At 35.2% G+C, this 288,358-nt stretch overlaps 1 pseudogene across 1 annotated transcript; it reads left to right on the top strand.

Moving 5' to 3' along the window:
- The first annotated feature begins 56,014 nt into the window (after positions 1 to 56,014).
- LOC148164989 (uncharacterized) lies at positions 56,015 to 271,541 on the top strand (annotated as a pseudogene). The gene is made up of 6 exons (XR_015768093.1): positions 56,015 to 56,299; positions 66,921 to 66,945; positions 67,207 to 67,214; positions 125,104 to 125,131; positions 257,650 to 257,846; positions 271,495 to 271,541. The product of XR_015768093.1 is annotated as an uncharacterized LOC148164989 (transcript).
- Positions 271,542 to 288,358: the final 16,817 nt, after the last annotated feature.

Here is a 288,358-nt window from a genome sequence, read left to right as displayed (position 1 = left end):
TGCTTGATAATTTCCCAACATCCCTTGGAGTTTATGCCAATGAGCTGTGAACAGAAAGGACGTGCTTTTCCTAAGAGTGGCTGAGTTCTTTCAGCTCTTTCTCCCCTTGCTCTGGCAAATGCCGAAGCCCTGAGTAAGATCAGTCTACTCAGGTCAGACTTACACTGTGTGCAAGGAGAGAACTTTGTGCTAAGCCATTGAGATCTGGAGTTAATCTTTTTTTTTTTTTTTTAAATCAATTTTACAAAGGTTTTCTAGTTGGAAAACTTACCTGGGGTTGTTTCCCCTACACATTGGCGTAGATCACTTAAATAAGAAAGTAAAAGCTGTCCAGAACAAAAAACTATCTAATATAGGTTCAAGCTGAGAGAAAGCTAAAAGCTCCTGTGCAGCAAATTCTGCCCTCCTCCAGTTGGATTTCATGCCCCTGACAATTGTTCCTAAATCATGGGAGGTATTTGATTCTAAATGCATCCAATTTTTAACACTTTAGCCACCCCAGAAGACTAATTAATACCGTATGTCTTTTCTTTTTAGTACAAGGTATTGGTTTCCACCTATAATTATGGACAGGTAGAAAGCTACCTAGCACATGACTTAATTAGGCTGGTCTCGTTTTCTAAGTTAATTTATTTTTACCTAAGGACACCAGAGTAATTTGTTAAATATTTTATAAGAATCTGAACGAGCAGCCGTGTTTACATTAGGGGAAATAAAGCATTTGCTTATTAAAAAGGTTCAAAGGACATAAATCTGCTGTTTTTGCCAACAGAAATTGTGTGCAGGTTTAATGTGTGATGAGGAGTCAAGAATCTGTTACGTGTGACTGCACCAGAACATTTATTTTTCTGCTTGATTCTTGGTGCAAAGTGTTAACAAAGAATGGACCTTCCTACAAAAGGAAACAAGAAGACTAAGCTTAGATGGTGTGCATGAAGGGGAACTTGGGAAACCGAAGCAGTTTTAAAGAACAATGAGAAACAAATTCAACGGGTAAAACTCAACTTGAACGGGCTTCTTAGGAAATACACAGACATATCACTTTCATTTACATAAATTCTCATTTCTCAATGTTATATATAACAACGTAGAGATGGTCAAATTTCCATATTAGGGAGTTAAAATGTGCACATGAAATTGCCTGAATAAGAATTTCCCCAAGGTTTTTAAGTTTCATTTGCTATTATGGAGTCTTCTTTTCTTGCTTAAACTCGGCTCTTACTTTAGAGTCCATCCTTCATCTCTCTCAAGCAGACTCAGATCTAGTCAACCTGCCCACAAATATAAGACAGATGGAAATAAATAACCCACTAGAAAATCCACTTGACGTGAGTAGTGCAGTTTACGTCTTGGAGGACTGGAAATGGGTCTGACTTTGAAGTCAATGAAGGAATGTCTGACACTTAGAGAAAATACGTCCTTTTTTTTCCCCCTCCCTATTGAGCCAAAGATTGCTGGCCTTCAAGCTCCATGTAATAGTGAGGTCTCTGATGCTGCATTTGCAAGGTTGAGGTTTCTAAGAAAACAATGTTTACTACAATTGGGTAATATGGTTCTCTTCTGGTCAGAAAGGCTCTCTAAAGTGTACTTCACATGGGAAAAAGAAGTGAGTATTATTCATTTTTAGGAGTAGGTTCGTATTGTTGTTTTGCAATCTGAATTTATAAATGGCTTTCAAAACCCAATATCCATGCTAATAGTGATTATAGTAACAGATCAAATACAGTATTTTTTTATTCCACAAATTACATTAATTGCAGGTCAATTGTGTGTATTTCCTAGTGAGGTAGAATGGGATCCCACAAATTCCCAATGTAATAATATTACATTAAGGATAACTCTTTGTTGAGATGACTTAGATGAATTTCTTTGCTATTGTAATAAATAAGGCTTAGTGATCCCTGGTCTTTAAATTATGGAAAACAAAAGTAAAATTATATTGGAATTTGGGACAGATATTCCACCAAAATTTTTTACTCTAAATCTTAAAATTAAAACAATATTTCAAGAATGATAAGGATAATTAGTGAGCCTACTAAAGAAACACTCCACTGAGCTAACTTTAGGTGACAAATAGTTAAAGGTTTAAGTAGTCAGATACCTAGAGTAGTAAATTTTTAAGATACTGGTATTAGCCTTTCTTAGATTCATCACTACAGCATTTTTAGGCAGATGATTTCCCTGCATTTGTACATGTTTAATGAGGAACATAACTCTATTTTTAGAAAGCTTGAGATAGTTGCACTTTGAGGGCCATTTTATCCATGCTCCAAAACCAAATAGAGCCTCTTAACTGATCAATTTGAATATTGCAAGCATGAATACAAATTAAAACTTTTCTCTCAACCAAATCTTTCTGTTTAACAAAAAATAAGCAAAAGTAGCATGCTTATTTAGAAACACTATTTATTTAGAAACATTATCAAAATTAAAACAAGAGAACCAAATGCCAGCTATGCTTTGCCCTGCAAGCAATTTCTAGAACAATTCATGGAAAAAAGGATCTGGTTTAATAGATTACTTGAGAGGTTCAGAGTATATGCCTTATGAATTTCTATGTATTTACATGAATGAAGAATGCTAAAATTGAAATACTTTTTTAAAAGATGTTTTTTTACCTTAAAACTCTACACCTGTTGGGCACCTGCGTGGCTCAGTCAGTTAAGCATCTGTCTTCCATGCAGGTCATGATCCCGGGGCCCTGGGATCAAGCCAGGAGTTGGGCTTCCTGCTCAGTGGGGAGTCTGCTTCTCCCTCTCCCTCTGCCCCTCCCCCGGCTTGTGCACTCACCCTCTCTCTCAAATAAATAAATAAAATCTAAAAAAAAAAAGAAAGAAAAGAAAAAGAAACCTCTACACCTGTAATTTACTTAACTCTCCTGCAGTCTGTCCTTCCTGCCCTTAGATAGTGATGTGAGCTCATTGTTCATGCTGTTGGAACATTTTTAAAAACATATTTTAGATTGCTTTAGGAACTCATTTAGAAGGATTTCTTCATATGCTCAAAACCAAGTGCAGGACTCTGGTATATCTTTAAGAGACAGTGGGATTTTCATAAAAATAACTTAAGAATCAGTAAGCAATAAATGGGAAGAAAACATTAGAGACATTTCCATGCATGTCACTGAAGGCCATTAAAGATATTTAGGTTGAACGTTGAAGAAATATTTTTGATTGTGAAATAGATCATGAGCAGAGTAGTCTTTCTCTCTCTTTTGTAATAGGGATATTAGTAGAGATAGTGGAAGTATTTGGGGTAATAACATCTATTGAGCACTTACTGTATACTAAGCACTATGCTAAATGCTTTACAATAATTCACATTTAATTCAGTCCTTGCTACAAATCTGGAAGTTTGTTTTATCTTCAAGTTACACATGAGGAACCAAGGTTTAGAATTTACTTTGCCAAGAATTATGGAATTGAGACCAGAGCAGGCAAGCCAGTAAAAATTATTAAATTCTCTGGGTCTTAGATTTTTCCTATGTAGAATGACGATAATAAGGCCCATCTCTTACGAGGTTTGTAGTAGAAAATGAGGTAACATGGGTGTGTCTGGGTGGTTCAGTGGGTTAAGCATCTGCCTTTGGCTCAAGTCATGATCCCAGGGTCCTGAGATCGAGCCCCACATGGGGCTCCCCGCTCAGCGGGGAGTCTGCTTCTTCCTCTCCCTCTGCTGCTCCCCCTGCTTGTGCTCTATTTCATTCTCTTTCTCAAATAAAATCTTTAAAAAATTGTTAAAAAAGAAAATGAGGTAACATATATTAAAGCATATTCAGTGAATGTTTAAGGAACATTATTTATCCTCCTCAATCAACTGTGCATATGTGGCTAAGACTTTGTCATGGATCACACTGTATTTAAATTACATGTATATCCTATTATTAAACTATGAGGTCTGGGAGGAGTTGCTGGAAATGTCCTTCCATGTCTCCTTATCTTGTACCAAGTACACACTCCAGGACATAGGAAGCATGCAATGTATGTTGCCTCAACAAAAAATGAGTAGGAGACAGGACAAGGGAGCACAACCATCTACTGTTGGTTGGGAACCAGTTGGACAATATGGTTCAGATTTGAAAATGTGCTTATTCTTCGGCTCAGCAATTTCACTTCTAAAAATGTATCCTAAGGAAGTAATGAGATTTGTGTATCAAAATGTATTTTCAAATATCATCAACACAACCTTGTCTTCAATAAGAAAAAATTAGAAACATCCTAATTGCCAATTTAAAAATTGTGCAACAGGTATACAATAGAATAGTGCATAGTTATCAAAAGTGATCCATAAAAACACTTATTAGAGGCAAAAGAGTCTCATGACATATTTGTTGACAAGTGTAAAATGCTGCTTCTGCAACTGTATGATTTTCTATAACACACACACATGCACATGCACACACACACGCATGCATACTATAAAGCTGTATAAATAAAAGAATGAATAATGGTTATATCTGGGTAAAGGATCACAGGCTATCTTTATTTCCCCATGCTTTGTTTATTCCTGTGAATTATTTTGTAGAAAGCATATTTTTTATATTTGAGAAACAATAACCCTATTTTAAGAAATGAATGACATCATCAATGCTGGGATTTTTGACATAGGACCTCAGCAGCAGGTTTTTAAAACCACATCTTAAAAGAGTTGTTTGGTATTTTGAAATTATTACAAACAAATGCTTTTTCGGTGAGTGGCCACTTTTTTTATGCTTTTGTAAATAAGTAAACATAGGAACCTTTTAGTAGTTTCTCAGCTTGCTTTTTTTCTACTCTTTACGCTTACATGAGGTCAGAGATACGGAACTTTGAATCATGGAGATAGGGGATTTATTAGGGTGGTTTAATGAGGGGGAAAGCCACAGGATATGTTTGGAAATTTCTCTGTTGGATAAAATGATAGAACCCCAAGGCGCTTTATTCTGACTTCAAGATATGAGTACACATTAATATTAAATGGACAGATTCTGACTATTTTGGAGGAATATTGATAATGGAACACTTGGTTCTAATCAGGTTGGCTGTCAGCCCACTGTAGGAGGAGTTGTTTTATAAAAAGTCAAAAACAAACAAACAAGAAAACACTTCCATGTCCCATCTGTAGAGAGAGTGAAGGCTTGACAACTGTTGTTTGTCACAGTGGACAGAGTGAGATGCAGAAAGACCAAGAAGAGAAGCAGTAAATAGGGAAAAGTGTGCATATGATATATATGAGTAAATGTGATTCCAGAGATCAAAAGTGAGATCAAAATATGGGATTTCAGGAAAAATAGCCTCTTGGGGTAGCTGTGTTAAAATTTTTAAACATTCATTTTTAATTTGTAGAAGTTTTAAGTGATCACAAATATGTCTCCAGTGGCAGAGATTGGGGTAAAACTGAACACAATTGCCCTGTCCCTTGTCCTTAAAGGGAATTTCTTTCCTGGCTTATTATTGCCTATTATGATCTTTGCAGTTGAGCCTTGCAAGATGAAGTGAAGCAACCTGAACACAGAGTAACTGTGAATATGGCTTGGAAGAATTTTGCAACTATGGTGGTTATCATCTGCATAATTCCATTTTTGTTGTAAAAGATTATAACTGCAGTTTTTGTAAAACTTATTTTTCTCATGAAGACACTTTCTATATGAAGAATAAAAAAACTTAGTTTTGGTTATTAGACCTGTGGGATCCCGCACTGGAGACCACCAGGTCTCTTTTCTTATGCGAAATAAGTGGGATTTAGCCTATGGTAGGGTCTGGGATTATTCAGCTCCTCCAAAAGTAACTCCTGACTTTGATTTTGCAAAACACATTAATATTAATTTTGTTGCTTGAACATTTGCTTTTCATATAACAGAATCCACATGCTTGGTTAAGGCCAACATATGCTGTTTATTATGCAGGTTTTATCTGTTCCTGATGATATAGCACATAAATCAAATCTAAATTAAACCAACACCACTTGTCCCCTGTGCCATGATATTTGGGGATGAGATTGTTTGCTAAGGAATCATGTGGAAGAATAACATACTTTTGCTTATTGGATGTGACACAGTATATTAAACTCCTTTGTGAGATATTCTGATTGTGCTCAATAGCAACCCCATTAACAATGAGGAACTTCAAATATTTCCATCATAAGTCCTCTTGTTTACAGGGTTATTTAGCTTAGCTTTTGAAATCTTTCTAGTAGTTGCATATAAGTTTAGAAGCAACATGGAATTTAAAAAACATTAAATTGGCTTAGTGAGACTAAGGTTTTTGGTTTTGTTTTTTTTTTTTTAACTTGTTCGGTTGGTTTTAAAATCTGGAATGGAGGATAGAGCATTAATAAAATACATGTTTAAAAAGGCTTGGGGGCTATTTTTACTCTTTTTGTCTTTAATGGAATAAAACGTTGGTTACAAAAACATTCAGAGAGATGTTGGGGTGTTTCTTATGTGAAAATGGTCTATAATTCCGGGACTGATGGAATATGGGGAGACATCTTTGTTAGCAGTTTCTTAAATTGTCTTTATAACCAAACCACTTATTTTTATATTTAGTTGTACTGAGGTAAAATTTTTTGTGACAGTTTCTCATGTTTCCATATCCTTTTTGCAATGTGGAAATATTTATCGAGTTCATAAATGCAATATACTCCTCCCTGGAGATCACAGACCCAATCTCAAGACTCTCAAATGCCCATCTGAAAGACATAATGGCAAACCAGCTTGCCAGACAAACCAGCATATTTAAGGCTTAGTTCCAATATCACCTTCTGCAAGCAGCTTTGCTCTATTCTTTTTGCCTATTTGTGCGTTTGTTTGCTTTTTCTTTCCAGAGCTGAAAATTCTCTTCCCTGTCAACTTTCCTAATAGGTTTTGTCTTTATAGATTGGTTGCAAGGAATAGATTCATTCACGTTACCTAAAAGTACAGGGAGATTCTTATGAGTCCCTCTGGCCTGCAAATTGAATATTTTCGGGAACAGAATAGGCATGCTGTTTCCTGCTCCGGCTTGCTCTGGGCTCCAGGGTTTCTCAGCTTGGCATTTCTGTTCTTCTCTCCCCTGACTAGCATGGCCTTGGTGAACTATAGCTCAGCTCCTCTACATCCTCTGGTATTGTCCCTACTGCTGGGTTTCTTGCTTCTAATTCCCAATATAAGACTGATCAATCACTTTCCTTCCTTCAAGAGGTGTACAAGCCCATGGAGTGCCTCTCTACAGTGTCATCTCTGGCCCTTGGGTCAGCGTTTCTGATTAAGGAAACGAGACCATAATGCATATGTCTGTGAATATTACTCTGAAGACCTAATGAGTGGAAGGTGGATATTTTGTTTATATACAAACAGATAGGTTTACTTTATTTGTATTTTGTGTAGACATACTAAAAAGAGTGTCCGAGATCGGTTTCTCCTAAAGATTGTCTCGGTAAACTGGAGAAAAGAGCGTAATGGTTAATCAAAATGGACTTCACATTGAGGCTAAAATGTTGTCTTCTCTTCTTTGAAACAGGAATAAAAATATTTCTACCCGAATAATTGGCAAGAGACTTAATTTATCAGGAGGCTTTATGTTATTAAAACATGGAGAATGGAATCAATGAATTTTGCTAAGTCCTTATCACATCTGACCTCTTTGTATTTGATGGTGTTGACCACTCTTCTCTTCTTGACCCTTTTTTCTTCCTTTTACCTCTATTTCTTCTCAGATTTCCCTGTTGGATTTTTTTCCCCCATTCTTCAAGTATTTGTATCATCCAGGCTGTTGTTCTTGGACATGTTCTTCATAATACAACCACCCTAACCAACATCATTCTTTCTCATGGGATCATCAGTCATCTATAATCATGAAATCTGTGTTTCTATCCTCAACCTGTTTACCAAGTTCCAATTTACAGGACATTCCCAGCTGGCTACCTACAGGCATATGCAGTCCTGCCTTCCCAAATCGAACTCTGTCTCCACCCCTTGCCCCTGACACTACTTCTGATTTTTTTGTATCTCTTTATGTCAGCTAACATTTCCAACTAGCCACCCAAGGAGAAAGAGGGGATAATTTTCTCCTTTTCTCTTTTAGCTCCAAGCCTGAATCAGTCATCATCTTGTCAAGTCTTTTTACTATTATCATAGTGTAGAACTTCATCATATCTCACATAACTCTTTCCCCTGATTTGAAGATCATTCTCTTGCTTCTACCAGCCCATTGCTTCCAGAATGAGTTTACTAGACTATAAATATGGCAAACTACTCCTCTACTGAAATGTTTCAGTGGCTTCACAATGCCTATGGAATCAAACTCACACGCATTTTCTATGGGGCATTGAAGATTTTCCAGGGTCAGACCCCTCCTCTCAACTTCGTTCTTATCCTTCTTCACATGTTCTTTCCAGCATCTGTGCCTGATATAAACACATCAAGTATGATCCAGATTGTGTAGACGATTAAGTGAAATACCATTTTTTCACCATTCTAATGGCGATTGCAAAATAAATGCCTACTTTACCAGTTTTATTTTAATCACCTCTAAACTATGTTGAACTTTTTACTTCTGCTAAAGCACACAGGAATATTTTATGAAAGACTGCTGTAATATCTGGCTTATCAAATAGAAGGGACAAAATATACTTTTCATTTTGAATTGATTAAATGACAAAGAAAAATTTACTTGTGCCATGATCTATGAAATAGAAAGGAGGTGTGAACTGGGTGACTTGAATCATGTAATATTTTAACAATTTACATGTAGTCCTATTATCTATGAATTGACATTTTAAAGGTTTTCTATTAAAAGAAAGAAAGCACCATATGTTTAAAAAACTAAATGTAATCCAGCATGTCAGTTTGCTTCTGCTGAGTTCAGAGGCTATTTGAAAACCTAATTTACTGACTTATGATATGGTCTGTAAGAAGAATCTGTAGAAAAAATGGGGTTGGATTAGAAAAATAGTTGTGGTCTTAAGTGTGTAGGGATTTGAATTATGTATTTTGTGGGAAAGGTCAGAAATTGAACTTAAACTATTTGCAAATGCCTTTGTTCTATTTCTATTGTATCATCAAAATATGATTTTTCTTTTCTGTCCTATAAGTCTTCCGTAGCTAGCTGGATGAAGTGATTATTAAAATTTATGAAATTAATTTTCAGGTGTTTTTCCTATTCATTATCTTGTTCTTTACATAATTGATAAACTTGAGATGATTAGTGTTCTTCTAAAGTAAACATTTCATAGCAAAAAAAAAAAATTCGTCCTTGAAGCATAAGACAATCACTAAAATTGTTACTGTGAAAAAAGGTCAATATTTCAGTCTTGTTTATTTCAGCGGGCATAAAAATGAATTGGCCAGATTTTCATTTAGAAATAGTATAATTTATCAAGTTAACTATGTAAAAACCTTTAAAAATGTTAAACAACTAAAGATGCTCCATCTATCTGATGAAATATGTCTGTCTATAAAGGTCTATCTGATAAAACATGAATCACTGTAAGACTGGATATAATCAAAACATCAAGTAGAAATGGAAACAGTGTTCTTTCTCTTGTTGGCTTGTTTTTTTATTTTATATATCTCCTTTGTCCATCATGATGTATATTTTAAGTCTGGTTGCTCTTAGCTATTTTTATTTCCTGTGAAGATTTTTGGTTCGTTGTGTGTTATCTCTGAATTCTGAAGAGTTTTATTATTTTCCTGTCACTCTCCCTTAAGTCGTTTTTCCCACAAATAAAATATATTCTGGGTAATAAAATGCAAACAACTCTTTCTAATACAGTGCCTCAGGGGGATCTATTACTCTATGCAATGTAAAAATTTGGTCAAGTCCATTCCAAAGGCCTAAACAGCAAACTAGGTAGAAATATAGAAGAAATATATGTACTTCAGTAATTCCCAACTATATTATGGTTTTGTGCTATGTGCATTCATCTCCATTGCTGCCGAAACAAATTACCACAAACCCCAGTCTGATTCTAATGTTCTTAATGACATGTCACACCATTGGAGAGGCCATGGGTTAGCATAGATTAGTTTGTCCAAATAACTATAGTTGTCTGGACTTGCAGGGCATCAAGATCAATGCCATATATAAAAAAAGGACTGTCCAGTTGAGAAATAAGAGCTGTCAGTTTCTGGTCTGGGGACTAACAGCGAAACCAATGATGGATGACTGACTATAAAGATAACATAATGATTATTTCATCCCAGTCTAGAGCTTAATGTTTGTAGTTAACTATTTCTAGGACTACCTAAGAGCACGAGACAACTTTCTTCCAAATGAGATAAAGTTTCCTAGGAAGAGGTACTTACCTCTTCATATCCTAAACTTTAATTTAATCAAGCCAAGGAGTGAATGAGCTGTCCCAATAAGACCCAGTGTTTAGGAAATGAACATTAAATCCTCAATCTCCAAATCATAGAAGTTAAATGCTAGAAAGGACGTTGGAAGATCATTTTCTCCATCATCCTAAACATCTGCAGAACATGTAGACTAGTGAAGAAAAAAACAACAACACTTGCTCAGGGTCTACCTGTGCACTGTAATGGGCACAGAACAGCAAAGCTACAGCTCTATTCCTCACCTTTTACAACCTCAGAAGTTCCTAATTTGTTGACTGTGTCAATATGCTATTTATATATAATGGTATTTAAGAAGCTATTAGGCATATATAATATTTATATCATTCTCACTACATAGCTTTATAATTCTTAATGGGAGTAGCTAAAGTCTTAATTTTCCATCCCTCTGATTTTTTCTCTACTACTAATTTGTGTAATTTGATTGGCACTGAATAGTGTTTTGGCCTCAAGACCCTAGTTACTGATGACAAAATTCTCTTAATCTTTGCTTACGCACTTCCTCAATGTAGAGCTTAAGGTATTGAGTCTCTACCAGCTAACAGCTCTGAGGTGTTGCTTACGTGTTAAATGAGAACTGTGGGCTTCTTTACTGAACTTCTCTGCCTTTTCCCCATCGTGCCCTATGTTCTCTCTGGTTGCTCCGGGATCGTGATAGGTTTGGAGTTCCAGGTGGTCTGGGTCACTTCCTGCTTGGAAAAGAAATAAAAGACCTCTCTCGCCACTCTGAAGTGTCATGTTACTTTCCATGTATCATCTTTAAAATAGCTTCTAGAAGAATAAGATGAGGGGATTTTATCCTTTAGTCACTTTATGTCCAATATCCTGGAGGCTGTCCATGCTCAATGCAGAGAAATATGAAATTTGGGAAAATAAACCAATTGAAAAAACCCACAGTCTTGTTCCCCAAACACTTTTACTGTGCGCATTTTGACATATTTCCTTTCAAGGTACAATCCTATTACTTTCATGCATCTCTAGTTTGTTTTTCAACTTGACAAATATTTATTTTTGATATTTTTAATATTATCTGCATCATATTCCAGAAAGTAAACTTTTCATAACATATGTTGTGCATTTTTTGCAAAGAGTTGGAAATAGTGTTTCCCCTAACTTTACTTCTATAATTATCTTTATGCATGGAGTACTGCCAGCTTTCATACTTAGGATAATTCCTTAGAAGATATTGTCAGAATATAAATGGTAGTTTGCAGAATTGTCCACGGTTCTCCACACCTTGCGTAAGCAGGCCCTTTTGCTGTGTCATTTTGCAGCTTCTCCCATCAAGAAGGAAAATCTCTTCCCCTACCACTTGAGTCAGAACTTGTGACTTCCTTTGACCAATAAAATACAGCAGAAGTGACAACCGTGTCTGTTCCATGCCCAGGTCTCAAGAGGCCTTGAAGTTTCTGTCCTGATTCTTCAAATCCTAGCTGCTGCTATTCAACCAGCAGCTGATCAACGAATGGCACATAACTCATCAGCCCTCATTGCTCTAGCCGATTGTCTAGAAGCAGCACAGCCTCCCTGCATGGTAGCTGAGGCTGACGCCCAAGTGAGTCCAGCATGACCAGAACTACCCAGTTAAAAGAATAATCAGTGGCTGTCGCTTTCCATAAGTTAGTTTAGAGGTGGTATCTCATAGCAAAGTGAACGCAAACAAATGTATACAATCTATTGCTCAGAAAGAATGAAGATCTTTCAGCCTTGTAATTCATTTTGATAAGTTGTTTCCAAAACCTTTGTAACAATTTGCTACCCTTTCCGGCCAGGGTTATCACTACTGTAAGTATTTTCTGACTTGAGGAAAGATATTTGGTGTTTTGTTTTCATTTTTAAGCGCAGCATTTTCAAAGTTATTTTTATCCTCATTCTGATGATATCATTACCACTTTAGATGTCATTTTGTTGAAACAAATCATATTTCAGAGTAAGGTTTTCCCAAATTATTTTCCTAGAATTTCAATATTTGTCAGGTTTATTTCCTCTCAAGAGGTCTAAAAATGCAGCACGGATGTGGATTTCCATTTGCCACATAATAGTTTTTGAAAGTTTCTTTCCAGTATTTTTAATTCAGTAATTATCAAATTTATAAAATTTAAGTTGGTTATATTGAAGCTTCTACCGGCTGCATATGACCTCGTTGGATGTTGATCTCAGTGATTATGACTATTCTAAGTTGTTAAAAGTCATGTGATCCTTCTTGACTCACAATAGGAAGCAAGAAGGTGAGATACCCATATTCAAATTAGAATATTTGCTTCTGGATCAAGTAGATGTGCAGAAAATGTAGGCAAAGTATTGACCATTTTACTTGTGAGACTTTGAAGTGTTGCCATCATTCAATGCTTTGTTGTTGCTCCCAGAATTAAAGCACAAATTGCATCACTTATGTTGCTTTTGGCTGTAGGTTAGAGAAAACCCACTCAAGCAGCACTAAATTCTGAGGCTCATTAGTTGGGCCGATGTCTAGCCAATTCTTGCTCGGATAGCTATAGTAGTTTCTTAAGACTTGAAATACTTTTTCATTGATTGCTAAAGAGCATAATAGTAATGGCAATAAGTAGTAAAATTAACAAAAAGAAATTAGTATATGAAACTTGTAGGTCCTCTTTATGGCCGTATGTTCTCTCAGTGGCGTACAACAATATAAATTTTTTTGGCTTATGATTTTTGCATGATTTAGAGGATCTCATTTGAGCTCAGCTGATCTCTGCTGGGTTTGTTCCCATGGCTGATGTCAGCTACATGTCAGCTAGCTTCTTTCTGATCTTGCCTGGCCTTGCTCATATCTTCTGTGATGGCCCTAGCCTGGATAAATAGAATGACTCAGCTCTGTTCCCCACAGGTGTCATCCTATAGAAGCTCAGCCCAGGTATGTGCTCATGGTAAAGACAGAAAAGCAAGATAGCCACACACATGCTTTCAAGTCTCTATTTGCATCACACTTACTAATATCACATTCGCCCAAGCAAGTCACTTGGTGAAGCCCAGAGACAGTAGGCTGGTCCTGCAAAGTTACATGGCACAAATACACGGGTATGGGGAGTGGTAAAGCAGTGAGGCCATTGATGAAATCAAACCACAATAAACTCATTAACTTAGTTGCTATAGGATATGTCACAATATCTACTGATGTCACAATAATCTATTAAGAAATCGTCCTCTTCTTGAGGTGAGATCCAAAACATTTGCAGTTCTACCTCCTAAGTAGATCTGTGTCATAGTATGTGCATTATCTACAAAGTTTTCTGTGGTTTAGGAGAATCAGCATTTTGTCATTGCCCTTTGATTAACTAATCACTGTTGCTTTGAAATACATGTATCTCTTACTATAAGAATCTATTGGGATAGTGAGAGTTTGGATAGCACCAGATGCCTGTATTACAAATATGAATCTTTTTTGGGGCACCTAGGTGGCTGAGTTGGTTAAGCGACTGCCTTCAGCTCAGGTCATAGTCCCAGGGTCCTGGGATTGAGCCCCGCATCGGGCTCCCTGCTCTGCGGGAGGCCTGCTTCTTCCTCTCCCACTCCCCCTGCTTGTGTTCCCTCTCTCGCTGTCTCTCTCTGTCAAATAAATAAATGAAATCTTTAAAAAAAAGAAAAAATATGCATATATATATTTTAAATCCACCTATTTATTTTAGAGAGAGAGAACGTGCGTGCTTGGAGGGAGGGGCAGAGGGAGAAGGAGAAAGAGTCTCAAGCAGACTCTGCACTGAACTTGGAGCCCAATGCAGGGCTGGATCCCATGACCCTGAGATCATGACCTGAGCTGAAACCAAGAATCGTGTGCGCAACTGCCTGCATCACCCAGGTGCCCTAATTATGAATCTTTAAAATCTGTAGGAACACAGCAAAGATTTTATGAAATAAAATAATAAACTGATTCCTGAAATATCTTCTGATGATGGACAAAAATCAGAAACGTCTTGAATGTATTTTGATAGTATGCAAGAATTAATATAAAAAGAAATCATTTGTATTTCTTGAATGAAAGACAACTTATTTTGACAAAGTTTATAAGTAGCTTATCATTGCTTTTAGTATAGAAAAAATGCTAAATTTTCTGTCAGTAAAGTGGAAAGAGCTAAGCATATGTATATCACCAGAATGTTAATCATGTTCCATTAAAGCTCATGGTTCAAATAAAGAAAATTTGCAACCATTATAGAGGGGAAATCATTAGTCAGTCACCAGCTCAGTTTCATATAATATCACATCAATCAGTATTATATAATAAACCATTTGAAATAATATGAACTTCCAAAAAGAATTTTTCAAAGAATGTCAATAAAGTAAGAAAACATTTAGAAACTATCATCAGAACTTCAATTTATATTAGAAATATTCAAGCATTTCTAGATATAAAATATTAATAACATTTCACAAAAATAATACTAATATGTACATATTATTGTAATCTAGACTTATGGCTCTACTTGTAGGGAAACATACAATTATTTTTGGAAACAGTTTTGGAACTTAGCTGCTTTTTTGGAAAATTCTACATAAAATACTAGAATTTCAATTTTCTTTGCTAAATCTTCAATTGTTTTACAAAAAAGTGATTGATAATTAAATGTGAAATTCAGGACTGAAGGTAATTTTATGGTTTTCATTGATCATGGAACTGGAAGGAATATTATTTGAAATAATCTATTTTTTATTGGTGGTAGTCAAAAATTAAATGAGAAATATGATATAATTTATCATAGTTGTATAATATAATATGAAAGAGTATGGAGTTTAAGATGGATTTCTATAAAAGTTTCTGGATGTTTTAATTCAACACTACATTATCACATTTAATTATTTCTGGATAAGGCATTAGAAGATGTAAATAGCACAAATCATTAAATTTCTTTCTTGATGAGTTTTATACTCATGATATGTTAGATAAACATTAGAATTGAGTGACTCACTAACTTACCGGAAATTGACATAATGAAAATTGAAAAAGTATTTGTACCAGGACATCTGCGTGGCTGAGTTGTTTAAATGACTGCCTTTGGCTCAGGTCATGACCCTGGAGTCCCAGGATCAAGTCTGGCATTGGGCTCCCTGCTCAGTGGGGAGTCTGCTTCTCCCTCTGACCCTCTCCCCTCTCATGCTCTCTCTCTCTCTCTCTCTCAAATAAATAAAATCTTAAAAAAACAAGAAAAAATATTTGTACCTCTATGGGCAGCTGATGCCTCTAGAACAGGAAATGTGGTTTGGAAGTTTTGAGTGTTGTATGTTCACTATCCAAGAAACTTGAAAGAGAAATAATTAAAAACTTGGAAAGTGGACTTATTTTTTTTTTTTTTAAGATTCAGGTTTGAATAATAATAGTCTTATAGCTTTCACTACTTTGTTTAGCTTTATATTAAAAGTTGTTTTATTAAAGCCGGCAGAGTAATTGAATGCATGTTAAAAATGATTAAATCTATAAAACTAAATAAAGTTGGGAAAGAGAACAAGATATAGAAATAAAGGCACATGTTTTAAACATTTGAAGCAAAGTAATTCCAATGAAAAAGCTATTGCATTCACTGATAAATACATAAAATTGACATCACAGGTGAAATATTTAATAAACTTCTAAGTGCTTTCAGTTTATTGAGTCTTAGCTTTTTCAGATAATATTAAGTTTATGGATTAATGATTAATAAACATCAGTAGCATTAGGTTAAATAATTAAATATTATATTTTAAAAAGTTTTTCATTAATTAGTAATACACATATTTATTTTATTTAGAAAGGGAGAGTGGGGGGGGAGGAGGAAAAGGAGAAAGGATTTTTTTTTTTAATTTATTTATCTTAGAGAGAGCAAGCTCATGAGTAGGGAGAGGGACAGAAGGAGATAATCCCCAAGCAGACTCACTGCTGAGAACAGAGCCAGAAGCCACTGGAGATGGACACGAACCAACTCAGCCACCCAGGTGCCCCAAAAGAAAGAATCTTAAGCAGGCTCCATGTCTAGGGCAGAGCCTGACATGGGGCTCGATCTCATGACCTTGAGATCATGACCTGAGTTAAGATCAAGGGTTGGATGCTTAACCAACTGAGCCTCCCAGGCATCCTAGCAATAGACATATTTAATACATAAAAACCACAGAGTATTATATGCTAGAAATATTTTGCATATAACTTGCTAATTTAGCAGAGACATAGAGAAGATTCAATATAATGAATTACATTTCTCTGCTTGGACTATGTCATGTAGTAATGAACAGTTTATGGGGAAGTTTCAGAAGATGATACAGTTCTTAAGTCAAATTATGACTAAAATACAGGCATCGTTTAGCTAGAGGCAGCCATATCAGGGCTCTAATTTCTAAAAAATCAATTTGGAAGTTATTCATATGATTTTATGAGTTGCATATTTTGTGAGTTATATTTATGTGACAACATATATCACTTAATCAGCAGCTTCAATATGTGTAAGTACATATGTATGAGTAATTTATTGTATGTTGGTTTATATGTACCCATATATCACAACATACAGGTTGTTTTGTATTTTGAGTACTACTGTGCTTTATTGGTCCTGTACACAGAAGTCCAGAGACAGGCTGGAAGAGATTTGTGGCAACTTTCAGCCAGTGTCTCCACCTATTTCTCTCTAACTCCTTTGGCTTTGCTCTCATCTATATGGATTTGTCCTTTAGCAATGGAGTTCCCAGCTGGTGGCAAACTGGTTGAAGAGATCCTGTTTGGGCATCTTCACAACCTGACAGCCAAAGAGAGAGAATCTTCCAGTAGTTTTCCCTTGAGGGCAAGAAAACTTCATTCCCTTCACAAGAAACCCTACGAGCTGCCATCTTGATCCAGACTGGGTCACTTGCATATTCTAAACCTCGTCTCTGTGGTGCAGGGAATGTCAGACACTGACTGGCATAGTCTGAGTTCCTGAGCAGTTCAGGCTCAGCCAACGGTATGCCTCCAGACTTTCCAGGCCCGGCACTGCACTCTGGGGATTCAAATGAAGGGAGATTGGCCACCTGTCATACATAATGCAAGCAATGTAGGTTCCTAGGTGGCACCTTTAGCCTTCTGTGGCCAGCTACTGGCCTAAATTTTTAGCTGTATGCCCTGCTGTATTAGTTTGTGCACATGAAACCCCAAATCACTCTGAACTAAATACAGTTTCCTGAACCAACAAAGCAGAATAAAGCCTCTAAGCCCTTTTCCCTCAGTCAACTCATTCTGGAGCAATGTTTTCTATTTCCAAACTATCAAAGCCCAAATGCTGTCTCTTGTCATAAAGTTGATCTTATTTGTGATCTAAGACTTAAAATGACAACAAGATGGACTTTTTAATTATGCAAAGTTAGGTAATTTATTACTTCTTGCCCTTAGAGAAATTAAAGGTCACTTAAATCTCAAGCAGTATATAAAATGCTTGGTTAAGTAATGTAAATTGAGTTCAGTTTTAATATCGGTCATTTGCTTGAGAAAGTAAAAAAAAAAAAAATGATTTTCCTGAGAGAGAAACTGAGATTGTACCAAATGTACCTAATATGGATTGCTAAAGGCAGAACACCTAGAAATTTGAGGCGTATACTAGGAACTACTGAGGTTTTTTTGAAATTTCATTTGGCTGTGCTTTGGAAGGTAGGGCTAGGTGTCAAGGAAAGGACTGTGTCCGCTCTGGGAATAAATTAGTATACTAGAAGTTGGGAGACTGTTTCTGGGCAGAGAGCAGTCAGTACTATTGTTTGGTCCTCAGGTTATTCACAGTAAATTTCTGAATGAACACACTGTAAATAGATGTTAAATGTTTATCCCTTCCCTCCTTCCATATATATACAACATTGAATATTGGGTTCCACTCTCTCTTTTTCCACATTGTTGGACAAGACCAGGTTGCCTTTGATTTTTTAATCTTGGGTAAAGTTCAGGCTTCCAACCCAAGTCCAGTTTTTGAAGGCATTGAGAGACAAGTGTCGTTTCAATGAATAAGTAGGGGTTTGGCCAAACCTTTGGAGGCTTTCCATCTATTAGCCATGTTCTCTGCCACCCAGTTCTCCAGCAGTTAACTGGCTAATAGGTTGAGATTTAACTTCTACTGGAAATAGAACAGGGAGAATCTGGGATTCTAAAATTTGTATTAGCAAACGGTCTAAAACTCCTTTGTGTTATCTTAATTACTAAAGAATCCAACAGCATTAAATAGCTCTAGGGAATGTTTGCCCCGGGGAAGTCTACATTTTTGGCAAGCTAAAAAATGTTGAATATCAATAAAAATCACCCCTGAGGATATACATTTCTACTATGTTATTTCCTTCTAGATTTTTTCCCCAAAATTTATACTTTTAAAACATATTTAACAGAATACTAAAATTATGTATCTTAAGTTTTCTTTACATAGGTCTTACAATTTTCCTCTTGGTTGCTATGATCTTCATAATTATTATTAAATGTAACCAATTTTCCAAGGAACACTCTCTAGTTTCTGACTGCCTCAATAACCTCAATATACAAATTAATTTATTATGATCTTTCCTCCTTTTGAATGTATTTCCCTAGACTAAATTTCGAGACACAGAATTACTGAATAAAAGGTTTTGAAATGCTTATGGTTCATTATATGAAATACCAAACTTTTTTCAAAAAAGGGTTTTAAACGGTTATATAAACTGTTATATAACTCATATCAACTGTTATATAAACTCATAATATGGTATATATCAGTTTTGTTATTCTCCAACATTATGTATTACATTTAGTTAAAATTTATTTATTTATTTTTTACTGTACCCCCTTTAGACTCACAGCAGATCATAAGCTTCTAGAGAAAAAGTAGGGCTGTGTATTTATTGCTCAACTTTTAATTTTCTGTAACACTAGAACAATGCCTAACACATACCAAATGAATGGTAAATATTTGATGCATTGATCTGAATTAATAATGGATTTTTTTCCACAGTTCTAGTAAATGCCAAATTACTTTGTGTTTTAGTGAATTATTTTGTTATGATCTTAGCATTTTTTTTTAAGTTAATTGAGACTTGTGTTCTCTATTCTTGGTGTATATTTTAAAAAATGAAATGCTTCATGGGTTTCTGTGTTGCCCTTATAAGGGGACATGTTTACCTTCTCCAGGTTGTGTCAATTTTAAGGTATTTTCTGCCAAAGCATGGAATAATTAATTTAATTTCACTAATAGAATAAGCAATTATATCCCTGAGTTTACAGTTTGCATTTGAGATACAAGCAAGGCTAAACATTTTAATGCTTATTTACTAAAATTGTACTTATTTTGTAAATTATTTGCTCATGACTGTTCATTTGTATGCTCAATTTAATTTTAAAACAATAATTATAATTAAGTTTTAATCTTTTCCTGTTACATTTGCTCTAGATTTTCTCTTTAGCCTTTTTGGATTTTTATTTAATGGCTATAATTCAGAAATTTCAGAATTTTATATAGTTTTATTTGTTTTATGAGGGGAATTACCTTTTTTCTTAGATAGTTCAAAAGTTATTGACCACAATTCATATTGCCCCACATTAAACAAATGTCCAGTTTTATTTTATTTGAGGAATTCTGGATGTTGTTAATGTTTTGTATAATGATCCATAGTGCACTTAGAGTATATTTAGGGATGGGTTATTATTTTTTGTGATGGATTATTATTTTCTGAATAGACTTTTTTTCCTCAAACTTGCAGAATTATTTAAGCATATTTTTTTAAAGATTTTATTTATTTGACAGAGAAATAGAGCCAGAGAGCACAAGCAGAGGGAATGGCAGAGGGAGAGGGAGAAGCAGGCTCTGCACTGAGCAGGGAGCCCAATGCGGGACTCCATCCCAGGACCCTGGGATCATGACCTGAGCCGAAGACAGACGCTTAACCATCTGAGCCATCCAGGCGCCCCTATCTAAGCATATTTTAATTAAAAAGATTTTTTTTCTGTCTTGATGTATGGGTTGGTTTTTAGTTTTCTCAACTTTTCGAAATCATGTGCTGATTTTTATACCACACTATTTCATTTGTTGATCGGTTAGCATATATTTTAATATTGTAAATCTAGTCTCCCCATTATTTTTCTTTTGAGACTATTCTGAAATATTCTTTACAAATTAATAGTCAAAATAAAATTTATCATCTGAATGCCATGATCCAAGAGGGAGCTTATGATTTTGATTATGTTTTTATTAAATATTTATATTATTTTAGAAATGACTAATATTATACATAACTATCTCTTTCCATCCAGGAACATGTTATATCTTTACATTTAGTCAAATATAATTTTCTTCCAATAGAACTTTTTAGTGTCGTAGTATGTCACATGTGTTTCTCATTCAGATTTTTAAATTATGATTATAATTTTAGTTAATATTGTGATGAGATACAGTTTCATTTTTTCACTATCCTACTTGGTTATTTAGGAATACTGTTGAGTATTATATCTTGTCTCATTTTTATACTTAATTATATGTTATAGTTTGATTTCTTGATAATGAGGTGTCTCTTCCTTCTAGGTATGTACATTTCCTTTCAGTATAGTAACAGTCGCTTTAGTATAGATTTTTTTTTTAAAGATTTTATTTATTTATTTGACGGAGAGAGACACAGCAAGAGAGGGAACACAAGCAGCGGGAGTGAGAGAAGGAGACGCAGGCTCCCCGTGGAGCAGGGAACCTAACGTGGGGCTCAATCCCAGGATCCTGGGATCATGACCTGAGCCGAAGGCAGATGCTTAATGACTGAGCCACCCAGATGCCCCAGTATAGACATTTCTTTTCATGACAAGTAATCAGAATTTTATTTCCATTTTCACTGGTTTTTATTTATAAATAAATGCTGAATTTGAGCAATGTATTTTTAAAGTTATTCTTTGAAATTATTATTTTTTGCACATATTTCTGAAATTGTGATTGTGATATCCTTCTATTGAAAAATTATGGAATTTCTGAGCTAAATTTTTTAGATCATGATAAATTGTTCTACCACACTAAATCCCATATACTGGTTTGTTTTTAAATCTGAAAAGAAGCAGAAGGAAAAGTAGCTACAATAATAAGAGTCTTTCCTCAAATATTTATGGCTTAGGTAATCTATTTATATCTAAGAGTTTGCCAAAATGCTTATGGGAAGCTCAGTCTACTCTGGCGAGGCTTGCAGACCTCTTATATTTACTGAAGGTTGATTAGCAAGGGATGCCCAACATTCCCTATGGGCTGGTCAGTTTTCCCAACACTCTTCTGCTTAAAGCAGCTGTCAGGATATCGATAGGATTTGGAGGGGTATTCTCGTAATTCAGCACGAATACTTTCACCTTTTCCTTATTTGACAGTATAACATCTTATCCTTATTATCAGCTGTTTCTTTGCTCTGTGGGGCAGCTTTTTTAGAAATCAACATGTCAGCTATGGTGAGGGATGGTTAATCATGTTGTTGGCACAGCCTGAAAAGGGGCATCTGTAGTTCTAATATTTTTGTTTCAGACTCTCTGTCTTCCTGTTTTAGGTCACCCACACATCCCTACTCCCCTTTCTCTGGGGATAATGGGTATCTTCATTCCTGAGCCTTTCTAGAATTTTATGACGTGATTTGGCTCATTTATGCTGGCATCTCTCCAAGAAGTCACTTAGCTTTTTGTTACTATTACTCTACCCATATGCCTCCCAATTTTTATTGGCTTCACTAGAGTGCTTTTATTTCTTTTACCATTTGCATGGTCTTGTGTGTTAATGCTTTTATTTATTTATTTTTTAACTATGTAAGTTCCATTTTAGTCAGGTTTGGGGAGGAAGCAGAGAGAAATGTGTCTGCCATGTTTTTCAGGACATCTCTGTCATGATATATGTTTATACAGTCTGTGGTAGACAGAGCCAATTAACTCTCCCCTGGCATCAGGGAATTTACCCACTGTTAACAAGACTTCAGATTTACCAGATTTGTGGTTTTGAAGGAGTGGGCTCTTATTGACCCAAGCTAATCATCATCGATGGGGGAGGGTAAAGAATCTTCTGGTTCTTGGCTTTATTTTTCCATATGGAGAGATTTCAGATGGAATAACACTCCCCATTCCTCATTAGTCTTCCTATGGAAAAAGAATGATAGATGATTGTGGATAGAAAGAAACTTAGTGTTCTCAACTCAACTCTTTTCTCTCTTGTTAGATTTTCTCCCCCTCAGCAAAGCAGCATGGATAAACTTAGTAGTACAGGCTTTGCCTATATAAAGGTTGCCAGAGATCTATGACTGAGATGTGAGCAAACCCATTGGGTCCCAAACCAAGCCATATTCTCTATTCAGTCTATACAAAAAAGGGCTGACACGTTGCTCTCCGTGTGTCTATCCCCGTGGCTTATTTTCTGTTTCTGAACTTGGGAAGGAACGAGAGAGCTTCTGTATCTTATATCTATTCTCATCCCCACCCTTGAAACAAACAAACAAGCAAACAAATAAAACAAAACGCAACAAGTTTAATCCTCTCTCCCATGCTGCAATGTTTGCTTTAGTGATGAACATGGAGGCTGGGTCTAAGCCATTAATACATAGCACTCCCTTGACTATGGTAACTGTTAAATGTTGGGCAGCACCTAAGCTTCTATAGAATGAAGCCATGAATTTCATTTGATATTTTTAGTTGAGAGATGTTGACTCTTTTTCTGGCTGGTTTTATAAGAAGGTGTCATACTGTTATTGTTATTCAAACTTGTCTGTATACCTGATGCGCAGTTAGCCAATGTCTGAGATACTAGTTTTGAATCAAAGAAAGCTGTATTCTCAGAAGGGCAGCCCAACAAGAAGGCATGGGATCATTCCCAAAGCTGCCTTGCCCCTGTTGAGCCTAGGGACAGCTTATATACATGAGACCAGGGTAAGGGGTTTCTTGAAACCTTGAGGTGGGGGGAGGTCTTGAAAAATCTGGAGGTAAGCATTCTTCCAGACAATGAGGTGCTATTTGAGACCTGGTACAATCAGATACGTCAAGACCAATGTTACCTTCCCATCCCCATTAGGCTTCTTCTTTCTTTTTTTTAAATTTGACAGAGAGAGAGAGACAGCGAGAGAAGGAACACAAGCAGGGAGAGTGGGAGAGGGAGAAACAGGCTTCCCACTCAGCAGGGAGCCTGATGTGGGGCTGATCCCAGGACCCTGAGATCATGACCTGAGCAGAAGGCAGATGCTTAATGACTGAGACATCCAGGCACCCCTGTCCCCATTAGGCTTCTACAATCAGTGGGTAAGCAGGGAATAGAGGTAAAAAGACAAAGTTAATGACTGACTGTGCATGAGGTTAAGTGGTGCATAAAATTAAGTAGGGAACAAAAGAGAACGTGAAGCTAAACTAATTATGCAATGAATACAACTATAGTTTGTTTATACTTTCAAAACAGGTCCAGGAACCAAGGGTCCAGCCTCAATGCTGGGAACAACTGTACCTATTTCATACTCATGACAAAGCCAGCAAGCACGTAGAGGAGGAATTCAGATTACAGAACTGAGACAGAACCCACCTAGAATTCCACCTGAAGTTTACTCCTAGACTTTTAATTTCTGTGGGTCAATACCTAAGCCCATTTGAGATGGTTTCTTGTCATTAAAAGCATTATTGCACAGTTGAATATGCTTTTCTAGGATTTCTGTAGAATTTTCACATTTATGACCATGTGAGCTCTCAGTGATTCACAGAACCTCAGTGTAATGCCCACTTCACTTGAACAGGAGCATTGCTCTTGGGTTCTGACTGATTCTTAAATTCACAAGTCAAAATAAGTTTCAACTGGGACTAAGTTTACTTAGTCTAAGACAGGATATGTGGCAGGCCACACTGCATGAATGGTAACAAAAAATCAGAGGTCTTGAGTTCTCTAAGTATGTCTTCTGATATCTTTATTGTTGAGATGAATGTGGTCACAAGAGACCAGATAAGGCAGGTTTAAAACATCTCAATTCAGAGAAACCATAAACTCTCTGGGTCCTTTCAGCTTTTATACCTGGAAGGGGTATATGGTTGGCTCCCATTCTCCCGTGCAGCAGAATCTCAATAATGTTAGTTGTTACTCAGTAGACAAACTCAACAAGGAAGTGCAAGTGTATGGTCTGGAAAATACTCACCATCTCAGATGACTATTTGAACAGAAGATGTACAAACATCAAGTAAGTACATAAAAATATGCTCCATAACATTAATCATTATTGAATTTACAAATTAAAATCTCAATGAGATAGCACTACACAACCATTAGAATAATTAATACTAAAAAGTATACACCTATGTTATAGTCTATACATTCCGTTTGTAGATATTTTAAGAGAAATAAGACATATGTCCAATAAAGACTTGTATGTTCATGTTAATAATAAATTTATTCATAGTAGCTTAAAACTGAAAAGAACTCAAATAAACATTCATAGATGTTTGGATAAACAAAGGAGGTATATTCACTCTCTTCATGTTTGCATGGTGTGAAGATTTTATTGTTTTCTTTTTACATAGGTTAGTAATGATTCTGGGATAAATAACATGTCAATAATTGCCAAATATTATATTTCATTGCTTTTTTTTCATAGTTTATGTGATGAATTCCTTTTTATAGTCTCTGAGAATTTTTGCAGCAAAATGTTTATCTGAATTTTTCTTCTGTCTTTTAGAAATATAAGCTATATAGCTTAGTAAAATTTTACTTCTTTATTAATTTGAATTCCTAAGTCTAAAACTGTTTGGAAGATTCCAAAGGAGTATGGTAGAATAAATTTAAATGCTGCCAGGCCTCAGTCTAAAACCTAATGATTGTGCTAAGCCAATTTAAAAATCTTTGGAATTCCAATTCCTCATTTCTGAAAATAGAGGTAATTATACATATATCAGAATAGTATTATGAGGAGGTCTGAGATAACATATGTAATACATCTAGAAAAAATATTAGGTTCCTTTTTCCCTTCAGATTTAAATAACCTTAGGGCAAGGCAAGCAATCTACATATTTTTATTAGTATAATCCTTTTAGGGATGGTAAAATTATAGAAAGAAATCCACCTTCTTTCCATTCTTCCTCAGGGACTAATTTTTCAGTGGTTGATACACTGTCAGAACAATGTACATGAGTCAGTGTGCATGTGAGTGTGTGTGTGTGTGTGTGTGTGTGTGTGAGAGAGAGAGAGAGAGAGAGAGAGGGAGACTTTTATTTTAAAATAATTTCCTAACAGAAAAAGCTTTTGCAAATACCATCCTAAATTTTTATTAATGCAACCTGCTTATTTACAAAAGTTTTAAGTGCTTGGTATTCATGGATTCACAGGTATTTAATTATGGGAAGTATAATTGACTAAAGGCCCTAGTCCTGCAAAATTTATTGCATGTTTGTGATGAGAAACACTTGGCTATGAGCTGCTTCCAGAACCAAGATACTTAATCTACTTTCTGGGAGATAGGAGGCTCCTCTAATGGCCATTGGCTCAAGGACTCCATTCTTTATTTTCCTGGTGCTTTTTTTCTTTTTCAGGTTACTGGGGAAATTTCAAAAGAGAACTTATTTTTTGAAAGTTGAGGCATGGGATGCCTGGGTGGCTCAGTTGGTTAAGTATCTGCCTTCAGCTCAGGTCATGACTCAGGTCATGATCCCAGGGTCCTAGAGTCCAGTCCCACATCTGGCTCCTTGCTCAGCAGGAAGCCTGCTTCTCCCTCTCCCTCTGCCTGCCACTCTGCCTACTTGTGCTCTCTCTCTCTCTCTCTCTCTCTGACAAATAAATAAATAAATAAAATCTTAAAAAAAAACAAAGTTGATGAATACTTGGGCAGAGCTTAGGGAAAACTTTCTTTGAAATTAATTGTTCTGGAATTCAGTGTTTTTTGTTGCTTTTATTTTATTTTATTATTATTATTTGCTTATAAACTGTATATTTATGTTTTGGTGGGGGTAAGGTGGTCACAAGAAGACAGAAAATAGTTCATGTAATTCCCTGTCCTGGGCTGTTGACACAAACAAGTATTTTATATACCGTCCCTTTTATGATAGATATATTGATTTGTGAGCAATGTGAGTTCTCACTTTGGTTAAAGTGACTCTATATTCTCACCAGCTATATCAGATTCATGAATATTTCTCAGACTTAAATATTGCTCCCACAGAGTCTTATAGGTATTTTCCTATACAGTGGGTTTGGGAAGGTAGAAATAACCTGCCTAATCTAGTTAGCCCAGGTACAACTGGAATACAATATTTTATAGCAGATCTGTGTTGATCTGTGTCATCTATTAAAGAAAGGCACACAGCCTTTAGATGTTATTGTTGTTGTTCTATAAATGGCTCTTTTTAAAGATTTAAGTCACATGCTTACACTTGTACTCAGCAACTTATTAACTTCAGGACTAAATGGTATTAATTCCCTCTATGGAATTTTAGATAGCTAACACACTTATATTTCCTCTTATCTGCTCCTCCTTCCTTCACATCTCACATTTTGATATGCTCTGAGATTTGGACCCAGTTTGTTTAACTAAAATGATCATTTTCACATTGAATATTATCATACAGGGTATATCATTTTAATGTTGGCATTTACCGTATAACCATTTTTACATGTTTATTACTTTTAAAAAATGAATTTGATGCTTGGTTGCCACTATAAATACTTTCACTGTCATACAGTGAGGCAGAAGTAAGACACAAGATAGAGGAGAGAAGTCGTATCTTTAGTAAGGTCTGTGTGATAAGCAGATGGGAAAAGGCACAAAGCTGGGGGCAGGCACTGGCACAATGGTCACTTTCGCTCTGCTATAAATCATGGAATTCTCTGACCAGGTCATCTCAAAAACCCTCTGAGTCTGGAGAATTATACCATCCTTTCCATCCAACAGAGGTTATCCTCAAAACGAAACCCTACAGACCTCCCAGGAAACCATCTCGGGCTGCAAACAAAGCACCTTGGGACAACCACCAAAGTCTTTAGATTTTGAAGATCAGTTCCCTGGAATTGATCAGCTGAAGCCGCATCCTATAAACATAATTACAGCAAATTTAATGTTTTTTCTTACCCCTCCCCCCAACCCCCGGATCTCACCACCACCACTTGATAACTACTGAACAACATACAGAACTTCCTTGATTTACAATGGATTTATGTCTGGATAAGCCCATCATAAGTTGAAAATATTGTTAAGGCAAAAATGCATTTAGTACACCTAACCCACCAACCATAGCTTAGCCTAGCCCACCTTAAACGTGCTCCAAACACTTACATTCGCCTATGGTGGGACAGAATCATCTAACACAGAGCCTATTTTAGAGTAAAATGTTGACTATCTCATGATTAATTGAATACTGTACTATAAGTGAAAAACAAGGTGTTTGTATGAGTAGAGAATTGTTGTAAGTGGATCAGTTGTTTACCCTTGTGATCACATGGCCCAGCATCGGGCTAGCGTATCACAGATTGGTAGCCCCGGAAAAGCTCCAAATTCAAAACTTGATGTATGGTTTCTAATGAATGGGTATAGCTTTCACACCATGGTTAAGTTGAAAAATCATTAAACTGTTGTAAGTTGGTGACCATCTATAACTCAGACTAAAGATCTGATTTAATTCACCTAGACTCTTCTCTTAACATTCAACATAACAATTCCATATGGTAAATTATTATGGGTAGTTTTTTTCTGTCAACGTCTGACATTGTTTGTTCGATGTTTAGATTTATTCTTAGATTTCCTCAGATAGTTTTTATTTTCTCATGGAAAAGAAACAATGAAGATATATAGTTCCTAATTTCCTGTATTTTTCAATCTTTTTGTTGCTCTTCTAAAGGAATATCAACTGGAATAACAAGAGTTCTCAAATCTACTCCCTCTGTCAATTATCTTCAGTTATTCCGTCTCTTGGCTTCTAAGAGTGATGAGGAAGTCTGACACTTGTATGACTTTTTTTCTCAGAGAGTAGCTTTTTGCTCTGCCAGCTTTCTAGGGAAGAGCTTGGGTGAAGGTAGACTTCTGATGAGTCATGTTAATGAACAGAAGCTTGTAGAATCCCTCATTTTCCTTAAAACTTAATACTTTACCAGAATCTCTAGGTTCTTTGTTTTTTGCCATTTTGCCCTACCACACCGTGAATGCTTTTGAACCAAAAATGATTCACATTTTTACTTTGGTCAGGATTTTATCTAATATGTATTTGACTGTTTTTTTGTAGTTCCTTTTGTTATTTTTTAAAAAATTAACAATTGTAGATTGCATCATAATTATATGCCTTTCATAGTCTTATCTTCTAATAGACCATATTGCTTTTTTCATTTTCATTTCCATTTACATCACGGAGGATGATTCGATGGATTTGATTTTCAGTAATAGTGATTCTGCACTTTTTTCCTTCTATGGCCATTTTTAGTGCAGTGTTTTTAATTCATTAAATCTTTTTCTTAATTTTCTAATTAAGGATGCTATAATTATAGTAAAGTTTACGAATCTTGTATGCAGGCTAGATGAATTTTTGTAAATGGATAAACCTGTAGAACCACCACCCAGTGACAGTCACTTGACCTCTATCACCACAGACTAGTTTTGTCTGTTTTGAACTTCACTTAAAGGAATCCTATAATATGTACTCTTTTGTGTCTGACTGCTTTTGCTCAATACTACATTTGTGAGATTGTTGAAGGTAGCAATAGTGTGTTTATTTTCAATGATACCTAGTATTTTTGTACAAATTTATTTATCCATTCTATTGTTGATGGACATTTGGGTTGTTTCAAGTTTGAGACCAGTAAGAATAAAGCTATGCATGTTTGAGATTTCTTTTTTAAGATTTTATTTATTTATTTGACAGAGAGCGACACAGTGAGAGAGGAAACACAAGCAGGGGGAGTGGGAGAGGGAGAAGCAGGCTTCCCATGGAGCAGGGAGCCAGATGCGGGGCTCAATCCCAGGACCCTGGGATCATGACCTGAGCCGAAGGTGGACGCTTCACTGACTGAGCCACCCAGGCGTCCCTATGTATGTTTTTATATGTTTCTGCAATGACTGCAGGGAAGGGTGACTTTGGGTACCTGTGCGTCGTGCCGATGTCCAGAGCTCAGTTACCTCCCCTGTCTCACAGAGTAGCCGAGGCAGCCCCAGCATTTGTCCGGAACAGTGGCAGCTGGGAAGATCCTAGTAGCTGGGTTTTTGTTTTTTTGTTTTTTTTTAATTGAAGTATAGTTGACACACCATGTTACATTAGTTTCAGATGTACACCATAGTAATTCCAACAAGTCTATACCTTACTGCTATGCTCACCACTAGGGTAGCTACCCTCTGTCACCATACAGCCCTATTACAGTACCACTGATTATATGCCCTCTGCTGAGCCTTTTAACTCCATGTCGTATTCATTCCATATCTAGTAGCTGGCCTTACATTCAAGATCAGAATGTAGCGGTAGAGACTGGATCCTGCCTCTGCAGGATCGGTAGAAACAATTTCTCTCACAGAAATTCTTCATTCACTTTGCCTGGAAAGCCCCCTCTTGCAGTGATCAGGTCTAGGGTGCTGTGTTGGAGTTGATGTAAGATTCTTTCTTTCGTGTACTTAGTACCACAGCCCTCCTTTCCTGTACCCCCCGAATCCACCTCACTGTTGCATAACTTTTCCTTTGAAACCTCAAAACATACATGGGCTTACTGTATCTCTAGACAGACAACTATTTGTCCTAAAAGTATCCCTTAGATGAGTGGTTCTCATCAGTCACTCTCATGAGTCGCTCTCCTCAGACACACGTATTTCATTTTGGCCACCATGGGGGGGACTCAGAGTGCCATCTCCTGAAGGGTGGCTGCCGTCGGTGAATACACAGCGTTTTCCAGGCACCTGGATTGATGAAGCGCAGAGGGGGAGAAAATGCCATTTAATTTTCTGAAGCCACATGGCAGGCCTTGCTGTTTACTTCTTTACCACTTCTTTTGCAGAATTTTTGTGTAAGTTCTACTGTGTGTGTGTGTGTGTGTGTGTGTGTGTGTGTGTGTGTGTGTACACATATCACATTGGGACCTGATTCATCCAGGATTATTTAGTTCTACCTCTCCCCAAAACAATGTTAGTCAACTTTCTTGATGACTGTCCCTGTTTATTTATTCTTCCAAGATCCCTGGAGGATCCTCTTTAATCATTTCGCAGCCTGTGAGACACGGGGAAAGAGTATGGCCATGAATAGTCCCAGCTGAAGAAACTGGTCTTTGAAAACTACTGCTCTATGTTCATAGAAATTATTACACTTAAATGTCTCTTGGTTTAGGGAGAGGTAGCTAGTTCATCAGTGGGTGACTTTCAGGATTCTAATTCTTTGACTAAACACACTGGAGAGACAAACACAGAAGGCTATGGACTACCTTTTTTTTTTTTTTTTTTTTAAGACTCCACGTACCTTTGTCCCAATGTCTTCTGCCGCTCTTTGTCGGCAAGTATAAAATTACTCCAAGTTAGTTCTTATTTCTGATGACTTCAGACTTCCGCTTGCCCCCAGATCTTGCTTCTGCAGGTAGGCATTGATCCTCTGCAGTCATGGGACAAATCCATCCTCTCCACCTGGGATTTGGGTTGGAAGATGGGCACACTGTCGTCACTTGCTAAGGCCATGGAAGGCTGTTGGTCAGTGGGAGGGAAAGGAGGGCCTGTCTCTCCCATGCCCTGGGTAACAACCCCTTCTTTTGTTTTTCCAAGTTGGGGGTTTTAGCTTCATTGGAACTTTCTCCACTTATGTACTATAAAATATTTTCTTGAGTAAAAGGGTTATGGTTCAGCTTATGCTATTTTTTTCAGTTTTATCCAAATTGTGTATATCTGATAAAAGTCCCTTTAAGTTTATGGCATATGGTTTTAATACTTCTCTAAGTGAGTATTAGAAGGGATTTTCTTTCTCTTCTAGTTTTTACTTCATCTCTTTAGTTAATTTTTGGTATAGGATAATTTGTAAGCTAGTTCTTAAATTTCCATTTTTATCAGAATTCCCTTTTGAGTGGCCGACAACTTTCTAAAACTCTATAGCTTGGTATCTAGATGATACCCATCTCTAATATTTCGTTGTTGGTGGTGGTGTTTGTGTGCATGTGTGTGTCCTTTCTGAACTTGTTTTGCTTTAATTCATTCTCATACTCTATGGGCAATATGATATTTTGGGGTTATCTCTTCCCCAGCATGAGATTCTGCCTAATTGTCTCTCTTTGATCTGAGATTCTTTCTTGCACACATAATCCCTCCTATTATCTCATTATTGCTGCAAACTACTTAGGAATATGTGTTTTATAGTCTGAAGTATTAGAGAAATGTCAACCAAACTGCTCCTGGCAAAGAAAATGAAGCACATTTGATTCTGAATATATTTTAATTTCTTTATCCTTTCTGGCTTACAAAATCTATTTTGTTGAAATAAGTATATGGTAAAGGCATAATTTATGACCTTTTTCTGTGTTGAAAACATTGTCCCTTCTGAGTACAATGTCATATAATCTCTAGATTTAAGAAAGATGGAGTATAGCAGCATAGCATTTGTATCTTTATATAATTATTTTCTATCATTATTTTTTTTTTTTTAAGTAGGCTCCACAATCAGCATGAAACCCAATGCAGGGCTTGAACTCATGAAGTTGAGATCAAGACCTGAGCTGAGATCAAGAGTCGGATGCTGAACCAATTTGAGCCACCTGTGTGCCCCTATATAATTATTTTCTAATCCTTTATGAACCCTAAGGAATTGGGGTTGGGGAAATTCCATTAACATGAGTTAAACCTTACCCCTATTGTTGTTCTGTTTCATTGTTTTTACCTTTGTTTTGCTTCAGTGACTTTTCAAAAAGTATCAACCCATCTCCTTTTAACAAAACAAGGTACTTTGTATCTCTCTTAAGTTATGTTTTTAATCATTTGATTTTTATTTCAAAAGACAAGCTTATGGTGAGCACTGTGAATTGTGTAAGACTGTTGAATCAGAGATCTGTACCTCTGAAACAAATAATGCAATATATGTTAAGAAAAAAACAAGAAGAAGATAGCAGGAGGGGAAGAATGAAGGGGGGTAAATCGGAGGGGGAGATGAACCATGAGAGATGATGGACTCTGAAAAACAAACTGAGGGTTCTAGAGGGGAGGGGGGTGGGGGGATGGGTTAGCCTGGTGATGGGTATTAAAGAGGGCACGTTCTGCCTGGAGCACTGGGTGTTATGCACAAACAATGAATCATGGAACACTACATCAAAAACTGATGATGTAATAATACATGGTGATTAACATAACAAAAAAAAGACAAGCTTATGTTAACATAGTGTAATATAATTTTACCAGAGAGCTCTCTTCTATAGCAGTTTCAGAAAGCTTTATGTTAGGGTTGTATTCATTTGCATAACACACTTATTGAGGAGGTAGTGGACACAGCTCTTAGCAGGCTCCTTTCTGAGAGACTGCATCTCAGCCACAGCGTGAAAGGGCTTAGCTCCAATAGTCTTGCCTCCTTGTTCCACAGAAGATTACATGAGGGAGAGCACTTGATGAGAATATGACTCATAACATTCCCTCTCCAAGGAATTTGGAATGAGGTCCTAGAGACTAAATCCATTAATTGTAGGAGATTGGGCTGGGATTAGGCAGATTTCCTTTCACTTCAAGGTAGCCATGATATGGTTCATATAAAATCATAAAAGTGAGGAGAGACACTGGCTTGTAGAAAGAAATGGAAACGGGTACAGGAAGGGTGTGGAGATGAGAAATGATGTGGCCCAGAGCTGCTGTCTGATAAATCCTTTATTTTATTATATTTCTCACATTTTCTACAATTGTGTTCCTACAGTTTCTGCAATTATTCCTATATTTTCTGCAGTTGTGTTCTCTGTATCCTTATGACATATCTTTTTGAAAATCTGATTTGAAGAGAAGTTTTTCCCCCAAGCCAATGGTTTCTGACAAAGATAACCTTAAACTAGGGATAAGAAATCACATGTTCTAGGTTCAGCTCTGTCAGAAATTTGCTGTGGTCTTACCACAAAGAATTAGGTTGTTCTCTCTCCTTCTGTAGTATTATTCATAATCCTGCTATATTACTTACTATATATATTGTAATAATTTGAGTACCTGTCTCTCTCACAAAAAGGGATGCCTTTGTTCTTCTTGGTATCCTCAGCACCTAGTATTGTGGTTGGCACTTAATATGTACTCAACAACTTTTTGTTAATCAACAAGCTAACTGCCAACCATGTGGAGTTCAATTCTTGGATGCAGTTTGTTCAGAAGGAACCAGAAGAGAGAATTCCTGAAGTTCTCAGTACTTGTAGAGTTTTACCATTGATCTCTAGGATCTCTAGGTTCCAAACCTGGTCATTTGTTTAGTTTGCCTTTTCTGGCTTCAGTATTTTCTTGAGGAGTGCTTTCTTGTCTATTGGGAAACAAAGTATTCTCAGCACGTTGGGTATTCTTTTCTTTGTTTCTCTCTCACACATATGTTTACATATGTTGTCTCTAGAGTTGGTTTAGATAAATGCTGTAGAGGTGCTTCCTTAAAAAAAATCCATTTTGTGGATGATGAATATATAAGACAGGAGAATATGAAAACCCTCATGTACTCATCCCCTGGTTTCCACAACTATCAACACATGGCTAATTTGACCTTCTCTACGCCTCTCAATCCTCTCACCCTGTTGGATTATCTAAAATAATCAAATCTTAAGTATCAATCATACCAATTTGTCTGTAAATACTTCAGTATTTTTTTTCAGCAACTCTACGGTTCAAGGATTCAGCACTTCCTTTTAAAGCGTCCAATTGGTTGGTAATAATTTATATCAGGAAATGAACTTCTAATACTTCTTTGACTTAAGATAGCATGTTTTTAGTGATTTCTAAATATGAAAACTAAAATTTGATTGATTTTAGACAAATGGCAGTGATTTGTAGCAAACGCAGTTATAATGAAAGCATATCAAGTATCTCATTATCCTTTTAGTCACTTCTCCTGGGTTTCTAGTCTCTTTTTTTCTGTAGTTGGCTAAGATCAGGGGAGACCTGTCACTCCTTTCCATTGCTGTACGATCCGTTCCCGTGATACGTGACAATTCTCTAAAAGTGATGTCGAACTTTGCACTGTATAGCAAACCTTATTCCAACATAATAATATGGATTCATGTTTCACTTGGCATAGTCCTTAAGTATTATCCTGGAAAGTCTTGCTCCAGCTGTTTCAAATTATTTTCATTTCATATGTCATGTTTAATAGCAGGGAGGAAACTATTGCTAATGGTTTTTTCTTAGAAATTCATCTGTCAACCTGGTGAAAATATAAAGTTAAAGCAGATGAACAGGGATCGTTCAATTTAACCTCCTAAGCATATTAATTCACTTAGCAAAAGCATAACAAGATTAGGTAATCAATGAAAATTTCCATTAAGAATGAGGAAATGTAGCACACAGAGAAGTAGATTAGCAGCCCATCAATGGGATGTATTCATAATTTTTTTAAATGTAGATTTTAGGTAGTGATGGTTGAGTTCTAATGATGTGTCTTGGGGCTGGGAACAGATGTAAGCAGGCAGTGTCCAGGCCTTAATGTAATGTTTCATGAAGCAATGTTCTATACAGAGCCTGCATTTGTGACGCTGGTGGGAGATCTTTCCCCGTGAGCCAGGTATAAAATAAGCTTTCCATTTCTCTAATGGTTGTCACTGAAAGGATTTTCAAAAGTTGCTTTAAGACCTTGGAACTGGATGAAAGTGTTTAGGACCCAGAGTGCTTTTTATTAATAAGAGTTTGAAGAAATCTTCCTCCATTGTGCCAATAACAGGTTTTTAATCACTGGTACAAAGTTGTTAAACATTCCAAGGCAACGATCATAATGATGTAACAATCTTAATGTGTGTAACAGAGAGGTGTTGATGTTTCTGTCCTTTGGTTTTTAATGTACTGCTTCCTCCAGTGTTGAATCTGCCTGATACTTCCTCCCACTTTTACCCTTAGTCCCCCTTGTCTGAGCTTTCACTTTCGACAGTTTCACTTTCTTTGGTTTGGGTTCAGTTACCCCAGTCAACCAAGTCTGGAAGCAGGTGATCCTCCCTCGGGCTCATGGTCAGGGAACCGGAGTAACATCTGCTGTGTCAGAACGTCTAGTCATTCACCTCACTCCATCTCACCACGTAGGCATTGTATCATCACACATCATCACAAGAAGGGTGAGTATAGTCTAATGAGTATTTTGAGAGATTCACATAACACTTATTACAGCATACTGTTATAATTTTTCTGTCTTATTATTGTTAACCTCGTCCTGTGCCTAATTACAAATTGAACTTTATCACAGGTATAATAGTATATATTGGGTTTAGTACTATCCATGGCTTCAGGCATCTTCTGGGGATCTTAGAAAGTATCTTCCACAGATAAGAGAGGACTACTGTATTTCTCACCCAATAATTTATTTCTTATCCTCGTTAACTCATTCCTCTTTTTACTCTTAACACAACTCTCACACTGCAGCATCAACTTAAAAACTGCCATAAATTACTTTAAATATTTTTGATGTTTTTATTTTCCATAATTTTAATAGCTTATGAGCACCAAGTCATATTGAAACATACAGCAGTCGTGTTGAGTACAGGTTAGCTTAATTTATCTCTTGTGATATATGGATGGCTCTCCAGTGTAGAGAGTGGTCATATTCCTATCTCTCTATCTCCATCTGTGGCAACAGACACTCCCCCTGCTTTTTTATTTTCACTGTATACCTACCTCAAAAACATAGTATATTTTTGAATTATTAGACCTCCTGCTGTAAAGAAGTATGAAATAGGACATTTTTGTTGAAACAGGAAAGAGACATATCTTAAATATCAGAAGATAGATGTTAATTGGTTTTCTTCATCCTTTGATATCAAAAGTGGATGTTTACAAATAGATAAAAAATGGAGTGTTTATTAATGCATAATATGAATTGGGTAAATAAGAATACTTTTTTCTCCTACTAAAACAGTAATTTCACTTCTGAATCTAAGAGAAAACAGATGAGGGAGCAAAAGTGAAGCACAAAATAATTCATTGCAGCATTTTTATGAGAGTAACAAATAAAAACCACCCAAATGGTACATTACAAGGGAATTAAGTAATGGTTAAGTAATGGTTAAGTAAGTTTTGGACAAGCGTTCAAGAGGCTATTAGCATTCAATATGTTGTCAATACGCTGTTATTTAAAATGAGAGCAGGGTGCCTGGGTGGCTCAGTTGGTTAAGCGACTGCCTTCGGCTCAGGTCATGATCCTGGAGTCCCGGGATCGAGTCCCGCATCGGGCTCCCTGCTCAGCCGGGAGTCTGCTTCTCCCTCTGACCCTCCCCCCTCTCATGCTCTCTCTCTCTCTCATTCCGTCTCTCAAATAAATAAATAAAATCTTTAAAAAAAATAAAATGAGAGCAGAAGTTATATAACTCTTATGAAAATTACCAAACATAATCATGATTATATAGAAAAATTAGTTCTGTGTAAAGCAAAATATAAACATTTAAAATGCTTTGTAGGTATTTACAGTGGTTATGTTTGGTGATATGATTATGTATGGTCCATCTCTTCTACTTTCTTACATTTCCCAGTTTTCTATTACACAAATGCACCTCCGCCACTTAAACCCTCTCTTGGAGAAGGTTAAACAACCTAATATAAATTATTGCCATGTTGTAAGCTTAAATCAATTTATGTGACCTAGAATAGGAGACTGCCATCAGAAGGAAAATGTAATTATTTAATTATTTTGAGATCTATGGTATAGTGAATACAGTGAACATTAATGAGATAATCTAGGTGGGGGAAGATATACTTATTCACTGTAAAAATTCTTTCAACTTTGTGGAAAGCTTAAAATTTTTTATGATCCCATGTTGGAAGGAAAACAATGAAAATAAGCTCCGAGTTTCAGGCAATCTACTCACAGAGAAGCTTTTAGAGCATCATTTCTTGGCAAGTTGGAAGCTGTTAGTATATGCTCCATTATTATTCATTTTACATATGTTTTCTTTGGTATAATTTATGTAGATGCAGAATAGTCAAATATTAGGAGTTATGCCAGTCCATTTGTAACACCGATTGATTTTTTTCTTGTGCTTTTAATCATCTTGACTTTAACTTTGCTTCTATGAATTAATTATGATATTTTATTATGTTTTCTCCTAAATATTATATTCTATATTGTTTACCTTTAACATTTTATTCATATATAAGCGTAATATTTGAAGAATTTATTTATATGGAAGCAAAAGTACATCTTTTACAAATACTATTACTATCAATACATATTCACATGTATGAAATATGTCTGTTATATGCAGACATACAAATTAAATATTAAGAAGATGATAACCAGCTGTTCTCTCTTCAGCAATATTAGAATGAGTAGAAATGGGATAAATACATAGCAGAAAGGATTCCATTATGCACTTGTATTTAATTTGGGGACAATATATATTTCAGTGAGGTGGTGTGTGTGTGTGTAAGCTAAATATAGAAATAATTGGCTTGAGGAAATCTATCTGGTAATGCATGTTTACTAAGTTGACATGTTCAAATATAGAATTTTTTTTATGGGCTCATAAATGGAGTGTAAAATACTAGAGGCAGTATATATTCAACAACCTGCTAGGTAAAGAGAAGATAAAAATATAAAATATATATATATGTCATTCCTGGTGTGCTTGTTCTTTTTAAATTTTTAAATCATAGCTTTGGTTTTAAGCCCACAGATTTAAAAACTGAATTAGAGGGGCGCCTGGGTGGCTCAGTTGGTTAAGCGACTGCCTTCGGCTCAGGTCATGATCCTGGAGTCCCTGGATCAAGTCCCGCATCGGGCTCCCTGCTCGGCAGGGAGTCTGCTTTGCCCTCTGACCCTCCCCCCTCTCATGTGATCTCTCTCTTTCAATCTCTCTCTCTCAAATAAATAAATAAAATCTTTAAAAAAAAATAAAAAAGACTAAAAAAAACTGAATTAGATTGGTCCTTATCAGGGACATGGAAGACCTATGCAAAGATCCTTAAATGTGTCTTTCTAAATTGGCATTTTGTTTGGTCCGTAGTAGTGCTAGCCTTTAAACCAGTCCTTTCAAGTTATAAATTTGTTAGGATTTTGCAAAGGAAAAAGTTGTAGTAAAAAGGAAATTAACCACTGATATAAATTTGTATTTAATCTACCTAAATCCAACTTTATCTAGAGACTTCCTTTTGGTTCCTTTCATATAAACACATTAGCTATCATTATAACAAAATTCCTCTGTTACAGAAAATATTTTGTATACATAGAGCCAGTGTAGAAATCTTCTAAAAGATGAAAGTTTAATACTAATCCATCTAATGCAAATATATTTGTATTTGTTAGCATTAAATTTGGCTATGCATAACAGGAAACTCCAAATAATCATAGTAATATATTTCTCTCTCACATTCAAGATGTCTCACATTTAAGAGGTCAGTTTAGGCTTGTTTTGGTTCCCAAAAGAGCCCCAAATTCCTCCCATCTTATTGTTCCACTGTGTAGGGCTTCCATTGTCAAGAGTTTCCTCTTTGATCCCAGATGGCTACTGATGTTTTAACCATTGTATTCGCATTCCAACCATCAAGTTGGAAGAAGGCAACAGAGCATACTACCTTCTATTAGGCTCACTTCCTGCAATTTTCACACAATACTTCAGTTTATATCTCATTAGTTTCATAATGGTCACATCTAATTACAAAGGAGACTGTGATAGGTGGTTTTTATTCCATCTGGCCATGTACTAAGCTGAAAATCGGGATTCTTTTACCATGGGAGATAGAGTAATGTCTCCTACCCTCAACGATACTCATGTCCTAATTTTTACAACCTACAAATGTGCGACTTTACCTGACAAACGAGATTTCACTGAGGTGATTACGAATCTGCAGAAGAGAAGGTTATCCTGGGTTATGTACGTGAGCCCAATGGAATCACAGGATCCTCAAAAGAGTGCTGTCAGTACAAAGAAGGTGATGGGGGGGGGAGTATAAGTGAAGTGTTGGAAGATGAAGGAAGGAGTGAGGAAGCACAGAATGCAGGTAGACTCTAGATGCTGGAAAATACAAGGCAATGGCATCTCTCTGGGAGCTTCCAAAAGGAATCAGCCTGACCAAAACTCTGTTGTTTTAAGCTACACTTTTGTGACAGATTTTTACAGCAGTGAAAGGAAACTGCCATACTTAGTAAAGAGAAGAAGGGACTAGATATCAAACCCATCAGTAGTGGGCCATGCCTTTTCAGTGACGTTCATATTTTTGGTCCCCAGATCTATCTGAATTCTTTCTGTAATTGGATTTGGCAGTCCTGTGCCATCAGCAAATGAATAAATAATATGGCGGCCTTAGTACTTAGATTGTTAAACCCTTGGTAATTAATGGTGTAGAGCAGTCATGGAGCTACTAAGGCCGTGGGGGTAAGCCTCCTTCAGGTGCTTATTTAGTGTTTGCATGCAACTTGATTGCATAAGCCAATCAAGTAATGAAATCTAGGGTTAAGGCCAGTGAGAGAGCTGTAGCAGGAGAAAGGCTTTTGGGTCTGGTGGAAGAGGAAGACTGGGAAAGTGGCTTGGAATTTAACATCCTGGCCCTTTCTCTTACGATTGATGCTCTGCTTCCCAGGCCTCTCCTATTCTGTCTGAATATACCCTCCATTCCCATACCCATGGACAGATGGTTTCTGTCTGGTAATCTCACCTCAAATGCTACTCCTTTTTTTTGGTGGGAATTTTGGTTGTTACTCTTGACCCTAGACTAATTCCCCAATTCAGATTTTATATATTTTGTGACTATTAATTCTCCATTGGTTTCTTTTTTTAAGATTTTATTAATTTATTTGACAGAGAGAGAGCATGTGCACATACAAGCAGAGGGAGGGGGCAGAGGGAGAAGGAGAAGCAGGCGCTCCACTGAGCTGAGAGCCCGACATGGGCTGGATCCCAGGACCCTGGCATCATAACATGAGCTGAAGGTAGGCACTTAACCAACTGAGCCACCCAGTTCTCCATTGTTAATTTAAGACTTGTCCTCTATGGTAGGCAGAATAATGGTTCTCCAGAGATGTCCATGTCCCTGGAGATATGTTACAATGTATGACAAAAATGAATTATGATTGCAGATGGAATTAAGGATGCTAATCAGCAGATGCTGACATTATCCTAGATTAACTGGTTGGGACCAAGAAGGAGGTAGAAGGTTTCAGGGTCTGAGGGAGATGTGATCATGGAAGACTGGCCAGAGAGATGCAACTTTGTTTGCTTTGAAGATGGAAGAGGAGGCCATGAGGTAGGGAATGTCGGTGGCCTCTAGAAGCTGGAACAGGCAAGGAAACAGATTTTCTCCTGGACCCTTCAGGAAAAAGAAGCCCTGCCAACACCTTGATTTTAGCTCACTGAGACCATTCTGAACTTCTGAAACTGTAAGATGATAAATTTGGGTTGTTTTAAGCCATAAAATTTGTGGTAATTTGTTTTAACAGCAATAGGAAATAATAAATCCCTCCATCTATTTAAGAAAAGACTTGAGAGATTAGACGTTAAAGTGCTGCACACAGGGAGACATCTGAAAGTATAAAGAGCCCACTGACTGAAACAGAACAAGTACAGACGACCACACTTGTACAGCAATTTTTGTTTGATTCTTTCTGACGTCAAAGGCAATAAGAGAAACATCTTTAATTACATAGATTTTGTGTTCTGATGAGGGAATGCAAATACACCTGAAGATATAACATTTTTCTCTTGGACCGTACCAGAGCTAGGATTTATTGAAGTGACCTTGCTTAGAATAAGGAACACTGAAGGCCATTATTTTAACCAGGATTTAGGAAAAGATATGAGTTTTCTTATTGGGTCTTAAAAGGAGCAAAGTCTTTGTTGTGACTCTTGAAGGCAACTCAAAGAAACTTCAAGATGATATATTTGGGGACTCCACTTTTTGAAAGCCTTCCTTAATGTGGAGATGCTTCCTGGAGAGAGACCTGAAAGAAAAGTTAATCCAGCTGATGAAAAGTCAATGTTCTGGGTGTGCAGAGAGTAAAGCAGGGGCTTTTCTTTTAGGCAGAGACAAGCTTAATGAAAGTGGAACGCTTTCTGCCCTTGGCACATCCCATTGAAGGGAAAAGGTAAAGGTCCTCCTCTCCCAACAAAGAGGAAAGTTCAAGGGTACCATTCATCATCACTCAAACAAGGCCGCCTGAACAACGGTTGCTGGAAGTGGGGATATTGCCTACAATTGTGGATCCTTTTCTACGTGCAAAGAGTGAGAACCAGGCTTTCAGCAGCAAGTGCCAGCAGGTGAAACAACACTATAATTATATCTGCTTTCTATATAATGCTACGACCTTCATCTACTCTAGGCCAGAGTCTGAAGACCTGAAAAAGGAAGGTTTGATTATGTAATGGTGGCTGTTAATTTAGATACTTGGATGGGTGTTAAATCACCAACCTCTTACTAAGATAAGCAGTTAAAAAACAGCAAAAATAAATCCTTGCAGAGTTAACGTTGCAGTCTAAATCCATATAATCTTTGGCCAAATTCTACTTTGTTGAGTCAGGTGAAAACCATACGTTTTCCCTAACATTGGTGGAGGCATCAATGCAAGAGCCAAACATGCATCATTCTCCTGACATACATCTGCCTTAGAGTAATACATGGAAGGGACTAACTAGTTCATCTCTCTCTCTCTCTCTTTTGAATTCTAAGAAGGATTTTTAAAAGTTTCCAGCTTTTTTTCATACTTCTCCACCACCATGGCATATTTATATTCAAAATTTTGAATCATCCAATAGAAAAAAATGATTTTATTCTATGAACTACTTAGAATAAAATATTGATTATCAGGAGACTAAGGGAAATGACAAACATCAAGCACATATTTTGTGCTGGAAACCAAGGAAGATATTTTATTTATTTTTTTTTCAAGGATTTTATTTATTTGTCAGAGTGAGAGAGAGAGAGAGCACAAGCTGGGGGAGCAGCAGAGGGAGAAGCAGGCTCCCCGCTGAGTAGAGAGCCTGATGCAGGGCTCGATCCCAGGACCCCGGGATCATGACCTGAGCCAAAGGCAGATGTTTAACCAACTGAACAGCCCAGGCATCCCAAGGAAGATATTTTCACATGTTACTTCATTTCACTGTTACAACAAGATTCCAAACCAGGTTTGATTCTCTCTGTTGTATAAGTGAAAACATTTTATCTCCGAGCAGAGAAGCCAGGATTCAAACCCATGCTTCCTTTCCATGCTTTCCCCATTATATTACTTTACTATTTATTGTATTTAATTTCCACCTCAGAAATACTCATTGCTATTTTAGGGAGAAATAAACATGGGAAAGGACTATAATATCTATAACTCCATGTTGAGAGGGGATGCTGCAAATTATAACACTTCTTAAATATTAACCGAGAAAGTATCTTCATGATCTTAACTATCTGGAAGTATGTGGAAAAAAAACGGGTAAGCCACATGTTTCCAAATACCTGTACATTTGGAATTATCTACCTTACTAATGCATATGCTCATGTCATTTATGTTTTTTAAATATTTTATTTGGTTTTGTTTAGTATAAAAAATACAGTGAAGAAAGAAGTCCTCATTCTTCCCCGTCTTTTATCAAGGAATGGCCACTCAACATGTTGTATCCTCCCAGATATTTTTAAACTTACGCTTTTGAATACGCTATGCCACACACAAGTGGAATTCTGCTTGCAAGTTCTGAGGTCTGCTTTTGATTTCTAACACTTAAGGGTATTTTGTTGATATTTTTCTATTGTAGATAACTACCTCTTTTAATGTTTGAATTGTTTGTGATTTGTCATTTAGACAGTTCAAAAGGTATAACCTTGTAACTCTTGAAGAAATCATCAATGTGCTCAAAATCTTGTTCTATTTCACAGAAACTGTTAAGATTAGTAAGAATAAAGAAGTATATATAATTGATTTTGTTTCATGTCCATATTCACTTATGACTTACAGCATTTCTAAACATGATGTTACACTTAATGTTTATTTGTTGCAAGTTTTTATTGGCCAGTATTAAGATTACAGAAGTAAGGATTGTGTTTTATTAAATGTAATAAATTACAACTTCAAAAAATTAAAATATTTTGTTGTTGTTCTCATCCTGTAAGAAGCTACTCGTGATTTAGCTACTGAACACCTTTCAGGGGTATGAACTAGGGGTGTGGTAAAAGGAATCATCTTCTTGTAAGCTCAAAAGAGCCTGTTGGTTCTCAGGAGAATGTCAAAGCAGGATAGTGCTATGGGGTAAAATGAGGACATTCAGCCTAAAAGGCAACAGGACCTAGAAGGAAAACCAGAATCTTCACCAACCCATGTCAGGACAAGGCTCAACCTGACAGTGGCAGGGGAGATCTCTGGGATAGCCATCCTCTTCCTCACCCATTGGGTCATACTGCTTGAATCTGCCTCGTCGACTCTTTATAGGTAGAGTACAGCTGTCTCGTGGGATTTTCCTTCACCTACCCTCAGAGATTTCCTTTACCTCTCTTCCATGTTGAGTGCTCTGACGCTGGCATTGCATATTATTCTTTTTTGTTTTGTTTTCCTTTCATTTTGATGAAACTTGTCTTCCACTATTTTAAAAAGATTTCTGCTCTAGTGTCACACGTATATAGTAGATTGCTGAATCTAAAGTGTACATCTTGATAAGTTTTCACACAGGTGCACATCTGTGTAACTACCATCCAGATTTAGATATAAAACATTTACTAAGCCCAGAAAGGTTCCTTGTGTCCCCTTTTAGTTAATATCCTTCTCCACCAAAAGTAAAAACCATTCTGATCTCTATCACTATTGTTGAGTTGTACTTGTTCTTGAACTTCATATGAATGGAACCACACAATATATATTTATTTTTGTGACTGACTTTTGGTTCAACATTTTATCTGCATATCATTTATGTCCATGAACATGGACATAGTTCATCTGTTTTTATTGCTATGTAGTATAATTATTTTGTCCATTATTCTACCAATTAACATTTGGGTTAATTGTCAGTCTTCTCAATTTCAGCCATTGTGGTGGATCTGTAGTAGTATCTCATTGTGGTTTTAATTTTTATATCCTTAATAAGAAATGATGCTGAGCAATTTTCACATATTTATTGGTCATATAGATACCCTCTTTAGTGAATTGCCTACTCCATTCTATTTTCCATTTTTATTTTTTATTTTTTTAAGATTTTTATTTATCTGAGAGAGAGAGAGTGAGAGAGAGCATGAGAGGAGAGAGGGTCAGAGGGAGAAGCAGACGGCAGTCTGCTTGCTGAGTAGGAAGCCCGATGCGGGACTCTATCCTGGGACTCCGGGATCATGACCTGAGCCAAAGGCAGTCGCTTAACCAACTGAGCCACCCAGGCGCCCTCTATTTTCCATTTTTAATCAGGCTGCTTGTATTTTTCCTTATTTATTTATAGGGTTCTTTATATATTTCAAATATGACCTCTTTGTATATATTGCACATATGTTTTCCAAGTCATCTGCATAATGCTATTTCTAATATTCTCTTTATACTGTTTTAATGGCTTTAGTATCTGTATCTATATTCCTTTTATTAATACTGATAGGGGTTTTAGGTTGTTTTTTTTCACGGTCAGTGCTCTGAGGGCTTTATCAATTTTAAAATATTCTTGAAGGCTTTTTTCTTAACTGAGTTTCCCAATTTCATGACTGCTTTTTGTTTCATTGATTTATTATTTATTTATATTTCTACTTTCATTTGAGATTATTTTTATTTTTCTAACTTTTTTTTTAAAGATTTTATTTATTTGAGAGAGAGAGAGAATGAGAGATAGAAAGCACGAGAGGGAAGAGGGTCACAGGGAGAAGCAGACTCCCTGCTGAGCAGGAAGCCTGATGTGGGACTCAATCCCGGGACTCTAGGATCATGACCTGAGCCGAAGGCAGTTGCTTAACCAACTGAGCCACCCAGGCGCCCTTTCTAACTTCTTTTAATGAAAGCTCAAATCCTTCTGAAAAAAGTATATTAAAATTACCATCCATAATTTTGCATTCATCTAGTTCTTCTTTTAATTCTCTGCATTTTCTATAAATATTATGAAACTAAGATATTAGATTAATATAAATTTAGTACTATGATATCTTCCTATTGAATTGACCTATTATCATTGTGAAATGTCTTGTCTCCTTTGAATTTTACTTTGTTTCCTTATAGTCTCACCAGTTTTTTGTTTTGTTTTGTTTTGTTTTTTAATGTACTGTTTTGAGGTGTCTTTCTCCATCCTTTTACTTTCAATTTGTATCCATGCTTATATTTAAAGTTTGTGTCTTACAAACAGCATATACCATTTTGGATCTTGAATATTAGTGTGTATACATTAATGATAAATTGGTTTTAAATTAATCTTGCAGTTGTCTTCTAGTTCTATTTGTTTATTATTTCTTCTTTTGCCTTTCTCTGAATTAACCAAGAATTTTGATTTTATTTATCTTTTGATTAGCTTTTTAAATTTTACATTCTTGTATTAATGTTTTTGAGATATTGCCACATATTATAATATCATCACTGAATTATTACAGTCTGTGTGAATTTAGTACTTTTACCACTTTCCACATTGAAGCAAGAATCTCATCACAGTTTAATTCTATTTATGCTCTCTTACCTCTATGTTGGCATATATTTTACTTTACAAATGTTTCAAATTCCACAAGCCATTATTATTATTATTGTTGTATATAATAGTCACTAATCTTTTATAATTACTCACATATTACTGATACTTTCATCAGTGATTATTTTCCTTCATCTGAAGGGCTCTCTTTAGTATGTTTACTATTACATATATGCTAGTGTCAAAGTCTTTGGTATGTCTAGTTTGTTAATTTGCCTTCATTTGGGGTGGGGGGTATATTCACTAGATGTAGAATTTTAGTTTGGCTGTTATCCCCCTCTTTCCTTTAGTACTTTGAATGTGTATCCCATTGTCTTCTGGTCTTCATTATTTCAGTGAAAAGTCAGCTGTAATTCTTATTGGTGCTACACTGAAAGTGTTTTCTTGGTTTTTCATGATTAGACTATGATGTACCCATGTGTATTTTTTATGCTTACTTTTGTGCAGTTTTTTGAACTTATGAGTCGGTTTCTTCCATCAGTTTAGAAGTAGTTGGCCAGAATGTTTTCAAATAATGCTTCTGCCCCATTCTCATTCGTCTCACGTTCTGGAGCCCTATAACACTTATCTGGGACATTTACCGTGTCTCCTGTGTCTCCTCCCTCTTTAGCCTTTCTTTCCTTCTGATCTGTCTTCCAATTCACTGATCTTCTGGTCTATTGTTTTTAATATTTTTATTAAATAGAAATTTATTCTCTATTTTAGTTTTTATGTTTTCTCAGTTCTGCCATTTCCTTGTAATCTCTTTTTAATGGATGCCTTGTCTTTGGTGAAATTCTCCATATTTCCTCTAATTTCATGAAAGCATCAGTTATTGTTATTTTAGAGCACCTGTCTGTTGATTCCATGCCTGAATCAATTGTGGGTCTGTTTCTGTTTTCTGTTCCTTTTTTTATTATTTCTCAGTAAATTTGTACTCTATTTTTAAAAACATGCATTGTAAGTTTTTATTGGATACACAAAATTTGGGGTGAAAAATAGAATGATGGGTCAACAAGGTCTAGTACAAGGTTAGCTTTAGGGTTTACTATGCTTGTTATATTTTATTTTTACCCTTAATACTAGAAAGAGCCCTTAGTTCTAGGTCATGGCTTGTAACCTCAGGATGAGATCACATTCCCTAGGGAATGAACCATCAGAGGACTATAGAGAAAGCTCAGAAAATTCTATATCTTAGTGAGGTTTGAACTCCCATCTCTGTCTTACCAACATCACTCATTAACTGAAGTAGCTGTTTAGATTTTCAGTTTCCCAACTGCTGTTTTCTGCTAGGTTTCTTGAATTCTCGGCTTGCACATGTTCATACTCAGCCCAGATGTCAATCAGTGACTGGAGTGGCAATCACAAATGGAATTTGAAACTCTTTTATCTGTTGTTTTTCCTCTCTGTGCTCATGCCTCTCAAGTTTCAGTGCTTTCTCAGCTCTAACCTTGAATTATATCTCCTTAGCCAGTAAGACTGTTGTTTTCTGCTTGGGCTCAAATTTCCTGCAGCACACATTGAGAAATACAAATAAAGAACAAGCTGGGGTGAATATGGACACCTCTTAGTATATGCTTCCCTTTTCTTAAGGATTATAACATCACACACACACACATGCACACACACACACACACACAATTTGTGTGTATGTTGGTTGCACACCAATGCTTTCAAAGAGGTAATTTTTATATTCTGTTCAAATTTATCATTGTTTTTAGGCAGAGCATTTGTTTAATGTCAGCTACTCCATCTATTGCCAGAACTAGAAGCTCCTGTCCCACGTGATTGGAAATTCTGAACTAATATGCCATGGTGTGAATCTATATTCATTTATTTTGCTGGGCAGTTAGGGAACTCTTTCTAAAAACTTGTGTTCTCTAGTTCCAGAATTTTTCCTTGATTATATCATTGATGATTTTCTTTCTTAATTACCTTTACTTCTCTTTCCATAAACTTCTCTATTGTTTAAATTTTGCACTTCCTGAAACTCTTTTCTAACTTTTCATAATTTCTCTTCTGTTGTAGATTTATTTGTCTTTTTCTATACTTTGTGAAAGATTCTTCTTAAGTTTAACTTTCAATTTCTTTTTAGTTTTTCATTTTTATGATCATGAATTTAAGTGAAATGTTGGTAACTTTTTTTGGTTATCTAGATTCTTTTTGTAATATCTTCTACTCTCTCATGGAGAGAGTTTTTCATTTTTCTGAAATATTTCATGGCATTAACGATAATCTTTTAAAAAGCTTTAACTGGTATAGTCTTATTGCCTCCATTTTGTCTCTTATTATTTTTTTTTTCTCATTTCCATGTTATATTGCCAGGGTTCTCTATATCTCATTTTCTGCATAAGATTAAAAGATAAGAACTACAAAGTTGACAGAAGCTCTGAGTGCATGAATGAGGCTTATGAATGAGTTTCACTATATGTAATATGGCTGGCATAATTGTTAGATATATTACTTATATTATGCTTTTTGCTATAGCATACTACTCTTAACAGACCCAGTAGACCCAAAGTGTTAAATGACTGAAATACACATAAAAAATTATTTTTTGTAGATAATTATGTTGGAGACCATCCTTTCTATACACAGTCATTTAGTGCTCTAGACCAACAGAGGCTTTGTCCTCTTTAATATGTGATGTTCAAGGTCACCCTGGAGGTCATCTACATTTCAAACAGCTTAACAGGGAAAATAACATAAAGAAAAGCTCTATGACAAGGTTTTATGGACCTGCCAGGCCAAGAAGAGGTACACATTGATTCCACTCATATCCCATTACTGTAATTTTGCATATACATTTATAAGATGATAGGAATTACAGTTTCTTGCATGGCATCCACCTCATAGGGACAAATCTATACTATGGAAGAAGACGATAATTTTTGTTGTATAGCTAGCCATCACTTCTACATTCTATGTTTATTTTTTCTTGCTAAGTCAGTTTGCTCAGAAAAGAAGATGCAGAAGCTGGGATTTTTGAGAGCCAACCTAGTTAGGGAAGAAAAGGGTGTGGGAACATATTTAGATATCTAGAATGCATATATTGACTTAAAGCTTCTCTTTAGAGTATGAGAACTCTATCCTCGACTGTGTCTGTTTTAGATAAGAAAGCTCTGGACAATAAACCTTCAGTCTTCTGCTGTAGTGGGGGGTTGGGAGCAGGGGAGTAATTTGCCCATAAACATGGAGTAGAGGATGAGAGGTAGGGATTTAACCTCTTTGTCAATATATTCTAATAATTTTCTTAATCCTTCCCTTCTCTCTTGCCAGGTCCAAAGTATCTGGTGCTTCTGATTCTTGAAACTTTCTTAATATGGTTTCTGGCTCTATCTCTTGGTGGCTTAGGATCTAGTTTTCCTAGGTCTGGGAAGTCAGTCACCAATTTTGTTCCACTTTTCAAAATTTTGTTCTGTTTCTACCTTTCAATTTTTTGTTTTGTTTTCCTCCTTTGTTCTCTCTGCCACCCCCATAAAGAAAAAAATAATACTTTTTCTGTAGTGTTAGTAAGATGTTGAGATCAAATTTGCCATTTTAGCCCATAGTCCATGGTCATAATATTTTGAAATAATAAAAAAGTACTTTTTTTCCCTGCAAATTATATTTGCCATATTCCTCTATAGCCATTCTACCATTTGGAATCAGTGAAAGAAGGATTTATGGGTGCCACCTCATGAAGGAAGAAGATATGAGAACAAAAAATACCAATCTTTTCTTCCAGAAAACAAATGGAAGAAGAAGCAAATGTATATGTGTATGCTCTTGCTCTCCTTTCTCTGGGCTTAAGGCCCAAAGAGAGTTTTTTTTTTTTTATTAAATATTTTATTTATTTGTCAGAGAGAGAGAGAAAGGGAGAGAAAGAGCACACAAGCACGGGGAATGGCAGACAGAGGGAGAAGTAGGCTCCCTGCTGAGCAAGGAGCCCAATGTGGGACTCTATCCCAGGACCCTGGGATCCTGACCTGAGTGGAAGGCAGACACTTAACTGACTGAGCCACCCAGGTGTCCCAAGGAGAGTTTTTATTCAATATACCGCTAGATAAATTTGGTGATTCCTTGGTGGAGGAGGGGAGACTTCTTCCCATGGACACAGGGATTGGCTGGTCGTGAACTGAGAAAGCTGTAATCCCCTTTGGATGCTCCGAGTCATGTTAAGATTCATGTCAGAACAACATGGAGGAGGTTCGTTATGACCGCACAGTTTATAGAGGACCCAGACATTTTCACATGCCCTGATAGGTAAATGCAGTGAGGTTGAGAGGGCTGATTTCCAACAGAAGTCTGAAGCTAGAATTAAGAGGCTACACAGCATGAAGATATTATGATCAAGGCAAAATGCTGAGGTGCATGGACTTCAGCTTTTTTTTTTTTTTAAGATTTTATTTATTTATTTGACACAGAGAGAGAAAGAACACAAGCAGGCAGAGTGGGAGGCAGAGAGAGAGGGAGAAGCAGGCTCCCTGCTCAGCAGGGAGCCTGATACGGGGCTCAATCCCAGGACCCTGGGATCATGACCTGAGCCGAAGGCAGTCGCTTAACCAACTGAGCCACCCAGACACCCCAGGACTTCAGCTTTGAGAGCTAATGCAATGCTCCAACAGGCCCAGAAGAATCAGCTATGCTACCTCAGTGAACCCTACACAGGAGTCCAGAAATCAGACAAGGCACACATTCAAAGAAGAGATCATCAAGGACACAATTCCCATTCCTCAAAATCACAAGATCTATAAATCCATCTCTTCCCCATCATTTTAGAGGAGAAGCACATTTACCTTAAGACCTTCATTTATTCAAAAGATAGCATTTATTGGTTTCCTATTGCTACTGTAACAAACTGACACAAATTTAGTGGCTTAAAACAACACAAATACATTATCTTATAGTTCTTGAGATTGGAAGTCCAAAATAGGTATCACCAGGCTAAAATCAAAGTATTGGCAGAGCTGTGTTCCTTTTTCTTTTCTTTTCCAGCCTCTAAAGGCTGCCTTTCTTCCCTACTCATCTTAAAAGTCAACAGTGTTGCATTTCTCATATCACTCTTCCATAGTCACATCTCTAACTCTTTTCTTATGCTTCCCTCTTCCACTTGTAAGGACCCTTGTGATTACTTTGGGCCACTGCAGATGATCTAGGATAATGTCCCTATTTGAAGATTGGCTGATTAGCAACCTTAATTCCATCAGCAACTTTAATTCTTCTTTGCCATGTAAGGGAACATATTCATAGGTTCTGGGGATTAGTCTGTGGACATTATTGTATCTACAAGAGAAATAACTCAAAAGAGACTATTGAAACCATAAAAGAATGAGATAAATTGGCAAATTTAATTTCCCCTTCCCATCCCCAGTTACCCAATGGGATGGGCATATGAAGAAAATTAGATCACTTTTAAAGTAGAGAAGCCTTGTTTCCTTTGCACATCAGTCCTGTAGCGTGAATAATTTTTTTTACTTCACTGCATGTAGATTATGAGATACAATCTGATGACTTTCTTATTACTCACAGATTTAATATAATTCTGGCTTTCTGTCATGGCTTGAGTAGAATGTTTCCCTCTTATTCATCCTGGATGTTAAAAATAATTTTTGTTTAGATGAAAATCATTACCCAAAGACAGTGAGATAATTCTAGATTCTTGGTGACAACTTCTCAGATGAAAGGTTTTCATTTTCCTTTTCAAGTTTTCTGCTATTCCTTCTATATAGAGTAACAAATAATAGTAATTATAGAGCATCATGTTAACAGTTGATAAAACCTGTGGCTGTTTTTCTAATATAATATTTCTCTTTAAGTGATTAATCTGCTTGAAGTTTTTCTGTTCCATTGGGTATTTAGATGTCATGATTTATTACGTGTTTTCTCCCCCCATGAGTATACCGTTAATAAACAATCCTAATTGAAACAACTGGGAACTTTGCAAAAGAAACAAGTTTTAAAAACTGAGGTATTAAGTGTTCTATGCCACAAGCGATGCACTGCTAACCTTTTTTGAGGTCAATATAAATGAGATCAATCACAGCTATGCTCAAAAAAGTACCCTTTGGAAACAGATTCATGCACTGGGTAATCCAAAAGTGGCACCTTTGAAAATCCTACGATTCTCGTATCTTATAAAGATGATCATTATTAAAGAGTTCACAAATTGCTCTTTTGGAATCCAAAATACAGATACTGAAATTTTAAGCAGTGAGTTTGTGGGCACAAAAGCAGCCAGATATTTAGTTATTGTGATGATTAACTATATCTTGTTTTGTCATCTGGATGCTTGTCATTGTGTAGACAGAGACATAAACAGTGGTTTTTTTCTTGATGTTGATTATACTATGAATAATTTCCACACTTATTAAAATGACTTAAGTTTTTTTTTTTTAAAGAATGAGTCACATCAGGAGACTGACAAGTTGCTTTTTAATTTATTATTTTTGCATCTCTCTCCAAGGTGGCTCTACATATAGAATGCATTGTATTACTTTTAAAGTTAATGTGATTGGTTGTTATTTTACATTCTTACAACCAATTTGTGCTGACTTGACTCTTTTGATTAGATCATGATTATAAGTCTAAGGTTATGCTTTTGATCTTTATAAAGAAGTTTGCTTACTTCCATCCTGGGAACACAGATGGTTCTCATATTCTCTATACACTTATTTTATAAATGCATGTCTTTGATCTTATGGGAAGGCACCATAAATTCCTTATCTTTAGTAAAACTCAACCAATTAAGAGTGTCCTAACAGCAGATCAGAACTGTATTTTTAATAAAGTATGGTAGCATGATGAGTGGAAATACACTAGTTACTAATTTTCTCTGGATATCATATCTCACATTAATGGTTTAAATTTCTAAGATAGATTGAAGGTCTAAGTTCTCTAGTAAAATGATTTCAAATAAAATTTTGTTGCAAAACTATTTTGGCTTGAGTAGTATATTAAAATCTCACAATTGCATTTTGTATTTGGGGTGTGAGAAGAACAGTAAATCCTACTACTAAAATATGATGAAATATAGAATGTTGTTTTCCAATATATCTAATAATTCAAACTATGACAGAATGTTATGGTAGGCAGTAGGAAGCCTAACTTGCCAGGCTTAATGTATTATGGTACTTAAAAAGGCCTCTTTTATTTTTAGTGCTCATTGTTTACAAATCCCTATTTGTTTAAGGAGGTCACATATAGACCATCCACTAATCTTACTATAAAATTATTATATTCATCAAAGTACTTTGTATTACGGTGAATTTCTAAGTATATTTTATGTGCTAGTAGAATCTAAATATATGTGTTTATTAATATTATGAGAGTTTATCCTGTTTTTATTTTTACTTAGCAAAATGGACCACTAGAAATTAAGTGTTATCCTTTTAATTTTCTTAGGCTTTTTTGTACAATGCCAGATCAAAGAACTGAGATGACCAGGTAGAAAACTTGCACATTCTTAGAGAAAAAGAGAACAGCCATGGTTGTATATGTGTGTATTTGTGTGTGTGTGTGTGTGTGTGTGTGTGTGTGTGTGTGTGTGTGTTTGAGAGAAAGAGAGAGAGATGGAGATGAGGTATACATATCTTGATTTGATTACCAGTAAATTTTTTTGTGATTTACTTGAAGGTTTAGAAAAACTAGCCTCTGATAGAAAAACCATCAACAAGGTGAGGCAAATAGCTTTTTAGGTTTTTCTACAATCACCAAGGAAAGAAGTATCTTGCATTAAATATCAAGTAACTAATCTACATCTTTGATTTCTGGTGTTTTGATTTCAATATATGTAGTAGTTCAGGAATAAAAATGTAGAATTTTCTTATATCATTTGTGTTTTTTTATAATTGAGTCTTGTGATCTAGTTTGGAATTTGCCTCACTCATCCTTCCTATCGAAACTTGATTTTTGGAAAGTATAGATAGAATAACTGTGCTTTTTAAAAAATTGTTATAAAATGCAAAATCAATTTGAATGTATTTTATAATACAAATCTTACAAATATTAATAACAAGAACTATAAAATATAAATTGATAAAAATAACCTTGGGACCCTTTTGCTCTAGCATGGGTGAGCTAGTCACATACATGTATCTATAAAGATATACTCTTTATCCTCATGTGCCTATTATAATGATGAATTCCATTCCTGATTAGAGAATCATGAGCTAAAAATCAAAATGTAGCCATAAACATCGGTAAACATTGGTGAAATTCCACCTTAGGAAATAATCAATGCTTAAAGCTTAGCATTCTGATTTGGAACAAGAAATGTATAAATCATAAAATAATAAGAAAATTCAGAGCTGCTGAGCACATCCCATTTTGATGATATTCTAAGTAGCCATAAAAGAAAAGGCAATTTTATTTACCTGCAAAGAACCGAGCCAGAAATCTCCATTTCAAAATGCTTATTTCTTTACAGTGTGGCTGAATGGCTGTGAACAATGCAAATTGGTTTTACTTTTTAAGTTTATTATACTTACACATATTTTGGTAAGTTGTCTACCCAGATCCTTTATTACACAATGAGGTGACCCCTCAATGAAACCCCAAGTATCTTCTCTTCCTGGTCATCATACGCTGCCATTCTTCCCCTAGAAATTAATACACTCTTGTCTGCTGGCTCCTGTCTTTTCATCTCCTGCTGCGGAATCAGCGGTCATAACAGCTATTCTGTTCATGAATATGTAAATGCAACATGCATAAAATAAAAAAAAATTTAGCGGGTGGTTCCCACTGCAGACTGTTCCCAACTCTGTTTAACTAATACACAAAAAGCCAAGATTCAATTTTTCACCCATTTTGAGTCATTGTTGCAAGGAATGCTATAATTATGTAACATGGAAATACCTAAATGAGACATAGGTAGGTGCTCATGATAGTTGGACTCCTAATAAATCGGCATCTATGCCCAGCTATGGCGATGCATGCAGATTCCCTTATTACTTCATTCTGATGCTTAGTGATAAGGGGAAAATGCCTTAGGTCCTCAGTAACCTTTTATTTGCTGACTAGGTTCTACTTCCCTACCTCACCCCAATGTACGACTAAAACAATGTTTAAATTATGCAAGTACACATATATGTATATATGCATACACACACGCAGACACACACACACATATATGCACACACACTTTTTTCTTTTGAGGAGGGGAAGTGATGACTATATCCGCTGAAGTATTCTGGATGAAACATTAAGCTCTGGGAAGGAAATAATTGGGGGATTTTATTATTGAAATAAGCAAGCATGTTCATGCATATTTTACGGCATGCATGCCTATGCGCCACTCTGTGCAAACAGTGCTATTGCAGCTCGTGTGCGGTAATTAGGTGGATGTAATTACGGTGAAGCAAAGGCAGCCTCACTGATAATTTCACAGTGAATATTAAAGACATATGTGCCTTCCAGTGTACAATAAATGAACCTGAACTGCTGTCAGGGGCTAGGAGGACAGTGTGGCCAATGCACCTATTGTGTCCCTGCTGCAGAAAGGAGCCTGCCGATTGGCCACTGTCTGCAGCACATAGCACTGGCTGGTTATAAAGGACTTGTCTAGGGGAGAGCCTGTAGGTACTCCATTGTCTGGTAAAGTTCATATGACTGCATTCTTTTTTGCAAGGGGGGTGGAGGGAGAGCGGGGAAGGAGGGGGTGTCAGCTCAACTGTAAAAGCTGCACAGATTTGTTCTTTCTCTCTCTCTCTCTGCCTCTCCATAGATCGTTTCTGTTTCATGCCCTGTCTCATTTCGCATAGCTAAAAAATAATGCTAATTAAGATCCCTTGTCTTAACTTGAAAATAATGACTCGGATATAATTAGAAATCTGGCGAGAGTTTAAAATTCTGGTAGGGGACCAAAACCATCAGTTACGGTGCTTAGGAGGGAAATGAAGAATTATTTTTCTGTAATCAAGGTAAACATGGGAGGGGGGATCCCCCCTATCTTTTTTTTTAACCAATGGTGTTCTACTGCAGATGAGAGGATACTGTATTTCAAAAACTATTTTAGCCATCAAATTGAAAGGACACAAATCAGTAGCAATAGAAGCCTTCTTAATCCTCCTTAGGATGCAATTCAGATGAAAGAACTGCTTTTTTTTTTTTATTTTCTTTTTGTATGTGTGTGTTATAGATGGATCTGAGAACGCTGTCTGGGCTTGGTGCCAAGCGCTGGTATTTCATAGCAGCGGCCGCCTCACAGACGAGCCGTGGGAAGCAGGAGGGAGACTCTCTCTTAGGGTGCCACTACTATGGAGACACAGCTGGGCTGAACAAGATTTGCTTCAAACGACAACAAGAGAGACAGAAAGTATCTGGTTCAACCGCTGCCCAAGCAGGCCGGCACCAGAAGAGCTAGCAGCCAATCCGGCCATGCTCGAAGCCAGCTCTGCGGCTCAGCCAATCAGTGACATCACTGGTGAGAAACTCATTTACATCATGCAGTAATGAACTTTGTTTAACATAGCCTCCCCCCTTTCCTGTTACCCCCCCTCCCCATATTAGGTCCTTCCATTAATTATTCTGGTGGCATAATTTTAACCTCTATGCAAAAATGTGGCTACATTTTCTCTGATAGCTTTTACCTTCTCCTCCCGCCACACCCATTGCTGTCTACTGTCACTGAAAGTGATTCTGGGTACAATTCTGTTCTGTTTTGACCTTGCAAAATGATCGTCTCTTTCTTGAAAAAAAAAAAAAGTCTTAGAAAAAAATTAAACCTTTGTTTATTTTATCTGATTGCACTCCCCCCGCCCCCCCATGAATAGCATGCTTTTTGAAAGTTGGGATTCAGAATTGTACAAGGTAATAGAGAATAAGGGAGTGCATTGCCATGGAACTTGCAATTTTTTCCAAGCAATCTGCATCTTAGGGCTTCTTTTCATGTTTTCAGATTTTATGCTGCAGTGGCCATTTTACATACAGTGTTTTATCCCAAAAGCACTTATGTGCTTCTGTCACATGGAGGAAAGTTCACTCTTGTTATATTTCATTCTTCACTGCGCTCAGCCAACATGTCATTTTATTAATGAATAGAACTGAGGTCATTTCTGGACAAATCTCTCTCTTCCCGTCCCAGCACAATGCACCTGATTTGCATCCATTTACTAGAAAAACTGAATACAAAAACCAGCTTGAAAAGAAGTTAAGGGACCAGCTTACATATTATCTTAGAATATGTCGCAGCATTTGTGTTTTAGAATGTGTAATATTTAACATCTGCCTTAGCGTTTCTGTAAAAATGCCTGATCTCTGTTCCCAGTGTAATACCTTTAGCTAATTTATTGGTTTGTTATATAACTAAAATAGACCAAATGAGATAATATTCACGAATGAGTTCATTTGTCAGCAGAAAACCTCTGGTAACATAATTTTGTCTCGTACCGTACATTTGTATTTGGTTTGTCAGAGATAAACTTATTTGTCATATAGATAGCTTAAAGAGGCTGGAAACGTGTGCATGTGAAGATTTTCAGGTTGCTTTGGAGAATCCCAAAGAGCGGAAACTGGGTCACACTTAAATGCGATTTGTCTTAAGCCATATCTTTATTGCATATTGGCATTAAAGGGATATGGTTTTCCGGCAGAGAAGGTAAAGTTTCATTGTCTTTTTAAAAAAGAGTATTTTGAATATGATTATTCAAAGATGTGGAATTTTTTAAAACATCGACAAGGGTTTCATAACAGTGCATGATTCGTTTAAGAAGCTTAAAGGGTATAATGATAGGCATAGACACTTTCTAAAGCATATGAAGGATTTAGGCGCTAAACCACAGCCCTTTTAATTCATGAGGCATTCCATCATCCCATCATCAGTATTCAGGGAGCGCCTGTCCTGAATCAGTCATGAGCTCCCCTGCTGCAGATCCTGTAATTTGAATCATGTGTAATAATATATTATCCTACTGGGGGCCTTCTTTCAGTAGGAGAATGGTTTATACATTCTGCTATAAGAGAACTTTTGGCTCCTAGCCGACTCACAGCCATTACTCACATAGGCAATCATGATCATCTTCCTTAAGGAATAACATCTGCACGACCTCCTGAGCCAAAAATCTGCAACCTCCCCCACGTTCTGAATTACGATTTCTTGGAACTGGGAACACTTGACAAAACTGAAGTAGAAAAATGGAAGGTTTAGAGGAATGGACTGCAGTCTTCTTGAGCATGCCATGTGGCAAAAGCGCAAGCTCCCTTTCCTTTGAAATGATGGAGAAGGGTGGGGAAAGGGGGCCCAAAATAGACCTCGATGTGTTTGTTTGAGTTTTAGACACAAAGCTGAAAGGTAACGTGTTCTAGGAAGACATGGCTGCCTCTGTGTGTTTCTCTGCACATCCTCCCAAGGTCCTGCAAAGGGTGTGGCAACACCGAGGGGTGGATGGAAGGCGTCGATGGCTGTGAACAGAGAAACCTTGTCTCACCTTGGGAAGGAAGCGATGAGATCTAGCAGGAACCATTTGACTTGGGAGTTAAAGGCTCAGGGAATGGCTTTGATTCTCTCTTGTTCTGACTTGGATCAGATCACGTAATTTCTCCGCTTTTCCTTATCTGCAAAAATTAAATATACTGCCAGCACAGAAAGATTGTGGAATACTCCCCTTTCTTTTTTAAACATCTGAAATCCTTCTTTGCTTCAAGGACCAGATTCAGTATTCCTGCTTTTGTGAAATCTGTTCAGATCATCATGGCCAGAATCTCCCACTTCTCCATCATTCTCTTTGTGTCTCCATTATTGTCTGTGTGGCAGTCAGAGCTGCTGTGGGGCCACACGTGTGCATATCTTTTCCACTAGACTGAAAGCCCCTTGGGGACAGAGACCACGTTGAATTCGCCCTCCACCCTCTGCTCTAAGAATAATGAATTATGCTCTTAAGTTTTAAATCAATGATCTAATTAATGAGTTAAAGGTTCATTGTAAATTGTGACGGCAGTGTTTACAAATTCCAAGGGTTACTATTGCTGTTGTCAACTATTACGACCAGGTACCGGCTGATGTCAGTTTTGCCTTATCAGTGTTATGCCTTTCATTGCACGGGTCCTACATTATAAAGCTCAGAATAAATGGTTGCTGCATTATTTTTCTTAAATAACCAATGATAGGGAATTGTAAATTCCCAATTTATCAGATATGAGATTAAGCCAACTTGGTTTGATGTTTTCAAACTAAAACGTAAGTGAAATGGATGTAAATAAATTGCCAAAGCAGCCGTGATAAGCAAATCATAGTATCAAGCTCTACTGTTAATGATATGGAAGAATTAATTACTTGGAGGAAGTAAGCAATTAATGTTGGGTGTTGAAATGCTCTATAAAGCATAATAAATCAGGGAATATAGAATCCTGAGTCTTATTCTTAGTGTTATAATTAAGATATGTATTTTTAATCCATAAACTAGCACAACAGTCTTTTAAGAGTGTATTTCTAGATGCACCTGGTATAATCTGATAATGCCAAAATATGGTTTTGGTTTTATGCTGCTCATTTTTGTTTATACTTTTGGCTACTGTACTACTGTTAAGTAGAGATTAATTTCTTTGCAAACAATGATATTCTCATTAAGATGTTTACAAGTTGTGCTTAGAATTTTAAGATCCTATTTCAAACTCTTTGCCCAGTGCATGTTATGAGATGGGAATGAAGTAAACAGAAAATATATACATCTTTACTTTTTATATATGGGAAAACAGAAATTTTAGCACTGGATATTATCTAGTCTGAACTCCATGTTTTACACAAGTCTTAGAGATGAAAAGTATCTTGCCCAAGACTATGTTCTATCAAGTTCCTCGGAACAGCTGAGACTGGTATCCAGAATTCAGAATGACTGGTTCAATATTCTTTCCACTCCACTAAATAATCTGTACTTCTAAAATCAGCTAGATAAGATTATACAATTTTATGGTGCTAACATAAATTACATTCACTGTAATTCACTGTGAGTATATAGTATTTTATGGTTGAAAACAAGGAGACTGAAACTTATTGAGGTGTATTTTTTCTACTACCCTACAAGAATGTAATCAACTACTAATAAATCACCATTTATGTTAGTATTCCCTAAAATAATTTTGGTTTTGATGGAGAAAAATGGAAACCTCATATCTGGGTTCACTTTGCAGTGGCTTTGAATTCAATTAACATGAATATTGTATCTTAAATTACAGGACTGGTTAAATAAGGTTTGGGAAGGGCCAGTTTATACCTTATTTTGTTTTTTTTTTTTTAACTGATGAATTGAGCTATTATTTACTGACCTTTTCTTTCTTTTTTTTCTTTCTCCTTTTGTCCTGCTGAAATCTTCAGGTATCTCAATGAGGGTATTTCTTTTCATCCCAGTATTTAAAAATAGAATTCTGAATCTCATATGAGATGAATTTTGCCCTCTTAAGGAAAAAATGTTTCTCAAAGACAGGAAAAATAAAAGGAGTCTGTTCAGCTCCTTCTGTTCAGACAGAATATGTATGGACATATTTAAGAACTCAGAGAGTAATTGAGTAAATATGGATCATCTTAGTTAAAGAAAAATGTTACTTTGCGTCATGGTTTGAGACATGGTAACTGAAAGCCATTTGCATTTGAATATTGTTGTCTTTGCTAAACTTATTAAAGTAGTGATAAGTACGAAAAAACTAATGGGACAATCCCCTTTATGTTGAGAGTTTTTATAGGATGATCATATGATTCCTATTCCAAAATGAACTCTTGAATTAGAAAAGCAGGAGTAAATATTGGGACCTGTGCTTGTACAATAAAACTATGAGGTCTGTGATTGAGAATCACTTATTTGTAGGATGGCAAAGAAACATGAAATTGATCTACACAGTTTTCATATTCAAGCAATTCTTCCTACTTAAACCTTCAAACATGCTCAACGTCAAGAGCTATAATCAAGTATATTTAGGAGCTCAATGAATATTTTCATGACATTGATGATCATGTGTCTTACTGTTACTGAACAGTGGCACTGCTCAGGTTGCTGGCATGAGGAAAAACAAAATGATATGGATTATGGGGATGAGTTACATGCCATATGCTACACTATGGACTGTGCAGGCATTATTTCATTTAATTCTTAAATCAGTCTTTTGGTATTTTCTTTATTTTACAGATGAGAAAACAGAGTTTCAGAAAAGTTAAGCAACTTGTCAAAGTCACATGACTAAAGCGCAGCAAAACTGGGATTCAAAGCAAAGATTCTGACTTGAGAACCCATATTCTTAAGCATTGCACCCAAGTTGAATAATCACTACATGTGATCTTGCCATTTGGCTGTGGGAACAGAACATTTTTTCTTATTCTACATCCATAAAGAGTTTCTCTGGTTCATTCTGTTAGATATGCATATAGTATTTTATAAATTTGTTTCAAAGCTATTGACCTAGATTAATATTTTCCTTATGTTTTTGTATTTATGCAACAACGCAGACCACTTAAGGTAATGCATACAAAAGCAATTTCAGAATAGTTAAGTACCATATAAATGGAAGGTCATGGTTTTATTAAAATGCCCTCATAAGTCTGAATTACTAAAAATGATTATTAAGCTAAATGTTTCCGTTTCCTCTTTCCTCTAGATATATTATTAAATATGTCACCTATTTTATGAGAAAATTAGTACCTATTGATTTGGCAATTGCAGAATGTCACTTAGTGTCACTAGATCCTGACCATCCAGATATTTGAGGCATCTCCGCTTCCTCAGTCCTGGTTACACATTTTGTGTCCAACCCACTGCAACCCACGGGATGCTAAAAGAGAAGAAACTTGCAGCCACTATTTACTAAAAATCCCATGCCTAATGTTAGATTTTCTAGTGTTTACCTAGTAGTCAGGCCTAAGTGATAGAGTCAACAAGTTGTGGAATTTAACAGAATTGGTTTAATTTAGTGAAGGCAAAGGAGAAAACAGAAAACAGAAGTGTGGTTAATTTCGTCCCTTTCTGGATGAATCCTTTTCCAGTCTCTTCCTCAATTTTCTATTTCTTTCTCAAACATGTCATGCACTTACACATGTTAGAAACTTCAGGCAATAGACCTAGCCTCTTGAACTTCAGTTCGACATTATTTTTGATGTTTGTTATGGAAATGCTACATACCAATATATATTAGTATATAATTAAAGTGTTTAGTCTTGTCACGTAATTTATGGACTCCTCTCCTCAAAAATCCTAGAAAAGCAATAGGTTTGAGCCCTGTGATTCTCATTTGAGTTTACTTCACTTTATCTGTGGTTCTTCTATGATCTTGACACATAGAACTCAAGAGAATGCTCTCATTAGAAGGTCTAGCGAATGCAGGCTGAAGCAATGCCATCTCTGTGCTCTGAAGACACAAGGCCCATTGATATGGTCTACAGACTCATTAGCTGTTTCCAGGGTCACGCTGTGATTTCACCTGTGCCCTCCATTATCCTCTTCTGTGTTCAACAGTTGATAATTTTTTTCCTCCTAAGATTCCTTTACTTCATGTTACTAACAATTTTTCTCTTTGTGGGCAAGAATGAAGGTCAACGTAGTGGATTTTCTCATTGCTTTCTGAAGCTACCAAGATAATGCCTCATTAGTAACATATTTAAGGTGTACTTATTTTCAGAATGTTTATTTTTACACAATGAGAACCAGAGCTAATAATAAGGGAAACTATGTCAGTTATTATTTAATGATCACTTAACTCTGTGGGGCCATACAGAAGAGGTTAGGAGCACAGGAATCTCTGGCCATATGCCTGGTCCTGAAACTAGGCTCCATTACTTACTACATACATAACCTTGGCCAAGTACAATAATTTCTCTGTGTCTCAATTTTATCATCTGTGTAATAGTACCTACCTTACAAGAGTTGAGGATTCTGTGCATTTTTGCAAAGGATGATAGTTTAAGGATAGGCAAATTCATGGTCTCTCTTCTTCAGAGTGTAAAATGTAGTTGGGGAGTGTGATTGTGTTTGTGTGTGTGTGTGTGTGTGTGTGTGTGTGTAAATATTAAGATGGTATTGTTCAGTGCTATAACGGATATGTTCATGCTTATATAAATACTTTGTTTATTGACTCTACCTATTCTGTCAGTTTTTCTTTTATTTGGCCAAGTTATCAAACTATGGTTTTAATATAATTATCAGGTTTATCTCATCAAATATTGGTTTCATTTTAAAAGTTTTTTTAAAAACTGTATCCTCTTTTAATTATACTGGTATGATTTTATAATTACAGGCAATTAATAATATTTCGTTCCTTGATTCCACTTTTCCCTCCCTTACTAGTTGGATGTGTCAGGAGAAAAAAGTCCTAAGACATATGTAAATATGCATGAAACCACTTATTTTTATTTTTTTCAGAGCTCTGTGGTGGAGCTAATATTTCAGATCATGATACCCTAGAATGACCAATGGATAGCTTCCTAATCAGTGGCATTCTGTCCATTAGCTTAACTCACAGTCCAAATGTCTAATGTTCATCAATCAGGTAATTGATACACATGGATTTTCCTATAGCAATCTCTATTATGCTCAGGAAGAAAAAAATTGATTCTAATCTATTTAGAACCCTGTGTAAATTCTCTAAGCCTCACTTTTCTTATTATAAAATAGGGATAATTATAATGACTACCAAGAAGAGTAGGTTGTGCAGGTGAAGTAAGACCTGTGGAGTAATGTTTTCTCTCTCTTCTGTAGACTTCACAAAGCCTGTTCAAGTGTGTGCTTAAATGTCAATAAGAGCAGTATGATTTCAATAAAATGCCAGCTCTGAGGAGACAATCTCTTGTATTATGTGTTCTAGATTAGACTTAACCAACTGAGCCACCCAGGCGCCCCTGTGTTCTAGATTAGAGAATAAGATTGCTTTTGTTTACATTTCAAATAAAAGCTCCCATTAATTTGACTGAATTGGGGGGATTGTTAATGCAATTTAATTAAATCAGATTGTTTTCTTATCTTAATCTGGGAATGATGACTGAGACTGAAGATTGGTGCATTTACAAAAGTACAAGAAACTCTCTGTGTGTGTGTGCGTGTGTGTGTGTGTGTCTGACTGTCTCTTTCTGTCACTGTGTCTCTCTGTTTCTCTCTTTCTTAGGGGATGTTAACATATTTGAATAGAGAAGAGAATCAGGAAGGGTTTCCAATGATTGAGTTGGAGGTATGTTCAAAGGCATATAGATTTTTAGATGCGACAAATTGTCAGGAGTACCATTAAGGTGAACAGATGATATTCCATATGCAGTATCATATTTTAACTCCCGTGTGCCAATTTTGTGATGTTTTATAATTCCATCTTATCTATTAAGGTTTGTTACTACTTCCTTCAGGCTCTTTTTATGTTTTTTTTCATGGTGTCAATAATGGATTTGGCTATTAGATGAACTTTGTCATGATACCTTGTAGGTGTAGTTATTGCTTAAACTGTGTGTATAAAAAACAAAGAAATTACACATCCTGTTTGGGGTATCTTATAGCAATGCTGTCTTTTAATAACTCCTGGGCCCTCTTGTCCTTTTAAACAGCAATTCGCTAACATTCTATTAAACATCACCAAAAATAATCTTGGATGTCAGTGTCATTGTGTACTCGGATCTACTTAGTTTTTCAGTTCTTAAAAGTTCATTTTGCAATGGAGTTAAACTTTATCTTTACCGTTCTAGCCCTGATGGTCTCAGATTCTTTCAAATTTCATTAAGTTTAATTTTTTACCTTTGTTATTTAATAATTGATTTTCTAGAATTGACTGACTGAGTTTTTAGCACTGTAGAAACACACGTTTTCACGAGGTACAGACTTTACTTGGAGTTTATTAAAGAAACCGTACAGACTGTTTCCCCAGGGACACTTCTAGTTAAGGCATGATAGCCCAGGGTAAATATTGAGGATGCCCCCTTTCATTTTCCATAGTGACCCATCTTAGGTTAGAAATTATGTGGCTACTCTATAATATAAAGTTAACTCCTGAATTTATTTTCAACAACAGATGTTCTAATTTGTTGTCTTCATAAGGTTATTTGTACTTGGCAGACCATGCAAATTGAGTTTTGGTTTTGAAAGTATGGTTGCAATAGTGATAGGTAATTTTGTTAACATGTGTTAGACACTCAATGAGTAATTGCTGAATTAAACTCTCTCATTTGAACATCAGATTTCATTAGTATGCTGGTCTCTATTAAAATCAGGAAGGAGTCCAGAATGTTAATTCTTTTGACAAATATTGTTTAAGCACTATCTCTGTGCCAATCTGCTATAAGCAGCAAAGGACATAGCAGTAAAGCAAATAGACAAAATCCTATGCTTTCATGAAGTTTTGTTCTAGTATTCCTTTATATAGTAATAATATTTATTTATTAAGTTACATTGATGAGGTTTTGCTCTCTTATACAGATTGTTTTGAGAAATGGAAAGCATTATTTAAAACCTGGCCCATTTTTTTTTCTTAAAGATTTTATTTATTTATTTGAGAGAGAGAGAATGAGAGAGAGAGAGAGCACGAGAGGGAAGAGGGTCAGAGGGAGAAGCAGACTCCCTGCTGAGCGGGGAGCCCAATGTGGGACTTGATCCCGGGACTCCAGGATCATGACCTGAGCCGAAGGCAGTCGCTTAACCAACTGAGCCACCCAGGCGCCCAGAGGCCCATTCCTAATAAGAGGGTTCCATGATGGAGGTAATTTCAGACCATAAATTCCTACTGGGTACCTTATTTTTTCTTTCACTTAATAGCTTACCTGACATCTTAGGCCCTCCTGGAGTTGATGGTGCCACTTGCTCATGACTTTTATGTGACAATTTAATAAAGAAGAAATGCAGAAAATCCAATTCCTGCTAGTCTTGATATCTTCCGTGTTCTAGTCAATATGTAAGGGCATGTGGAAAACTTATTACTTCATTTGTCTTTGAAAACTTTTATTTTTCCTTACTGGGAGGGATGGGTTTTTGTCATTTTCTACCAACATATATAATTCATCTTTTTAAAAATGTACCCCGGAGCTTCTCAAATGATTTCTCTCTTTGGAAAAGCATCTTCTCTTGTTATTTAGCTCTTTATAAAGCCCATGAATATTTTAAAATTTTATTGACTTATGGACATAAAAGAAATAATCAGCAATTTATATACCAAATAGACATCCTTATTCAAAATGAGAATAATCGTATCATAAAATCAGAACCATTTAACATTTGAAATAGAATAAAATGATCCAGTTTCATTTCCTTATTTTTCAAATGGGCACAGGAAGTATGGAGAAGAAATTGTATTTGACTTGCCTAAGTTCACAGAATATTTTGTAGCAGACTCAGAAAAAGAACCAAGATTTTTTTTTAAATGTTGCTTTTTAGAAAGAATTCTGATTATACAAGTGATACTTTATTATACATTTGAAAAATTTAGGAAGGATATAGAAGAAAATGAAAATGTCTAGTTAACTTACTCTATATGTTACCATGGTTACATAAACTCTATTTAAAAATATACACATCTTTTGAATAATATTGAAGTTTCACCTTATTAGCAATTGTATATCTTACTTTTAAACGCTAAAAGACACATAATATTATGTGGTATTATATGAGGGATGTACATTTGTATTAAAGATGAAGGAGGTATCTTATCCCTCTTATAAGATAGATATAGGGAAAAAACCCTAGATTTTTGAATCACAAATTTACAAATTATAACGAGATTAAATAGGATACACATATAATAGAAAACTTCAATGTCATTTGATAAAAATATTTGTTTGTGTCAAATTCAAGTGAGATATATCAAAGTGACAACGCTATTCTAGATTTGGATACCCAATCGCATTCCTGGAGAGTAGCATCTCTTCCACATGCATTTTGGATTATATTTTCTCTTAAATCCTCAAGGAACTTACTTCACTGATGATCCTTTTTTCTCCTGTATCATCTCCCTTCAACCAACTCTTTCCTCCCAGAACTCAAAAATCCCCAACACTCCCCGATCATTAACAGACAAAACAACCACCACCACCTGCCATAGACCTGTTTGTTCTTTCTCACTCATCCATCCTATTGCTGAATGAGAGGACAGGAAAGCTGGAGATACACTCAAACTAACTTGGGACTAGTAGTGTGACTTCTCCGAAGGCCAGAGAGTTGATAGTTTAAGGCCTTTTTTTTTTTTTAAATAATTTATTTATTTATTTAGAGAGAAAGAGGAAGCATATGTGTGTGCAAGTGGGAGGAGAAGCAGAGGTAGAGGGAGAAAGAATCCCGAGCAGACTGTGCACTGAGTGTGGAGCCCATCGTAGGGCTCGATCTCACAACCCCGAGATCATGACCTGAACTGAAATTAGGAGTCAGGTGCTTAAGCAACTGAGCCACCCAGGTGCCCCAGTTTTACACTTTATAAAACATAAAATAATTTAAAAAATGATACTTTTATTAAATGAGTTGTGATGTCTCTTTCACCATTAAAATTAAGTGACTCTAAAGGAGAGGAGAGAAAATATCCCTCAGAAGTTACATTTTCATTATTATTTTGAGGGAGTTCAAGACTAATTCTAAATGTGTATTTGACATGATATAATTACAGGTTACAGCTATGATCTCATTTCCGTTGATTTACTTTGAGATTCTATACCGATGCATGTTTCTAATAATACAAGGAAGATAGTAAAGTCAGATTATTTTAAATAAGGATCAAGGAAATAATCTCTTTTTTAAATGAAATAAGCTCTTGGTGCTATTGAACAAGACCACCTGACTTGAAGTCTACTAGACTTGAAGTTATCCAAGATTATTTGAATGAGAACAGGAATCAAAAGATGCCACTAGCCATTTGTGTGATGTTAGAAAACCAATGTTTGGGACGCCTGTGTGGCTCAGTCGCTTAAGCATCTGCCTTTGGCCCAGGTCATGGTCCCAGGGTCCTAGGATAGAGCCCTGCATCGGGCTCCCTGCTCAGTGGGGAGCCTGCTTCTCCTTCTGCCTGCCACTCCCCCTGCTTGTGCTCTCTCTCTCTCTGACAAATAAATAAAATAAATTAAAAAAAAAACAATGTTTATTGGTATATCAGTTTATAGAATGATAGACATGGGGTCAGATAACGTCTTATCTGACATTATTTTTTTCTTTTTCAAAGTGAAATCCTTTCTTCAAATGAAATTGAGTCAGTAGCTCAACATTTAGAATATGTATTGCAACTGCCCTGGTTGGATTAGGGGTGGGACCTCAGAGCCTTAGCTTTCTGCCCCCTCCTGCACTTCAGGTGGTGCCCTTGTCTTGATGACAGTCTCAGAGCTCCATGAGACTGAAGCCATGAGTAGATAATCACTTAGGTTCTGTAGGATTTGAAATTAGACTTATTTTTTGTTTTTGTTTTTGCTTTAGATTTTCTCAGCAGCTAATCAATAAATAGAAATTAAATTTCCACTAGATGGCAGTAGATCAAATCTTTGTTCTAAAAGTTTCAATCGACAATCTTGGGTCAATATTTAAGCACATTTGGATTACTTACAAAACTTTCAGAAGAATTCTGTTTTCTCATATTCCACACTTTAAAATACTTTACTTTCTATTTCTAAATTCTCACTTTCTATCCTGTTTTTAAGCCATTGTGGAATTACTGGTTAGTCCTAACAGTATGATGTCTGGTAAAATATTACTTGCTCTGGTTGTGGGAATTGTTTAAGAATTGGATAATAGTCAAATGAATACATTTACCTAAGCATCTAAATTTATTAGTAATACCCGCTTGATTTTCTAGCTTTATTAGAAGCCTAATCTTTAACCCAAAGGTGATGGTGACCTGGTTCCTCATCTTTCTTACCGTATCACCTACCCATTTCCAGAGCACTGAAATTCCAATGATCATGGCAGTCTGCATTGTGTTGCATATTAACATTGCAAGGAGGAGATGCTTTCAGGTAATATTAGGTGATGGAAGTTCATGATAAGGATAACCAGGGAAGAGAGGTAAATCGGGAGACTGCTTCAGTACTTCCAAGGTTGAGTATATAGCAGCCTCATGGAGGGACAAAACAGCTCCTTTCTTCAGGCTTCAGCGGGTTTCCAGGGCCAACAGCTCTGGTAACTTCCTGCCAACACAGAGCACTTGGAAGTTAGCCCCTGCTTGTCTTTTTTGCCATGACTTATTTATACTTTCAAGAGAGAAGAACTGGTTGAGTTGATTTGTTGTAATGTTACATAGATCATCCTTTATGGGCAGTCTCAGACTACATTTCCATAAAGCTGGTTGGATCCCTTTGGAGGCAGTTTATACCTAAAAAGCTCAAGGGAAAAGATCAAAGTTTTTGGCTGTTTCCAGGTGAAATTAATAATAGGTCCCCATTTTACTCTAGAATTTTCCTAATTAGGATGATAAATTACATTATTACCTGAATACATAGTCATCTTTGCCTTGAGCACTAATTTCTGCTCTTCAGGCCAAGGTCATGTGGCACAAGATTAGCTAATAGGAAAAGTATTGCCTGAAGTCACTTTCTCAGGAAGAAGTTGTGGGGCACAGGCATTTAGAGTTGTATGGACTGCCAATTATGTAGTCCTTAGAATAAAGAAAAAAGAATTTAAAGAAAAAAGCTAACTTTAAATTCAAGTTCCTACCTTATTAGTTCAATTTTATCCACTAAATATAGTCTTTCTTTAATGCATTGTGGAAAAGAGAATATGAATTTCATTAATAAGGATATTGTAAAGCTAGAAAAGAATTTAAATGGCTTTCCTGTATTACATTATAAATATTGGAGAAAATTCCAAAATTAGAGCTCCAAAGATGTTTCGCTCACAATTCCTTATGCATAAATGGTAGATTGAGTCTTTTAATTATCATTCAATAATGATTCACATCACTACTTAAATATATGGGAGGTAGTTATCTTTCCATCCAAGTCATTACCCAAAATTCTCTCAAATAATCATATCTTTAGATCTTTAAATACTCTTTTCTCCACATTAGTCCTCTATTATTTTAATTGAATACAGTTAATATAGCAAATCATAGATTGGAAAACCTTTTTTCTTTTACCCTCAGAACAGGTTGATAATGAGCAAATATTAAGTGACTGTTTGAAATGTTTCCCCCCAAAAGATTGAGTGGTACTGTTTTTCAAAATGTAAAGGTTTTTGTTTTGTTTTGTTTTGTTTTAGAGTGAATAGTGATGAACTTTTTGCCCACCTCTAAGTAGAATACTCGAAAGAAAGATTTAATTGTAATTTGAAGCATTTTGTTTAGAATAATTTCATGAATCCTGCTATCAGGGTGTGTTCCTAAAGACATTTGTGCAAAGCCTTTCCTCTGCAAATCATTTATTTCACTTACGGTATTTTGGACATCATCCTGCTGCGTTGGGGGGCAGTGAACATAACAGCCACACTACTTTGAATAGAGAAAGCATAGGAAGAGCCCCTCATTTGGTTGAAAACCTCCTATGGCTCTGTGAAGGTCACACTTCTGTTTACCAAATCCCATTTCACTTTTCTCCTCTAGAGTACAAAGAAAGTGGGGATTTCTTAGCTCTAGAAATTAGGTGGCATCCTATAATAGTTCTGGCTAATGAATGTGATCAGAAGTCATCAAGTCTTATACGCAAACTAAATCATGAAACACTACATCAAAAAATATTTTATACTAAAATAATAATAATAATCATGAAGATCAATATTCATTATAAAGAAAAATGCCCACGAGTTGTACTGAGGTGGCAGAGCCCCAAGGAGTCCCAAGACTCTGCTTATAAAGGAGCTATAACTGAAGTGAAATAGAAAGAAAATATTCTGAGTACTAAGTGAAGAGGAAATATTTTCTGCCATGAGTCACCGATATTTCAGGGCTCATTTGCTCCCATAGTGTAATCTGGCCCTTCTTGACTAATATAGAGGAAATATGACATTGAGTTTTATAATTTAATTTAACTTTCTGACTTAGTTTAGTCCTTGCCATATGTCAGATGCTCTCCAGCAAGTCCTGAGTGAGGTAGGTTATTGTTTAAAAGTAGAAAAGACTTGAAATTAGTCTATTATACAAATAATTTTTAATTTGACTAAAATGTGGAAAATTGTCCAGAACATGTAGAATTATTTTAGCCACCAAATATAATCTGTAGGAATTTTTATAAGAAGAGAAGGAAAAATCTGTAATATTTTACAGTTTGTGGTTTAAAAGATCAATTTAGAATTTTACAGTTCTCAGTTTTTATTTTTAAAGCAACAGTGTTGTATAACTAGAAAACCAATTAAGTTTCTATAACACATGAGCTCTTTCAGCCTAAGATCATAAAAGTGTTCACCTTATAGAGATGGCTGTTATATCCTGGTTTGCTTTGGGCATTCTCCGTTTATGCACATTGTCTGGTCATTTATAATAGCATTCCCTTTCATTCAAAGATTGGGTGGAATTGGACAATACCTTGTAGCATATGATCACGGGGCCAGACTGATCGGTGAGAGTTTGGAAGACATGTATTGTGTATAGCTAAATTTCCTTTCTCAGTTCTGGGGAATATATCAGCACATGAAAATAACATTATATGGAGATGTTAGATGCCCAGGCCAGCCCACAAAAGATTTTAAAATCCAAAACTGAGCTACACGATAGTGATTAGATGTAAAATTAAAATTTTTAGGTTTTTGTGGATTGGTGCAGGTTCCTAATCATCATGTATATAAAATATTACATCAAATGAAAAATGTGGTCTAGTTTCCAGATACCAAGGAATTTTAGAAATAGTTCCTTTTTCATTTGGGCATAAACAGTGGTTTTTAAATGTAGCTTTTTTATTAGTAATGTTAATTTTTTATTTTTTATTTGGAAATTTGAAGATACCAAAAGTAGGTAATAGCCTATTAAACCACCATGCAGCTATTATGTTAATCCAAGCAACTATCTGCCAATGGTCAGTTCCATCCTATCCATACCCCCATCTAATTTTTTCCTCCCTTATTATTTTGCCGTAAATCCAGACATCCTATCATTTCATCCTTACACATTTTAGCATTAATCTCCAAATGAAAAGTATGCTTTGATAAATGTACTATTATATGCTTTCCATATAATAATATATGTTTAACAAAAACTTGTCAAAATAAGTTTGGGTTGAAGTTTAACATGCTGGCATTTAGCCACATTAAATGGATACTATCTCTTGGAATAACAGTCTCCCCATTTCACCTTTATCAGAACAAATTACCTTTAAACATTCCAAAAGTAAACTCTAAATTTCCCTTTAGACAATTTAGAAGTATATGTACACACTCCAATCCAGAGATCAAGGAGCCGTGAAGATATGTTCTGCAGCTGTCTCCCTTTGAAGTTCTTTGCTCTGACACTTCAGATAACAATATAACTCCGGTTTCCAGAGAACGAACAGCCTGCTCTTCAAAGAAGAGGTGAATATCTTACATTGACAGGTTAACTTCAAGAAAGGTAATCCTAATAAATAGAACTTGTGGAGCCAGTGTTAGGACTAAAAAAATGCTTTTTATTGGCTTGTTTGTTGAGACTAGGGAGAAGCAAGCATGTTAAGCGAACCTTATTTTCTTTGTGCAGAAGTCATTCCTGTCTGATCTTTTAATATACTTTGCAGGATTTGTAGGAAAGTAGGATTCCCTTTCTGTTTCATACTTCAGAATGTAATTAAATCACATCTCTGATTTGATTAGGAAGAGAAAGCCAAATGAAGTTTGTTTTTTTTAAATCATCGAATATGTAATTAAAAGAAAAAAAGAGAGAGAATTGATTTATTTGGTACAGATTATATTTTTAGTAAAATTGGAGAAATTAGGCAGGTTGCAACAGATTGTTTATATATTGTACCAATTTCCTTGAATTCATATATATGTTTTGTTCATATTAAATGATATGAAATAATTAAGAAGATAGATCTAGTGCTGCTTATTTGTGGGGGCCATCAGAAATAGGTTTCTCGTAATGGGATTGTTGGTTGTTGGTTTTTTTTTTTTTTCTTGTATCAGTGGTGTGTAGGTGTCATTTAACTTAATTTAAGCATTTGATTTAGATTCCAATGTAGATATAAACAGCATATTAAAAGGAATAGTCATGTTTCTGCCATTTAATAGAGTGGTACATATATATAGACATACATCTACCATATAACCTTAATTTCCTAGTTATGTAATGATATTTATAACATTTAACCTGTAAAGATACTACAAGGGTAAAATGGGATCATTTATGTATAAACATTATTTATGATTTTTTTTAAAAAATCAGCTTTATTTTTGTGTTCTATATAATAAAATACTAAAATTTTATGTGTACAGGTTGTTGTTTTGAAAAATCCATACAGTCACAAAACCATCACCATAGTCATAATAGAGAATATTTCCTTCACCTCCAAAAGTTCCCTTGTGCTCCTTTGTAGTCAGCAGCCTCCACTCATCTTCACTTCTATCAACCATTTATTTACATTCTGTATTGCAGTTTTGTATTTTCTGGAATTTCATATAAATGGAATCATACAGTATGTAGTAATTTATATCTGGTTTTTAAAACTCAACATAGTGCTTTTGAGACCATCCACATCATTGAGGGTACCAATAGTTCATTCCTAATTATTGTCAAGCTGTAGTCTATATTAAATGAATATGCCATCATTTGATTGACATTTGGATTATTTCCAGTTTGGGCCAATTAAAAATAAAGCTTCTGTGGGTGCCTGGGTGGCTTAGTCGTTAAGCGTCTGCCTTTGGCTCAGGTCATAGTCCCAGGGGCCTGGGATCGAGCCCCGCATCGGGCTCCCTGCTCAGCGGGAAGCCTGCTTCTCCCTCTCCCACTCCCCCTGCTTGTGTTCCCTCTCTCACTGTGTCTCTCTCTGTCAAATAAATAAAATCTTTAAAAAAAAATAAAGCTTCTGTGAATATTCAAGTACAAGTCTTTGTGTGGATATAGTTTTCATTTGTCAGAGGTAAATGTAAATGTATAGAAATGGCATTGCTGGGTTATATGGTAAATACATCATTAACTTTTTAAGTAACCCATTTCCCTTCATGTGTTTTAGAGTTCTGTTGTCGGGCTATTCATATTTAGGCTTTTTTATATGTGCTGATGAATTGATTCCTTTATCATTATGAATGCCATTCTTCAAATAACATTCCTTATCATAAACTCTATTCTGTCTGATATAAATACAGACACCCTAGCTTCTTTAAAAATTTTGTTTGGTTGGCATGTTCATTTTAATCATTTTACTTTTAAACTATGTGTGTCTTATATTTAAAATAGGTTTCTTCTAGACAATATCATAGTTGGGTCTTGCTTTTTGATTCTATCTGACAATCCCTGTTTTTTCCTTACATTTTTTTAAAGATTTATTTATTATTTTAGAGAAAGAAAGAGAGAGAGAGAGAGAGAGCACCACCCAGGTGCCCCTGTTTTTTCATTACTTTTAATTGAAGTGTTCAGAAAATTTACAATTAATATAATTTTGGTATAGTTGGATTTACAACTATAATGTTGCTATTTTTTCTACTTGTCCCATCTGTTTTTTTGTTCCTTTATTTCCTTTTGCTCTCCTTCTTTTAGGTTGAGTAATTTTTAAATTTTTTTTTTATTTTCACTATTGGCTTTATTTCTGTTTTAATTTTTATTGGTTGCTCTAGAGTTTATAATATACAACTTTACCTTACAACAATACATTTCCAATTAATATTATATCAGTTCATGTGCATAGGAAGAACCTTGTAAATAATACATTTCTATTCTCTAACAGTGTACTTCTGTTCCTCAGTATTCTCTCTTTGTACTATTTGTGTGGAACATTTTATTTCTCTGTATGCTATAAACAACACAATATATTTTTAAAGCATTAAATTACTTTTTATGATAAAAATGTTTATATTTACCCACTTCATTGTCATTTCCATTGATTTTCATTCCTTTGTGCAGACACAGATTTTTTTTTTTTTTTTTTCTGGTATGATTGTCTTTCTGCCTAGAGGACATCCTTTGACATTTCTTGTAGTGCAGTTCTGTTAGTGATTAATTCCCTCTGGGGTTGTTTCTCTAAAAGAGTCTTAAGTTTACCTCCATTTTGAACACACTTTCTCTGGGTAAAGAATTATAGGTAGAAATTCTTTTTCCCATTCAGAACTTTAAATATTTCTCTCTATTGTGTTTGGTTGAAATAATTTTTTAGCAGAAGTCTGCTGTAATTCTTATCTTTATTCCTCTGTATGTTATGTGTATTTATTCTATGGCTGCTTTTAAGATTTTCATTTTCCTGGTGATTTTCAGTGATGTGATTTTGTTATACTAATTGTGTTTTTCTTTACTTTTATTCCACTTGAGATTTGTTGAGGTTTCAGAATCTATGATTTGATGAATTTTATCAAATTCAGAAAAAAATGGCCATTATTTCTTCAAACTATATTTTCTGTTCCCTCTGCTCTTCTCCTTCTGGGACTACAGTTACATATAAGGTAGACTACATGGGGTGCCTGTGTGGCTCAGTCTTTAGGTGGCTGCCTTTGGCTCAGGTCATGATTCCAGGGTCCTGGGATCGAGTCCCTCATCGGGCTCCCTGCTCCGCGGGAAGCCTGCTTCTCCCTCGCCTACTCCCCCTGCTTGTGTTCCCTCTCTTGCTGTGTCTCTCTGTCAAATAAATAACTAAAATCTTTAAACAAAATAAGGTAGACTACATAACATTTTCTCACAGGTCACTTCTCTGTTCATTGACTTTTAAAAAATATTTATTTATTTTGAGAGAGAATTCATTACATTGAGAGAAAGAACGTGCGCACATGTGTGCATGTGCAAATAAGAGGAGGGGCAGGGGCAGAGGGAGAGGGAGAGAGAGAATCCCTAGCTGACTCCCCACTGAACTTGGAGCTTGACACAAGGCTTGATCTCAGGACCTTGAGATCATGACCCTGAGATCATGACCTGAGCCAAAATCAGGAATCCCATGCTCAACCAACTGAGTCACTCAGGTGTCCCTTCAATGACTTTTTTTTTTTTTAAGATTTTATTTATTTATTTGAGAGAGAGAGAGAATGAGAGATAGCACGAGAGGGAAGAGGGTCAGAGGGAGAAGCAGACTCCCTGCTGAGCAGGGAGCCCGATGCGGGACTCGATCCCGGGACTCCAGGATCATGACCTGAGCCGAAGGCAGTCGCTTAACCAACTGAGCCACCCAGGCGCCCCCTTCAATGACTTTTTAAACCTCTCTGTGCTTCACTTTGTATAGTCTCTATTGCTATGTCTTCAAATTCACTGACTTTTTTCTTCTGTGGTGTATAATATGCTGTTAATTATACCCAGTGAATTTTCATTTCAGATATAGCATTTTCTATCTCTAGAAGTCTCATTCATGTCTTTTAAAATTTTTTTCCATTTCTCTTGTTATAAGGCTTTTATTTTCCTTTCTTTCCTTATCTTTCCTTCCTTTCCTTTCCTTTCTTTTCCTTTCCTTTTCTTTTCTTCCTTCCTTTCTTTTTCTTTCTTTTCTTTCTTTCTTTCTTTCTTTCTTTCTTTCTTTCTTTCTTTCTTTCTTTCTTTCTTTCTTTCTTTCCTTCTTTCTTTCTTTCTTTCTCTCTCTCTCTCTCTTTTTTTAAAAAAATTTATTAACATATAATGTATTATTTGTTTCAGGGGTATAGGTCTGAAATTAATCAGTCTTACACAATTCACAGCACATATCCTCCCCAATGTCCATCACCCAGCCACCCCATCCCTCCCACCCCCCTCCACTCCAGCAACCCTCAGTTTGTTTCCTGAGATTAAGAGTCTCTTATTGTTTCCCTCTCTGGTTTCATCTTGTTTCATTTTTCCCTCCCTTCCCCTATGATCCTCTGTCTTGTTTCTCAAAATCCTCATATCAGTGAAATTATATGATATCTTTCTCTGATTGACTTATTTCACTTAGCGTAATACCCTCTAGTTCCATCCACGTCATTGCAAATGGCAAGATTTCATTTTTGATGGCTGCATAATATTCCATTGTATACATATATACTACATTTTATCCACTCATCTGTTGATGGACATCTAGGCTCTTTCCATAGTTTGGCTATTGTGGACATTGCTGCTATAAACATTGGGGGGCACATGCCCCTTCGGATCACTACATTTGTATCTTTGGGGTAAATACCCAGTAGTGCAATTGCTAGGTCATAGGGTAGCTCTATTTTCAACTTTTTGAGGAACCTCCATACTGTTTTCCAGAGTGGCAGCATCAGGTTGCATTCCCACCAACAGTGTAGGGGGGAAGACATGAACAGACATTTCTGCAAAGAAGACATCCAAATGGCCAACAGATACATGAAAAAGTGCTCAGCATCACTCAGCATCAGGGAAATACAAACCAAAACTTCAATTAGATACCACCTCACACCAGTCAGAATGGCTAAAATTAACAAGTCAGGAAATGACAGATGTTGGTGAGGATGCAGAGAAAGGGGAACCCTCTTTCTTTCTTTCTTTCTTTCTTTCTTTCTTTCTTTCTTTCTTTCTTTCTTTCTTTCTCTTTCTTTCTTTCTTTCTTTCTTTCTTTCTTTCTTTCTTTCTTTCTTTCTTTCTTTCTCTCTTTCTTTCTCTCTTTCTTTCTCTCTTTCTTTCTCTCTCTCTTTCTCTCTTTCTTTCTTTCTTTCTTTCTTTCTTTCTTTCTTTCTTTCTTTCTTTCTTTCTTTCTTTCCTTCTTTCTCCTTCCTTCCTTCCTTCCTTCCTTCCTTCCTTCCTTCCTTCCTTCCTTCCTTCCTTCCAAGTTTATCACCTTTAGACTCAAGGAATTAACAGGGATTGGTGCCAGCTACACCAGACCCAGGGTTTTGTGGCTCCCAGGAGCACATTCAGCTACAGCAAACACATAGGGAAATGGTGGGAGGGAAGGGGGCAGTTAGCAGATTTGGTCTTGAACTTGGAAGGCAAGGGGTGGAAAAGTGATTATCCTTGGGGCTTGGGAATGAGGAATAGCAGGAAGCAAGCTGTTTTAGAGGGGCCTGGGCAGGCCTAGAGAGGCAGCCCCCTACCCCTGGGGCTCATAGTTGAGAGGGAAGAGAAATGAGTCCCCTCCCCTCAGTGCTGAGGACAAGGCACTTTGCTCAGGCTCCTTCTGCCCCACCCCCTCTTCTTTATCTTCTTGAATGTACAGGATAAATTTATGGAGCTGTTATAAAATACTTTTTAATGGTTCCAAAATTTCTGTCACTAATGAATCTATTTCTATTCTTTTTAGAGTCATATTTTTCTGCTTTTTAGATGCTTTGTAATTTTTTTTTTTTTTTTATTGGATGTTGTATTAGTCTGCTCAGGCTGCCACAACAAAATACCAGACCCTGGATGGCTTAAACATTAGAACTTATTTTCTTAACAGTTCTGGAAGCTGGAAGCCCCAGTTCAAGGTCCAGCAAGATCTGCTTCTGAGAGTTCTTTCTTGGCTTGAAGACAGCCAACTTCTTGCTGTGCAGTCAGTTCACAGTAGATGTTAAATACTGTTCTTTTTATGTTGTCTGTGGCTTGATTTTGTTGCAGTCCTTTAAATAGTGTAAATTTTTATTTTTGTCTAGTATTAGGTTACTTAGAATCAGTTGGACCCTATCTAGGTTTTAGCTGTGTTAGATACTTTATTCTTGAACCAATATGTATTACCACCAAGATGATATTCTTCTGAGAATTCTACCCAGTTCAGGTGTATTATGAAGAATTTTCACTCTGGCTGGGGGGAACATAATTTATTTTCAGCCCCCTGTGAGTTTTAGGAATTGTTCTGTCCAGTCCTTTTGGGCGTTTTTTTTTTTTTTTTTCCCCCAAGTCTCTGGTAGTTTTCTCTCATGCATGCATGGATTAGGACTTAGCCAAAGACTCAAGGGCATCCACTCTGTACATCTCTAGGTCTCTCTGTATGTAACTCCTTGCTCAAATTCTATCCTCTGTGACATCTACAAGTTTCAACTCCTCATTCCTTAACTCAGAGACACTGTCAGGCTCTATTTGGGTTTACCCTCTTTGCTCTGTGGCCTGAAGACCACCTCCAGGAGGTAAGCTGCCACAGTCTTAGGTCTCACCTCCAGTGTTTCCTTTCTTTCATGTACCACACTCTTGCATTAGCTGTTGTCCAACATATGAAAACTCTTGTATCTATTGTGTCTAGTTTTCTAGTTGATGAATTTGGGAAGGCAAATTTAGTTCTCATTATCTTGGTCCGAAATAAAAGTCCTGTAAAAGAGTTTTATAAACTGTAGACTCCTGTAGATTCTGGGTTATACTTTGTGAATAATGCCTTGCATTGGTACATCTTCATAACCAGGGTCTCTGCTTCCATGGTTCTCCCCTCCAAACTGTATCCATATAGCCAGAAAAAGGGTCTCTTAAAGTGCAAATATGGTCATGTTTCTCTCCTGCTTAAAACCTTTCAATGGCTCCCTCCAGGTGAAGTCCAAAGTCATTATAAATGTCTGTATATTTTTATGACTTGGCCCTTCACCATTTGCTGACCTCATCTCATGCCCCACTCCCATTGCACTTGATTCTCCAGCCATAACAAGGTACCTCATGCTTATTATCTCATTCCTGACTTTGCACATGTTCATTTCTGTCTATAAAGAGGAGAAATAAAAGGCCTTCACAGGTTTTCTTGTGAGAATCAATTGACTTAGTACATGTAAATTACTTATAACAGTGCCTGACACATAGTATTCTATAAATGTTAGCTATTATGATTGTTATTTTTAATCAAAGAGTACAAACTATGTACACTTTGGAAGCACCAGTTCATAAGACATATTATTTATAATTTATAATATACTTTGAAGTAAATTACCTTTAGGTTGCCTTGGACCATCCATAGAGAGTTTTTTTTTTTTTTTTTAAACTATGAACTAAGAAAGATGGGAACAATTACCTGTGAAAGATGGTTGTACTTTTCCATATTCAAAATATATTTAGCATTATAATTTTCCTTTTCTTTTCCAAATCATTTGGCTCTTTGGACATGGGTATTTCTCTGGTGGATTTCAAAAATTTGGTGGAATCAATTTGGTAAAACTCTCTTTCGCCTGTTACTGTATCAGCTCTATTATCAAAGAAGGAAATAATTATAGCCAGGTATACACACTTAATGCTTATTTAATGTTTTAATATTGACTAAATTCTTTTACACAGACTATTTTACTCAATCCTCATAACAACATTATTTTACATAAGTGTAATATTTCCAAAAGCATCAAAAATGATTGTTTTAAAATAAGATTTCTCATTAGTATATTTATATGATAGCAACTTTAGCAAAAAAAAATACAGAGAATAACCTTCTAAAAATTAAATTCTCATACTCATCTCCATTTTCTTCTCAGGAGGAATAGAATGACGTTTCCTTCTTCCGCAGCCCATTTTAGGTGGTGGTCACTTCTATGTTACCTCATTCCCAGAGACTATGTTCCAGCATAGGAAAAAAAGAAAGGGATTGATGGACAGAATGGGCCACTTGGGAGAGAAAAAGCAGGATTTGATTTTTAATTTCTTAACTCTTGAAGGAGAACTAAGTGATCTTACCAAAGAATGGGAAAGAGTGAATCTTCTAGCAGTAAAAATGGAGGACCCACTGCTGATATGAGGAATAAATATTTCTCTGGGCTGGTCGAGAGGAAAGGCCTTAGGTTCTTGGAAGCAATGTGAATAAGGTGTCACAGAGATGGCAGAACACAGTATAAGGTTAACACCAGGGTATCTGTCTTTGATGGCCTTCAGGGTTGAGCACAACATGAGTGAAAATTCCTGCCTCCATATGGATCTAGGTCAAGAGTTCTGGCAGCGAATAAGTCATGGGAATGTAATATATAGCATCGTGACTAGTTAATATTGTATTGCACCTTTGCAAGTAGCTAGCAGAGTAGATCTTAAAATTTCTCATCACAAGAAAAAAGTGTAGCTATGTATGGTGACAGATGTTACCTGGACTTATTGTGGTGATCATTTTGCAATATAGACAAATACTGAATCATTACATTGTACACCTAAAACTAATATAATGTGATGCCAATTATACCTCAATCATTCAATGCAAAAAAAAAAAGTTCTAGCAAGGGCGAGTGCTATGGTCCGAGAACCATGGACCTCCCTATGTCCTGGACCACATAGGACCACATAGAGACTTTTCTGTGATTTTGTATGACTTCTAGGAGATCAGAGAAAGCCCTGGAAGTGGATCAGTATTGGACTTCCCACACACCAAGCTATTGTGGTTATGATTTGGAGTTAATTTTATTTTTTTTCATTTTTTTAAATTTTATTATGTTATGTTAATCACCATACATTACATCATTAGTTTTTGATGTAGTGTTCCATGATTCATTGTTTGTGTATAACACCCAGTACTCCATTCAATATGTGCCCTCTTTAATACCCATCACCAGGCTAACCCCTCCCCCCACCCCCCTCCCCTCTAGAACCCTCAGTTTGTTTCTCAGAGTCCATAGTCTCTCATGGTTTGTCTCCCCCTCTGATTCCCCCCCTTCATTTTTCCCTTCCTACTATCTTCTTTTTTTTTTTTTAACATATAATGTATTATTTGTTTCAGAGGTACAGGTCTGTGATTCAACAGTCTTACACAATTCACAGCACTCACCATAGCACACACCCTCCCTAATGTCTATCATCCAGCCACCCCATCCCTCCCAACCCCCACCACTCCAGCAACCCTCAGTTTGTTTCCTGAGATTAAGAATGCCTCATATCAGAGAGATCATATGATACATGTCTTTCTCTGATTGATTATTTCGTTCAGCATAATACCCTCCAGTTCCATCCATGTCATTGCAAATGGCAATATTTCATTCCTTTTGATGGCTGCATAATATTCCATTATATATATATATATATATATATATATATATACCACATCTTCTTTATCCATTCATCTGTCGATGGATATCTTGACACTTTCCATAGTTTGGCTATTGTGGACATTGTGGCTATAAACATCAGGGTGTATGTACCCCTTTGGATCACTACATTTGTATCTTTGGGGTAAATACCCAGTAGTGCAATTGCTGGATCATATGGTAGCTCTATTTTCAACTTTTTGAGGAACCTCCATAGTGTTTTCCAGAGTGGCTGCACCAGCTTGCATTCCTACCAACAGTGTAGGAGGGTTCCCCTTTCTCCACATCCCTGCCAACATCTGTCATTTCCTGACTTGTTAATTTTAGCCATTCTGACTGGTGTGAGGTGGTATCTCATTGAGGTTTTGATTTGGATTTCCCTGATGCCGAGCGATGTTGAGCACTTTTTCATGTGTCTGCTGGCCATTTGGATGTCTTCGGAAAAATGTCTGTTCATGTCTTCTGCCCATTTCTTGATTGGATTATTTGTTCTTTGGGTGTTGAGTTGGATAAGTTCTTTATAGATTTTGGATACTAGCCCTTTATCTGATATGTCATTTGCAAATATTTTCTCCCATTCTGTCGGTTGTCTTTTGGTTTTGTGGACTGTTTCTTTTGCTGTGCAAAAACTTTTTATCTCGATGAAGTCCCAATAGTTCATTTTTGCCCTGGCTTCCCTTGCCTTTGGTGATGTTTCTAGGAAGAAGTTGCTGCGGCTGATGTCGAAGAGGTTGTTGTCTGTGTTCTCCTTTAGGATTTTGTTGGAGTCCTCTCTTACATTGAGGTCTTTCAGCCATTTTGAGTCTATTTTTGTGTGTGGTGTAAGGAAATGGTCCAGTTTCATTCTTCTGCATGTGGCTGTCCAATTTTCCCAACACCATTTGTGGAAGAGACTGTCTTTTTTCCATTGGACATTCTTTCCTGCTTTGTCAAAGATGAATTGACCATAGAGTTGAGGGTCCATTTCTGGGCTCTCTATTCTGTTCATTGATCTATATGTCTGTTTTTGTGCCAGTACCATACTGTCTTGATGATGACAGCTTTGTAATAGAGCTTGAAGTCTGGAATTGTGATGCCACCAGCTTTGCTTTTCTTTTTCAACATTCCTCTGGCTATTTGGGGTCTTTTCTGGTTCCATACAAATTTTAAGATTATTTGCTCCACTTCTTTGAAAAAAGTTGATGGTATTTTGATACGGATTGCATTAAATGTGTAGATTGCTCTAGGTAGCATTGACATCTTCACAATATTTGTTCTTCCAATCCATGAGCATGGAACATTTTTCCATTTCTTTGTGTCTTCATCAATTTCTTTCATGAGTATTCTATAGTTTTCTGAGTACAGATTCTTTGCCTCTTTGGTTAGATTTATTCCTAGGTATGGTTTTGGGTGCAATTGTAAATGGGATTGACTCCTTAATTTCTCTTTCTTCTGTCTTGTTGTTGGGATATAGGAATGCCACTGATTTCTGTGCATTGATTTTATATCCTGTCACTTCACTGAATTCCTGTATGAGTTCTAGCAGTTTTGGGGTGGAGTCTTTTGGGTTTTCCACATAAAGTATCATATCATCTGCAAAGAGTGAGTGTTTGACTTCTTCTTTGCCGATTTGGATGCCTTTGATTTCTTTTTGTTGTCTGATTGCTGTGGCTAGGACTTCTAATACTATGTTGAATAGCAGTGGTGATAGTGGACATCCCTGCCATGTTCCTGACCTTAAGGGGAAAGCTCTCAGTTTTTCTCCATTGAGAATGATATTTGCTGTGGCTTTTATGATATTGAGGTATGTACCCTCTATCCCTATACTCTGACGAGTTTTGATCAAGAAAGGATGCTGTACTTTGTCAAATGCTTTTTCTGCATCTATTGAGAGGATCATATGGTTCTTGTTCTTTCTTTTGTTAATGTATTGTATCACATTGATTGATTTGTGGATGTTGAACACACCTTGCAGCCCAGGGATAAATCCCACTTGGTCGTGGTGAATAATCCTTTTAATGTACTATTGGATCCTATTGGCTAGTATTTTGGTGAGAATTTTTGCATCCTTGTTCATCAGGGATATTGGTCTGTAATTCTCCTTTTTGATGGGGTCTTTGTCTGGTTTTGGGATCAAGGTAATGGTGGCCTTATAAAACGAGTTTGGAAGTTTTCCTTCCATTTCTATTTTTGGAACAGTTTCAGAAGAATAGGTATTAATTCTTCTTTAAGTGTTTGGTAGAATTCCCCTGGGAAGCCATCTGGCCCTGGGCTCCATTGCATTGCGATGCAAAATAGGTCTTTTTTTTTTTTTTCTCTTTGAGAGAGAATGAGAGCGAGAGCGCACATGCACGCACAAGCAGGGTGGGGGGAGGGACAGAGGGAGAAGGAGAGGGAGAGAGACTCATAAGTGGACTCCATGCCCAGTGTAGAGCCTGATGTTGGGCTTGATCTCACGACCCTGAGATCATGACCTGAACCGAAATCAAGAGTCAGATGCTTAACCAACTGAGCCATCCAGGTGCTCCAAAATAGGGAATTTCTGAGAGTTGAAAAGGATTCCCTTGCTGTGTGGATCCCATAGCTGATGATTAATATTACACCTCCATAACCAGAGCGTGTTTATTGTGAATGATCTTGATTATGGTCTACACTAAACAAAGTTTGGAAGTATGACGATGCTTGAGATTTGCCATTTTTCTCCTTATCTTTCCACTCTCCTCCCTCATTTCCTTCAGTGTGTATGTGTGTCTATTTCAGTGTGTGTGCATCTCTTAAAAGTCCTTTCATCTCAACCTCCCCAATGTATATGGAATTTGTCCACCTCCCTCCACCTCTACTCTCTCTACTAAATTCTGTCATTTCAGGCTGCATGGTAATGTCTTCACTGGTGTTTCTGCTACTGCTCATGTTCCTCTATAATCCATTTTTCACATAACATGCAAAGGATGTTTTAGAAATAGAAATATGATCATAATATTGCTTCCTGCTTAAAAACATTTGGTGTCTGCCTGAAATTCCTAATATGTCTAATCTTCATGGTCTTCCTGCAAACATATCCAACCACATTTATTTACTAGATCAGTAGCTTTTGCATTTTTTTGATCACAGTAAGAAATGCATTTTGCATCATCATTCAGTACGTGTGCAGACACATAAATACACATACATATGTCCCTAAAACAAAGTTTCACAAAATATACTTACCTTTCTACACACACATATATTGTGTGTGTGTGAATATTTAGTATCTATTTCTACTCACTATGCAGGATGAGGAAATATTTGTTCTATTTGTATATTGCTTTATTTCCAGTATCTAGAACAATGCCCAGTACAGAATAGGTACTCAGGGTAAATTTGTTGAGTGAATACATATTAATCTTTGAACTTTATCAAGAAATTATTCTCTCCAAAATACTACTCAATAATGCTGATTTGCTTTATAAGTTCCGATACTTAGACATAATAATTACTAAACAGAATTTATCAGGGAAAACCATACAATTGATTTGGATTTTGCTTTGGTGAAGATTTTTGTCAAAGTGTATCTTAGCAAGCTCATTGTTAGTTGTCCTTGGAATTTGTGTTACAAAGTCTATTAGTTGCTTTTATCCTTTCTATTACACTTCTAAAGAACCTCATTTGAAATTACATTTAACATATAAAGAACCCTTTCCCCAGTTTTTAATATTATATTTTAATTAGGAGCTATAAGCTAAAGCAGTGTCTATAAAAGCATGTTATAAGAAAGTTTCTCTCTGTAGCCTGCAATTAAATAGTTCTCTATAGGAAAAGTAAAGCCCAGAAAATATTTCTCTTTCCTATTTATGAATGTTGTCATTTTACTTGTTAACTACAAGTAATTTATGCTTGTGACAATTTTCCTTTAAAATCTGTAATAGTAGTTATTTCAGGGGCAGAGGTTCACATATTAGACATTTTAATGTATACTCTAAGATATAGGGAAACAAGCTACATTTAAAAAATATTTATGTATTGCTTTGTTTAAAATAGAACATCACATTTCTTCTGCCTCTGGGCAAAGATATATTTTCATTTATTAGACAAGATTCATCATTGTAAAATCTATTAAGCAGTAACTGAGAGTCTAAAAGCTTTAGGTGTTAATGGAAGATGTTTGGAAATCTGAAGAAATGGGAGTCTGAGCTGGACAGGTAGGATTCATTCAATTTGAGGACATTGTGGAGTAGGCTTTAAGGTAGATACATCATGATGGTTGATAAAGCCACCTAGTATTTGTAACAGGAATGCAATGGCATGCATACTGTTTTTCCGAGGATATTTGAGCTGGCTATTGAGCCTTTTAGCTTTCAGTGTTGGATGTAATTTATATTAGCCTCCAGCACTAAAACAAAATGATTTCACCATTAACTATTTGGTGGCTCTTCTACTGTCCAGCTTGGACCAGGACTTGCATGGAGACAGAAGTGCATCATTCTAATCTGCAGAGATACCCAGATATATCCGGTGTGGAGACTCATTTCCTAGTCATGTATTACTTGTGTTCTTGATATTAACTGTGGTTATTGTCTTTTCTAAAATCACTTTTAAAAAAATAGGGATATTTCTCAGTGTTTTTTATAATTAAAGAAAAAACAGAGAGGAAAACAGCCTCAAAAATCTATAGCAGCTGAGGTCTAGTTCTTGCATTTTTGCTATTTAACCCTTAAATTCATATATGATATGGATGACTTGTCCTTCTTACAGTCATTTGTTAGTTAGGAATTGACTGCATTGCAATAGAACTTTAAAATAATTATGAAAATTTGAAGGAATTCTTGAAAAATTTATTTTTAAAAAAGTTCTCAATATAGATTGAAAGAATTTATCTCATGCTTTTCTACATTTTACCCAACCTTTACACTTCTATTTCACAACTATGGTTTTCATTTTTATTTCTCTGGAAGGTATAGAGATGATAAAATTTTTTTTCAGTCACATTCCTTATGTTTGTTACCCTCCCCTGGGTTTAGACGTCTTGGCCACTTAGTGTCAGGAGATGAGCCATTTAGAAGTCTTGGCCACTTAGTGTCAGGAGATGAGCTTGTGTCAAGTTTAGAGAAAGAGCAAGGCAACTCATAATCTTAATAAAAAAGGATTCAAAAGCTCAACTATTGCTATTTGAAGGCATGCTAAACTTTATCTCTGCAGTCTCTAGCTTCAGTGAGTCATGTTGGGCAGTTCTTGACAGATGCCATTGTAGTAGGCATCCATATTTTTATTATGTTTACCACTGTACCTTCTTGTCTTGGAATTTCCCCCTTCTATTCCTCTCCATTCATATTGGCACTTTCATAAAACATAATCCTGCTTACCATATGGCCTCTGTAAATACAGTGGTGAGTGATAATCAGCAGTGACCATCTTACCTAATTGATATTTTCCCCTTGATTTTGTAATTGGGATTGGGAGCCAGCTCAGTTTTTCTGAGTGCCTGGATTGGGATGCACAAAATTCAGGAGCTGTCAAAAGCTGTAGTTTTCTATAGCTGAATTGGGGACAGAAAAGTCAGTCCGTAGCAAAGAATAACAGGACAGATGAGTAGGATGGAAAAAAAATGAAGAATATTAACAGTTCAGAAAGAGAGAACGAGTTCCTGGTTGTGCTGTGGATAATCTAGCAAATGAGGTTCAGTCTTGAATCCAGCAACAGCAGATGTGGTTTCCTGTTGGTAATGACTCTGATTTTGTCAGCTTATTAATCTTGGTGGCTAACCCATTATGTTTGTGATGATGTGGTTTTGGGGCTAGCTGGAAACTAGTGGAAGCTACTGGAAACTTACCAATGTTCGAGGCAGCTACCTATTGTAGAAGGAGCAATGGTTTCTCCCATGGCCTAGTCCTGAACTGTGGCTTTAGGAGTTCTTCCTGAAAATTCAAAATAGTGTTTTTTCCCCCCTCCTGGTGATTATGTAAGCCATTTAACACCGAGCAATAAATCATTTGGGGTTTAAAAAGTAAGGTGCAGACTCTTTTCTCTGTAACTGATACATAACAAATATAATAAGTAAAGCATTTAGAACACTGGTCATTGCATAGTAAGCAGTCAAAACGTGTCAACTGATATTATAAATGTATTCATTCATATGTGCCTGAGAATCATTGGTAACAAACAGACCAAAGCCATCACCTCATGGAACTTACATGCTAGTGGAATGAGACAGACAATAAACAATAAACAGGAAAAAAGTAAGCACATTTTATATCATGTTAGGAGGTAATAAGAGCTAAGAAAAAAGAATTGGAGAGGATATTTGTAGCATTAAATAGGGTGATCAAGGTAGGTGACATCTGAGCAAAGACTTGAAAGAGGTTTGTATTTTTAAATACTGTTTTACCACATAAGATTAAAGATGAAACATTTCTTTTTAATATTTTACTTATAACTCATGAACCTACAAAACTTTTAAAGAAAAATCCCACCTTGCTATCATCTTTGTCAAGTGCCATCATTCACCCTCTTCAGATGGTAACTGATCTGTAGGCTACGCTACAAGTCTCCCCAAATTGACCTGCACAGATTATCATGTGATAGGCTTTTCCTTTCTTATATCTCATCTAGATCCAGAGTGATTGAAGAATTGGTTGAAACTGCACAGGGAATTACTTATAGACCATTAGGTTAGAGTTGTGGAAGTAACACTTTACATTCTGGTGAGTATAACAAGAACAAAAGAAGAGAATTTTCCATAGCATAAGGGTTTCACACAATTATGAGTTGTAAGGAATCTCAGAAATCGAATTTCCACATTCTTCAAAATGCACAAATCTCTTCTATAACAAGATGGATCATTTTAATTTGCAAAAATGTCCTAAACTGAACAAATGTCTCATTGGTGATATACAAGGGCCTATGACCGTGGAGTTTTTGCCTTCTTTATTCTCTTTATTTGTTTAGCTTCAGTTTGTACTGGATATTTTTGCCTGCTGTCACACATCACATTATTGACCAATATGGAACTTGAAGTGCTGTAAAAACTGTATCATTCATGCTCACTCTATGATGCTTTTCTGTACCCTTGCTGTTTTGTTTTTCAAATTCTAATAGCTGAATTTTACAATTATTCCTTTTAAATTTAACTTTCTTAGATTTGAATCATTGTTCTGAGTATTGAATCTAATCCCTGACTCTGTCACCAAATATGTGATTTTTGTGTCTCCCTCATCACCTCTTTGAGCTCTCCTCCATTCCTATTTAAGAGGAATAATGAATACTTAAGTGCATCAAGAGAGAAGGTGAAGTCTGGCAGTATGCTACTAGAAACATCTCATTGACTGCCCATTGACCCCACACTCACAGGAATGGCCATCCAGCCATTTACATGTTTGTTGGTGTAAAATGCGGTATGCCCCCAGAATTAATGAACAGCTATGTGCTTTACCTGTGTGCATTCTCTGTAGCTTTTTGTTTTTTGTTTGGTCTTAAGGAGAAGCTTGAGAAGCTATTATTGGAATTACATAGGAAAGGCGTTAGGAAAACGCCTGGCATATAGCAAGTATTTTATGAGTTCAAGTTCTCATCATTGCTCTGTCTTCCTAACTGTATTCTTATTAAGCTGACACTACCTAATCTTGTCTACAAGAATATAATGATTAAATATCTTCCTGAAATTTAGATCACAATGACTATAGTCTTTTCCTGTCAAACTGTAAGTTTTTGAAGTCAGGATTTTAATATGACCATCCTTCTGTGCTTGACATGGAGCCTAATGCTGATACACAGGGGCAGTGGATCAAGATGCTCTAAGGATAGACCTTGTCTCTGAAGGTAGACAGCTGAGTTGAAATTCTGTTTCTATTCCTCTGCACAAGTCACTGGACTTTTCTCAGCCTGAATTTCCATTCCAACAAATGGGCTTAGTAATAGTTTCCTACTTCAGAGACATGAGCACAATACCTGCCATACAGTCAGAATTGCCTTCAATTTTTCATACTATGACATATTGGAGAATAATCACTATAAAGTGAATGAATGAATTTCTCTTCTTGAATAACATAAAATCTGAGATGATATAATAGTTTTATCCTAAAATTCATGTTTCTTTTATTCCACCAGCTAAAATGTGATCAAAATGTGATGTCACAAGTCCAATTGTTTTCATTAAATTCTCAGAGTAGGAAAACAGCAAAGTTAACAGATCTGTTTCTTTATCTTGACTTTGTGTCGTCCTCATTTCACAGCTCAGAGACAAAGGTAGGGGTAGAACTGTAAATTTTTTATTTCATACTTTTTTAATCTTTGAGATTTTCAATGTTATAGTATGAGGAAAAGATTTAAAATACATGTTCTTTTTTCTTGCTAAACTTTTACTACTTTCTCATCATAAACTAGTTGATTATCAACTAGTCAGAAGAATTATAAGACATCTAATTTCAGAGCCTTATGTATTTTGTTTTATTATTTTTTATTTTTCTTGAGAAATTAATACATAAATGATTAACCATACAATGAAAATAAATCTCCTTCTTGATATAGACCTTTTTCCTAACAAAATAAAATAAAAATTCATTAGTACCAGAAAAAATGCAGTAGGAACTCAGTATACTGTCAATCTAAAATGCTTGGCCACACAATGTCAGATATATATACTGGGGTTTGGATCAAGTTCCAAATATATTTAATGTTCCTACAAACATAATTAAGAATCCCTTTAGATGATGCTCTATTCCTGCATGAAGCACTTTGTATCCTGAGTATTTTTTATTCTAAACTTATAGGTGAGTAACTCATTTTGTTTGTTTTTAAATAGAACTCAAGCAAATAGATTTTCTTGATTCTTACAGAGCCCAACATAAAGAAAGCAGGAATCAGGTTGAAGAGAAGTTGGCTGAAATACACTTATCAGTTTAATTGAAGGGAAGCTACAGTCAGGTTGTTCAGCAAAGTGGTTTTGGCAAGTACAGTGTCACAATAAACCACAACAGATATCTCATTCTAGATACTATGTTTGAAAATTTTTTCTCCAAAAGTCTAGAGAATAAACTCATCCTGCACTTACGTTTTGATGAGTAAGTTACAGGAAATATATTTATTAGTTAGAAATACAAACTGGGAGTCTCCTTGCTAGATTTACTGGTTATAACAAAAAAAAGGCCTTCAGAAGGTGTTATCCTCCTAAAACAATAGGAAAGAAGGAAAAGTGAGGACTATATGGTACTCAAGCAAAAGTTGAACTCATTTGTTGAAATTTTGATTTGAGAGTCAAAGCAAAACCTTCCCAACCATTCAGTAAATATTGTTATGGCCAATTTTTTTCTGACTTTTTTTATTTTCTATCTTAACCAGAGGGTTTTTAATTTTGATCTAAACAAAACAGTATATAAAGTGAATTTAGACAAAATTTATAAACTTTGCATATTTTCCACAACTTTGTATTTCTTCTTTTATCTATAATTTTAAATAACCTTAACTAAATACATCTCATTCCTTCAATTATTTATTAACAAATATTTATTAAGCATCCAAATATACCAGGCACTGTTCTAGGCAGTGGGCATATAAAAAAAGAAGACTCTTTGACCTCATAGAGCAACGAGGAGTAAGAACAGTGACCTCCACAGGTTAAAAGTAAAACCTATAACCAATTAGATGCTGATAAGTGCTTTGGAGAATAAAGAAAACAGAAAAGAGGAAAAGGGAATGGGGATAAAGGGCTGTTTCATACAGAATGGTTTGGAAAGACCTGAATAAAAAGATGAGATGAGAGAGAGTCACACAAACTTTTAGAAGGAAGGCTTTGCAGGTACAGGGAGTAGCAGGGACAAGATGGGACACCCAAGGGTACTTGGCAAGTTTAAGTAACAGCAGGGAGGCCACCATGGTGACAGGAAAAAGCTGCTGGAGATCGTCTCAAAACAATAGGCAGGGTCTAGTTGTGGGGGACCCTATAGGCCATTGTCAACACATTGGCTTTTATTCTGAGGGTTTTGAGGAGTAACATTATCTAACTTATATTTTAGAATTATTCTAGCAGTTGTATTCAATATAGACCATGGCAGCACAGGTGAGGGTAAAATCAGATTTTTATATAAATTATATAAATATAAATATTTATATATATGTTGATCCTCATTATTTGCAGTTTCCTATTTGTGAATTTGCCTACTTGGTAAAATTTATTTGTAAGCCCCAGTCATCCACAGACATGTGCATGTTCAGAATGGCAAACAATTTGAGATGTACACTGTGTACATTTCCAATTGAGATCAAACAAGAGAACTCTCTCTCTGCTCCCCTGTTTCAGCTCTCAGACAGTAAACTAGTGTCCTTTCTGTGGTCTATTTGGTGCCACATTGTTTGCACTTCTGTGCTTGTTGTTAGTGATTTTATTGTTTAAAATTGGTCCCATGCGAAGTGCTAAAGTGCTATCCGGTGTTAACTGAGTGCAAGAAGGCTATGATGTGCCTTATAGAAGAAATCTATGTGTTAGATCCGCTCCGTTCAGGTATGAGTTATAGCGCTCTTGGTTGTGAGTTAAATGTTAAGGAATCAACAGTATGAAGCATCCAGAAAAAGGAGGATGTTTGCCAATCTGTATGTAAAACAGCTCTGGAAAGTGCTAAAGTAACATCTATAGGGAACGATGAAGCTATGGAAAAGATAAGAAGTCAATTTGTGGATTAATGAGATGACAGCAATAAAAAAGGCATGGTAGACAGGATTGTTGTGAGGCAAAAGGCCATAGAAATTTACCGTCATGTTACCCAGGGTCAGGAAAATGTTAAACCCTTCTCAGCTAGTGCTAGCTGGTTCACACATTTCAAAAGGAAATGTGGTATAAAAAATCTTAAACTCAGAGGCAAAGCAAGTTCTGCAGATCAGGAGGCTTAGGAATTTTTAAAAATACCTGCTACAAGTTATACAGGAAAAGGATTACATGGAAGAATAGGTTCTTTTTTTTTTTCTTTAAATTTTTTATTGTTATGTTAATCACCATACATCACATCATTAGTTTTTGATGTAATGTTCCATGATTCATTGTTTGTGCATAACACCCAGTGCTCCACGCAGAACGTGCCCTCTTTAATACCCATCACCAGGCTAACCCATCCCCCCCTCCCGCCTCCCCTCTAGAACCCTCAGTTTGTTGTTTTTTTTTTTTAATTTTTTTTATTGTTGTGTTAATCACCATATATTACATAATTTGTTTTGGTGTAGTGTTCCATGATTCATTGTTTGTTCATAACACCCAGTGCTCCATGCAGAATGTGCCCTCTTTAATACCCATCACCAGGCTAACCCATCCCCCTACCCTCCTCCCCTCTAGAACCCTCAGTTTGTTTTTCAGAGTCCATCATCTCTCATGGTTCGTCTCCCCCTCCGATTTACTCCCCTTCATTCTTCCCCTCCTACTATCTTCTTTTTTTTTTTCTTAACATATATTGCATTATTTGTTAGAAGAATAGGTTCTTGATACTGCTGAGACTGGTTTGTTTTACAATGACATTGGCAAACAAACCTATATTATGCAAAAGTCCTCTAAAGCCTCTGGCTTTAAGTCATTCAAGGACCATGTAATTGTGCTTTTTTTTAGAGATTTTATTTATTTATTTGAGAGATAGAGAAATAGAGCATGCACACACAAACAGGGGTGGGGGTGGGGGGGCAGAGGGAGGGGGAGAAGCAGGCTCCCCACTGAGCAGGGACCCTGATGAAGAGCTTGATCCCAGAACCTCGGGATCATGACCTGAGCTGAAGGCAGACACTTAAGCGACTGAGCCACCCAGGAACCCCTCTAAGAAATATATGTTAAATAGAGTGTCTTTATATAGAAATACACATGAAATAAGGGTATGTATTGATGGATTGACTAAAATGTGACCAGAGGCATGCAGGAATATAACCCTGCATTTCCCCTAGGAGCAATGGTTTCATATATGCTAATTTAGTGTTTACAGCATCTTTTTAATACATAACTATCATACATAACTATCACCAATAATGAAATCATCTCTGTGTATGTGTATTTTATTTTATGCTATTTTTCTTTCTTCTTTTTTATTATTATATATAAAATATACATATCTGTGTATGTGTATTTTATGTGTGTGTGTGTGTGTGTACATGTGCACGCATGTTACAGACTGAATTGTTTCCCCTCAAAATGCATATGTTGATAACCCCCAAACATCTGAATGTGACTATATTTAGAGATAGAACCTTAAAAGGGGGGGAAAAAAAAAGAGAGAGAGATAATTAAATTTAGGCCATTAGAATGTGCCGTAATCCAATCTAACTGGTGTCCTAAGAACAGAAGATTAGGATGCACAGAAAAGACACCAGAGAGATATGTGCCCAGAATAATGACCACGTGTGAAGGGGCAACAAGAGGCCGGCCATCTGCAAACTGAAGGGGGGGGGTCAGAAAAAACCCAACCCTGCCAGCACTTTGATCTTAGACTTCCAGCCTCCAGAATGGTGAGAAAATCGGTCTCTGTCATTTAAGCCATCCAGTCTGTTATATTTTGGTATGGTAGTCCTAGCAGACTAACACAATGGACAGCAGGCAATTTGTGTTAAGTAGCTTGCGACAGGCATGTGTTCTATGGCGGTAGGTTGGACTTTATAGGACGTGGTTGAATTAGGGGTTGATTTCGAAGGCAGAGCTGAGACAAATTGCTGGAGAATTGGGAGACATATTGCTTGAAAGAGAAAGATAAAAGTTTGCATTCATGGGTAAATGTCCCCTATTTTGTTCTCTCTTACTACTCAAGTGTTGTACAATTTTTTAAAGAAAAAAATCTTACGGTGTGAGGGAAAGAATATGATCCTATATCATTGAAACGTATCCAGTGAGATCAGCAAAAACATGATGACAGTTAGGAAATATGATAGTGTTGTTTGTGATAATACAGAATGTGAATATTCAGGGTTCAATTTTTTTTTTTTAAAGATTTTATTTATTCATCTGAGAGAGAGAGAGAATGAGAGATAGAGAGCACGAGAGGGAAGAGGGTCAGAGGGAGAAGCGGCTCCTCGCTGAGCAGGGAGCCCGATGTGGGACTCGATCCCGGGACTCCAGGATCATGACCTGAGCCGAAGGCAGTCGCTTAACCAACTGAGCCACCCAGGCGCCCCCCAGGGTTCAATTTTTAAAAATTTGATTGGGAAAACTTAGTTGGAAGGGTTTAAAATATCTAAAAAGAAATAATTTCTTATTTCTTTATTAATACTTTTTCCATGGTGTTCTATTAAGAAGAAATGAAACTAAATTGTTCAAATTATAATTAAATTCAGGTGAGTGAGTACAGAATGGGTTTTAAGACCTACTGGCATACTTACTGTATCTATGACTAAAATTACCTGAAAACAAATTGATTTTGGATATTAATTCTGTTTTAGGGAACAAAAGCATCCAGAATGAATATGCCAAGATTCTTTTTGCATTATGAATAAAAACTTACTTTTTTTAAGTTTAAAAGAATCAGTGATAATTAGATAATTCAGAAAATGTACTTTGAGAAAGTAATTTCAGCCCATTGTAGTTCTTTAATTACTGTTCAATTTCATTATTTGGATTTGCATTTTGAAGTAATATATTGTTTGTTAGTATATTGGGGTGATTTTTAGGAGAAAGACATTTTCATCTATTTGTTCAATTCACACTTTTGGAAGGGAGAGGGGCAGAGAGAGAGACTCTCAAGCAGGCTCCAAACCCAGCACAGAACCTGTGGCTCGATCCCATTACCCTGAGATCTTGACCTGAGCCGAAATCAAGAGTCAGACACTTAACTGACTGAGCCTCCCAGGCGCCCCGATAGTTTTTTTTAAATGCAATCTACTTGTTTCACTTTAACAAGTTTAACTTTGCTTTTGTTCTGTTACTTCTAATAATCCTATGACTCCTTTTTATATTAAGAGGATTGAATAACTACTAAGATGCTTTTCATAACAATTGCCACCATTGTAAAGCTGTGTTTTTTCTCTCCATGCTCATATATGTTTTTTATTTATTTCATCATATTTCATTTATTTCATAGTGAAGGGGAAAAATCTATTGGAATTAACTAAGTCTTTAACTCCAGAGTTACCTTGACTAACTAAATGGAACAGTTTTAGCTGCAGGATGGTTGGTTCCTAATAGATTCTTCTTTTGCATTTATCTTTATCAGAATTTACCAAGTACTGGGGCGCCTGGGTGGCTCTGTCAGTTAAGCGTCTGCCTTCGGCTTAGGTCATGATCCCAGGGTCCTGGGATGGAGCCCCGTGTCGGTCTCCCTGCTTGCTGGGGATCCTGCTTCTCCCTCTCTCTCTGCAGCTTCCCCTGCTTGTGTTCTCTGTCTCTCTGTCTGTCAGATAAATAAATAAAATCTCAAAAAAAAAGTTATCAAGTACCTACTAGACCTCAGCTGTCAAAATTGAAAACAAGAAATACTGAGGGAAGAAAACAAAGAACCAAGGGAGTGTAAACCAATTCCAGTCCCTTTCTTACCTTCTAAAAGAAACTAAATTATCCCTTCAGATCACTCTGCAATACCCATTAAGAAGAAAAATTTACCAGCCATTTTGGTCTTAGCCTTTCAGCATCAAGCACTGGACATGGTCTCTCACTAAGCTGGAAAATATTAGGAGAATGTGAGAATAAAGTCAACAGATGAAAGGATGCCTGTTTATTCATTTAAAAGGAATTTATCACAATAGAACTACCAGCTTTTATAAGCTGTGGGATGGGAGAAAAGAGCAGAGGGGAAGCAGGAGTGGTCATTCCTGTCCTGGGAGATTCAAGACTTGAGTTAGCACCCAGACCCTGACTATTTGTGAGATGAGAAGCAGTTCAAGAAAGTGTCCATGACTTACGCAGAGAGGGAAGGAACTGCTGGGAAAGGACCTTCCTCTAAGTCTTAGATCAGAAATTTTCAGGAGAGTGATGGTGTTTTCCTAGCAAGTTCCAAATCCTGCAATATATTTGATACTCAGTGAAATCGATTAAAATGTCTTATTCATGTTATTTTGAGAAACAAATGCTGTTTAACTACATGCAGCTTCATGTTCTTTGTAATAAATACATTTAAAAAATTTTAGCTTTTTATCCGAACTTGGACATTACCTACTTTTTACCCTTAGAGCTAGCTTCATTGACTGCTTGTTCTTGTTCTGCTGCTGCAGATTATCCTTCATCCTACCCTAGAAGTAACTTGTTCTGAAAGTTAGGCTCATCATCTGTTGAGTTACCATTCACTTATTTTCTAAGGCTTATAACATTTGATTCACAACACTTGCAAATTACTTTCATGTATATTATTTTATTTGAGCCTGACTGACACTATCTTGTAAAAAAGATAGGCAACTATTATCTTCAAAATATAGATGAGGACACTGAGGTTCAAAGAGAATCTGTTATTTGCCTTTGGGCACACTGCTGAAAAGAATGGGGTGGGTGGAGTTAGAACTTGACCGGTTCCTTCGACTTCCAAGACATTCACTCTTTCCACTAACATCATATTACCTTTAAAGGTGGTTGAAGCTTAGATATTCCACAATAGGGAATTCTCTCAAGATAATCAATCTTGATTATGGCCATGAATATCATAATTCTTAATAAATGGTACTAAGAACATTGAAGTAGGCATATGTGAAAGTCCTTTATGAATTATGTCTCTGTAAACAGATCATAAAATGTCATTTAGCTTTAGCAAAATAACACTAAGGTAATTATATGTAATTTAGAAATATTTGATGTACTCAAAATTTTGGGGGGTTAGCATTTCTTTTTTTCTTATAAAGTATAATTTTAGCTTTTATCAAAATAATAAATTGTAATTGCACATATTTTTAAAAGCATATAATTTTACAAAGCTTATATATTAAATAGAATATTGATTTCAGTGCTTTAACAGAGACCAAATGGGCAATGGCTTAAATAAGACAGAAGCTTTATGTCTCTCCAGTAAAAGTCCAAGGTGACAATCTATTGTGGCTGTGGGGTTGGGGGCAGGGGAGCGGGCTGTAGAAAGGGGATAGACAGAGATGCCCTGCCCATTGAGGTCATTCAGAGTCCCAAGTTTCTTTTATGTTTCTACTTTACCATGCCCTTGAATGTTTCTCTTGTCTGCATAGACAAAACTGGCTTACTTCTACACTGGCACAAGGAGAAGAGGAAGTTGAAGACAAATAGCTTCCTTTCAAGGCTGTGTATTTTTCTGTTCACATTTTGCACCATTTCTGTTCACATCCAGGAGGCTTTTCTTATTTACATGATTTCTCCTAACAGGTATACATTCAGTTAAATATTTAGGGGTTCTGTTACTAAAAGAGCAGAATGAGAGAATGGATATTGGTTGACAAATACCATTCTCTCATAGCCTGATCACCCATATACCCATGAGCCATGGTTTTGTTTGTTTGTTTTTGTTTTTGATATATTTAAAATACATTTTTTTCTACCCCACATGAGATGATACAAAGTCTTTTTTTAATTACTTGATCAAGCTCAAAGGGGGTTTAATTCTCTTCATTGGGTGAGATAAAGCAAATTGTGATCCAGAAGGTCATAAACTAAAGGAAGAATTATTAATTACCTCTTTCCTGACTCTACATACAAACTCATATACAGTGGGACAGAAAATACAATAAAAAATCCATTTTTTCAGAAAATCTATGACTATATAATGTCACTAGTTCATTAGAATTATCAAATCCTGCTAAGCAAGAATTGCTAGATCTTTCTAAATTGATCATTACTATTTTGCTTTCTGGAGGTAACTATTTTTTTCTATTGCCCTTCATGGCTCCTAAAATTTTCTGTCTGAGAAGTTTTTTGTTTGTTTTTATCCATTATTCCTCATGGCCATATCTTAAGTGAGTGCTGGAATGTAAGCCCTCCTTTGGAAAAATACAGATTTCACAGTCCATTTCCTATTAGCATAGATTTGGAGACCTTGAGGTTGCTTTGACAGTTGAAAATCACAGCCTTTTTAAAATCTCCCTTGTGGTTTCTTTGAAGAGAAAATTTACATAAAAATGTAATAGTCTCAGTCAAATCCATGTTCAAGTAAGCACAAGCAGAAATTTTATCTCACTGTAGATTTTAAGCCTGAAATCTCCTCTTCATTCACTGTTCCTGTGTGGGCCCCAACCCACAGCTGACATTATAGCTATCAGAAAAAGGAAGATAAATTACAAAAATAATACTTGTAAAGGTATAATAGAACAATAAGGACTAGATATCAGAAAGGGTAGAGCCATTCTGAAATGATCTGAAGATCACCAGGTGCTTTTAATTCCCTAAGGTGCTGGCCAATTCTGAATGAGGGCAGAGAATCAGCTCAATCCAAGCAGAGGGCTACTACTAGGAAAAAAAGAAACCAACAAAGCTTTCAGTTATCTTGGAAAGCTAGAGTGATAAACTGTAAACTTGAGAGAACTCTAACACATGGCTGAGTTCTGGGACTACTCAAGAGGTTGAGGAACTAAGTCAAAAAAGGCAGAGTGAAATTTCCTGCAGACTTGTGGAGATTAAGAAAACAAAATCACCAAAGAGAAAGGGTAATTTACTCAAACACACGGTTAATCTACCCCTGAGTAGAAGATTTGAAGGTCAAGTGGCTGAAGAACTGACCTTGAAACCTGTAATAGCAGAGCTTGATCTCCCAAGTCTTTCAGGGATGAAGAAATGATATTTGCCAGACTTTCTGTCAAAAACCTGGGGAGGCCATGCCTTAGGAGTAGGAGTTAACCGACAGGTAGACTGAGTCTTACCAAAACTTCAACCCAACCCTGAAAGATTTCAAACCCTAATTGGTTGGTGTCACCAGTCCCTCATTAAATGTGTCTAACAAAGGAAAGGGCCAAACCCTTTCTGATGGAAGATACCATTATTTGGAATTCTGTGGTTCCTTCATGAATTTTCAAGATATCATAAAAATTACTAAACATGTAAAGGGGCAGGAAAATATAAAGAGAAAGAATAGACAAAGTAGATGCACAGATATTTACATATTGGCAATAACTTTAATTATAATTAAAATGTTAATGTTAACTGAGGAAAAGTAGAATAAAATGTAAGGATGTAGAATTTCAATACAGAATTGCTATTTATGAAAATATTCAAAGGGATATTCTAGAGTTGTAAAATAAAATTAAAATATCAATATCTGATATTAAATATCAATAAATGGTTTTAACAGTAGATTTGAAAAAAATGAAAAGATAGTAAACTAGAAGACAAGTCAACACCCAAAAAAAGCATGGAGGAAAAAAAGGAGTATAAAAATGAAATCCAATAAACGTGTGAAAGAACAGCTTAATGAAAGCCACTCTGAAGTTATCTGAAACAACTTTAATAAGGGAGAAAGAACCATCTTTTAAATTGATCTTTCTTGCTCAAAAAACATTGGGATATGACCGACACAGGCTTGAGGGCCCCTTCTCTTCTCCTGTTGTTTGTGATGTAAGAGCTGGTTAGCTTTTCCAAAGTAAGTGAGGCCCAAGTTGAATTATCTTCCATCAATATAAATTAGTTAACAGACTAAAAGAGACACATTTTTAGAAAAAGTATATTCTCTTCATCCTCTTCTTTCAAGTGGAGTAACTCTTGCTAAGTTTAGGAATCCAACTTCTTCTCACACAGACATTCAATCAAGTTCTTCTAATTTTTATTTCACCCACTCTCTGCCTTCAGGGTTTGTGGTATCTCATATTTGGGAGACTTTTATTGGTATACAGTGCATGCTGATTTGCTTTGGCTTTCTTATGCTTTCAGATATTTAGATTTCAGGTTTCTCCTATATGTTTTCTTTCACCACTTGCCCACCTTCTTTTGAAACAGATTCCTTCTTTTATTGAAATCTGCTACTTTCCCCTCTCCATTCTTCCGTTCTCCTGGGCAATCCTCCTCTCTTTTAAAAAAAACTCTTTTATAGACATTGTAATGGAATTTTTAAAGACAGAACTGATAAACATGTTCACTATTCCAGGTTTAACCAGGAACCCTGCATTCCTTTAAAACTGAACTGTGAGTCGTAATATGGCTGGGGAAAAATTTGTATCAGTGGGAATTGCCATGTATTGTGTATTTAAAATGTGCCAGGAACTTACATCCTTTCAGAATTTGAGTAGTTCTATGCCATAGTTTGTATTAGAGGTCCCAGTGTTTAATAAGTGAAAATCTTAGTGTTTAACCTATGTCTGATTTTGTCATGCTCCCTGATATCATAGAGTGTCACCGCACTGTTAAATGCATTGTCAAGGATTCCTGCTTGGGTTTGTATCCTAGATATGCAATGCAATAGCTATATAACCTATTTAATTTTTACTTAATTTTTCTATATCTTACTTTCCCTGTGTGTAAAATGTTGATGATAGTAATAGCTAATCTCATAGAGTTGTTGAAAGGATCCAATACATTAATGTATGCAAACGGTTTTGAATAGTGCCTGGCACACAGTGAGTTGGTGATAATTGTATTATTTTACTCCCCTATCTATCTCAAGGAAGGAAATACATCACTTCCTTATAGATGGTCTTTTAAATCTAGGAAGTGTGACCTTTTGTACTCTAATGTCCATTTGTACTTTTCATTTCATGTTGTTTTTCTAGAACTTACTGAGACTGAAGATTGAACATGGAAGAACGGCTCCTGAGTGAGCTAATGAAAGAGAAACATACTGATCTATTTTAAGGGTGAAATGGACCATATCACCTCTGAAGATAGCTATCATGCTATCATTTTTTAAAAATATCCTCTAGATTAATTTCAGTGGTTTTCCATACCATATCCATTCCACTCATTCCTAATTCAAAACCCCTTGTAATATTTGTATTTTCTAAATTTGACTTTATGTCCCTAGAAAATTTTCTCCCCATACCAAAGCTGCTTTAGAACCCTAGTTTTTGAAATGTTGGTGCACAGGTGTTGAGAAGCAGTTGTGGGAACTTTAAAACTATCCTGAAACAACCTCCTTGCTTGCTTGTCTTTTATAATTCCAACTAAATCCAAACCACTCCAAGCCTGAGTGCCATCAGCCTTTGGCAAAACCTAGTTTCTTGGTTCCAATCAAAAGTGAATCATTTTTTAGACACTCTAGCAACCAGGATATAAATCCTTTAGTTTATAGAGGTGATCTCATGAATTTTTTTTTTCACCATTTGTGTATTCGAGAGATAAAAATATTAAGGGCACTGAATAGTAAAACTTTTTTCTAATCATTGAAACTGGAGGGAGAAAGAGGTTGCAGATTCATGCTCTGTACATGTGTTTTAAAGTTAAGGAGGAAAAGACATGAGAAAATACTTTATAGGCTTTACTGAAACCAAAGCATTTGAGCACAGTTTAATACATTTGCCAAATCCCAAATACAGCTGGGTTCTCCCACAGTTCTTTTAATTGGAAGCAGATTTCTGTGCTAATTCTGTAAAGTGAAGAGAGCTCTAACAGTATTTCTTTCCTAAAAGTAGGGCATTATATTTTCAGTGACCACTTCTAATATAACAACTCCTTAGCAAATTTTTTGTTATAATTCAAATAATATCTGACTTACAAATTTCCAATATTTTTCAGTAGAATTATTTATTATCTTGTTATATAGTTATATCAATAGATTTTAATTAATAATTAAATACATAGAAATAACATTTATAATCAAGCTATTTTGTTTTATTTATAAATCAATATATTTTGTATTTAGAAATATAAAAGCAAAATTTATCTAAAGAATTAAAAATATAGAAATGTGTATACTAGAAAGTAAAAGTCCACATTCTGTTTTAGTTCATGCAAAATGAGAGAGAAGTTTGCTTCCCTGGTAAGTTTGCAAGATTTACTAAATTTTTAACATTTGGATATGATAACTTACTTTAGAAAAAAAGACTGGTCATGCTGAAATAAAAATTTGTACATATGTAATATTTATTTATACACAGTATACATATATATTATATATTTTAAAAATTTATATATATATTCCATTCTAGTTTCTGATCAGCAAATGTGCAATTTAATATTAATATAATGAAGATACATTTCTTCAAAATGTATCTAATACCTACATGCCCACTTTCATGCTTAGTATATTTTATCCTTAATAAAAACTAATAATTTAAAAGAATTTCATTACAAAGTTTCATTGAAATAGTATTAATTTTTTTTTTAACTGTGAGGCATTATTTTAGATTGCCTTATAATGGCCATTAGGTATTAGAAAAAAGGATGTAGTTTTTAAATGCAACTCTTTTTTGGTAAGAATCTAAGCAGTGGGTAAAAAAATAAAATCATTTTTGAAATAGTTTTATAGTTATTGAACAATTTTAAGGCTGCACCTATTGAGTACCTTTTTAACAATAAATACTTTTATAGCAAAAATATACACCAGATAGCATCATCATGATTTTCCAAACTTCCTATCCTTTGAAAGTAAAATAATAAATTTTTGTTGACCTCATTATAGGTTGAAGTATTTACCTAAGTTTAACAGCACAGTGAAAGAGCCATTTTAGGAAACTGAGCATATTGAAATATAAGAATTTGCTAAGAAGATTCCATAAGGACTATTTTCATTAGGAAACAAAAAATCTCCAAAGTATTACTTTAAGTATTAAAAATTGTCCCAACAATGTACTTTGAGAAAATGTTCCTTTCCTATTATTATGCAGGACAGCTAAATAAAGGGTTCGTACGTATAGTGTATATATAGCAGGGTCTTTAATCTTTTCCTGTTCATCTTTGTGTTATTCCCTGTGCTAATATCACAATGTCTAAATATTAATATATTTTATGGTAAGTTTTAATATTAGTTGAGCAAGGCTCCTGTGTTTTATTTTCATATAAGAGTGTTTATCCATTCATGACCTTTTAAATTTCCATTTCCATCTTAGAATCAGCTGGATAGTTGAAAATTCTGTTGTGATTTTGGTTGGTAATACACTGAATCTATAAATCAATTTGTGAAGAGTTGACTTATTTATGAGTCTTTCAATTCATGAACATGATACGGCTCTTCATTTATGTAGATCTTTAATTTCTCTCAGTAAAGTTTTATCATTTGCTCTACAGAATTACTGCATATCTTCTCTTAGATTTATTCCTTGTTGCCTAATATTTTCGATGCTATCATAAGTTGTACCTTATAAAAATATTTTTTTAAATGACTGATAGTTAAAACCAAAAGATTTTGGTATACTGATTTTGTAGAGAATGACCTTGCTAAACTCATTCATTTCATCAATTTACAGATTTTTCCATTTTCTGTATTAAAAAATATATGTAATCTACAAATGTCAACAGTTCTCAATACTGACATATTGAACAAGAAGGGTAATGATATCTATCTTTGTCTTTTGCTTATTGTTCTAGATTTAGCATTAAGTATCATGTTTGTGGAAATTTTGATTTCCCAATGTAAACCATCATTATATACCTTGGATAGACCTCACTTGGTCATGATATATTTCGCACATTATACACTCCTGGTTTTGGTTTGTAGAGGTTTTGCTTTGAATTTTTACATCTATATTCATGAACGAGAGCAACCTAAATTTTATTTTCACATTTTCTTTTTCTAGTTTCATATCATGGTATTCTAGGCATAAAAATAAGATGTAGAATATACTTTTTGTCTAATTTCCAGGAGAATTTATATAATATCGGAAATATATATTCCTTAAATATTTGTTAGAACTCACTGATAAGGACAAAAAGTTCTGGACTATTCTTTGAATTATTGCTGTCATGCATTTTAACATTTTAATTTTATATAGCTATGGTATCTGTGTGTGTGTGTGTGTGTATGGTTTACTGACTAGTGAAATAAAATACACATACAGAAAAACATATCATTAATATACAGATCAATGAATTATCATAAAATGAACATACCTTAGTAACCATCACTTGTATAAACAAACAAACCAAAAACCCAGAGAAAGGAGCGCCTGGGGGGCTCAGTCAGTTCAGTGTGGGGCTTTTGGTTAGGCTCAGGTCATGATCTCAGGGTCCTGCTGTGAGCTAGCACTGGGCTCCGCTGCTCAGCGCAGAGTCTGCTTCTCCCTCTCCATCCCCTCCCTCCGGACCCCGCGCACTAGCTCTCTCTCTCTAAAATAAGCAAATAAATCTTTAAAAAAAATCAAAAACAGAGAAAAAGACATAACCCAGAAGATCTCCTAGGTCCCCATCAGTCATTATCTCTGTCTTCAACCTATCCCCAGTGGTAAATAACCACTATCCTGATTCCTAACACCAAAAGTTAATTTTATCTGTTTTTCAAGTTTGTTTTGTGCCTGACTTATTTCCTTCAATGTTGTTTATGAGATTCATCTATATTCCTGTGGGTAGCTATAGTTAGTTCATTTTCATGGCTGTTAGGTACTACAGTGAATGTTAATTATACTATTCATGCATATTTTAGTTTCTGTATATTTAAAATGATGGTACAAGCATTCTTACAGAAGATTCTTGCTCCACATATGTGTATAATTTGGGGGGTATTTACCTAGGAGTAGGAGTGGAATGCTATTCATAGTGATCTTCCTCTTTATTAAATGATACCCAGCTATTTGTGTGTGAGCCGCCCTGTTGCTTTACATCCTACCCAGCGTTTTGTGTTGGTGGGTGTAGTATCTCATTGTGTTTTTAATTAGAAATTTTCCCATTATTAGTGAAGTTAAGTGTGCTTTCAGTATGCTTAGCAACTATCTGGATATCCTGTTTTTAAAATGCCTATTCAAGTCCCCTCTCCTTTTCACAAAATTAAGTTGCCTGACTTTTGCTTATGGATTTGTAACAATTCATTATATATTCCACAGATGAGCCCTGTCAATTATACGAATTACAAACTCATTTGATGCCTTCTTGAGGGCTTGCTTTTTTACTTTCTTAAGAATGTCTCCTGGGAAATGTTTCTTAATTTAAAATTTTTAATTTTAATGTAATCAAGTTTATCAATCTTTCATTAATGGTTGGTACATTTTTTGTATTGTTTAAGTAGCTTTTTCTTACTCTGAGGTCTTACATTCTGTATCTTTTAGAATCTTCATTTTCTTTGTCTTTTGAATTGATGTATATAATTAATTTGGAATTGATTGTTTTATATGGTATGAGGTAGGACTATTTTAATTCCATATATTTTTATAAACTATATAATACCTTTATTATTGTTTTATGGGGTCAGTATTTAATTAGAATCATCCACATTTCCAAATTTAAGAAAGAAAGCAGATGAACATATGGGAAGGGGGAAAAGAAAAAAAAAAAGGAGAGAGGAAAACAAACCATAAGTGACCCTTAAGGATAGAGAACACACTGAAGGTTGATGGAGGGAGGGGGGTGGGGGATGGGCTAGATGGGCACTGGGCATTAAAGAGGGCGTTTGTTGTGACTAGCACTGGATGTTGTATGTAAGTGAGGAATCTCTGAATTCTACTTCAGAAACCACTATTGCACTATATGTTAACTAACAAAATTTAAATTAAAAAAAAGAGTTATCCACATGTCCATACTTTCCCTTGTGCCTTTTCCCTCCTTGCCTCTCTGAACTTCCCTTTGGGATTATATTCCTTATGACTGAAATATATCATTCAGTGTATAGGTGGTTGGTGGTAAAGTCTCTTAGTTTTTGTTTGAAATACTCCTTTCACCTTCATTCTTAAAATATTTTTTATTAGACATAAAATCTTCAGTTGAAACTTCTTTCATTTCAATACATTAAAGAAAAACATTTTAATGTTTTCTGGCTTCCAGTTAAGAAGTCAGCCACTAATCCTTGGAAAGTAATTTATCTTTTCTCTCTCATTCTCCCTCTCTCTCTCTGATTTCTTCTTTGTGGTTCTCTGAGTTTTACTATGATGTGTCTGCTTTTCATTCTGCTTGGGTTTCATTCCATTTTTAAATTTGTACACTGACATTTTCAATTCTGGAAAATTCTCAGCCACTGTTTCTTCAAATATTGTTTATGCCTCATTCTCTATCTTTGTGAAATTCCAATCAAATGTTACATTTTCTTATTGTTTCCTTAAGTATAATATCTTTAGTCCAAAAATTTAATATTTTCGTTTCTCTGTACTTTATTCTTGATGGTTTCTTCTCACTTATCTTCCAGTTCACAAATGGTTTCTTTAGTTGGGTCTAATTTGTTCTTAAATCCATTAAGTTTCTTATTTTGGTTATTATGCTTTTCAGTTCTATACATTCTATTTAGCTCTTTTACAAATATTTTGTTATCACTTGAGAATACTCTGTTGCATTTTTCCAGCCTGGCTTTTATCTTCTTGAAAATTTTAAATATGGTTATTTTACAATCAGAGTCTGGTAATTCCAATATGTAAAGCCTCCATTGGTCTGTTTCCATTGGGTTTTGCAAATTTTGGGTACCTAGTTATCTTTGTACACTAGACATTATATTTTAAAAAACACTGTAGAAAACTTTCAAAGTCCAGTATATCATTACCTTTCTACACACAGAATTTTGGTTTACTTTTGTTATATGTCTAGAGGTGCAAGAAATCCTAGATTCCCTAATCCAACTTCAAGACTTAACATTTTATGGGCTCTTGATAATGTACAGCTGAGCTGTAGGTATTTTTAATGGCTGGTTTATTTCTGGTTCACCTATACTCCTAGGGAGCAGCCCTTTGGGGTTGCAATCTGATATAGGGAGTGCTTCTATGCCCAATATAGCCCAAACTTTTTAGAACCTTGCACTCCAGGTTTTGTATTTTGATCTCTGCAAGGCTGCTAAGTTGCTGAAGTAGCTCCAGTACAAAAGTAGACTTGAATGCTGGGTTTGGTTTTATGAGTTCCCGTCCTCTCCCTGGATCTCAGCCCAGTAATGCTTCATGAATTTATAACTTCTTGATACATTAAAGAAGCTTTCTTTTTTTAATTCTTTTTTTAAAATTTTATTATGTTATGTTAATCACCATACATTACATCATTAGTTTTTGATGTAGTGTTCCATGATTCATTGTTTGCGTGTAACACCCAGTGCTCCATTCAATATGTGCCCTCTTTAATACCCATCACCAGGCTAACCCATCCCCCCACCATCCTCCCCTCTAGAACCCTCTGTTTGTTTCTCAGAGTCCATAGTCTCTCATGGTTCATCTCCCCCTCCAATTTTAATATTTTATCTAGCTATTTTTCATTCTCAACTAAAAGACTGGTCTGACTTAACTAGGATATCTTCAGTTGAAGCAGAAATTCTAGGTATTCTTCAGTTTCTGTGCAATTTCACACCTACAGAAGTGGACATTGGAGTAAAGAAGGTAGAGTACATTACCATTTTCTTTTGTCCCTGTACACATTAGAAGAATAAGCCTAATTTCACTGATGATAATGAATTTAGAAAAGACATTAACTTATGAAATCTACTAACTTAAGATCAAATAAAGCTGTTGAGTAAGTCAGTATTCTGCACACGTGTAAAAGGACGAGTAAGTCTTATGTTATTATTCCCAGGTAAATATTTAGAGGTTTTCGCTTTCTGTTTCTCTTGCTTAATGCTTATCATAATAGCAGAGAGCATTTAAAAGCACATGCAATTGGATTTGTCAGGTACATTATTGGAGAGACTGTTTAATAATTTTAAATTTATGTAAGGCATTAGAAATTAAAAGGTAACTGTTAAAAATCTGTTTTGCCATAAGGTACACATAGTGAAAATTGACTAATGGCAATATTCTAAGTTACTAAAAATTAGATTACCAAATACTAACTTACTAATATAAAAAAGTGATCAGATATATTATCAAATTATTTAGGTTGTCAACATTTTAAAATTATAAACAAAAGTATATAATTGAAAGTTCAATTAAGCACAGCACCAAATTATTGGTAATAACAATATTTCCCAATTGTATTTCTTTTCTCTTTTTCTCTGTAAGAAATGCAGGTTATCTAACTGAAAGGAAATTTTCCCTTAGGACAGTTCTGTTCTATTTTATGTCTATTTGTTTTTTAACACCCCATAATTTTAAAAGTGACTTGGCAAGAGCCAAGGTACATAGAATAAAAGATGGTGTTTGGACCTATTCAGTATTGTAATACCAAATATTTTAAATCACTTTTATATACGGCATTGGTATTCTATTCAGCATATGGTCAAAACACTTAGTATTCTGCCTGCTGAAACATTGAATAGAGAAACAATTAATTTCATATGGTTTAATATGAAATAAGACACATCAAAATACATATATTCTTCTATAGCAAAGCTGAAGTCACTTTTTCTCTATCAGGTCTTTGTATTGCTTCAGATGCAAAGAGGCATACTTATTTGTGAAGTAGTAATTTGCAAGCAATCATCTTTTCTATTCTGTACCTTCCAGATGTTTGCTGATATCTGCTTTACGCTTTCAGAATAACTTCCATTTGCATCATTCTGACATGACTACATCGGAGAAAAGTGTATGTTAAGAGTTGAAATTATTACTCTCATTTTGTAGCAAGAAAACTCAGGTGTGAAAAGTTGAAAATCACATTACTATTCAGCTTCAGATCTGGTACTCCACCCAGGATCCCTATGTTGTCTTTCCCCCTAATTTTTTACTGCTTTCTATCTCTCCCTGCATTACTCTAGAAATTTCAGCTCCTGTAGAATGATTTATGCAAATTATGTATTGACATTTGGGAGATTTCCCGAAATTTCTGTTTAATGAGTGATATAAATATAGCACATGAGATAAGCTTTAATGTCTTAGGTTAATTCTTTACCATCAATTACTTTCTATGAATTGATTCAGCATTTTCTGCCTTTCTTGATAGTCATAGTGTAATTCTGTAGGTCATAAGGTTGCATTCATAATTTAACCATTCATGGAACTCCTGGGAGAATATTTTATGTCTAGTTCACATGGCATGGCAGCATTTTAAATTTGATTTCAGAGTGCTCTAACCAAGTCTTGAAGAACTGTAACTCGAGGTGAAACCTGCTAGCTGTAAGTCCTTCGTGTAGCCCAAGGGTTTGTTTGGTTTTGATTAGTTTTACTAGACTTCATTTGGTTTCAATTAAACCTTGAGACAAGCCAGTGACTTTCATGAAAAATGTGCGTTTCTCAAGTTAGAAAATAATTATTTTTTGTGGAAGGGTGTAATTTTTTTTTTTTTTTTTTTACTGGAACAAGTATCAACTCAGATAATTTCAGAAGAGTTTGCAATTAGGACGCATAGAGTGAGATATTTGTATATTGAACTGTTTCATGTTATGTTTTTGAGTATTGGTCATCTTATATTCTCAGATGGCAAAAATGAAAATCACTCCATATGCTTCCAAAGCAATAGCAAAGTATATTTAATTATACAACTGTAACAACCTTTTATATTTAACTGCATATTGTGGAAAGCAATTTGATTTAAAAATAAGCAGCTATTCTAGTGAGCTTAGGGAATATTTTAATTCATGTACTTTATAAAGGACTTTATTTCAATATTATATGATCATAGATTGTGTCTAAATGGGACCATTTACTTAAGTTGCAAGTCTTTTATTACCTAGAAAATAATCTGCAAGTATCTCTGGATATTAGTTAAAAGTAATGTATATTATTCATTTGAGATGGGAGAAGCAAGCACACCCTGAGGTTATAGCTGTATTATTTGCTATAAAAAAGAGAAATGTGGTCTTTAGTCCTTAGAGAAAAGTCTCAGGTGTAAGTTCTTTTACATTTTCCAAATATTTATTTCATCCTGAACAAAGTCCCTTGGTCTCCTAAAATTTTATTTTTAAAAAATTCTGTGTGGGACAATAAAGACAAATACAAAACAAACTCAAAAGTAGTGCTATTGGTGATAGAAAATGTAAATTTCTCTTTGCATTCATGATTCCCTGCCTTAACATAATAATGATTTTCCCCTAGAGGCATCACCAAATACCCCACCATCTGTTTAAGGTTGTGCCAAAAATATTGCAGTTATAAATTTAGGACACATGTACAAAAATTGGACATATGAACTTAAAGACGTTATCATTATGTTCTTTAATATTCTCAGCATCAAATGGAGAAATTAATGAATATATGAATATTCTGCTCATAAACAATGTCTGTAGAATTTAGAATTTGCAAATAAATTTGTTCAAAAATGTAAGAGAATTTAACATTTATTACCCTGAAGCCAAGAGCAGATCACCTCTTGAATAAGGGTCTTCCAATTCAGTAATTCTAACATGCAAATATTTCATATATATAAGTTTTTTTAAAAAATTGAAGTCTTGAAGTATTGCATTCCAGGATTTAAATATCAACAGCCTCGTCAAATATTTTTGTTGAGTTGTTTATTAATACCTTATGTGGTGACATAAATTAAAATTAATGACATCTGGCATGCATGTGAATAAAGTCTTTAAATATTTCATTATATTTAAATAAATAGAACAGGGGGAAAAAGCACTGATTTCATGTTCAAACTGCCCAAATTCTGCCATGAATTTATATTCTGTTTTTGGATTATTCTCCTTTCTAGGTTTTACTTTCCTCAAATGGAAAGAACTAGAAGCTCTCAATGTTTCTTTCCACCTTGAACATTCTATTAGTTTAGTTTAGTTTGGCTAGCCTAGAATTATACATGATTTATATTTCTAGTGTGATATCATGTCAATTTTATAAGTATTTTTGACCTTGTAACTTTTAAATTTGTCTTGAAGGAAGTAAAACTAAGCTGGTAACATGTTTATTTAATATTTTACTGCTACTTCTAAGTGAATAGATATTATTTTCTCTCTAGACCTCTTGGTCTATACATTAATCAATTAAAGAATATTGAGGGCCTCTTGTTTTATTTTCTAGATACTTGTTAAGACCTTAGGGTTCTAGGGACAAGAAATTCAAAGATGAATAAAACATGGGCTTTGACTTTAAATTCAGTCTTTTTTTAATTCAGTCTTGTTAAATAGAAAGGGAAGTAAACAAGTACAATGTAGTGCAATAAAAGTTTATCAGTTCAAGTTCTCATTAGCAGCACATCCTAAAGTTATTGATGTGGAATCAATCTCAGATCAGTAAAAGTAAATGATGGTACTTCTTTCAATAAAAATGGAAACATTTTATTTAGAAAATGAACACATATGATAGATTTTAGCATGTCCATCAGAAGATAGATTGATATAACTATTTCATTTCACATATAGAGAAATATAAACTTGAACATGAAAGGCTCAGTTTGTACTGAATTTCCTTGTCTTGAGAGAAAAGAAACAAGAAGATAATGACCAACATTTCTACTAGTGTATCATAAACTACTTGCATACTGTGCTCAAGAGTTGCTGTGATCATCAAGAGAAAGAAAATGCACTAGTGACTAACTGGGGAAAATGGAATAGGTGTGGATGTTATTCACCACAGGTGTGCTCTTACCATTTATTTTCCTGGCTGGATTAATGACAGGATGCAGAACCTGGGTTTTCTAAAGGCAGAAAGATCCTCCCAACATACCAGGATAGTGAATGGAAAAGCAACAGCTTACTATCTTCCTGTCTTCTTTTATTTCTTGGTTGGAGTAACATAAAAAGCTTTACTCTTAAAAAAAAAAAAAAAGGAAAGGTTTGGCCAAGTCATGGGATCAACTCAGGATTTCATTAGAACCCAGATTTTGGATAACCACAGTTTCTTAAAATGTCCAGTAGACTGAATTGCTTCTCTGGCTTCTGACACCAGCCACTAAAGCCAAGAATGCTTGAGAGGAAGCAGACAACCACCAAAACACAATGGGATTTATTCCTTCATCCAGGTTTTAAAGAAAGGATCTTAAAAATCAAACATCTTAGCCTAGAAAGCTTCACAAGCCTTTTTTCAAATACCTCTGAGAAATCTTTGTACTTTGTAGCTCAGCATCAGTCATCCTACCCACACGAGATTCTCAGCTCTAAACTCTCACTTGGAGAGGATGGAATATCAAAAAAAGGTATAGTCTGGATTTTGCCTTTGATAAAATCTTTTCAACAAGAACATTAGTACAACAGCTTTTGGACTAGAGCTTCTGAATAATGGGAAACGGTGAAATATAGGCTGGTTTTGTTAACCTCCCTAGAAAGCTAATTAAGGCTATATGTTTCTGTATTGGCTGAAGAAACTTTATTTTTTCCTTTAAGAAATCACAAAAAAATGCAAGCTTTTATAATGAGAAATAATTGTCCCTTTGCTAATTTCAAAGGCTTTAGAGACATTAGTTTGTTAACCCCACATATTATCTGGAGGGAACATTGAACTGATAGCTAGAAGGCCTGAGTTCGGGTCTTGAATCTAGCATGCGCTCCTTAAATTATCCTGCCCATAGTCATTCACCTCTTCTGGAAGAAATCATTAATGTTAATCGAATATTGCACGTGCTCTCCAACATTTTCTAGCATCCCCTATAGTAAGGTTGGAGTCATATGACAAAAGCCTTACATTAATCCGGGGGATGATTGTCACTTCCAACCTGAGGGAGTTAAGTGAAACAAGGAAAGTTTTCAATGATCTCTGTCATCTGCAAAGCAGTAAGCAAAGGATTTTCAAATAGCAGAGTTGCAAGATGGAAGGAAGGAGCTCTCTGCCTTATAAAAAGTGGAGGAAAACCACTTGCTCACTATGACATGAGCAAGAAGTAAATCTTTATTGTGTTAAGCCGTTCCAAATTGGGAACTGTTTTTTACCATAGATTATAGATTCATATTCCCCAGCTGTATTTCTGCACAACCCATAAGATTAACTATGGGACCAATCAAATCGGCCATTAATAAAATGTTAAATTGTTCCTGTACAGTATGTGTTCACTTAGATGTGATGTAATTCTGTGATTCAATGGATGATACAGCATTCGAGGTCCTAACTTTCAACCCAGGGACTTATCTATTAGACTATAGTGTCTGACAGTATACATGTTATATCGTGTCCATATTCAGCTGGTGAAAAAAATCCCACCCCTGATCCCCTTTAGTATTAAGAAGGTTACTAAAACCTTGTGATAGATCCCAAAGTTGTTTCATCCCTTGAATTTAGAAACTCAGGGCATTTGTAACCAGTGGGTAGTTTCTTGTCTGTGGTGACCAGAGTGGACATAGTACAATGATCAAGCATCAGAATGTAAAATGCAATACGCATACATAAATATTAGTGAGAATTAAATGAGTAAATGTCTGTAAAAGTGCTCGGAGTAGAGCCTGGCACAGAATTATCCAAGACTGCGGGCTAAGGCAATTCCATTTCCACTGAGTAGCATTTTTTTATTCAACTACTGATTTAGTTATTTAGTAATCTGTACAAAATTTTCCCATGAGGTCATATAAATCTTCCCTCTGACTTTTGTGTAGTGTTTTTCCTAATGGCATACCTTATATGTGTCTCTACAAGTAAATTAAAGGCAAGGCCTGACATATAGTGAATGTTGGTTGTATAAATGCCATCCTGTGTAACAAAGGCAAGCAAAAGTGAATTCTCTTTTAGCATAATTTGGACTTTAATAGCTATTCACATGTGTGAAAACCTCTATCGCTCCTGTATCTCACTTCTGGGACATTTTGATCTTCTATATTAGGAAAGCACCATATAAATCCTGTCACTGGGTAAACTCTAATTTGTTCACACAATTATGTCACTTATATTCTTTTTACCAAAAATCTTATCATTTTGCCTGTCTTTTCATAGGTAAATATTATAATTCCAATCCTTCCTTCTACATTACTTCTATAAAATCTAATTTGTGCTTTGTTTTTGTTTGCTGATTTTTCACCATTGTATTCTAGGCATAATCCTATCTATAGTCTCAGAGGTACTCATTAGATTGTATATTTGCCTTATGTTAAATTAAAGGCTATGTTTTTAAAGATTGTTGTATTCTATTCACTGCATTCTTAGTTACAGAGGCCATGTCACTCTTGCCTACTTTTTTAATTTAAACCACATCATTTGTTTCTTGGGATCAAATGATCTTTTCTCATAGAGGTATTTTTCCAACCCTAACATGAGTATTATTTTTCCCTTAAACTTTTCCAATTCTTTATCTCCTTAGGGATAATATAGTGGGATAATTATGTGGAAAAATGGAAGGTGTGTTGGCTTTGGGGTCGAAGTCTAGCTTTTCTACTTGGTACTTAATGGCACTTGGTACTGAACAACATATTTAATTTCCTTGAGCCTCATTTTTCTTTTGTGTAAAAGGAGAATGATATGCAATATAGGATAGGGATCAAGAACATAGACTCTGAAGCTAGTTTGAAGTTTTGCTCTGTCATTTACCAACCGTGTTACCTTTGGCAAATTACTTAACACTCAGCCGCTCGGTTTTCATGGTGGAAGAAAGGGGAAATAATATTCTCATATGGTGATCGTGAGGAACACACATACACAGACACATGCACACACAAATCTTTGCTTTATCTTTCAGCTTATGATGGAGACAGTCAAAAGAAAGCTTGCAGTATTGGCACTCTCGGGGGTGGTGGCGAAGATGATTTGTGTGTCTATCATGATGCTTTGACTATAGTTCAGGGGTCTGTCAACTTTTTCTGCAAAAGCTCAGATAGTATTTTAAGCTTTGTGGGACACCACTGTATAGCAAAAGCAACTACAGATGACATGGCTCTGTTCAAATAAAACTTTATTTACTGAAAATAGGTTTTATTTTTTTTTATTATGTTCAGTTAGCCACTGTGTAGTACATCATTAGTTTTTGAGGTAGTGTTCAATGATTCATTAGTTGCGTATAACACCCAGTACTCATCACGGCACGTGCCCTCCTCAATACCCATCACCCTGTTACCTCCTGCCCCCGCCTCCCTCCCCTCTGAAACCTCCAGATTGTTTCTCAGGGTCCATAGTCTCTCATGGTTCATCTCCCTCTCTGATTTCTCCCCCTTTGGATTTCCCTCCCTTCCCTTACGGTCCTCTGTGCTATTGCTTATGTTCCACATATGAATGAAACCATATGATAATTGTCTTTCTCTGCTTGGCTTACTTCACTTAACATAATCCCCTCCAGTTCCATCCATGTTGTTTCAAATGGTGGGTATTCATCGTTTCTGATGGCTGAATAATATTCCATTGTGTATATGTACCACATCTTCTTTATCCATCTCTAATAACCCAGTCAAAAAATGGGCAGAAGACATGAACAGATACTTCTCTAAAAAAGACACAGAAAGGCTAACAGACACATGAAAAAATGCTCAACATCACTAGCCATCAGGCTACAATACAAATACAATACAAATCAAAATCACAATGAGATACCATCTTATACCAGTTAGAATGGCAAAAATTAACAAAACAGGAAACAACAAATGTTGGCGAGGATATGGAGAAAGGGGAACCCTCCCAAACTGTTGGTGGGAATGCAAGCTGGTGCAGTCACTCTGGAAAACAGTATGGAGGTTCCTCAAGATGTTAAGAATAGAGCTACCCTATGACTGAGCAATTGCACTACTAGGTATTTACCCCAAAGATACAGACGTAGTGAAAAGAAGGGGCATGTGCACCCTAATGTTCATAGCAGCAGCGTCCACAATAGCCAAACTGTGGAAGGAGCTGAGATGCCCTTCAACAGATGAAAATAGGCTTTAGACTAGACTGACCCTGGCCCACAGGTCATCCTTTGCTGACCCCTGATTAAACTGACAGTTAGCATGCAAATTTGATACCATAAAGCTGTTATGCCTTTTCTTCCCAAATTACACATACTCAAAGTCTATTATTCTGCCTCGTGCTTTGTTTCCCTTCACAGGTATGAAACTGTTCTATTTTCAGTTGATTGACAAAACAAGTTTCCTCGCTGTGTACTAGAGAAAACCTCAGTCTTACGGTGTTAATTTGGGGTTATTAAATGGAATTAAGAATAACTTTTTAGAATCCAATTTGCTCATAATAAGAAGAGATTCTCTCTTTTGTCACGATGTCTATTGAGTCTGTAATCTCATGATTCTGCTTTTTCCAGAGAAGTGTTTTGGTTCTGCTTCTTTTCTCCAGGGTCATATATGCATAGTTGATGTACTATGGATAATGGTCAATGTTGCTGGGTCTTGGTTTATTCTTCTTATTGGATCTTCATGTTGACACAAATTTATTGCTCCCAAAATATTGGCTTTGATCTAGATTTATATCCTACTTTCTAACTATAAACCCATAGCATTCTTCAATATATAGTATATGGGATTGGTAAAAAAAAGGTAAAACTGAGGACAGATTTGCACTCCTAAATAAAAGCATCTTAAAATTGGCATACATTGTGGTGGGCACGTTAATGTGTCTGAGTGCCAAATCACACTGTCATTTTTCCTTAGGAAATTTATCTATTTTCACAGCTCTTCTAGAAAAGGAAATTCTGTTAAGTGTTATTCAATAGTTCCACATTTTGGGAGAGAAACTCTTTATACTGTGCTTAAAGGAAAAAACTTAATAGGTGTAGCAACATGTTAAAGAGTTGATAGTGAAAATACAACATACAAAATTGTATGTTCATTATGGTTACCATGTTAACATATGTGTTTGTGCATGTGTATATACAAAATGGAGAGGAAGTTAATCATAATAATCAGTGATATTTAAGTTACATTGGTGGAACTAGGTGATTTACTTATTTCCCAATTTTTACAGTTTCATTGCATATTGAGTATTGTATTTTAAATATTAAATATTAAGATCTAATAAAAACTCAAATATTAGATGACAATACCTTAAAATTATGCACAGTTATACATATACATAAGCATTTGAAATTATTTTGAAGGTAGTAGTTTTTTAAATTTAGCCAATAAAATATTTGTCTTTTGTTTATTGGAGACTAAGGTTATTTGGAAATAGCAGTTGCTATATATATATATATATATGTATATATATATATATATTTCACTTCCGTATCATTCCTCTATAAATAAGATACTACCTTTTCTTCTTCTTTTGGAAAGCTCTGGGGTCTGACCAATTTTAATTATTCTATAACAAATTTTATTGAAAAATTTAAATTTTAAATATGCTTGATTTCACTCTAATCATTTCTCATTCTTACATTTGCCCTTGGGACAAGAGTCCCAAATTAGGTCTTGCTCTTAAAAAAGGTTAATAGACTTGGACCATAAATGGAATCTAACTTTCTCTTGGCTAATATTTTAGTATAAAAATAACCAAAGGACATATTTCATGGTGCTTTACACTTCATAAAACACTTCCATTAGATTATCTCATTTTATCCTCCCAAGTTTATTGGAAGAGTTATTTCCATTTTACCAGATGAGTACACATAATTCATGTGCAATAGAACCAGGATCCAATCTTGATCTGACTCCAGGTAAATCCAAATCAATGACAATCAAAATGTAAATGAAACATTAATATAGAAATGTATAGTAGGAATAAACACACTGGGGAGAGTAAAATTTAACTTGGAGCTATAATCATTAATGTGTGCAATCTCGAGAACTTTGTATTAATTAAATGATTCTCAATTTTTTATATTGGATTTTTAAATGTTTAAAGGATATCACAACAGTAGGGAAAGTATAAAAATAGAAACTTTAGCCATAATCCTACCAGTCCAAAACAAATATGTTTTATGTATTCACTTCTTGTCTTTTTCCTTTAGGCAGTGATGACTGTATGAAAGACATCCTTTTTAATGACAAAACCTCACATATTTAGGAAGAGTAGGGTTGGGGTAATGTGCATAGACCCCAAAGTGCAAAGGATCAGTGCCTTTTGTCTTGTGGGTAAGATATTTTGGGGGAATGGGTCTCCTCTCCCTTCTTCTTCTCTTCTTCTATCTAGACCTCAAATTTAGGATGATCTGCATAATCCCCCCATCTCTGTTTCAGAGAGCAGAGAGAAAAAAAGCAGTTCCTTGATAAGGGTAACTTTGAGGAGAGTAAATCTCATTTGGTTCAAACATTTCATAGATTTGTGAACCAGAAAATTAGGGACAGGTAGTCATGAATGCTAAAGAAGTCCAGTTTGGAAATTCTATATTTGAACAATTGCAGGCTGAGTGGGTATATTCATAGTAAATACAGCATTTTGTACTCTGCTTTTTAAATTTACACTGTATTACTTATAACTTATGAAAATTGTCTCCATCAAGAGATCTGGTAAAGATTGAATTCTCTGTTAGGTTAAACTTTAAAATATATATATATATATATATATATAATCTGATTTTAAGCTATTAACTTTTAAGTGCACTTAGAATTTATTTTAGTAAAGATTGCGAGTGGTGGAACTCAACAGGATATTACCATTTTGCTAAGTAGTCTCACAATTTATTAAAGAATCCTTTCTCTCTATTTCTTTGTCATATAATCTTTTTTAAATATTGCATTCCTACAAATGCCTAGAACCAAATTATTTTAACCTAATGATCTATGGCTCTAGTCTTGTGCCAGGATGATCACTTTTGAAAAGAAATATATGAACCCACCACTATATTGTTGAAATTACTGGGCTCTGTCTTTGACCTTTTGTCATCGGGGTATTGGACAAAGTTTGTGCTCTTCTATAAGAGCACCCCTACACTTGTACGCTAGATCTGCTCATCTCATGAAATAAAGGACAATACTTCCCCAATTGTCCCGTCTCTGCTTCATCCTTAATTTTCCCCTCCCTGGTGGATCATTCACAAGAGCAGAGGAATATTATTTAATTGATCTTACAAAAATAACTTCCCTGGCCCCTCAAAGCCTTCTAACCACAGCATTTCACTGGTCTCCTTTAAACAAGACTACTCAAATGTTTTCCATGCTCTCTGCCTCCAATTTCTTTTCTACCCTTTCTTTCTTGAATCCCTTCCAAGCAGGATTTTGTCCCCAACATTCTACTGAAATAGCTCTCTTGTCAGAGTCACCAGTGGCCTCAACATTACTAAACACAAAGTCGATTCTCAGTTTTCATCCTACTCAAGCAGTATCTGATACAGTCACTTCCTCATTCTTGAATCTTCTTTTCACTTGACTTTTAGGAGTCATCTGTCTCACTTTTCTTTTATCTTACTGGTCCCTCCTTTTCTTCCTTCCTTCCTTTCTTTTTTTTTTTTTTTTCTGTTTCCTCTTTGTTCCTGTTTTCTAAGATACTATCCAAAACTTTATTATATCTCACAACTTTTTGCACTTGGACTTTGGGCTAGGGAGATTCTTGTAAAAATGTGGAATTGACTGGAGTCACTTGATGCCATTCAGCTAGTGGCTGATCTGTTTTGAAAGTTTTCTAGGTGACTTCACTCATACCTGATGCCTCTGTGAGAATAGTTGAAAGACTGAGCTCAGCAAGTTTCCTCACCAAGTGGTCTCTCCACCAGGGTAATTGGACTTCATTCTTGGAGGTTCAGGCTCCAAGAGATCAAGACAAAAGCTGCCAGCACTTTGCAGCCTATGCCTAGAAATGGCATCGTGTCACTCCTGCTATGTACTTTATTGGTCAAAGCAGGCACAAATTTAAAGGGAAAGGAAATAGACACATCACATATTGGGAGGAATATAAAAAATATTGCTGCTATCTTTAACCTTTCACATTACTTAACACCCGGCTTCTTAATAATGCTGAAGTATCTCGGAGCTTGATCCTTAGAAATCTCCTCCTCAATCTGCCTAATTTTTAATGAACTCATTCAGACTCTTGGCTTTAAATATGGTTTTAAATATGATAGGTTATTTCATGACTTCCAAATAATATATTTGCATATTGGAATCCAGAACTCAAGACTCTTAAATATCCAACCTTATATCCAATATATTCAATATACTTTCTCAACTTCCGCACTTAGATCTGTAATAGAAGATCAAACTTGTAGTGTACAAAATTAAACTTACTTTCACCCTCAAATCTAGTCCTCCTGAAATCTTCCTCTTGCTTCCAGCTATTCAGCCCCAAATCTTGGGGTCATTCTGATGGTTCACCTTCTCCTGCATTCTACTTCCAATTCAACAGAGTATTATCTTGGGATTACACTCAATGTACATCCAAATTCTGGTTACTTGCAACTTTCACCACCACCACTGAGCATGTGACTGTCCTTGCTTACCAGGGATAGCACAGCAGTCTATTAGAAGATCTCTCCTTTTCTTTCTTCATATTTTAGAACCTATTTGCAAAATAGCTTCCAGAATGATGCTCTACAAATGTAAATCTGCTTATGTCATTCCTCTGCTTACATATTCCAACAGCTTCCCATCTCAGAGTAGTAAAAGTCAAAGTTTCACAGTGGCCTCTAAGTTTCCACACATACTGTCCTGAACAATATCCCTAACCTTATCCCTTGCTATTTACCCCTCACTCACCATTTGAAGCTACACAGTCATCCTTTGCTTTTCCTCAAACAGACCGAGCATATTCCTACAACAGGATATGGAAGGCTCTTCTCTTTCATTTCATTTAGGTCTCTGCTTAGATGTCAACTCATTAGAGAGGCCATTCCTGAACTCCTTGCATGGCAATAATAACAAGTCCACTCCCTAACTCCCTTAATTTTTCACCATTTTATTTTTCTCCATTGTGCTTATTTCCATCTGTTGTTGCCTTGTTTATTTTTGTTGATTTCTCCCTATCAGAATGTGGGCTTCATAAAGAGACGATCTTATTAGGATTAGGACTCAGTTGAGAGTTGTATCCCCAGTGCCTTTGGTTACAAGAAAGTAGTATGCTAAGATCAAACCCCTTCAAGATTTATAAATAGATTAGGAATATTGTCTAGGTTTTAGAACATTTTATTGCTTTTTTTCTTGACAATTAGGTTATGCTACCCAGTTTTTCTAAATTATTATATATAATTTGCATATTATAAAAATTTCCTTTTGCTTTTGAAATTATTTTAAATGAAAAAGGTCAGTTGTAAATGAAATAGTAAGTTACATGCTCATTTTAGAGTGCATTTTAAATTGTGCTACAAAAAAATGACAACATTACAATAAATATGATGTCTAAAATTTCATAAGGAATATGATATGAATACTAGCTGGAGCCAGGACACCATCTGGCTATAACAATAATAAGGGTATTATATCTTTTTTAAGGTATTCGAATGTTTTGAAGAAATATTTTCCCATTGTTATTAGAAGAGCTTTACATTTAGACGTTCTGATATTTCCTGTTTACTTTTATTCTATGAAAATGGACAAAGTCAAGAACAAGTACTCTTCTCTCTGCAAAGCTGTCTTTGTGTGTCACCTTCTTCCCCTTGAAAATCTTACTTGTTGGGTTGGCAGTGATGACAACAGTATTTCCATATGCCATGGTGAAACATCACACCCAAGTGCTTTGTTGTGGTCTTTCTTGACTTCTGAGTGATACTGTGAAATCTGATAAGATGCTTTTTGTGTTCTTTCTTCAAGTAAAAAGTTAGCATGTGGTTTTGCCTAGCAGAGTACCTAGCACATAGTGGGTGAATAAAATAAACCTGCCTTTAAAAACCTGAGTGCACCTACCACTAGCTGCACAACTCTGGGAAATTTTCTGGGTATTTCATGACCTCAGTTTTCTTTCTTCCTTCTTTTTTAGAGATGGGGGAGGGGCAAAAGGAGAGAGAGAGAGATTCTTAAGCATGCTCCATACCTAGCATGGAGGCCAATGCAGGGCTCAGTTTCACAACCCTGAGATCATGCTCTGAGCCGAAATCAAGAGTTGGCCTCTCAAACAACTGAGCCACCCAGGTGCCCCATGACCTCAGTTTTCTTATGCATAAAATGGGGATAATACCTGCTTCCTGGAATTATAGTGTGGAATAAATGAGAATAAATGAGATAATACCTCTCAAGTGCTTATTAGCACAGGTTTAGAACCCAGTAAGCTCTCAAAACTATACTTTGTTACTTTTTTTTTGTTTTCCTTCTTCTCCTTCACTATTTTTTCTTTTCTTTTCTTCTCTTTTCTTCTCTTCTCTTCTCTTTCCCTTCCCTTCCCTTCCCTTCCCTTTCCTTTCCTTTCCTTTCCTTTCCTTTCCTTTCCTTTCCTTTCCTTTCCTTTCCTTTCCTTTCCTTTCCTTTCCTTTCTTTTCCTTTACTTTGCCATTGACTGTGTAAGGAAACTAAAGTAAATCTTCACATATGTGGAATAAGTGCTTCATTTTTAAATAAGTGAATGTCTCACTGTCTAGTTGGTACCTCGATTGTAGTTGTTCAAGAAATGATTTATCTTAGTCTGGGAACAGTTTCATAAGAGCTTAAAATCTCTTAATGTTAACAGTAGCAAAAATCTTATCTTTGAAAAGAAAACTTAGAAAAAAGTTACCATGTTACAGTTTTAAAAAAAATATGCAGGTCATCAAGATGGTTTCATAAGTCATTCCCAACTTCAGTGGACCTCACAAGACTAACTAACAGCTATCCACAGACAAGACACCATTGTGAAAATCCCAGACCCCAGAAGTGAGGCTGATGCACTCCCCTGGACAACAGAGCCTGAGAGGACCAGCACTAGAAGGGTAGGAGGTGCAGTTTCACTTTAACTCTATCTTCCCTCCTCTGGGCTGGCACAGTGCAGAATTGATAGAGCCTCCCTGGCCCTACAGTTATTCTGGGGGAAAAAGAGAGCCCGAGGTGGACCTCCAGCTTCCTCAGCATTACAGAATGCTTCTTGGGAGGCTCACTCAGGACCCTCGTCATGGAATTACTGGGCGAACATATGGAGCATGACCAATGGGGATCAGATAGAAATTGAGAGTCTTTGCCACCAGTACTCAGATCTTGGCAGACCATGTTCCTGTTTGCAGTGGCATCTGAGCAAAGATCTCAGTGAGCAGCCCTGCCTATCTGCAGAACCCAACTCATGGCCCCCTCCAGCCAGGGTGCTCAGTTGACAGTTTTGCCTGATTTGGACCCCAGCTAACAGGCCACACTGGCCATGGAACATATCCTATAGGCCATCCAGGCAGGGGAGCATAACCCACAGTCACTTATGGGATGTAGCAAAAGCAGTTTTAGGAAGTAAGTTTAGTTATAAACACATACATCAAGAAAAAAGAAAGATCTCAAATAAGCAACCTAACATTATACTTCAAGGAACTAGATAAAGGAGAACCAACTAAGCCCAAAATTAGCAAAATGAAAGAAATAAAAATTAGAGCAGATAAATGAAATAGAAAATAAGAAAACACTATAAAAAGATGAATAAAACTAAGAGTTTTTTAAAAGATAAATAATATTGACCAATCTTTAGCTAGCCTAAGAAGAAAAAAGAGGATTCAAATAAAATTATAAATGAAAGAAGAAACATTAAAAGAGATACCACAGAAATCCAAAGTATCATAAGAGACTACTATGAATAATCATATATTAAAAATTAGATAACCTAGAAAACATGGATAAATTTCTAGAAATGTACAACCTACCAAGACAGAAACATGAAGAAATAAAAGTCCTGAACAGACCAATAATGAGTAAGGCGATTGAGTCAATAATAAAAAAAAAAAAACCTCCCAACAACAGAAAGCCCAGGACCAGATGGTTACACTTGTCGAATTCTAACAAACATTTAAAGAAATATTAATGGCAAGCTTCCTTAAACTTTTCCAAAAAGCTAAAGATAAGGGAACACTCCCTAACTCATTTTATAAGGCCAGAATTACCCTAATATCAAAGCCAGAAAAAGGACACTATAAGAAGAGGAAACTACATGATGAATAGAGATGTGAAAATTCTCACAAAATATCAGCAAATCTGATTCAAAAGTACATTGAAATAATTATACACTATGACAAAGTGGGATTTATTCCAGGGTTGCAAGGATGTTTCAACACCTGCAAATCAATCAATATGATACACCACTTTAACAAATGAAAGATAAGAGTCATATGATCATCTCAATAGATGCAGAAAAAGTATGTGACAAAATACAGCATCCTTTCATGATAAAAACCCTCAACAAATTGTAGTGCTGTGTAAAATTAGTACAGCACCACCAAAGCCCCTGAATAGCCAAAGCAATCTTGAAAAGAAAAAGAACAAAGCAGGAGGCATCACACTTCTTGATTTCAAACTACACTACAAAGTTATAATAATCAAAACAGTATGTTATTGGCAAAAAACCTACACAGATCAATGGAAGAGAATTGAGAGTCTAGGAATAAATTCATGCATATACAGTCAGCTACTAATTGATGAGAGAACTAAGAATATTTAATGGGAAAAGGATAATTTCTTCAATAAATTGTGTTGGGAATTCTGGATATCAACATGCAAAAGAAGGAAATTGGACTCTTATATTACACAACTCACAAAAACTAACTCAAAATGGATCAAAGACTTAAATGTAAGTCCTGAAACAGCTAAATTCCTAGAAGAAAACATAAGGAAAAATCTTCTTGACATTGGTTTTGCAAAGATTTTTTAATTATGACAATAAAAGTACAAGCAACAAAAGCAGAAATAAATAAGTAGGACTATGTCAAACAAAAAAGCTACAGAATAGCAAAATGAAAAGTCAAGCTATGTAATGGGAGAAAATACTTATAAATCATGTATCTAATGAGGGGTGAATATTCAAAATATGTAAGGAACTCATACATCTCCAAAGCTAAAACCCCAAATAATCTGATTTAAAAATGAGCAAAGGACCTGAATAGATATTTTTCCAAATAAGATATACAAATGGTCAACAGGGACATAAAAAGGTGCTCAACATCATTAACCATCAGGGAAATAGAAATCAAAACCCGAAGAGCTATTCCTTCAAACCTATTAGAATGACAATTGCCAAAAAGACAACACATAACAAGTGTTGGAAAGAATGTAGAGAGAAAAAGGGAACCCTCCTGCACTACTGCTGGGAATGTAAATTGGTACAGCCACTATGGAAAACAGTATAGAATTTTCTCAAAAAATTAAAATAGAACTATTATATGATCAGCAACCCTACTTCTGAGTATATATCCAAAGGAACTGAAATTACTATCTCAGAGAGATATCTGCACTCCTATGTTCATTGCAATGTTATTTATAATAACTAAGACATGGAGACAAACTAAGTGTCTATCAAGAGCTAAATGGATTAAGAGAATGTATATGTATTATTCAGTCATAGAAAAGAAGGAAATCCTGCCCTTTGTAACAACATGGATGGAACTTGAGGGTATTACGCTAAGTTAAATAGACAAAGATACTGAATGATTTCACATTTATGTGGAACCAAAAAACCCAAAGTCATAGAAACAGAGTAAATTAGTTGTTGCCAAGGGTGGAGGAGTAGGGAAATAGGTGAAAGAAATCAAAGGGTACAAATTTCCAGTTATAAGATGAATAAGTTCTAGGGATCTAATATGCAGTATGGTGACCATAGTCAATGGTATTAAGATTTATGCTCTTAGCAACTTTCAAGTGTACTAAGAGAGTAAGTCTTAAAAGTTCTCACCACAAAGAAAAAAATGGCAACCATGTGAGATGATTGAGGTGTTAATCTCATTATAATAATTATTTATGTATATATATCAATTTATTACATTGTATACCTTAAACTTATACAATGTTTTATGTCAATTACATCTCAATAAAGCTCAGAAAAAGTAATACACAATATGTAGATGGCATTTTTTAAAATAATAAAAGATTTAGAGTGCTCAGAGGAGAACAAGGACAAAGAATTAGAAAACAGTAGTAACATAGGGTTTATATTTGTGATATTGTGATTTATAAGAAATACATATTTGGTCATTCAAATATATATTTCTTATGAGTGCAACGTGAGCATCTCGTCATAATATTTAGTCTCTTGTTCTCAGTTCCTGAAATTGCTTCAGAGCCATAAATATTAAATGGATTTCTTGTTATTCGTAACAGACTCCCTTCCACCACAATTCAGTTTATGTCAGTGAGGTGACTTTTGGAAAGCACCTAAGGATGAGGGCTGTTTGCCAGGGGGACCAACCAAGAATAGAGGATTGGGGGCACCTGGGTGGCTCAGTCATTAAGCGTCTGCCTTTGGCTTAGGTCATGATCCCAGGGTCCTGGGATCAAGCCCTGCATCAGGCTCCCTGCTTGGCGAGAAGCCTGTTTCTCCCTCTCCCACTCCCCCTGCTTGTGTTCCCTCTCTCACTGTGTCTCTCTGTCAAATAAATAAATAAAATCTTTAAAAAAAAAGATTTAAAAAAAAAGAATAGAGGATTGAGAACTCTCCGTCCCACCCTCTGTTTTCCAGGGAGGAAAGAAGGGCTAGAGATTGAGTCAACACAAATGGTCAATGATTTCATCAATCATGCCTGTGTAATGAAGCCTCCAGAAAAATCCAAAAGGATAGAGAGTTCAGAGAGCTTCCAGGTTGGTGACCACATAGAAATGCAGGTGTGTCCAGGAGAGGACATGGAAGCTCCTCACCCCTTCCTACATACCTTGCTCTGTGTATCTCTTCATCTGGCTGTTGACTCATATCCTTTAATATACTTTATAATAAACTGACAAAGCAGTGAGTAAACAGATTTCCTGAGTTCTGTGAGCCACTCCAGCAAATTAATCTAACCCAAAAAGGGGCTCACGGGAATCTCTGAATTATAGCCAGTTGATCTTCTGACAGGTAACAACTTGGGCTTGTGCCTGGCATCTGAAGTGGTGGGCAGTCTTGAGGGACTGAGCTCTTTACCTGTAGAATCTAATGCTATCTTCAGATAGTGTCAGAACTGAGTTGAACTGAGGGACACCAAGCTGGTATCCAGACAATTGCTTGATAGTATAGGGTGAATACCTCACTACTAGGGCAATTGAATGCTCAGAACCTAAATAATACCCCATTGTATTTAATTAATTCATTCAATATGGGAAAGAGAAAGTAAAGAGTACTTAATAAAGTCCCTGAGATTAAAATTACCTGTATTTGTAAATTACTTATTTTCCATTCAGAGATGATAAAGACATTATGAATTAAATTAGGACATAGAGATGTGGTGTGACATAAGGAAGATATTCATGATGTTTTTAGGTCACTACAATTTGGATTGCACAATCAAAATGGTAGGTTTTGTTCCAAGTTCTAAAGGCAAAATCTCCAGGATTTTTTTTTATTGTACTTTCACTTTCAGGAAACAAATAAATTAAACCAAGGCTTACTATCAATTTCTTGTTCCTGTGGTTATCCACCTGTCACTATTAATGCCCCACACCAGGTCTGCTTATGGGGCTTTCCTTTGGATTTCTGTATTTTTGGGTCTTTCCTCTTTAAAGAAAGCATCATACTCTTTATTTCCTGGGAATATCTTAGAGATCTCTTTACCAAAGAGATACATTTTAAAATGAGAAGCCTGATGAAAAATATTCAGTGATCTTTGGCAGACCAGGGAATACAAGTACGTAGGAAAACTCAAGGTTTTGAAGAATGCTATTCTGTGTTTTTCTGTAGTAACAAAAAAGAATACTACCTAAAGAAGAATGCATTGTCAACTCTCAAATTATAATCAGAGTTTATGGATTAGTTCACTTGGCTTATTCTCTAGGGAAAAAAAAAATATATATATATATATACTCATTTCTGAAGTTGAACATAAATCTTCCATTGGTTTTCTTAAAGTTCATATTATTTATTCATAATTTTGATATTGGTACCTAGGTTTTTCTTATCTTGGTTTAAGACAGGAAATAGATTTATTTTTTTAAAATATTTTAATCATGACATCAAAAATTTAAAGTACATATACGAAACATTTTCTTAGTTAAAAGTACAATTATTTTTACTCAAATGTATTTAGTAGAAAAGTATATTTTGTAAAGAACCTGCAGGCTTCAAAAGGCAACTTCACAAAATCACACTATGTCACCTCAAATACACAGGATTCATGCTAAGACTTAATACCAATAGCACACATGTTAGGAGATGTTAAGCAGAAATGTTGCAGAAGAAATAGTCTTTCTGTTAAAAAAAAAAGAAAGAAAGGAAGAAAGAGAAAAAGAAGAAGAAAAAGAAAAAGAAAAAGAAAAAGAAAAAAAAGAAAAGCTCTTATAATTACTTAGTCCAAATAGGGAAGAAGGCCTAAGTTTGAATTCATGGCATATTGCTCTAATACGCTATTAGCCTAATCCTTCATTTTCTTGTCAATTAAAGACTTATCTTTATTCACTGATTCACTTATCAGTAATTCGCTGGGTATTTTAAAGCTGGTTGTTAAAAATCCCTTTGTTTATAGCAATAAGGCACCATTCATTTTGTGAACTTTATAAAACCAACCTCTGCCAATTTTGCTCTTTGAGAATAGCTCTAAAGATGTGTTCCCACAGTAATTACTTATTCCAGAGATGTTCATTAAAGAGTGAAGTAAGAGGCAAGTGTTTGAAACAATTGTATCCCACCAAAGCCAGCCTTACGGAGCACCTTCCCAGTATCTACAGTACTTATGTGCATTTAAACAAAATTGGAAAACATTATATGAAATTTGTACTTTTGAGTGCTATTACCTATAGCGGTGCTAAAGATATTGGCTATTATTTTTAAAAATTCATATTTAAATGAGAGCTTCAGCAAAAGGTTGAGGGGGCGGGAAGCTGGGATGCTTTTGAATGTGGGCCCAGCTGTCCATCACCTACCTGCCGTGAATAGTGTGGCTCATTCTAGTGTCTCTGTTCTGTATTACCAACTCACGCAAGCCATGAGGATGGGAAGAGAAAGAAGGGGGATAAACCTCAGTGAAGCCAGCCAAATCTTAATGGAGAAAAAAAAAAATAGAAAGGATGACTTTGGAGTTGTATATTTCTTTTAGATTGAATTGTTATTGTAGGAGGGTAATAAGAAGAATTTCAGCATTTTATTTGTTTGTTATCAGAACCCAAAGAGCTTGAATGTGTTTAAGCATTGCAGTTATCCTACAATTACAGTAAAGCTTCCCACTGAGCCTTAATGGGCAAAGGAAGGGAGAAAATTCATCACAAGAGAGAGCGAGGGAGAGATTTTATCAGCCTGTCAGTGACAAATTTGAATTGATAAACCCCCTTACGTAAATGAAATTTAATTTATTTCTGTTACATAAGAAAATACAGTGTCAAGGAAGGAAATCAGAGAACATGGATATATTTCCTAAACTTCTGGACCTAAACAAAGTAAATACAAATGATCTGTAATGAGCACATCATTTGTTTGAATGCTAATAACATAGCCAAATTAGTTTTCTAGGTGCTTGGAAACACTTTTCCGTTTCTGGCCTCTAGACTTCTTTTGTCCACACTATTTTTTCTTTTTGTTGAACTCTTAGGAATCATCAGGATTTCAAATATAAATGTAACTGAGTTTCCTCAGTTTATTCATCTGTAAAATGGGAATGCTAATAATACTTATATACTTATCTCTTATATACTTATCTCAACTTTTTTTTATTTCCTTAAATGTAGATTAAATGAGACTCCCTATGAAAAACTCTTAAGATCATTGCCTCTTAAGATCACACTGCTTAAGATCATTAATAAGTACTCAATAAATGTTAGCTGTTATTATTATATACCTTTGACTAGAGCACCTTTTCGTTAAAAAAAATTTATATCCTAACTATAAAATAACTCATATATCTCTTACAAAACATCTTGAAAGATAGGACAGAAAATAAAAATCCAGCATAATGCTACTATCTGATGTGTCTATTATTAATGTAACTCTCATATTTCTTTATTAAAATGTATCTGTATTAATATGTCTTCCTAAAATATCTATATAATGGCTCTTAACCTGTGGTTGTTTTTTTCCCCCACAGTCAGTTCATGGACATCTTTCCATCAATGTAAGATGTACCACTTAATTTTTAGTGTCTGTATCACACTTCATTGTAGTCCATAATTTGAGTAACCATCCCTAGCATCTTAAATGCTCTTTGTGGATATGGAAGATAAGAAATGCTTTTATTTTTTAAATTATTTTATTATTATTTTTATTATTTTTTATTATGTTCAGTTAGCCAAAATCAGCATTTTTTTATTTCTTATTATTCTTTTTATTTATTTATTTATTTTTATTATGTTCAGTTAGCCAAAATCAGCATGTTCTCATTAGCTGCCTCTGTCTGTTTGGCTGTCTTTTAAAAATGGCTGGAAACCTACTTAATACTTAGATCTGGATCCCAGGTCTGCCACCGACTGGCTGTGTGACCTTGGGCAAGTTACATCACCTCACTGTACCTCCCATGTATTTTTGTTTGTTTGTGTCTCTGTCTTCATTTGTGAAATGGCAAAAATAAAAGTATCTCTTTCATAGGGTTGTTGAGTGGAATAAGCTTGTTAAGACATGCAAACCTCTGAAACTGGTTTTTGATATATAGTTAGTACTTGTTAAGTATTAGCTTGAGGCCCTGTAAAATCCTGGAGTTCCTTCTAAGTCGTCAAAGAAAAACTACATTACTCCTTTGAATTTAGGTCTATTTTATTTGTAAACTTCACATTTCACTGCTATATGTATTTGTACTTTGGAATATTCACATGTGAAAATATACAATTCCCAAACCATGTTAATTAGAAGAGAGCTTAATAAAGTTATTTCTGAGCACACTGCTCACTGAGCAATTTGGAAATAGTCACTTTTGGACACCAGTAACTGGGTTAATATTTTGCAACTTTTATTTTCTTTCTTAACTCATCTGAGGATTAGGGGACACCCTTGTCCATGCCTCAGGCTTACTATTGTTGGGTGCAGAGGTGGACCCATGGTACAAGAAGCTATCTCTCCCCCACTTCTTTTTAAGGACAGAATCTGGGGGAATGGAAAAATCTGAAGGGATTCCCAAAAATTGTCCTCCCTCAGGCATTGTGATATGTCAGTTCTGCAAAAGCCATCCCTTTTTAAAAGCCTAGATACGGCATCCTTTTTAGGTAATTCTGGAACAAAGTTTACCCCAATGAGAGCTTCCCAACCTGCTAAAGTCCACAGTTATGGTATACTCTGACATTGAGCACGTTCCTCTGCCCCCCAGTGGTCCAGGCAAGGCAAGGCAGCTAGCTTCTATGGCCAGGCCATCAGCAGCTTCCTCTGCTTCCACCAGAGGGTCCTAAATGAGTTTAAGTTTCTCTATGTGCCTTGACATGAAATCGTTGGAAAGCACACTCTTAAGTGCCACTTTCTACTGGCTCTACTTAGTAAAATGATAATTTACAGACATATGAGGGAGGGTATTCATGTGATTTTTTTCTGTTAGATTAATCTGTACCCTTGCTATACCTTAGAACAGGTTTCTAGCATGTAAACCACTGTTTCTAAAAGTCAGAGACTCGTGGACCCCTAGAATACATCTAATGGCCCAGTTTGAGAAACATTGCTCCAAAAACGCACACATACGATAGTCTGGAGCTAACTAATGATTGTAAAACACAAATATAAATTTTTGCAACTGAAAACATACAGAAAAACTTGATTGCAACTTGGCCATTGGAATAAAAAAGGCAAATTATTAACATGACTTCAGGAGATGATCAAAATGAAGACAGCAAAATTGAATAATTCCTATAGAGCTGCAAAATCCTTTAAGAAAATAACTATAGATTACAAAATAATACCATTCTAAAGTGCCGGTTCTCAAAATGTGTCCCCAGGACAACAGATCAGCATCATCTAGAAATTTACAGAGAAACAAATTCTTGGAACCCACCTCATATTTACTGAAATAGAAGATCTGCAAGGGGAACTCAATCATCTGTGTTTTAACAAGCTCTTCAGATAATTCTGCTGCTCAAGAGTTTGAGAACCACAATTAATGAGGCCAACTACTTTTCTAATCCTTACACATCGAATGAATGCTCTCCTTCATTTACCTCAGGATACAATACCCTCATTTGAGTGATGCTGCTGCTATTTCAACTCCTTTTAAAGAATTTGTCTCAGAGCCATTTTGTAACTAAAAAGAAATTCAGTTTCATTATTTTATAGTTAAATCTCATTGAGCAATTGCTCAGAGTATCTGTATACATCTTAGATTTGACTTTGCCCCGCAATGCAGACAAAGATTTGAAAGCTTTTCACTTTTGAAGTGACTAGTCTTTAAGGCGATACAATCAAAAAGTTGTATTGAAAGCTTAATATTTATTGAAGAGCCCTTGATAAACCACTTTTGGGTCTTGTAGGACATTTTCCACCATAATATTATTTAGCCTCTGACTCTCCCTAATTAGCCTTTAGTCAGAAAAGTTAACCTGATGACTACTTCATTTATTTGTCTTTCCTACCTCCTAAGTCAGAGTTAGAGTTAGCTTTGGAAGGAGACTGGGGGTCAACTGCTTGTCTGAGTAACACCTTTTTTTGGCCAGGAGAATGCTAAGCCAACACCTAATGTACCCACCTCGTTGCCACAGCTGATGGGGCTACTAGGATCTCTGCTGCTGTGAAATCCTTTTCCGAAGGCCCAATTCACACATGGTTCTCAAGACTCATCTTGTGTCATAGCAATTATGGTGGCTGGGCTGTCCAAGACGAGAAAAGGACCAAGAGGGCATAAGTCCCCTGGTCCGTCCCCCTGGCTCCTACTGTTTCATCCATCATGAGCATTGTGTCCTCGGTGTTTAACTGCTAATTCAAGTTGGTCTCGCTTTCATCCCAGAGTCTCCAACCTAGCTCTTGTGACGGTATGTCCAAGATGACCCTCGTTTTGTAAAAGGAATACACTGTGGAGGAATAACCTAGGTTTTCCTCTAAACCTTAAAAGCATCTCACAGCTGTTTCCTGAAGTTCTCCCTGTAGTGCCCTTATAGCCTGAGGCTTTTCCAGACTCCAAGTGAGGAGAGCTAGGATGTGATGGAACATTCTGGTTACTGGAGGAAGAGGGATGGATGTTCAGTGTGACATCCAGCATTTAGAACACTCACCAAGGATGTGGTAGGCAGAACCAGGATCTCTCAGCAAATGAACATCAAACTCAATCTATTATTGCCACATCCCAAGATAAACTGCTGATGAGATTTTAGTAAACTTGCGACTATTTATCACTCTGTATGTACCTTTACTATTGACACAAAGAAGATTGTATCTTTTGTATCTTTTAACCTAGTTTTTTTTTTTTTTTTACTTGAAAAGATATCATAAATATCCTTTTTAGGTCACAAATGTTTCTCTTTTTTTAAAGATTTTATTTATTTAATTTGAGAGAGGGAGAGAGAGCAAGCAGGGGGAGGAGCAGAGAAGTGTGAGGGAGGGGGAAAGAATCCTAAGTAGACTCCATGATGAGCACAGAGCTTCGCATGGAGCTCAATATCAGGACCCTGAGATCACGACCTGAGCCAAAACCAAGAATCAGAGGCTTAACCAACTGAGCCACCCAGGCACCTCTGGGTCACAAATACTACTATTACAGTATCTTATTCTAAGTTTTCATGGTATTTTCTTCTCATCAAAGATAATTTATTAAAACTCTCCTCTATCATTTAAAATATTTACTGTCTTGATTTTTATGGACTGAACCCTTTTTAATGCTATCCCATGAGTATGTAGAATAAAACCCCCAAATATCAGCATGAGCATTCACATTATTTTATTTGTGAATTTTAATTTATTTTTATAATAATACATTTACATTTCTCAAAATCAAAGCTATATAAAAATATAGACTGAGAAATCCTTCTGCCATTTTTGTTTACTTTATAGACTTCCAACATTTTATAATATAAATAAAAGTAAATATGACTCTATATATTGTCTTCTCGGTTTTTTTTCTTTTTACAGAGGTAGCAAAATATAATTATTTTTCTGTATTTTAAAAGAAATGGTGTAATTATCCTGGAGCTCTCTCCACATAGTACATAGATTGTGTGTGTATACATATAATCTTTATAATTTGTAATATATAATTTTTTTCCTGGCACAGAATGTTCATTGTGTGGGAAGAACTAGTCTTCTATTGCTAAACACTTGGGTGCTTAAAGTCTTTTGCTACCACTTGGTTATAATGAATAATTATATATATAAATTTCATATATGTATAGGAATATCTGCTTAGATTCATTTGGATACAATAAAATCTTTTTTTTTTTCCTGTAACATTAATACTATTCTGATGGTTCCTAATTCTGACTAAACTTCTTTCAGAATCCAGGCATATTAACTGTCCTCATTTCGTTTCTGAAATATAATAAAGTAGGCATTCATTTTAGAAAGAAAGATAACAATTTGAACATCTCACATGCCATTTCTCATCTTATGAGTCTGGAAAGTATATTTTAGTTGACCCCATAGAATTCAAGTTTGCTCTTTGAAAAAAGATAATATGTGAGAAAATTGTCAAAGGTAAACATGAGATGTTCCTCCATGATTTTCCAGAGGTAGACAAGGTGAATTAGTAACTTAAGTGTAGGCATGGTTCTGAAATTTAGGTTTGCTCACCCATGTATATATGGTCTTACTACATACTTTATTCCATATTATATCTATAAAGGATTTATAAAGATTGAGTATTCAAATCTGACTCTGCCCAATATTTTTTAACATCTTTTCTCTGATTTTAATTATGAGCATGTCAGTTGCCTTGTGATGGTATCAAATACCCTTGGTCTTGTTCATTTTCAATAAAAATTCTCAATTTTTTAAAAATAATTAACACAACCTAGCACTAATCTGTATTCTAGAGGTTTTTTTTTTTTTAAGATTTTTATTTATTTATTTGAGAGAGAGAGAATGAGAGATAGAGAGGCACGAGAGGGAAGGGGGTCAGAGGGAGAAGCAGACTCCCCGCTGAGCATGGAGCCCGATGTGGGACTCGATCCCGGGTCTCCAGGATCATGACCTGAGCCGAAGGCAGTCGCTTAACCAACTGAGCCACCCAGGCGCCCTGTATTCTACAGGGTTTTAACCATTGGCTGCACACAAGAATCACCTGGGGAGATTTTTTAAAACCCTAATAATAAGGCCAGCACAAACCAATCAAATTTAAAGATTTGTTGGTAGGACCTAAGGTATAGTATTTTTTTAATGCTCCCCAGGTAATTTCAATCTAGTCAAGTTTGAGAGTCACTGCTTGAGGGGAAGAAATAATTACTGGATTTTTGTTTATTTTTCCCCCAATTAGAATTTATTTCAATATGATTTACATGAACTATCAGCTTTTTAAAATTTTGCATCGAAAATGAACATCTAAAATTACCATTCTTTGTTTTTATGTTTGATGTGAAAGAGTGAGTCAAGAAAATAAATTCCATCTTAGACACAATTTTTTCTATATCTTGGCAAGTTGTGGAAAGAAATTCATCAACCTTCTTGAGATTCTCAGTGTGGTCCTTCTGGAGTAGAGGGGAGTTGGCCACGGGGAGAAACGTGTTTAGATACGGGTTTGCACGTGAACTTTATCCCACGAGAATGTGCCTCTCTGAGATGTTTCTAATAGAGGCCCAGTTGTACATAAATATCTCCGAGTAATTACTCCCTAATCAAATACGTATCAAACTATAAAAATGCTGTGCCTAATTTTTATAAAGCAAACTGCCCATATGCAAAAGTGGGCAAGTTAACTGTGTTTCCAAAAGCATCTCAGAATGTGGGTAAAACCGGCAGAGTTTTTTCCCTTCTGGCTGGATAGTTCATTATTCCTGCGTGAACTGAAAAAGAGAGTGTAGAGAACCTGAAAAAGTTTTTATCCAGCTGTGAAAAGTATTTTGATAGGCAAAAGCTCTTCTCTGTCCTATTAAGAAGAAGTGGGGACTTTTTAGCAAAGAGAAAAGGTGATTGTTTTGAAAATGTGGAGCTAATTTGTCCCAAAGTACCATTTTTGTATGTATACTTCTGAAAAGTTATGTACTGGAAACTTTATAGTATTTTAATTTGAAAACAAAAACAAAAACAAAAACATGACCCAGTGGTTAATGGGAAAGGAAAATAATTATGTAAGAACTTTTGGGGGTGAATAGGGCTGGATTTCTGATTCTATATTTCATTTCCCCATGCTTTTCCTACTACTGAATAAGATCATAAAAGAAGTGATCATTGGATTAATTTAGAATCTATGATGTTTCATTACATGTGATAACAGAAAGGTTTTTTTTTTTTTTCTTAGACTCTTCTCATAAATCCTGTAGTCCATTGATTTCCCCATCTTTGTGAATTGGCTATTTACCAGAAAGATTATGTCTAAAAGTCTAAAGATTTGTATACTACTCTTTTTTATAAAGATTGTATTCATTTATTTGAGAGAGAGAGTGAGCCCAAGTGGGGGCAGGGGTGGAGGAAGGGGGAGAAGCCAGCTCCTCAATGAGCCAGGAGCCCTATGAGTGGGGCTTGATCCCAGGACCCTGAGACCATGACTTGAGCCAAAGGCAGCCGCTTAACTGACCAAGCCACCCAGGCACCCCTTGTATACTACTCTTTTTAAGAGGCTGCTTCCTCAAACATTCTCTCAGGGTGCGTTTATATTTTCCTTACAAACGAAACTGTATTTGCAAGGCAGTGTCTTGCCTGCTGTGACAGTTCTTTCATTTAAAGGATGTAATGTTTCTGACTTTTGGTTGAAGCCTCAAACCGATACCAATTATAGGACAACATGTACTGTTACTTTTAATGAATTACATTTGGTTACTGGGTTCTCTTCCTGCAGACTTCTTGAAGCATGCTTTCACCTTTCAAATATTTTGGCCTGCCATTAATCCAATGATTTCACCCTTTTTGTTCCCCTAGACAGGGTAATTTCATCAAAGTTTTCCCACATGGCCAAAATCTGTATTAGCTATTTGGTGTGCTGTAAATTTAAAAGCCAGCAGTATTCCTCCCACTCCTTATATATACAAAAAACAGATGTAGTGATTACCCTGCAATGTTCCTGGCTAAAGTAAATTTAGATGTAAGAATACAGCCTTTATATGTATTGGAGCAAAGTATGTCATTCTTTCTCATTCACTTAAAAGGATATTTAATAAAATTGCTGCTTATCAAAAGAGAAACTCCAGAGGAAGACTAAATAAATGAGGTGATATTTTAAAAGTTAATGAATGAGGTGCCTTGATCTATGGCTCCATTATATTCTTTTCATTGCTTCACAGAGCTCTTAAAACACAAGATGTGATGTAAAGGGTAGGTAAGCTAATTTAAACATTGCTTTAAAAAGTAGGCAGTGAAACACTTATTATGTTTACCAAAGGGCTGAAAGTAGAAAGTCCTTTATTCTAGAAGATATTATGAGGTAAAATGTAACATGCAAATTAATCTCCTTTTTAACATAATAAATACTAAAATTGAACTGGGTTTAAGGTAAGGCTATACAAATTGTCTAGTGATACAAAATATGATAAAATATTTTTAAAATTTACTGTAAGCATTATTAGATAAATGATTACTTAGGTAATATTTCTATTTAACAGAGCTTGGTTTGTACTAAATCTTCATGAGCATAATTTTATAATCCATATAGATCATGCTTTTAGTGCCAGCTTACTTCTTCACATTGGGGATTCTGAGAGTTCTTAATTTTTGAAGACTATATGGATGATTTTAACAAAACTACTAAAATATCCCAGACTTAGTTAGCAGTCTTTGCTCACAGGTAGCAAAAGTTAACTCGAGCTGGTTTAAACCAAAAATATATTTATGAAATATCTGCTGGATTGTGTCATGCAATCTATTTTTTTAAAAGATTTTATTTATTTATTTGAGATAGAGTGAAAGAGAGAGCACAAGTGGGGCAGAGGGGCAGAGGGAGAAGTAGGCTCCCCACTGAGCAGCGAGCCCAACACAGGGCTCGATCCCAGGACCCCAGGATCAGGACCTGAGCCGAAGGCGGATGCTTAACTGACTGACCCACCCATGTGCTGCTCTGTCATGCAATCTAAGAGCAGGAAAGGGGCTTGTTCTTTAGGAGAGACTAGAACTGGGTCTTTAATGCCTACTGAAATATTTTCTGTCTTCCATCTCTTCTTCCCCCTATGTACCTATCTCAATTGTTTTTCCTGCGCTGGGCTGTTAAATGCAATCCTGAGAGAAGGTGGAAGAGGGTCACTCCAGTCATTAATTTATACCTACTTCCAAAGACCTGGACTAAACTAAAAAAATATTTTCAGCCCTATTTCTGAATTTCTAGGAGAAAGTTTAAATAAACCAGCCTGGGTCAATTTCCAGCTATATCAAGTCAGCTATGATTAGAAGAGGTAGTCTCACCAAGCTCCCTGGGATAGCCAACCCTGTGGATAGTGAAGAGAGTTCCAAGAGAAGAAGACCTGCCATAAATACCAAGAAAGATTTATTACATTGCTGTTAGTTAAGTAATAAGCATAAATTTAATTTAAATTCTAGATCATGTCTCAAGTAGATTAGGGACCAGAGAATACCATAATTTTTAAAATATATAATAAATTAAGATAACATTAGTTCATTAAAAAATATTCTTGTGTATTTGTTAACTTCTTCATTATATCAAAAAATCCTTAAATTCTGATTGATATTCTGTATCTGGATCAATTGCTATTTATTTATTTATTTATTTATTTATTTATTTTCTTGAGTACAGGTAGAAACTGTTGGACAAGAAATGGAAAATAAATTTTGGAGGGCGCCTACGTGGCTCAGTTGGTTAGGCGACTGCCTTCGGCTCAGGTCATGACCCTGGAGTCCCGGGAACGAGTCCGGCGTCAGGCTCCCTGCTCAGCGGGGAGCCTGCTTCTCCCTCTGACCTTCCTCCCTCTCATGCTCTCTCTCTACCATTCTCTCTCTCTCTCAATAAATAAATAAGAATCTTAAAAAAAAATAAAATAATTTTTGGATTTGGATTGCCAGGTAAAACTTATTCTAGTTCCAACGTCAGTGAAGTAATTTTAAAATGGCATTAAGTAGACTGTACAATGTTAGTGCATACGTGCCATTTTTTTTTTCCAGGTAAAATGTTCAGAATCTGAGTATTTAAAAGGTTAATTAGGTATTATCAAGTTCAAAACACCTTAATATATATAAGTAGGCAAGGGGTTGCTCAAAAAGGTGAAGTATCTTATTTTAAGGCACAAAAGCTATTTAGTGAAAACCTCTAACAAGGAGCCACAATCTGAATCTCAACCTTATGTTAGCTGCTTGCCCTTTATATTAAAAACAAATGAACAAATCTGTCATCCTCTGGCCCAGGAGGTTCCTTTTTGAGGAAAGAGAATCTTGAGGACTTTATCCTCCCATTAAATTTAAACAATCATCTGTTTTACTGATTCAAGATATTCCTGGTCAGTACTGAAGTTAAGAAAGAAATATGGAGGTTTCTTGAGTACACACCTCTCAGAATTTTGTGTGGCTTCTCAGGAATTTGTGTTTTCAGCTCATTCACATCTCTACACTGCTTCTGAGAATTATGAGTATAGAGAAATGAGTTCAGAATTCTAAATAAAGTTCATCCAGATGACTCTTTTTTATGGAAAACTGATATAGTAAGAAATGTATTTTAAAACTTCCCTTTCCAGTTGAATTATTAAAAGCCAAGTCCATTTCTTTTCAGGAATAATCATATTTTTCATATGATTTACTCAGTTGTAGTTGCCTTTGACTTGGATTTTGAAGTCTTCCACCAGAATGAATGCTACAATATTTTCTCTTGTTAGTAAAAAATTGTTTTCAGGTTTATGCTTATAATTTTTTTTAAAGATTTTATTTATTTGACAGAGAGAGAGAGAGCGCACAAGCAGGGGGAGCAGGCAGAGGGAGAAGCAGGCTCCCCCACAGGGCAGGGAGCCCGATGAGGGGCTCTATTCCAGGACCCTGGGATCATGACCTGAGCCAAAGGCAGTCGCCTAACCAACTGAGCCACCCAGGCACCCCTATGCTTATAATTTTGAGCATAAATGATTTAGGATCATGGCGATGGTTTTCAGTAACATGATGGCATTTACAGGGCAGTATTAACACATTATGGTGAGCGCTAAACTTTTTTTCTGTAACTTCAGTGCTGCTTAGAAAAGTCATTTTGTCGCTAAAGGACTTGGGTAGAGTTAGTTCGTTTGTACTTTTATTTTTAACACCTCAAATGACCTGCATAAGGATGTGTAAGTATACTCATGGAGTAAGAGGCTACATGTTGAGGGACAAACACAAGACGGGGTAGTAGGACACCTAGGTCTTTCTCTACTATGACAATGCTATGTGCCACTTAATAAACCACTTTTGTAAGCATTATCTATATGATGTGAAGGTTAAGGTTAAGTAATAGCTAAGGTCCCTTTAGCTCTAACAGGTTTATTTCTATGATAAATGTTAATCTATAGACGTAAGTCCCGATTTCTTAGATAAAGGTAAAAACAAAGGTACCTTCCTTTGAAAACTCAGACTAAAGGACTAGGTATCCCATTACTTCCCATTGTAAACAATCTGTACTCTCTTCTCTGATCCTCCGTCTTGTGGAATTCCAAGAACTCCAGAAAAGATTTCATAAACCAAGGTTATGTACTGACTTCTAACATCGAGAAATTATGATGCAGTAGCTTGTTTCCACTTCCTTCCCATACTCATATTCATGTTAATATTCTGACCTTTCAGTATGCAGTTTAGAAGATTTGAAATTAAAAAGAAGAGAAAAGGGGAACACGAAACACTATTTTTAACTATGGGGAAGGTCACAATTTTTAAAGAGAAACTAAACAGCTGACTCTCAACTTTTTAGGGAAGAGATGATCTCCTCCTGCTCCCCCACACCTGCCATTAAGATTTATTTTTTATGAATGAGTGAATGAGAAAAAAAAAAGAACACTGTATGGCATTTTTGGGCTCAGCAGTGAAAAGTTAAGGTAAGAATGCAATACTGAAAGGAACACTCAGGGTTTAGGAGATGGGGGTTCCAGATACGGTGTGGTATGCCACCTCTCCAGGGATATTCATGAAATCTCTTTACTTCCCCACTTTTTTCATTCAATATCTGTAAATTGAAGAGTCTGGGCCAAATTTACTCTACCTTCACTTTTTAAATGTAAATATACTGCTTTCAGGATGTATATCCATTATGTACATATAAACAGAATTTTTCTGCCTGTAGCTATTATGCTTTTAATCCCCCAAAGTAGTTTTTCAACACCTTTACCTCTTATTATCTGGAATATACTCAGGGAATGCAAATAATTCAAATATTTTTTAAGCAAATATTTCCAATGCAAATAATTCAAACATGTTTAAGCAAATTAGAAAGAAACGTAAACTTTCAGGTACTTTCCCTTCTCTGTTATTTTCTGTCCTTTATAAAGCAGCATAAGCAAGACTTGCTTTCATGATTACCTCCCAAGTAAGGAAACTTCTACCTGTGGATAATTATTAGCAGAGGACTGTTGCATCTTAAAGCAAAGCAAAACAAGACGTAAAACCAACAGCAACAAAACAAAACCCTTCATCAAAAATGAGTTGGAGTAATAATTCCTAATAAGCGAAAAGGCAAGCATGGGAGTTATTTTCACAAGGATGAGAAATAAGCCAAGATTTTCCTCTTTTACACTCTCAATTAAGCTGTAACATATACTCATGAAAAGGATAGTCCTGAATGTCCCAGACGCACAAAAGAGGGTGGACCTACTTAGTTTATTTCTAAATTGTCAGCTCTTTTTTCCCCCTATTCTTTCAGTAAAATAAACTGTTTTGCTGAATAAGAGGGTTAAGAAAAGGCCTGAGTGAGTCACTCCAATTTGTTTCCACGTTCTGAACAGTCAGTAAAGAAATTTATTGCCTCATTAGGCATTTTGAGTAGATTTTCTGGAAACCTGAGTGACGTAAGGTAGAAAAGTAACCTAGTCAGATGGTTTAAAAGCGGTTGCAGCTGAATTTGTTTTTGAAATTGCAAGTTGCCTGTTAGACTGGAATGACAGAGCGATTTCTTTCAGGGAGCCGTGCCAGGCAGTGGGCTGGTTTCAAGGAGGAAATTGTGTCTATTTTCAGCAAGTACTAAAAAATGCTGTAAGATGAGAGAGGCGTGGAGATGCCTGGAGGAGGGCAGTGGTCGAGCTTCATATAGTGCACACAACAAAAGTTGTGCTGTCGAGGCTGGATGGTAAGCTTGCAGCCTACCGGGCACACATGGGATGTTCTGTTCTTCTCTGGCCCTGCTCTTTGTTTGGCTGATATTTAGCTAAGTTCAAACACAGATACTTAACATAGGGCCTCTCTCACACCTAGGCATCTATAACCACTCTACCTCTGGTTTTGAGCTTCAAAGGCTCATCAATGATCCAGCGAGGGAGCCTCTTTCCACACCCTGTGCATTTGTAATAGTCTCTCCATTAGAAAGGAACTTCTCCTTAACCTCTTTGAAAATGACTGAAAATTGGCAGTAACTGAAGTATTTTTTTTTCTAACGAAAGAATGTCAAATTCACTTCAAAATATAAACAACCCAGGAGGCAAAACCTCTAAAGGACAAATGATTTATTAATAAGTAGGATGCAGTGACTTGCTTGCTTAAACTAACTTTCTTTTCGTATGTTTAGCAGATAAACACATTAATCATGATCAGTGTGCACTGTATCAAAAGAGAATTTGATAAATTAATCACAGCCAACCATAAAACAAGGAAGTTTTAGGGAATTTTCCAGATAAAAGGAGGGGAAATATTTGTTTCTCATAACGAAAAGAAATGGGTGTGCGCGCATGTGTGTGTACATACATATATATATGACATCCTAATGAACAAATCTGAGTTTCTATAAAGTTGAAGAATTATGAAATAAAAGGGAAAATAAAGGTTTACTCTGAACCTCCTCCTTCTCTTATTGGTCAAAGAAAGGTTTCTCAGCCCTGCTTATGTTCTTACTTCAAAAGATCCCACATCTGGGAGAGATCTTGGGATGTAAAAAGAAGGAAATATTTTCTCCACCATCAAATCTTTCAATTCTCCCAAGTGGCTGACCAGCTTGTTACCAGTATTCTGTCGAATTTCTAGAGAATAGAAGTTGAAAGGGAGAAAATATATATGGTAACAAGATGCTTGAGGGGGAGACATTGGGAGAAGAGACTTGGATTCTTGTCCAAGCTTTTCTAATCTCTTAGGATACAGTTTCCTCATCTGTGACATGTAAGGTTTGGACTGGATAGCTTCAAATTGCCCTTGAAGTTTTAAGAACCTGAGAACCTAACTTGGTGGTCTGGAGGAGATTAAAATCCACTTAAAACTTGAAGGAAGGAATTAAAAGCTGCAAAATGGTGTCTTTCCTCATTACTCCCTTTCTAATTAACATTATAAAAGTTCCAGATCTGAGACCCTGCCAAATTTAAAGGTCTGCTGTTTTACATATATATTCTTCTACATCCAATTATTTCTCCCTAAGAAAATATAAGATCGGTTATTTCTTAATGATTATTTGTTGACCGTGATGTTCATTGAACTTCTCATGGGTAGTTCAGTTCAACAAATATTCAATTAATGGCTACTATGTGTTCGACAGTGAGCAAAGTAATAGAAACTACCACTCCCACTCCCAACAACCCTCTCTCAGAAACATGACAAAATGACAAATAGTCCTTGGTTTAGGGACCTTAGAGTGTGCCTGGTACAGAATAGTTATTCAGCAAATATTTGTTCAGTGGTTGTATTGATATACTGAAGGAGAGAATTAGAGTATAACATGATAAATATGTATACAGAAATATATATATTTAAATATAATACATGTATAGCTATTCAAAGGAGTAGGAAAAGCTTTACTTAGAGGAGTCATGGAAATATTTAGAGAGTAGTTGACATTTGAGCTGAGTAGGCTCCACAACATATAAGATTTCAAAAGCACGTTTGTGACAAAGGTAGCACGCTAGTCTATGGAATGTTTGTGATTGTTCAACACATGTCTTGTGGGGAGTGGTCATAGGTCATAGGAAATGAGGATGGAAAGGTGGTTGGAGCAAAACTGCTAAGACTTTTTAAATACTAGGCTAAGTAGTTTAAACTTCCCCTTATGAGTAGTTAAAACTTCATACTATAAATAAAGGGAAATAGGTTGTTGTTGGTTGGTTTGTTTGTTTGTTTTTTGTTTGTAAGGAAAATAGTGAGATGACCAGGTTTGTTTTCGTGACTTCTAATCCATTCAGTGTGCCCAGAGTCTGGATTGAACATTTAAAGAGCTTCTCCAACTTTTTCACCTATGTTCCAGCAAACAAATGAAGTCAGTCTTTACCTTCTAAAGTAATTTACTTTCAGGGTGCCTGGGTGGCTCAGTGAGTTAAGTGGCTGCCTTGAGCTCAGGTCATGATCCCAGGGTCCTGGGATTAAGAACCGCATAGGGCTCCCTGCTCAGTGGGAAGCTTCCTTCTTCCTCTTCCTCTGCCCCTCCCCGCAACTTGCAATCTCTCGCTCGCTCTGCTGTCTCTCAAATACACAAATTTAAAAAGTCTTAAAGTAATTTACTTTCTGTAAGTAATGTATGGTGTTTAAACTATAACACTGAACACACTGAGCAGGCCTTTTCAAATGACACACCCCTCTTCAACTTTCTGGAGATTCTGGTATGTCTTCTGTCTTCCCAGCCCCCCTCCCCCCATTTTTTTAGACTTGCAAATATACCATATGGATTCCAGGTGCCATTCATACTCTAACACAAACTCTAAGGGCACAGAATTATGACCAATTGTATAAGCAAAAATAAAAATAATAATAACATTGAAAGCCAGGAAATAGTAATAGTGTGAACTCTAGATCCCGACAGCAGAGGTTCAGATCTTAGTTTTGCCACTGACTAACCATGACCTTGACCAAGTTAGGAAATTCTGCAGCTAGGTTTTGCCAGAGTTGTCTTGAGGAGTAAGAGTTAATACAGAACATGGCCTGGCATACAGTAATCAGTCCATAAATTGTTCTAGATGCTGTGGCTATTGTTATATAATAGAGGAAGGTGGTATAATCTCTGTTTTTCCCATCCCATATGATGCCTTCTTTCTGCCCCCATGAGTGATGCTGCTTCTTTTTGGGATGATCTTAGTCCTTCTCAACCTCTTCTGCAAGGAACACACATTCTTCTCTTTGCCAAAATCTGTATTTCAGTAAGATTTAATACCTGAATCAAAATACACATTCAAATCTTCTCACATTAAATCACAGCTTCTTGTTCTAACCAAATACCAGTGTTTTTATTCTGTTTCCGTATTCATTTTTTTTTTTTTTCTTAAAATGTTAACTATTCTTTCTGTATCTGTTTACCCATGCATTCATTCAAGGACTTTTTTCTCAGGTATCTCTTTTAGTTTAGCAGTTCAAGAACTGTCAAGTCATTCCCTTATCTCAACACACACCCCAATTTGAAAAAAAAAAATCTCATTTTTATTAATACTTCTTCCTAGATCTTATTTTTATAAGACTTAATTAATCTTTATGGGTCTTCGCTAGATTTCATTAAGATTTATACTTCCTTTTTAACTTGTGAAGACAAGATTGGGGTTCGGCTAAGTTAGAGGTGTTAGAGCATGCCTTAGAACACGAAGTTCCAGACTGGACTGAGTGTTCTGGAAACTACCTGGTCCTCTACTTACCAGAAAGAGTTGTTTGGGAAGCCACTGCCTCTTGCATTACAACGGTTTTCTCCACCATCAACTCTAACAGTGGTTTCTTTTCAGACCTATTTTGTTATGTATAAAATAAATCTAAAAAATGATTTAGAAGGGAAAGCACTATAAAATGCAAACTATTCTTGATATTAGATTAAATTTAACAGTGATCCAGGATTTTAAAATCAGAGTAAAAAATGGCCAAAAAAAATCTGTGATGGATTTATTATTGATTTTGTTGCATTGCCAAGGTCAATTGGAATTGAAATGTTATGAGTAATATTAGTATTACATAAAATGATGAGATTTTTTTTCTTGCCTCCCTCCTTCAATAAAACCAAACAGCCCAGAACATTTTGGATTAATGCAAGAAAGCTGAATTAATATTATTAATTATATAGCATTTATATGTTGCAGTTGTTCATCTTAACTGGGCTTTCAATATGCTTTCATGTTATTCAATGAGAGTAAATTTTGTTTATCTGAGCTATTCAAAAATGAATAACATTCCAGGCTTGGGTAGACCCTGAGGCACTTTGGTCTTACATTGCTCTAAATACAAAAAAAAAAAAAAAAAGAAAGAAAGAAAAAAAAGAAAGAAAAGAAATCAGGCTAGTTAAATCATCTTTAAAACAGATGGGCTATGGGATGATAATAGATGTTTCACACACCAAAACCAGAAAGACTCTTAGTACCTTAAATAGGGTAAAATTGTAAGCAGAAAGGAAAATAAATAAAATTGCATGTCTGGGGGCCCTTTTTAGACTGCATCACTTTCCATCAAAAATGTTGCAGGTAAATAAAATATGTTCTTACTGAGTAATAAGTATAATATATCCAATTTTTTGTCATTATAAAGAGTTTTTATTGTATCTGAAGAATCCCACAGAGAGCCATTACAAATCCATTATAGTGTTTTTAGTTAGTGATCTGCTCTGCTTCCCAAGCCATGCTTATTTTATGCAGTATTAGACTTAAAATATGCATTTCTAGTTCATGTCTGGTCCAAATTCTGCATACAAGAGTTGGAGAGGGTCTTCCTCACCTTGTTGGCCATTTCTTAAAACCACAATATAATTTATTTGAGTAAAATAGAGTGACGCTCTTTAAAAAGTAAAAGCTCAATTTAAACTTGAATGAAGGTTAAGTTTTTATTTGTAATGATTGAAAGAAACTTACATTTCCAATAGGAAGGGCTTTATAGTTATAATATTAATAATCGAGTTTGATAAGAATATCACCATTTACCTCTACAGAAGTGGTTTCTTTTGGACTTTTCATTGACTTCCCATGATGTCCCCACTCTCTCAACTTGGAATTCACAATCCAGGCCTCAACTTACATTTTTACTTCTTTTGTGTATAATCACATTTTCACATGAGACCTTCCTTCCACCTTCCACCAGACTCATCTTTCCAATTATGTGAATTTCATGACATAATTTTTTACACTCTTCCTTTTACTTTTAATGTCATGTAAACCTTTTACTTCTCCAAACACCTTTTTCTAACTGCTTCAGTATTTTACTTTCTCCAAACACCTTTACTATGTTCCATTTTTTTTCCTGTCCTGAGGTCCATTAAAATCCTCCTTTTTCTATAAAACCTTTTCTGCAGGTGGAAATCTTTTTCTTTCCAATAAGATAATACCTCAGCTGTCTTGAACTGATTACATCTGTGGGTAGGACAGAAAGGGAGTATACACCTGTTGAATGACCCTCATTTTCCATGAATTCTGCTAGGTGTTCTATGTGATCTATCTCATTTTAATTCACATCACAACCAAGGAATGGGTGTTGTTATACAGATGAAGAAACCAGGGTCTGGTGAATTTCAGTTACGTTCACAAAATCTTTCTGGTAGAAAGCAACAGAGAGCATAGATTCAAACCCCTATCTCTTCTGCACCAAAACCTGTGCTTTTTGTACTCAGGTGTCTTTCCCTGTATGTGGGTATATTTCATTTTCTCATCCCTCACTGACAGCAAGAGTTCTATCATGACAATTTTTGTTCTTTTAGGGAGCTCTCACATAGTTGGCCTCGTAATGGGCCTCCTTTCTGCATTTAGGAGTCCTTGTGGAACTCAGATGCAATGCTGGCCTTTATACTTTTTCCACTTTTACTCATTGAAAGCAATGCATATGTTCATAATTGGAAATCTTCTGTGTTTCCCTGTCAACAAAAAAAGAAAAGAAAATACATGAATAATGGAGGCACTTTCAGAAAATCTTGCTATGTTTTCAAATTGGTCATGAACATAAAAGAGTTTCTTAGGTTTTCCAAGTTTAACTTTTAGTTTTTGTATTTTATTCTGTGTGTGGTTGATAATATGCCTCAGTTTATACAGCATTGTGTTCTGTATAAGGCTGAGACCCATTTTTCTCAGATCATCTGAAGCTTCACTGGGGGAAAAGAAATCTTCAAAAAGGTACATGGACTTTGAACTAAACTTAGTCATACTTAAGAAGGTCAGTGTTCCATACATTACCTTGAATTTGGTATCATTTAAAAAGCAATAGAATATTTTTTAAAAAATTAAATGAAATAACATGTTTGATTAAAATTTCCAGAACTTCCCTACTCCTGTGTAGAGGGAACAAATTGCAAAGGAATTCTTTACGGAGCCCATAAATATCGAAGGAACTTCTAGAACTACTGACCAGCAACTCATACGCTGCTCTGTAAATATTGTCCATCTATTGCTTATCATTTTATTCTAAGCCAAACTCCTAAATAACTTGGAAAAAAAAAAAGCTTTAGATGATTGGATAATATTTCCATATAAGGTCAACATAAATCTCTCTTGAAAATGTGTTATGAGTCAAGCAGGACCTGTCCAATATTATTTATGCTAAAGGAAAATTTATGCTGGATCTTCTGTCAACTACCACATATTAATTGTGTAAGAGAGCTAAGGAAATTAAAGCAGAAAATAGAAGGCCCCATTCTTGCTCTCATGGGATTTGCTCTGTAACAAAGAATGCAAGGCATTGGCTTAAACGGAGATACACATGCACACATCACATCTCAAGACAGCCTAACTGCCGGGGCCCCTTGGTGGCTCTGCTGGTTAAGCGTCTGCCTTTGGCTCAGGTCATGATCCCAGGATCCTTGGGATCGAGCCCCAAGTTGGGCTCCCTTTCCCTCTCCCTCTGCTGCTCCTCCTGCGTGTGCTCTCTCTCTGTCAAATAAATAAATAAAATATTAAAAAAAAATGATAGCATAACTGCCAAGAGAGGCACAGATGAGGTCAATAGACACTGTCATGGCCTCTAGCATGGTTGAAGAAATTGTTACCAAGGAGGTACAATTTGAGCAGAGGGGCAGAGTTTTGTTAGGTAGAAAGCTGGTGGCACAACAATTTGGATGGGAATAAAAATGTAAATCAATTTGCAGAACTGGCTTAGTCAACATATGTTTGCAAGAAACATCAGATTGACCAAAATGGAAGCTTTGTTCTAATAAACACAATCTTGTTTTCTTTCCAGTTATATTTTTCTTACCTTGCATCTCAGTTGACCACTGTTTTGGACTCGTACTACCATGTTTTAGTATCTCTGCACTTTTATCAGGTGTAAGATGTAAGCTTTGAATTCTTGGACACAAGTGACCCATTCCTTTGAGGGTCTGACCACTTGACAGGATCCACTGATCTCAGCTGCTAGATGGTTGATTACTTTGCTCACCAGGAAACATCATCCCATGATGCTATGTCCTAATAGCACCAAAATCTTCAGCTTCTTGAGAAGCTAAACCAGGAGTGTTATGGTTCACTTCTACACATTCTCCAGCTGTGCCTGAACAGCTTGATTTCTCATCTCTTTCATGGTGAACGGAAATATTCTTAGAAATTCCTTTTTTCCTTTGAGCTACCAAGATTTTGGCCTGTCTTTTTGTTGGTCGGTTCCTGAAGGGAACTGGAGTATTTGACCATTTTAAACCACTTTTCTGAGAACCAGTACATCCTAAAAATGGTCTGAGGCTTGTCCTTTAATTATCTATAGGGATCACCTTTAGAAGAGTTGCAGAAGAGACCAGATTGAAACAGGAATCTGTCAGGTTCCCTGTTGCATGTTTTTAATTCACACACCCCCATGGCTACATCCAACAGAGGTGACCTGAATTTTCTCTTTGATGTTGCATACCATGAATTCCCATAGCAGGTCGGGGACAAAGGGAGCATTTTAAAGCTTTTCTTTTCTAACATTACCTTAGCAGATACTGACTAATTGTATCCCAGGAACATGCTCCTGATTTTAGAATCATAAACATCAGTAGGAATGAGATGCTTGCAGAGTGATACAGCGACTTTGATTCCTCTTGGGTGGTCAAAACACAGCATGTGTGATATTTTTACAAACTATGGTTCACAGAGCACATAGTTCTAGAGCATTTTGTTTTCATTATGTTCATGTCAATGGAAACAGTTGTGCTTCCTGATGTCTTACTGAGATGGCCTTTTTGGTAATTTTAGGCTACTTTCCCAAGGATGCTGCATGTTGCCTGACCCTTATTCCTGAGGAAATAAGTAGGACGTGGAATGACTTGTGGATAATGTACTTTCTTTAAGAATGGCAGAGGGAAAAACATCAGACTAGGATGCGCTCCAGAAATAATAATGGAGAATCTCATCCTGTTTTGTAAACTCTTTGTACTTTGCTCTTTGTGCAATTTGTGGGAATATTATTTTTTAAAGGGCCATTATACTTTGAAAGATATTATGTTGCATTAAACTTGTTTTAGAGTTAAGAAAGAAAAATAAGATGTTATTAATGAGTTCATAAAAATTGCCTATAGTATACCTATGGGAAGTTTCGTATGTGTGCTCATTCTGAATTTACAAGTCAACATTTTTTTCTCTCTAGCAGCTTTATTTGGAGTGTCCAAGGTGATAGAAAGATGAGAATGAACAATACCCAACCAGTGCTTTACTTGAAGAAATTTCAGTATTCTGGAAATCAGGTAAAAATAAAATACAGATACCTTTAGGTATGCACATTCCCTTTGTAAAATAAACTTTTTTTTTTTAAATCGTTTGCTCTACAGATTCCTTCAAGAAGGTATTTACCATCAAATTTAATATATAACTTGTCTACAAACACCGCATCTAATGCTTCATTTTTTTATGGAGAGCACTATGTTTTCTAAAGCATACATGCATTCATCCACTTAGTAAAGTCATATTGATAATATTATCTACTTTGGTGGAAATATTTTGAAGAAAAAGAGGGTATATGCCTATTTGATTTGACTTGTATAATTCCAAACAAAGGAAAGAGGATTAGGTTAGGTAAGTACAGTGTTTCTTTAAAAAGTAACTTTTATTTTCACCACATAAAAATATGCTCACCTGCTTAGAATGCAAATTAGTTTAAAGGTTCAGTATCTGGAGAAATAAACCCTTTGGCACACGTGCAGGGGGGCATCCACTTTCAGTTTCTTTAATTTGTATTTTTCTTTTGCATTTTAAAATAATATTCATATTCTGGGTCATGACTCGTCAACTTAGATCTCATTGATTGACTCCTACTGCTACAGATGAAGGATTAAACTTTCTTAAAACCCTCACTTTCTTTACTTTATCCTTCCGTGATAGCTATGTCACAGTTTAGTTTAAATCTATATCAGGGTTTTTAACGGGTCTGATTATATAAATAGCGTTTGCTGCGGAGCCTGGTGAGAGGACATGATAAAAACGTTATTGTAGAATTTTCTTTTTCTTGAATTAACACGTGCTTCATTTATTTTTCTTTTTTGCCCCGTTTCTTTGTCTCCCTTCCTTATTCCCTCACTCTCTTTCTTGTTTTGCAAAGTCCTCCCTCAAAGCTCCAAAATTTTCATAAAACGCTTCTCTTCAATTTTTTGCACAGACGAGATGGTCAGATAATCTAGCTTTTCTCTCTCTCTCTCTCTCTCTCTCTTTCTCTAAAAGATTTACTTCCTGGGACCCTCTCCTCTCCCACTTTTATCTTGTCTGGTTGCTCTCTAAAGCACCCTATAAAAAGATGTAATTCAGAGGTAATTTTGGATGTCATCCTAAAAATGTATATTTTTTATGATGTTATAACCTCTTCTTTCTGGAAATTATGTCCTCATTTTACTTAGTTACCTCCCCCCACGCTCCTCTTTTGGCTGGAACTCATGTTCTAGTAACGTTTTGAGAAAGGTTCTACAGATAATAAATACTTTATAAGCTTGCATGTTGAGAAATGTTTTTATTCTTCCTGACACCTGATTGAATCTTTGGGAATAGAATTAGAGATTTAAAATGTTTTTTCACTCAGAAATAAAAGCATTTTCCCATTACCTTCCAGCTTCCAATGCTGTTGTTGAGAAGACCACTGTCAGTTTGATCCTGATTTTTTGTATAGATCTACTTTCCTCACTAATAAGCTTTTGAAATCGTCTCTGTATTTCTGGTGTTATAGTTTTATCAGAGTATGTCTTACAGTGGTTTTTCTTCGTCCCTTGTGTCAAGACGCTTGATAGATCCTTTTAATCCGGAGACTCATGCTATCAATTATGAGAAATTTCCTTGTTTTATGTCCTTAATAATTTCTTTACTAGCATTTTCTCTCATCTCCTTTTCTTGAATTGTCAGTTGTGGAGTGCTGGATTATATCTACTGATGATCTGTTTGAATAAAATCTTTTCTCGCCTCTATTTGTCTTCTTGAATTTATTCTTCTTTATCTTCTAATACTTTTACTAGAATCTGACTTTTGGTGTTCATGTGTTAAGTAATATTATCCTTTTTATTCTCTGCTTGTTTCTCTTATGTTTTATTGCATCCTGTCTTGTTTCCTCAAGACAATATCTTTTCTCATATTTGGGGACATTATTATTATTTCTTTGAAATTGTATTTTTCTTACTGCCTCTTCTCTATTTCCCTGGGTTCCTTCTTTTCTTTCACTTATTTTGTTTCCTGTTTCTTCCTTGATGGATCCTCAGTGATGATCTTTGACTTTCCAATCATAGTCTTGAAGGAGACACTAAAAACCTAAATGGAATTCTGTGCACAGGGGTGATGCTTGTCAGCGGGTAGGATTCACTTGTGATCCCCTGGGCTGGCAGTTGCTTTTTTTGGTGGACAGGACACATTAACATCTGTATCCGAGGTTTTTTTCCTCTGTGGCAGTTATTTACTCAAGAGAAAAATTCTTAATCTTCCGTTGGAGGATATGAATACCCTGGGGCTTAGCTAGGGAAGGTAGAGGTATCACAGTTCTTAATGTACATAGACTTTCATGTAATCTTTCAGCTTCTGGTAGCACATCCCTTTGCTGCCTTTTGTATTATAGATTGGGGTCATTCTAGTTCAATTTCTCCAGATACCATTTCTTTCCTTTAGAAGTGAGAAGGGTTAGTCCCCTGACCCCTTTTTAGTGGATGTGTGATCATAGGTAGGTGTCTGTTTCTCTTAAAGTCTTTCAGTCTCTCTCTTTTCAACTCCTGGCCTCAACCCCACCTTTGGCAGTACCCGAATGTTCCAATGTCTGAGCTTTTCTTGTGGGTATGCTTGTTACTTTTAATTATTATCTCCTACTTAGACAGTTTATCTTTCTTCTATTCCGTTAAATTAAAAGCCACTATTCCACATACTTTCTATCTTTAAGTGGTTTAGAGATATAAAAGTCTCTAGTTTAAGAAAATATTTGAATTTGTGGGGTAAGCTGATAATGACTCTCAAAAATATGTCAATGTCCTCATCCCTAGAGTCTGTGAATGTTACCTTATTTGGAAAAATGGTCTTTGGATATAATGAAGGATTTTGCGATGAGGAGATTTTCCTGGGTTATCCAGGTAGGCCCTAAGTGCCATCACAAGCATTCTTATAAAGAGAGGCAAAGGGAGGAGATTTGACACAAACAGAGGAGAGGGTAACATAAAGATGGAAGCAGAGATCAGAGTGATGTGGCTTCAAGCCAGGGCATGCCAGAAAATACAGGAGCCCCCAGAAACTTAGAAGAAGCAAGGAACAGATTCTTCTGCCGAACCGTTATCCGGAGAAAGCTTGGCCCTGCCAAAAGGCTTTATTTCAGCCCAGTGAAACTGATGTTGAAATTCTGGTCCCCAGAACTGTAAATAAATTAATTTCTGTTGTTTTAAGCCACCAAGTTTGTAGGAATTTGTTACAACGGTCACAGGAAACATGTTGTTTTTATTAGAGTTTCTTTTTCTCCTTTATGCTTTGTGATAATTTTTAAAAGGAGAAAGGGAGATTTTATTTTTATTTCACCTTCTTGAAACTGGAATCATTTAAATCCTTGGTTTAGGATAGTTTTATTTCTTCTAATTTTATATCTCACAATTAGGATGCTCACTTTCAGAAGTATTGGAGCTTTCCCAGATATGAAATTTTAACAACGTCCTCATTTATTTTTCTCCCCTTCTTATTATATACTATCTCCTGTCAAACAGATATTACTTACTTCCCTCCCTTTCCTTTCTGTTTTCTTTCTTTCCTTTCTTTTTCCAATAATCTGTTGATTATTTGCTTAGTGTTAGGCATTGTGGCAAGCTCTGAGAATATAGAACTGATAAAGCTGTTTTACTGCCCTCCATGAGTTCACTGTCTATTGATATAGAAAAGGAACAAAAATAACATTTGTTCAATACAAAACACAAAACCAAAAACAGAAATAAAAATCAACAACTAAAATACAATACTGTAAGTGCTAAATGAGATGTGTGAGCAAAATGCTGTGGTCTCCCAGACATATAGTGATAGTTCTGCTTGACAGAGACTGAAAGGATTTATGAAGTAGTACCTGAACAGGGTCTTAGGGGATGGATTCGACTTTTATGAAGAACTAAATAGGGAAAACTCATTCTATGGAAAGAGACTGCCTCTACAGAAGGCACACACACGTTAAAGAGCAGGGATTGCTTTGGTATGGCAAGATATTCAGTAGGCTTGGAACATAGATTAAAAGTGGGGGAGTGGGACACCTGGGTGTTTCAGTCATTAAGCGTCTGCCTTCGGGGTCCTGGGATCGAGCCCCGCATCGGGCTCCCTGCTTGGCTGGAAGCCCGCTTCTCCCTCTCCCACTGCCCCCTGCTTGTGTTCCCTCTCTCGCTGTGTCTCTCTCTGTCAAATAAATAAATAAAATCTTAAGAAAAAAATAAATAAAAGTGGGGGAGTGTAGGGTCATGAAACTATAAAGGTTGAAGTCAAATTATGATGAACTTTTTTTTTTGCTTGTGTTAAGGAATTTATATATTTTTAACTGAAGAATTCATATAATTTCACTCATCTGTGGAATTTAAGAAACAAAACATATGAACAAACAAAGAAAAAAAGAGACAAAAATAGATTCTTAAACAAACCGATGGTTGCAAGAGGGGTGGAGGCTCGGGGGATGGGAGAATAAATAAATGGGACTAAGATATGAACCTCCAGTTGCAAAATAAATAAGTCATGGAGGTGAAAAGTACAACATAGGGTATGTGGTCAATAAGATTATAATAACATTGTTTTGTGGCAGATGGGGAACTACATTTATTATGGTGAGCATTGAGTAATGTATAGAATTGTTGAATCATTATATTGTACATCTGAAACTAATATAACACTGTATTTTAAAAGAAGATGTGAGATACACACACACAATGAAATATTATTCAGCTATAAAAGAGAATGAGATCTTGACATTTGCAACAACATGGATGGACCTAGAAAGTATAATGCGAAGTGAAGTAAGGAGTTTAGATTTTTATTGTTTTGGAAATGGGGGAAAATGGGCTTTAAGCAGGAGATTGGCATGGTCCATTAGGAATAAAACTGGCAGCATTTGATTACCACACTGATGAGGAGAAGCTGGGAGATCAGCTACGAGTCTCTTGTAAGAGACCAGGAGAGCAGTAAATGACAGCGACCTGAGTCAAAGCAGAGGTAATGGGACAAAGATAAGAGAATGATGAAGAGATGATTATGAAACAAAAGTGACAGAGTGATGGAATTTCTACCATTAAGTAGAAATGGTGAGTACAAAGATAGCAATCACGGAGTGCAATTGGATGCTGAGGGAGAAGCATCAAATTGGGTCTGGGAGGGGCGGAGGACTTGACACCAAAGCTGATTATTCAAAGAGAGAAGGAACAAGTTATGTGAAGAAGAGGGTCAGGGAAGCAGATTGTGGCAGCAAGCTCTCCAAATACCGGAGACAATCTGAAAAAATGGCATAGATGTGAGAAACAGATGGGCTGTTGGATCAGCTCTAAGTGGTACACGAGTGCTGGTGTAGAAAGTCTAGTGAGACGTGACAGATGAAGAAACCAGTGAGTAGAAACCTCTGGTGAATTTTCCTCAACCTTTCTTTCTCTAAGTGCTCATTTTTTACATTTCTACCAATCTTTATGCCTGGAAGAGTTTTTGTCCAGTGCCTGTACTTTCTTCCTTCTAAAATACCCTCAGAGCTTCTGTCTGTCAGGACAACCATCCCAATTTCATGTTCTTGGGAAAAATTTGTATAGATTTGTACTTACTACAAAATTCTATCCAATTGCTTTATCCATTTGTAGTCCATCATTTATTACTTCAGCACACACTTAGCCAGTAAAAAGGAACAGCCAAGACACTATGGCTTCCATTGGAATTCAGGTGCACCAATATATTCTTTTTTTTTTTTTAAGAGTGACTGAGGTTCTTTTTTTTAATTTAATTCAATTTTATTATGTTATGTTCATCACCATACATTACATCATTAGTTTTTGATGTAGCGTTCCATGATTCATTGTTTGCATATAACACCCAGTGCTCCATTCAGTACGTGCCCTCTTTAATACCCATCACCAGGCTAACCCATCCCCCCACCCCCCATCCCACCCCCCTCTAGAACCCTCAGTTTGTTTCTCAGAGTCCATAGTCTCTCATGGTTCGTCTCCCCATCTGATATCCCCCCCTTCATTTTTCCCTTCCTACTATCTTCTTCTTCTTCTTTTTTTTTTTAACATATAATGTATTATTTGTTTCAGAGGTACAGGTCTATGATTCAACAGTCCTGCACAATTCACAGCGCTCACCATAGCACATACTCTCCCCAATGTCTATCACCCAGCCACCCCATCCCTCCACCCCCACCACTCCAGCAACCCTCAGTTTGTTTCCTGAGATTAAGAATTCTTCATATCAGTGAGATCATATGATACATGTCTTTCTCTGATTGACTTGTTTCTCTCAGCATAATACCGTCCAGTTCCAACCAATATATTCTCTTATTTGACAAGTGCTAAGAAAAAAACAACACCTCCTAGCAGATCTTCCTAGCTCTCTGCACTTACAAGTATCTTGCAACATTTGACTATTTCTTCTTGAGCTTTGTTCTAGGCAACAAGAAAAGAATAAACTTTGTAATGTGTAATCAGTACAATATATCCCAAAGTGCTTTAGCTCAGATATTTATATAACGTTTTGAGCACATGCCATAGTTAGAATCAATTTTCTTTCCTTAAAATCTTCAGAGTTAATTAATTTAACCAAAAATTGGGGGACAAAAATGACAAACATGGTAACAATTCCCCAATCTAATTAAATAGCAGTTTGGATCTGAAAAACAAGTTTTTATTGAAATTTTTCGAACTGGAATCACAGAACTTTTTCTGCCTTCGTATGCTCTTCTAATTGGAAGTTTAGTTTTGATCATTGGAATACAGGCTCAAAGAGCTCAGGAAAGTAGGATGTAGCCTATGGTTAACTCTTTCAGATTATCTAACTTGATAGTCTAAATTTTAATATCAGCACAGTCAATCAGAGTTCTGCAATTTAGCAAGGGTTTTAGAGCCAGTGGTATAGAGTATTCACTTGAATTCGGTGCCCTTGATCTTGGTAGGCTTGCCTTTCTTGGTAATATCCTCTGACCCAGAATTCCCCCTGGAGAGTCCCAAATATCCTAATCTAAAGCCTGACAATTATAACTAGCACACATGTGCCTAATGCCTCTAATCTCTTTTCCTTGATTGAGCTTGTTACCACTCTATCTTCCTAGGGCATTTCTGGGACTCAGGCAGATTTAGCTAAACAACAGCTAGAGCAGTGACTCAGCTAGATAGAAATTATGGGCAGTGATGGCACATGGGGACTTCTCAGTATCGGGTGTGTGATCAAAGGCAAGTCAGATAAAAGGACCCCAGTGTAGCCTTGGCCTCACAGAAGATCCTCCCCCGAGGAGCTCAACACTTGTCCCTTCTATAAATTCCCATGGGATCAGGCCCCCGTTGTTACCTCTCACTATGCAGGACACACAACCCATCCCAATTTGTCCCAATTTGTGACGTTTTTGTGTGAAATTTGTAAAGTTCTTTATTTTCTTCAATCTGAACCAAACTCACACTCTGACCACTCTAGCATTCTCAACTGAATCTACTATCATCTCCAGTCCAGTTAGACTATTTTCTACATTCTCTTCTAAAGCCTCTGCTTTTATGAATATAGTAACGTATGTCAGAGCCAGTTACACACATGCATTTCCTGTCACCTCTTCAGAAGCCGTGTTCTTAGTTTCCTTCCAAGCTCCCATTCTATTCATTTATTTATTTTTTCAGATTGTGCCAGTTCATCTCTGTGTCTGTCCGTCTGTCTGTCTCTTTCTGGATTTCTCCGTCTCTGTCTCTGTTCTCTCTCTCCTCTCTCTCTCTCTCTCTCCCCCCTTCCCCCCCCCCATTTCTAATCTCCATATTTTACTTCCTTGCTTTGTGGGTTTTTGTTTTAATAATATCTTTAAATGACAGCACCCAGACTGCCTTTATATACTTGTTGAAACAACAAAAGTTGTTGAACTAGGTGCTTTTGGACAACCTGGACTCTTCTTCCTCAGGAGGAGATTTTGCTTTTATATTCCATTACTTTGTTCAGGTTTCACTTTTCATTAATGACCCATTTGTGTAGAGTTCTCTGCATTTTCTTTTCCTTTCTTCCTCCTCCCTCCCTCCCTACTTCCTTTCCCTCTTTCCTCCCTTCCTTCCTTCTTTCCTTTTCTTTTTAAACAACTTCCCTCAACTCCCTACTGGCTTACCCATTTTGCTTCACATATCCTAAACCACAGTAACTTTTTTTCTTTGCTTTCCTGCTGCTTCCCCAGTCCCCTGGGAACCACACAGACTGGGAGGGTCTCAGACCTGACTTATTTTAGATTGTCAGGGAAGAACTAAATCAGTAGATGCTGGAGGAGGGCGATTGTCACTGAGTGAAAGACGTGACGATTGCCATATGCTCTCAAAGGAGGAAACAAAGGTGTTGTGCATATATGAACTTGATTTTACATGTACTTTTAAATTTTTCCTATAGATCTAAGGACCAAGTTAGAAGCAGTGACATGGAAGGGAATGGGAAAATTTTCAACTAATTACAAAAGGAGACTCATTCCAACTACTGACTGACTAGATTTGAGAGAGTAAATAATCCAAAATAAGCTGAAAGCTTCAAGATTTATGATCAAGAGAATGCTGGAATTAAAGATAGTGATGCCTGCCTCTACTTTTTTTAATGAATACTTTTCTTTTATAAAAGAAATACAGTTAAATTATACACAACTTAAAAAGAAAAGAAGTAAAATAATCCAGGATTCTGCCTGAGATGACAGTTGCTATCAACATTTGGATACCTGATCCTTTTACTATATTCAGAAATATTACAAAATTTGAATTATATATTATCTGGAGTTTGTTTTATTCCTCCCTTGTTTACGTGAAGTTCACATCTCACAAATGTTTAAAATAATTATTTTATTTTATATATTTTTAATTTTTTATTTCAGTATAGTTGACACACAATGTTACATTAGTTTCAGGTGTACAACTTAGTGATTTGACAAGTTTATCCATTACACTACATTCACCACAAGCGTAATTTACATTTGTCCCGTTACATCACTATTACGATATCATTGGCTGTATTCCTTATGCTGTACCTTTTATTCCTGTGACCTATTCATTCCATAACTGGAAGCCTGCATCTCTCTCTCCCCTTCACCCACTTTGTCCACCCCCCAAACACCTCTCCCCTCTAGCAACTATCAGTTTGGTCTCTGTGTTTATAGGTCTGATTCTGCTTTCTGTTTAAGTGGCTACATAAAATACCATATCATGAAAATAGATATATTCTTATTTTCAATCTTGCAAGCAATTATAAACAGCTTTGTACAAAAATGTTGCTCTGTCTCACTGAAGACTTTCTTACTAAAGAGTCTTAACTTTCCTACAAAAGAATCTTTGACACAGTATATCCTGATATAATATTATGGGGAATCATGCCCCACTTCTGAGCCTTTTCATGGGTAGGTGCCTCTCTGGAAGTGTTTTCTACCATATGACATCATGTTGGGCTCTTACATTCTATTTTAGGTTATTGCTCAAATGTTATTACACCAGAGAGACATTTCCCTGAGCACCCCCTCCATAATCATTCATTATTTCCTTATCCTGCATTATTTTTCATCTTAGTACTCAATAGTACCTAATATGTTATGTTTATTTTATTGTCTCTCTCCACATCCTAGAATTTACGTTAAATGAGACCAGAAATCCAATCTATTTTGTCAAACAAAACAGTGCCTCAAATAGTTTTTGGCACATAGTAAGTGATTAATAAATATTTGTTCAATAAATAGATAACCAAAAAGGAAAGAAAATGTAAGAAATTTGGTACCTATAAACTAGTTCCTTTCCAGAAAGCTTGCTCCGAGTTAAACATTCGTAAGCATAGAATAACCCACTTTTAGTAATAATTTTAAAATTGTCAAATAATAGGAAAAACTTATACTAAATCTCAGTGTTGGTTTAGTTTTCATTTTTATTTCTTCTTTGAATTATCTGTGTCTCTTCTTTATATTTTTCATTAAATTGTTTCTTTAAAACCATGTGCAAGAGTTTATATGCACTGTGTTGAAATTTTTCACATTTTTATGGACAATTTTCCCTTTTTCAAAGTATTCTTTCAAATTTTCCTTATGTTTTATGACATCTTAGACAAAATATGTGTAGAGTAGAATATTCTAAGATTTCTTCCCCTGAGCTCACCTACACTGTTGCTATAGACTTCAAATTGTCTCCCTATTTTTTTAAGTTTGTCATTCATATCACTCATGATTTTTTTAGGTGTCATTTCTTATCCTCGCTTCAGTTTTTTTCTTTATCCACATGAGTCTCTTTTCTTTTTAAAAGTATATATTTCCATTTTATTTTAGGCCATTTCTTCCTTCTTGTCTTATAATATAAGGATCATGTCTTCATGGATTCCATTTAAAATGCCTGTTCTCAGGGCAGCTGGGTAGCTCAGTCAGCTGAGCGTCTGACTCTTGGTCAGGTCTTGATCTCAGGGTTGTGATATCAAGCCCTATGTTGGTCCCCACGCTGGGTGTGGAACCTACTTAAAAAATAAAAAATAAAATAAAAAATAAAATAAAATAAAATAATGTCTCTTCTTACTTATTTTAACAAATGATACATTCAGTTACCGCTCTCCTTTTGATAATCTTCTTTTCCCATTTTTTTCTGTTGTATTTTTATATAGGCCCTCACTTTATATTTGTTCTCTATTTGCTCAACAATAAATCAACCTAGATCTAGATCTAATGTCATGTTTACAACCAGATGACACCTGTTGTTTTCTTACTATCCACGTCTTGCTGGTTAAAACCTATTTATGCTGGGTAAATACCCTTCCTATCCCCCAAGCTGGGTGACAGGTTGGTGTGTAGACCTCCCAGCTAGAGACTAGGAAGCAGGTGTGGAGTCTAACTTTGCTTTCTAAAGAGAAGTGGTCTCCTGTGTCCCCAAACTTGTTGTTTCACAAGCAGGAAAAGCTATATTTTCTAATACATTTTTTTTTTTTTCCTACCATCTTCCTACCCCAGCTACCACCTACATTGCTTTAGCTAAATCTGGGGACATGTAATGTGTCACATGCTAGTCCTCTCTTCCTTCCTGTTTTCAGATACTAATGACAAAATAGGGAGAGATGATACTATGAGGATACTACTCCATTTATCTCAAGAAGCAGCACCTTCTACTGATACCCAGCGATATCATAGCAATCCAAGATTTTAGTGGAATGGGTCCATGAATCTGTATTAGTTAAAAAAGAAATGTTGAAAATACTTCCTTGACTTTCAAATGAGTAGGATTAGTCTGTCTATGGGTATAGACCACCTGTTGTTTTTTCTTAGTCCAATAACATTAACTTTAGAGGGATGGTAAAGGAATTGCTTTGATTAATCATAGTTTTTAGAATTATTGTAAGATGTGTTTTTCTCTGTAGGTATTTTAACAGAAAGTATGTTAAAAACAATTTATGATGGCAGACTGCTAATCAGATGTCTTGAAAACCAGAAGTTTGATAGCAGTGTTTTTCAAGACTCATTTTGGTTTGTCTATTCTTCCATCCCAATGACTATCTTCCAGGGCACTGCATATGATTAGGGAAAAATACATAGATGTAGAATAGAATTACTGTGGGAAATGTCAGCACCACATAATAAGTGGCTTTTTGTTGTTATTATGTAATCCTTAGAAATTATGTCTTTATAACTTAATACAGGAATATTATGGCCTATCTCTTTGAATGGCTTTTTAATTAATTGAAACATAAAAAAACACACGACAGAGTTTTGGGTAAAGTTACCTAAGCTATTGAAATGCTTTATTTTTTTTAATTGTTCTTGGTCATATTCTTTTTTTTATTTTTAAAGATTTTATTTATTTATTTGCCAGAGAGAGAGAGAGAGAGAGCACAAGGAAACACACAAACAGGGGGGACAGCAGGCAGAGGGAAATCAGGCTCTCGCTGATCAAGGAGCCTGAAGCGGGATTTGACCCCAGGACCCTGGGATCATGACCTGAGCCAAAGGCAGACACTTAACCAACTGAGCCACCCAGGTGTCCCACTATTGAAATACTTTAGATGAATTTAGCAAAAATTATCTGCTGTGTTTGATTAAATGACCATGACATCTAGAGTAACAGACTTTTTCCATATAAAATGAAGATGGAAAGTGAGTCAGGTCAGGTTGACAAACTTATTTTCAATAGCATCCTGGTAGTAATCTTTTCAATGTAAGATACCACACTTTGGCAAAGGGGATTATTATCATAAGGTGTGTGTAATTCAGAAATGTCTGTGGTTGTTTTACTCAACTGACCATTAAAAAAAATACATTATTGTGACATCAGCAAATTTCTTTCAAATGCTGGTGTATGTTTTGTGTTTTAGGTAGGTTATTGCTGACTTTTCTGCGCTTATCTGCAAGTCCTCTGTTTTGTGCATGTAGAAACTCTGCCACAGAGGCCAGATCCTTGAGGAGTATGATTGTCGACTTCTGATGTGTAAGGCTGGTGTTTTTGTTACTGACCCTTAGGAGTTAGTTGTTGTCTTGAATCAAGGCAACAAAAAACCAAAGCTTGTTCTTTATAACAGATGAAAAGAGAACATAGAATTACAGAATGGCATTGAGTCAAAGAAATTTCTAAAGACAAGGTATCTTTCAAGTAGTAATTAGAATTCTTCATATTCTTTATATATCTGTTGGCTATAGAGCCCCAAATACTTTTGAATAATGCTTGTTTTCAAAATATAAAACAGCAACCACCGAATCACTAAAAGGCGTCAAGTCATTATTGTAATTATTATTAAACTTTTTTTTTTTTAGTTGTTACTACATGGAAAGAGTTTGTGGGGAAGATTCGATTTTCTTTATAGGGGTACAATTGCCATGTTAACATATTAGTTTCTGGCGTATAACATATTGATTCAATCTTTGCATTAACTTACTTTATTTTTTATACTTATTTAGAGGCACTGTCAGCCTCCGTTTCCAAATCCATCATTGACTCTTGTACGTAAGAGAAGGGGAAACCCCTAGTTTCCTCACTAGCCGCCCCCCATAACTGATTTTAACACTCTAATTACTACTTTCTACTACAGTTTTCTAAAATGATCCTATCCCCCATATATTATTCTCTGATCCTGTTTCTTTCACCTGCCTTATTCATTCTTGGATTTTTTGGTTTGTTTATTAAAGTCAAACAATGTCCAGTTTGAAGACAATTCAGTTGACCAAGTAAAGGTTAATGAGATGGAGATACTATGTTTTGCATCCATTTGGAATTTTGTCATTCCTATATAGTGCGGCACCAGATGAGGCTTTGTGGCATCACCGAGTAAATAGGGTGAGATGTGGGTGTGCCAAATCCATTTTTGAGTGATGGCTATTTTGTGCGTAGGGGGCAGTTGTCTAATATAATCACTGTAAAGCATGTTCTCCTTAATTGAATTGTAGTTTTCAATATCATGAATTTGATTTGAGATAAAATTCCCTGATACTTCAGTGTCATTAACATATTAATAATGATGGTGGCTATTGTTTTCGAAGGGTTTTTGAGAAATAGGCAAACTTAATGTATGAAGTTTAAACAAACCTCATAAAAGATTGCATTTCTCTTATTGTTTGTTTTCTGTTGTTTTGAGCTCTCATTTGTTGATATTTATTAAAGAGAGGAAGCATTTGTCTTAACTAGAGAACAAATGAAATTCTAAGTAAGGTAGTTTTATAAGAAGAGAGAAATCATGACATTCAAATAATATGTAATCTTGGAAGAGTTTAAAATAGCGATTCCTGTCTCCCAAAGTGGTATGATTTTGATTTCCTTGAGCATAGAGAACTTAGTTTATAGTAGTTGAACTCTATAGTTTGGTATAAGTCAGTGTCTTTAAAAAAAAACTAAAACCAAACCTAGGAACTCAGTGATTAAGTGATGCCCTAACTGTATGATAGATTAGCTGTTTTGTCATTTCTATATTCCCAGCTTGGAATTTAATATAAAAGAAATACTTCACTACTTTGTTCTAAATCCCATCTGATCCAACCTGGAATAAACATACTGTTTTGGGTTTCTTAATAGAAAAAAAATAACATCTTTGACTGAATTAAATCGTCGTTTCTGCAAAAAGAAACTTGGAATTCACCTTTGGTCTACTTCCTATCTTTGGCATATTTTCTACTAAAAAGATTTCTAGATTTTAGTGGCTGCTTAGTTTGGGTTATCTAAGCTGTTGTAAGTAGCCTTGGGACCCCCGAAGGCACACCCCACACACTTATGCTGTGTGACCTAAGGTCACAAGTAATGGCTGCAAGCTAATTGATTGAGAAAGGCTTGTCTGGCAGGGCCTCTCTGCGTCCCTCCCTTACATTCCTTAGTTCTGGGAGAGAGGCGCTAGCAGCTCGGCTAGCAAGGGAGGAAAAAGGAGAGGAAGTTGCTCTGCGTTCCGATTCCTCTCTGAATTCCCTTGTAGTGTGAGCTTACTTCTCTCCACCCACTTCTTCCCAAGAACTCCTTAATTTGAAGGTGAACAACCTAAGCCTGATCCCAGAGAGTTACCCGAAAGGTGATTTGAGTGTTTATTGAACTGAAAGAACAAATTACCTACTTGAGGCGGTGGGCAGCGTATGGAGATTATATTAGAACTTCAGCAAAGTGCACAGCGGCATAATACAGAAGCCGGGACTCAGACTGACAGGCAAATAAGCCAGCTCGTGGAAGGGGCCTCTGGGTGGCAGCTCTGGGCTATTGGGTGTTGGACAACTGTAGGCAAAAGAGAAATGGAACAGGGGCAGAAAATAGCACACTTTTACGCTACGCAACTGTTGCTTTCGCATGGTGAGTGCAGATTTAAGATATTATTTAAAATATACTTTCTGTGTTGTGAGACGAGTAAAGAGATCTATTGTGCTTTGAGGGAAATCATAGCAGGATCCTTTCTCTTAAGCGCTGAGGTGATGTGGTTTTGTTTCTGCTTGATTTCACATTAAACTTGGCAATGCTAACAGAGAGATACAATATTTGTATTGTCTCGCGTGTCCTTTCTCTTAAAACTGTCTTTTTGTTTCAATCATGCTTCTCTTCAACCTGAATAAATATTGTTTTAGGCAAATCATCTGTGGAATAGCTAATGAAGGAACAACGGTGTGACAGAATATATGTAAACAGTTCATTTAGTCCAACTTTGTGTCCCTTTTCCACGGCTTCCCGTTCTGCCGCCTTATCTCAGGGATATATAGCACAGACTGTATGAAAAGAGCTTTGTGTGAGAATTCCTCCCAGTTAAAGGGTCAGGGCCTGGGCGTTATCTGACTGCCAGCAAGACTTACTGGGCTGTCCTCTCATTTTTAACCTAAAATAGGGAAAAAAGTGCATCTTTACATATTAAAAAGTAAGTGTTTTGACTCCAGCAGTTGCCTTCTTATGGTTTATGCGTGTTATTCCTGGCCAAGGACTGTTTAAACTTCTTTTGAGAAGCAGCATGCAAACTTCTTTTGTTTCTTTTCGTCTTGTTTGCTCACATTTCACTGTAGAAACTTTGCACACCATTTTTTTTTTGAATTTTAATTATCTTGAAACAATACTGAGTCGTTTTTATTTCAGTGCAAATATGTTGGAAGTGAGTTGGCTTGCTTTTCCTGGAAAAAAATACCTCAGAGAGTAAATGGTGCTTAATTCCTAGTTTAGCCATACTTATAATCCTATTTTAAATGTGCTTCTTGTTCTTAAAAAAAAAAAAAAAAATCAGAGCTTTTAGGGAGTATTCCTAAAATGTTACAGAAGAGATTCTTCTGCAAAAAAAGTGCAAATTCAGTAGTACAACTTTAATAAGTGCCAAAATCTCATTGCTGTTGTTGACTTTGTTTAAAAAGCAGGTTTATTAAACAAGGTGACTGCAGTAGATGTTACCAAATGAATGAAGTGAAAAATGTGTCTTCCACACTGCTGATTTGATAAAACACAGAGGTGTGTGTCATTTTCGTGTTTCACATTCATTTAAACTTTTGAAAGAACAGCTCTATAATACAAATTTTGAATAATCATTTTAAAAATAAAATAAAGTAAACTCTTTATATTTTGAGATTTATAGCTTCTGTTTGCTAAGGTAAATTAATAAATGGGAAAATATATTAGAGTAATTGTGAAGCTATAAAACTTTACAATAAAGGAAAGAAAGCTTTTAAGGAAGATGAATGTGTGTTCCCTTTTAGGGCAATTTTGAAGCATTACTTAGCCTTCTTTTCCGGAGATTTATGGAAAACTATCAACTGTGGCAGAACCAAATCATAGTTTTGACTTTAATACAAAAACTTCATATAAAGGATACATAGTTTATGTATATAAGGATAATTGGTTTTTTAGCTATGCCTATGAGTTGATATAAGCTTCTTTCAACAATTGCAAAATGTGACTGACAAATCCTTTTCTAAGAGAACAAGTTCATTATGTTTGTCACCTGTTACATCTATCCTTTCTTTTGCTCATATACACCATTCCTAGCTGTTCGCTAGTGCCTGCAAGAAAGTAAAGACCGTTTTTGAGAGAAAATGTTGAAGTTTTTGTTAGCATGAACATTTTGAGGTTTTAAAAAACTATGTTCTCATCAAAATCACACAAAGTGTTTTTAATAAGATCTTTTGTCACGATCTTGATATGAATAGTCAAGAAAGGAGATGTAAATTGTTTGGGTTTTTCCTTTAATATGTCTCAGTTAGTAAAATTAAGTGTGATTGAGGATTTCTGGAAGGCTTTGCGAAGAGATTAACCTTTTGAAAATTTCTCCTTTTGGTATCAATTTTTGTTAAAAATTTTGAAAAAACACAAAAAATGTTTATCCCCTTACCTATTTCCTCCAAACCAATCCAGAGACCAAAAATTAAAGGGAACTTCATTATTTTCCTCAGTTATAAAGTCTAACCACAACTCAGGAAGTTACTATGCTATGGGTAGAGGCTGCAAAAGAATGGGTTTCCTTTAAATGGAAGTACACAATTGTGATAAAAACAAGTTAGAAAGATCTACTATGTAGTTTTCCTAACATTTAATCTTAAACTACTGTCTCTCATCTTTTCTGTTCACATTTACTTACTGATTGGTTACTGAAGTAAAGGAATCTTAAAAACTGAAATCAACCTTAACACTAAGACCATGATTTTAAAAAGGTATATGTTTTCTTATATAAGGCTAACTTTCCACAGAAGTTTGAATTATGTATTAGATTAATAGAAAATAATGGAAATATGTTCACAAATTAATATATGGCTCTCTCTCATTTATGTATAAAACATACTGGCAATTCATTGTACTTCCCCCGTACTACTATATTACACCAGATTGGAGTGTGTGTGTGTGTGTGTGTGTGTGTGTGTGTGTTGTGTGTGTTTGCCTTTGCACTTACGAGTTCACAGAGGGGGACTGAGTAGCCTGGACATATGTTATGGTTATGATAAGTTTTGACTTAGTTCCTTAATTCTCAGGGTCACTAAATTTCAGGGGTTTTCTGTACCCTTAAAGCAGGAGACATCTGTTTCAGTGAGGATGAATATAATCTTGCTCTGTTCTCATTTCAATTACATTCATCAGTTTGTTTTGAAAGATGATTTATTCTATCAAAATATAGAGCAGGATCTATAGGATTGGATTTTATCATCTCTAACAAATGATGAGTCCTCCAAAGACTTTCCTAGAGAGTAGCTGTATGGTTTTTATTACTCTTCTTACAGGAAGAGAGCATAGTGGTTGCTCATCTTTCTAGATACTTTGATCTTAGGGCTCACATCTTTCTTAATTGTGGAATCTCCAGAAATTTCTTTTCAAGTGTTGCTTCTTGTACCATTCGTTCTAATCTGTATTTCTGGGACATCCTGGTAGATATATGTAGGAGCTTCATAATATGTACATATTCTTAAATTCTCCTTCACATTATTTATATACCTTCTTCTTTTGCATTTTTGGTGAATTACTCAGAGATAGCTTCCAATTTACTAATTTTTGCTTTGACTATGTCCATTAGAATTTTTTTTTGACTATATAGTTGTTTTCCCTGGGAATTTTGATTGGTTCTTTCCTCATAGGCACTCTTATTATTCTATCTCTACTTATTTTCTTGTAAATTGTATTGGTGCTATTTCTTACTTTGTCTCTTCAGGGATACTGACATGCTTATTTTTAAATTCTGGAAATTGAGCTTTTATTTTTGTGTCATCTAGAATTACTTTATTGCCTGCTTCTCCCCCTCCCCGATGTGTGTGTGTGTGTGTGTGTGTGTGTGTGTGTGTGTGTGTGTGTGTGATTTCACTTGTCTTGGAATTTTGGTTTTCAGGCTCAACTTGAGGGAGAGGATTTTTAATAATTCTCTCTCTCTCTCTCTCTCTGCTAGTCCCACCCAGTCCTATGATCATAGAGTTGACCCTACACCCTCCCTACTCCCAACTCAGAATCTCTGATAATGGGAATATTATAGTCCTAAGTCATGAAGTCAAACAGCAATTTGTCCCAGGTGCTGATGGCCAGATTTTGGCTGCTGCCGCTGGCCTCGCTACATAAGCAGCTCTGTGTCAACTACGGCTCCAGGGATGTAACCATTATTCAGCTCCCTGTCCTTATACTTAGGTTTCAATCAGTAAACCTGGCACTGATTTTCACTGCCTGGGGAGCAAGTGCGGCACCCCAGTTACCTCCGAGACAGAGGGAAATGTTTGCCTTTCATTCCCCAAACCAGCTGGTACACAGCAGCTTTCTCTGTTTTCATTCTATCTCTGGTATTACCTTGTTTTTGATATATTTGATATAACTTTTGCATGATCTCAGCTAATATTTTATCTATTCTTTTTATATGTTGGGAGCAAAGGCAGGGAACTCAGGCCATATTCTTGCAATGCTGCCTTAACAGGTTTCCCACATCAGGGGCTTTGGAACCAGAAAATGTGGGTTCAGGTTCTAACTCGATTATTAACTGCATTACCTCAGGCCAAGTCTTTAATGCCTTAAAAGTCTTCATTTTTTTCCCATCAAAAATACTGATAGCAATGCTTATCCTGTAAGGCTGTCCTAAACATTGAATGAGATAATGTATAGACAGCAGTTAGTTCGGTGCTTAACCAGATCAAATGTGCAAATTGTGTCGGGGGCGGGGGGGGGGGGGTGTGGGGGGAGGGGGGAAGTAACCAAAACCCAAACAAAACCAGATGCTACCAATTACATAGTTAATAAATGGCAGTAGAAGTGTAAAATAGACTTTGACGGGCCAGGCTTTTGAGGGACCAGGATTCAAACCTATAGTATTGGCAGAGCATATATTTGGCTGGGTAGGAAATGAGTTTCTGAAAACCAAAAGGTTTTAAAAGATGAAGAAAGATGAGGCTGGAGATGAAGCAGCAGCAGCTTGGAATTAGTCTTAGAGTTTGAAAACAGAGAAAGAGACATGTTTCTAAGAAGCTATTGCCAATATGTCCTTGAGTAGAACATTTATGAAATAAGCACTTTATTTTCCTTTCTTACCACTGGCTTCCCTCCACCATGTTAGCTTCTCTTTCATTTCTATTTGTAGGAACATCTTCTGCGCATTCCTTAAATATTCATGAGTTTCAGTGCTCCTTCCTGGGCTGCCTTTTTCTTCTCTCACTATCCTCTCTCTTTTGTTCATCTCATTCATCACCATGACTTCACATGCCATTATTAACCAACCCCTAGCCTGCTTCTCTCTCCCAAACTTTAAACCAGGAGATCCAATTAGCCACAGGCGCTTCATAGGCAACATGTCCAAATCCGAACCATTATCTCCCGGCCAGAAACCTTTTTGATCTCAGTCTGCCATCTACCTGATTGCCCAAAACAGAATCAGGACATGAAATCTCACCTTTCTTATACTTTCCTCTCCCCACACATTTAAGCTTTATGAAATACTGATTTTATTTCTAGGTATTTCTATTTTTAATCATTTCTCCAATTTCATCTACACATTTCTTACCATATGACTCACACTGAAAGCCACTTTGGAGTTTATCCCTCAAGGACAAGGAAGTTGGGGTATGTATGTATACAAAACTCTTATCTGGCACTGGTTGAGGTTTACTCCTACAGCTATTAGCTTTAGAATTCCAGCTTACCTCACAACCCAAGCTTATTCTTGGCTCAAAAACACCTTCAGGCATGGAGTGGCAGGTGCTTGCAGTGAAACACCCTCAGTTTGGGTGTGTGTGTGCAATGTCGTGAGGACAAGGTGGGTGCCAAGGGTATATGAATACAACACCAAGATCATGTGCACTGTACATTTAAGAGGCATTTAAGTTCTTCCCAGGTGTTTGCTATTTCAAACAATGTTGCAAAGAACATTGTGGTATATATCCACTTGTGAATATGTTTTGAATATCTCTTAGGGTATATATCCAAAAGTGGAATTGCTGTGTTAGGAGATACGTGTGGTCTCAATTTTACCACCAAAAATAGGTTTCAGGTTGTCGATAAACTGCCGATGTTTATATCCAATATGTATGTATGAGTGTGTGCGTGTGCGTGTGCGTGTGCATGTGTGTGTGTGTGTGTGTATTCCCCAACTTGTCATTGATGAAAAAATTTAAGAGTCAGTAGATTAAATTAAGAACAGTAGTTGATTATTCAGTCATAAAAAGAAGGGAATCCTGACATTTATAACAATGGATTAAACTTGAAGACATTATGCTAAATGAAATAAGACAGAGAAAGCAAATACTATATAATCTCACCTATGTATGGAATCTAAAACAATTGAACTTGTAGAAATAAAGAATAGATTGGTGATTGCCAGAGGTGTGGGATGGGGAGAGGAAATGGATGCAGGTGGTCAAAAAGTATAAACTTCCAGCTATAAGATAAGTAAGTTCTGGGGATGTAATATACAGCATGTTGACTATAGTTAACAATGTTCTATTTTATATTTGAAAGTTGCTAAGAGAGTAAATCTTCCAAATTTTATTATAAGAAAAAAATAGTGTGTAGAGTGATGGATGTTAACTAAGTTTATTGTGGTAATCATTTCATCACATATACATATATCAAATTATTATGTTGTACACCTTAAACTTACACAATGTTATATATCAATTACACCTCAATAAAGCTCAGAAAAAAAGAACAGTAGTTGGCCAGAAAAGAACACTTGATAAAATCAATATTTAAGGAGTGGATGGAGGAAGAGAGGAGTTCAAAATAAGATACAGAAAGAACGCTCAGCGAAATGGCAGAGAGAATTATGGAAGCCAAGAGTGTTAAAGGCTTAGTTGCTATAAGAAAAATAATTTCAAAATAAAGTCCCTTGAATAAAACATAAGTTTATCTCTCTCATATTAGGAGCCAGTTTATGCTAGTAGAGTCATTCTGCTCTTCAGGATCATTCAAGATCCCAGGTTTCTTCTGCCTTTTACTGTGGTTGGCTTGCAGGTGTGGCAGAGCTCACAACAGGAAGAGGGAAAGAGCCACAGTTCAGGGATTAGGGTCTGTCTTTAAGTTGAAGATGGCCTAGAAATTATATATGATATTTCTGCTCTAGTCTACTCATCTAAATTTAGTCATACGGCTGCAATGGGATATGAGAGAAGCTAGAAAATGTAGTTTCTTCTTGGGAGGCCACGTGATTAGGAAGAGGGGAGAATGAACTTTGGGAGAGCATCCAGTAGTTGCCTCACCAACTTTCTAAGTTAAAAAAAAGTCGTGATTATATAGGTTTAGATAGTCATTTAACATTTAATGAGAGATTGCTATATTTGGTCATTATTCTATGTGATAAGTATAGAGATGTTAAAAAAATGATACCAAGTAGCTTATAATTTAGAAAGGAGAGATAGGTGCTAACGAATTAACAAATAAATATATGATATAATATGAGGAAGTAAAAAGTACTGAAGAAAAATAAAGTAAAAGGATAGGCATGCTATTTTTAGGTATACTAGTTAAGAAAGATCTAGTATTTTAAAAACTGAAAAGGATCCTTTGAAAGACAAAATACTGGGATCGCCCTCTTTGGAGGAGAATTTGCATTTGAGTTGCAAGCCTAGAATATTAGTTGAATAGGACAAGGAGAGCTGCAATTGGAAAGAAATTCAGAACTAAAGGAGAGTTGTCCTTTTAATGAGTTTAGGGAGAAAATTGACCATGGTGATTATATCCTAAAGAGAGGATGCTTAAAGAGATGGGGTTGTTGCAGGTCCTAGTGCTGAAAGGAAAGGAATGATAGTCACCGGGTAGATAGTTCATATGTGATGACCTCATTTTCCCTAAGAAGTCAGGAAAACTACTGAGTTGAGGCTGTGTGGGCTACATCAGGTTCTTGATGAGAATTATGAAGGTATGGAGTTGTTATGAAAATTTCCAGCAAATATGAGGAGCCCAAGTCTAGGAGAGAAGTGTGTCATGGAATTTTATCTGAGCTGGAGTTTTTCTGGGTAGTGGAATAGTCCATCTGGACTAGGTAAGAGAAGATGGTAATGAGAGTGGTTTAGGTAATGAAACATAATGTTTATTCCACAAAACAAAAGAAATAGCCCTTCCGAAGAGAACTGACTAGAGAACTATATGCCCAGTTTTAGATTATGCCTAAGTTTGTGAAGTGACTAAGAAAGGTGTTTCAGATTATATTTTTCAAGACAAGTCTTTTCTTCTACAAATTAATAGTCAAAAATTCCAAATTCCTAATTTAGTTGACTTTCTTGTTTTTGTTGTGAAGGTTGTTGTGTAGGGTTGTAAATTCACTGTCACAATTACGAGACAAGTCATAAAAATATTAAGAAATTAAGATCTTAAGTGAATCCCTGTTGCATTGTCATTTGACTTTTCTTTAACATCTGCCAGTCCCTAGTGGAATTACTATTTTACTTCATGTAATAATGAGGGAAATGGAAACCTCTGGGGGGAAAACATATGGTTTATAAACTACTTATTGATTGGTTAACTAAATGCTTAGCATCACATACATCCTCTTTTATATTTCATTCTTCCATGGATGCTATCTCATAGAGCAGTCAGCCCTTCTTGGGATAACATATATTTCTTGATAACTGGATTCTGTTTTTTTCCCTCTTTTTCTGTCCTTTATATCTGGATATTTGCATATTCCCATCTTCACCCCCACCTTTTATCAAGAATGACATCAGATATAGAGAAGCCATTGCCAGAGCTATTGGGATTTTCTGCCTTTTGAAAGTAATATCTTGACATTGATGAAACTTTTAGTTTTTATCTCTTGATGAAACTGTTCATCATTTCTATTAATTTTCTGGTTCTCAGATTACTCCAAGATAGATCTAATTTACACCTTTTGAGGGTTTGTTGCTGTTGTTTACTTGTTTCAAAGCAAGTCCATTCTTTCTAGTATTTATTTTTCTATGGAATATTTTTTATTTACTATTTTGTCTTTCCTCTAAAGGCACTAACGTGTCTTTATGATTTTTTCTGGCCTTTCAGTTGCATTAACTTCTTTTGTCTGGCTTTTCTGACCAAGATACAGTCAATTTCTGCATTCACATTTCACTGAAGTGAAATTCCCGTTTGCCTTCAGGTCTCTGTACAATCTTGCCTTCATCATTCTACTTGTATGACCATTTCTTTTTGCTTTAAGTTTCTCCTACACTATACTCATTTGCTGACATGGCCTTCCCCTCAGCTGAAATTTTACCTCTGTTTCTGTAAAATATCTCCCTCAACAAAGAAGTGGTAAACATTTAAATCTTGAAACTAAATATTGTATTCTTTGACATCAGTATCTATGCTAAATTTTGATATCTTATATCCACTTAGAATTGGCTTTCTTATTGTTCTCGTCTTCTCAATCAATATTTTTTGTCAACTAGATGTAAATTAGTAAGATTAGACTTCATATGTTCCTGATGAGAGGATATCACAACACAGTGTAGCAAGATTTTTGCAATCAATACGCATTTGTACTGTTTATGCACTAGAAACTACATCAGGGAAAATATCACAAGAACAGGGCCCAAATCATCTAGGTTTAGAACACTTTAATCAACATTTAGAATGCTTTTCTCCTGTGGGTAGAAAAATGATTAATACTTACTATTATTAACCCTTTAATCACTGTGATGCATTTAACAAATCAATTTAATTATTAATTGGGTGATTAGAAATGGTTAGTTATAAACAGAAATTTAGAAAAGTGACATTGATACTTGATACACACACACACACACACACACACATAGATTGATAAATGAGATATAGATACATACACATACCGTTATATTTCATATTTTATCTGTATAAGTTTCTGAAATACTTTGAATTAAATCAAGATAAAATGAATTCTGTGTTTGAATATCCCACAACACAGCATTAAAAAAGAAGAACCAGAATTTGTCTTCGTTGAAATTCTTATTTTAAAGATTATTAATGAATCATGTAAACTCAAAATAATATTAATCTTTTAGGAAAATTTTGGGGATTGACTTTCTTTAATGCTTTTAAAGCTAAGGGATTCAATATTTTTAAATAGGGAAAATTTTGCATTTACCATGAATTTGGAGTATCTAATTTTTTCCTCACTTGCTAGACACAGGATTGCAAAGATAACCAGGACAAGGTTGCCTCTCTCAAGCTGTTTGATCATTTCAGTTCATTTTGTAGTAAGTGTGACTATTGCTTATAATCATACTATCTCCCATTTCTTTTTAATTTTTTCTCAAATAATGACTACAATCCAGATTAACTTCTTTGGGATTAGCCAACATGATTTAACTTGTTTTAGGAGAGGAATGCTACACGTTGCCTATCAGCAACCCAGGAACAGAGTCATTACATCCTTAATCTCTTTCCAGCCACTCTGGCAGATGCTTTGAGATCTACAGAGAAATATCTGTCATAATTCCTGCTCACCAGTAGCTGAGTGGCAGTAGAGAGGATTAACAGAGTTTCTTTAACTCTTTTTAGGAAAAGGCAGAATATAAAGACTCATTCAGAGTATGAAGTGTCATCAAGTGAAACACAAAGCCAGATGAAAGCATTCTGAATGGATGGATAATAAACTTTGTGTAAGACCAAGACATCTGCTTGGCCTTGAGTGATGGGAAGGATTGGGGCATATGGTTAAAGACTTAGAAGTCTAGCCAAATGGATTCAATCCTGGCCAGAAGGTCTAGAGACCAATCCCATACAGATGTAGCAAATACTTGGAGAGTAATAATGTCCAAATGGAGAAATTGTTAGTAAGATCCAAATAGGAGCATGGGGATGAGTTAAGTACCGGAGAAAAGATGAGATGGCCATTCTAGTCAAGGTAGGGTCATTTCAGCAAATCCATCCAAAAATAAGAACACTATGCATTATTTATTATTCTTCATTGTAATAATTGGCTTACCAGTCAGCAGACCTGTGCTAATAAGGCTACATTTGCTGATGTAATAGATAAAACCCCAGAATCTTAGAAGTTTAGAACTCACTCAGAGCACAGCCCAGTGCAGTGTGCCTTGGGTACCTTTCTGTTCATTGATTCAAGGACTCAGGTTCTTTCCATCTTGCAACTCCACCAACATCAACTCTCACAGACTCTTATTATAAATTCACACATGGAAGGACTTTATTGTCCTGACCTGGAATTGGCATACATTGATTACACCCACATTTTTCTCATTGCCATACCTTGCTCAAGTGAATCTGGGAAATGACATCTCTGTGTGTCCCCAAGAAGAATACTGACCACTTACTTAGTTAACACACTTCTGTTGTATGTACAAACCTTTAAGCCATGTGCTGTGGAGGGTATATCTATAACCAAGACGCAGTTTCTGCCCTCAAAATTCTTAGATAAAACTATATATAACTGTTAATGCAAGGCTAGATATAACTGGTTATACAATAGAGGGATAAAGACTCTTACAAAGGAAGGACTTGCCGGAAGAGGTGATATCTGAGCAGAGCTTGATGCATAGATAGGGGCTCACCACTGGGCAGAGATGGTAGGCATTGCATAAAAAGTGACATGACAACAGGTAGTTTTCAATGGCAAGAGATGAGAGTCTGCAATAGGTATAGAAATAAAGGTGTCTGAGGGGTATTTTGGGACCACTGTATGACAGACCTCAAATACCTTGTTTATAGTTCAGTAGCCATTTTAAAATTTGCAGCATATGCTTGACAAAGAAGGCAATGTTCAGAACAGAGTAGAATAGAAAGAAATTAAGGCTGAGAGTAGCAGGGAGCTTGTTGAACTAAGGCAGTGAGAAGATAAATGAAAGAACAGTTAGGCAAAACATTTTATAAAGTAAATTTAAAAAGACATTGAGACAGTTTATGTTAGTGAGTAATCAGGAGATTTTTGTATTTCACTTGCTGAGTGTTGTTGATTGTTAATCCTTGGGAATTATTTGATGAGTTCCAAAGAGCACTTACAGTTGATTTCCTTAGCTAAGGAACTTAAAATCTGCCAAGGCAAGAACTTTGTCAGGGTTTGAGCAATGATGTCTCTGAAAGACTTGAACTTGAGAGAAGCACGGCAGAGATCTTTTCTACTGTAGCCACAAATGACCATATTTTGAAAAACAATTTCTGAATAAGAGACAACACAAGATAGGTCATCATCACCTCCCCTCCTTAAAGCTCTAACTAGGTAAATATATTTCTTTTATCTTTAAGTGCCTTTCCTTGACCAACATCCTTACTTAACATTCTCTTTTAGAATTACTGTCAGGATGTAGGTTATTTTGAAATTATACAGAAAGGTAAATACATTTTAGAGAGCGTAAGCCTCCATGAGTCCTTTTAATATCGTGAGAGGTGAGAGAGGGAAAGGGTGATATTGGAGTGCTTCTTAAGTGGCACATTCAAGTCTCCTCTATATTTCAAGAATATTCATTACTTAAAATGCTCTCTGGGAATGAGCATTTTGAGAGCCACTTCTCCCCATTTTTATGGTGCAGAGGAAGTATTTAAATGTTTAAGGAGTAAAATAGCCTCTTGAACTCCCATTAGACCTGCTAGCAACAATTTACCGGATGTAAAACAGCAAGAGTGTTGATGTGGAATATTTGAAGGCTGGTTTCCAGGTGAACTGCCCTCAGAATATTTTCCCATTAGCTACTGAAAACGTTACTCTGCCAAGAAGATAGCCTAACCCTTGTCAAGGTCAAAACAAAAGATCTTCATCAATTCCTGCAGAGAAGAGGTGACAACGCTTAAATGACAACCATGGCATTATAATTACAGAACTTTTGAATCGATAACTTACTTAAAATCATTCCAACATTTGGAGGAATCGTCTTACTTCCATTTAGCATACTGAATGATATGTTTAATTAAGTTGAAACTGCCAGTTAGAAATATAGTGCAGTAGCATAATTGAAATGGAAGTGCATTAATAATAATAAAAATTCCATCTAATAATATGGTTTTCAAATGGGTTTCAGTTACAATGGGTGGCATTTATGTCCTTTTGTAATGTTTTAATGTAAGGTGTAACTTTCTTTTTAATAATAGATAAGTTTCCAAATATTAAAAAGAGAAAGACAGGACATCCTAAAATATCTGGAATTACATCATTAGTTCCTGTTCATTAATGGCATTCGGAGAGTGGGGAGAGTTTTGATTAAAGTAAGCAGGAAAAGGACTCATCAGAAGATATGGGTTTGGCTTAGGGTATTCTCTTATTGACCACAAAACTTGTCTGAGTTCTCAGGTTTTATCCATGAGCACGACTGTATCCACCACACAGAGTTATTCTGAGGACCAATTATTACATGATTCAGCATCCAGAGAGAGAAGTATAAATACTTCTGAGGTCTCTCTAGTATTTTCACACTACCGCAGCCTAACTCTACTGACATCACCCCCATGACGGATGTTATGCCCATCTGATCGTTTATAGCTCTGTAAAGGAGTCTTGGTACCAAGCCTGACAGTCTCTGTTTTCACCAGTGAAAGAATGATACAGTTTCCCCATTTAAGAAAAGTAAAATCCTGGAACAGTGATAACAAAGAAAGTGATTTTATGCTATAATTGATTGCTACCACAGGATTTTTTTCCACATTGCTGTTCTTATTATATAATACCACTCTGCATAAAATCATCCATTACTATTTTTCAAATCTCTTGGTCTTTGATTTTAGTATTTTTTCAAATATATCTCAAGTACTAGAATCTATGATTTGCTGAAATGTGTAATTTCAGGTTATGCTGAAATTTCAGTTTCCGATTATGCTGAAATGTGTAATAATCAGGTGTTCCCGAAGTTTATTTGCTGAGTTCAAGAAAAACTACAACTAAGAATACTTTTGATTTTTTTTTAAATAAAGATTAACTCCTACTGAGTTTTGAATAGTATGCATTGGAGGGAAAATTGTTTTGCCCTGTATACATATTTATAATTTGACACATGTTGATTTTTGCTTTTTTGCTTCCCTCCTACTCTGTAAGATTGTACTATAGAAGGACTAAGTATCTAGAATACATAACTTATTTAAATAAAGCAGAAAAATGAAAAAAATAGAAAAAAGGAATAAAAACAACTTTGAAGCTAAGTTCATGGGTATAATAACAGAAAATCTTTTGGTGAAATACATTGTATAGTACAGGAATTTTATATGTAAAATAGAGTGAATTTTATATAGGCATGATTTGAATTGGCTAAAATATTTATGATATAACATTTCCCAATTTAAAATTATAGGCATACATTAAAGCAAGAATAATAAGCATTTGTTAAATGTCTTGAAAATCCTGAAGGACTTGGTGGGTCATCAGGCAAAATATTAATTAGGAAGCATGAGTACGTGTGTGAGTATGTGTTTGGTTTGTTTTCCTATCTTTTACAACTCTTTTAAGGGGTAGGATGTATCTTCTGGTTCTTTAATGAGAGTAGGGTTTTCATTCACCTGCAATTTTTTTTTTCTCCCAAAGAGGCAGACCTGAAGTTTCCTAAAGCATATAAAAAAGATTAAACATTTTAGCTACTCTTTTATAATTTTCTCTTGCCTGACAAAAGCAATAATATTGCCATTATTCTGAAATGGTTACAATAATGTTGACACCTTACAGATAAGAACAGCTTATTATTCACGGGAAATTTACAAATGACTATTGACGCTCCAAGATAGTTAAAACAAAGCAAAATTAATTTTGGTCCTACAGATCTAAGGTAACTGTCTCCAGCATAATAAGCATCAGGAAGAAGATGAACTGAATGGCAGGAAATACAATCTAGCAGCGAAATTTGTTCAGTTATGAAGGAAAGTTCCAGCGGAAATGGTGGAAATACAGGCACTTTGGATAAGTGAAATCCAGCTGGACAAAGTGCTAAATTACATTCAGTAAAGATTTAATATTGCTGTAAAATGGAATGCTTCCCATCTCGCTTATAATTACTTAATGAGCTGAAACTTTAACATTTTATTGCCACTTTTAAGTAAGTTTGGCAAATCAAGAGGTATGGGAATCGGACATATACAGTAAATTATTTTCTTGCGGGAGGAATTTGGTTCCTTTTGAACATATAGCAGGTTCTATAACACCCAGATGCTCCCTAGTTCTATTAACACTGATGATGTGGTGGCTCTTCAGCAACACATGTTAGTGAAATTGAATTATATATATGTATATAAGGCAATCTTAAATTATGTTAAGAGAAGAACATGTTTGGTTTAGTGAAACACATTTAGTCTTAGTGCAAAGCTTAAGGAGATCTGGTGACTTAAAACATATCCTTACATCAGTAGAAATGCAGAAGAACATGGCAGGTTAGAAATGATGGGATGGTAACTTAGATTTGATTATAGTAAGATTGAGATAAGCAGCTGTTGAGATTGGATAATGACATGTGAGCTTCTCATCAGGCCCGTAACATGTTTCCACTAATACAGATTAGGAATGTCTGGATGAACTATAATTATCTCTGTGGCTTTGCATAACATAATTAGGTCTTGCTAAACCAAAGTACTTTTATTAAGTGAAAAATGATGTCTAAAAAGTTATGGAAATGACCACGAGCATAACTTGCTTAAGGACAGAAACATTAGCACTCACAATAGTAATGTGGAAAAAAAAGTGTTTTTCTCTTTTTGTTATACAGAATTTTCAAAACTCAGAGTCTAAACAAGGCAGGCCCATGAAGGATGGTTTCAATTATGCTGACCCTCTTGCTGGAGCTTGTGCACCAGGTGTCCAGACCACAAAATGGAAAATGTAATCTTTGTCTACTTTACGTAAATACAGTACTGAGATCAGCTTGTCTTTTAAGTGCCTGATTGCTATTTAATTACTGAGGATTCCTCTTTAAACAGAGAAAACCAACAACAAGAACAATAAAACAATAAGGAACTCATTTCAGAGCTTCCTTATCCTGCCTGTCACATTGGAAGACTATGATGTATCTGATAACTTTATATAACCAGGTTTATTGGTAGTCAGTATATGTTTTATGAATACTGCTTTAACATGACTAATGAGAATGTTTCTGTTGATCAGTAAAAGCCCGCTAAAACTATGAATGCAAAGTATTCATGTCCTTTCTCATGGCATTTTGATATAAGGATTTTAAAGCGACTGTGATGTGGCAAAAAAGAAAAAAAAAAGTGTGAATATTGAGCGAACAAAAGGGAATTCAGCTTCCTGCCCTGAAATGTGGCAGCCTATGTCTAGGCAAGTTTCCTAACCAATCTGAGCCTTGGTTTATCATTGATAAAATGGAGGCTAACAATTTCTACCCTGGTGGACTGTTGAGAAAATTAAATGAGATAATTTATGTGAGCTGTCATTTTTTAAGGATGTATTAGTTGAATCTGATTTTGAAAAATAATTCACAAGAAATGGAAAGACAAGCTTTTCTTTCTTTCGTCTCAAAGGAGACAATATAAGATAGATTAAATGATATTTTTGAGGCAAGTACCACATTTGAAACTATCTTTTTTATAAAGATTGTGAATTTATTTTTAATTACAGAGTAATTGTTTCTTCTTTTTATCTCTGAGTAAATTATTTAACCATCTCTTCTGTAATACTCTGTGAGGAGGTGAATATTTTTTAATATTTAAGTCATACTTCTAAAAACATTTCTCAGTTGCTTTCTTTTCTTAAGCCCCCTTTTTATTATTCAGAAATGTAGTATTTTTTGCCTTCGCTTCATTAATTACATTTAAATAACCTGACACATGGCACTGTTTTGCTGATATATGCATATATGATCTATACATCCCAGGTGCTGTATAGTTCAGTTTTCAATCAGTTCCTTTCCCTTATTTTCTGTAAATAAGGACTGTCTTAGGTGTGTAGGTGATTAACAAGGACCAGGTATTTATGTCACTAGGTCTTTCTTTTCCTGTGTACTATTTAATATAAGGCAAAATAGGAGCCTGCCTATTAGCAGTCAGGACCCTCAATCACTATATCATCAGGCTGGCACCCCCATGGAAAATATCTCTGATGCAGCTGAAAAAAGTTGTGAGAACCAAATGGTAGCATAAATTTGGTCATTGAAACTTCCTTAACCATAATCATCTTCACCATTTTATGTCCTGCCAGAGGTTACAGTAATGTAGACATAACAGCAATATTTGTTTTCTGTCATTACATTTATTTGGTACAATCCATGGATAAAATAAGTAGCATACGTCATTAGTATAGAGGTACAAAGTAAACAGTGTGAAAGTTGTAATGTGATGGCATTTTGATTCAAGTTGTCTGGGTGTATTTTATGGTTTTGATACTCTTCATATGCACTAGCATGTAAACTTATTTTTGTAGATAAAAATAGTAAAACAATAAAACTATCTCAGTTTCCAGAACAAATTACTTCCATGTTTACCACTGGTAAGTGTAGCTCTGACTCAACCACATAAATAACATCACAGATGATTTTAAAAATCAGTGTATATCACGTTTTGCCTATAGTTAATTTTGGCAATAAGAAACAAGACAGCCAACAGAACTTGAAGCTGTATCTAGAAATAGTGATGACTGAATTTAAGCTGAGTACACAGTTTATTTCAGTGTATTTCCTTTACCCTAAATTTTGAAGTTCAAAGTTTAACTTGGAATTGTTTTCTCAAGTTTAGCTGTAGCCAAAGTCCATGAAATGGCTTATGTCTGTCAATAGTTGACCTAATAGATTTGTCCTGTGTTGACACTTTGTTCTTTTCATGCCAGGCTGTTTATAGGCATATTATTTTCAGTGGGCTCTATTTTAAAAGAGGATTAGAAAATCATGTACAATTTTGACAGTGATTTAGAAGTGTTAGGATTTTTTTAAAGTAGGGTTTTGGGACAAATCACTTATTCAATAATTAATTCATTCTTCTTCTTTCTTCATTCTTGAATAGCATCAATCACTTATTGGACACCAACCATGACAGTACAGTTATTAAGATAAGACCAGTTTAGTGAGGTTAGAGGTTTGAAATCAATGAGTTCCATAAAATGCTAGAGTTGCTATTTGAGAACTTTGTATAAACAGAAGTAAAATCATCAAGAAGAACCCTTCTACCAAGACCATCAAGAAGCATTCATTTAAGTGGGGAAGTTCCAGCAGAATCCGGATGGACAGACACAGGATTATTCACAGGCAGAGATAGAGACATATTTCTGATATGAAGCAGTGAGGGGGGAAAAAACATGAAACAACATGCCTGGTACATATGTGAGCATATGGACAGACAGGGCTTGGTGAGAGAGAAGAATGAAGATGAGAAACAGACGGGGTCAGTTCTTGGAAACCACATATGAAAGTCCATGGCCATTTTCTTTCAGGCAGTGGAGATCTTTTAAAGGGTTTTCAGCAGGAGGGCAACTGAGCTGTACATAGATGATGGGGATTAAGGAGGGCACTTGTTCTGATGAAAACCGGGTGTTGAATGGAAATGTTGAGTCACTAAATCATACATCTGAAACTAATATTACACCGTACATTAACTAACTGGAATTTAAATAAAAATTTAAGAAATTAAAAAAATACGTTTTAGAAACCTTTGGCAGCAATGCAAAAGATGAACAGGGGAAGCACAGTAAAAGGAATTAAAATGATTGGTTCAGGTACTATTGAGGCATGAGATAGGTCCAGAGTGGTGGAAATGGGGAGGAGCTGAAGCAGGATGTGTTAAGAAAGTAGTATCGACAAGACTGGGTCAGAATGTGAAATTACAGCAGGAAGGGTGGGTTCTCAGGCATCGGTCTTGAGTGAAAGGGTGGATGATGCTGCTGTCCACCAAAAGGAATAAGAGGAAAGGTTTGAAAGTACAGGTAAGGAGCTTGTTGTTTAGCCATGCTTTGTTTGGATTGTAGATGGGGCTGCCAGGTGGAGATGCCAAGTATTCAACTGGTTGAATATGTGAGCCTAAAAGTCAGAATACAGGAGTGGATTAGAGAGAGAGATTTGTAAGTCATCTGCAGTAATAAACAGAGTGTTAATATTACTCAAGGCTAAGTGTTGAGAGGAGAAAGAATAAAATTCGGATTAGCAATGTGCAGAAAAGTAATGTGGAGGAGGAGAGGAGCCAGTGAAGGAGCTTGCCAAAATGAGGTGTCACAATTAGGACTTTACTGGGGACCTTTATGAGGTCAGTTTCAGCCATGTCCTGGAAGTGGGAGCACCCACTCAGTAGCATAGGAGAATTAAAAATAAATGGAAAAGTTCAAATGAACAAATCTGTGTTCTTTTTTGAGGGGCTTAGCTATGAAAGGGAAAGGAAGGCATTAACAGGCAGGACTCAGAGGATGGAGAAATGTATTATTGTCATGATAAGAGACACATGAACATTATTAATGATTTGTGTGAAAGGATTTGGTAGAATGAGAAGTTGAAAATACAGAAAACATTAGAAATACTCATGAAGCATCTCAGTAAGATGCCGCAGAAATGGAGAGCTGGCTGTTGTCCTCATTATCAAGGAAATTGTGATTGATAGAGTGGGAATTATGGTATTTGTCAGGACATCTTGTTTACTGTGACTTATAGAAAGAGTATTTTTATTTTTTAAAAAGATTTTATTTATTGGAGAAAGAGAGAGAGAGAGCACACAAGCAGGGGGAGTGGCAGGCAGAGGCAGAGGGAGAAGCAGGCTCCCAGCTGAGCAGAGAGCCCCATGTGGGGCTTGCTCCCAGGACTTTGTGATCATGACCTGAGCCAAAGGCAGACACGTAACCGACTGAGCACCCAGGTACCCTAGAAAGAGTATTTTTAAACCCGAATGGTCAAAATGGCCAAAACAATGGTCTTCCCTCTGATTCTTTTTCTGCTCCACCATTCGCAACTGTGTTTCTTCTTAAACCCATTTAACAAAGGGTACTACAGTCTACTTTGTTGCTCAAGCCAAATACCCAAGTCATCCTCCCTTCTCTTCATAGTTCATTCTCCAGACATCTCCACGGCATCTGCTTCTGTCCATTTCCAGGACTGCATTCTAGTTGAAAGTATCAATATGTCATTCCTGTGCTGTAACAGCAACCTTCTAACTTCTCTCCCTGCTTATCTAGGGCCACCGCACCAGCACCTCCCCATCTATTCTCTACTTAGCAACCAGAATAATGTCAGAAAAAGGTTAATCAAGTCATTTCATTCTCCAGGCTAAACTCAAAATAACTCCTAGTGGATGTGTGGTCAGGATGATCACTGTCACCGTTCATAGGATTTTCCTTCCCCTTTCTCTTTTAATTGTCCTTCTTCCATTCTTTACAATAGCAAAGACACAATTATTAAAATAAATTGATTGTCTAATTTTAGAAATATTGTAACTGTTAGCTTGGGGGCAAATATAGTCAGTATCAGTGTGGCATGTTATAGGAACACATGTCCTCCTATAGGAATTCAAAACATGAGGGTGATGATGGCATAAAATTGAGGTTCATCCCATCTACCCCCCAATGACTCTGCAGCCTGGGTTTGAATCCCTGCTCCAGCACTTCTTCTCCGTGATGTTGGGCCTCTCCTTCCTCTTCTGCAAAATGGAACTCATAATCCATACCCAGCTAATGAGGTTGCCTCAAGGAGTCAGTTAATATAGGTAAAGTGGTTAGAAGAGATCCTTGCTCATAAATGTTAGATATTTTTTTATAAACTTAACCATGATTTTTAATCATTTTTTTCAAAGTCAGAAAGATAATATTAATTTGTGCACTTTTTTATATCCTGACACCTCACTTAGCTCTGTATTACTTCTAATTATCTTTCAGTCTGTTCAAAATCACATTATCAGCATATCATTACACTTTTTGACAATTTTATCTTTTCCTTTATAATATCTCACACAATTCTAAATTTTGAATTCACCACTTACTGTTTGGGCTATAACTTTCAGTTCAATATTTAATAACAGTGAATAGCTCTTTGTTTTATTGGGGATGATTCTCATAACTATCATTTAAGTATAATGTTGACTGTGTAAGTTTTTATTCTTTTTCATATTAAGAAGTTTTCCTATTCTTAGTGAACTAAATTAGATTATCAGGAATTTCAGTTGATGTTCTATAAGTCTTGAAGTTATATGTATATTTTCTGAATTTGTTGAAGGGATGATTTGGTTTTCCTCTCTTGACCAGTTGACTTGCTAATGCTATGTAATCTTTGCATAGCTGGAAACTTACTGTTTTATCACGTACCTTAATTCTTTTTCATTTACTTGTGAATTTGGGAGAATATTCCAAAATAAAGATGGTCCATAGTATTTTTTTAATTGCTTGCCATCTTTTTGATATTGTTAGGAGGTTATATTCACATCGAAACCTTTACAGTATTCTCTGTGGAGAATTATATATATATATACATATATATACACACAGATATGAAATTTTATATAATTATATATATTTCTGTTATTTGTAATTTTGAAAAAACTCTAGTAAAATAATATATCCACAAAATGTATTTTGGAAGTGGTATTTGCAATTTTCAAAAAGTGTTTCATCTAGTTTTTTAAAAATTTTTCTGGAATTCTACTTATTGAGTTAATTTTCAGCCTGACATTTTAAAAAGTATTGCCTATTTTATTAATCCTTTCATTTTATTAGCACATATTCATATATTATATGCTTGTGGTTTGCAAAATCATTGCTCAATAAGTTTGAGAGATTCTGTCACTTCTGATTTTTGTGTTTTTCTCTGATTTTCTTGATTATGTGTGTCCACAGTTTACAAATTTTATTAGTCCTTTCAAAAAGCTAAAACTGACATTATTTGCTCTTGCTATTTTTTTCTTTTTTCTAGTTTATTAATTCTGCAGACTACTTAGTCTATTTCTTATCCCATTTTTTTTTAAATTCTGAGATTTATTACTATCAAATATCTCTAGGTATATCTCAGGTTGTTTATAATAAGGTCAGACTATGATTAACTTTTTAAATGTTTTGGGAATGTTTGAAAACAATATGTAATTCATGTGATATATAAGTTGGATACAGTTTTATCAATTTAGAGTAAGAAATCATAGTGTATAAGCTTTATGTTTTTATGTTCTGTCTACTGGACAGAGAGGGGCTAGTTTGTGCAAATTCTTACAAAGTCCAAGTGACCCATTTGGATTCATACTCTAGAGGTAAAACTATCAAATACAAGCTGGTGAATTATACGAGTAGATCTTATTTGGAAAGATGAGACTTTTTGGGAATGTGGGGAAGATCAACTACATTAGGGGTACCACTAGGGCCAGAGATAAGAATTAAGAATCTATTTAGATCTGGCATTCCCACTTTTAGGAATCTGACCTTTAAAAATACCTTCCTGTATCACAGGAAGTACTCAGTGTTCTTGCTTTTTCCCAAGGATATTCCCACAATCTTCTACTTTTCCTTCATCCAGGTCATTTACTCTGTCAGATTTTCTTCTCAATATTTTTGTCATCCTTTTTGACACTAAACTCTTAAATGCAAAACATAATGACTTTTTTTTGTCTCTTGAGTTTTTGTTGCTGCCCCTCAGTTTTCTTTTTAACACCTTCACCACAGCTTTTAAAAGTCAAGTTACATTTCTGCCAGAATTTGATATTCACTGTTGATCTAGCCATCTGAAAAACATTTATTGAAAATCAACTATGCTCTAGGCACTATGCTAAAAAGTAGAAGCGCTGTCTCCCTACCACAGCTAGAACCTTTCACCTCCATGTTAAAGAGATTTTAATCTTCTACGTGAACTCTCCAAGGTTCAATATCTCCAATCAGCATTAGTGTATCTTTGATTTGATAACCTGAAGGCACCCAAAATTTTAATGAGCTCAGTCTTTATCTTTGACCTGAACCTTCTGCCATTTCCTGTCCTGGTTGATGGTTGATAGGAATCTATGCTAGAAGCCTAATAGGCTCTCAATATATAATCTTTATTGAATTAATATTTTAGCTAAACTCTTTACTCTGTTCTATTCTTAACCAATGTTCGTCAAAATCCTATTGATCATATCTTTACATTGAATCCCAAACTTCTTCCCTTTACCTCTGTATTCATCACTTTAGTTTTAGAACTACAAAATCTGCTCCTTGATTTTTTTATAAGCTCCTAATTATTTCTATATTCCTCCCTCTTTTGTCCTTCAACCACACTACCATCAGCATACTTACTAAAATTTCTATGTGATCATGATAATCACCCACTCAGAATTTTTGATGATTTGCTTAGAGAAAAAAGTCCAACTCTTGGGCATGCCATTCAGTTTTCTTCACAACCTGGTACCAAGTTTATCTCTTCTCTTATTTGCTATTACCTCTCCCATATCCCTGAATCAAATCACATTTGATTACTGGCTTTCTTTGTATTTAGACCGTTTCCTGAAACACGATGGGTATTCTATCACTGTTTGCTGATGATTATTTTGAGAAGATTCAAATTTACAATAAAGCTTGTGACTTCCTGGGTGGGTCAGACTGAGGAGATACTGTTTAGTTTGATAATTTATGGAGTTTTGTATTAGGGGAATACTATATTGAAGTTGTATTGTATTCAATACTAAATTGAAGTTTTGTATTAGGGGACTACTATATAAATGAGATTTGCATAGGTGACTTAGAAATGATCTAAGCTGTTTTCTGGATGTTAAATTGAGGCTTAAAGTATCAGGGACTTATTCAGAATAATGCTCATAGTTGTTTGATACTCCGAGATTGCTTCCAAATTTGTGGAGGTTAAGCAATAGTTTGAGCCCTGAGTAGGAGTTGAAGAGTCATGATGAACTATAACTTTTATATGGTACCAATAGATTTTATGATTTGATTCAAATGGTTGTATACCTATACCACTGAATAATTCACCTCCAAGGCTATATTACTATGATTTTTTTCCTGATGTTCATATTGAAGTATTTATGATTTTGTAATTTTCATTTTTATGCATATAATTGCATATTTGATTCTTAAACTCAAAAGGTTGGTCTATGCTGGTTAGAAATAAGAGAGTCATGAGTATGTCATGGAAGACTTGAGATGGAGAGGTTGATATTAGGTTGAATGAATCTAGCAACTATTTCACATAACTTAGCTCAAATAAAAGTTTCTCTTTGTCTTCATCATATAAAAAGCATTCAAGCTAAATTTTCCCTATTATATTTTTGCTTAGTTAAAACTCTTGAACCAAATGTGAAGTCTTTGTAATTATCCTTAATTAGTCTTTGTAATTATCCTTTTACATTTTAACTGCTTGGTCTTAGTTACTTTTTTCCAAGCATCAAAGTATATTAGCTCTTAATAGTGTGATATACAGTACTACACACACATTGTCATTGACGGTCTTTGAACAGTTGATAGATTGTTTTGGTCATTTCAGTAATTAAGGAAACTAGATTGAATGTACTGTGGTTACACTGATTTATCAACGATTGATGAAGAAAACATTTATTCTCAATTGACTTAGTCACTATCAAGATTTTTTTTTTTCTATATCTTGGGAAATAAAATCTTCAACTTTCTAGTCCTGTTTGGGGGGGGAGGATGTTTTAATTTGTAGTTTTGTTTCTATTTTATGCATTTTTCTTGACTTTAAAGTTTTATTGGAGTTATAAGCCCTAGAAATTTATATTTAGTTTTATATTTAAATGTAAAAAAAATAATTTAGGTTTACACTGGAGGTCTGCAAACACTTTTTTCTTCTAAAGAGGGGCTCTACTGTTCAAGGTTGGGAAACACAACTTGAGAGCTAATAGCGTAAAATGGGCTTCATTCTCCAAATATTGAGACTGTTTCTACCCCTGAAAGGGTGGGTTTTTGTATTCAGAATCATAGAAGTCGTAGTTTTATGTATCTGGTAGTTTTTGGTTTTGTTTTTGAGAGCTTCTCACCTGATTTCCATATTATATGAGTGCCAGAAAGGTTAAGTGAATTATCAAGTTCATTGAGTTAGTGATAGATGGATCATAACTGTAGTGATAAATACATACAGATAAACATGAGAAAGTCTTTCATAATTACTACAAATTAATTATAACAAGTGAACTAGGTCAAATCAGACTATATGTAAGAATAGTTAAAATAACTATCTCAATTTTAAAAGGAAAATGAAATTTTGCTCGATGAAGACTTTCTTAAATTTTTGAATAAATATAATTCTGAAGTAGCCTCTAGTAAGTACTTTTTTGTAGATCGATAATTATAATTAATAGCAAAAATTAACATTAATTTATTTTCACTATAATATATCTTGAATATAAATACTGTTTTGAAGTATATGTAATTCAAAGGAGAATAATCTATACGAAGAGTTTTTTGGAAGGAGTGAAGTTTTATTTCAGATGGTAAATGATATTTTTTATCAAATAACAGTGTTGTAAAATATAAATGATTTTAAGTATAAATAGAAATCATTCATCAGATTATACTCCTTTTTCAAAATGCCTGCTTCTGTATTTAGACTTACTTTAGTCTTCTTTATATTTAGATAGAATTATCTAATTCCTAGTCTCCCACAAATGAAGTTATGCAACTAGAGAGGGATCATCCTCATTTAGCTCTTTCTTCCCCTCTAACACTGTTTCTCAACTTTGGCTGCACATTTGAAACACCTGAGAAGATTTTTAAAATACTCAGGAAGAGATGAAGAAACTTGATTGTGTTGACATTGTGTGTCCACCCATGTCAAAACTGATCAAACTGTATGCTTTAACATGTGTAGGTGTTTTGTTTTTTTTTTTAAGTAACACATATACTTCTCATTTGACCCACTAATCCGCCTATTTGGTGGGGGGAGGGGAATGCTCAGGTCCCACTTGCCAAGATTCTAGTTTGATTGGTTTTAGGTGAGGCTCAATACTCTTATTTATTAAATCCAGCATTGAGAAACCCTGCTCTAGCACACCTCCAAGTACTTTCGATATGGTAAGTTCTTAAAAATACCTGTTATTATTGTTTAATTGAACATTTTTCTTCTTTGTATTCATTCATTCATTCACAAGTAATGAAGTTTGCACATACTGAAAAGCCTAGAAGTGCATCCATTATGCCAGAGGCATTCTAAAAAAGGAATTATTCTCCAAATGATTTTTTGCAAAATGTAGATATGCTGTAGTCCTTTAGGTAAACATCTTGACTAAGACACCATATCTACGTGGTAAGTTATAGACCACTCTGAATGAAGACTGACAAAAATTGATAAAGATCAATCAATTGAAAGTATGATAAGGCAAAGTTTTCATTTTATTAAAGGTTAAAGGACCTAGTTTTCTGGAAAGCTCACTTTTATATGATATGTCACAGTTTACAAAACATTTTCAAATATATGGTATATGGTCATTGACTAACATCTCTCTTTGTCTTTGAACATGGACTTTGATGTTCATATCCTCAGATTTTCCTTTTTGTGTCAAATTTACTCCCTTAAACATGAGTTTATGAATGAAAATTTTATACAATTTTATTGTAGTTTTGCTCTAAGACAACAGTAAGTTTTGGTAGTGTCACCTTTTTAGTTCTGTAACAATATTTGTGCAATTAATTTACCATTTAATTCAATTTTCCTGTTGTGAAAATGAGAAAAAAATAGAGTGCTGACATTGGTGGTTAGGATTGTAGGTCTCAAAAATGGAGCATAAGCATATCATAGCATAAGCATATCTTCCTGAGAGGAAGATATTGTTAATTTGTGTCTAAAAGGCAAAGTATAGGCAAGAGGGATTTTATATTTATTTTTAGTCCTTTGGGCATAACCTTTATTAATTTGACCTATTGGAATTTACATACTGTGTGAGTGAGAATCTTCTAGGTTATGCTGCAGTAATAAGCTGTCCCACATCTTACTGGTTTATCCCAATTAAGTTTTATTTTTCACTCATGCTATAGAACAGGGCCAGTGCATGTTAGTAATTAGGAGCCCAGCCTGATAGAGGATCACCTTAACTGATGTAGTAGAGACAGGGGCACTGGTGAATGGCTCACTAACTCTTAAAGCATCATGTTTGCTCACATTTCATTGGCCAATGCGAGTCATATGGGCAAATCTAATTTAAAAGGGGTGAGAACGTACATCTCTACTATGTGTCTGTGGCACAAATTTTATAGTGAAATAAAGAGCCAATTTATAGTAAACATTCATTCTTAGGTTTAAAAGTGTAAATTTATAACTATTACTATCCATTTGTCTCCTATATTTTCCTTTGGACAATATTTTAGCATGAAAAATTATTCCAGGCTTTAGAATTAGCCCACCTTTAGATTTTCACTAAAAAAAATTATATTTCTATTAAGCAGGAGAATAAAGCAAAGCATTGACACCAAGGTGCCACTGTTATATCACTGGGAATAATGTGATTGTCTCTTAGGAGATTTCATTTTGGTTGAAATCCCAAAGTTTCAACCAACAATACAAAGAAACAAGAACAATCTGCTGATCGAGTTTCTGTAATGATAGGAGGGAAGTATTTTCAATATGCAAAGCTCAGCTGCTGGGGAGAGTTATCTTAATATAATTATACTACAGTGGAATATTGGTATTTATTTTATTTTAATAGGAATAAGTCAGAAGACCTAATGAATCAAATATGATTTATAATTATTTTTTGACACAAGGCTTTAAGCATGGACTTTTAAAATTCAGAGATTATATGTAAAAGCCTTCTGGGAGCAGATATTGTTAGATAGATCCATAATGTATCAGGTTTTTCAAGTTCATTTTCTATAACTTAGCAAAAGAACTGTCAAATGAGAGATGAGTCAGGTTTTCCGTTAAGAACACCACTCTAATTTCCATGAAACCAGTGTGGTTCAAAACTACAAATTGGGCTGCCAAACTTTTTCTTTCAAGTGTTTGACATTTTGGAACATGTGGATTCCATTCTATTTTCTTCATTAAGAACTCCATTTAATAAAGCACTTTATTATGATAATTTGTGTTTGAAATTCGGTGGAAAAAAACGTTTTTCATCAACGTGAGGTAGTAACAAGACAGAATCTTCATCATGTGATGCACACAGTTTATTGATACGGGATTCTGCTGCTAAAATAGAAGAAATCTTAGAGGGCCCCACACCTCCTCCCCTTTGGAAATGTAACAGCAACCACGATTTCTAAAACAAAGTCCCAGCCATTTTGTGCTCAGGAATCTGACTGCATCGTGACACAATGGTGGAACTAAATCATGATGAATGGTTTAGCTGCACTTCCTCTTCCTTCTCCTTGTGCCTGTGATTCTCATACCTATATCCCTTTCTTGGACTTATCTCTGAAGTCTGTGGGAGATAACTTCCTCCTATTGCTAGCCAGCAGGGGGGCCCATGTTTCCTTGTTTTGGAGCTGCAGGGTATTTGTTCTACCCTGTTTACAGCCAGTGGGGGGGCCCTTTTTCTTCCTTACCGCTCAGCCTTTTCATCAGCACAGAGGGAGATTCAAAATCAGAAATGATCTTAATTAAATGTTTTCTGTACAGAAACACCCATTCCACAACCTTGGTCTTTTGAACTCTCTTGGAGGTGTCCCTCCCCACCTTCTGCCTTGGGGAGACTGCAGACAATAGACCTTATCACAAAAGACAAGGATAAATATTTATCAGAGCACAAAAGATATTTAGAGGACCTATATTTCTTTGTATTCATTACTGTTAAACATGTTTAATCATATGAGGTACTATCAAAATTCCTGGCTGAAACATTTTCCTCTATAACATTTTCAAATAAAATTGTATCTCCCCCCCAAATTATAAAGTGCATTTAAATATCCAGAAAAAAAATATTTAGAGAATTTCCAGGAACATCTTATGCAACAGTAAGTTATAATATCCACCTTTTAGAGAAACGTAGGTTTATTAGCTTTATAATGTAAACATTTATAATTATGATCTTTTCTATACTTAGTGGTGTACAAATGGTATGAGGAATAAATGAGAATGTAAGCAGATTTTGGTTGCCATAATTAATAATGAATTTTTTTCTTAAAAATTAAGATAAAAATTCTCAATTTTAATTCTTCTGTTTTTAAAATTACCCAATTCAAATGTAAACTCTACACTGCCTTTTATTTTATTTATTGATTGATTTTTGGTGGTGGAGGGATGGGATTATGAATAGAGGTAAAAGTTTATATTTGGTTAGTTGTGAAATAATTTTTATTCTTCTGCTATATAAAGAACATAGAAATAATTAGAGGGGTAGAACTTAACTAGTAGATAATTCAAAAGTTTTAGTTGAATAGATTTTTTTTTTAAATACATGAGGCACTTGAAATACTTGTTTAGGTAGGCATAAGAGTTAGAATTTAGTGATTGATCTTTTCTCTAAAAAACACATTTTCAAGAAACAGTTAAGAGAAATTAAAGTTTTGAGATGGAGTTTTATAATCATTGATTGTTTAAAGAATCTGATTAACATAATGAAATGGAAAAGTCTACTGGCATAAGAGAAATATATTTAGATTGCAATACAACTTTTACTTAGACAAAAATTATCACTTAATTATAAATACTCATAATTTTTATATGTTCACCTTCATGGATTATTATTGATTGATTTAATAATCACAATTAAGAAGTAATAACACTATTTTGAAGTAGAATTTTATAACCAATATGTTGTGTTTAACAATAAAGTCACGTGTTGAAGAATTATAAGTATATTTGCATGATTTTTCTTACAGTGTTTGAACTTTTCTTAAGGTTAAGTACTTTTTGTTCTTATAAGATAAAAATTAATATAATAATAATTTGCTAAATCATGAACTTTTATGCTTGGATAGAACAACTTTGTAAAATTCAAATTTTTTTTAGTGATGATCTATTTTTTTCAATACTGATTTAGTATTTACACAGTGACTCTGATGAAAACTTCATGTACAGATATATGGTCCTGTGGTTTGGGGTTTGTTTTTTGTTCAAAAGGCATTGTTCTATGTGAATAAGACATGCTTATTATATATTCTAACTCAATGCCTATAAAACCTACCTTTGTTTAAGGCTCTGCTCTATGAGCTTTTCTCAGGGGGCAAAGAAATAGAAAGTCACTCCTGGAAAAGAGACATTTTCTTAAAAGAATAAAATACCTAGTGAAGTACTGGTATTTTAATGCCCTTTATGTTTTTTTTTTTTAATCAAAAGAATTTTAAATTAAAGAACACCATGGGCTTTTTCCCCCTATCTTAAAAGCAGTTGCTATCATATTAAAATTAAATATATTTGAATCTACACTTTGTACTATTACAAAAGGAAAGAACTAGTTGTTATTGCAGCTGGAGATTTTTTTTAAATGTACCTTCTCATTTAAAAGAACTTATTTTCAGTCATAAGAAGTTGGTTATTCTATGTGCACTTATCAGGCAGGCCTCATATAATTTCTTGTATCTCTTAAGGAAGTCCATATGTAATAGATAAAGCATCCAAGAACACAAACCTAATGAAAAACATGCTTTTGTTGAGATGGCTTCACTCCAGTAACCTCGGAAATGTTGGCAAGTAATTTGAGCTTCTGTGATAAGATTCTGCTGCTGCCAGTGATGGTTCTGGCCATTTGATAGGCTGAAGGTTTTACAAGAACAACTTACTGTTTATAGATAGCTTAGGTCTTAGGGGATGTTATCCCCTCCTCCAAGTTTAGGTTCTATGTGCTCATTAATAAAAAAAAAAAAAAAAACTTGTTTCTGTCTTAAAAGGCAAACAATATATTTTTAAAATAACTTTTAAATGTAATTTTTTTTTAAAAAGAAAGACTCTATGTTAGCCTTGTAAGTTGTGTCTTCTATATCCATTTGGTATTGCTGAATAACTAAAATGTGCTTTTTCTTTTCCTGCTAGAAATTTGTAATTTTCTTAATACTTCTGCCCTGAGTAAAACTAAGTAAAGATCATTACGATATGGTGTTTCAAAAATAAAACTTTTGAAGAGGTTTAACTTTTAAGTTACTTGTAAAAATCTCTATCTATGAACTTATTTTTTTTTCTGATAATTTTATAGAAATAATTGATGGCTAAAATATATATTTAGTCAAATAAAGCAATTAGGTAAGAAGAAAAATGAGAACAGTCACAAACTGAACACTGGTTTAGCTGGGTTGCATTGCCCAGGGAAGAATGTGAGCTGCCACTAACTAGATAAGTAAACTGTACCCATGTTATTTAACCCTTTGGGGGTCTCAGATTTAGCATCTGAAAGTAAGGGGATTGGATAAAGAAAGTCACAGTATTATTTTATAATTCCAGATGACAAGCTGCAATATTAAGTCCTTGACTTCTTTATGTTATTAAAGAGAATTTCAAAATGATTTTACTAACTAGATTGGCATGAGACTATATACTAAACATTGGTTCTTTTGTTTTTTTTTTTTTAAGATTTGTATTTATTTATTTATTTGAAAGAGAGAGAGAGAGCATGAACAGGGAAGAGGGGCTGAGGGAGAGGGAGAAACAGCCTCCCCACTGAGCAGGAAGCCTGATGTGGGACTCGATCCCAGGACCCTGGGGTCATGACCTGAGCTGAAGGCAGGCACTTAACCGACTGAACCACCCAGGTGCCCTTGTTTTCTTTTTTTGAAATTTTAATTCCAGTATACTTAACATACAGTATTATATTAGTTTCAGGTGTACAATATAGCGATTCATTAATTCTGTACATTACTTAGTGCTCATTACAATAAATGTGTTCTTAAATCCCTTTACATACTTTACCCATCCCCCCTTCCCACCTCCCCTTTGGTAACCACCAGTTTGTTCTCTATATTTTGTTTGTCTCTTTTTTTCTTTGTTCATTTGTTTTGTTTCTTAAATTCCCCATATTAGTGAAATCATATAGTAGTTGTCTTTCTCTGACTGACTTATTTCACTTAGCATTGTATTCTGTAGATCCATCCATGTTGTTGCAGTGGCAAGATATCATTCTTTTTATGACTGAGTAATATTCCATTTTGTATATGTACCACATCTTTATCCATGGAAGCAATTGGTTTGCTTCCATAATTTGGCTATTGTAAATAATGGTGTAATAAACATAGGGATACATGGATCTTTTTGAATTGGTGATTTTGTATTCTTTGGGTAAGTATCTGGTAGTGGAATTACTGGATCATATGATAATTCTATTTTAAATTTTTTGAGGAACCTCCATACTATTTTCCAGAGTGGCTTCTCTAGTTTGTATTCCCACAAATAGTGCACAAAGTTTCCGTTTCTCCACATCCTCGCTAACACTTGTTTCTTGTGTTTTTGATTTTACAAAACCCAAGACAGGTGTGAGATGATATCGCATTGTGGTTTGATTTGCATGTCCCTGATGATTAGTAATGTTGAACATTTTTTCTTGTGTCTGTTGGCCATCTGTATGTTTTCTTTGGAGAAATGTCTGTTCATGTCTTTTGCCCATTTTTTAAATTGGATTATTTAGGGTTTTTTGGTGTTGAATTGGATAAGTTCTTTGTATGACTGGGATACTAAATCTTTATTGAACATGTCATTTGCAAATATCTTCTCCTGTTCAGTAGATTGTCTTTTAACTTTGTTGATTGTTTCCTTAACTGTGAAGAAGATTTAATTTTGATGTAGTCCCAATAGTTTATTTTTGCCTTTGTTTCCCCTGCCTCAAGAGATATATCTAGAAAAATGTTGCAGATGTTGGAGAAATTACTGCCTGTGTTCTCTTCTAGGATTTTTATGGTTTCAGGTCTCACATTTAATCCATTTTGAGTTTATTTTATATATAGTGTAAGAAAGTGGTCCAGTTTCATTCTTTTGCATGTAGTAGTCCAATTTTCCCAACACCATTTGTTTATGAAACTGTCTTTTTTTCCATTGCATATTCTTGCGTCCTTTATTGAAGATTGACTATATATAAACATTGATTCTTTTTATTTTTATGTCAAAAATAATTAAAAGTAAACCCTGAAGGGTAATTCATGTGTTAATCTCACAATTTATGAAGCTTGATATTTTGAGTTTTAAGTAAATGAAATGTGGAAATCCCCCATCTTATTAATTCTGTCATATTTGTGTAGCTTTAAATGCTGTGATGATCCATGTCCAGATTATGACAAAATTATTTTCAACCATATTCTGAGTGTTTCATTAAAAAAAAAAAATCACAGTAAAGTTCATCTAATAGCAATCTTAAAAGGTTAAGCTTTGTTGTTCTTTTCAAGGATAAAATAATTTTACTATCATTTAAAAACAATGCCTTTACCTGGAAAAATGAATATTAATTTGAATTAATAATAAAGAAATATATTTATGTTGTTTTTTCTATATTGCCCTTCCTTTCCTTAAGATGTACCATTTTGTGCTAACTCTCAGAACAGGGACATGATTAATAGTATATGTAATTTATTAAGACACTGTTTCAAAGCTGATTCAAGAACAATTGAATACACAGCAGGAAACTTCTTATATCCTATTGATGTGCCAGCTAGTTAGTGATGACTTGAGGTATAATTCAGTTAACACCATCAGGTATTTAGATATATATTGTCAAATTTGTTTTGTGGCAATATAATGTATTTGTATGATACTATGTTCCAAGGGATTTGTCATAATGTTGGGTTGTATGGAAAGAGCACAAGAAAATACTGCTTTTTACCACAAGATAAGGTTTTTATACCTATACCATGGGAATTTGAAAATGGGTCATAAATATATGACAAAGAAAATATTTGTGATGGAGTGACTTTTTAAAAACTTTCTAATTCACTAGAAGTTCTATATCTAACATTATTATTTTTTGTCTCTTGTGAACACCTAAGGTTGTTTTCTTATTGGCACTTTTAAGTATTATTCATCATTAATTTCCTACAATGAAATTTAGTGTATGTAATCTACCCTTATAGTTCCATTCTGTGATGTTTTCCAAGACAAACAGTCCTTCCAGTCACATTTAGAGTTTGCACCTCTTTCAATTTCCTTTTATCGTTTAGTATGAATATTAATATCATTAATATTAATGAGTATATATTCATCTTTGTTTTTTCTATCACTTGCTCTATTTAGATGAAAATCATATAATCAAAAATATCAATATATTATCTGTATAACAATTTTCCTCCATTGAAATACTTAGTATAAAGCCATGCCATACAAATCCAAAAGTAGAATAGATCTATATCTCATCTTAATGGTAATTCTCAATGAATAATGTATGACTGTTTCAACTGATGCATTGAATAGATAAAGATATTTCGTGGCGTGTTCAGCCAGTTGTCTGGGAATTAATTCAAACTCCATGATTTCTTTAAAAAAACAAAAAACAAAAAACAAAAAAAACAAAAACAAAACTGTTCTGGTAATCTGGTAATTAAAAACAATGTTATCACTTTTGATACAACTAAGATTAAACATTTTTTCCATGATTTTCAAATGGCTTGCCATTTTTTTGTTTGCCAGTATCTATTTTGTATGCTTTATAAATAATTGTAACAAACTATGTTTTCTTTATCTATCTTAGAGTGTTCTCAATGTTTGTGTACATAATTTGCAGCAACACTTCGAATGGAACTCTTTCATTTTGCTCTTTCTATCTAAGATGCTTTATTCCAAGAAAGTTCTACATTACATTGTTAGTGATATTAAACTTCATTAAATCAAAAATTTCTTTTCTATTTTCCAGTTATCTCATTTTACAACATTACCATTGTTCTTGCCCTCATGCAAACTAACTAAATTATACTGGATATAATTGTCTGTTGAAAAAAACAACTATGGATTTAAAGAGAAATATCACAAAGGACCTTGTCTCATTATGTCACCAGTATATCATGGCTGAAAATATCTCACATATGATAATGCAGTAAGCCCCTACTTCCTAGGGACATTAGCTTTAAAATTAAATATGGAAGAAGTTGACTTTGACTGTTTGATGTGAATTCCAAGGTTTACACTGAACATTTTAAGCTATTGCTAGAAGTCACCTCTAAACTATAAATCAAGATGTTTAGGATTCTATTGTGTCCACTAATGTAAAGGTTCTTGAATGAAAGTTAAGTACAAGAATCACTAGAACAGGTTATTTAAAAACAGAACCCTGTATCTGACTCCCAGAAATTAAGATTTCTACATAAGTTTGTTTTGTTTCGTTTTGTTTTTAGAGATTTTATTTTATTGTTTAAGAATCTCTACACCCTACATGGGGCTTGACCTTACAAACCCAAGGTTAAGAGTCACATGCTCTACTGACTGAGCCAGCCAGGTTCCCCAACATTTCTAAGTTTTAAGTGTATCTTTTGAATTTACATTTCTTAGCAACAACACCAAGCGATTCTGATATAGATAATCTACAGACCATATTTTTAAAATTTTTTAAGAATATTACTTAGAGCATACATTATTTAGAGCATACATTTTTAGGCATGTAATATTTTATTATTAATTTTCATCTTTTAACTAGAAAAATCATGTGAAGGAACTCTAAACTCTCACAAAATCACATATTCTCTCTTAAGGAATAACATCTTCAAAAACAGATTTAATGGCTGCTTTGTACTTGAACTCGAGCACCTATATTTCTGTCAGCAATTTCTATCACTCTCTGTTACTATTTTAGGTTGTGATATAGTGGATTTTCTGAGGTGATACAGATTTTAATCATGCCTTCCTTCTAATACCATAAATAAATAGAATAGTCACAGAAGTTTTAGCTACTTCTTGAATCTAGGCTGTATGTCCCAAACTCCCACCCATAAAAATTTTTTTCAGGAAAATTGTCCCTCTTTGTGGTTCATAAATTATGGTTGCAATAGCTAGAAATAAGCCACTATAGAAGCATAATATTTTAGAGCTTAAAGATCCTTAGTGGCAACCAGAACCTAATGACAAGGATTCAGTAGCTGACAGCTGGACAAAACAGCAACAAAAAACGATGATAAAAATTTCCATCCTTTGATAATAAAAGTTTTCCAATAGTTAACTTTAAAAAGAAAGTCTTATGTTTCATTAATTTTTTATTTTTATTTTTTAAGTTTTTATTTGCTTATTCATATGAGAAAAAGAGAGAGAGAGAGGCAGAGGCAGAGGGAGAAGCAGGCTCCCCGCAGAGCAGGGAGCCCAATGCGGGACTCGATCCCAGGACTCTGTGATCACCACCTGAGCCAAAGGCAGATGCTTAACAGACTGAGCCACCCAGGTGCCCCAAAAGCCTTGTGTTTTAGAAAAGCATATTGAGATGCTAATGGATAAAATAATATGTTATATGGAGCTGCTTCAAAATGACCTGAGGAGGGTAAGGGAAGGGTAGTGTAGAGGGTATAAATAAAACAAAACTGGTCATGAACTGATTATTGCTGAAAATGAGTGATGCATACATGGGAACTCATTTCACTATGCTATTTATTTCTGTGTATGTTTGAAATCTTTCATAATAAAACTCTTTTTTAATTAAAAAGTATGCTTCAGAAAATGTTGGCCAACGTGGCCCAAATATAGGATGCACAATGTTTGCCAATCCTGGAAACAGTTTTTTTGAGGGGGATAAGATATGTGAGTGAAGTGTTGGTGTCTTCACGAAGAGGTAGCACTTAATGGTTCTGTGGAAATAAATATATAGACCCTTATTTACAGATGTGTATAAATAACTTATGCATATATTTATAGGATAGCCCTTTTGAACTTAACAGCTGTGATTAAAAGTAGTCGATACTAGTTAAGCCTGTGTCAACAGTTTTAATTTTTTTTCAAGTGTATATTTGGGAATTTTCTTTCAGTTGGTTTAAGTTGTGTATACTAAGTGTGTGAATGAAAACATGAATATATGAATTCTCTCTTTAGGAAAGTTGGGCACATATAATAATTTAAAATATCACAGAGTGACACTCAATCATGTTTAAAAACAAATCAATGTGTAAAACAAACAAACAAACAAACAAAAAAACACAAATCAATGTGTTAGCCAGGAATTCCATGTGCAAGTAATAGAAGATCCTACTACAGTGGCTTGAACAGAAGCATATTTACTTGTTTCACATGACAAGAAGCCTGGGATTAGACCACAGGTCTAATATAGGGGCTCTCGGATGCCCTAGAGCCTAGGTGTAGATTCCAGGCTCTTTCCTTCTTTCTTGTCACATTGATGTCCCAAACTAAACAGGGTTCTGAAAGGAAAAAAGTAGGAATTTATATTTTATAGACAAGCAGAACTATCTGCTACAACTGGTGTATGTGTAAAGGAAAAATGTATCCAGAAGTCTCAGAACAATTGATAAAGAAAGATATCATTCATTAGTTTTTTGTTGTGTGCAGCATTAACTGTTTGGTATAGTGTATTATTTAAAAAACAGTCATGAGTCTTCATGACGGCCCTCTCACCCACAGATCACAACAAAATGGGTGCTAGTAGTTGCTGTCGGATAAAATAGTCCAAACTTATGAGAAAAGTGAAAATCTTGAGTTAAATCTTGGGAGTATAATGGTGCAGTGAAAGATGGTGACAAACCCACACCAACGGCCAAAGTTTTCAGTTTTTCGCACTTCATTGTGGTAGCAGTTTGCAGGAAGATCATCGCTGTGTAACTGACCTCAGTACCACTTTTTATCAATTTAAATATATGACTAACTTTGAGAAAGTCCTGTAGTTGCAACTGCTCCTGAGTGGCTCTGATATTTCATCCTGTCCAACAGCAGACGGGTATTGAAATGCTGAATTATGGGAACTCTCAGCCGCCTTTTCTCCTCACAACCATTGGTACCTCCCAAATTGAAGTGTTTGCATAGTGGTCTGGGGCGAGGGAGGTAGCATGGAAAGGGGCTTCAGTGCTCACTGACAGAGCTTCCTTTGGCAAGCCTGTTGGAACCTCTTCCTGGCAGCCTATTAGAATTCAGAATAGTTTTGAAATTAATCAATTCAGAATTAATATTGGTTATTACTTCTATACCATAATTTAGCTACTTGATAGGGTGAGGTGTTTTTGTGCCTAATCCCAGAAAGATACCCACCCTGTATTATGTTGAGAACATACACTTATTCTGAAGAAAGTAATTAACAATTCTCTCAAGAGATTTTCCACTACAAAATGTAAAAGTAATTTTGTGAGATGCATAAATCAACATTACTTGATAAAGGGTATTACACAATGATCTTAAATATTAAAATAAATGTTAGTAGTACTTTAGCTATAATATCTGGGTTTCTTATATATTCTAAACTTATTCTATAGAAAAGATAACGATTTAAAAAAGAGCCCAAAGGAACATACAGTTGGGATACATAGAAGGGTCTTAATGGAAAATCAGCCCAGTAACTGTGGAAAGTACAACAGGCCATTAAGAACATTTAAAGAGACCTCTTGTCTATGTTAAACATAGAATCCATTTCCTAGTTACATATTTACATTACAAAATGGAACAAATGATATTACTTTTCCATTGTTTGAGTAGTTTCTTTTTATTTAATTGATTTTCCTTTTTTTGTTATCAGTTTGTCTAAATGATAGTATGTAGTTTATTACTTTTATGGACCTCGATTTTTCAACATAAAATTTCAACTTTTTTTGCCATAATTTCATGTTATCTTATTTTAAACATATATATTTGTATAGATAGATGGATAGATAATGTTTATGTGTATTTACATCATGTTATTTCCTATGAAATGAAATAATATTATATATAACAGCTTTAGGTATTCTATAATTATTATTTGGACTAGAAATGCCCAGCATTTTCATCTGAACCCCTTTTTCAAATACATATGTTTGTGCTGATCCCAGAGTGCACAGATTTTCTCCAATGGACCTTATATAATAATATAACTAGGCTAGAAAAGAGCCATTTCATGACACAACTGGGTAGCTTCCATTATGTATTTCAATCAAGGATTTGAAAACAGCTTTTAGGGATTCATTTTAAAACTCTCTTACCATTGTAGTAGGACAGTTCTATTTTTCTTCATCTGATTGTCACTAACTAATGCTAAGCTATTCCCTAGAATAATCAGGGACCACTGGGAGTTATATTAACTGAGGCTGTATGTAATATCATAAGTAGCAGCCTGATGAATTAAGAGCAACCACTGAGGATACTGGGGACCAAGTAAGGAATAGCAGTTTTGTCAAACTTCTGTCAATCCTAACATTTATGGAAAATACTGAAGATCTTTTCTTTGTCATGGTGTATATTGTAGAAATGTATTATCTATGGGCCTTTACAGTAAGTATAGAAAACTTTGGAATCTGTATTTCTCTCAGTAGGAATCTTACTAATTTTTTAGGAATGCACTGTGGGGTGAGGCAAAGATGCCATCATTAGCTCTCTGATACACAATGGTGGTTCTAATGTTGGGGTGATCATACATGCACAAGCTTTTACAAGTCTGCTAAACTCCCACATATTCAGTAGCACTAGAATTGTTTCAGGCAAATCTGACTTATTTGTCTAATTCCTTGTGTATCACAAAAAGAAAAATTAGCCAGGTTTTTACTAATCCTAACCATAACCCTAACCCTGGAGAGTTTTTCAATCCAAAATATATGGTATTAATAGCTATGAAATAGGTACAGTTATCACCACTCCTGCTTTGATGTTTCTTTCCATTTTTTCCTATGTCCTGATTTTATAGGTGGAATCATAGTGTACAAATAACTTTATATACTTTTCATATAAGAGGGCTATTAGTCTTTAAAAATTTCACTCCAATTTGGTGATTGGTTTCCGTCTTTTGACTACTGTATGGGTAGTGTTTACATGACTCTGATAATTACTTAGGCACAGGATGGAAGAAAGAAATGTACTTTTTGTAAACTGTGTCAGTGATTGAGCCTAAAATGAAATCTTTACTTCAAAACATTCAACCCTTAGGTTTTTTTATTTTTATAAAAATAATTATTGGAAGCATCCAAAGTGTTCTACTTGATCCAGTATGCCTCATTCAAGTTTAATGTATTTTAAATATACTGAAAGCTTTGGTATGATAAATGCTATCACATATGACAGTAACATGTTCTCATATTTTTTCATATGTATTACATATACACATGTCATGTACATATAGGATATATATCTTCATATATGGTACATATGCATATATATACACATGTGTACATCATGTGTGGTGTGGTATGGTAGAGTATGTATGTATGTATATACAAAGAGAGAAAAATGGTTTATAATAAATGCTGAAATCCACTAAGTAAAATAATACAATACCATGATGATATAAAAGTAATATGTGATATAAAAGTGATATAAAAGTAACAGGGAAAGGAAATTCTAAAAAACAAAACAAAATTAAAAACCAGGAATAAAACCCATTACATGCTTCTGCACATTTGTGAATAAAAAATACTCTCATGATATGCCAATTAAAAATAGTAAGATATTTTATAAACATCATAAATATTTTAACTTTTTAGAATACAGAGTTTCAATAGATAGTGGATTGTATAAATGACCTTTTGTAGAAGTTTAGATATTAATGATCAGTTTTAGAGTACCATCCAGAGAGATTCAACACTTTGCCAAAGTTGACTTAAATTATGATTAAAATTGTGAAATATTATCTCTATGAAATCTGAAAGCCTTGTACATACTAGATTTGTCATTGAAATCTATTAGAAGCTCTGGAGCATTTGTAGGTCTAATGTGAATTGATATACTGGTTCAATTAAAAACATGTTAATTTAGCTCTTGTTCTAAGCCACTGGGATTCACATTATTATAATATGTCAGAATCTTTACAATTAAATTACAGTATATTCTTTTGTGATAAAAATTAACTAAAGTGCATTAGACTATTTCTGAGTCTCCAGCAAACTACACATTTCTTCATTTTACACAATTTAAAGTAATATTGACAATATTAATATTTGGAGTTCAATTCAAATCCTTCAAATTATGCCTAAAACATAGAATTGCTACATTATTTCTTAGCTTAAACACACTTCTTAAAATGTGACATTACTATTAAAATATAATCTAGACATGCTTTGGGAGATTGGCTGCTTCTGAGTTTGTTTCCATGCTAGTAAATCACTTGAAATTGATAATTATCAGCTTCCTTGAGACAGGAGATGCAATGACAAACTTCACAGATGCTTAGTGATTTCCAAGGGTAAACTTGAATTACGTTACTCCTTGAGAAGCACAGTAGATCATGGAACTTCGCAGCATAGCTTTCCTTTGAGTATTATTTTGTCATTGCATTTGTAAAATCTTTAAACCACATAAGCTAAAAGTAAGATGTTAGGTACCAATTTTTAAATCCTATTGGGAAATATGTGTTTTCAAGGGTAAGTAAAACAAAAATAATTTTCCTTTCCAATTCTCTTAAATCTAATTAGAGAGGAATAGACTCTCTGGCAATCGTTCCTTAGTTCTCGTCTCTGTTTTCTGGAAAACACGGTTGCCCAGGCTGTAGCAGCTGTAGCTGTAGGCTTTGCTTTGTAGGACTGCTGTAGGTAAGCATTCCACTAATGTCCTGATTCACTGTCAGGTTGAGAGATCTGATGGAGATACTTGACGCCTTTGCAGGATTTCGGTATTTACCACAGGCTTTCCTACCACCATTGAAACACCTAAGTGTACATCAGTTTACATCTATCTAGAATATTCTGAATGACAATTAATGGCTTAAAAAATGGAAAGTTTTGTGATTCAAACTTAGGTTTTCACAGACATGGGTTGCATCAACATAGCTATTAACATAGTAGATATGTTGTCATACATTACTGCTCTTAATATGTTAGATTTATTAATTTCGTTGAAAGGAATATTTTAGAAATTGTTTCAGGAAATAAAGCTAGTTGGTTACTTTTCCCTGCAAATGTAATAGTTTATCTATAGAATAAATAGAATTTAGAGTTTATTTCACTTTTTTTTTTTTTGAAGATTTGGTAAGGCATGCAATTCATTCATTATGTCCTATCTGGTCTTAGACTTACTTGGATTTCCTTAAAGGCAGAAGGCTTCTTGAAACAAACTGGTTCCAACATTTGATGTTTTGATTCCTTAAAAATGGTCCCATATGAATGATTATGTGATCCTATCCTCTTAAATATTGGAATTCTTCTGAGACATAGTTTTTAAAAGAAATGAAACTCTTTAATAAAATCTTCTAGTTAGAATTTTAAACATGTTGACCTAAGTAGCAAATATTTATTAAAAATATTCTGCCACTTTCTTCTTCCATAATTAACTTTAAACATTGCCGAATATAACTTAGGGAAAATCATCAGGAAAGATATTAAATTTTCCAAATATTATTTGTTATGATGATTTGTGCTTGCATTTTGCAGTTATTTCGGGAGAACATGCAGGCTAAAACACAGGACAGTTAACCTTTGTTGCTGGATATTGCTTAGGAACTGCTACTACATTAAAACATCTTTGAGTTTCCCTGAGGTATTGTACAGAAGTATGCTGGTAGATGATTTTTATAATGCCATCGTATAGAAATTGTAGAATACAAAACAGATATTTTCTCCCTTTTTTTGTGAAGAGAATAGAGAAATAGAAATGCATATAGAAATAAGAATATTAAATAATTCCGAATTAAATGGAAAATAATTCTAGTTCAAGCAATGCACCTGTTGTTCACCGATAATGTCCATGCATTGAACCACATCTGTCTCATGCTGCACAGGAGCCTATTCTCAGCTAGTTTCCGTATGGGAAAGGAACCTCATCCATTCATTTAAGTTAAAGCAGTGATCTGCATCTAGAGAATGGGTTGTATGACTCATAGTAGTCAGGGTATAGAGAATTTCTGCTATAGAGAACTATTAATGATGGAAGTACATCATGTTTCTCAGGACTGTGGGATGGAAAAAGATTGGGATTAGTCACTGGTAGTAGCTTAGAACATTATCTTCTAGGATTTTTATATTTAACAGAGAATTACTGAATAAAAATGCAAATTTCTAATTCTAACCTAATGGACTAAACTAATAATGAAATTGCAAAGCCCTATGGCTGCCCAAAGAAGAAAAGCATTTGGGAGCTGACTTTGCATTTTGGTGCTTGCCGCTGAGATCATGGAAGGTACATGCTTATTTGATTAAGTCATGAGACTTCTGGGCCAACTGCTACTCTAACTTCTGGTTGGGTGTATAGAAAAGACATGCGTATAGTAGGCTTAAGAACAACTCTTACCTTCACCTCCTTATATTTTTCAATTCAAATGTTGGTCCTGGATAAGCATTGATCATCCATGTTTTATGATTAAATACCAAAATTCTTTCTTTCTGTCTGAAAGTTGCATGGCCTACCAATAAACATGGATGATGATGCATGGCTGGCCTACCAATAAACACGGACGATCTAGTGGTGGTAATTTTGATCTAATATTCTACCCTATTCTTGAACTTTTTAATTGTGTGTGCATGTGTGTGAGAGAGAGAGAGAAAGAGAAAATTCTACCATAATGCTTGCTATTTCTATCTCATTTCCCAGCATCACATATATTTATGTTTGTCTCCAGTGGTAAATATTTAGAACATTCTTTTTAATACCTTCAGTACAAAGACATAAATATATCAGTTGCAAGAACCCGGCTTATAGTAGAATTTGTACTTAAAAAATCAGTACATTGATACTGATTTTTTAAAAAATACTTTTGCCTCAAAAACATTCTTTTTATATCATCTGGCATTTTCTTTATATTGAAAACTGAAGGAATTTGAAGTCATTAGAAAATCACTTCTCTTTCACTAGGTCTTCTTTAAATTGCAATCATGTTGCTTAAAAAACATTAATAATAGTTAATCAGATATTTTCTCATTTCTAGTTTATGCAATGGGTGAATTTTATAAAAAAGGGAAGCCAAAACTTTTTCTCTATATAATTTGGCTTCATTTATTATAAAAGATTGCAAAGTAATTGAGGGAAAGTGAAAACTAAATGAAATAATTAAATAAGCAATCTAATTTCTAGGTGTTAATTCAATTCTATGTCTAATCAATTTTCTGTATTTTAAAGTTCATTTGCTTTCTATCTACTTCTTGCCTGCAGGCTTAGATGTCTCAAATTATGGGATGGATACATCCCTGAGTACTTAGCATGATGACACAAGGGAAAATGCCACTCAGAGAGCTACACTAATACATTTAACAGTTATTCTGTTCTTTGGTGGTTTCAAACTCCAGATGGCCATGACTAGTTGATTTGATTGTCTTTGTCTGTAAGTTAGAAATCAGTACTGTGAAATCGTATGGCCAGAAAAGGATAAATCTTGATTTACTAAAGATGACCTTATTGCTTCTGAGATATTTCTATGGGAAAGAGAGGGGTAGTATACCAAAATGGAAGCATTGAGCAAGGTAAGTGAAAAATCTTTTTAATGTATCTTGGTCAGTAAATGAAACCAAATTGACAGATATAGAATATATTGACATTTATATTGATGCAGTTACCAAGTTTCTGTATCTTCTACCAACACATTTACAAGTCTTAAAAAAAAAGATTGAACTGAAGAATTCATTGAATTGGCATATAAAAGCCTTTGCTATAAACCATGGGGTAAATTGTCAGTTCCTTCTTGAAAGATTACTTATCTCTAAACCTAACAGAGCTGTGCTTGAAGCTGAATTCATTTTTTTTTTAAAGGCAGAAAAGATAAGTAAAAGTACAAGGGAAGTTGACCATTAGCATTATAACAAATATCCTCTGCATAAGTGATCAGGATATTAAATTTATAATTATTTTTAACAGTTATGTCAGAAAAGCATGTTCAAATATGAATAAGTAATTTATTAGCCAATTCATCTCTGGCAAATACTTATAATTGAATAAAAATAAAAGTTGTTTTTTTTTTAAATTTGCTGTTAGGATGCTATTTTAAAAAGGGGCAAACCTCATAAGTCTGAATGTATTTCTTGCTAGGAGACAAACCCTCCATAAAATTCCACTATAGCTTTTTGCATCCTTGAATTCACATGAAGTTAATATTTAAATTAATCTTGGCTATCTTTTATTTGTTCCTTTTTTGAAAAAATAGATATTTAAAAATAATTTTGGAAAATTTCAGCTGCTCAATTCTAAATATGTCTGCTGACCAAGTCTATAGGGACTAGAGGACAAGCTAACATTCACAGTTGAGTAATATTAATGTGTGTACCTTTTTTTCTCTTAATCCAACTGCATTAAAACGTACTTGGAATGGCGGTTCTACCTGTCATTTGCAATGTATCTAATAAGTTGGCCAATTTTTGAATAGTGGCCTGATTAACTATACTAAACATTGGACATTAAATCTAACGAGTGTGTGTGTGTGAATAATCACTGCATCAAGTTCTTTATAACACCATCCAATGACCTACCTCTTTATACCTCTCTTGCTATTAGAAATTTTGCTTTGCTGAGCACACACCCCGAAATTATGTGATTGTACCTGGTTGCAGTCTCCCTTATCGATATCTTGAAGATGGATTAAGTGAGGCTGGATCTGTGGGTTTTGCCTTTAGTCTTGTCAGAAACCAATGCCCTCTTTCCTTTGGGAACCTATGCCATTCAACGAAGAGAAGCCATGAACAGTTATGCTTCCCCACCCCCATATGCTAGTCCTGAGTGATCAGAATATGGGGTTTCAATTATTTATTGTCTTATCATTCCAGTGATAGGTAAAATCTCTGTTTCTCAATTATCTTGAAACGACCCCTTACTTCTGAATGATATTTACACAATTATTTACTTTGAAAGGGCCAATTTTGCAATACTTCCTTATCTGATACTGAGGTTTTGCTTTTAATTGTGACAGCCTGAAAGCTTATTCTGAAAGCTGCTTCCAGAGAAATCTAATTATTCTTGGTTGGGAATGTTCTTCTGGTGATACCACTGGCCTCCTGGGTACTAAGCATGTCTGATGATAGGTGATTCATAAGCACAATGTGACATTTCCCAATGAGCTGTTTTGTCACAGGTTATCCATTTTGTCAGACGTGTTATTTCATCCTGAGCTTTAATGTGACTATCATGTTGCTGGGCAAGTAGCTGAGAGTGTCATATAGCTTGTCAAAACCATAACACCCTTTGAATCAGAATATTTAATTTTCAAATCAGCACATGTGAAATTTAAATGAGGATCCCAACAAATCACAGCTAATTCTTCCCTCTTATTTAATAAACTGGGGTCCGATGTATAAGCATTAGACTGCCATAATCAGCCCTTGCAAACAAGTCGAATCAACTGGGGGACTTAGGTTCTCACTGGGGCAGACTCTGCTACCCATTCTTGTGTTTAGCTACTGTGGAATGAGTTTGAAGAAAGCAGTTTTTCAGATGGCACACTGCTTGAATTGTGACAAATGCAGGAGATTCCGCTTTTTTTTTTTTTTTGGCCTTTTTGTATAATTTCACTGGTGTTCATGCCTCTGGTTTTGCCTTTCTTGACCCTCACCTTGTGTATTAGTACATCTATTAAAAGACAAATCTGTAATTTCAGTATAATGCATTTTGATACAGTACCTTAATTGCATGTGTTCTACAAATTCAGAAGAATTGAAGAGTAGAATCAAAGTTTCAGAACCAATATGGTATAGACATCAAGGCCACTCTTAAAAGATAGTTCACTTCATTAAGTAATTTTTAAATAAATAATGGAAATTAAAATTAGAAATATCATGTGGCACCTGGGTGGCTCAGTCAGTCAAGTGTCTGCCTTGGGTCAGGTCATGATCCCAGGGTCTCGGGTTCGAGCCCCTCGGGTCAGGCTCTCTGTTCAGTGGGGAGTGTGCTTCTCCCTCTGCCCCTCCCCGTGCTCGTGCTCTCTCTTTCTCAAATAAATAAATAAAATCTTTAAAGAAGAGAAAAATCATGTCAACATAAAATTGCTTTTAATTAAATTATTTTGAAAGTAGCTAATTAAAGGGCATTTACAGAACTTGAATTAGTTGAGAGTACAATTTTAATAGTTGGAGTTTTCTTTCAAATTTGTTTTCTTTTTATTTTCCTTACTTGTTTCTTTTCTTTTAAAGTGATTATATGTATTTATATAGATAAAGATGCATGTATGTGTATCCAAAATCATCATGGCAATAAAATCAAGCCAATTAATGTTTGAATTGAAATAAAGAATGCAGAAAAGGAAAGACCACAGAGAGGAAAAACAATGGTAAGTTTTGCATTTATTTAAATATAAAACTAAAACTTAGCAACTAAGGGGAGTATTTTAACAAGAACAACTAAATGTTAAAACTAAGAGAAGGTAAGTTTAAGCATATTCACATTTAAAAGTTAGAAAGTAAGAAGAGGCAAGATCAGTACATATGAAACTGCTAATATCTTCATATTTCACAGTGAAGAATTATACTGAATCATACATTTTCATGTAGTTTTTTAAAAAATATTTCACCTCTTAATATTTTTCATAATTTTATTTCTTAAATGGAAAAGAAATTTAAAAAAAATATATCTTTTTTGATAAAGAAATAATAAAAATTCATCACTGCCTTTGGTTTCATTATTTTGTTGCACTCCATTTTTGAAATTAAATTTAATACTTTGGAAAATAGCACTTGTAATGATTCACTATTTATAAAGATATTATGTACCATTCATCGACTCAGCCATATATATCCATAGGAAGATGTCTGAAATAGAGTTTCCTTAATATCAATTCTAGTTATTTGTGCATGAGGATTTGGGGTATTTCAAAACATTCAGCTGTACCTTTTATTTCTTGACAATTTTTTGAGTTCTTTCCAGTGATCATGACTCCTAGTAAAAACACAAAAAATAAAATGATTTTTTTTTCAGAAAATACTAGTAACAAATATGCTAAGGTATTATTGGTGGTTAATTCTGGATAGCAGGAATATGTGTGATATGATATGGATGCCTTGTTTACTACTTTGTACATTTCAGTATCTTTTTAATTTTAGAAGACAAAAACTTCCAAAAAATCAAGAAACACAAGACATTGTAGAACCTACTATGGACAAGGAATGGTACTTCCAAGAAAAAAAAAAAAAAGAATTGAACTAATTGTTTTTCATAATGTAGGGCTATGTTCTACCTGTTAGTCAGCAACCCCAATAGTATTTCCATTCCATCAGGGAACCGATTTTGAACCTTGTAAAATGAGGTGGAGTTTTCCATTAGGATGGAATTCATTAGAGTGATATCTGCATTCTATGAAAGCATCTGGTGATTTTGGTCATACTGTCGTGTTCAGGCTTAATTTCCTGCCAAATAATGAGGCTGAGTTCTAAGAATAATTCATATATATTTTATTGCCCATAGATTTTCGACCAGTAAAAGTATATTTTCATTAAAGGACTAAATAAATTGCCTTATTTTGTGACAGTTTTCAACTTTTCTGAGAGGTTTGATTTTTTTTCCCTTTGAAAAATAAATGTCACATGTTTCAGAATAAGTAAGTCCATTTAACTTTAGAAACAAAGTCTCCCAAAGGTTCCATATATATTGATGCTTGAGAAGGAAAGTAATTGTAGGTGTCATTTCCACCCCATTTTCCACATAATATACTATCTGATCAACATGGTCTAATGTCAAAGAGGAAGAGTAGAGTTGCCATTCACAAATGAAAAATTAATCACCCTTATTGACTGAGGTAAATTCTGGGAAGAAAGAGAACAGAATGAGGTACAATTTAGGAATAGAAGTGCTGAAGTCATTGAAACATATTTTTAGAAATAACCGTCTTTAATGTTTGTATAGAATGCTCCTTTCTGTGGTTTGTTAACTTGTCATAAATATATTAATGAACTGGTATATAGCTTAGCTAATTTAGAATCAATACACTGTTACTTAGTGAGAGTAGTAACTGTATTATCTTTTTCTCCCAGTTCTTTGTAAAGTTCTTCATGGGGTGGGGTGTCACCACCTGTGAAATAAGTGTTTGTCGAAGTTGGCATTGACTTCGATACAGGAAAATGATGAATTCCAACACAAGATTGCCTATTATTTTCACATTGTAAGCACGTCAGGAAGCTGGCCTGATCTTAATCCACTATAGCTTAAATGGATAACTGAAAGATTGTTATAATAGTCTGTTAAAACATAACTCATCATTATGCCCAATATTAAATATTTTCTTTATTCCATTTGTAATAATAACAGAGATGAGGAATATTTCTTGTTCGTCCCCCAGACCCTCCATAGATTACTTGAAACTAAGTCTTTATTATTATGGGTCATAAAGTAGAAAAAGGTTGATTAATTTTTCATTTTTGAATATCCATTCTCCTCCTTTTCAACATTAGACTATGTTGGTGACAGAGTTTTTTCTTTAGAAAGGTTCCTTGACCTGAAGGTAGGGACTGTGGGTTTGAAGGCTTCCTCTGTCCGTTTGTAACTTTGCATAAAGGTTAAGGGGGCCATCTGAACTCTTGGGGCTTGTTTCCATTTTGTAAGATGGGGAGGATATTGTCTGCCTTTTGCAACTCCTCGGGTTGTTATGATAATCAGAAGAATTATTGAATTGATTGTGAAAAAAATACACCCCAGTGTAAGATGTTTTGTCTAACCAGTGGATCTGGGTATAAGCTAATTTTTCTAATTTCCATGGTTCTGTTTCACTAGTCAAATCCCCTTCCATTTTCCTTTCCCCCTCCATTTGGTCCAGTTCTCACTTTGAGGACTCCCATTCTGTTTATTTGCAGAAATGCTCCCAGTTTAACTCTTCTAGGTAATAATCCCCTCACCCCACCCCCAGGAATATGCCTATGGTGTTTTCTCTAATAATTTTTTAAATACAGTTTTCATTGGGGTGCTCTTCTGATGTATTTTTAGGTAAAGTATTTTTTGTTGCTGCATGCATTGATTACTGTTAGGGTAAAATTTTGTAAGTTTGTGGAAGTGATTGGATAGGAATTAGTGAGTCAGCCGTGAAAAGAACTTTATGAATGGATAATGCAATTCCCTCCCTCAAATAAAAGCACCGTACATTTCACATTGAGTTTCTATTGATTGCTTTCTGCCACGGAAATAAACCAATCTTCATATTATGCAGCATTCCTGTTAGTGGAAATATCAAGAATATAAATCTTGTGACTTCTATTTCTATGCTTCTCTCCAACCTGAAGTAACCCTAAGCAGGTTTTTAATTAAAGTAATGTGAGCCACTGAGTGTATTATCCCTTTTATGCATGATCAGGTTACCAGAGCATATATTCCAGCTCTCTTGTAAACTTGAATTTTATGGATGGGTAATAAAATCCTTCTTTCCAAGGTTTGCAATTTTATTTCCACCTTAAAAAAAAAAGCAGTGTAGTCTTTGACAACGCTTATATAAAAATGTGTGAAGTGTCAGTGGTTCACATAAAGGTATTTCAGATTGGGTTTGCAAATGTGGACTTTGAAGCTCCTTTTAATTTTTAGTCTGTTTAGAAAATGAAGTGATACTATTTTTTTCTAGACAATTTATGTTTAATAGAATTTTAATTTACTTAACTTGAAACTTAAGACTAAATTGTGGGTTCTGGCAGAAATATTTTAGATTTTAATCAGTATTTCATTGTACATAACATTAAAACTCTCAGTCTTCGGAAGGAAGCTTTAAGACTATCAGCTTACATTCATTATATCAAATGTTAGCCCCACATTATGCATGTTACTGTGTGTAAGCACAGGTGGTAATATAAGGTAGGGCTTCTGAGTGTGGTATTTGAATGTAGACAAACCTCTAACACTTATTGGCATTATAACTTTGACAAGGTAATTCATCTTTTTTAAGACTCAGTTTACTCATCTGTAGAAGTGAGAATAACTGTATTACTACTTTTCAGTTTTTAAAAATTAGAGATAATGCAATTGATGCAATTGACACAAAGGAAGCACTCTGAAATGTTAACTATGATTAATTATGCATTCACTCAACTTACTAAAAACCTTCCCTTTGCTCAGTTTTAAATAGGAGGCCTGAAATATATTAGAAGATGGCCTGTGAACTTGAGATTTGTGTAGGGCGCTATACGTTAACCAAAGTTTGTCTATGGCCTTACACTAATTAAGGATTTTTTAAATAATGCTTTGAACTAGATAAGTCTCTATGCCAGGTCTGCCCATATCCCAAATTGGTTTGAGAAATTTCTTGCATTTTCTTTTCATTCTGCCATAGGACATTGTTATTTTTTCTCTATAATGTTCTCTTTTCTGGTTGAGGGCTGGTATGTGGTAGACTTTTAGATAGCCAGAGGTTTACCTTTGTTAAGGATTGGCTGAAATAACATTCTTCTTTTTATGATGTATCCTTGAAAACTTTGTTGAGTGAAAATGACCAAATAAAGTTTGAAATAACATTGATACCTTCAAGTGTTTTCTTCACACTACTTTAAAATACCGTATATATAAGATATAAATTTAAAATCAATAGGAGTCTACTATTGATAACAACACATGCCATCTATATGTAGTAGACACTTGCTGATTTTAAATAAGGAATTGAATTTTAAGAAGGAATTTCTTAGGAATAGATTTTTTTTGACAAAGTGTAAGTCCTTATAACTTTCAATGATGCCGTGCTAAATTTACCTATTTTTAAGTGGAGATGTTGAGTGATGGAGAGGAAATATGAACTCTTGGCTTGAAGACAGAATATTTGCACTGTAGACACACAAAGCATTCCTTCTTAACTTAGAACTATGATTTAAGTCTTTCATTGCAATTTTTTCTTTATGAGATAGCCTTATGAGCCTTAATGTCCCAACACTGGGAGATTGGATAAAATGTGTGTTTTATATTATTTGGCCTTATTTTTCTTCAAGCAAGTTAAGTTGTTTTTAATTTACACAGAATACTGCAGTTTATATTATGTGTCATATTAACAAAGTTACTAACATATAAAGAGTTAAAAGTCACTCTTCTCAAACTTTCTTAGACTATGTCTCTTAAGATCATATCTTATCACAGGATTCTTTATCAAATAACTAGTTCTCGGGGAGCTGAGTGGATTGAGTGAAAACCTGTCTGAATGAATTGGGGAAACTTTCTCACATGATGTCATAATTGAGCTTGGAGAAGGAATTTTCCTGGTGAAGAAAGAGGAAATGACATTATAGCTACAAAGGCTATAATGCGTGGTTGGGAGGTGGGAAGTTTCCAGGTTCTGGTATTATAAAACACACTTCATGCTGCCTTAAGCAACAGTTAGAAGGACACCCACATACAGTGGATCAAACAAGGTTGAAATTTACTTCCGTTTCACATAAATGTCCTACCTTGAGGAAGATAGGTTGTCCAGAGCAGGTACTTAGAGATGTGGCTCAAAATCATATAAAAAATCACTTTTCCAGTTAGAATATCATAATTTAGGTGGCAAAGAAATACATATCTAAAACAAACAAATGTGTACATTTAAAAAGAGAAGAAAAACTAGCATTTCAAATGTGTAATTTCTCTACAAGCAGAGAAAAATGCTGAAGAACAAAACAGAATTGAAAAAATTAAAAAGAAAAAGAAAAAAATTAGACAACATATAAATATTAGTTTTTCAGGTCAGACCATAAGCACAAAAGGAAATAGCAAAGTGAGACTTCCATTCAGGATTAAAATTCCCTTTAAAAAGATTTGAAAAAAAGGCAAATTAAATTTGGTCTTCAATTTCTCCAGAAAATGCTACAGTGTTTGGGATTTAAAATATTGCTGATGTGACTAGTTTAAATCTATTCATACATCTCACCTGAGGTAATAGCCTTCCTGGGAGACAGGAAGATAACAAATATTTTTTCTCCAGAAAATGTATTATCATTATTCTAATTGGAATTATGATTATTTGATGAAATTCAATTAGTGCTTATTAATAATGAGCCCAACATAGAATGCATTATGGCTGGGTACCCGATTGTCTAATCTTCTTATGCTCTATAATATATATGCTGGGAAATGGAGATCAGGAAGTAAGATGCTGGCAGAGCATAGTGTTACCACAAAAATAGACTTTATTCTCTTTAGAGCTTATTGAATTTTGAAGCTCTTTGGAAAAGAAGGTTTTATAGTTCATTGCACATCGATGGTCATAGGGATCACCTCAGAAATCTCTTTTCTTTCTTTCTTATGGTGGTGCGTGTGTTCTAGTTACAAACTCTTAAGGAAGTGTCTTGTGAAAATGTGCCACTCTTTAGAGAGGCTGCTATCTAACTGTTGCCAGGTATGAGCTATGACCCTAGGGTAGTAAGATTGCCTATGCATCTTAGGTGTTTTCCATTCAAATATGTTTTAAAATTTTGAAGTTTTCCAGAATCCAGAATAAATGATCTATTCATGATGCAGAATCACCCAGGTGACACACAGAACATTTAAGTTGTCATCAATGTGGGATGATAATTTAGTGGGCATAGCAACTTTGTCACTGGAGAATTATGTGCCCCAGAATGAATCCAGATCCCAAAAACCCATAATAAGAGTCTAGTAATACATTAGTTACCAGGTAAAAATATCTGAAAATTGAGTTTGTGCATAGTTAGCCATTTCAAAGATTTAGAATGAAAGTAGTCTACTGATATGTAATATACATATGACAGATGAAGTGAACACACATGCTATGTGTCAGGTATTGCTCTAAATGCTTTACATATGTTCTCATGTAACTTTACAACTTCTCTATGGGTTGCGTATTACTTTCATTTTTATTTTATAGATTTGTAAATAGAGTCCAGAAGGCAGGATCTAAAGTCACATTGCTAGTTGTTGATTGAGTTGAAATATGAAGCCACACAAGCCCACTTCAGAGTCTGTACCCTTAATATGTAGCCAAGTGTGATTGTAAATAAATAAACTGTGATTGTAATAGATTGTAATTGTATTCCAAAGGTTTTAGGTAAGAGAAATGTGGAACTGGGATATCACTTGGATTCTGAGAAACACTACAATCACCACATGCAACTACTTTGGATAATATGATAAGTTCTGAGCTCCATAAATAACTTTTTCTGGGGGGTACATTCTCAGCTACTTCTTGCCTTCTGCTGTGTCAATACAGTCATCCTGACTTTCCTCATAGGTGCCGTAGCCTAACCTGAACACAGCCAGCTTAGCCAGGGCACTAACCATTCTTGTTATGCTCTACCCAGGGCAGGCTAGAACCTGTTCTTTTAACCTTTCAGCCCTGAATGGAGGAATGTTATAAAAATCCTTATAACTTGCATCTCAGTGATTGGATTCTGGAATTTCATTGCTCCTAAAGTCCTCCACTGTCAAAGTCCAACACTTGTTCTAGGTCTTGGGCTCCAGTTGGTGTTGCATGTAACCCAGTCTCACAGCACCCCATCGGGACACGCTGCATGAAACTACTGATTATCCAACCTGGAACTTCTACCTGAAGTCTGGTCACTGTCCCTCTCTGTTGGATTTCTTTGTTCAAGCTCCTGCTGCCCATGGTACTGCTATCCCAATAGACTTTCATACAGAGTAGTATGCTAACATGCTATCACATAGCAAAATAACTTTTATAATGTGAGTTCTTAACTTGATTTACTGTTTGGCTGAAGAAGGTCTCTGAAACCCAAACAATGTGTGCAATAGTCTATAGATTTTCATAAACACTTTTTTTTTTTTTTTTTTTGCTGAAAAGGGTCTAGAGTTTTTATTTTTTTTCTCAAAGGAGTCTAGAATCTGAAAATATTTAGAACCATTGGTACTAAGAGATGCAAAGGAAAAGAGAACAGTGATTTACTTTTTAGACCCTTGAAATAATTTTTCCAAAGACTAACATGTTCTTAGAATTAATATTAGACATGTTCACTAGCCATTTGTGGCTAATGGCTACTTTATTGGACAGCATAATTTTATAATAATAAATGATCTTTTAACATACAAATTTAAAATATGGTGTCAGAGAGGAGCATTCCAGTTAGTTTTTGATGGTTCATTAGAATCAAAGGCTAAGGATCAGACTAGCAGTAGAGAAATAGCTACTGAGACGACATATTTAAAAATTATTTTAAATATCTGGGAATAAGAAATGCTAGTGCATTTGATCTATATCAAGATTATATGGGATATGGAGTTTTTTTTTAAAGATTTTATTTATTCATTCATGAGAGACAGAGGGAGAGAGAGAGAGAGAGAAGCAGAGGGAGAAGCAGGCTCCCAAGGAGCAGGGAGACTGATGCGGGACTCGATCCCAGGACCCTGGGATCACGACCTGAGCCAAAGGCAGACGCTTAACCGTTAAGTCTGAGCCACCCAGGCACCCCTGGATATGGAGTTTTTTAAGATCAAGTATGTAATGTGATTTTCAAGTGGTTTATTGGTGGTGGTGAAATGATACTTGGTAGAAATACAATAAATTATATAACTGAATCCAATAGGAATTTATAAGTTCTGAAAATGTGGTAATATTCTACCTACACTGAAATAAAATATAACATACTGCAGCTTTTAAAAAATGCTGGAATTAGAAAATGCTGTTTAAAACCAGTAACAAAGCATACTAAATAATTGGTAAACATAGTTGTAAAGATAAATATTGATATTATGTGTCAAATTGGTGGTTATAAAAATGTAGGTACCTTTATTGAGTAAACAAGATAAAACATGTTTCGGTAAAAAATTGTGCAAGCAACAAAATAAATTAGACAGTATCTCTGACACAGTGAATGTAGCACAACAAATACTCTATCAACAACTGTTAGGAAGCATAGGATAAAATAAAATAATAAATTTGAAGAAAAGGCAACATTTCCCTGCATATTAGTATAAAAGGAACGTTAGGGGAAAAAAAAGCGAGATAAATGAGTGCTAATCAAAGTGATAGACCACTAGATATCTCTGTGAAGATTCTATATGCTGAATCAAGTGGCTCTTAGCTCATCTTGTGTGTGTTAATCTTTCTTATTCTTTTAAGTGGTAACCTTCCAAGATACTGATCTATAAACCTCTTAGAAGGACATTTCTGACATGTACAACATCTTACATTGGAGCAATATCTCAATTGTGTTTGATTATGGTAGTGAAATTTTTGTATTTAAAATTTTTCGGAAAAAACATCAATTCTAACTAATGAACTGTATAGGCTATGGCTCTTATTCATAAGAAACCTAAAACCTCACTGAGATGTTTTCTCTACTCTGCTCTACCACCAGGGGGTATCACCACTACCAGTGGCCCTGTTTATTGAGATCCTTAAATGCTGGGTAATATTTGGGTGTGTTTTATAATGCCAATAAAAGGCATTTTGGAAAAATTCTTGTCAAGATTGGTTGACAGTATTACAGCTAAAATTAAAGATTTCTTAAACCAAAATATTGAATGCTGCAAGAGGAACAGAAGATTTTAATAGTTAATTTGCTCTTTCCTTCTTGTTAAAGGGTCTTTGCCCTTCATTTCATAAAACTCCCACTATATTTCTTAAGACCCAGAAACCAAGAAATCTATAAAAATAGGTATAGGAATCATTATGTTTTAAGTAGAGTGCAAGGATTTTTCTTTCAAGTAATTTCCCATCCTTACCAAATTCTCAAAGGAAATACGAAGAAGCTATCATCTTTACTACCACCACACACGTGCACATGCATGTGGATGCATGCACAGAGAAGAACAGGAGAATATAGGGGGAAAAGTGAATAAATGACCAGGATCTTGATATAGGAAAGCAAAGAGGTTTGAATTGAGAATGTTCACCTCTTTGCTCTAAGAGGTTTATGAAAAGATGGGCTTTGGTGTCAGGCAAAATAGATTCATATTCCATCTCTACCTCTCACTAGCTGTGTGGCATTTGACAAGTCCGTCAACCACTACAGCCCTCACTTTGTACATCTTCTAAATGTGGAGAAAATTATAGCTCCCTTGTAATCTCAGACAAAGATCTTATCATGTCTTATTTCTCTTTCCCAAGAAGTAAATAATTTACCTAGGACACAATACACATGTAAGAAACAACAGTTTAAGGAGCGTCTGGGTGGCTCAGTCAGTTAAGCATCTGACTCTTGATATCAGCTCAGATTTTGATCTCAGGGTCATGAGTTCAAGCCCCATGTTGGGCTCCCCCCCAAAATTTTTTTAAATAATAAAAAAGGAAACAACAGTTTAAAAATGGAATAAATATTATGTGTCATACAACCAACAGTTTCCAGAACATATGTGCTCAATCTTAGCTTTGATTATTTTGGTAATGGTTGTTATGTTTCCATTTGCTAAATTATTCTTAGGAAATTAGACATCATTTAAACTACTCTTACTATGAAATGGATGTATTCTTTTATTTCTTAAATTCTACTTCAACTGGTTTTCTTATATTTTCATTGTTATATTTCACATGTGCTGTTCAGCTGACCATAAACTATTATACACAATACATATTGTAACCCACATTTTAGTTAATTTCATATTTCAGAAAGATAATGAAACTTTGTCATATAAACCATGCTTTTGTCCTCCCATAATCTAAAGATTTCAGCTTAACTTTGACTAAGGAATTTTTTCGAGAACCCTCTATATTTAGAGCTTAATTTTGAATTATAGTTCTGAGAATTAAGTGTAGAAGAGTGTGTTTTGCCAAGCATAGAATCAAATAGAGCTGTCTGTACTCTGCATTTGAACCTGTTGTGACCTGATTCTCATTTATTCTTGACACAATGCACAAGTCCAAAGACCTTGGGACTCCTTGGAGAGCAAACATCTACAGAGTTAAATAAAGCTGAATAAGCAACATGTATGTAATTGAATTCCTCAACTGTCTGCATATTCAAAAATAAGAGTGGTATCCCTGGCATCTACCTATTCAGAACTGCCACATTCAAAGCATTTCTAAAATAACTTGAAAGGTTTTTTTCAAACCAAGAAAAAGAATCTTGTAAAAAAAAATAGTTTCAAAGGTTTAGGAAAATCTTTGTGTTTTAACTATTTCTTATTGTTTTTGGGTTTTCTCCAGCATGTAATTTTTGCTGTTACTTAGACCTAAGCCAATACGTTGATTCTACTGATAGTTGCACTTCTGAAAAGTGATCAATTGTTGAACAAAATCACTTTAGCCACATTAATGTTACAATTTAGAGAGACAGTAATTTCTTGAACAACTATGAAGAGATATGTTATGCTGAAAATTTTGGAGGTAAGCTTATATTCAGTAGGCACAGGTTTAATCATTTTGGTTCCTGTTTAGCAGCTTCAATTTGGAAGAATCATACTTCAATTTTCCTTATCATATTTATGTCATCTTAGAATCAAATGAGCTCTTAGAGTTTAATTTGAAATAAGTCACTTCAATGTTATCCACTGTAGAGCATGAATAAAATAGAATAAGATTTTATATGTTTTGTTTGACATTTTATATATTTCACATATAACATATTATCTTTCTTAAATGAGAATAGAGAGTTATATTTAAATTAATAGCAAGGATGGATCATACTTGTAAAATCTTCACTATGACCTTTAAAGCAATGTATAGTAATAGAAAAAAAAAACAGAAATAGGGCTAGAAATAGAATATCCTCTATTATATGGTCTCATCAAGTACCCAAATGGCTTCAAAATGTCCCACATAGAGCCTGCAGATGTGGCATGTTTTTGACAAATATTATTTTGATAATCTCATAGTCTTTATGGCTCAAATAATTTTTCACAAAACATCCTTAACCTTCCTTAAGCTTCCATTTTTGAGCAAAAAGAAGCATACTGTTTCCTACTAACATGTTGAACCATCATCAGAGCATCAGAAATAACTCATTGGCACAGTCTCCTGTCTGAAGAGATCTCACTCTGGAAATCCTTAAGCATCACCCTATTGTGTGTGTATCTCATTTATAAATTAATCACGTACCAAGCTGTCAAAATCTTCTCTATTTTTCTTTTAAAATTTCTTTAACAACTGAATTTATTTCACCAATTAAGTTTTAATGTATTTGAGGGCAAACCTCATATTCCTGTATTGCTTTATATCTATTATGATCAAGATTTTCCTGTTTTATTTAATGAAGCTAGGCTTTTTCATTTGCACGGTGCCTATTTTGACACAGTATTAATAGCTAACATGTATTGAGTAGCTAACATCCCCCAAATACTCTTCTAGCAAATTTGTAGTAACTCATTGAATCCTTTGAGATTACACCTATTTTACAGATGAAGAAACCAAGAAGGATTAGCAATTTGTCCAAGGTCACACAGCTCATAAAGGAGCCGTGCTTTCTGTGAACCCCACAGTCTGGTCCCATAACTTGAACTGCCTTTCACTTTCTAAATCCATCTTCCTAAAAATGTAAGTCTTTACCCAAATCTGAAACTGCCTGAAAGCCCTACAGGGAGAAATGGAAAAGGAAGACTGAATCAAGGGATTAACAGTGGGAGTGTGCCCACAAAAGTCAAATAGTCATTTAACAAAAAACTGCTTGGAACCAGGACGAAAACAGACTGTGGGAAGACATACCTTTTGTGATGTGAATGGAGGACTCACACCAGTCACTCTTAAAAGATCATGTCAGAGACAGAGTCCTCAGAAACATCCTAGCATTGGGATGAGACACTCTCATACTGAACTCTGAAGAAATTTTCAGGCATTACACTAAAAAGTCATTCCATGACGGTGAGTCTAGGAAGGCATTAAGGTTATGTGAGTTCTTCAGAACATGAATTGGTGCAGCCACTATGGAAAACAATTGGGAGGTTCCTTGAAAAATAAAAAATAAAAAAAAAATAGAAATACCATCTGATCCAGCAATCCCACTTCTGGGTATATTTCCAAAGGAAGTGAAAACAGGATCTCAGAGTTATCTGCACACCCATGTTCACTGCAGCCTTATTCACAATAGCTAAAATATGGATGAAACCTAAGTGTTCATCTATGTATTAGTAGATAAAGAAGATGTGGTACATATATACAATGGAATATTATTCAGCCATGAGAAAGAAGGAAATCCTGCTATTTTTGACAACATGGAAACTGAGTAGAGTATTATGCTAGGTGAGAGAAGCCAGACAGAGAAAGACAAATACTGCATGGTATCATTTTTATGTGGAATCTGAAAAAAGCAAAAATAAAACTCATACAAAGAGAAAGTAGAAAAGTCACTGCCAGGGGCAGCAGGGTGGGGGAAATAAGAAGTTGGCAGAAGGGTACAAACAGCCATAAGATGAATGAGGTCTGAGGATTTAATGTAGAACCTGGTGCCTATAGTTGATTACACTGTATTATATAATTGAAATTTGCTACAAGCGTAGAACTTGGATGTGCTACTTAACTAGATGGAGAGAAGCCTTTTACAATATATACGTGTATCAAATCACCATGGTATACCCTTTAAATATCTTACTATTTTATGTATCAATTATACCTCAATAAAGGTGAAATTTAAAAGAAGAATATGCGAGGAGCGGCTGGGTGGCTCAGTCGGTAAGCGTCTGCCTTCGGCTGGGGTCATGATCTCAGGATCCTGGGATCGAGCCCCGCATCGGGCTCCCCGCTCTGTGGGAAGCCTGCTTCTCCCTCTCCCACTCCCCCTGTTCGTGTTCCCTCTCTTGCTGTGTCTCTCTCTGTCAAATAAATAAATAAAATCTTAAAAAAAAAAAAAAGAATGAAAAGAATATGCGAATCCAAATGTAGACTTATGGTAACTCAGTTGAATTTCTGGCATCTTAGTTCTGGTACCTTAGAGGGAAATAATGATCATAATCATAATGAAGATTCATACTATGTTATTAGCAGCACCTACTATTTACAATCTTCAGATATGAGTGATGTTGATCCTATTTTGCAGCTCAGGAAACCAGAGCTTGGACGGGCCAAGTGACCTAAAAAGTCAAAGACCTAGTAGCTAGCTGGAGCTCATCTATACCTCAACCTTTACTCTAAAATCCATGCTCCTCCTCATTATGCTCTAATAATTTTTTCTCACTTAGGCATTTTGAAGGAAAATGACTCTATGAGAAATTAAACATTACCCCCTCTAGTTTAGGTATCTAATCAATAACGCTGGTTAAAGACACACTGGCCTTCCAGCAGGTGGGTGGAAGGCTTAACACCTTACAACAGGAGTGGGGGAAACAGAGATTCTTGTCCACTTCACATAGCTCAACAAGAGGGGAAGAGATGATAGGTAAAACAGAACTAGCTTTAGAATGTAGTTCATTATTTATTCCAATTTGGTATTGTTGTTGCTGGTGTTAATATGTATGCTAATCTGTTCAGGCTGCTCTAACAAAATATCACAGACTGGGTGGCTTAAACAACAAAAATTTATTTTCTCACAGTTCCAGAGGCTTTAAGTCTATGATCAAGGTGAGAATAAATTCAGTTTCTGGTAAGGACTCTCTTTCTGGCTTGGAGAACTTCACTTTCTATGTCTTCACTTGGTCTTTCTTCCGTGCATGTGGGGAGAGAGAGGGAAGGAGGGGGAGAGGGAGAGGTACTGAGCATGAGCCAGTATGAGCGCTTTAGTGTCTCTTCTTATAAGGACACTAATCCTATCACATTGGGGCCCCCCTTCTTATGACCTCACTTAACTTTAATTACTTCCTCAGAGGCCCCATCTCTGAATATAGCCACACTGGGGTGTGAATTTTGAAGGGGCACAAACATTCAGTCCGTAACAAGATGGAAGCCTCATCTTGTCTCTGGGTTCATCTGGAGGCTCCCTAAAAGCCTTGATAAACCATACTATGGCCACATTGATATATATAGTCTGAATATAAATACACATGTCCAGATTACAGTTCTCAATTGCTTCATCTTGTTGCTATCTCCAGGCTGTTTCTCAGGAACAACTCCTGTGTCTGTGGCTCACCAAGCTTCTAGTCAGAGACAAAAGCGCTATCAGTTGCCACCTTCCAAGCCTACCAGTAACATGCGTGTTACTTGGCCCCTTCTTCCACCCTGTTATGAATTGCAGGGCTCCCTGGAAATCAATGAGACACATTCTTGGAGAAAAATGTTGAGAAGCCCTACTCTAGAACTACAGTAATATTTTGAACACACATCTTTTGAAAAGCAAACTCTTAAAGGGAATTTACCAAACCATTAATTCCTGCTTCTCAGAAAGTAACCATCACAATAGAAATTGAGATTTGGTAATATAAATTCTGCACTAAAATATTACTATTCTTCTGCAAATTAATGGAAGCAAGTCAACACATTAAAATTTTGAGGTGATACAATTCAGAAACATATGGTCTTTTTTTAAAATTTGAGTATAGTTGATACGAAAACACAGTCTATGAATAAAAATTATTGTTTCACCTAGCCCTACTTAAATATTAAACTCATAACCATAAAATTAGCTTAGTAAGTATTATGTAAAAGAACAGTAAATATTTCAGATCATTCTCCATTTCCTAAAATAACGCTTTTCACATATTTGTGTGGTTGTGCAAGTCTTTAACATTCATCGACTTACCTTTATGTATTTAAAGACTGGTTTACGTATATTGTGAAGAACAGTTGGAATTTCGATGTTTAATACATATTATAATAATTTCTATCAGTGCTGAAGGATAATATTGAACTTTATTTTGCATTTGTTGTTCAACTTAGTAGTTTAATGAGTTTCTCAGCCCTAATACCTAAACTGAATTCCACAAATCATTGGGATGTTTACTATAACCTAAATTTAATTTTGTTTTGAAAATTTATCAAACTTCTGTGACTTAAATTTTATGTAAGTGAATTCTTTGAACTACTGATTCCTATATTTCACATACTAAAGTGATATCTATAGATATAGAGCAAAGGAATGTACTATTTATAATAGTGACTTTGTTTTAGATAAATAGAGCGAGTCAATACATTTATATGACATTACTGTGTGAGTGGTTAAGGAATCATTTTGTGTTCCTTTTACTTTGTTGTTTTTAAGTTAAATATGTTTGTGCAAGTCTGGGGGTGTGTGTGTCTGTGTATTTTTACCTTCTCAAATATGGCATTTCTAGATATATGGTAATAGAAATTTACATTTATTTATATATACTTCAGAAATATTTGTTTTTAAATGATATTCAACTTTTTTGATGTGCAGTTACAGGAAAGAAAAGTTTAATGAAAATACCTTGGATCAGTTTATGTGCAAAGAGTTTAGAAGTTATGGTTGCTTTATTGACCAAAATAAAATGAGGAAACAAAGATTTAATAGGGCTAAAATGTCACTTAAAATAGAAAATATAACCTTTTATTCTGAAATGGACCTGACTGTGTTAAAGCAATTTGAAAATCTAGAGCACAAATTCAGATGAAATTTCAAACTTTTTTATTCTTTGTAACATCATTTTCAAGTTGAAATGGAAGTTGAGTACATTTGAAGCCTTTTTGAGTAGAAAACATTTCCTTCAGGAGCTACTACTCTACTGGGTAAACTTGTTTCTTTTTTTTTAATGAAATAGATACTGTTTATTCTTCATGATAAGGATGAATAAAAATGAAACAGTTATTAAAAAAAAAAACAGCCTGCAAAGAATGTAACACATTCACTCCTTAGGTTCCTAAGTCATTTTTTTTTGTTCTTTTGTTCTGTAATTGATTGCTAGCACCCCCTTTAACCCACCTTAAAGGGCAAGCAGGAAATTCATGTTTTCGTTCATCAGCCCATCCCTCTGAAAAGCGTTCGATATTAAAACAGTTTGCAAGGAGCAAAAGCAGAGGAAACAAGAGGCCCAGCTAGCCTGTAGCAAGGTTAGAAGATGCACGCAAGATTGCCTGCAACATACATCGAGTATTGTTCCTGTCCAGTATTTGCATGGAGATATCAAGTTAATTAGGGTATGATTCTTCTTCACTTTATATGTGACCTTTTATTATATCTGTGGCTCTCTAGTTCATGCGGTGTCATTAAGCTATGGGAAAGTCTTTCCAGCTATTCGACACAAACTGGAAAATATTAAGCATTGATATTTCCTTTTGCCTGAAGGTTTTTATAGCAGCAAATTACTGCAGAGGCAAAGTTGATGTTGTGGTAGCTTTGCTGTGGGTGTCAGAATGTTTCTTTTGTCTTTTAGCTCCCCGCCCTCCCTGAGGATCAGGTGCGACCAAGAGAGCAGTAGAGAGAGGTGGGCTGTGTGTTGGGGGATGGTTGGTTCAGGAGGAGGTTACATGGCAGAATTCCCACGAATGTTGGAGAAGGATGAAAAAGATAAAGAAATCTTGTTTTTCTGAACTAGAGGATTCTCTGCATGACTTCCCCACTGTTGGGGTGATGAGCTTTCAGGCTGAGATTTTATTAACAATTCATATGGAGATTGAGGGCAGTGGAGGAGCAGATTCTCACATAAACTTGATCTGTCCATGAATGCAGTTCTCTGTTTGCCCTGACCCTGCATGGCTTAAGACACTGCCTGTGAGGCCAGTGTGCCAGATACAAAGAAAGAAATGAAAAGCAAGCACATTCCAGGAGTCTGCACAAAAGACCAAGCAGTTTCTAGTGGTCTCCCCAGAGAGGATCTTATCTCTGCATGGCCAAAACCCTCTAAAATGTTTATTTGTATACCTAAAGTTGTAAAATCTATGTGGCTATTTATTAAGCAATAGTTGATAGTGGATGTTTTGTTAGGTTTTCAAGTTTTGTTTTCGGAACTTGTTGAAACTAGAAAAATATTCACAAGGGTACTTTTTTTTTTTTGAAGTTTAGCTTTAGATGTCACTGGCCTTGAATTGCTTTTTCTTTGTTGATTGGTGGATACCTTGCAAAATGAATCTTTTCAGGCTTTCAGAGAGTCCAGAACAACATTTTAAAGCTGATTTGACTTGGGGATGCCGCCTCATAGTGCAACTCTGAAACTTATGGCAGAGTTAACGCATGAGATGAAACTGACATGGGGGCACAAGCCCCTACATTCCCATGCTCAAGAGCAACAAACAACAGTGCTTCATTAAAAAAAGAAGCAAGTAGAGAGAAAAAGTTTGAGAGAGTCAAAAGTGCAAGGGAGAGGAAGAACTTTTAACATTGTAACATTTTGACAATAATTGGCAGTTCACTATATCTAGACACATTACAGCCGTGTAATGGCAAGCTATCACAAGATATTTCTCTGCAACTTAATATACTAGATTTTATTGTTTAACAAATACACAGGCTGGAAGTATAATATATTTAGTTTAGGGGATAGAAATTCGATATGCATAATTCTATTGCTAAATTACATGTTTCCACAGATGCTTAAAAATCAGAAAATCCAGATAAACAGACTTGATTTCTGCATACGTGTTTAGCTGTTCAAGTTGTTTCAAAACTTTTATGGCTTGTGAATTAAATAACCAGTAGAGGAATGCAGGCAAATGCCATTCATTATGATAGGTTTTGTTCCTTTCATTTTATAGTGGTTTTATTTCCATGAAATTAACTGTTGTACTTAGGCTAATTGTCAGTAATTGGTGACAAAATCACTTCATTGTTTTTCTATAGCATGATACTAATTAGGATCTTTGCAGTATTGGCTCAGCCACTTTCTGTATTTTACCTTCTATGTTGAATCAGCGGTAGATTAACTATCAAGTGCAACTTTTAAAAAAATCTATGAGATAAATTGTTTCTATTAATAATTAAACAAGTCTTTTAAACAGCCTGTCATAAATTAATTTTAAAACATTGACGGAAGCTCTTTTTATAGGTTTGTTCAGTTGGGTCATGAAACACCAACTGATTTTTTTCTGATTTGAATTGAATGCTGTTGGAATCATCTTTACAATATCACCTTTACAAATTTCAACTGCTTAGCCACATGAGTTTTCATCATTCTATTTGTGTCTGCAACATTGCTACAAGCATTTTTGTAAGGTATTACAGGGCTGGATGGCATTGTCTTTTTTTTCCATGCCTGATATTTAAATTGATTCTCATAAGATAGAGTATATTATTTATTCTCTAATTAGTTTTTCTTCTGTTTTGTTTTGCCAGACGAGAATGTTTTCTGAGACACTATCTTTCGAATGAAAGTATATATATGAACAGTTAAGATGATAAAAGCTTGGTTTTATGGGGTTTTTTTTTTGGTTTTTGTTTTTTTAGGGTTTTTTTCTTTTTCAACACAGAAAAGTATGTTCCATGTAGGTAACAGGTTACAAAGAGAGAAAATGGGAGAGTATTCTATTTTGTGAAGAGAAGTTTAATGCTGATGGGGGAAAACCATATAAAGACTACATATCCCATTAAAACAATCACAGCCAATACTACTTTGCTCATATTTTTTCTTAAAAGAATTCTCAACTGATTCCCCTGTGACTTTTATGAATTTGTAAGTTACCAAAGTTTTTTAATACTTTGAAGTATAGCCTCCTTGCTTCTTTTCCTTATTCTAAGATACTTTTACCATTCAAGTACATTTTACAATTAACCACTCTCTCAGTTTATTTTAAATGCATCCATAATGTATAACTTAGAGCTCATGTCTCACAATCTTCAAGAAAGTTTTTAAGAAACGATTAGAAAAATAATTGCCTATTAAAAGGTGAAGATTGGTTTGAGCAGGGAGAGAAGAAACTGAATGTTGAAATTGAAAGCATTCATTGTTAACACGACACATATGCACCAAATCTGAAATTAGAGAAAACTCATGAAATACGTATCTTGGCAAGGGGAATTGTTTAAATTTTCTATAGCTGTCAGCCCATTTTCTCCATTTTTTTTCTGTTAAAGAAAAACTTCAAATGGAAAGCTTCACCTTTTGTACAAAGTTGAAATGTTTTATTATTGCAGGATTGTTCTACACTGTACAAAACCAAGACAATTCAATAGCTTCCAGTGGGGGGAAACACAAATGAGAATCTTTCTATCATTTTAGGATGTCCATAGCTAAATGCAAAAAACTATAAAAATCTATGGTTGTTGCCTTGAAAAAAGAATCTTTTGATTACAGCAGCTATTTGAATACCCATTCAGACTCTTTTGTAATGTGATGTAATCAATGCACATGTCCTAAAGGAAGAATACTCATGGTGGGGGTTGGGGGGGGCAAACTCAAACATAAACTATGTTTAGAGGCTGCATTTCAATAAGTTATACCACAGGATTAAACAAAGGTTCTCTTTCTATCCTTTTCTTTTTTGTGCCCCCCAAAATAAGTTCTCTAGAGTAAAATTCACTCTGTTCCTTTCTCACTTTATTGGTGTAGATCCAATGTGTTCTCTTGTTCTTCCCAGTTTCACATCTATAGAAGGTGAAAAATAAACACATTTGATACTGAATTTAAGTTTAAAGAATGATGAAGTGTTATAAAAGTTACTTAGGGAAGATAAGTTTTCCCTTTTATTCATCCTGCCTTATCATAGCCTCTGGAAAGTACAATAGGATGGGGTTTTTCTTCCTTGAGTATTTTGACTGTTCAGGGAAAACACAAGAGAGAACTAGGAGTCTGGTAAGACTATGAGCCACATCCATGGGCATTTGAATCCTATAGGAAAAAAGAAAAACCTAATAAATCCAGGCTGCTTCTAGCATAATCATCCTTGACAACCATAGAGACACCTCTGGGCTAGCATGGGTAGCAGTCAGCATCTTTGACTGCTCTGGCCCCAGAAGTCTTTTATAATTGTAATCATTTTCTTCATCAGTGCAAGCCGTGCCAACACCCCTAATTAGCCATAACCTCGTTTTAAAAATTAAAAACAACACACATGCAATAACATCAACAACAAGAAGCACCCCACAGCATTAATGATGTTCTTTGTGTGAACTCACACTATGTACAGTTACATTCAGCTCCTAGCCTCTGATCTATATGGCATATGTGGGGTTAGTCAACTTCCCCAGTGGGAAGTGCACCCTTATCAGGATGACCAGATCCCACTCTGGGGCTCCCAAACCCCAGTGGTGTTTGTTATATTTTAGTGTTCGTTGTTTTTCTCCCCTACCCCACCCTGTGATGTGCTTGCTCACAGCAGAAATAGCCTCACTCTCTTATTGCCAAATGTACTAACCATAGACTAAAGCAAAAAGCAGTAAGTGAAATAAAAAAATGATTTGAGGTAGAATATATTTATTCCAACATAGTTTAAGTTTATGTAGCTCAAATAAGTTCCACATTCCATGAAGCTTGTTTCTTCCTAGGGGTTAAGCTCCTGTAGCCCTTGGGAAAATGGACAGTGACTCCACTGAAAGGCATGAGCCATCATGAAACAGTGTGATATAAGCCTTGAGGTGCATTAAGTTTTAATTATATTAGAATATACCAAGTAACAGGTTTTTTTCCCCCAATCTGTGCATGCATGTATAAAGATGCATACTATTCTTCCTATTCTATCCACATTTTCTGGGGCCTGATTCTGTGTTGGGGAATATCATAACCTGCAACTTGGGGAATTTTTAACATGACATCAAATACAAGCCTCAACAAGTAAAAGGTAGATGAAGCAGGTTCATTGGTGCATGCCTTGTCTCCTACCTGGTCAGGCAGCCATCTGCTCCTGCCTCAGGTGACCAGTACTGCAGATGCAATGAAATTGTGTATGTTTTGCCCTTTGTTCCATATGACCCATTGTTTTCATTTGCAAATAATGATTTCATCGCAAGCTCCTTTGCTCAGAATTCAGGAGTAACCTGCCGCTAATGATTATTTTGCAGATTGCTTGGCCATCCTCCAGCTAAGAAAATAGCGCTCTTTTCTTTTTAACAGCAAAGACAGGCTACTTAAGATTTTTAACTCCCTGTCTGAACGTGGAAAACATTCAAGCTCTAAATCATGCTTTGGATATACATTATAACTCTCTCTTTAACCTACTTGGGATGAGATGGGATTTTTATATTTCATATTATTCAAAGGATCATTTATGAAAACAATTAAAAATGTAAGAATTATGAAGAAGTGAGGCACTAATATATGCTGTAATCTTGCATTATAATTTCAATAATAAAAGTAAGATTATAGAGAAGATTTCTGGAGATGCATCTTTCATTAGGCATCACATGCAATGAAAAAGAAATTGTGTGAAGACAGAGCAGTCACCTACATCTAATGAAGTTTCCAAAACGATAGAAAGAAAATCTACTGGAATGAAGAAAAGAAACCTGCCTTTTTGGAAGCCACAGTAAAGACGTGTTTATCTTCAAATTCGGACTTCTGTTCCTTCTACCAAGTTCAAGATGTGGAATATTATATGAAATGAATTATTATAGCCGACAGCCTAGCGTACGGCCATATCGTAACCTGTCAAAGGTATAAAAACACCAAAGCAGGCCATGTGATTTTTGTTAACACACTGAGTGAAGTGAATGTAGCAGGCACTTCTTAACCTTCTTGATGTTTACTGGTACAGTTTTGCTCTTTGGTTTTACTTCTTCCTGTGATCGATTCCAAGGCAAAGCCAGACCTCTTCAGGAGAAGGTTGAGATTATAACAGTGTCGGCTTTTGCTTTTAGCAGAGTGATGAGGTTATCAATAATGCATTGGCGAGCTCAGGAACCTTGTACATACGGACCTCACGCTGCCTGGCCTTTATTCTAGGACTTGGAGATTTGAGCTGAGATATCACCACATCTGCTTTTGAGACTCAGACATTCAGACATTCTCAAGAAATCTTGGGTACAGAGGGAGAGCTGTAGAGATTCTCTAACTGAAGCATTGCATTGGGGGGAGGTTATTTAGGGCTGAAAATACATCTATGAAATTGCCTCTTTTAAGAACCCTATTTGGTACTCCTCTAATAACCTTTTGTCACCCCAGCTCCCTTCTAATGTTTATAAGTTTGGTTGTGTCTCTGACAAGTTTATTCATATCCTAACAGCTTGCCTGGCAGCAGGGTTCATGTTCTGTACTTGGGCTTTCTGGTCACGGTGGTGGCTGAGAGTAATAGAGAGGGGGAATAAGTGAGTGTGGAAATGCAAAGCTGTCTCTTGTTACATTTTATCGATCTCATTCTGGTGTCATTCAATTAAGACAGAAATGTGATGGATAGTCTCTGCACAGATTCCTGGGTTGCTCTCCATCCATTGCAGATAAAGCTTTTGTGTTTTATTTGGGGAGGGTGCATGGGCAAGTGGGAGAAATCAAAGATGCTATGTGATCTGAATTACAAATCAATGTCTCTCCAAGGATGCTCCAAAATGTCAAACATACTATGTTTAGATTTTCACTTATTTTCTCATACACGGAGTACTTCTGTTGATATATGGGATGGGTTCCTAGAATTTAAGGGAGGATTATTCTTATTTATTATTTTCAAAGACTTAGGAGCTATCATCATTCTCTTATCAGCCCAAGATAATTAAAAATGAGCCACATGGATAAAAGACTTTCATTAATTTGTGCCATGTTTGAAGTTTGAGAAAATGAAAATTTCTCTTCTCATTTTTTTTTATGGGCTTGTAATTCTAGGTTGGCCTTTTTGCAAGTAGACTTTAAAGCTGGCAAGATGAAAAGAGTACATAAAGTTTTTTTAGTTGATAAATAAATCATTCTCATTATAGTTTATGTTACAAAGAAGTATGCCATCGTGAGTAAAATATCACACTTTAGGACTATATAAATTCTGATCTTACTCTTGGTAACATGCTTTCCCTTAACTACATCACTCCCTCTATGTTTGCTGCCACTGTTATAATGACAGTGACAGTAATTCATGGATGTGAGAAGCTGGAAAACTAACAACTCATATAAGCAAAGTGTTTTTTTTTTTTTTTTAAGAAATGATTAGTGCAAACAGATACCATTCAAGCAGGTTATGCTAAGCAAACTCCCTTGGTTCCTCCCAAAGCAATACCAGATTCCAAATGAGCATTCAGGATTTTCCAATCAAGCTTGTAGCTTCAGATAATTAATGCAAACTGAAAGACAGTGTGGAATAAAATACAAGCAGGAGTTTTCATATCAAACCAATATATTAATGTCCAGCTTCCCCTTATGTACTTGGTATGTGACCTTGTATAAGATACATACATCTTCCAGCTTACAATTTCTTTATCTGAAAAATAAAACAGAATTATAAGATTAAGTATAAAGAAATACTCTTTCTATGCTTATCCTATGTACTTGGCACATAGGAGGAGGTACCAAACACATTTAGTTTCATCCTGAATCTGCCTTTATGGTTTTGACACTGAGTAATTTGTTGCTCTGATAAGCTTGCTCAGTCATTTAAGAAAGGAATGCAAACAAAGAAAAATAATGTGAGTCAAAACTCTTCTAGGTCTTAATTCATAGAAGTTAATTTACCGATCTGTGTCATATTTTATTAGAGACTTCCAATTGTTCACCGGAAGTTTGTTATAAATTTCATTTGTGGAAGGGACTCTGTGTATTAGGTCTTAACCCAAGTTGTACTTATCAAAGGTGTTTTAACTATCATTCTTTAACCCTGGAGTTAAGGAGCAGCAGTAAACCAAGCAGCAACCAGTCATTTGCTAATTTTACAAAGATTTAAGGAACCAGGAAATGATTTAGTTGGGAATTTAACCGAAAATTCACATTGTAACCCAGTCAGTAAGTTAAAAAGGCCCACAAAATCTTGCATTGCTAGTACACGCAAAGCCCTATAGACACTGATGAAAGTTAAATGTATGCATATGTGATGGGATTTGGTTGTCTACATGTTTCCCCTTCTATGGTCATGCATTTTTAAATAATGTTTAAAGAAAATCATCTTCGTGAATTAAAGCTTACCTCAAATATACATCAAGGGAATGGCATCTATGTAAGGGAACTACATCTATAAAGGATAGGTAGTAAGTAAAAGATTTTTTCCATGATCAAAATGTAATATATAATTAGGGTCTTTTCTGGTGAAAGAGAAGTTTTGTCCTAAATTTTGCACATGATGTTTTTTTCTTCAATTACCTATTTGGCATGTGCTAAGGCTACTTAACACATCCTTCCTAAAAAACTACCACTTTCGTTGAAGATATAGTGAGTTAGATTCCTACAGCCTTATACAATCATTTGGTGCCTAATCAGTGTTACAGGGGAATATAAGTATTTCTGTATTTGTAGGGGGGGATTAATAAAAGTCATTTAACTCATTTCATAGAAGGTGTGGCCAGTACTCCTTGATGTCGTAGGGTAACTTTCATTTTTCCTCCCAGTAAGGTAGAAATTGCCATGATATTTTTGGTCATTCTCAATTACCCTGGAAGCCACTTTGGGTCTAATCTGGGGGTGGAAGACTTTTCCACTCTCCTACGTCCAAGGAGGTACTACTGAAAAGCAAGTTTCTAAGAGGCACCATGTTCCATGACCAACTGACAGAATTTAAAATATTTCAGAAGGTAGACTTTAAAAAAAAATTACAAATAATTATAATCTACAGAAACAGAGACCCTATGTACTTGGTACCCCCTATGTGCCAAGTACATAGGACAAGCGTAGAAAGAGCATTTCTTTATACTTAATCTTTTCCAACTTGAAAGTCTTAATAGTATTTTTGTGAAGGATCAACCTAAGACAACTTCAAATTGGTATTTTCCAACCGAAACTCTGTTTCAGTTAAACTGGATCTTACCTTATACATTATAACTTTCCATGTTCAATTCCAGGAGAACACATAACTTAATACTTGTGGAAAGATTGCCTCCTCTTAAATTCTTTAAAAAACTGCTTTTGTTACAATTTACAAGATAGTTAAGTGTCAGTTGCCAATGATATTTTCTCCTTTTTAAAAATTTTTTGCTGCCTTCAGCTTTATTGTAGTCCTCGTTGTTTGTCTTCTCTTTATAGGCTCTCTTTTCATTAGAGCATGAGCATTGTGAAGTAAAAAACAATTGTAGATGATCAAAGTATGTTTGTTGAAGTAATCATGCTGACTCAGTACTAGGGGTGTCCTCAGGAAACAGAATGTTCCTGTATCGTCTCCATTCTTATTTTATGTTCACCAAAGGGATATAAAGGATGAAGCCATCCCAAATCCCTGATAGTTCCTTCTTGTTGACATTCACATTTAACATTACAGTTTATGGAATAGTAATCATCTTTACAATTACACAGTTTTAAATATTGGCTGTACATTTATTCTTGAATGAGCATGATGTTCCAGACATTTTGTTGAGTGCAGTGTATGAACAATTTCAAATTAGGAAAACTATATACAAAGTTAATATTAATTTTTATAATCACTTCGCATCTCTCTTAGGTTTGCAGGATTCTGATTACTATCTATCTCTCTTGGTCTCTCCATCTCTATCTCATTCTTTGTGGTCCTAAAAGAAACAATATCCTTTCTGCGTGGCTTTCTGGCCATAAGAACATGGTTTAGAATGTTTCTTCAGTAGTCCATTACCATATAACTCAAACAGATCGTTCTTTTCCAACTTGAAAGTCTTAATAGTATTTTTGTGAAGGATCAACCTAAGACAACTTCAAACTGATATTTTCCAACTGAAACTCTGTTTCAGTTAAATTCATTCTCTATGTTGGCTCATCCTCTGTCTCTCCCTCTCTCTTTTATTTTTCATACTTTACTCATCTCCTTTTCTCTAATTATGTTGGCAACTCTTGGGAATCATAAAGTTAGGTTTTAGACTTGGCATGAACCTGAGGTCCACAAAGGTTCTAACTGCTCGAATCAAAGAGAAAGTTTAGGAAATATCCTCATGTTACGGAAAAATCAAGATGCCTTCTTAAAGGCGCAACTATCATCTTGTCTTGGAATTTGCAGTTTCTTATCTTATTCATCATCTTTCTGTCCATGGTGCCTGGCACACAGGAGGAGGTGAATGAGTATTGAAATTGCCATGAATTTGCATGTCATATTTGAAGATATTTCTAGCACAAGATGAGTTAACCTTCATCTTCCCAAACACAGATGTGCTAATTACACATTCTCATCACGAAGAGGAGTTTGAATGTTTTAGAACTACATCTTGATAATTCTCTCTTCATCGAGATTCTGTTGGTCTAGAGGGAAGAATCAGGACCCTATTTTTCTGTTTCCCCTTAGACCATTTCTAGGTGATTAGTTTTAGCATTAATATTCTCTGACTTTTATATTAAAAGATGCAAGCTCATTTGCTCAGTGAGCCTCTTTTGGAGAATTCCTGATGGTCAGCTACACATGGGAATTTGACAAGCCATTGTGGTAGTAGAAGTTTAAGAAATACTATGCTAAAAGCATAAGATATATCACAAAATCATACCTATAAAAATGTACTCAAAAAGGGAAATAGAAATTCTCCATGTTGACACACCTTCTCATTATGTTTTCACCAAGGTCTTTTATCATCTCTCTCACCAAATCCAATTTATCCCTGTGGGGGTTTTTTGTTTTGTTTTGTTTTCAGTCACTGATGAGTATAATATCAGCTATTTGGCTGTCCACTTGAATTACTCAGTTTAGTATTGAACCAAATTTGTTTCTGACCACTGGGCACAGCGAGCATTCTAAAAGAAGGACTTATAACAGATTGAATCAAAACTGTGGGAAAGGGTGGTGGAATTATCTAGCCACGTTGATCAATGGGAATAGATGTAAAATAGAAATGAGACTACCCTACTTTCAACTTGTGGCTTGAGAAAAATAATTCTGGTCTTTCTATGTGTAATTGCAAAAGTCTTTGAATATAGACAAGCACTTCTTGCCTCATTTCCTTTCATGGTAAAAATTTCATGTTTTTTTTTCCAGTAAAACAGGTTCATAAAGACAAAAGCTCACTATTTTAGGCTGAACCTCAAAAAGGATCTGGACCTCAGTTGAGTCTAAGTGTTCCAGGGCTCTGCTGTGTTTGGCTAGAAAACTTATTTGATAATTTTACTAAAAGGTGATACAGTCCTTGAAACTTCACTGTCACAAATTCAAGTTTGCAAAAGACTAGCCAGTAGAAAAAAAGCAAACTTAACCAAGGATATATGGACACTTGTACTTGTTGGCTGGTCAAAAGTTTTTTTCTCAGTATAATAAACCATTTAGTGAATGCTGTTCTTGTTTCGATGACCCTTACAGATTATAAAATCAAAAGAGTGCGCATTAATCCTAATGACTATCACCAGATAATTATCACTTGAAGTTCCAATCAAGTGGAGAGGAGTCTTGAACTTGGTTGTTGAAAATCTTCCTCCCCATGTGATGTTATGGCCTCCCCTCTTACTACTCATATTGATGATCACCATTTACATGTAAAATAAATCGTAGAACTGTCAGTAAGGTTCAAAATATACAAATATAACTAAAAATGGTAAAACTCCAAAGAACAAACCAGTCACCAACAAACCAAAGCATTTCACCGGCAGGCACAGATGTATATCCTGGTCCTTTTCAATTGTCTGTTTGTTTTGATTTTAGCAAGTGGCAGTTTACCTAGCAAAGATTCAAATGCAGGGTAGAATTCGATAACATTATTTGTAATATTGCTTCCAGAATTAGCAGTTTATGATTTCACAAATATAGGATGAAAAGTACCAAATAACTTTGCTGTTTTGTGTCCTTTCTGAATTTTGGAAAAGGAGACTTTCTTTTTTCCTTTCTTTTTAAATCAGCAAAAACTAATCAAAGTCCTCTTATAGCAAGCCCTGTACTCAAACTGAGTGATACAAAAGACATAACTTCTTACCTTAAGCAACTTGCAATCCTACTAGGTAGAAAGCACCTAGATATAAAAGGAAAGCTTAGAATTGTCAGTTCTAAGGACTCCAGAAGTGATACAAATGATACACTCTTCAGAACTTCAGGAGAGATTAGGGCTCTCTTCTGTGTGGCCTGGAACAATCACAGAAGGTTTTTGGAAGAAATGTGTTTTGAGAATGATTCTGAAAGAAAGTGAGCAACAGAAAAACCAACAAAGGCAAAAAATCTCAGCGAACTCTGTACCTTTGTTTCCAGTCTCAGGACCATGGGAAAACACACATGTTAGATAGAGAAAATGGACCCACTGAAGATTGGCCCTGAATGTCATAGGAATGATCTATGAGCAAAAAGAAGATTAATATTCATTGCATGTTTCTTCTCTGGCTCAACTTAATCACTGACTTGATGATCCAAATCAAACTATACAACCCAATGAATAATTATGTAGGTATAATATAAAATAATAGGGGCACTTTTATATTTGTGGGTGAGTAGAGACATGTTTTCCCATCTTACATAAATCTGTGGGAGGTATCTGCCAACACCTTTGAGAACTTTTCTGATGTAATGTTATGGACCCCAAACGGGAGAGAAACACGTATAAAATATAGCAAGAAGTAATAACATGGATGAAACAAATTTCTTAATTTCCCATTTATCCAGTCCTAAAATCCTGCTCCTTTCCAATTTTCCCTGTCTCACTAAATGGCACAAACATCCCCTGAGTATCTCAAGTGTAAAACCTAGGTGTGATCTTGGATTTCTCTCTTTTCCTGACACCCACATCCTTTCCATCAGCAGGACCAGCCAACTCGGTTTTCAACTTGGTTCCAATATAACTCCTTCTCCCTACCTCTAGGGCTGCCTCTCTTCCTTGAGCCACTCTCCTCCCTTGTGAAGGCTGTTGCAATAGCTTCTAATTGGTATTTCTGTTTCCATTCTTTTCCCCCTAGAGTTAACTTTCGACACAGCAGTCAAGGTGATTTTTCAAAAATGTAATTTAGATAGAGCTCTCCAATGGTTTCTCATCAGAAAAAAAAAAAAAAAAAGCCCAACTCCTTACCTTTGCCTCCTTGAGCCTGCATTATGAGATCTACCTACATTCTAACTCGTTCTCCGATCACTCTTCCCCTTATGCATCCTGTTCTAGTGATGCTGGCCTTCATGAAGTTTCTCTAAAATGCCATGATTTTTTCTAACCTGGGATACTCTTCCAATCAACCTACATGTGACTTTCTTCTTCCTACATTCAGGTCATTACTAAAATATCACTGCCTCAGAAAAGACTTCCTCTGACCTTCTAACCACTACTTCCAAACTCGTTCCTCTCTATTTCCTTACACTGATTTTTTTTTTTTATGTCATAGTACTTGATACCTGAGCTTATATATTTATCTATTTGTTTACTGTCTCTTTCCCTAATGTAAGTCCCTTAAGAGCAAATATTACCTCTCTTGCTCATCTCTAGCATCTAGGAAAATGTAGGGCACATAAGAATTATTCTGTAAGTATTTGTTGAACAAATTTATGAAAGAAAGTAGAACACAGTTTGCAAGATTTCATCTAAAGGAGTGAGAAAATCTTGTGTAGCCAGGAAGACTATATTTAAGTCTAAGTTTGAACACATGCTTACCATCTGGCTTTGAGGAAATCACTAAACACCTGAATTTTCTTTTGTGAAAATGAGAATCATGCTACCTATTAGGCTACTTTGTAGAGAGGATTAGAGATAATGAGCATGTTGAATATAAGAGTTGGCCAATAGATAATCACTGATTAATAATAATAATAATAATAATAGACATAAGAGTAATAAAAAGTGCCCTGAATTTTAGGCCAGTTTACTTCACCAAAAAACCATAAAGTGAAAATGCCTACACTTCAATTCATTCTCATGGACTTCTATTAGATTCTTGAATATACACCCTTGGGAAATAGAATAAGAAACATAGTTTAAATAGTTTAAACTCTAATGGGACAAAGCAATGAAAAGTATACAAGAGAGGACAATCTTACATTGGAAAAGATATCGATCCAATGACCTAATGTATCTTTTTATTATTTCTAGGTTGAGTGTGTATGTTTAATTCATGGAAGTCCTTACTGCTTCTGTGTTGGAATACACTTAGATGAAAATTGCACTCCTATCAACAAAATTGGATTTAAAGAAACACATCAAGGATTTCAGTATTGAAAAGTTTTTCTATATAATACATTAAAGTTTATTGACTAGATTAATCCCCCCTTGCACTTTCTGTGAATTATAAAAAGGTGCTCTTTCCTCTGTGCAGATGACACATGCATACTTGCAAGTGTAAATGGAGTCGTACTTATGGTTTGGTAAGCAGAGTATGGGCTAGATTTCAGCTTCACTCCTCTCCTTGTGAACCTCTTAAAGGGCACCGCTCAAACAACCACATGCAGGGGTTCTGTAAATATTAGATAATAAATACAGTGAGAGAGTAGAATTCTGAATAGAGTGAGCTGAAGATAGGTCATGGTTCCAGCTCAGTTATGCTTTCCTTTAGTGGGAAATTTGAACAGTATGCAAAATAAAGGAGACATACGGTTTCTACAACTATAATTATGTCATATTTAATTGTGGATCACTGATTATTATTAATCCAAACTCTAAAAAAGCACTATGACCCAAGTAGCATGCTTGTCACTATTTTAAGGCTAAAAAGTATGTAGTCGAGTTTGTTGCAGTAAGAAGGGTAAAGTAGGAAAGGGAGGAGTTGATCGGAAACTTGAGTTTGAGTAATCCTTGCTTCTGAGAGAACGCCTTCAGTGTTCTCTTTAATTCTATTGATCTTTTCTGAGCACCCACTTCTCTGGTGGCCGCATTAAGTCTGGTCCTTTAAATGACCGAGAGAACAAAAACTTTCAGCTGGAGGGAAACAACACGAACAAAGGCAGGGTTGGAAAAGTGTGAGCCCCTGAAGGGAACAGCAAGCAATCCATTTTGGTGGGAAGGCAGGGAACATGTGTGGAAAGAAGGGGTTGAGTTGAGGTTTATAAGACTCAAAGAAGTCGTGATGTATATACTAGATTACAGAGGTGTTTTTTTTGTTGTTGTTGTTGTTGTTCTGTTTTCCTTTCTTTTTTGAAGTAATATATTTCCTTTGAAAGCTTTTGGACATGACCAGGTCTATAATTTATAGTGAATGATTTGTCTTATATATGTAGAATGGGCCATTTGAGTCAGAGAAAATAAGGATGATATTTAGGAGGATATTCTTATGTAGTACCCCAGAGAAACAATAAGGACTTAACATAAGATAAAAGTGAAGATAATGGGGTAGCTGGGCGGCTCAGGAGGTTAAACATCTGACTCCTGATTTTGGCTTAGGTCGTGATCTCAGGGTCATGAGATAGAGCCCTGCATCTGGCTCTGCACTGGCCTTGGAGCCCACTTAAGATTCTCTCTCCCTCTCCCTCTGCCCCTCCCCCTCCCCCCTGCATGCTCTTTCTCTCTCTCTCTCTCAAAAAAAAAAAAAAAGTGAAGATAATGGAGACAAAGATTTGGCATGACTTAGAAACTCAATGGAAGCAAAAATGAAGAAGGAAGGGTAAAAGAGGACTGACATTTTATACCTGAGTAAATGGTGTGATGAATAGATTAGGTAAAGCTAAAAGACATGGCTTAGAAGGAAGGGAATTTTTTTTAAAGATTTTATTTATTTATTTGACAGAGAAAGATACAGTGAGAGAGGGAACACAAGCAGGGGGAGTAGGAGAGGGAGAAGCAGGCTTCCCGCTGAGCTGGGAGCCCGATACGGGGTTCAATCCCAGGACCCTGGGATCATGACCTGAGCTGAAGACATACGCTTAACATGTGAGCCACCCAGGCACACCAGAACCAAGGGAATTTATAAAATATTTTTTTCTTAAGAACAAAGGCAAGCTGGTATAGAATGTAAGCAAGTTTGAATTTAGATTTATGGTGAATTCTTAACTCCTTTACAACTCTTTAAGATAATATTAATTCTTGTTTATTCATTAAGCTCCAAGATATTTTATATAGTGATATATTTATTCATATATTCCTGCTTTATCTTATTTCATATAATTTAATCAGATTTGATTTGCAAATGTAAGCAAACTCATGCATTTAATCAAGAATAAGTAAAGGTATAGCACTGAATTACATCCCCTTAGTGTTGATATTTGAATACCTGTCTCTTTCAGATATCTTGGAAATGTACTTCCTTTTTAACTCTGCCCTTGCAGGGATGGTTTACTTTTTAACTTGGGATTTCAAGATAATTTTAGGCTCACAGAAATGTTACAAGATAGTACACAGAGTGTCCATATATCCTTGGCCCCAAATCTCCTAATGTTAATATCTTATATAATTATAATACAATTATCAACACTGAGAAATTAACATTGGTATTGCTGATTGATTTAATGCTATTAGTCTCTAAATCATTTTTATTAAAAATATGTAGAAAGAAAAATATAAACTTCTATTTATATGCTCGGAGTGTTATTTTAATCTTTTAGCCGATGAGAGCTAATATGATGACCTGTACTTTACACTGTTAACCAGTGATTATGAACACAACCTACTACAAATGATCTTAGCACTCTGTCATGGACTCCTTTTATGCTATTTATTTAGAGTTCCAACAAATAATTTTGACATTTTGACTGACATAAATGTTTGCAAATAATAGAAGTTTGACAAAAAAAAAAAAAAACCAAGACAACAAAAACGGAAAAAGAAAGAAAGCAAAAGAAAAATTCAACAAATAAACACACTGAGAAAGTATTCCCTGATATAAAATGTCAAGTTTAGTTGTGGCTGGGCACACTATCAAGGAGATGGTTTGGACAGTGGAAACGGATTAGTAGGCAATTAAGGATTGTTGGAAATTCTTTGACATTATCAAAGGCATTATTCATATCTCTGGAGCCTACGAGGAGTGGCCAACAATCTGCAAGGAAAAGGAGATGAGATTTATGTTTGGTGGGGACTTTTATAAACCTCTAATAGAACTTTCCTGAGGTGCTGAGTTTTTGGCCTGGCGTCAATCCGTTCCAGTCGGAATTCAGCCTTAGTTGACCACTGGCCCTCATCCATCCAGTTACTCAAGCCAAAAATCCACATTTCATACTTGACCCCTCCTCCTATAATCCTCAAAATCTGATTCATCAACAAGTGCTATTACTTTTACCTCGACATATATTTGTAAACCATCTCATTCTGTTCATCTCAACTGCTATCACACCAGAGTGTGGCTCTCCCTTCTCCTACCAGAACCATTGTGATAGTACCCCAGCTGTTCTCTTGGACTTCATCTTGATCCTTCTCTAACCTCTTCCGCATAAAGAAGCCAGATTTATACTTTTAAATCACAGATCTCATCATGTCACTCCTTAAAACTTCACAAGGTCTTTCCATTGCACAGATTGAAAACTTTCTTTAAAAAAAACAAAAGACCCCGGGCACCTGGGTGGCTCAGTTGGTTAGGCGACTGCCTTCGGCTCAGGTCATGATCCTGGAGTCCCGGGATCGAGTCCCGCATCGGGCTCCCTGCTCGGCAGGGAGTCTGCTTCTCCCTCTGACCCTCCCCCCCCTCATGTGCTTTCTCTCTCTCTCAAATAAATAAATAAAATCTTAAAAAAAAAAAAACCACAAAAGACCCCAAATACATCTACACAATAGAAGATTATTCAATGCTGAAAAGAAATGAGTTATCAAGTCATGAAAAGACATAGAGGAAACTTGCATATAACTTACTAAGTGAAAGAAACCAATCTGAAAAGGCTGCATGCTGTATGATTCCAACCACTGTATGACATTCTGGAGAAGAAAAAACTATAGAGATACTAAAAAGATCGGTGGTTTCTGGTGATTAGGGAGGGGGGAGGGATGAATAAGTAGAGTACAGAGGATGTTTAGGACAGTGAAACTATTCTGTATGATACTATGATGGTGGATAACTGTCATTATATATTTGTCCAAAGCCATAGAATGCTCAACAGGAACAGTAAACCTGAATGGACTTTGGTTTATGATGATGTGTCAAGGTAGGTCCATCAGTTATAAAAAAAAGTACCACTCTGATGAGCAATGTTGATAATGAGGGAAGCTATGCATGTTTGGGCACAGGGGTATATGGGAAATCTCTGCACCTTACACTTAATTTTACTGTGAACCTAAAACTGCTCTAAAATACAGTCTAATTTTAAAAAATGGCCCAACCTTACATTAACTGGCTACTGCTTATCTCTCTAAATTCATCTCCCTTTTGCCCAGAGGGGATCTGCTGCAGGTAGGGTATCCATGGCCCAAGAAACAGAAAGGAGAACTTTTATACCTTCCCACCTCAGGCTTGATTTCCTCCTCTAGCATCTTCGTAAGGGTAGTTTTTACTACATAGTATCAAAGCTATAGTAGAGACCAGTGAGGGTACCAAGAGATATTTATTTTACTGTTATTGTCTTAAATGGGCTTCCCATGGTCTAAGGTGGGTACTTGTCTAAAGCTCTTAGGGCACTTTTGGGTGCACATCAGAAATCCCTACTGGGAACATTCTACTCTACTTCCCATGCATCAGGTAATAGATTTTCCTCTCATAGCTGTGCCATCCTCAGTTTGCATTTTGAGGGATCTACTCCACTCAAACTCCCTTATGGCATCCACTATCCTTCCAGGTGCTTCCTTGGGCAGTTTCTTTTCATGGTTGGAACTGAACTGCATTAGTCCACAGGCCATACTCATTCATACATTCTTTGTACAAACAAACTCTGGAAATTCAAGCAGATGTCAACATTGCAAGAAGTTCTCCTTTGATCTGATGTGAAAGCAGCTAGCTCATCAATGTGTGTCACTTATGTAGTCCAGGCAGGAGTATTTCCATTTTGTCTCCCAACTTCAGCTCTCCAAGGGTCTGAAACCCCATCGCTAAAATTGTTGGGGGGACAGGTATAGTGCTCCCGAAAGCCATCTTTGGAAAATCCTCTCATATCTCCTTATTCTGAGCCTTTTATAATTTCAGTGTGTCACCTACATCGAAATTGCTATAAGGAAGTCTGTCTTGAAACTCACTTTGTGATCTAATATCCCTTACATACTGTTACCCCAGTAAAACCTTTTAATGGTTGCATCGGTATGTACATAAAATGGATAAGATCTTATATAAAGTGACAATTTTGACTATCTGGTTTTAAATTAGATTTATCAAATTGAACACTTAAGAAACATTTCTGTATCTAAAGATTAGTATAGATGTCCCATATAAAAAAACTTTTTAATGGAAACCAAAATATTGAATGCATTTATAAAAGCGTACTCTCAACGTTAAGTAAAAAATTCTATGTGTATTAAGCATTTGTTGAAAGCCTAATTTCATCTTATATCTGGTTAAACATAAATCTCCAGAAGGAATGATCTCTGTATTATTCTTTTAAGAGGTGCAAGCTATTTGTTTGGGGAAAACTTCACTAATGAGAGGCCCCGATTAAAAATGTCAACTACAGTACTTTTATGGTAAGTTTAAAGCATGTTGCTCTTAGTCATGTGTTTTAATATCTAGCATTTACAGTGCTGTAATGATTTGTCTTTAAGGGGCTAAAAATGTACAATGAAATGTGATTAGACATCTCAGCAGAAACACCTTGTAATTTAGCTTAATAGTTGTGCTTTATTAATTTCCAAAGTTGTAGCCTTGGCCATAGCTTGTTAATATGATTCCAACTGCTTATTCAATCCTTAGAGCTTTGCTCCTTTTGGTTTAGTGAACATATTTTATCTTCCCCAAATAGGTCTAATCAGTTAGCTTTTAAAAATTATGAAAAACTTAACGGATTTTTTTAATTGACTATTACTCATTATTGTTCAGTAGAAAATAAAATCACGTTTATTTGTAACAAAGTAGCAACCTACATATGTGTGCTGTTCAGTTCATTCAATTGTGAATAAGATACCTGATTCTGTGTTTTTTAATGTGTAGTGGGATGCCCTGAAACTTCTCCATTAAATACATAAGCACAGATAAAATTAAATAAAATCTCTTTGGTGAATTATTTTGCCATGTGAGTAGGCAAACTCAGGAGCTCTAGCTGTTCTTGATAGAGAATGTTAACATATATTTGTTTCCAGAATCATGTTCCTTACTTGATAACCGGAGTAACCCAAGTTAACACTAGCTTTTAGGAAGGTGCTTGTTTCATTAGCTTCTGGGAACGAAATCCAAAAACGAATATCTCAAGTAAGCAGTTTTCAGTTAAGAAGAATAAGGAGGCCTGAATTATTCACCAAATAATGACACGGGGATTATTTTTTGACATTGTTAAGAACTGCTGCTTGATACATTGGATTATAATTGATGGTCTCCAAATCTAGAAAAGTTAAAAAAAAATCATATCTCAATATCTCATTCCTGAGAGGCTCTGCCTCAGGAGGGATCCACTGCCCTGGGAATAAATTCAAACTCTTCCCTGTGGCCTCATAAGTCTGTGAGTGGTGAGTTTCTCGCTCTCCTACCGCAGCCAGCCTCAGGTCGCTCCTCCCTTGCTCTCCGGTCACGCTCTAGAAGTGATGATCTTCTCTTACTGCTTCTAATATACTGAGACTTTCTGCACTGGGTCCTCATACCAGCTATTCTTTCTTGTGGAGAAACTATATATTGTTCTTCCCATGTCTGGGTCATTCTCAATTTTCAAACTTCATTTCACATATTGCCTCTGGAGACCTTTCCCCTTGACTGTTTCTGACTTTCCTATCTATGTAGGAACACTTTCTTCTTCTTCTAACTCTCCTTGTTCTCCATCATAACACAAAACCCTCTTAAAAAGTCCTTTTTTAAAAAAGTAATTATTTCTTTAAAAACTTGTAATTACATAATTAGCACCTGGAATGGTACTAAATAGATATGCAACCAATATTTGTTGAATGTATAAATGTCCTCAGAACCTGGGAAAGCACAAAGGCAGTAAAAAAATATTAGTTGAATAAATGAATAGATTTAAGACCAAAGGACTACTTGACAGAAAATACTGTGAGTTATTTTAGAAATGTCTTGAGAGCAGGCCTCTATTAAATGATTCACATCCCCAAAGAACAGTTGCCAATTTATTGCAAGTTTACATTGTTTATCATATTAATCTTTCAAACTGTATATACCTTTTTTTTTGTCTGGATCTATGAAAGAATTAATGGTCTTTAGAAATATATTCTGAAGTATATTGGGTTTTGATAGCAAAGATTATAATACTACAAATATCTCAATTGTATTTTTATTTTATTTTAAAATTTTTTAAAGATTTATTTATTTATTTATTGGAGAGAGAGAGTACATGTGAGTGGGGAAAGGGGTAGACAGAGAGGGAGAGGGAGAGAAGCTCAAGCAGACTCCCCACTGAGCACTGAGCCCAACACAGGGCTCAGTCCCACCACCCTGAGATCTCATGACCTGAGCCAAAATCAAGAGTCTGGCGCTTAACTGACTGAGCCACCCAGGCGCCCCATCACTTGTATTTTTTAAATTATTAAGTAGAAATTGAGAAGTATGAGCCAGTGTACTGGGCTCCTAGCAATAGATTTGAACTTGAGATTTTGCTTTGAGAAATAATATTGACTAAGATATATTTTTTCCCCAAAACCACAATGACACATATTTTCTTTTATTAGAGAACAGAATAGCTGATAGATGGGGTTTCGCCTATAGTCCAGATCAACAATGAAAGCATCTAAAGTATTCATTGCTTACTAAGACATATTATAAGCATATTATAGCCATATTTAGTAGGGGCCTATAATCCTGTGACATGTCAAATATTATATATAAAATTTTGACATTTAAAAATATATTTTTATGATTTCTTTTTGAAATTTAGTAATTTAAGCTCATTGCTTTTACCAAAATGTAATGCATCCAATGGAAACCTGATGGTAATTTATATTGATTAGTTTTCTTCAAAATTCCCTTCAATATAGAAGGCATTATGTATTGTATCATTTGATAAATGAAAACTGAACTTCCATGAACAAATTTAAATGTAAAAAGAAAAAAAAATTACATTTTATCCCTATTTGTTTTTCAAATGTTAAATAAAGACAAAATAAGGAAATACAGCTAATGATTCTGATCTTCCTTTAGGAAGCCCTGCATTCCAGACAAACTTGGAGAGAATATGAAGGATGAACCCATTTCTAAATTTTCGGGAAGTTAGTCTCTCATTTACAAGGAAAAATGATGGAATTGAATGCAAAACTTAAAATAGGGGCACCTGTGTGGCTCAGTTGGTTAAGCGTCTGACTCTTGATTTAGGCTTAGGTAATGATCTCAAAGTTGTGAGATCAAGCCCCGAGTCAGGCTCTGCGCTGGGCATGGAGCCTGCTTAAAATTTAGTCTCTCTTTCTCTCTCTCTTAAAAAAAAAAAAAAAAAAAAACCCAAAAAACTTAAAATACCACGATACCATGTCAGGGATACAAGTTTAAAAGCTATAGTTTTTAGAAACTCCCTGGCTATCTTTAGAAATATTTAAAAAGAACATGACAGTTAAAATAAAAACTAATAAACATATACAAATCAGCACATGAGGTTTTTTAGTTCACTTGCCTATGCTTAAAATTGAAAGTGATATCCATCTTCCTTTTAAGTGTTGGCCTCCCTACTTGAAATGACTATTCTGCTTTTTTAAGTGATTGTATTACAAATGACCCGAGCTAACCTTTACTCTGAAATGCCTCTGTCTGTCCTAGTGCATCCTGGGGTCTTCTGAGTTTCTGTCAGAGGCTTGGCCTGCCTGTCTTTGACCTATGCATCCCAAATTTACTCTAAGTTTAGTGGGGCCCAGAGCATGATTTGTGCAAATCATCTGTGAGTGTCGTGCTTGCTCGGTCTGAACAGGGTGGCCTGGCAGGTAGACCAGACAGCAGGGAAATGGGGTTGTTAGATGCTCTCAGTGGTGGAAGGCATTGGGAACAGGAAAACAAAACTGTACAGTAGTCTGAAGGCCACTCAAGGCCATCAGAAATTGAGTAACGGAGGTAAAGAAGAATGTCTTCATGGCAGTAACAGTATGTTTGGAGACTTTGACATTGGGTTAATTGGCCTGTGCTGATTTAGGCAGGGAAAAGAGCACTAAACACACCCGTTTCTGTTTAGAAACTTTAAGGCCCCTTAGAACATATGGGACTACCCTCATATCTCATCTCAGAGCTTACTTATAGGCTGTGTTTGAGGAGAGCTCAGTCCTAGGAACTACTTCTTGTCACTGGAAGGGGAATTCATTAACAACAGTTACAATATCGAATGGTGACAGAGAAGCATGTCCTCAGTTTTGCAGAAAGAATGAAATATTGACACTAAATTTGAAATCTATTTTTCCTTCTTTTTTAAAAAAAGATTTTATTTATTTATTTGAGAGAGAGAATGAGAGAGAGAGAGAGCACATGAGAGGGGGGAGGGTCAGAGGGAGAAGCAGACTCCCCGCTGAGCAGGAAGCCCGATGCGGGACTCGATCCCAGGACTCCAGGATCACGACCTGAGCCGAAGGCAGTCGCCCAACCAACTGAGCCACCCAGGCGCCTGAAATCTATTTTTCTAAGTGGAGAAAACTTTTCCAAACTCCAAAATTTCAAGATTATGCAATTTGCATAAATGACATAGTCTTTTTTAATGAAACGACCAAGAGTGATTTGATTTAAATTTGAATTATCCCTCTTATATGGAAGGGGCAGAATGCATTGACTAGCACATGTATTTTAAAGATTATATTGGAGATAACTGTAAATTGCGCTCTTCTTGAGGATATTCATTTACTATATGTTTGAGGAAATCAGAAGACTATGTAAATTGAAATGTTTAAACCTGATGTGAAAAAGGAAAATATCCTCATTTTAAAATAGAGAAAATAATTCATTCAACTACCATTAGTGTTGGTGTACAGTGGTTTAGCTTGTGCTTTCAAGTAATTTATAAACATGAAGATGATCTTAGTCTTGATATTTAAAAGTAATTGAAGTGATGATTCTATTATGTGTAAATGGAGTACACAGTGGATGTATTTCTTTTGTTTACTGAGCTGTGCTTTGTGCAAGAAAACTCCTAGAAGCAAAAATCTTGATAATTTTGAGGCCAGAAAAGATCGATCAGAAAAAAAGTCATTTATTGAGAGATGAGAGGACGGTGACATTTGAAATAAGGATTTCATATGTTAATTTCAAGGCAGAATTTTTTGGTATGTGAAGTTTTTTTCTCGAAATATCAAAATGGCTCTATAATAATGTTTTGTTCACATTAGAGACAATGTGGAAGAATCTTTCCTTTTAAGGTTTTTACTGTTTAAAAAAAATGATTTTTTTTAATGCAACTTTGACAAAAACAGTCCTCGTATCTTTGGTTGGATTCTACAGTGCAAAACCAGTTTAGGTATATTTGCTTTAAATGACCATGTACACTAATTAGAAAGAAAACAGTTCACCAGGAGCTATATCAAATACAGCCCTGCAAATGGTATGAGCTTTTTCCAAGGATCCATATTGTCCTTGGACTTGGCTGTTGTATTATACTTTAAATGGAATTGATTGTGTGGTTGTAATGAAAGTAACAGATTGATTTCTATCCAGTGTTACAAAGAGTAAATAGAAAAATGTTCCTGTCTTGACCTGCATTCATAACCAATGGGATTTGCTGGCTTTAGACCCAATCCTTAATAAGAGATAAGATGCAAATGTAATAAAACTGGCTTCTAAGTTTAAGGATCTTTTCAATGCTCATCAAAGATGTTTCCTGTTGCATTTAGATGTGTTTGTATTGATTAGATCACAATCACCTAGGAAATGTTACTTTCTTTAAATGCTATTCATAATTTATCATGTAATTAGCATTCATATGTGGCTTTATAAACATATTAAGATTATTGAAGTGGGGGTTATGACACAGTGGTATACATTTTAATTGTCCTTAAAACTGAATTGCCTTTTTTAGTTATTTAAGTAAATGATGATTGTTTAAGTTCAGATCTATTTGACTATTTTTTGGTTAACAAACAGTTTTGGCTGTGGAGTAAATTTTTAAAGGTGTAACATTAGTATAATGTAGTAGTATTTCTTCTGAAGGACTGTTTCTGTTGCATATTCATTCAGAATTATCCTTGTGTTATTTATTAAGATATGAAATACTTGTTTCCAATAGTGAACTGTTAGCTTTTTTCCTCCATTGTGATAATTTAGAAGATAATCTCGCATGAGTACTATAATTAGATTTTCTTTTACTCTAGTATTCAGGATTTTATGAGCGTTTTCCCCTATTCACCCTTCAGTAAATAAAACTCAGACCGACAAAACAAGGAATCTAAATAGAAATACAGTTGGTAACTCACTTTGCTATAAATGAAGGAACGCAAAAAAAAAAAAATCTAACAATTCATTTGTAAGCAACAGTTTCTTCACACATTATGTGACTTTTTTGGGATTTGTTTTATGTTTTGGGTAAAACAGTTTAGTATAATGATGCCTAGACGAGACAAAACAAAACATAACAAAATTAAAAAAAAAAAAAAACTAACACATTTGACTGCCTATGTTTCTCAGTTGTAGCTTCCAAGAGCCCTCTATTCTTCCAGCCGACTTGATACCCTGCAGGTTGTGGCAGACAATTCACAGGAAAGGCTTAGACATCGAGCTTGCACGCTTCTTGACTCCATTTTAAACCTTTTGTTCACACCAGGGTGGCATTTTTTCACACCGCATGTGGCAGTTTTGACTCCTATCCAACTTGTCTTATAAAATCAAAGTCTGTGATTTTTTACATTCACAGGGCTGCTTCCCGAACTGCTACTGCTGTTTGTGTCTTTCCTAGTGATTGGTGCAGAAGTTTATAACAAAATGTGTTTTAGGGAGGGGGAGGAAGATGAAAGCGATATGAAAAATGTTTTGCCCTGAAACACAGGAAATACATTTTAAATAAAACGGATTGACTCTGCAAAGACCGTACATGAAAATCCAATATACTTACCCCTATTTTTGTTATTTTTTTTGTGACACTGTGCTGAATACACAGCTTAATTTAAAAATATATATAACGATATCACTTTCAAGTTGCATGATGTTATTTAAAAAGAAAAAAAAAAGTCTGTCATGTAATTGCAAAAGAAAATCTCATCCTCAGACTAATATAATTATTTTCCTATAAAAATGTATAATATTCAGGTAGTGCAATGAATTTTGCTTTTAGATATGATCATGCAACATACCCTATTTGATTTTCAGTTCAACCATGCATAAAATAAAACCTATCATCTAAAAAATTTCTGCTGTGAACATTTAAATAATTTCTGTATCAACTTCTTCATTCTTAAAGTTTTCTTCTTTCCCGTTTAATTAAAAATATCACTTTAATCCTCATTAATTTCATTCATATGTTGCAATAATAAATCACATAGGTTATTTCAAATAAGTGATATAAAGCAGCAATTATGAAACAAGAACAGAAGTGGAAAATTTTATCAAATGCAAAAGGTGTGTGCATTGGCATGTTTCTGCAGAGTAAATATGAGCAATGATATAAAAACTACAAATGGAAAATCTCTGTAGATGATCTGGCAATAATGTATACATATTTTTATACTTTCACTTTGAAATTCTTATATTGTTTAAAGATTATCTGTTTGTATTAACAAAAACATGTAAAAGAACATTTTAAAGTATTCCCTACTAAGTGATTTATTTCAGCATTTTTTTTAGGGGGTATAGGGAAAGATTTCTATTTCAATCAACAGATAATAATTATATGATTTCTTATATTTTCTGAAGTTTTAGAATAGTTGATTTGTTATGTTTAGATTACTGTTTTTTTTTTTGAACAGTAACAATTCAATCACAGCATAAAGAGAAATGAAACCTCGGTTAATTGAAGCAAATGTTTAATGTAGTAATAAGTATTTGTTAACAGTGTTAACAAATTTAAGATGAAAGAATCTGATTGCATATTTTACAAAATTTTTAGCTACAAAGCCAACTTAAATAAGCAAAATCATTTTAGGTAGTATAAGTCTTATATTCAATATATAGAAAAAGAACCATATTATTGTACTTTAAATATATATATATGAACGAAAAAGTGTAGATTATGATTTTTTATGCCTTCTTCCAGGAAATACCTACATAAATTCATTGTATCTGAATTATTCATTACAATATTTGAAATATGAAATGTATCCATTATATTGAGAAAGACCTCAATTTAGAATTTGGATTTTTTTCACTTTCTGGAATAACAAACCATGATTGACAAGAACATAGCAGAAAAATAGCACTTTGTTGTAAGTTCCGTAACAGTAGATGTGCTAGCAGACAGAGAACAACCGCTCACTTACTTTTCCTTTTGCAAATAGAACACTACTTCAACTACAACTCCTATGAAGTATTTGAAAATAAAGCAAGAGACATTTTTTCTCAGGAATAACAAAATCAAAATGGTTAATGTAAACAAAACTCCATTTAAAACAAATGAAATGCAATAGATTTTATAGTCTGGAATTTTCTTATGATGTATAGATGTTTATCAAGTACAATTTTTTGCCCATCTTTGAGTTAATTTAAAATCTGACTTCATTAGAAAGAGAAAGAAAACCTTATTTATATGTGAATACAAATATTCCATAAAGATCAAATAAAAGCCCTGTCATGTAAAACAAAACAAACAATTGAAAGCAAGTAAAATATCCAAATAAACACATACCTACCTAATTGAAGTTTAGTATTAAGCCCTCGTATAAAACTAAACAGCATCTGGAAATCTAGCAAACCATTTGAGATTAAGAATAGGAAAGACAAAAAAAAATCATTATCTAAAGAAATGTAAGTTAAGTTTATGAAATAAAATTTACCTACTTTTGCAGCTCATATGTTTGTTGAAAACAAAGTATGACTTTATTTCATGTGCATGCCAAAGAATGTAGAAATATATTTAACCCATCATTTTTCATTCTCTAGTATAGAAAACCCCAATTTTTATTGCTTTAAGTTTCTTATTTCCTACCCTCCCCACCTACTCCTTCTGCTTCTTCAGACTGTCCTCTGTCCAGCATCTCTTCTATTTGAGGTGAGCCAAATAAGACCCCAAACAGACACACAAAATAACCACCACCCAGCTGAAGAGAAACAGGTTTTCTGCCTTTGGCCTGTCCTTATATGTTAATAAAATCAGCTCCTGCATTCTGCCACCAAATTCAGCTTGGAAGTAATCCTCTTCTACTTAAGGCTGGATAAAAGGAGTACTCATTGTGAACTATGTTTCCTCTGTCACAATAACCTTCTTTATTCTGTCATGGACCTCCCCTTTGCCTGTGGCAATTAGAGAAAATAGGTATGCCTTAAAGTATGAGATAGTGGTTTTTTTAAAACAAAACAAAACAAAACTGATGACACACAGACAATGCTTGCTAAGCAGGATACTGAAGATCAGCTTAGGAGGCATTTTGAAGTGGCTCTTGAATTTTTTTTTAAGTAAAAGAATACATTTTAAGAATGAGCAGGTGGTATAGTTGCCATTGGTTATTGTTAACATCAGTTATTGAGGACAAGCAGTGAATTGTATTAGAAATGAAATGTAAACAATGTATTTTCATACTTCATACTTTCTAATTAATCATGTCATAAGATACATATCATAAATATATGGTATTTTTTTAACATACCAAATCACAGTAGTAAATTTATATGCCTTAAAGTATATTTCAATACTCCCGACTAACATTTTTACAAATTTTTAAAAGGGGAAAAACAAAGAAAATTTTCCCCATTCACAGAGTTTATCAAACATTTTGTTTAACTTAAAATCAATGTGATTATTTGATTTACTTACTCTTACAAATCACTGAAATTACCTTGAGGCAGTTCAAGTTCACCTTTCTGGAATTAAATCTGTTAAATGATAGACATCATCTAATCATCTTCTTGGAAAGATATCTCAACTTTTTGGCTTAACAGGGTACATTGATACCACATGTATTTACGAATAAGTTAAGCTAGAAGAGCTTAAAAAGCTACAAAAGAAAAAGAAAAAAAAACATAGTTGACAGAAAAGAAAATACTCCTTCTAATAGCAAAAGAAAGTCACTGCTGATGAATTAACTCAAATAGTCATCATAACAGTTGGATAAAATAACAGCATGTAAATAATTTAAGCTAACAGGAAATTCATAAAGTCTGAAGAAAAAATTCTTGAGACTAAAGGAAAACCTTTTGGCCCACCGCACAGGTTGGGCACAAAAGTGCTTGCTAAGCTATCTATTTCACACATGCAACGACAGAAGGTTCGATATTCATTCGATCGATGAGTGAAAAGGCACAATGGCAAAATCAGACAGACTTCTTTTCAAATACAGATCTCCAATGTCCTCTACAGTCTACAGATGCACGGCTGGTGGTGTGGCTCAGACGGAGCAAGGGTTACATCAAGGCTGTTCTCTGGACCGTGCAAACAGTCTAGACCAATGACCTGCAGCATCATGCCCTTTGAAGAAGAGGCAAGTTCGGTCACGATGAAGAAAAATCAAGGCGTACCCCTTTTAACAATAGGGAGCAGCTCGAGGCTGCAAAGAGGTAAGCAGGGGTAAGAAGAAACCGGCATCTGCTTCCATGGTTACAGGCCAACTATGAGAACCTTGCTTTTCAAGGGAGTCTGTTCTCAGGCTCCCTCACGGGGTATGCCATGCATTATAAGCAAAGGCAGGTTGAGCTGAAATCCACATAGTTATTTCAGGGTAAAATGATACGGAGCACATAGTGGCAGAAAAAAAGTCACATGACTGTTAAGAACCTGACTTGGGCTATTTCAGAATAGAATTTTTTCCCCCTCTATACCAGTTTAAATAAAGACAGTGAATTTGTATAAAACAAACAGCAATGAGAAACATGATTTTCATTTCTCAGGCTCTTGTGTGAGAAGAGGTCAAGGGTCAAGATAATACCCACCTCCCCATGGCAGGACCACGTACAGTACAGTCTTGTTACTATAGCTTTATTATGGATATCATTTAGAAATAGTTCCCTTTTTTTTTTTTTTGCCGGACTATGACATTGAATATATGTTCTTGTGAATCTCTCTCTCTGACCTGATTCTCTTTGATTTCCTGCCCTGGATTTTCCCATGTTTATGTTCATTTCTGTGGTTAGATCTCATGAGGAGGGGTAGGAAATTTGGTGAGAAACTTTTTTGGTGTCGTGTTACTGTTCTAAGCAAGTGTGGGGTTTCCTCTGTCTTTTGTAATATTCAAAATTCAAATCTATGTCAAAACCATTGGCCTCCAACAATAGTTCTGTTTCTAATTCATGCATTTATATTTTATTTGTTGCTTGCTACTTCAGTGAATCTGTAGACTCAAATAAAAAAGTTTATTTCCCTTTCTGCAAGATTTAGTTGTTAAGTTGGCTCTTGTAATGTGACATACTAGCAGCTGATGCTACTTGAATAAAAATTTGACAAATATAAAATGTAGCATATTCTGTATTATTGAGGATAGTTCTACTATGATAACCACACAAAATGCAGATATGTGGATAATTAACATAGATAAGATATCCCCCTAACAATGTACCGTAACTAAATATTGGAAGAACTCACGTTTGTTACCTTCCAACGACGTACAGTTTAACTATAGATCTTTGCAATCTATCCTTTGAGCAATTTTTGTTTTCAAAGACATTGTTAAAATTAGAGGATGAAAAAGGAAGGAATGCTTCAAAGGGCAAGGCATAAAACAACTTTCATTAAATTTATTTTTCAGAAGCTTTGTATATTACTATAAATGAGCACTGTATGGTCTGGTGGTATGGAGATACTCCAATTTACCTTGAAGGAAAATTATCTTGTAGCTTTACAAAGGCAATTAAGTGTTGGTTACCATGAATAGCCACAATTTTATACTCTTAATTAAGAAATCAGAGGATAATTTTCTGGCGTGTTCCTCCATATTGTTGCCGTGTTTTGAGCTAGGTTCATGGCTAAACATATGCATGCGGTTTTATTTCTTTCGATGTGTTGAGATACATTAATTTCTATGCTTGGATGGTAAGAAAAGCGCATGGGGTAAAAAAATGAACTACTGTGGTGTCACTATTTTACTATAGTAATTCACACACTGTTACAAGTAATGAACGTATTATCTAAAAGGATGTTGTAGTTGTTTTTTTTTAAATAATTTACTTACTGCTAAGATAATTCAACATCAGAGTTTCTTTGATATACCAACAGATCATACTGGCTGGCAAAGGTCAAGTGCCAGTTATTTCTTCAGTGGAAAAATCTACCTGTCAATTCTCCAAAGGAAAGGAAAACAAAAGCAAATGCACTAAGGTTTACATATTGCATGATAACTCGTAAATTGGAGTTAAAAAAATGAGACTTTGCATGAAATCTGTTGCAAAATAGATAGCTGGGTTTTTTTTCAGTTAACATTTAGCCATTAGTCTTGCTCTTTTGTTTTTGAAAACATACTCAGTTTTATGAATATTTATATGTGAACATAAATTACTCTAACTTGCTAAATGTGGATATATGTAAACACTTGGAGACATTGTCATGGAATCAGATTGATAGTTATTAAAACGCTATTATTTTAACACATTAATATGCAGATAGGACACCTCATACTGAGTATTTAGGGGAGAAATGACAGCTTCTTTTCTTAAAAAAGATTCTCTATATCTGAAGTACTCAATAGCTCAGTAATATGTCCATACTACATGGGGTTTGCAACAAAAATTCCGCTCATTTATCAAGATGTGTTGGATTTAAATATTCCTTAGAATTAAATTTTAGAACAATTAGTGTATTTTGCCTTCCTTACTGCAAAATCAAAAAAAGAAAAACTAAATTTGCCTTACCTGATGGAGCATTTAAAATAAAAAGACTGAAATTTTCCAGTGCTTTAGTGTTTCATAGTGCTTTGAATATAGTAGATGCTCAATAAAATGTCTAACAAATGAATAAACCCGCAATTGCACTAATGAAACAATTATCTAAACATAATCCGGTCACATAAAAGACAGGACAGAATCTCCTCTACTTACTCATGGATCTTTTTTTTACCTTTTTGTTTTGATCTTTCTACCCAAATAAGTACCTTTTGTCAGTAAACTGTGATTACTGAATGCCTGCTATGTGTCCAATGAGACTAGAAGTGAATAACCAGAGCCACAGTTCCCAAATGAGATTCTAAAAAAACACTATTGTTCTAAATTTGTTACTTAGGTGTTCTGGGACAAAACAAACAAACAAACAAAAAAAAAAAACCCAAAAACCCTGGAGTCAAATACGTATGAGAGAGATGCTATATTAAACAATGTTAAATGGATTGTTCATATGCAATACTTTCTGGGGCAATCAAAAAATTAATGTATATAGTATATCTCTAAGAGGGGCATATTTTCCAAAGTTACTTAATTTTTTCATGAATACTTATTAACTTACATGTATGTATGCATTTAATCAACTTCCCCATAAAATATTTATTAATTTAATACAGCCTAATTTCAATGATGTGCTGAAGCTAGCTTAGCTAAAACCATCTTGGATGAGCTCATTGTAATGATTCCTTTCTAAATTCCATCTTAAAGAGATACCCTTCTCTTGGCTTGAAATTGGATATAGCCGAAATATTTGCACCATAGAAATCGGCCAATGCTGCAAATTAGGGCCTTTTTAATCTTTTTTTTAGAAGCTGTTGTTAAACATCCACCAGCACACTATTGCCTCATTTCCTCTCTGAATCCGTCTTTGTAGGTAAATTATAACCAGTAACAGGTCAATAAGTTTAGAAGTTTTCTACTCATCAACCTGTCTAAAATACAAAACTATTTAAACGAATTATGTAGATTAGACACAAAAGAGAGGGAGAATGTGGAAAATATTAGACATTGTAAATTTTCCTTGAATATTTAGCTTTTATATCAGGAAATCACATAATTTATCTTTCTGACTTTTCTAATTTACCTGAATAAATATCTCTGTTTATTCCTTTGTCTCTTTTCTAACAAAGTATTTATATACTCTGGTATATAATTGTCAGTTTTAATTTTTAAGTGAGTGACAACAGGGTCTGAAAATTTCCGGACATCTTTTAAATGGGTCTCTAATTTCGACTCACTTCATTATCAGTGAATTTTTATAAAAATTTGGGTGGGTTACAGGTAAAATCTCTAAATATGGGTGGATTATCTGTATGGATATTTGGTGAAATCATGAATTATTTATTTATTTTATAAATAAATGTATTTTATTTACAAAAATAAAATGAGATATGCTGATAAAAATTATTTTATTTATAAAATTTATAAATTTATAAATACTTATATAAATGTACATTCATATATTAAAAATATTTATATATAAATATATGTTCAAAATATCTAAAAATATTTATATTTATATAGATATATAATAAATTCATATATATTTATATTATATATAATAAATCCATACAAATAAATATTTATATGAATAAATTATTTATAGTAATCCATGAATGTGGATTATTTTTTGGCCTTTTTGCTTGAAGAAATGAGTTCTATGGTGATATGTTTTCAAGTATCTCTGGGATCTACTTTGTGAAATAGATGGGATGACTTATATTATGGTTCTAAATTTGCCTTCTCAATCACATACACCCCAAACAGTATGCACTTCAGCGTATGTGGCCCTCAAATTAGTTCATTAATCTGAGTGTCTATTTTTGGTCCAAGTACTGTGGTCCAAATATACTTTCAGGATCCAGACATGGTTAATACATGATCTCTGTCTTTCTGGAGCCCATAGTCAAGTGCAAGAAGAAAGCAGCTTAAATGTGCTGCTATCCTGAGAGAAAACCATTTGAATATAACTTTATCTCCTTTAAATCTAATATACACCTATATTACAAATGCCAAGAATTCTCCAAGTTTAATCTCATATACTTTCTATTTTCAACTCCCAGCACAATATAGGTGTTGGTGCATCACAGAGAACTCCATATCTACAAATACAATTATGAACAATATGGTCAAGATGGTAAGGACATGATTCTTAATATAGACCTAAGTAAAGAGTTAGCGAAGACAGATAAAGTGTAGAAACTAGCTGTGCATCCTATTTATGAATGCAAGGAAGCAGTTCACCTAAAATCAGGATTCTCAGAGGATATTTCAGCACTGTCATATGATAAACATAATCAGTTCTAAACCCAATGTAAATTGCCACAGTCATTCAATGTAGGCAATATTGTGTTGTGTATATGTATGACACACGTGTTTGAGTCCTCCTTGAATAAGATGTTTCTGATAGTTGGAAAAAATTATTTGAACATAACTAATATTATGCTTCTGAGAACTCTAAAGCCAATCAAAAGTTGTTGAAGGTTTTACTTTCTCATCATAACAACCATCTTGAATATGATACATACTTTTAGCACTGGAAAATTCTTTTCCCTATGTCACATAATTTGGAACTCTTCTTTCTTTCAAATAGTACTTCACAACTTGAAAATAACATTAAGGCAAGACACTTCCATGTGAAGGGTTTTGACTATTTGATGTAAGATCTTTAATGAAAATACTTTTGATTTTTGATAGATAATTTATAAACACTACTATTTATACATTTGTAAGTACCATTGTTTTTCAATTTTAGAAATGAAAATAATCCTTTTATGTGTTTTCTTAAGAAGCTATCTTGCCTTTTGATAACAAAATTTCTTTTTTAATTTCTCTGTGGAAAAGTTAATTCATCTTTCTGGATCTAGCTCAACTATCCTCTCTTTTTTTAAGTATTTCCCTTCTCTGGAGCCAGTTTTGTTTCTTGCCTTTCTGTCCATTCTACCCACTCATTTTCTCTTCTCATCTGTTCTGTTTACATTTTTACCAAGGTAAAATAATAATAAAAATAGATGGCAATGGACAAATTGAAAAATATATGCAGAAATCTTCACACTGGAAAGCTCTAGTGACTGAATATGAAACTTAGCTCTGAACTTTCAACCACTTTTTAAGAAATGCTTTGTCTGAACCTTAAAAAAAATTCGAAGTAAAAACAATCTCTCACCCTTCTGAAAGGGGAAATGAACTTCCTACTCCTGGTCATTCTTTTATCTAAAGCATGAGGTGTACATGTGTTTATAATAAGCTGTGTTTAGATTCTATTATTGCCTTGTTTTCCAAAAATTATTGTTTGTTATTACTAACAAAAGATCACCGAAAACAATTTCCCTTAATTTAATAGCATGTCACAATCTTGCTATTTTGGTTTAGCATCAAACCATTCTACTTAGCTATTTTATTTGTGTATATTTGTGTATGAGTGTGTGTGTGTGTGTGTGTGTGTGCAAGAACCCTCTAATGTTAACATCTCTCAGTATTTTGTTTTTATAAATGGATGCCAACTGTTGTGCTTGCTATATTGCAAAATATTGCTATGTTTGCGTTCCCTTTTGTATTCTTTTTTCTCTCAAAGACATGACTGAATCCTTATATGTCCAACAAACTGTTCAGTTTTGCTTTAATTAAAAAGAGGCTCATTCCTTTAAATATTTCTTTTCTTTAAGGGATGTATCCATGGACCTAAACTATGTTCCTTTCTAATTTATATTTATTATCATGTATCTTACAAAAATCATATTATCATTTAATAATATTGAGTATTTGTCATATTTATAATAATATTCAATATTATTAAATAAAGGTGATATAGCTATATGATGTTTCCTCTATTGTTATATATATACATATAGCAATATATGTGTGTGCATATAAACATATATATCATATATATGAAATATATATGATATCATATATGGTATCATATCATGGTGTATGTCATATACCATGCTTTATCTATCCATCTGTCTATGAAAGCAGACAGATTTATATCCAGTTTTGTATCAGGTGAACAGTTAACTTTGATACTTAAGATCATCTAGAGATATTAATATTCATATCCTGATTCAGGCATCTGGGGTGGAGTCTGAGATTTTGCATTTCTGATGAGACCTCAGGGGAGACAAATGCTGCTGGTCTATGGAGCACAGAATGTCAAAGAGTTAGAGAACCAAGACGTTCAAGTTTTGACTTTGCCCTCAATTCTGATCTTGACCTAGAGACTTTTTCCTCTCAACCTTGTTCCTTATTTATAAAATGGATGGGATCATGTTTCTCCTGCCTCTTCATGGAATTTTTCTGTGGTTCAGATTAAATCAATTAGGAAAATGCTTCCTAACAAAACAGCATGAGAGGAGGTAATACAGATAGATATTTCCTTTTATCCTTTGAATAGTATATTTGATGCCTTAATTTCTGTTGGTGTTTGCCCATTTAGCTTGAAATGATGGACCCAGTTTTAAGGTTATCTTTCAATAGTTCTTTGTCCTCATTTACCCTCTTTTTGTTCAGCCATTCATTTATTCATTCAACAGGTATTTATTGAGTAGCTTCTGTGCCCCATGCATTGTGCCAGTCCTGAATATATGATTGACTTCTTGTACTTACTTCTCCTTTTCTTCATTCTCTAAAATAATTTCTTCTATTGATTTCACTCTGTGCTCTGTACCTCTCCTATCTTTCTTTCTGCCTTCAATAGAGTGTTGGAATCATTAATCTGAAGGCTACGTTTTTAAAATCAGTTTTATTCAATTCTACAAGTATTCATTGGTTCCCCACTATTTGGCAGACTCCCTGCAAAAGGAATATAAAATTGAAGAAGTGAGAGAGAGGAGAGTCCTTTTTTCACCTCAGTGGTATTCTATTTAAGGAATGGGATAGCTCACAATTTCTCCAGTAACTGTAGTACAAGGCAGGATATGACTCGTGCCATCAGACTTTGAAGAATGCTTGAAAAATGAAAAACACAGCTGATTTGAGGGCTTTGCAAAGACTTCTTGAAGATGGCTAAACTGTGACAGAAAAAATGAGAGGAAGGAAAGGGTGGATGTTGCAGGTGAAGCAAGTCATACCTTCTCTCTTTGCTTTTCTTCATGGTGAGTGATTGGGCAGGTAATCTGGCATGGGCAAAAAAGTTTTAAAATTTTTCTTAGGGTATGTGTGGGGAAAAGCTGGAAATTCCCATTCGATTCACATTGTGACGGCCTTGGTTGCCAGCGCCAGGAGTTTGTACTCAGTTAGAGGGGAAATGAAGGAATCTTTGAAGGTTAATGTTACTGTTGGCCTTTTGGCCATGCATTTGAAGTCAACCTTTAATTCAAGTCAGCTGGAATTTAAACACAAACTCACTGTAAGAACTGAGTTCAGATAGCACAGACTGGCGACCTCCAGGTAATCTTCTGGCAGTTTTTATCAAGGTGGCATAGCATACCGGTTACAGTATAATGGACTGTGTGAGGACACCTGGCTGCTAGGTAATCCTTGTTCAGTATCTTGCTAGTCTGTTGACCTTAGAGGAAGCATGAACCTCTGTGAGTCTTAGGCACTTTTTCTTCATGATGGGAATAATAAACTCTGCCTATTTTCAAAGTCACTGTGAGAGATAAATATGGTAAATAAATCTGAAAATCATAAACCTTGAAAGTGTAAAGGTCTGTCCAAATATAAGTACTCCCCTTTGGGGCGCCTGGGTGGCCCAGTTGATTAAGTGTCGAACTTTTGGTTTCTGCTCAGGCTGTGATCTCAGGGTCATGAGATCAAGCCCAGTGTCGGGCTCCAAACTCATCACAGAGTCTACCTGAGATTCTCTGTCCCTCTCCCTCTGCCCCTCCTGCTTGTGCTTTCTCTTTCTCTCTCTAAAATAAATAAATATATCTTTAAAAAAAGAATCCCCCCCCCTTGATTTTTCTATTCCTTATGCCCCCCCCTTCAGGGTGGCACACTAGAAGGGGTGATCTTTTCTGCCTCTTTTTCCTTCTCCTTTAAGTGAAATACTATCTTTTTATTCCATCATTTTAGGAGTCAGTGTGCACTTTTTGAGAACATATCCAACAACTCATTTCTTTTACCTGTTTCTTTTTAAAATCCTAAAATCATCCACAAAGCTACTCCTACTCTTTTATGCTATAATGAATTTTTATGGGCAAGCCGTACTAATTATATTGTTATTCTAACTTTAGTTTAAATATCATGTCTTGAGATAGTCACCACCCACTGGCTACCGCACCCTCCATGGGATCACTCGCCACACTCCTTTATTTGCTTTATGGCACTTCTGATGAGTAAAATTACCTTCTTCATTTATTTGCTTGTATGTTGTATGTCTCTTTAGTCAATGCCATTTTATTAGTTCATTATGTGACAGTGTCATTGGAACAGGGGATAGGAAAATAGGAATTGAACTGATGTGTGTGTCCTTAAGGAAACAGACAGTAATAAATATTGATAATAATATCTATCTATATGTATAAACATCAGGTGGTAAAAGGTGCTATAAAGAATAAAGCAAGCTGAAAGATTAAAGAGAGAAGGGGGTTATGCCATTTTATGTCAGATGTTCAGGGAAGGGGCCCCTGATTAGGTGCTATTTGTTCAAAGATCAGAGGGAAGTAAGGGAGGGACATAGCTAAGGAAAAAGTATTTCGACAGAGGGAACTGAAAGTGGAAAGGCCTTGAAGTGGGGGCATGCTTGGTATTTTTAAGGTCAAGTGAGGAGGAGCCCCGGGTGCCTGGAGGGCCATGAGCCAGGCAAGGGTAGGAGGCAGTGGGACCACAGAGCACAGGGTGGCCCTGAGCACTATCATGCACAGGCTTCAGAGTCTGTGTTAAGATCTGAGATTTTACTCTGAATGAAATGGCAAGCGTCTGGAAGGCTTTGGGCTGAGGAGTGATGTCATCAGACTCAGGTCACTCTTGCTGCCTCATGGTGAAGAAGATCAACTGGGAAGGGTGAAAGAAGGGAGAACCTGTGATATGCTAGAATTCACTCCCTCCGGCTCCCAAAAAGTCACTGTGCTCACCTCTTTGAGGACACATAGTCATGTCACTTTCAATTAGTCATGGTGGGAGTGTTTACACCATGCAAGTCTGCAAAAGCTGTCAGTCAGGGATTTCTTCTCTCTCTCTCTCTCTCTCTCTCTGCCCCTTCTTCGTTTGTCCTTGCTTGTCTTCTTTCCTTCCTTCCTTCAGCCCTCCTCCTCCTCTTCTTCCTCCCTTTCCTTTATAACATTATCAATATTTATTATTTATAAATACAGTTATCAATAAACATTTATCAGCATGTCTTGGAGGAGAACACTAGGAGGTTGTTATAACAGTTCAACTAAGAGATGATGGTGGCATAGATTAGACAAGGGTGAAGGAGATGATGAGAAGTAGTCAGATTCTGGAAGGCATCTCCAAAGAAATCACTGAGGGGCTTTGCTGACTGATTGAGAAAACAGTTGAGAAAATGATGCACCGAAGATGGCCTCCTGGTTCTTGACGTGGGTAACTGAAACAATTGTTGTCATTGATTGAGATGGAAATGGCTTCAGGAGGAGCAGTTTGGGAGGCAAGTGTCAAGAATCTGGTTTTGGAGATGTGAAGATGGAGATGTCTCTTAGGTCTATCCAAATGGAGATTTCATGTTGAAAGTTGGATATTTGAGTTTGACACTCAGGAGAGGAGTCTGGACTAGAGTTGTTACTTTGGGAATTGTCTGTAAAGAGAATGGTTATGCCCCTGTTCTTCATAATTTAAATGGAGATTAATCACATACCAGTTACTCAAAATTTTCATGCAAATCAGAGAAGCAATGTCACTGCATGGCTGTTTCATCTTGCTGAGACTGCTGAGTCAGATGTTCTCTTGTTACATTGTTTTATAATATGGTTTAGGCAACTAAGTAAATTCATATGCCGTGAAATGATTAAAGCCCTACTCACTTTTCCCCCAATTCAATTTCATGCTTACCCTTTTTGCTTCTTGGAACCGGTTATCTCTAACCATCTCTTCTCAAAATCTGGTTCTAGGACCCAGCACTGCCCGCATCAGAATTAAATGGGTGTATTTTAAAACGTAGAATCCTGCACTTAAATACTAGTCCTATTAAATAATAATATTAGCCCAAGGTCCAAGAATCTGCATTGTAACAAATACTCCTTGTTATTAGTATGCACATAAAGATTTGGCCACTCCTGCTACAGTGTCTAAATATAAAGTATAGTCTTTTTATCCTTTTTAAGAATCTCCTTTTGCAGAAATGTTTAATGACTGTTTATATCATGTATATAGTTAAACCTGCAGGCTCATATTCTAGATTACTTACATTAGAACAGAATTTATTTCAGTCATAAAGATTTTGGTCTTTAGTTCAGGAACTCAATAGCAAAGTCAAATTTAATCATCTTTTTTTTTTTTTTTCAAAAAGTACCATTTTAGGATATACTGCAACTTTAGGATATAGTCAAACAGAAAAACTCAGTTTCAATTTTAGACACTGAATTGCTCTGGTACTTTTAAAAATTTGTTAAATATTTCTGATTCTCCCCTGTTCTGGACACATGATAGAATTGTAATGCATTTCCTAGTCTCTTTGTGATGTAAGTGGGCCAGTAAAGGAGTTGAGGCCTATAAGTATTGTACTTGGAGCCAGAACATTTAATCACCAATGTTCCTTCACCTTTCCTGTATCTTTCTCCATAATTGAGATGGAGGCTACCCTATTTTTCTATTTACCTGAGTTACTATGATTAGCAGAGCTCCTCTGCTGATCTGTAATAGACATTTAACATGAGTGAGAAATACACCTTTGTCATTTGAAGCCACTAGAATGGAGATTGGTTATTACTGTATAGCACAACCTATTTTCTCTAGCAAAACTGGACCTGAGTTATCTTCTAGTCCATAGACTGATACTGTGATCTGACCAAAGATAATTTGTTTTGTTTTGTTTTTTTCTTCCAACAGTTGTCAGGGGATTTCTGTCAACATTTCCATCATGACAATAAAAGATAGGTAGGCACTATGTGTCTCTTCTCTTACAACTTTGCTACCAAGTAGTTGGTTCAAAAAACAAACGAAAAAAACCCCAAATAAGTTACAGACCAATTTCTGCAAACATACAAACTTTTACTAACAATCAATCGTAAAATCCACCAAATAGCCCATTCCAGTAATCTGGGTTAGTCTCCGTTTTCTGTCCTTTTCAGCATGCCATCCAGCACCTTGTAAGAAAGGCACACTGCTGAGCAAACACAACAGTATTCTGATGGCAGGAGCAATGAGCCTTCTAGTAGGACCAGGCAAAGAAGGTGCCAGCTTATTTGAGGAGTGGGTGACAAATTAAATAGAATTCCAAATCTAAGGTGTCCAAGATGTTAGCCTCTTGGCCTTTTACTAAGATTTGTATATGTGGTCTCCAGAATGAGGAGATGATTGCCCAGTATTTCTAGCCAATCACACATCTTGGAGCCCACTTGTCTTACCAAAGAAGAACTGTCACATCCTTTGTAAATTATCAACCCCCCATCCCATGTATAATTTCACAGAACAATATTTGGAAATTGAAAGCATTCATCACAGTTGCCCCTGGAGTTAAAAATATTGATTAAGAAACGAAATCCTAATCTACCTAGAGAGTGAATCCTTGACTAGAACTCTTCAAATCTTAATTTATTTTTCTAGTTTGTAAATTAAAGGTATACTAATGTACTTCATACTGTACCTACTGGAGTATTTTAAACTAAATTATAGACACTAACAGAATTAATTATAGATCTTTGTTTATTTACTTTTATGTTCTACTTGGAGTGGAAAAACCATAAAACTGACCATACATTAATTTGCTTCACAAATACAAATGTAATAGTACTTGATTTTTAATAGTTTACTTTGGGCTTCGTAAAGTTCTCCGTATTTCTGTACTTCATTTCAATATTAAATAGATCAATAACTAGCTGTACTTATTAAACACAAAATATATGATTGAACTGTTTGTATATTGTGTAGGGTTTTTTTAAGCCAAAAAAAGAGAGACTATATTGGCTTAAAATGAAAATTTTAAAACCTTGGGTTAGAAGCTTAGATTCTGCTGTCCTCTTTCTGCATTTTCATGGTCTGGAAAGGATACTAGCCTTCCTTAATGGTTTAGTTTCCAAATATTTTGCTAACTGTGAATGAACTAGATCAATGAAGGAAAACATTCTTTCTACAGCCTACATGAATATTCTGCTGTTTGAAAAACTGGCCCAGCCCATCAATCACTTTGTTAATATTTGTAGATTTTCTCTCACAGAGTTGGAATATAATTTGTAAAACCTCATCAGTCATTATGTGTTTCCCCAAATCTTCACCTCATTTCAAATTCTTCTAGTTACTCTTATATATAAATTAATTTCTGAATGCCTATGACAGCAAATAAGATTGGTAAGGAAATTAATCGTATGTAAAGCATATAAAAAGACTGATTTAAAAAGATTTCTTAAAAACTTGGAGTAGTGTCTTAAATATTAAAATTCGAGACATTAGATGTAATTTATGATGTATTTTAATATTAGCATTTTAAAATAAACCTATTTTAAAAATAGCATTCCACTAATAACCCTATGATTCAAAAAATAGTGTTTATAAACTTACAGATATTTTAAAAATTAATTGGTGGTATTTCGTTTGTTTACTCGTATGACAACCTTTTGTCTCTAAAATTAATTTATGATTTTTATAAACAATAACAAGAACAAAATTTGCCTTCATAGTTAATTTATGTAAACTTAATTTTGGCTGGACCTGTTTTAATATTTTGATTAATTTTGACTCCTATAAATTTTGATTTTTGGAAGTCATATATTTCCAAACTTAGAAAGCACACATACAGCGATTTGGATTGATTATTCCTAGCAAAGTAATTTATTGATATTAGTGATCCTATTATTGTGCAATACTTTTTAGGGGTTCTAAGAGAATGACTATTTTTATTATAGAAAAAGTGGTTCCAGCTGACAGAATTTATACTGAAATATTTAAATTTTTTAGACATCTCATTCTAATGAGGATGTTTTAAGATTTCTTTTTGAATAAGTGTAAAATGAACATTTTGGATGTGTGTTGGTTCAGGAATTTCTTTTTACATTTCAGCCTTATTGAGGTATAATTGATGTATGAAATTGTGAGAGATTTAAAGTGTACATTGTGGTGATTTGACATACATAGACAGTGTAAAAGGATTCCCCCCCCACAGAGTTAATTACTATATCTATCACCTCACTATTTACCTTTTTCTTTTTGAAGTTCTACTCTCTTAGCAAAGTTGATGGAAATTTTTAATGATGACCACCACATCTTGATTCATTTCTTTTCCTTTCAGGTTATCGATCATTACAATGGCACTGTAAAGAGATGACTCAGAAATAACAGTAAGTCTTAATCATGTGAAAGACTTATCATTTTAACGTTGTACTAAAACATGTGACAGCATATTTGGCTATTTTTTTCCCTTCTAATTTTGTGCACTAGTGCAGGGCACAGAATGTGAGCAAAAACCCCTAGACCTCAAAGTATATTTTTATATGAAGCCAAAATATTTTTAACTAAACTCTGCTAGTCAATAATTTTTGGATTTGGCAAGCTGTAGTACAGTCCTATTTTTGAGAAAAGTCAACGAAGTATTTCCCTTCTAATTCAATATCCTTCCCCCCACCAAAAAAAAAACAATCTTTCCTTTTGGAGCAAAGGCTTATGAACTTCGTGTTTTTACAGCAACAATAATATATTGTTTCTTTTGCTGTGCTGAAAATAATGAATGTTTATGTTGGATTTAAACTTTTGTCAGTGAGAAGATCTACTTACTTCACCAAATGAGATAAGTATGATAAGAACCCTTCTTTTCTTACTAGAGTTAGATGATCCCTGTTAGTAATACACTTACATTTCATATTTATGTATTTCCATTTTTCTTTTAAACCATGAATCTTCATATGTTTCGTATTTGTAATAAGCTGTTTTGATCGGCCATATGTTTTCTTCTGAAATGGACATGTATCCTACAGAACAGACTAGAAGAATATTTTACCGTTAGTCATGATTCATTAGACTAGTTTAAAATATCTGTTCTGGCTAAATTATTAGCCAACACTTTAATAAAGTATTGTTTTAATGCAACAGATTTACTTTCTCTCCTGACATGAAAATATGCTTTTTTGTTTATAACATTTCTACCCAAAGACAGCTGATACAAAAATGCCCTGAACAAAGCCTCAGTAATAAAACACAGAAAAACAATGTTAAATTCAAAGCAACTGGTGAATTTAAATATACATATGTGTGTGTGTGCAATCCACTAATACACACATACATAGAGATTAAGTGGCTAGATAGCAGTATATCATTACATATTTTATAGATATGTAATTATAAATCATATAAGTATATGATAATATATATTTAAATAAATTATGTAAGTACATATAAGTAAATTATATAAGTATATATAAATATCTAAATATATGTCATTATATAAATATGTCATTATAAAAGCAGTATGTTGGAAAACTCAAAACGGACTCCTATAAAGAGAAAGTTACTAACCTTTTCCTCCACTTGGTCTCTGTGCCCCTCCCTGAGATTGGCAATGTACAAGTATGCCCTGGACCCCTCTACCTCACTCATGTGAGTTTCTCCCACTTCAGAAAGCACAGATGCATATTTTTACATCTCTTTTGTCAGAAAGGGGTATTTTGGCTTTTGATGTTTTCTTTGTAAACAAAATACCGAGAACAAACTCTTCAGCTTGTTTTGCATCGCTATCCCTTCAGGTTAATGTGCACAATAGTCCATGTTTTACCACACTAACTTTTAATTAAAGAAAACAAGAATCTGGGTGTTCACTGTCCTTTTTCTATCACAGCCATAAATTAGAAAGTGCCCATAGTGCCATGAATGGCAAATCCCAGTGATATTTTCACTCCAACTCTGATAGTCATGAAAATGACTCCAAAGGCCTATGTTAGAACAGATATCAAGATTTATGAAGTGAATAGTAATTCAGTAAGCATGAGTTCTTGTACTGATCTATCTGTGATGTGTTGTTATCCATCTCCAACAATATCTGATCCTTATAGTAGGATAAAGGCCACTTTGCTACGATGTAATGTTGCAATCTTCAGACACCACATTTGATGAAAGAAAGAATCACATTATAAAATTATGTGTTTCAGCAGAAAGGAATGAGTTAGAGGATGGATTCGCTATTTTACTACCTTCTCTTTTAAGATTAGGCAGTGTGAAGAGAGCAAAAATAAATTAAACCATAGACTTTTACAAATGAACATAAATCAAGGAAAATAAACATAGTAAAATCATACTTTAGGGTAAATAGCATTAGTTAATAACATTAAGCAATTTTGTTTACAATGGCATTGATCATCAGAAAGCTATATATATGTATTATATAAAGTATTATAATGTAATATATAGTTATTAAGTATATTCCATATATACTGATATTATATCTATTACATATTTATATATTCTGTATTTTATACTGATATATCTTCCAGACTGATAGGTACATCTGACTTTTGACCATAGAATATTTTTATTTTATAAAATGTAAATCCTAACACAACAGTATGACAAAGCCAGATTATGCTTTTAAAAAGGTTTTCAAATTAACATAACAAGTTTTGAAACCTCTGTGTGAGGGTATAGTATGTGCATACATATTCATAGCAATGAGCCTACATTGGGAATTAGCACTGTATGTCAGGCAGTTTAGCTCACCTGAAGTGTGAAGAGAAAATTGACAAGAATGATTCAATGATTCCATTCAAGAATGATTCAATATCTACCGCTATTTATTGAACATTTGCTATGTGCTAGATAATCTTCTAAGTGGTAGCGTTACGTAGCAAACACAAGTCCCGACATGCATGGCCCCTACATCCTTGTGGTAATGATAGGAGCAGAGGAAGGAAGGGTAGACATTAACCAACAACCAAACAAATAAAAAATGTCAGACTGTTTTTGAAAGTGATGAATAATGTGGAGAAAAATAAAGTTGAGTGGGAAATTAGGGGAAGAGTATCATCTGTTTTAGGTTGGGGAAGGCTTTTCTGAGTTAGCATCTGAGAAGAGACTTGCCATGCACTAAGATCTAGGAAAGTGCATCCTGGCAGAGGGAAGAACCTGAGTCGAGTTTCCAAGGAGAGAGTACCTGGCGTTATTTGAGCAATACTGAAGTGCCAATAGGGTGGGGCACAGCCATGTAAGCTCTTCTTGGCCATGTTCAGAATATTAGATTTTTTTTTTTAAGTCAAATGGGAAGCCATCCATCAGAGGCTATTGATCAGAGATACAAACTGATTTTGATTTTTCAGAGTTCACTTTGCTGTGTAAATAATAGCCTGAGAGAAAAATGGAAGATCAGTTAAATACTTACAATAGTACTTCAGAAGACTGGACTTGTATTCAATAGGTGCTTTTATTTATTTATTTTTTAAGATTTTATTTATTTGAGAGAGGAGAGAGAGAGAGAGAGATAGCGAGAGAGAGCATGAGCAGGGAGGAAACGGAGAAGCAGGCTCCCCACTGTACAGGGAGCCTGACGTGGGGCTCAATCTCCGGACCTTGGGATCATGATCTTGGGATCATGACCTGAGCTGAAGGCACACACTTAACAGACTGAGCCACCCAGGTGCCCCTCCAGTAGGTGCTTTTAAATAGAATGATTTGAATACCATGATGTTTGATTTATAATTTATTTAATCCTCACAACAGAATAGACTATGTGTAGAATCTTTCTTTTTTTTTTTTAAAGATTTTATTTATTCATTCATGAGAGACAGAGGGAGAGAGAGAGAGAAGCAGAGGGAGAAGCAGGCTCCCAAGGAGCAGGGAGCCTGATGCGGGACTCGATCCCAGGACCCTGGGATCATGACCTGAGCCGAAGGCAGACGCTTAACCATCTGAGCCACCCAGGCGCCCTATGTGTAGAATCTTTCAAACAATACTGGCATATAGTAAGTTTCCTGTAAATTCTGTTATCTTCATCCTCTTTGTCATCATCATTATCACCATCATCATTAACATTATCAAAAGCTATAAGGAAAAACAATGCCCTTAGGAAAAATAATGGTCCCCTCAAATGTTTTTACAAATATGATCCTCTTCCCTTGCTAAAGTCAAACATAAAGGATTTTTAGATATGCTATACTACATAGAATCATTTAAGAAAAATACATATAACATCCACCGCTTTATTCATTCTAAAGTTGCAGCCTAAGTTATTTTTTTTAAGATTTTATTTATTTACTTGAGAGAGAGAGAGCATGAGAGGGGGGAGGGTCAGAGGGAGAAGCAGACTCCCCGCTGAGCAGGGAGCCCGATGCGGGACTCGATCCCGGGACTCCAGGATCATGACCTGAGCCGAAGGCAGTCGCTTAACCAACTGAGCCACCCAGACGCCCGCAGCCTAAGTTATAATTCTAATCTAATTTAAAGAAAAATAGCAGCTAAAATAAACCTATTTGTACTTTCCATTTACATTTTTAAAGTTGAGGTCTAATCAAGCTTCCCCCCCCATTTCTATGAAAATCTGAACCTGAGTCAAATATATATATTCATTTTAGGTTGACTTTTTAAAGCACTAGTTAATCCTTAGATATGACTCTTTTCTGTGTATTATTATTTGTATAAATTTTTTTCAGTGCTCAGCCGCAGTTGATGGGAATGGTACATATATACGCACAACCGTGCATAACAGTAACTGCTCTCTTTGAAATCCATGGCTTGGTACATGGAGAGGAGCATATTATTGAAAATCGTTCTTTTGTAAGCTGTTTTTCTACTTATTGCTTCTTTAGTTTCCTGAGGACTGCTCTATAACAAAGGGATTATTTGGTACACAAATCAGTTTTATGTGGGTTTTTTATTTTGTGAGTGTTTGTGTATTTTGCTTTGTTTTTTTGGGGTATTGTTTTCTTTGTAGCCTGACAGAATGATGAATAGTGCTAATTTTAACTTGAGTTTCAAAAACTGATTGATATTTATAACATACACCTTTAATGTAGTAACAAAATAAACAAAAGTAGACCATTAAGCGAATGAAGAAATAGTATACATAAAATATCCCAGTTTTTGGATCTAGGTCTGACAACCCAATTATATACCTTGGAAATTACACCGATCTTGCATGTAAATGAACTGGATAATTTCAACATATCCCATATTTTGTATATTAAAGTAGAAGAATAAAGTATTTAAAATCATAAAAGTTACTAGTAATACTTTGGAATACTCTGACCTCATGAATACTTGTCTTTTAGTAAACATTTCCCATTTAATGATAAATGAATTTGCATATCTAAGGCCAAATTTGAAATCTTCTAATGCTGAAATTCGATCTAGTCTCAGCTAAATTATATGTGATTAATAAAAGTTGACACTGAACTCATTTTGGATTTTAAATGTAAAGTCTATGTTGCAAAAGTTAGTTGCACATACATCAAACACTTCCAAACTGTATGTCTAAATATTGATATAGATATACTTTCATAAATCTTTGTGGAATGATCTTAAAATTAAATTACTGGTCTTTAGAAAGTTAATACGACAATGTCCCAACAGAATTGAGATCTCACAAATAAAAACATACGTTCAGACCTATGTGCCATCAGCCTAGCACTAAAAGTGCCTCCTGAAAGATGTCGCCATAGAGAGCTACCTGTTTGGCCTTTCATCCTGCTACCAAATGAGTGTACATGGTTCAGCTGATGTCTAGAAGCTGTTACATTATGCAAGCAGAGACAAGGGTTCTGCTTTTCTTGCTAACAGTATAACTTGCTGTTGTTTAATGTCTAGATCTGGCCCTGGAAGAGAATACGGTCATGAGGACTCATCTGGGAGGGAAGAAAGGACAGAGTGGGGGGGGGGTGCTACAGAGAGAAGGAAGGCGAAGGCTCAAGTGAACCCCAGCTGGGAGGAAAGAATCCATCTCTGTGCCAGGAGCTGTCAGATTGTGGACACCTATCTCGTGCTGTGTGTAAATCCAGCAGTGACATATAAGTATTTTTCATACTACCTAGTACCTCAATGCAAAATAACTCTAGGATTCCAGATAACCAAAGAAACAAATTTGAAAAGAAAAGTAAAACAGTCTACCTTTGTTAGACTAAACGAGACACCCCGTTGGTTGGTCTTCAAGTTGGCCCCTTCCCTAGAGATTTTCGATGGTAAAATCTAACTAGTCTTGGTTTTTACTACACTTGGTTACTTAAAACCTCACTAAGCTCCCAGTAGATGCAGCTCACTTGCTAGGAGGCAGTCTAGAGCAGAATTACATGAAGTGTGATCTGCTGGCCAGATCCCTCTGAGAATGCTCTGATACCAATTAGAAAACATAAGTATAAAAATTAAGAGTAAGCATATAAAAATTTTATAAAACTTCGGCAGAGTTATTTTGTATCTGTTGACTCAATTAAACATGGCTGTTAGTTTTTTAATTTAATTTTTCTAGTTATTTATTGTTATTGTGAATTTGAAAGTATCAGTTCATCACTATTTGGAAAAAAAAAAAATCATAGTCTGGCTCTTCACCGTAATTAGTTTGAGAAGCACTTGGCTAAGACTTTCGCAGTTTTAACATAGATCATTATAAGACAAGTCTGATAATAGTAAAGTGTATTGTTTTTCTACTCCCTGGAAGCATCAAGTTTACAATGAAGTTGCTTAATTATATCCCCAAAGGAACTTATATTTGATTAATAAACTTCTTCCTTTCTCTAAGAAATATTTAAATATTTATGTGAAAACATTCTGCATGCAAGAAGTCATATTTAAAAACTAAATAGAATGTCAATAGAACTGCATTTTTAAAATCCTAATATTATTTTACTATAAACCCAGTTTCTCCTTGCTGTTACTGCTTAACTTCTATAATACATAATATTTATATGTGGTGATCTCTAAAAATTTATTGGAAAAAATAATAAAATATTAATTTACCAATCCAGATGTGATTTCTCATGAAAATCTTAAATTTCTGCACTTAGAAATTATACATGTATGGTCTTTGATAGAGAAGAAATTGAAAAATCTCTTCACACACTGGAATAATGAAATAATTTGACAGTTATGTTAACAAAGTATCTTATTTTAGCAACCACTGTGTTTTTTCCAAACCCTTACAAGTGAAAATTATTCTCAGTAGCTGATTCTTACAGCTAAGGGTAAGAGATAGGCAAACAAGACTGCTTTTAATTTTGGAAAGCAAGCAAAATGAAATTTAAACATAGACATCAATAGAGAAAAGTGTTCTCTAATTTGTCACTAAGTCCTTGCTCCCTATATTAAAACCAGCAATTCATGAAACCCTCAACAAAGAGTCATTGTTTGCTACTCATGTGGCAAACTGGCAATGGCTTTATAAAATCTATTATTGAATTGCTGTTACTGCCATCTAGTGGGAAAAATATTCCATGTCACCATGTCAGGGATTATATCCAAAGCCCTAATATTCTAGGAGTAAAGGGAAGGCCACCTTTTGTGTGTATTGCGAGAAGTAAAACAGCAAACGAAGACACGCTCTCGTGGATATGGGAATAAAATAGATATCTAGTCCCTGAATAAGTTAAAGATTTTTGGGGAGAAAAAAGGGTGGGAGCGGATGCATGCATTTGTATGATTCATTTTGTGCAGAACCAAATTACATATAAAACGTTACTTCTCGCTGGACAGCGAGGTTACAGGACATTTGTATTACTTGTACACTTATTTTTTTTTTACCTATTGGAATGTAGATTAAGGGTTTTGCATCTGCTCATTGTCTTAAAAATTAAGATAGTTTAGGTCAGTTCTTCTCAAACTTCAAGGGATTTAGGAATCACCTGGAAATCTCCTTACAATGCAGATTAAGACTCAATATCTGGATGCCTAAGATCTGGCACTTCTAACAGCTCTCAGGTGACGTTCGCATTGCTGTTTGTGATTAGGTCGTATTTTGAGTAGTGATCTCCTTTGAGTAGATAATCCTAGGGAAGGAGTCCAGAAATGAAGCAAAACCTCCACAAAGTATACTTCACTGTATATTATCTTCCTATAATGTAGTAGAGGAGTTCTTTCAATAGCCTGTAGAGTCAAATTGCTAAACTCATTTCTGAGGTTTGTTGCTTACTATGTATGTAACCTTGAGCAAGATACATAGTTAACCTCTCTAAGCCTCAATTTCACAATCTGTAAAATAAAATAGCAGTCGTATCAGCATTCATGGTTTTTATGAAGAATAAATGAGCTAAAAACATTTCATAATGAGCCATAGGAAATTCCCTTTCTATAGATCCAAAACAAACATCCACAATTTTATGTAGCTAAAACTAAATGTTTAAATTATGTAGCATAATATCTAGCACATGGTGGTCAATACTTGTTAGAATCACCAACAAGTGTCACAGAGTAAATTTATGGACATATGAATATACCCATACTCTAGAAAGTTTTATTCAAAGAAGAGCAAATTTTGAAATTTCCATAAGAAAAGCTTGATGTAAATCTGTGAAAGGTGTTACAGTTGAGGTTTCACAGAAGGATAAAATGAATAAGAAATTTGTGAATTACTCTGTAAAGAAATCTAGTTAGGTGTGGGAAATAGAAAGAACCAATAATATCTCAGTAAAGAAATATTAAGATTATTTACTTTTGCCTTTTTATATTACCTGGAACCAAGTCTGGAATGGAAGCAGAATGAATTTATTTTTTAGTGCAGTTTCAGGTTCAGAGAAAAACTGAAAGGAAGGTATGGAGATTTCCCATATACCTCCTACCCCACACATGCATAGACTCCTTCATGTTCAAAGTCCCACCAGTGTGGTATATTTGTTACAACTGTTGGACCTACACTGACACATCATTTTAAACCCAAATCCAGAGTCTACTTTAGGGCTTACACTTGATTATGTTCTGTGGATTTGGACAAATATATAATGACATGAACCCACCATGAGAGTATGATACGGAGCAGTTTCACGGCCCTAAAAATCCTCTGTGCTCCCCCTTTTCATCCCTTCCTCTCTGCTCACCCCTGGCAAACCCTGGTCTTACTCCTATTTCCACAGTTCTGCCTCTTCCCAAAGGTCATTCAGTTTGAGTCATACTGCATGTAACCTTTTCAGATTGGCTTCTTTCACACAGTAATATACATTTAAGTTTCTTCCATGTCTTTTTATGTCTTGATAACTCCTTCCTTTTTTAGTGCTGAATAATACTCCATTGTCTGGATATGCCACAGTTTATTTATCTGGGAAATGTATTTTTATTCATCACCAAATTCATATCACGCGGCAACACACATGAAGTGTGAGAACATAAAAAGTCATAGATTCTAGATAGATTTAATATTGTCACAAGCCTGTTGTGGGGAAAATAGGCCATAAAAATATATATTATTATCTAAAGTATTAGAGCAAATCATATTTTCTGTATTTAATTTTCTGTCCTGTTTTCTTATGCTATATTTTTACATGATTTTATAACCTATGTTACATTCCTTAGTTGTATGCTGAATTATAAAAATATGTGATAAATTATTCATATTTTTATAGTTTTGCTTCAATAAATAAGATTTTAGCATTGTAACTGGATGAAACGATGATAATTTTCATCCACTCGGATGAAATCACTTCTGTTTTCTTTTGAGTAAAGTTAGTACCTTTCCTTATATGAATAGGCATCTCCTAAATTTTGACCCGCAGGTTTTAAGCTTTGCCTAAAGTGTACTTATTTTTGCTTTTATAAAGTATTGTTGGTGAACTGCAGAGAAGTATGTAAAGAATTACAAAAATCAAAGTTTTTAAATTATGGTTTAGAGTCAGGGTAAGATGTTATTAGCTTAAATTGAGGTTAAGGAGTATACATGCTATCAAGTGAGAAATAACATATTTTAACTCTGAAAATTCTTTCTCTAAAATTTGAGAATTTGAAATTTTTCCAACCATTTCAAGTATATAAAAGATGAGTTATAAACTAGTTTTATAATAAAAGTAATTTTTATTACCATGTAGTTTAAAGATTAATGTTCTAAGTTGCAAAGTTAGGGGCAAGAAAAATCGAATCTATTCAACATTGGCAATAGAATGCAGTTAAGTTATTAAACCATATTTATTGGCTGATGAAATTCAAGCTGATATTATATAAAGGGATCAAGGAATTACTGAATTCTATTCCCCAACCATGCAATATATGTGATCTTTTGTATCAAAAGAAGGCTAACATTCTGGATGCATAAATGAGAATTGGAAAACAGGAACTTGAACAGATAGTTATTTACCTAAGTTTATTGCAGCATTATTTGTGAAAGCCATTTTTGTGGTGAAAGCCACTCAGATGTTCAATGACGAATGAATGAAAGGAAAAACAAAATGTGGTATATACGTGTGCTAGAATATTATTCAGCCTTAGACAGGAATGAAATTCTGATGCATACTACAGCATAGATGATCCTTGAAGACATTATGCTGAGTGAAATAAACCAGACATACGAGAATAGATATTGTATGATTCCAATTCTATGAGGTAACTAGAGTAGTCAAATGCATAAAGATGGAAAGTAGAACAGTGGTTACCATGGACCCAGGAACGGGGGGAGATGGGGAGTTATTATTTAATGGGTACAGATTTTCAGTTTGAGATGATGGAAGAGTTCTGGAGATATATAGTGGTGATGGTTGCACAACAGTGTAAATGTGCTTAATGCCACAAAACTGAACACTTAAAATGGCTAATGTGATAAATTCTATGATGTCATGTATATTTTAGCACATTAAAAAATGATAAAAATGACTAACAAACTCCCAGATATAATACAACATAAAGGTGTATTTTGGGAACCATGTAATTCATCAAAAAAAAAAATAGTCTATTATATGCAAACAAGGAATCATGGAACACCACATCAAAAACTAATGATGTAATGTATGGTGATTAACATAACATAATAAAAAAATTTTACTTTGGCAAAAAAAATAGGCTGTTCTCATACCTGCATTTCTAAATTTGAGTTTGAATTTAATTTTGCCACATGTTAAGTTATATAAAGAAAAAAAGAAAGTGATTTGGTGAAGGTACTATTAGCTTTAGCTATAAAGTTCAACACCAGTCTGATATGATAAAGAATAAGAGTGAATATGATCACACCCAAAGAATGTAGAAAATAAGGCAGGAAAGCACTTACCTGAATCCCCTTGGGCAACATTAATTAGCCCTCAGTATATCTCAGTTTCCTCTTTATAAATCTGGTCATTGGGCGCCTGGGTGGCTCAGTTGGTTGGGCGACTGCCTTCAGCTCAGGTCATGATCCTGGAGTCCCGGGATCGAGTCCCGCATGGGCTCCCTGCTCGGCGGGGAGTCTGCTTCTCCCTCTGACCCTCCCCCCTCTCATGTGCTCTCTCTGTCTCTGTCTCTCTCTCATTCTCACTCTCTCAAAATAAATGAATAAATCTTTTAAAAAATATATATAAATCTGGTCATTGTGGGAAATTACAGGAGAATTAAAGGCCCCCGTCATCATCGCAGACACATAGTAAGTTCTGAATGATGACTGTTTATTATTTTTTCCTGCTGTTGTAATTGTTTCTGCTTGAAATTTCAAGATACAGAGATATAAATTTGATATAAGTAACAGGAAGTTCAACTCAACGCTCTTCTATAAATATATGAAGTATAGAGTCACAAAAATGAGCTTCAGGACCAAGATACATACATGTTATAAGAGATTAAACACAAGTATAAAAGCCGGAGGGTCACTCCCACCCTTCACACTCCATACCTATTATCAGAGAGATAGAATTAATAATAATGTCACCAAATATTCCATTATGGCATGTTCAACTTACTGCACAGTTTTGTACATTCACATCAACGCCTCCAAAATTCCTGTGACAAAATATTATTTTAAAAATTCCCAAAATAGTGGCGCCTGGGTGGCTCAGTCAGTTAAAGCTCTGGCTCTGGATTTTGACTCAGGTCATTATTTCAGGGTCCTGAGATGAAGCTCCGCGTCCGGGTCTATGCTGGGTGTGGAGCCTGCTTAAGATTCTCCCTCTCCCTTGGCCCCTCACCCCATGCTTGCTCGCTCACTCTCTAGCTCTCAAATAAATAAATCAATCTTTAAAAAAAAATAAAATTTCCCAAAATAAAGCAGAGATTGACTGGCAAAGTCACAAGGTTAGTAAGTCACACAGTGAGGACTGAACATCAAGACTTCTAATTCCAAGTCTAACTTCTTCCTCGTTCCCTGCTGCATACTGTACAGAAAGTATGGACCAAGTATTGAAAATCTTGTGTTTCTTGATAGCAGATTCTTAGTCCACAAGTCTATTCAAGAAAAAAAAAATGATAACAAAGAATACATTAATTTACACTTAAAGTTTCTTTAGGTAGAACCTCTTGGACACAGGTACTCCAATCAATGGAAAGTCATACTTCTCTGTAGCAGCTTCAGTTTGACAATCCTAAGGGGCAGAAACTTGAATTTTCTGCAGATATTTAGATAGGATCATTTTTAGCCCTAAATCTGAAAGAGTCAGTTTTGAAGCTGATAGCAAGAGTTGAACTGCAAACCTTTTACAATGCCACCACAGAGAGACATAACAGTATTTATGCAATTTTGAATATCTCATTTAAAAATTTTTTTTGCATGCATATTTATCTTTCCTCGTACAAATTTGTTTGTGCAGTATACTCATTGCCTGCCTTCTTATTCTGGATTGCTTTTTGGTTCTATTCACTGAGATTTTTGCTTTCTGGCAGTGCAGGCAGACTTACTCTCACAGCTCCATCTAGAATTATTCATGTATGGTCAGTGCTCTGGGCTGAAACTCTGGTCATCAGCATTACTTCACTTTAGAAAACAGACTGGTTTGGTTTTAGGTGGGAACATTCTATAACTGGATTGCTGTGTTAATACAATATGCTGGTGAGCAATGGTTTAAAGACCACATTTATTGTATAAAAATTTATATATTTTGTTTTCACATGTCTTTATAGGGTTAGAAATTTTTTCAGTATGGGTATATGGAAGGCATGTCATTTTATTTGTTAATTGCTACATGCCACTTTAAACTTTATTATTCCTCCAAAGAAAATGACAAATTTGTTCTTTAAAAGGACCTATGTAAAACCCAAATTACTTACCCAGTTTTTAGAGTACTCTGTTTTCTGGTTAGATGGTATAAAAAACCTGCCTGTGAACAGCAAATCTTGTTTTAGGCAACAACTCAAGGGACCAGCAAAATTGGCTGCCTAAGAAAGATGTATAGTTAAAGATTGAGCAAAAATGTCCTTGAAAGTTAGAATACATTTAAAGCAGCATATAAATCATCAGTGATCCATGTAGCTGATGCCAGGAAGGAAAAAAACAATTAGAAATTGCCTGAAAAATGGATGTTAGGTAAGATCCTAAAGAAAAAAAATGTATAAGCAAAATTTATTGCTTCAGATTACTGATATAAAATACTGCTGGATAGTTTGTTAATTTTATGGCCCTGGAAACAATAGCAAGAGTTAATGAAAACGTTGTTGCTCGATAGATTGTTAAATGCTGTATTTGTTGTATGAATGGTAAATGTTGATGGTAAAAAATAGAAGATGCAGCCGAATAATAAATAGAGAAATTATTCATAATCTCTGTAAACCATGCTCATTTTGGTATACAAATTTTCATACATTTTTCTCTGCATGTATACATGGTTGCATTCATCAGTTGACCCATGTTGTATGCATTCTTTTGTAATTAGCATTTTTAACCTACACTGAGATAACTTTTTATGTCTACAGTTTTTGAGAATTTTGAGTATTATGTCTTAACCAGCAGTATAATTAACACTTAATAATGTACCCTCTTCCTGTTGATTTTCATAGACTGTCTATTTGGAAATGATGGGAAATACATTCCAAGTTAGTGTTTTCCTGGTAACTCCACACATTTTCTTTGTAGTCTAGGTGATTGTGGGTGTAACCTTTGAGCATGGCATCTGCGTTTAAGCTGGAGGTCCTTGAGCACATTCTGAAACCAGTACGGACAGAGAAGATTGGGCATGCTGGGGAGCTGAGACCAAGTTGAGGTATATATAGCATGTAGAATACAGGAATAAGCCTGCTTCAGAAGCAAGTGAACAGGAACTGGGAAGTACTTCGATAGGAGGATGAGCTCAGGGAAAGGTCTCACAAACTGGAGAAGCATGAATTGTCAGAGTGAGCAGTTCATCCATCCATAAACTAGAGGACAACTAAGGTCCAGGATCTAAGAGACTGTGAAATAGATATGGGTCATGATAACACATTTTAGTATATGTGCTGCTGAAGCGAGCACAATGATAACACATTTTAAAAGTCCCTCACATCCATTAATTCTTTTCATAGTTATTGAACGTGATAATTTTATACACTATCTCTAGCTTCAAGCAGTTTATAATCTGTATGGTGTAATGAGACATAATTGTCAAGTGACGTAGTACAAGGCAGTCTATAAGCCATGTGATCCAAGAGTAAGTGCTATAGGAATTCATAAAGTGGAAAGGTTACTTCTGACTTTGATGATCTAGAAATTTATGATGATAATAGCAACTGATATTGACAAGTGGTTTATAGACGTCATTGAATTTTATCCTCACAGCACTACTATGAGATAAGCTGTTATTATCAGGAAGACAGTGTGCATGGTGGTTACAGTCTTGGAGCCAGAATGTCTGGGATTGCATCCCAGCCACTTACTATTGTGGCTTTTGGAAATTTATTTAACTCTCTGTGTTTTAGTTTTCTCATCTATAGGAAAGAAATAATGATAGGATCTACCTCATAGAGTTAGTTATAAAGGCTAAATGTATTAATAGACATAAAATACTTTGAACTCACTCTACAAATGTCAGTTATTCTTAGTTTCATTGTTTGTGGCAAAGAAATAAGGTTTAGACAATTGGAGTAATATAACCGAGCTATGCAAGCTGTGAATGGTGGGACCAGGGGTCAAGTCCAGCTTCGCTCTCTCCTGAACCTGAGGTCTGAATTTAACCACTTTGATGCTTCAAACTTTAAGCATGAAACAACTGAGTCAAAGACAAGGATTTTGATCACAGATAATAGAATCGTTAGCGAAATAGGGTAGAGACTGTGAAAGGGTTGTTTTTTGTTTTTTCGTTTTGTTTTGTTTTTTGGGTTTTTTGTTTTGTTTTGTCTTTTGGTTGCTATTATTGTTTTTGGAAGGAAAATAGGTTCAATTTAAAATGTCTTGAATTGGAATTGGTGCCAAGGCATTCAGGGTGAAATATGTAACTGTTAGCTAGAAATTCTGGACTGGAACTAAGGAAAGAGTAGGAGTAGACATTAGGGAGATATACCTATGTAAACTTAGCAATGAAGGCCGTGAAAGTAGATAAGATTGGCAGGCAGATAATATTTTAAAAGCAAAAAAATTTTAAAGGAGAAGGCCAAGTCAGAAGTCATTCTCTTATTGAGCATGGGGAAGAGAAATTATGAAAAGAATTCAGAGGTAAAGTTGAGAGTCCAACTAAAGACAGTGCTAGCCGGGTAGCATGGAAGAGCAAGTCCAAGAATTTCAGTGAGGATAGAGTGGAACCTCCCAACCAAGTGGGCAGAGAGGAAAGGCAGTTCAGGTCTGTTGATCTTGAAGTTGTTCCTGAGGTACAAGCCTCAGAGATACTGATGAGTCCGGCAGTGTTTTGGTTTTTGGTTTTGTAGGGATTTTGTGTGTGTGGCGGGGAAGGGGAGTAGATAGGAGTAGGGTGGGGAGAGGACTATTTTTAGAGCAGCTTAAACATACCAAGGTTCCACTTTTGGTCCATCCCAGCCTGTAATGTATTCTTCTGTGAGGATCTTGAGCTATGCCAGGGTCATCTGGAATTGTGATGTGAGGGTCAGTTTCATCAGGTTTTTTAGATGGAAAAGTGTGGTCCTAGAGCTACCAGATTTGCTCTCTTTCTAACCACACTTTCTTGGAAATACTAGAAATCTGGAACCAAAGGGACATGTACAGAGAGCTTTATAACCCACACTCTACAATACTAGGCTCATGTGACTATTCACATTTAAATTGATTAAAATTAAAGAAAATGTAAAATTCAGTTTCTCAGTTGTATTCTCCACATCTCAAATGTTCCAAAGACACATGGGGCTTTTGACTATCTGATTAGGTATTTAAAAACTATAGAATATTTCCATCATCCCAGAGAGTTCTATTGAACAGTGTTGCCTTAGATAGCATATGTCTTAAGATTTCTGTGATTTTTTTTTTAAAAGTCTGGCAGTCACAAGACTGGAGATTTCGGAGATTTTTCAACCTAAATAGCGATAATAAACAATAATCAGGAACAACACGTTTTTTCTTCAGATTCTGTTTTACTAATGAATCTTGTCCTCTATGATAAAAAAAATCTTTATCTCACTCAATCTCACTCATTTCATACATAAAATTTTAACTGTGAAAAAAGCCTCTCTGTTTTATTTCATAGCCACAAGAATATCAGCTATCAATAACTTGATCAGTCTATCAGTATGCTATAGAAATTATATTTAAAAGCTAATTAATATCTGAGCAATAAAATAATTAAAGGAACATAACAAATTTTTTATGAATTATTAAGTAAACAATTCCAAATTTGGATTATATAATTACTATTTTGACTCTATTTGAAAATGGGAGAAAAATGTTTCATGTAGATATTAACTGGAACTTCTATAAGATAAATATGCTTTGTTCCTATTTAATGAATATTGATGTGCATTGAAGAGGAATAAATTCAGCTTGTCAAAATGACATTTTAAAAATTATTTTGATTAATACCATGAGAGGTTTCTCACTGTAACCACTATGATGCTTGCTGTTAGTCTTGCATCAAAGGCATGCCATCTGCAGATAATTGGTGCTTAGTTTTACAAATACATAAAATAGTACCAAAATATTATTCCTTGACAAGTTACTTGATGGCCTCCATAATTTTTGCTAGTATATTTTCTATTTAATATGAAGGCCAAACAATGTTTTTGCATGCATTTTAGGAATCTGAAAATACACAATAGTAAGACAGTTTTTACATAGACATGGACGTCATTTTTAACTTGCATCATTTCAGAGAAAAGAGAAGGGCTTCTCTGTGTGTTTATCGTATGGTTTTTGGCTTTTCTTAGTCAAGTATTTCCAAATATAGTCTACCATAAATGCCTTATTA

Source organism: Eumetopias jubatus, unplaced genomic scaffold, assembly GCF_037043125.1.
Source record: "Eumetopias jubatus isolate StellerSeaLion01/CBP00866 unplaced genomic scaffold, mEumJub1_p1.0 scaffold_1, whole genome shotgun sequence".
Classification (NCBI taxonomy): Eukaryota; Metazoa; Chordata; class Mammalia; order Carnivora; family Otariidae; genus Eumetopias; species Eumetopias jubatus.
The sequence above is the reverse complement of the archived record's forward strand: the minus strand, read 5'-3'. Positions and strand labels throughout refer to the sequence as shown.